Genomic DNA, 267,184 nt, shown 5'->3' on the forward strand with positions numbered 1-267,184 from the left:
TGGGACTCACCCTTTCTGCAGTGAGAGCTGGTGATATCAGAGGCAGAGGACTGTGACCTTTAAGTGGGAAAAAGTCAGAGGAGGAGATAAGTTATAAGAAGGTTCCTGCATGAAATAATTCAGTGACAAGGTGTTTTGAGGGACAAAATAACTACTAATGTATAGGCTGTAATTTCACACCTGAAGAGGAACCCTAAGTGATCTCCAAATAAAATGATAAACTAAAAAAAATTACTTCAAGACTCGAAGATTTATTTTGCTGAGTCCTTGCTGTCCCAGTGTACACAGGGATGTAGGGGCCTGAAACAATCCTGAATTAGAAGCAGTGATGGTACTGCAGTGTTTGAAAGGCCTGCTCTATGGAAATGTGAAAATACAGCCAGTGAAGGTGAGAGGATTGATGGTGTATGGCAATAATGTATTGTACATGAGACTGAAATAATTTGTTTAGTTGTTGCATTTTGCCTGTGCTAAAAGCAGGGCATTATATCTCTCCAAATTTCACTGAAGAAACACGTGGACCTGCACATGATCAGGTCTCCAGCGAGCCAGAAGACTAAGGCAGTCCTGTGGATAACTTTGGATTTGGAATTCTATCAGCTCTTTTGGCTACATCCTCTGTCCAGACTTCAGAGCCAGATTCTTCACGCTGGCAACCTGGATCAAAGGCAGAAAATGTTTCAAATTTACATGGGCTTAGGTGGGAGGAAGATCAGAGCAGACTCGTGACATGGGCAGTGATAGGACACGAGGACATGGAGTGAAGCTGTGCCAGGGTACGTTCAGTTTGGACATCAGCACCATCAGAGGATGGTCAGTCCCTGGAACAGCATCCCAGGGAAGTGGTCACAGCACCAAATCTGCCAGAATTCACAGAATGCTGCTCTTAGTCATGGGGTTAATTTTAGGTGGTCCTGCAAGGATCATTTCACTGATCCTTATGGGTCCCTTCCAGCTTGAGGTAACCCATGATTCTACATTTTAGAATCCCTTTAAAATGGAGCTGCAGCTGAACGGAGAGAGAAGGTAGTGCTGTCTGATCACCACGAAGGGGAATGGTGTCCCTAGGTTTGGGGAGTTATTTTAGAAGGTTGGGAAGCACACCAGTAAGGATTTTATCATGTCCTCATAACAGTGATGAAGGACAGGCTTTGATTTAATCACAAAGTCAAAAGGAGGAAGAGCCTCTTGTGTTTAGGGGAAGAAACAGGAAGGACAAAAATCAGTGTCGAGCTCCTGTGTTTGCTCAGGTTTTCTGGCAAAACCTCTTTTCAGAAAGCTTTGAGGAGAAAATATAGAATTTACATTGCCTGGTCGTGTGCTGGAGGCCCCTTACATATCTGGGTGAGAACCATCACAGAGAAGGTTTTCCAGAACAGGCAGGTTTCACTCTGAATGCTGGGTCTTGGGCTCAGTCCTGCTGTGCTAAAACAGAGCTGTTGTCTGCAGATGCTAACAGGAAATGGCTCATTTTTGACAAATTAATGTTGTATAATAGAACCATTAGAATACCTGTGCTGTGCCAAGCCAGAGCTCAGCCTTGCCCGGTGTCACCTTGAGCAAGGGCAGGGTGGGCAGACAGGAGCAGTGCCCTTTGACATCCCAGCAAACTCCCTGTGCTTGGCAGGCCCTGCAGGGTCTTTCATTCATTGCTTTGCACTGTCACACTTTGAAATCACCAAAACCCCCCAGAATATCTAGAGCATCCCCTGGTGCAGCTCCAAAGCTGCAGTGCACAGACAGTGCAGAATATCTCATTTTATTTCTGTCCCACATGTCATTTGCTGGTTTATTTGACACCTCTCTAGTCCTTGGATCAGAGGAGCCAGTCGTCTTCTCTATTCATTTTTTTCCAGGCCAGTCATGATTTTATGCCCCTCTATCACATCCTCCTTCACCTTATCTGCCCTGCAGGCAGAAGAGTCCCCTCTATTGCATCCATCCCCACACAAGAGCTGTTCCATACCTTTGATCCTGCCTGTCACCCTTCTCTGCACCAACTCAGCAGCATCTTTTGGGCAAGGGGGAGATGGGAACGTGGTGAAGGCTCACCCCAATTTATGGAGCATCATGTTAGTATCTGTCCGAGCAAAGAGAGATAAAAAGTTGTTTTGCTGCTCACCACCCATTCAGCTGATATTTTTTTAGAATACCTGTTTCACCTCCTGGATTTCTTTCCTACATTGCAGCTATTTCTCCAAAATAGAGGGGGTTTGCCCAGCTCTGTCTGGAATTGGCTGTGTGGTGGTGGCATAAGCCAGATTCCCAGCTGGGCTGGGAAGAGGATTAGAGGCTTCAAAACTTCAAGTCACACGAACAAAGCGGTACACGTGGAGAGAAATCAATGTCTCTGGGTTAGCTGTGGTTACAAAATCACAGAAATTGCTGATTAAAACCACTGCTGCTAACAGACATCAGGGGCATGGATGAGAAGAAAGCAAATAACTCCACGCAGACCTTTACTCCAGAGCTGTGTAGGTGGGAACTAGGCACGATGGGCCCTGGTTGCTGCCCCCCTGCCAAAAAAACTTGGGGCATTTATTGTTATTTTTATCTTGTTTGATGAGGAGGACTTCCAGAAATAGTGCCTAACTCCTGAGTCTTCACAGGGTTTCTCTAGTGCAACTACTGCCTGGAATTCAAACTGTAGGGGGAAGCCCCAGTGCCAAACATGTTTCACCACCCTGCAGACTGTGCAGGATTGAAAAAAAAAAAAAAAAAAGACAACTTCTCAGAGAAAATGCTTTCCCTTCCCACAGGACACAGGTTACCAGAAACCTGCAGGACTGTCAGCAGTTGGTAGCTGGAGCAGCTGAATTCTTCTCTGAGTTTTTTTACAAGCTCTGTAAGAATTATAAAATTCTTAGATTATGTAAATAATTCTCTTCCCTATATGTTGCTTGGACTTAATTGGGTGATGAAAATATTGTAAGTTTGTGCTTCTACAGCATCTTTCACGCAAAGATGTCAGAAGTGCTTCATGAACATTCACTAATTAAGCCATTAAACCATACAACACCCCACTGAGTCTGGAAGGATTTATAAGGATGTGTACAGTAAGAATATTAAGTTTTACTCCTAGTAGTTGGGGGGACAGGGGGGTGGTTTGGCTGAAAAATGGAAAAAATAAATCCAGAAACCATTTTTCTATAGAAATGACTTAAACATCCAATATACTGAGATAATGTCAGCAAATCAGAGACAGGCAGGTTGTGGGTGGGTAGTCTTGGGACCACATCAGTGAGCACCACCCTGGGAGGTTTCTCCACATTTTCCCTCTCCTGCACATCGAAGGGAAGTGGGCACAGCTCGATGCCAATCCCCTCAGCTTCAGAGCAGCCCCTTCCCACTGGCACTGCAAAGTGCCCACGCTTTGGAAAACACAGGTGCCCACATGGAAGGCCTCTGGCACCTTTCCCACATCTATCACATTAAACACATCTGTGCTGGAGAAATATATATGTATATTTTTATATGTATTCATAAGCTGATGATGCATATATTCACTTCTAACTTGGATCGGACAGCCTGGATGAGGGGAGAAGGGAGGATGGGGCTGTCACCCCCTGACTGCTGGGTCTGGGGAGGGGACAGACCCCACACTTTCCCACAGGATGCCACCAGAGCAGCAGTGCTGGGTATCTACAGCCACCACCGTGTCAGCAGACCCCTCTCAACAGCTCAGGTCGAGCTTTTGGGTTCTCAGCCACTTTGGTATCACCCCGTGGCACGAAAGCTGTCGGGTATCGCCTCTGCCTGTCATCTGCTCTGAGCCAGGGTGTTGGGGCTGATGGCCGGGGGACTTTGGAAAGTTTTTCAGCTCACAGATAAAGAGCAGCAAACGTTCTCAGGACAACACATTCTGGAGCTCCAATCTTATCAGGGCACTTAGGACACAGCCTGTGTACACGTTTCAGGCCAGACAGCCGGAGTGCACAAACAGCTGCGAAGAGCACGTCGGAGGCTGCAGCTTTTTCTTGCTCCTTCTTTCTTTGTTTTGCCATCCTGCTCTAACAGGGAATGCTCTGCAGCGCTGTCAGAAGAGTGCTGAATAAAGCCAGCTTTGCAGAGATTGATGCCAAACCCCGTATCGCTGAGTGCTTTTACAGCAAAAAGTCTCAGCCAGTTGTCTCACGGGGGTGGTGGTAGAGGAAAGCAACTCAGGTCATCCACTCAAATTGTGAGGGGGGAATGTGAGACAGTTTTGAGTCCTGGGCTCCCTGCACACAGCTGAAAGGGTGCTTTGCATGGCATTGGGGAAGGAGTTTGCAGCACTGCTGGTGTGCAACCCCCATTCACTTTGCATTGCCCAGACGAGGGTAAACCAGGCTGGCAGTGCAAGTGTGGCCATGGGGCTGCTCCTGTGGTTTGACCCAGCTTTGTCAAAGCAAGCTCAAACCTGTCTGCACTCTATATTATAAACTCAGCCTCAGTCCTTGCTGTAATTCATGAGTGCTTGTGCAGTTTGTAAAAAATCATCCCACTGCTGTGACTCTGAGAGCTCAAAAACACCAGAGACAGAAATAAGCTCTTATTAAAAAAAGAAATATTTCAACAAGTCTCTTCGCATGGCTTTTGTTTGAGTACAGTCAGGGAGTTAAAACTGAAGCACAGGCATTGCAATTTGGAGTTGGCAGAATCAATGTGCTTCACACCTACATATGTGGTGTTACCTAAAACTCCTCCTCCTCCTTCCTGTCTCTGCCTGGGGTCTTTGCTGCTGCTCAGTTCCTGCTGGCAGATCCCTGTGATCTTCCTCCACCAAAACAAGCTCCCCCGCTGAATTCCTCACAGCCGAGGGATGTGATGGATGTGAGCCCACGCATCAGCTCCGACTTCACGTTGAAATCAGATGTGAACTGCAGGTGAACTCCCACATTTGGGGAGAGAGATGCTGCCTGACGCCACATTCCTGTTTCCTACACTCTCTCTCTTGCAGTTTGGACATGACAGGGCTGTTTAATTATGCCCCCACCTCCTCTGCTGGTTCAAGACAGAGCTGTGGTCAGCATCAGGCTAAGCAAAGAATATTATTGGCCTTTTACAGCAACCAACCTTATGTCACCATGAGATTTCCTAGTTTTCTGAGTGTTCATATTAAAGTAGAATTTCTTACTTCTCATGCTTTCTTCATGTAAACAGGAAATTGGTTTTTTGTAAATACTGCCATTGTTTTTGCATTCTTGAGGAAAGGGTTGAATGGAAGTCCTGTTGACCAATGTGGAGGAGGGGTGAAGATTCCACCCTCCAACCCATGGTCACCATTCTAAAAGTATATAACAGGATGTCATAAACAAAGGAGGGCTTTTTTCCACCCTTACTCTTTCTCTCAACTTTCCGAGTCTCCGTGTGGTCATTTGAGCGTGGCAAGCACAGACAACCTTAGATATTGAAAGAGGGAGAAATAGAGTCTAAGGCTACTTGTTTGCAAGCAGAAGGGACAAGGTTACGAGGGGTGAGGGGTTCATCTTCTCATTGCTCCTCAAACCTTCTCCCCAGCATTGTTTCCCCTAAAGGCAGATGTAATTTTTGGTGTATGTTTGTAACTTTGGTGCTGCAAACACTTTCTTTGGGCCTGCTTTGCTGCTGCTTGCATCAGTGTTTGCCAAGCTCTTCTTGGGGTATCCATGTGATATGGTAAAGGAGCCAGTGACTGAATGAAAGCTGAAAAATGAATGGTCTGAAGAGTCATCAGAGATAAAATATTGCACTTTGGGCTGATTTTTGTGTTATTCTGCTTGATTTGGAGTTGGTCATGATGGCACAGTTCCTCCAGCAGTGCTGTGCTGTTTCTGGGTATCAAAGGTGTTGCTGGGGATGTGTCTCTGTAACCAGAAAAACAAGCATAAAACACCATTAATTTTGTTATCAGCCCTTAGTTTAGCTATGATTTTATCTTTTCTTCCCTTCATCACTTATATTATGGTATTTTAAAATCTTCAGGTCCTTTTATCTTAACTGAAGCAGTCTCCTGCCAGCCACTAAAAGCTAGGAATCAGATTGTGCCAAAACCTGTTCCTCAGTACCTAACATGAGGTTAGATATGGGTAGAAAAGGACATAGCATAACTCATTTTTCCTTACACTTGCCTATTCTCTTCACAGCACACCTGTATAAACCCATATTGTCATCTTACATAAATCAGTTTAATCCTGGTGTATTTTTAGCCCTTCTGTCTCCTACTTTTTCATATTTCCCTGTCCATCATCTACCCTCTCTCCTGCCTATTGAATGTTTGCAGAAATCCATACATGCCAGGAAGTCTCCAAACTCACAGGGGCTCTCTTTTGCCATGGCCAAAGACACTTTTGGGGGTCCTGTGGTCCACAGCCTCCTCTTTCTGGGGGTGGAAGGGCTATGGGATGTTGCTGAGGGAGATGGGGTTGTTTGGCCCTGAGATAAGGAGGCTCAGGGGGGACCTAATAATGCCCTACAACTCCCTGAAAGGAATTAGAGTGAGGTGGCTGTGTGTCTCTTCCCTCACCCAGCTAACAAGTGGCAGGAAGAGAGGAAGCAGCCTCAAGTTGCACTAGGGGGAGTTTAGATTAGACATTAGAAGTGTTTTTTCACAGAAAGAATTGTAAAGCATTGGTACAGATTCCCCATGGGAGTGCTGGAGTCACCATCCTTGGAAGTGTTCAAAAAATGTGTAGATACAGCATCTGAGGACATTGTTTAATGTTGATCTTGATGGTTGGACTTGATGACCTTAAAGGTCATTTCCTACATTAACATTTCTAGTATTCTATGATTCTAAGAGGTCATTGTTTCCTTTCATCACCAGAGAGATGGATATGCTCTTGCAGTGGGTTTTTCACATCATTTTGTATTGCTTATTTTTCATTTTTGTCTTACCAAGGATCTTGCATCAGGATCAGAGAGCTGAACACCCACACTGAGGCTTTTTTTATAAGGTCACTTGACATCTTCATTCCAAGTCTCTGGTATTATCTTGTATGAGAATGCACTTAAGATAAACATCTGTCTGAGGCTTATCTGGGCTCAGATTATGTTCACAGACAACAAGAGAAGAATACAGGGATTTAAAACTTTTCCTTCTGTTAAAAATTTGTTTAAACTTTACATAATCTGAAAAAGCAGAATGACAAACTTAATTCAACATCCAATGAAGTTGTTCAAAAAATTTCTTCCTAGGGTATGAGCCGACCTTTTCCCAAATAACAGAATGCCAGTGGCTTCTGTCACAGGCCCTCTTGAAAATGCCAGTTAGGTGCTTTTCTGCCATCTCTCCCCACAACTCCTATAGGAGCTGGTTTTCTCAAGGCCTGACTGTACTTGCCCTTGCCAAAACCCTGAAGGGAGCAGAGATGAAATTATTCCTACTTTACCTGCTGGGAGCTGAGACCTGGAAGAATAAATCCAGAATTTTGAATCCCCAGTGGAGCAACTTAGCTGGGCACATAACAAACTCTGGGCATGAAGCACAGAGGTGCAGACCCTGCTGCTTCTGGACATGCACACATGGGCAGGTTGTCCTTGTGGTGACCGTGGTGAGTTGTCACTTCAAGGACAAGGATCAGACATTGAGTCTGTGACTGTGTCTGTGGCTTCCCTCAGAGCACAACAGGGTGGACAGAGCCAGGGTGACACTATTCTGCCAAGGGACCTCATCTGAACTATTGCTCCAGGCTGTCTTTAAGTTAATGGAGAGAAATAGGTGTCTCAGGAGAGTGATCCATCTCCTCCTGATACGGCTGTCCATGGGGAATTGCTCTCTGAAATTGCCTGTTTCTATTGACTTCCAGTGGAGCTGAGAGATTCTGTCTCCCAGTGAAACATCATTTTAGGTGAGGAAGTCAGAGAGAGGAACAGACCTGGATTCTGACAGTGACAACCAACCCCCGGAGCAACCTTTCCCATGGCTTTGCAATACCCAGGGAACATCAGCTCATGCCTCAAAGCAGCTGGTAAAAACTGAGTATTCTAGAAAGCAACTCTATGGTTAAACCAAATTATATTCCACAGGGGAGACACTGAGCAAATCTACAAAAGGTTTGCCTGCCTTCCAGAGGGTTTCCTCCTACCATTACACCTTGTTGCCAAGAACTGGCAGAGTTGGAGGCACATCTGTCCCATATGAAATATTCTGGGTTTACATTTGCATGAATCTGAATCACCATATAATAATAAATAATTAACAAACCACCAAAGGAGAGGAGACTACATTGCAGTGACATAACCCGTGGGCTGTGAGCATCCCTGAAAGCAAGCACCCAGCTATCCAGCCCTAAAAAGAGCAGTAAAGAGAACCAAGGTCCATGTGGGAATTCTCTAATTCCCTAAAGTTAAAACTTTCCACAACTTAATACCATGAAGGCATTTACGGGCTTTCCAGCAGGAGTTGTAATGAGAGGGTATAAACATCCAGATTACAAATACTGGCACAAAGTTTAATAGTAGAATTAAATAATAATAATAAAAAAAGATGCCATACTTCATAGCACAGTTGCACTCCGTGTTCTGCATCCAGGAACGAGCATTATGTTGGCAGAACTCATCTACTCATCTCACCCCGTTCCTGTTCAGTAGTCCTGCATAGCACAAACGCAATCACAGCAAGAGGTGACCTCTCCCAGTCTGGCTTTCCTAGCACAGTTGACCCTTCCCTCAGGAAATCCCAGCTGGAGAATGGACAGCTGTGTGCAGCTGCTGCATGGAGCACCAGCTCTTGTCTGGCTGCCTCTGCAGCAGGGATGTCACAGGGGCAGCTGCAGATGAGCTGCTGGGTCAGTCTGTGCCACCCACACCCTGCCCAGAGCAGCTTGTCCAGGCACCAAGAGCACCTCTGGGTGGGAAGGGCTCATTCCCCTGACTCAGGGGTGAGAGGTGCAGGGCAGCTGGGAGCTGGGACCACATCCCTGGGGCTGGAGAAGGGAGGGTGGGAAGAGCTGGCAGCCCACACAGGAATGAACCCTCCCTTGGCAGCTGTCACCTAGTGAGGCTCCTCCACACCAAATGGCACTGAGAGATACCATGCCCTCATCTCCTCAGCAGCCAGTGGGTGTTTGGAATACTTGCTCATGCTACTTAAGATCTGTATCACTGTTCCCATCATTGTGGATTCTGCAAGAGGCAATTCTCATGTCTTGTGAGGTGGTCTGAATTCCAGACACTTTATTTTATCCACAAGCATTTAAATGGTGCTCTGAAGACAGGATATGGAGAAGGCACCCAAGAGGTTTTTGCCTGTGTCTACTTTTCTATTAGCAGCATGGAAAAGATTGCTATAATAGTATAATATTAATATTAAAGTATTATATAATATTAAAGTGTTATTATAATAATATAATAATGTCTCTAACACCAGCTCTTTTGAGTACACGTAACTGTCCAATTAATATTACTCTGTAGTACCTTTTTTCTTGTGCTATCACCTCTGTTCTCTTAATTATTCTTAGCTGAAAAATAGACATGCATTTGAAATGAGCCAACGAAAACATTCTGTGTGAGGTGACAGTCCAGATGCTGGAAGAAGCAGACAGTGGTCGTGAGAGGGATGACACGAATGGGATGGAAAATCCCTTTTTGATTGGGGTACAAGGAAGGTTTCTAGAAGGAGAAAGCCTGCCTTGCACCTTGCAGGCATGCAGTGAGATTTCTCCCACTGAGTGGCCAACAGCTTCCTCATGTCTGCTGGGCAGGACACCTTCCCTAACCCTGCGACCTTTCGTTCTGCCAAACACAACAAATATGGGTCAGTGGCTTTTGGAGAGGGAAAAACTCCAGAGCAATCCTCTACTGACGCTGAAATAATTCCAGCACATGAAAAGTGAGAGCAGCTGTGGCTGCTTCCACATCCACAAGCAATGCTGCTCGCTCGTTGCCAGCAATCCTTAATCCTCTTTGAACTCCTGACTTTACATATGGGATGGTTGCTCCATGGAGTAATATCTGTGTGTTACTGCCCATTCACTGTAAGTGTTTTTCAAGGCGATTCAGAGAGGAGAAATGTATTCTCAGGGGGCTCAGGCACAAAGGTTACTGGATGCAAATCATATTTGCATCGGCACTGGCACATGTTTGCAAAACCAGGAGCAGGGGATCGAGTGTTGAAATGGGAAAAATTCCCTCTGCATCCTGTGAAAATGCTGGCAGCCCAAGGGCAGAGGGTGCCCAGGGGTGTGGCAATGCTGTACTGGCACTGCATGCTAAACAAAGTTATCATTTCAGATACCAAATAAAGGGATAAAACTGTTTCAGTGAGCAAAAAAGAGGTGATTTTTTATCTCCTCATCTGGGAAGAGGTGATAAAAACCTTTAGGTCTGTGTGAGAGCCATGGGTGAAGGACCACACTCCATTAGTGCTTGCTCTTAAATTTACTTATTTTGCTGTAGCCTGGGTTCTCCTTAAAGTTCTGGTTTTGGGAATGTAGTGATGAGCTATTTAAAACTATTTCCTTTGGAAGGATTTTGAAAAAACAAATGTTTTATCTTACAGGGGAAAAAATGTCATTCATGTTGCAGCCTGAAAATGTGACCTGCAGATGCTGAAATGCCAGAAACAAAAGAAAAAAAAAAACAACTGAGGATTTGATCTTCTTCTTCTTTTATTTTTTTCTTTTAAAACTGTTTCCTTCTCCCACCCTGCTGTTGGGGGCAGGAAGGGAGAAAAAAGGGAGAGCCAGTCATGATTTGGGAGCATTTGTATTTGTAATTCCAGCAGCCAAGGGAAAAGTGATCAAGTGATGCCATGGAGATGGATGCTCCCTTGGACTGGACAGAAGGGTACTCCAAAATATATGGATTACACAGAAGTTTAGAATAAGTTTGGTTTTCCCCAAAAAGATATTTACTGGTTTTGCTTTTTTTTTTTTTTTCCTTTTCAAAAAGTTGGTTTGATTTTGTTTGGCTTCTGGTTTGGTTTGCTTTGCTTTGTTTTATTTAAATAAAATGATTTGGTTTCCTTACAAGTCTGGAACTTGTTAATCACAAGCAAACACTTCTCAGAACAGATGGCTTCACAGAGTTAATTTCTCAGTGAAAGGGGATTTTGATGGACAGAGAGTGCTCAGCCTTCCCTTTCCCTAAACTCACCCTTTTGTACAGGGGCACTGGCGTGAGGCTGACATGGTCAGAAATGTTTCAGCTGTGTGAGTTGCACCCTGAGGCAAACCTGCCTTGAGTGGCCACTAGGCTTGGGTGCAAGCTGATTTTAATCCATTTAATGTATCTATAGCAAAATTATTGCTTATGCTTTAGGCTGCCAGTGCTTTCAGGGGTGCTGAGCTGTAGGGTCTCCTCCAGGACCCATAACCAGTCCTTGCCAGGAGATGTCTCCATGAGCCTTCCTTCACACCTGCCTGCAGAAGGAGGGTCACTGATCAACAGCTTTCTTGTGGAAAGACATTTACCCTGTTTATTAGTGTTTTATAAAATCATCACGGACTCACAGAATGGTTTTGGTTTGGAAGGGACATTAAAGATCATCTATTTCCAACCCCCACCTTCCACTAGACCAGGTTGCTCCAAACCTCTTCCAAACTATCCTTGAACACTTCCCAGGGATGGGGAATCCACAGCTTCCTTCTCTGTGTTTGGGGCAGCACAAACAGCAATATCAAGGGTGAGCCTTCCAGTCTTCCTGTCCTAGGGAAAAGATTGGAAAGAGAGAAGAAAGTCTATTGCTGCCCAAATCTGCTGCAGAAAACAAAACCTGAATCAAGTATGAGGAAGGGTTAGGAGATCTGAGACCCTGTCCTGTCAGCTGAGCAATTTGTCAGAATCCTTCCACAGCCCTGTTGCTAATGGTCCTGAATTAGGTGCCTGCACCTTTAGCATCCAAAATCTTCTCTGGGCTGAGCCCATACTTGGGAGGTCTGGCCACAGGTCACACCCAGGAGCAGCTCCACATCCCCTCTCACTGAGGCATTTGGGGCATGTGGGGACAGGAGTGTGTCCTGCAGCCCTCCCACTGCAGCTGGATTTTGACTGGAATGGAGATGACCCCAGGACCAAGGGGCAGAACAAGCTTTGCCCTCAGCTGCATGTGTAGAAATCCAAATGTAGGACATTTTCCTAAATTTCTGCCCACAAATCTGAGCCCTTTACATAAAATACTGGCAGAGATTTGGAAGAAGCATCCTGAAGGACTTGGACAAATTTTACTGATGGATGACAAATGACAGGGATTTCACTAGCTAGATACCAAGAGTATGCCAGAAGAACATAATCCTTGTACTGCAACACAGATTTAGAAATACTGTTTTGCTCTGAACTTCACTCCCTCACTTTTTTTTTCTGAATAATATAAAAATATAAGGTTTACAAAGGAATAAGGCAGTTTTCCAGAATGCATCAGCTCCTGTCCTCATTTTCTATGCAGCCATGGTGTCAGTCATTGAACATAATCTGAAGGCAGGTGTGATCACAACAGCAAGAAAAATCATGATTTTTTTTTTTCAAAGCTTCTGAAGCTTACAATCCATGCTGAGGCAAGAGGCAAATTAAAATGTGAATTTACTATTCAGATCCAGGGATATTCCTTCAGCTCAACACAAGTTAAATGTCGAGGGGGTGCAATAAAGGGATCCAAAGCCAGGAGCATTGAAACTGTAGCTCATTAACATCATTATTCACTAACAGCTTATCTGATGTCCTTGCAGAGTAGGTCACACACACAGTAGAAGGATTTCTTTGATTAATGAAACATGCTAAAAAGTGAAAAGATGCTGGAACTGCCAGGGCAAAGGTAACTTGAGGCTGCCTCATGCTGTGATACACCCCAGGGAAACTCATGGTTGTGAAACAGGGGATTCCTTCCTGTCCTTGTAAGAGCTTGTGTATGTTTTACCACAGGACAGTGGCAGCAAAAAGCATTAATAATAACACACATGGAGAAGGGACCCACTTGGAAGGCATAGAAACACAGAATCATCAAAGAGTTTGGGTACGAAAAGACTTTAAAATCATCTCATTGCAACCCCTCTGCCATGGGCTAGGACACCTTTCCCTGGGTCAGGCTGCTCAACACTCATCCAGGCTGGCCCAGGACACTTCCAGGGATGGGGCAGCCACAGCTTCTCTGGGCAACCTGTGCCAAAGTCTCACTTCCCTCAAAGTTAAAAAATCCAAGAAAATACTCTCCCTCATATCTAACCTAAACCACAGGCTTCAGGCTAAAGGATAAATAATGGGTTTGGGCATCACCTTCTATACGGGCGATGCCCAAATGTAATTTATCCCTTACTCTCTGACAGGGCTCATATTTAATTATGGTCTGTGCTGTGTGGTAGCTCTTCCCAGTCACTCCTAATGTGATGGGCTGGAAGGGTAGGGAGAAGCTGTCAGTGGTGGTGTGCAGCAGCACAGCCCAGCTCCCTGGCTGCCAGCCAGCATGGATAATTGACATTTACTCAGGGTGTTCCTCTGACAGACCCCAGAGAACCTTCCCAGAGCATTTGTGGCCCTGGAGTTTGCACCACCTCCACTGTACACAGCTGCTGCCTACCTCTCGTGCAACACCCTGCTGCCACCTCACTCTGGAGGACAAAATTCCAGGTGTGTCACAGTGGGCAGTGAAGTTCTCCTCTCCTCCAGCACCCACTCACATGACCCCTGTTTGAAGATGTGGACTCCAGCCAGAGCACGGATGAATTTCCCTGGAACTGTGGATTTACTGCTTGAACTCTTTGCATGCCAAAGCCCATTCCTGCTGCAGTTCAGACATTGTGCAAAAGGAACTAAAATGGGTCTCTTTGGTGAGTTTCCTCTGGAAAATTTAGTGGGTAGTAGGTTATAGCACATCTTGTCTGCAGGGATTGCTCCTGCACTGGGGAAAACCCCTCCTGCACAGCATCCCTAGGGAGCACCAAATCACACCAAGCTCTCAGTCCTTATCTCCAAGACACCAGCAGGTCCCTCCTCCCCTCAGAAGTCCAAGGGTTGGACGTTGACAGCTGTGCTCTGGAGGCATTGCAGAGCTGTCTCTGATAAGGGTGATGCTCACAAGAGCACGAGGAAGGGCTGCAGCAGAGGCCAAGACCAAGTTCAGCAGGAATATAACCCAGGAGCTGATGGCCACCTCAAATCTCAATGTCTTCTGCCCAGAGCAGGGCATGCTTCCTTCTCCTTGCTTGTCCACAGCAGCAGGTGCCCAAACCCGCATTTGGTGTCCTCAAAACACATCTGAGAAGAACCAGTGCTGGCTTTGTCGTGGTGCTGCTGTGCTGGTAAGGGATAATGAGTTTGCAGAGTACCCTCAGCATGACAGCAGCGTGTGCAGCCCATCCCAGGGACATTCCTCAGCCACCCAGAGAGCTGGCAGAAAGGTTTATCCTGAGGCATGAGTGATCTGAGAAGGAAACTGGAGGAGACACGGGCTGCTGCTTGGGCAGAATTGTGGGAGGCCTGTCCCATTCCCACCCTCAACATAAAACTCAAAGACAGGAGCTGTGAAGGATCTACATGCAGCAAACTTGGGTGGAGTGACCACAAACACTGTACTTGCTGCTCAGGGAGATCTAAGAGAAGGTTTCATATAGCAAAGGACTTGTCCAGGGAGGTGGGATGTCCAGGGAATGTCCAGACATGCCCAGGCCCAAAGGTTAGGGAAGGCAGATTTGGATGTTGATCATGGTTGGTATCTTGACCACAGGCTTTGATACCTTCTGCTGCTCCCAGACACTGCCTGCAGTTCCAGAAGCAGCTAAAATACCAACATCAAAATGCCCAACCTCTCCTCCAACACCCACAGCTCTGTTTCTGCATGTCGGTGACTGCACTAGACACCACCACCAAGTTTTGAATTCTTCTTCAACACTTTCCTTTCAGGGAGCTGGCATGTGTGGAGATGTCAGATGTCTGTTCCCACAGGTCATCCCACTGATCAGCCTGATCCCTGAGCCACCCCAGCAGGTGCCATGTGAAGTAGTATCATGTTCAAGAGTTGAGACAGATGAGGGCCAAGCCAGCACATAATATTCAAATTAATGGATTTGATCTTCAAGACACCTCTAATAACCTATGGTGCAAAGCTCTGTGATGCTGCAGCCTTTGCTGCAATCCAAAATATTCCCAGTGCAGTCCTTAGGTAAAACCTGACACTTTAGGGGATGCCTGCATGGTGTGGCTCTACCACAGCTTTCACTTTCCCCAGGTGTGACATCTATTTGACAATTTATTTTCTGAAAAGCCTCAATCATTTCAAAATAACTAAGCCTTTTTTCCCCTTTTTTTCTTTTCTATGGATAATTAAACTTTGCTCTATTCAAAGGCTTTCAAAGAACAGCTGGCAGAAAATAAACCCTCAAACTCCAAGAAAAGAAGGAAGGGTTGCTTTTACAGAGTAATCTAAATTACCCACACTTCAAAAGCAGAGCACAAAGGAGGCATTTAAATGTGGGTCCTTTGTTCTGTAGTTGCTGTTACTGGACAGTGCTGCAAAGCCCTTTTTTAACTCAATGTAAACAGCCTTTTAAAATCCAAAGAAGTCTTTAAAAGGCCATCAGATTAAGGTTTGAGAAAAATTGTTGCCAGATTACATCGAAAGTTACTGTGCAAGCCAGGGGGAATGTTTCATGGATTTGAGTTTATTTGCTTTTATGATCCTCACTCTTCATTTCTGGCTTGCCACAGAGGGTTTGCTGTTCCTTTCAGCTTCTTCTGCAAAGAAACAAACGGGAAGGGCTTCCCCTCCAGCACAGAGCCTTGGGGATACCTTGCCATCCTGCTATGTAAAAGGCAGCATCACCATTTTCAGCCAATTCCCACATTTTTAAAAACCCTGACTGAGTTCACGTCAAGCTGGAGGAACAGGAGGAGGATTATACACAGGCTTTTGTTTGTAGAAAGGATCCTCCAGCCTCGTGAGCCTCTGACCCTTTCAAAAGCTGTGTCCCCCACATGACTCATTACTGCAGGTAAGGAGCATGGAATACATGTACAGTCACACAGCCCAGCTTGATTTGATTAGAGAGGCTTTTAATTAAATTTTATAATTGAAGCTGTGGCGGCAGCATGCTTAGATAAAAATATAATGAAGATTTCCTTGGCATCAAAGAAGAAAGGTGTGACTTCAGCTTAATTACTTAGACCAGCGGAGGTAGAACTTGGTTGTGTCTGAGAGTTGGCACCAAATGAAGGCTGCAAACAAAGGCATTTGCTGAACACCCTGTGGCTGTCCTTCAGCTTTTCCTTCTGTGGTGGCTGTGCAGTTTCATGAGAGTTGAGATACAGCCCTTGTTTAGGTGAAACATTTGATTAGGCCTACAATTACACTGTGATAATTGCTAGGGAGGGAGGCCTCTGTAGGCAGGCAGGTAATAAACAGGATGTACTTTAGTATTAGGTTCCCTTGAAATTCTCAGACCAAGAGGCAGGTTTGGGAAATACCCAAATTTTGCACAAATGGAGCTGGGAAATTTGAATCTTGTGGATCCTGGATGGCCAAAGTCTTTTACTTACCTCTGTTGGAGGGCACTGTTGCAGGAAAGGAGGCGTTGATGAATTTCCCCCCTTCCTGGTTTTCCTTCCAGAGAGGGGACACTTCTCTGATTTGTGAGTCATTGAATGCTTGGAAGAAATGTCTAATTTGCCTCCTCATTGCCAGACACATCCCAAGCTCATCATTTTCTACCAGGAGGCAGAGAGAACGGCCATTAAACCCAGCAGTGAAAGAAGAAAATCACATGCACAATTTGCTGCCTGTGCCTCTCCCCTGGGACTCCAGGGTTTTAATGCAATTTGGTGTATCCCAGCCAGTGGTGCTTGGCTGCTTTTAATTAAAAAAAAATTAAAGGATTTATGTTGGGATTAAATGGGATAATTATTGATTGATCTCTGCCTTCTAAATTGAAAAGCATTTGGATTAATCAGCTTTTAAATAGGAAATCACTCGGCTCTGGACAGGAAGCCAACCTCAGGCCCTGCACTCTAGCAGGGCTTTGTTTTGCCCTCTTCCTTCAAACCCACTGGGAAATATTTTCCTTTCTATTCTCCTTGATTCATACCCAGAAGAAAATTACTTTCATTGAGATGGGCTCTGGGTCACAAGATCACCCTGCCTTGCACCACCTGCGGAGAGCACCTGCCAGGCTCTGCAGCATCCTGATGGAGCTGCCCAGGAGTTCTGACACCTTCTGAGAGTTCTGACACCTTCTGAGAGCCTTGTGCTGAACACTGGGCCAGCCACCTCCCCAACAGGCCCAGTCAGCACCGGGATGTTCCAGGATGGAGGGAGCAGCTCTGTACCAGCAGTGGAGTTGGTGGCTCTGTCCTGCAGGCCAAGCAAAGCAGACACCCCAACAGCCAGCTCAGCAGCCAGGAGAGGCTGCTAAATAAAACAGGGAAAAACTTACTCAGTTCTGGGGCTGTGTGTATCACCCCGTCTGTAAAAGCAGTTGGAAATCAGGTTGAGCAGGCGAGGAAGGAGGTAAGGCAATGTGAACTAAAAATAATAATGGCATGCTCAAAATAATAATATCTTCCATCCCCAGCTGTAGAAGTAGGCTGCTGATCTAAGCACTGTGACTTCAAGTTTCGTACATTTATTCTGGGGCAGAAATTGTGTAGCTCTATGACATCTGTACTTGGAGTATTCCACCTGCATGAAAACAAAAGTCTTGTTAACTCACAGGAAACCCCTAATGGAGTATTTGGAAGAGAAGATTTGCTATTTTAGGGACTTCCAACAGGATTTTCAGCCTCTGAATTAAAGGGTTAGTGTTAAAATTAAATAAAATTTTCAGTTCAAATTAGTCACATCTCCAATGTTAGAACTTAAAAACAGGTTTTAACTTTACCCTTTGTGAGTGAGGAGAACAATGTGAGAGCAATGTCCATATCACAATCTTTGTCCTCTAATTTATCTAATCTGGGAATTTTTTCCCATTTTGTTTTTAAAATTTCTCCCTTTCAAAACACTTTTTTTTAACAGTCCCCACGTGGAGAGAGCAGAATACCCATCCAGAGAGCCCACATTTTTCTAGGAAGCTTTTCTGCTGAAACACTTCAATCAGTGGGATGCTGGTCCAGCAGTGACTCATGCAGACCTCCCCCACAGTTCACCCACCAGAGGTGGGTGACCTGGCAGCACATTGCACCCCTCTGCAGAGGGAAGGTAATTCACACTTGAAAGGATGATTTGAGTTTCTCACACAGTAGTCAGCTCGGTAATAATTGGAACAAAAGGCCTTTCTTCAGCTGAGTGAAAGCCTCTCCTCCACAGACAACCAAACTTGGAGAGAAAAGCACTCACATTGTGTCAGTCCCATTCTCCCTGAAATTCTCACCACCCTGGACACAGCTCCTGAATGCTCCCTCCTGCACATCATCCTTAGGACCAGCATACTCAGAGCTCAGCCTTGCTCACCAGCCTGTCAAGTACTGATGATGTGATTATGGGAGACCTTATCATTTTCCAGGTAAAAAGGGATAGAGAAGGAAGAAAAACCATCATGTTGTACCAGGGGATGTTCAGATTGGACGTTAGTAAAAACTTATTCACTGGAAAGGTTGTCAAGCACTGGAACAGGCTTCCCAGTGGAGTGGCAGAGTCACCATCTCTGGAGGAATTTCAAAGCTCTGTAGATGTGGTACTTAGGGGTGTGGATCAGTGATGGATGTGGCAGTGTTGGGTCAATGACTGGAGTCGATGCTCTTAGAGATCCATGGTTAAAATCCATCCATCCATAAAAATGGGTGAAGCATTATTTGAACAGCAAAGTCACTTGTCTCACCTCAGTTAGGGTGACCAGCTGGTGCATTTTCTAGAGTGGCCTGGTCCTCAGACTGACTTCACATGCCTTGGGTAGAGGGCTCCCACAGGAAGTCTTCTAATGGACATTAGGAAAAGAATGAGCTCCACCAAACGCTGGCCAACCCAGTGGGACCATTCAAGCTTTCCTGGATCACACTCCGGGTCTGCTTTTGGAGATGAGCACAAGGAGGAGCAGTTTTTTCCTACCTTTGTATACAGACATACATGTACAAGCTATTTTCAGTATTTTCTGCTTACCCCAGGCCTACAAGATGGTGGAAAACAAATGGAGCTTTGTCATCCTTTTAAGAAGAGACTCAGTAAAAATTAAGGCACAATAAAATTAATCACTTAGAGAATATAACAGATAGTGCTTTTATGACTAAGATTCATTACACTAAAAATGTGTAAGAGCCAGTGATATAAAAACCCAAAGAGTAGACATCCTGCTTTGAATGCAGGTAGGCAGGGAGTAAAATTCACTCCTGTTGCTCCCTTTCCCAAAGTAAACAAGCTGAGCAAGGCTAAAGACAGGGAATTTTTGCAAGTATAGAACCAACATCACCATCTTCTTAAGCTTAATCTTGCTAAGATCTTTTCAGCAAACTGCACTGTGCCATTGCCCATGGTAACAGCTAAACCCACCCTCAAATCTGTCAGTCAAAACTAACAGTCCTGACTGAGCATCTGATAACACCACACTGTTGTTTTCACCTACCTGATGTGGGATTAATGAAAATATAGAGCCATATTTTTTCCCAAGGATCACAGCAAAACATTAAGAGGCAATGGCACCATTTGTGGCAAAATTACATATAAAAGGAGAAAAAATCCCCAGATGCAGCCTGGAGCAGGGTCCCAGGGAGCCTGCACCATCCCTGTCCTTGCTGAAATTTGAAACTGGGTAGACAGGGTTCTGACTCACCTGATTTAACATCAAATGCTTGAAGTGAACCCTGCTTGAGCAGGGCATTGGACCTCCCAAGGTCCTGAATGGTTTTATGATTTCATGGCACATTACTGACTTACCCAGCAGTTATAACTGTTATAACAGCAGTTATAACCCAAAGTTATAAACCACAAATTTTAATTTGTCGCAGGCAATTTTTTGGACACCGTCAGTCCATACTTTGCATACTTTGCAAGGTAGGGACTAATGACTGTGAATTTGATCTGATAGTCCCTGGGCAGCATAGGAAGCACAGGATTGTGTGCAGGAGCTGGTATCACCAAGCTGACCCTCAGCTCCTGCTGCCTGGGGTTTCCCATGCCAGACACGTTGCACTGTGCTACCTGAAAGGTAACAAGAAGCATTAACAAACAAACAGCTTCTCTGGTCAGTAGAAAAGGATATTTGGGGAGGAAAGAATAAAAAGACTGAATTTCTGGGTGATGCTTATGCATTTAGCAGGTGTTGCTCATGGTAGGACACTGCCTCGTGCCTGAGGAACCTCTAAGGCACCAACAGCTTTGTCCCTCCAAGAGGCTGTAGCATTGGAAACCTCTTACCAGCTCTTGGCAGGCAGAAATTGGGGCAGGCAGCAGCTACAAACAGCTCTCCTGCCCTCATCACTGTGACCTGCTCAAGCAACTGCCTCTGCATTCTAGGGCAGCCCTGGTACAGGATGACTACACAAAGGTAACCTTCACCCATCTCCTACGAGCCTCAGCACACAGTTCTTTCTTCTCCTGCCCTATCGCTTTTCCATGACCTCAAACTCCCCCAGCAGGCTGTCAGAGTTTGACTGATTTATTCCACTAATGGCAAAGGCCCTGCAGACTCCATCCAGCCTCTTCTCCTCAGTAGCTGCTGCTGTCTGGGACAGCTCAGGTCACCAGAGGGTGCTGCTGGTGCCCTCCAGGAGCCAACGTGGCAGTTGGAAACCAAAGGTGCTCTTCTCCCCAGGCTCCTTTTTCCTGAGCTGTGACCTGTGTGTTTTCAGGCAGATTGGCCTTTTCTCCTGTGCACTCCCCCTTCCTGTGATGCCCAAGGTCAATCAAAACATCTGCCCCGTGGAAATTGCATCTGGCAAGGGCTTGGCAAGGAGAAATTGCATGAGAGGAGAGGAGAGGAGAGGAGAGGAGAGGAGAGGAGAGGAGAGGAGAGGAGAGGAGAGGAGAGGAGAGGAGAGGAGAGGAGAGGAGAGGAGAGGAGAGGAGAGGAGAGGAGAGGAGAGGAGAGGAGAGGAGAGGAGAGGAGAGGAGAGGAGAGGAGAGGAGAGGAGAGGAGAGGAGAGGAGAGGAGAGGAGAGGAGAGGAGAGGAGAGGAGAGGAGAGGAGAGGAGAGGAGAGGAGAGGAGAGGAGAGGAGAGGAGAGGAGAGGAGAGGAGAGGAGAGGAGAGGAGAGGAGAGGAGAGGAGAGGAGAGGAGAGGAGGCAGTGTAAAACCACCTTTCTTTGCAATCTCAGGCTTGAAGCATCCTGGAGAGAGGTGGTGTGTGAATTCCTGAGATTTTGTTCATGCTCCTTCACAGAGCCACCTGGCAGCCCTCGGTGCAGGAGCAGGAGGGTTGGTAAGGCTGTGTGGTTGACCATAGTTACATTGAGAAGGTTTTCCACTGCCCCACTCAGGAAAGGAGAGATTGTGTGCATATCTGTGCACGTGTGCCGTGCACAAGCACAGAGAGAACCACTTAAAACCAGTGCATCAGTTCCACAGGACAGCAGAAAAGTCCATCTGGACATTTTGGCTTCTCGTGCCTAAAGCTGTTGTTGTGATGGATTATCCCCACAGTTTCTGAGGCATCCTTGAATTTAGTCTTACATGTTTCTATGCTGTGTTTGCTTTCAGCCAAGTTAATCTTGGCTGTCACTTGAGTACAGTTAATGATGTTCTACTCAGAGATTTGCAGTTGTGCATAATGGGGCTGGAGTCCCTCCCTGGGCTCTTCACACTGCTTCCAGAGACCTTCTGTCACAGTGCACAGGAGTCACTGAGCATTTTGCAAAGGAGTGCCTGGAAATGAATGCTGCAGTCCTAAATGAGCTGCTGTATAATCCCTCTATCTGCCTCAGCCTGTCTCAGATTAATTCTATTTGCCAGTCACTTTCCCCTTTCTCTAAAATAGGGACATATTTTTAGCCTCTCAACAAATCTGACACAGTGGAGTTTCCCTCATGTGTGTTCTGTCACCATTTCTAAGTATTTTTTAAAAAACTCTCTTCTTAATTTCTTGTAGCCCAGAGCTGGGAATTTAAGATTTATAATACTTTCAAGAGAAAAAGCCCCCAAATTCTGCCAGAATAAAAAAACCACCAGTGTAAGTGGAGTCACAGGAAGGCTCTTACTAAAGACAAGCTCTGCAGTGGAGCCAGTGGCTCTCTCCTGCCCATGGCTTTTGCACGCCCTGGACAGGCCAGTTGTGGTTATATAACCCTGGCTCTGGAGCAGATGCTGCCGTGCTCGGGTTGGGAGATTAAGGCTGGCGTGCCCGGCTGACGGGAGCTCTGTGACACATGCAGCCACCCCTGTGGGCAGGGACTGCAGCGGGGCAGCTCCAGGACAGAGACAGCGGCTGCAGCAGAGGCTGCAGCGGGAGCAGGCAGCCTTAAAAGCAACAAAAACAGCAACAAAACCCCCAGAAAATTCGGCAAATTCGGCTCTGCGGGCTGTGGCTGAGGACTGGAGCAGCTGTCAGGCACGGGTGTCTCTTTTGGGGGAGATGATCCGGGATGGTTGGGGTGGTCCTGTGGCTGTCTGGTGGAGCATCCTTGGTGATTCACCACACGTTTGGCCTGTGGAGTGTCTCACCCCTTTTCCAGGGCCGTGACTCGGCGCTGGGGCATGTGCAGAAGGATGGCCTGGTGGGGATGGACAGCGGGCCCTTGTCAGCCTGCAGGAGAGGCTTTCACACCTCACTGTCAAAAGGCAGCCTCAGCACCCCCCATCTGCTCTGACTCCGCTCCAGGAAACCTCAGGTGCCACATCTCTGTGAGCTTTGTCCAGGCAGGTAGATGGGAGGGAAGCAGAAGGAAAACCTCCAGCTGCTGCTCACAACAGCGCCGCTCCCCGTCCCCACCTCTGAGAGCCTTTCTGTGTCTGACTGATCAATGCCAGTCCCTGCCATCCCCGGGGGGCTGCAAACGCAGCCTCCCAAGTGTCCTGCAGTGTGACAGACACAGCCACTGCTGTCTGCTGACTCCCAGCACTTCCCTCCAAAACCCTGCGCTGTTACATCGCGTTAAGGTGATGGATGAGGAAGAGCTGTACCCGGAGGATTCAGACCTCTCCTTGCTACTGCTCAAAGGTTCCTTCACATCTGGATCCCATTAAAAAAAAAAACTATCCAGTTTGGTTGCTAAATAAAGCTCACCCAGGTGCAGGAATAAATGAACAAACAATTCTAGTTGCACTGGTGTTGTCTGGTTTGAGATATGTGCCACCAGTGGTGACCTTATGCTACCTTTACAGAAAAGGCTAAGCCATGCTAGGGATAGGATCCAACTGGATCCCTTTCCTCATTAAGTAAAATAATCATCAGGCCACCTCCTACTCATCCCCATTTGGCCATTTCCAGCTTCATATCTTCTGTTTTTTTCTGATATCTGGCAAAACCAGCCTTTTGTTATTTCTACCTGCACTTGGGACAGGCAGGGAGATGAGAGGGAGTGCCAGATTCTCCTGGCTTACACCATGGGACATCCCATCTCCCCCTATGGAGCTGAGGGAGAATTCCCAATTTACCTCATTCATTTCCTAAATCCCCACTGAGAAGGGGCATTTCTGAGAAAGGAACTCAAAGGAGATCTGAAAGCTGTTCAAGTGCCTTAGATTTCACAGAGTCATAAATACATAGAGCCTTTCAGGTTGGAAGGGACCTTACAGATCATCTCATTCCTATTCCCCTGGGAGGGAACCCTCCACTCTACCAGGCTGATCAAAGCCCCACCGAGCCCAGCTTGAACACTTCCAGGGGTGGGGTATCCATCACTTCTCTGGGGAAAAAAAATTGCCTTATAATGTCCCTTTGGAAGGTCTACCCAGGAGATTCTTCTTACTTTCCTGTCTCATCTGAGTAACAACCTCTCCACTCACTGTCCTGAACAGTGACAGGTCAGATGGAGCCTCAGCCAAGGGAGGATTGGGCATTGCTGGGCTGCAGACATGTGTTACCTTCTAATTAACACTGTAATTATTCCTCTTTTTGCCCTTCCACCTCATCTGTGTACACACACTCCATCCATTCACCCATATCACAAAGGGCAGAGGGTGCTGACAGATCCTTCAGACGTCTATTCTGCATTGTAACCCTTTGGTTGCATTTCAGGACCTTTTGAGGCTGGGTACCAGCAATACCTGAGTTCATTTTAAGCCTGCTGACTTCCAGCAATCAGGTTAGGACAGCACGGGGGTCAGCATGGGCTGAAGCATGTCCCCAAGCCAGCAGATGACTCAGTGCACAGCGGGCTCTGCCTCGTGTCTGTGGTCACACTGCCACCAGTACCTGAGCTGTGTAACTCCCATTTCCCAAAGGCATGTCTGCACAATGCTGCAGCTCCTAGCAGGGCTGTCACCAGAATAAAATCTTGGGCTCCAGCCACTGTCCCAGCCATAAAGCCTCCCTTCCTCTGGTAAACAGCAGCTGCCTTGCTTCCCAGAAGTGACCACACTTCAGCAATGGCTGTCGCAATGTGAATATTTTCTAACCCACCAGAAACATGTGGGCAGGCTGTCCCTGAGGGTTTGTGTCCTTAAAGTGAGAGATACAAGTGTGGAGCTGGATGGTCACATGGGTTTGTTCCTTCATATGGAGTGCAAGAGCAGGTGATCCTGTATTTGCTGTTTAAGAGCAGCTGACAGCTGAATCCCACCACAAATTATTCAGTAGTCACCTAATCAAGGATATGAGAGGTGCTGAACCACAGGAGGAAGAGCAGCCCCCTTTCCATGAGCCTGGCTGTGGCACAGGAGAGGCAGCCCCACCCTGGCACTGCTGGACTGGGCAGTCCATGCCATGTGTCTCCAGCCCAGCTCCTGTGCCTCTGTGGGAAAGCAACAGGAGATGGGATTACAGCTCCACAGGCTGAGCCCCACAGACCCAGCAATACCCAGAGAGGCAGTGTTTCACTGTGTGGCTGGAAGGAGGCTGTGCAAGTGATTACAGTGATTATTGGCATCACCATTGCCACCAAAATCCTCCAGGACACTGGTCATTTTCTTAGGCTGTTCCAGGGAAAGCTAACGTGGCAGAGGAGCCAAAAAATGTTACGTGAGATCAAACAGGCTTCAGGTAACAGCTTTTAGTTGCTGATGCACGGCAGGATACTTCTCAACCCCTCTTTCAAATATGCATGAGGCTGGACAGGGTTCAACTGTCAATAGCATATTAAGAATATATGCATTGAAGAGATCTTAGATGACCTTGGTTCTTTACAGCATCAGCCACCTGGGACAAAGGATGGTTTTGCTCGTGGTCAGGGCTGGGCTCCACATGGATTTTTAGGGGAGCAGCCTGGATCTGGGCAGAGCTGGGGCAGCCTTCCTGCCTCTGCAATCACAGTTCTGTCTGCAGCAGCTCCCAGCTCTGCTCACTGCTGCATTAACAATGGAGAGGCACTTCCAGGAGCTACAAAAACCCCAGTGGGAAATGGAGACTCCCACCTCCAGGACATGGTACAGCTTCAGAGTTCTACTAGACAGGAATTAAATCCTGCCAGCAGTGCCAGACACATCTGGTATAAGCTGGATGCCCAAGCTTGACCAAAGCTTGAAATTGTAGCCTGAATCTTAATGAAACAAAAGGCAGACAAAGGAACAGCATATTCAGGGAGAAAACTGAGGAGTCCAAATTCTTGAGCACAATATTTCAATATGGTGTCTTCAACCAAAGCTGCCCTTAAAAATATAAACATAGTTTTGCTTCAGTCAAAATGTTTAATATAAAGTTGCCCAAACGATCTGAATTTGGGACTTTGTTCAACTATTGAAAGTAAACCATCTGCTGGCTTCACTACTCTTATTGAAAGTTAGGAAAAATCCTGGCCAAGGATTAACCAGTGATGAGCTGCAGACTTCTCTGCCAGGGGGAGGGAAAGGGGTGAGGAGCTGTGGTGTTTGTTGAGAGTACCTTGGCACAGCTGCTACTCCTGGACTGCCACGTGGCCCCCATGCAGCATCCATGGCCCTCTGAGCTTCAAACACCAGCTGTGGGCAACAGGACAGACTGCCTGCCCCAAGGCTGGAGGACATCCACTGCCCTGTGCTTCAGAAAGCACCTCGAGAGGAGAAGGGGAATCCTCCACTTGTTTTCCCCTCTCAGAGACCCAAGCATGCAATCTTTATGGAGATTCCAAGTGTCAGCAGCAAGCTCACTCCTGGAACTTGCCCGCTGCTTCTCGCGCTGATCTGCGGCAGAAATTACATTTGCTCTACATAGAAAAAGCCTCTGCTTGCTCACAGCTGAGTGATCAGCAGCTCTTAATGTGCTGTGACAAGGACGACTGGGTGTTGAACCTCTTGGCCCTGCTGCAAGATCACTTTTAGCCTGCAGTGCAGTTTGAGCCTTCCTGCTGAGCATGGCAGGAGACATACCAAGATTTCTTAGATGCCTCTTTGCCCGGCACAGAGGGACAGCTGCTGTTGGGAGAGCTGCCCAGAGCACCCTTTGTGGCTCAGCAGCAGTCGTGCTGCACACGGGGAGAGAAGGAAAGGGGATTTACTGCTGAGTCAGATGCATCTGTCTCACTCTGGCCTTGGGTCCTGGGTTGATGTTGCTGTCACACAGCAAAGTGAGTTGTCTGTGGCACGAGGAGTGCCACTGATTAACATAAAGAGATTTAACAAGCAGGGATCAACACCACCACCAAACTGCACTCACATCTTTGGTCACTGTCTGCTTGGGGTGGCATTCTGGCCCTGCAGGTTTTCTCCCCAGGAGTGGTGACAGCAGCAGCCAGCTCGTGCTTTGCATTCTCTGTGGTCATCTTCTTGCAAGCCACCAGATATTTGAACCCTGCCACCATTAGATTTTGTGGTTACTTTGTAATGCAAGTGTAATTGAGTCCTTCTGTGGCTTTGGCTTCATTAATGTTGAGGTCATTTTTAGACAATGAGATAGCCTACCTTTTCCATCCTCAGAAAATGAAGAACATGTTTTGGCTCAGAAAAATGTCCTCAAAAGCCCAGGATGGAGATGAGGAGTCCTCTGCAGGTGAATTGCTTTCAGAAATCCCTCCTGAAACCACGTATTTCCATGTGTACACACCCATAAATGCAGAGCTCTGCTTTTCTGGTTTTATTTTTTAAAATATTATGAGATTGGTTAGACTTAGGGGAAAAAAAATCAGCAGACATCCTTTCCCCAGAGTCCCCAGTTTGAAGGAGCCTACCAAGAAAAACTCTCAAACCAGCATCTATGACACTTTTTGGTGGCTTGACAAACCAGCCAGGTTTCTTACTGGGACTGAACAGATGGAGAAGCAGCCTGTCCTAGGGAACTTCCCAGGCTTCTCCCTGGCTGGAAGAGCCCTTTGTCAAAGTGATTATTCCTATGCCACTGAACAGGACACGACCAGACACAGACTTCAGTGCTGCCACACCATCACCCAGACTACAAAGTTGCTCTGAGCACTGCAGCACTTGCTCTCTGTGTGCTTCCTGGTCGTGTTAACAGCTTGGTGCTGTCCCCGGGTCATCCCATGCCACCCATATTTCATCCCTCTGCACCCTCATACCCCTCCCAGTTTCTGATTGTCTCCCATCTCCAGCTGCCTGTTTTACCAACATTCCTTTTTCCAGCAGCCATTTCCCCTCCAGGAAGGTTGGAGGTTTTGGGAAGCACTGGTCTAGCAGCATCCCCTGACAGGTGAACAGGGAAAGATCTCTGGGACAGCTCTGATTTAAGTCAATGTCCCAGACATGATTTTCAGGGTTCAGACAGACTAAGGACTGCTTCAGCTAAGCAGGTTGGAAGGTGAGACCCCACTCAGAGTTTAGTCTAGACTAGAGTTTAGTCCTGCCATCCTATTAAGCCTGTGGGCAAGAAAAGCAACCTGTGACTGATTTTGGTACCCAGCAGGAATGTAACCTGTATGAGCTGGAAACACAGCCCAAGGTGTGGTCCACACAGATTAACAAGCCTGACTGTCTCACTGCCCCAAAACTACTGATGACTGAGTTAACAGAGGGCATGCCTTTATTTGGCTCACCTAAAAGCTAAAGACAGAGTAAAAAAACCCAAACCAAATAGTTTGAAGTTAATGTATATCCTTACAAAGAGGAAAATTAGCAGCAAACGAGTGTTTGTAACCAGTGTAGGGCATCTCAAACATTTTGGAGGCAAGAGGGAATGCAGCATGTCTCATGCTGGATGTGAGGTACTGCCTCCTGCCCAGGTTTACAGACAGCTGGGTAAAGGGAATTCTTTATTCTCTCTGAAGCGACCACCTTCTCATGGCTTTTGTCAGCCACATGACGCCCTCAAGGAAATCTGAGCCTTGCACACAGACCTGTCTCACCCCATTAGCTTGGGAGGGAGATGAGTGTTTGGAATGGAAACTCTCACCCTGGCTCTTTCACAGACCAATAAGACAGAGCACCAAGGTGCAAACATCGGAGTGACTCACAGCCAGCTGAGATGAAATGGAGATGATATCCAAGCACTAATAACAGCATCTTCCCAGCGTGAGGAAAATCAGCTTTGGTGATGGCAAGGCAGGGGAGAAACAGACTTCCAGGGTGAAGAAGCTGCTTGTGGGCCTGGTGGAGAGCAGGAATTCTCCCTCCTTTAATGAGGGGATTTATTTGCTGAGTAGGTGATAACATCAAACAGACACCCCTGGAGGGAGAGCATCCCAATTTAGGATAGCATCACGAGTATGTTTTGCTGGTCACTATGAAGGTATTTACATGCATTTAATCCACACAGTCAGCTGGTGTGAGAGTCAAAGCTCTCAAATTAGAGCTGGGTAAGGGCCTTAAGCTTCAGGCTTCAGGGATTTGGACACAGCTCTGAGACCAGAATTGTGATACTTGCAAGCATCAACTGCCTACGCCAAGAATGGAGAGGATTAAAAAAGCTCAGATTGATAATTGCAAACATCATCAGATAAAAAGATTGCTACAGGATCATGTTTCATTTCATTCTTTACTCTGGGTAGAGTCTTTTAATTTCATTTGGAGTTTACTTCAGGACAGAATGCTGAGGAAGACATGTCCTGCTTGCCTACATGGAGGTGACAATATAGTTTTACTGAAAATCTCTCCCACCAGTTCTGAGCACTTGAACTAAATTCCTTTGGAGGAAACTAAAGAGAGGAGTCCAGTGAGAGTCCAGAGTGGATTTTGTCCACCTTTTGTCCACCTTTCTCAATACAAGTTGCAACACTAAACTGATTTGAGAGGGGTAAAGCTGCAAGTCATCCCTCCCTGTGTCTCTGCAGCCTTATAAAGCAACAGCCTCATCAGCCCTGTTAGATTTGGACTGGGGCCACGTTTACCACCTTCTGGGGCCTGGGTAGTTCTCCACCTTCCCCCTGTCACTGTCCAGGAGTGTTTCTATGCCAAACACTTCAAGAATGTGAAGGCTGACTAATCTTGAGGCTGATCTTCCCATCCTTCCCAGGGAGGCTGAGGTGAGAGGGGATCACAGCTGCTGGGTAGCAGGCTCACACTCTGGCTTCTGAAGCTGTTAAGTCCTCAAGACTCTGCCCAAAAGTGAATTTTGCAGCTTTTGTGGGTTTAAGGTTCCTGGCTTAAGCATACCATATGGGAAAGACAAGATTTTCTTATGGTGCAATAGGGTAGGACAACAGTGGGGTGAAGAACTGGGCTTTATCCTTGGTGGTCACACCTGACCTGTGCCCCCTGACCATGCACTCCTGTTTTCAAGGGGGACAATGTATCTCTGGCTGCAATAAGGCAGTCCAATGTCAAGCTCTGAATAGGGTCAGAAACATGATTTCAGCTGAGCATTTCCCTTTCTGGTTAACTTCAATAACTTTGCAGCTAAAAGAGGAGGTCCTCCCTGAAGCCTAGAAAGCCTCTGTGAATGAGAAGTGTTTTCTGGCCTCTGTTGTCTTCTCAGTGGACAGGAGGATAATTCACTCTGCTGCAAATGCTCTGCTGCAAATGCCATTGCAAGGAGCTGCTTTACTGCCAGGCAGCCACTCCTGGCAAAAGAAATTTCACCATAGCTAGAATGGCAAAAACCTTTGGACTTAAACCAGGAAACCAGTTTTTTGGTGGTTTTTTGTTTGTTTGTTTGGGTTTTTTTGTATCCTATACTAACATCCAGCTCTGCAGTGTGCCCTCCTGTAAGGAAAGGAGAGGAGCAGCTTGGGTTATAATTGCTCAAAGGAGTAACATCACTGGGGTTAAATATTACGGGGTTCCTTCCAGAGGGGCTTTCCTCTGACAGTGAGGAGAAAGAGGACTTGAGTACAAGTTCCCCAACACAGCCATGAGTTTTAAAAATCAAATAACGAAAGAGGATCTTACTTCCAGTGGACATATTTTCTAGCCTGCCACATCTCCTCTTTTGACTCACTGTATCACGGTGCTTTGTGCTGAACTTTCTGGGAGGTGAATCTGACCCCTGGAGCCCCAGTGGCAGGAGCACATTGAGATTGCTGCCCTCTGCACCTCCTCACTGCCCTGGGTCTGGAGAGCTTGTCCAGCTCAGCCCTGCAGGGCTCCTGTGGAGATAAATGATTGCTGGAGCAGCAGGCATGCAGATAAGCAGTTATCTGTGCTGTGCACACACAGAGGTGCCCAGCGTGGCACTGCACGCTGCTCACAGGCTGCATCGCTGCTAATGCCACCCAGGTGGCTGTCACCTACTGTGAGAGATTTGTGCCAGTGTCATCAGCACTGAGCTCACCCCCTCCACGCCATCCAGCAGCTGCTCCTACCGAAGCAAATTCAAGGTACTTGCAAACTTCTAATCCCCACCTTGCTTCTCCTGCTATTTCCCCAACTCCTCCAACTTTTTCTGAGAAGCACTTCACAGCTGTATGGCCATGGAGAGAGGTACAGGATCTTACCTCTGAGGTGCATAGGTATCCTCCCAACTCCCTGGAAGACAAAAAGTAAAACATCTTCCATCTCAAGTACCTTCCCATTGGATAATGAAGCCAATCCAAACAGAGCTCAAGCCACCAGAATAAAACATCTGTTTTTCTGTGTTTTGTGCCATGGAATTGATGGTCCTTGGTGGCAAAGAAAATGCAAATTAATTGTTCCCCCTACAATATGAGGTATTTATATGACCTGCCTGTGCCTCTGTGTGAAAACATTCTGTCTTTCCCTAAGACCCGACCTCCTTTTACAACCTTTCCTGCTTGCCAGATTTTCATATCCTCCTCACTTGGTTATTTTTGCAAAACTCATAGGAATTAATTTCTCTCTGAGACTTCCATCCCTCAAGCAAACCAGACTGAAACAAGGGAGAGACACAGGCCTCCCTGCATGGACCCTGTGACTATTGTTGTTATAGCAGCAGCCAGATGGGTCCTGAGAGGCACCTGCCCTCCTTTGAGGACTGATATCTTCCCTGCCTGGATAAGAAGCTCCCTTCTCCTACTGCACAGAATAAACAGCTATCTTTACCCCATTTCAATTATCTTTGCCCCATTTCAACCATCTTTGCCCCATTTCAACCACAGGTTTTAGAGATTACCCCGCACCTGTACAGCACAGCTACAAACCTCCTCCTGCAACATCCAGAGCACTCCACCTTCAAACCACAGCATCCCACTTCCTCACAAGGAAGACCTTCTTCTCTTCCTCCTCCCTCAAAGATTTTCCAGCAAAGCTGCCAGCAAATCCAGACTCCAACAAACCCAGACAAGCCCAGAGCATCCCTTCAATCCCCACTCCTGTAATGAGAGAAAGGAATTTGACTGAAGCTCCCACTGGCTCTTTCTCTGCCTTGTCTGGCCTGTGGGGTAAGGCAAGGACTGGTGGAGGGGATGTCCTCTCCTGCTGAAGGTTTAGCATGGCTGTGCCTGCTGCTGATGGCTTTTTTGGTGACTTAAAGGAGACCTATAGGGAAGATGGGGGTAAATGTTTTAGGGGAGTTCTGTTGTGATAGGACAAGGAGTAATGGTTCTGAGCTAAAAGATAGGAGATTAAGACTAGTATAGGGAATAATATTTTTACAATGAGGGTTGTGAGGCAGTGGAACAAGTAACCCAGGGGAGCTGTGGCTGCCCCATCCTTGGAAGTGTTCAAAGCCAGATTGAAAGGGGCTCTGAATAACCTGGTCTAGTGGAAGGTGTCTCTGCTCACTGCAGGGCAGTTGGACTGGATGACTATTAAAGGTCCTTTCAAACAAGAACTCTTGCAAGATTCAATGAGTCTATTGCACCAAGACTGTCACTGAGGGCTGAACTGTCCCATGTTGCATTTGGCCCTTTGATTCCAGGTTTGTATACTCTGTGGAAATTCTTATAATGAACACAGCTTGTCCCTGAGCTAAAAATGAAAATTATTCCATTTTTGCTTGGTCTGCAAGTTTTGAAAGAGAATGAAGATAAACTTTTGCAACTGGGACAGTCTATCTATATGAAAATAAAAGTGCTAGAAACCTGGTTTCCCTATGAGAATTGCTGAATTCCCTTTAGCTTTAGAGAAACTGAGATTCCACAGAAGCCACAGAGGTTCTAAAGTAGAGCTTCGTAGTTCAAGTCACCTTTAAACTTCTTTTAGAACCGTGCATGGTTTTATCATAATTGTCCGTGTCTTTTGTTTTTTTTCTCTTGAAACCCCTTTTTTTTTTTGACTAACATAGATGTTAGAAAAACAGGAAGCTTGAAAATATGACCAGATCATATAAACTTGAAGTTTTGGGGTATTAAAAATGAAGTAATAGTAGTACTAGTAATAATAATAATAATAAAATGAAAAGAAGAAGAAGAAGAAGAAGAAGAAGAAGAAGAAGAAGAAGAAGAAGAAGAAGAAGAAGAAGAGGAAGAGGAAGAGGAAGAGGAAGAGGAAGAGGAAGAGGAAGAGGAAGAGGAAGAGGAAGAGGAAGAGGAAGAGGAAGAGGAAGAGGAAGAGGAAGAGGAAGAGATAATTCTTTTGAATTAAAATCTCATTATTTAAGCCACTCTGCTGATGTCTGAACACAGGATAGTGGTTTCTGGGACTGCAGTTATTTTCTAGGGAAAAAAGATCTCCGATGCTCTGATGCAGCTGGGACTCACAGCCCAACGTGAAGCAGTGAGATTCCAGGGAAAAACAACTGCAGCAAGGGTCTCAGAAACTTTGCCATGGCAAAACCACGTGGTCCAGGAGCTGCCCAAAGCCCTGTTTGTCAGCTGTCTAAAATAGCTCAGGCGGAGGTGCTGACAAACCCATGCCTGTGCCGCAGCCCAACACCTCCAGCCCTCGCGGGGTTATCGGTGACGTTTGACTCCGAAGCATTTTTTTGCTGGCTGCCAATAGCTATTCCCCGAGGACTATTTGCTTTCACATGCTTTCCCTTTGACACGGCTGCTATTTCTTTGCAATATGTAAACACTCAGGAGGATTTCCATGTTTGTTCTTGGCCCGGCGTGGACGGTCTTTCGCGGCTCGATGGGAGAATTGACATGAAGGAGCAGCCGCTCCGCAGGCGTCCGGCGCTTTGTCTCCGTGTGCTGTGCTCCTCTCTGCTTTCTCCAGCTATAAATCCAGTCCTTCTCCAGTCTCCACACCCCTGGCACACAGCAGGAAAATGCATTCCTGGTGCCAGAAACACGACACTGCCATCCTACATGGGCGTACTTCGGAGCCCAGCAGAGGCTTTGCACTTCAAAGCATTTATTCGTTATTTCTCCCCTTCCTACAGCAGTGTTCTCTGACTTTTGAAAACTCAGAAAAAAAGAGGCTAAAAAGCCTCTTTCAATCTCAAGCAAATTACTAATATGTGACTTTTCCTAAGAAAACTGACTGGGTTCCCTGTGCTGCTGTTAACTCTCTCTCTTAACACCGACTATTTTCCCAAAGTAATCTTGGTATTTAATAAGACAATTTGCATCAAAAGTAAAAAGGAACAGAAACCACGAAAGAAAAAAAAATCTCAAAATGAATCTAGAAATTGCAGGTCCTGATTCTAACCTCATGGATTGCACCTAGGCTTGATTTAACAGATCTGCTGCTTTGTAAAATCAACTTAATTTTACTTATTAATGTAGTTAAGCTACAAGAAGGTAGATTTAAATTGGGTATTAGGAAGAAATTCTTCATTGTGAGGGTGGTGAAGCACTGGAACAGGTTTTCCAGAGAAGTTACAGCTGCCCTGTCCTGGAAGTGTTCAAGACCAGGTTGGACCGGCTTGGAGCAACCTGGTCCAGTGGAAGGTGTCCCTGCCCATGGGGGATTTGGAATTATGTAATCTTTTAGGCTCATTCCAACCCAATTAATTCCATGTTTTAAAAAAAAACAAGTATAAGAATCCCTGTCTTCTGAGGAGACAGTCCTCCAAGTTCCTTGCTGGAACACAAGAAATCCAATTGGCAAATTTTTCTAAAAAAAATTCATCCTGAAAATTAAAAAATCTGAAATCCTTCAGAAACTTCCCCAAGAACTGCATGAAAATAAGGCGAGTCCTGTAACCCAAAGCAGCCCTTAGGACAGTGATGGGAACACATCTATAGAAGGTAGGTAATTCTGGTAAAAATCTAAATGTGAAAATCTTCCTAGTAGGGACCATGACACTGAACTTCCTCCACATGGGAATTTTGACCATGAATTCTAACCAGGAATTTCCTTAACTAACCTGATGTGTCTCCATGGAGAATTCTCATTTCAGCAAACTGCTCCTTCCAACCAAAAATATCTTCCTGAATTTCAGACAGATTCATTCTATACACGTTGACTCAGAAGTCAAATTATTGCATGACATATTTTAGCAAAAGCTTATTAAAAAGCAAGTCTTCTCCACAAGTCAGACTGCCCCAGGTTAATATAAAACATAATTATAAACCGATTTTGTTAAACTAATTCAAAGGTCTGACTGAATTTTTTCATTGCAGTTCAAACTAGTTTTCCTCCTCCAGCTAATTCTATTGGGCAGGATGGGTTAAAATATCAATGTTGGGTTCATCCTATAAATGATTCTGTTTTAAAAGAGACTTTCAAATCTGCTTCAAATTCATCTGATGTAGCCAGAAATTCTCCACTGATTTCAAGAAAATTTGGATCAAGTCTTTAATGCTCTGTAGGTTGCTTTCCAATGTAAGGGGTTTTTATCAACATGAACTGGGGGGAGTTTCATCAACAAGCCTCCTAGCAAAAGTCACCATGTATTTCCCAAACAAATACATAGAAAAAGTCAGAGAAACAATAACATAAATGTTGTAAAAAAAAAAAAAAGGCAGAGGAAATATTTGTTATCCTTATTTATTTAATAAAGAAACATAATAAACTTGAGTTTTTCCAGGTACAAACAGCTTAATATGTCCTATGATATTGGCTGATATTTTCCTTGCTTTTTTTTTGTAGCTTGAGTGATTCATGTGGTAGCCTTTATTGAACAAGTCAACAGAAAAAATGGTAGCACTCACCATGCTTATAGACAGTGTAGGCCAGCTGTTGAGTTAGTGTCTTAAACTAAATCACTGCACTGGGAGGTTGTATCATGGCTCGATTCAGATCAGCATCTCCAGTAACAAAGATCTACAAGTGAGGTTATTTGACATTTTTGAGGGGAGTTCTGCATACCATACAAAGATACCATTCATCCCTCTTCATCTCTAAAGAAACGTGCCACAGAACAATAGAAAACCCAATAGAAAACCAACCTTCCAGTTACAAAGGTCTTTGAAAGTAATTTACAAATCAGTTTTAGAAAGTTGCACTGTAAACATCTAGAGTTAAGACCCTCTTTCAGATTTTTTGCATTACTTTTTTTTGTTTGTTTGTTTTAGAGGTTTTGGGTAAAAGAACCATTTGTAATTGCATCAGTACTATAGGGTCTCACAGCAATGACACTAAAATATTGAACTCAAGGGTGAAATGACTAAAGGAAGGGCTCTTCTCTAAGAAAATCAGTGACCAGCTAATTGTCTCTTTATATTCTGTTCATTTCTGGGCCTGACTCTTAATAAAAACAGCTGTTGAATATTTTCTAATATATGTTGCAAATAATTAAAATATTGTTAAAGCAGCATAACCATCAACTCACTTCTGAGTGCAGGCTGGCTTTTTCCTTGGGTTTCAGACAGTTTATCATACATGAAAAGAAATCACATGAGAAATGCTCCTTTTCCCTAGTATTTTTTCCCTCTTTTTTTTTTTATCCTAAAGCTTTAAAAGGAAAATAATTTTGCTAGTTGTCAGCCAATAAATGCTTGTTCAGCAAGTAATGAATGTACTATTTTCTAATTAAACAGTTTCATTATAGGCAGCAGCTTGTTGCTAATGATCGATAAATCCCGTTGAGGGGAAAACATTTTAATCAGTAAGTCGTGTCCTCTGAGTGTCAGCCACTCTATAAACTCACAAGATACATATATATGTATAGATATACGTATGTGTGTGTGTGTATATATATATATGCATATAAATATAAAAATCGCATACTCTTTCTGGGTGATATGTACAGTCAGAATAACATTACAGCATAAATACACAGGGAATTTGTATAAAGTTTCTCTAATTTGAGAAGCCTTGAGCAATTCTGAGTTTCTGGGGGAGGTGAGGGGTAGGGAGGGGGGAAGGAATAAAGAATGTTTTTACTTCAAGGAAAGACAAGTAGTCCCCTTAAGTTAGAATCTAATTACATACAAGATTTAAAGGCAACAAAATGTCCAGAGGAACAGCCCTATGTTATACACCATAGACATGGGGTTAAAAGGGCAAGAGAGCATGATTATAATAATACTTATATAGTATGGTTCATTCCCTTATAGCACTTTGCAATCAGAAAGTCTTACAACACCCCTGTGAGGTAGGTAAGTATTATTATTCCCATTTTACAGATGGGTAAACTGAGGCACAGAGAGGTTAAATTATTTGCCTAAAAATCATGTAGTAAGAATCAGGAATAGACCCCAGGAATCCTGATGGCAAATCCTCTGAATTAACCAATAGATCACTCTCAACTGAATGCCTGAGACACCTCTCAATGAATGGAGAGAATATATTAGCCCATATTTACACAGATACATTGTCATCCTTTTGACATGTTGTCGTACATATTCTGACTTGTTTAGAGGACAGATAACAATGGCCATAGATAAACTTGACTGTAACATGTTGCTTTAATTCTTGTTGCCAACCCCATGTGGTTTTTTTGACTCCTTCACAATCTGGGATGTAACTAAATGTTAATGACAATACACCTTAAATACATTCTTGCTATCTTTGCTTCTCCAAGGTGAAAAAACGCAATTACTCTTCCTTTAAAGTGCAATGGCTCATTACAGAAATCTCAAGATTTTCCATGAAGTCCAACCAAACCCAAGTACAATCAGTCTGAGGATGAAAAGGAAAGAACTTGTCTGTAATGATGGACATGTCTCTATATTCCATAAATAATTTCTCACATTCTATAGAGGCTGAAAGATAATAAATAACAATCTATGTTAGCACTTAAAAACCTCTAATACTTTTCTACAGCCACACATCCACCTTTCACCCCATTGTCATTTCTTTGGCCTGAAGCTGAAGGACACATACTTTGCCTACAGGAAGGAGGATATAGCTATTATCTAGTAGATTTTTTTTAAATTGGTTCCTGTATTTCTTGTCCTTCCCCAGAAATCCATCTGTGCTATCTGAGAAAATGAAAGATGAACCTTGAGTTAAAAGGATTTAAAGCCTCAAAATTTGTGTACAGATCCAGAGGTAATTCCCCTCCCACCTTCTTTATCACACTGTCGCAGACAGTTCTGCACAGCCCAGATGGCATTGATTTATTACTATTAGTAGTATTAGTATTCTTTTTTAGTAATATTGATGCACAGAGTTCCAAATATGGCTGCTTAGCTCAGTGTTCCTGGGGAAAATGTAACCTATCCCACTACCATAACAGAAACGTTGCCAGCCTAGATGGTGCTTTGGACCACTACACACAAACGTGATGCACTACTCCTATGGTGAGTTTGATTGCAGATTTCAAAGCAGATTCTTGAAACATACTAAAAAATTAGTGCTTTTATTAACAGTTTTACAAACAGAATCCATTATTGTCTAGTTTCCTGAAGGATAGAACAAGCCATTTCTCTCATTATTTTGACATCGTTTGCTTCTCTGTTTTTTGGGGTATTTTTTTGTGTGTGTTTCTGCTGATGTGCAGTTGCAAGTCCCAAGAGGGAGTGCTTAGTGTAATCAACAGTTTAAATGTTGCTAATTTGATACTTCAATTTGCAACAACTTTCCTCTTCAAGAGATGGGGATCCCGCAAGTTCTTATTACCTTGACTCAGAGTTCATCATGAAGAGTGTAAGGACCATTTATCTCCATGGAAAAAGAGACTTTTTTTTTTAAGTAAAAAAATATCAAATATAATAAATTTATGAAAGACCATTCACAACATATACAGTAAGTGTTACATTTTGCTACAGCAGCTGTGATTTTTTTTTTTCTTTTTAGAATGCAAGGTCATACATCGCCATAAGTAAACACACTAATATGAGTAAGACCTTAAATGAATGTATACAGCCAGGCTTTATCTGTGGATAGATATACACTGTGTTTACTGTTTTACAGTCTAGCCTATTCTTATTCACACCATTGATATAACAGCTATGACCCTGCAGAGAATCTTCCTGTGCATATATAAATATAAATATTGAGCCAAGTCAAAAAGAGCAGGGTCAAATGTTATATGACTTATTAGACTCCTGTAGTTAAGGGTAAAAACTCCACTGTTTCTTTTGCAACTAATTTTTAATAAGAAGGCTGCTTCAATCGTTGTGTAGTTACAGCATTACATTCTGTAAACAATGTTTTAAAGCATTCTAAACAAACATTTAAACAATTGATTCTTTATCCTTGTCGGGCGAGAGAAGACAATCTATGGCCTCATCGCTTTTGCTCAGGTCCGTTATCTTCAGCTGGAGGTTTTCACTCGTGCCTCTGGTGACGCTGTCGTAGGACGGCGGGAAGGAGGTGGAGGACAGAGTTTCTGATTTGTCTATTGGCCTGCCGTAGTTTTCGTTCATCATGAAGGCGATGAGGCCCTCCTTCTCGGGCGCATCGTCCTCCAGGACGCTGCTTTCCAAAGTTCTGTGCCGGTACAAGTAGGATGCCTGCTTCATGGAGCGCCGGAACAAATGTCTCCTGTAGGCCCTCTGGATGACGATGGCGGAGACCTCTTCTTGTTTCCGCCTGAGAGTCGTCGTGATCGGCTCGTAGGAGATCTTGGAGGGGTTCGCCGCCATGAACTTCTCTTCCATCTGTATTTTGAGGGCATCCATCTCTCCGGATTCTCCTAGCACCCTTTTTGTAAAAGCAAACAAAATATCCAAGCAATGGATCCTGTCTCCGCTGACCATGGGCAGGTCCATGGCTATGAGTTTGATTTTGTTCGGTTTCGCTATGCGCAAAGGTTCTGACAGCGCGTCTGCAAAGTCTGAAAGTGCAGAATACTCAATAAACTGAGTGGCTTCGGGGTCAAACTTCTCCCAGATTTCATAGAACATATCAAAATCATCCTCGCTTAGAGGCTCTGTACTTTCCTCAGTGGCTACACTGAAGTTCTCTAAAATAATGGCTATATACATGTTTACAACAATGAGAAATGATATAATGATGTACGTAACAAAGAATAAAATCCCTACGGCAGGGCTCCCGCAGTCTCCCTTTGAACCATTTGCATTGGGAAGGTTTGGGTCACAGTATGGTGGCCCAGTGTTTAAAATAGGGTTGAGAAGACCATCCCAGCCAGCTGACGTGGTGATTTGGAAGAGACAGAGCATGCTGTTAGCAAAGGTTTGGAAGTTGAACATATCGTCAATGCCATGCTCTTTCTTCACATAGGCAAAGTTAGCCATGCCAAAAATGGCATAAATGAACATGACCAGAAACAGCAAGAGGCCAATGTTGAACAGAGCAGGTAGGGACATCATTAAGGCAAAGAGCAGAGTTCGAATTCCTTTGGCTCCCCGGATGAGTCTCAGGATCCGGCCAATCCGAGCCAAACGAATGACTCTGAAGAGTGTGGGAGAGAAGAAATATTTCTGGATGATGTCAGAAAGTACGGTGCCTTGAAAAGAAAAGAGACAGACAGTAAGTTAGTACATGGGAAATAATCCCAGGCTTTCCTTTTAAAGCAATCAGTCAGGATTACTGAGAAAATAAATGGAAAATTGCCCAGATTGGAAGGCTCACAATACGAGGAAAGGCATTGTTGCTTTTTCATGCCCATTTAATCCATAAGAACTTGTGAGAGTGTAAGCAAAGAATGGTAGTGGCAGTTTTATTAAGAGAAAGCTTTTCTGTTGGTAATGAGAAACCATGATCAAGTCAAGCCACAGATAACTGCAGCTTTTGGCCTGGAATGCAGGCACCTGGAAATTTGTCTTGCTTCAGATGTCTGAAGTTGTCTGATATGACAACATTTTTGTCTGTAAAACAATGAGTCAGAAATGCTGGTGTGCTGGGCCTGGTTTTTTTTGAGCTACCATCAGAACAGTGCAGGTTTCTACTGTGTATCCACTTGGTTGGTTGTTTGATTATAAATTTTTCCAATTTCCCTGATGGACTGGGAGGGAATTAAGGGCTCAGGCTGTGCTAGCAAGGAAATGTGCTTGCACCCCTGTACTAAACTCTTCCTGCAGGAGAAGAGCACTTGGCCCAGACAGTCTAATGCCAAGTCCCTGGCTGCACTGAGCCGTGCTGAGCTCCTGTCTCCCACAGGAGAAGGACTCAATGGCATGGCCCATGGCCTCTGACACTGAAACAATCTGGCTGATCATGGGACAGCTCTGTGAGCAGCATGACAGCTCTGGTTAAAACTGTGTGCTATGGGCATATCCAGAGCATCTGACCTCAAGGTTCTGGTGACAGCTGTGAGGCAGTGACGTCCCCTGGGTGGCCCAAACCTGTGAAATCCAGGCTGTTCAATGTCCCCAAAGTGCAGGTGGGTCTCTGAGCACCAGAGATTTGCACTGGAATCTTGCAGCTTCCCCAGTCCACTACAGGGTGTTCAGAGCAGCAGCAGCATCAGTTGATGTCTTCCTAACATGACACTTTTCATCCACCTATTCCCTCCCTCAAAATGGAAACTTTTTTTCCAGAAGAGTTGAATTTCTGAGTTCCTTTTGCTCATCAAAAGGAGCTTTGGGTCAGTTGATCATCTTCCAGTTGCTGCTACTTCAAACTTAGTGAAAATTCCTCTGGTAGGATTTTGGATTCATTTGACCTGCACTTCCTAAGTATCTAAATACATCTCTGTTTGGGGCTGCAGAACAGTAATGGCACAAGCTAACAATAAAATTATGGCTTTCTGTTTCATCCCTTGGCTATTTGAGGGTGCAGAGCTCTAGTGACAAGGACTAGAAAAGTCAGACTTACTGCACTGCCCTGGAGGACTATTTCAAACTTTTGTAATAAAAAGCAAATAGCAAAGCAATAGCAATCCAGATGTGCCACTTTCATGTGGCTTTTTTACTTCTCTGTCATTGGCTGTTACGCAGAACTGGTATTAAGTGTATGTGGTGGCCAGTTCATGTTTTATCACCATGAACCATTAAGTGTAGAGTTTAATAAACTTAATTATGCTGATCAAACCAGTTTTTGGTGGTTATGTTAGTTGTAGGTGGCAGTGCTGTTAGTTATAATTACATATTAAAATTTAGGATTCAATTCTCTGGGTTGAAAGCATATATCACTGCAAAAACCCTTCAAGTTTGCCAATTAATTTTACATCTGCCTTTCTAACATTGGAGTCTGGGTGAAAATCCAGGGTCACATACCTACGATGGACAGAATCACAACCACAAAGTCAAAAATGTTCCAGCCGTTGGTGAAGTAGTAGTGTCGCAGAGCCAGCATTTTGAAGATGCACTCCCCGGTGAAGATGGCAACAAAAAGCATGTTGATTTTGTGGAGGATGTTCACTTTTTCTTGACTTTGGTCATCTGTTTCCACCATCATGGTAACCATGTTAAGGCAGATGAGAATCATGATGGAGACATCGAAGGCTTGTTTTGAGACGACATCGAAAATAAAACCTTGGTACTTGTTCTGGGGGAAAGGATAAAGTTTAGTTGGGAAATTAGAGACATGTAAAAATGATGTAACTTTGTCCTGATTGATCAGAAAGTAAAGGAAAGCAGACAATATATTGCATCTGATTGGAACTTCATAAATTTAAAAGTAATGATGAATTTTTTTTGATGGAGTTTTCAAACCCATTTGCTCCTAATGCTTTTTGAAACTACTGTAAACAAGACACTGGAGTGTGGCCATGAATTTATTCAGTGCAGGCAGGTGGCCCCTGGCATATGTAAATGGCACATGTAAATTGCAATGTTAGTCAATGCTGCAGAACAGAGGCAATTTTGTACTGGACTTGCAAATACCATCCAAAATCAAAACCTATAATTATAAGTGCCTTTCATCTGGGAGCAATAAACTTTCCTACTCTGGAGAGTTGAATGGTGCTTATTCTAGTAAATAAACATTTAGCTATTACACAAAGCTGAATTATGCCATTCTTACCAGTGGCCTTGGGATTGGCTTTTGAGGTTTCTTAGATCCCAGCTTTTTCATTGCATTATAATATTTTTTCTGTTCTTCTGTCATGAAGATGTCCTGGCCACCTAAGTATAAGGTGAGAACAACACTATTACTTTTGATGAAGAGAGCTCACCTCTGCCCCCTTCCAAAGTTCAAGGAATCCTCATCTATTTCACTTCCCTTTTAATGTAGCTTTCATCAGGTTGGACTGCTTTAGGGACAGTGCACAGAGGACACCAGGCCAGTCCATGTCCCTGTGTCAAATTTTGTGCCAGAGATCCCCTCTGCCTGAGCTGCTTTGCTGCATTTTGTGGGGAATCCTCCACCCTATTTTCTCAGGACTCTCATGCTCTAGGGACACTAGGGATGTGCTTTTGTAGAAGTCCTGCCAGGTGGTTTCTGCAGATGCTCTGCCACTGCTGATCTCAAGGCTGCTGTGGCAAAGTCATCACTGATAAATCTGTTCCTGGCCTTGGTCCCTGCAGCAGTCACAAGATGATGGGTAGCACATGCACTACTTATCTTTTTCTTTTGTTGGTTAAAATTGTCAATGATGACACCGATGAAGAGGTTCAATGTGAAGAAAGACCCGAAGATGATGAAAATCACAAAATAAAGGTACATGTATAAATTGCATTCCCATTCAGGCTGCTCCTCGCACTGCCAAGAGAAAGGGGAAAGTGTGAAAATGACATCACCTCTGCACACATCAAAATATTGATGCAGTCAAAACAAAGTTGTCTATTGGAAATAAAAGTTATGAAACATGAGAAAAGTACTGTAACTCCTGTGAGCAGTCAGCTCTCCCCTGAAGTTTACCACTGGCATCTGCAATGCCACAGACACTTCAGCAACACTTCACAACACTGTCACAGCAATCACACTGCTCCAGAAAGTGCAACTCCTGGATAATCCCAACAAAATGCTCTCAGTCTGAACCCAGAATGGGAAAACAATCAATTTTCTGGTGGGAAAACAATCAGTTTTCTGATTATCCTAATGCCTATATGAACTAATGGTACTTACAATAAAACAGAAGTATGACTGCAGCATAATTGAATCCCACTGAAAAACATTGTATTTTTAAGTACATTTTTTTTTTTTTAATGAGGGGTGGGATGGAATAAGGTTTATTGCTGAAGAACTGAGGAACACAGTCTGATAACCTCAAGTCACCTCTGCCATGTTTGGCAACAGTGCTCAGATTTGCCCCCTCAGCTCCTGGTATCTAAACAAGGTGCATTCCCTAAATGCCATATTTTCTTGTGGGTAATCCATGAGTTTCATTCAGCAGGAGGGAGGATACCTGTGCACGTGTACCCCCAGAATAAATCACCATCATGAGCTGTGCTAGTGTCTTAGGCTGCAGTGCAAGATGTAACCAAGAGTATGTGTTCTATCACCAACTGTTAAACCCAGGTGGGGCAGTGTTCTTTATCTCTTCCATTCCTCATAACTCTGGGGGATATATTCTGTTAATGGCCCAGCTGTCAAACCCAGCTGTGGGTGTTCTTTATCCCTTCCAGGACCCATCCTCCCTCCAGGGGATCTCTGCTGTCCATGGGCCATCCAGGCTCACTGCAGGGCTGATCCAATTCCATCATCCATGGGAGATGCTGCACCCAGGGGAGGAGCCCAGCATTCCCACCTGGATAAACCCTGGCATTCAGAGCCCAGCACAGCCTGTGTGCACTGCATTCCCACCTGGATAAACCCTGGGATTCAGAGCCCAGCACAGCCTGTGTGCACTGCATTCCCACCTGGATAAACCCTGGCATTCAGAGCCCAGCACAGCCTGTGTGCACTGCATTCCCACCTGGATAAACCCTGGCATTCAGAGCCCAGCACAGCCTGTGTGCACTGCATTCCCAGAGGAAGAGCAGACCCATCCCAGCACCACTGGACCTTCAGAGGAAACTGCACCCTTCTACAGGATCATCTCTGCTCCAACAGAGCCACATCTGTCACTGCAGGAGGACTGAAGCCACCATTTGATTGGACTGCTACCAACACCCTGACCAACAGGGTGTCAGGTTGTGTTCTGACTCTGTCAGAGGTTTTTTTGTACTACTGCATTTTTATTTTAATTTTCCTAGTAAAGAACTGTTATTCTATTCCCATATCTTTGCCTGAGAGTCCCTTAATTTCAAAATTATAATCATTTGGAGGGAGGTGGTTTACATTCTCCATTTCAGTGGAGGCTCCTGCCTTCCCTAGCACACATTTGTCTTTTTCAAACCAAGAAAGCTATGCAAAGGTACTTCTCTGCTCCAGTGGTGCCATGGAGTCTTTCCACCCCTTATTCCTCCCCTTAGGCCTTGACTTTTGCCCTAAATTCATCCTGTCAAATTCCTAGTACCAGACAGCTGCCTCAAAAATTAACAGCAACTATAAACTTCTTTCTCTAATGAAATTAAAAGAGGAAAAGAATACTATAGAACTTTCAATAAAAAGAGAAACAAACCACACATGGTGTAGCAAGGGAAATGCTTTTTTTGCTTGTTTGTTTTTACAGAAACCTGAAAGCTGAACAGGATGCAGGTAGGAACTGAGCTGTCACCAGCACATCTCAAGTCAGAGCTGGAAGTTCACACTGCCCTCTTTGTGTGCCAGAAGCTTCTCCACACTCCTCTAGTGGAGCTGCTGGCTGCAGAAAAGACACTTGCTCAAAGTGAAGGTATAGGGAGGGTTAAATATTTGTCTCACAGGGCTATTCAACTTAAACCCAGCACTTCTAAAGACATGTTATCATTGGAAGTTGGAAAATAGGGCAGTAAACAGGGAGAGGGGAAGAAATATAGAGAACAACTTAGGTCATTGGTAGACTCAGTCTCATTCTTGAGGTGCCTCTGTATGCTGGGAGTTCCGCAGTAGGAATAGATAAATCAGTTGTGTAGGAGTAAGGGCCACATTTACTTTAATTTCAGGGTCATCATGCTTCAGTACAGCCACAGACAATGAGGGTCTGCAGCTGTTCCAACCAGAATAAGACAGGGACTGGCACCCTGCACGTATTTTATTTTGTTGTGCTTGCTGTTGAGCATCATCAGTGCTGCAAAAGGCAATGGAAACGGAAATTATTAATTTCCTTGCAGAAGCTTACCTCTCTTGAATCCACTGCTGCATACATAATATCCATCCAGCCTTTAAATGTGGCCTGAAAAAAAAATCCCACATAAGACATAAGCATATTAAACAAGTACACCCTGAAATATCATCTCTATGATGAACTTTCAAAATGCAATGTTGAGCATGTATTAATATATTGCCTGCCTTGCAATCTATCATGAATCCTTGAGTTTATGCTCATTGAGACATTTAAATTCATTCCAGAATGGTTTTCTCCTGGATTTTCTCATTTCTGTTTTTTGATTTTCTGCACTTGCAGGGATAAAAAAAGAGGTTTTTAGAAGAAATTTTAAGAAGGAGAGAAAAAATAACAATTAAATCTTTGGAAGTTCTGACCTTAAAAACTTCAAGTAATGAAGAGATATGGCTACACATGACATTAAGGAACGCTGTCTTGCACAAGCCTTTCACCAGGTGAGATGGAGCCCATCCACATCCTGCTGAAGCTTGGATTCTGCCCTTTTCTAAACCAGGGCAAATCACAACAATATTAAAGACCAGGGAGTTGCATAAATCACAGCTGACTTGAAAGAAGCAAAGACAATCAACACCTGCTGTGAGCCTCAATCTGCTTTACTGATTCAGATTTTCTTTTCATTAAACTTTATGAAGTCAGTATTTTCAATACTTTTTGTTTTATAATGGTTTAAAGAGGAAAAGATTCCACAGAAGTCAGTGTGTCTCTTATTGGAATGTTCAGTGCAGAAAGGCAGTGACAGCACTCCTAGGAGAAGCACAGGGAAGTGATTTTTTGCTGTTCTGTAACAAACACACAACTCTTTGATTTCAGTATATGCTTCTTATTAGGCACAGCCTGATGCCAATCACACCTGGCATTAGGCCTGACTCTGGCCTAAGCCCCACTGCCTTTATTTGGTTCTCTGGAGTTGTTTCTCATTTGACTTCTGACCTATTTAGACTTACCCTGACCTAAGTCAGTGTGAGCAGATAATGAGGCCTTTTCAGATTTATTCATTTCATCAGATTCACACTGGTATGCATGTAGGACCCACACCCAATTTTTTTTTTACATCCTACTGACACTTAAGTTGAATTTTGCACTATTGTGTAGGCACACAATTCCAGATAATGCTAGTAGAAATTTGGCCAGAGGTTACCAAGAGAAACCCAGGCAGTTGGGCCCAGGTGGGTGCATTCAGTGGTTTTAGAACTCTGTATTATTGTATTAAGTCCTGGAGGTAAATGCTGCCTTCCCAATTCCTTCTGAATGCTACTGAGTCAAAGGAAAATTTACAAGAGATCAATGATATTTTACATAAAAGTATATATAAAGTAGTGTTTGAAAGGTTGCACCTATTCTTATCTACTGCTTGAAAGAGCAGTAGATAAGATTTGGGAGATTAACCCACTCCCCCAAATCAGACCCCCTTGGAAAATCTCTTCCATAGTGCTGTGTGTTAAAAATCACTTAAGATGAAAAGTATCTATAGAAATGATCAGCAGTTTTATCAAAACAAATAATTATTTGAACCTGTCATGCTGATATTCCTTAAATATTCTAATATTTTCCTTTTTTGCTGTTCTTTTTCTAAGTTGATACAAGACTTTCTGGTGCCATTAAAGCTTTCAGCTCAAAGTGCTGTTCAGGAAGGGTGGTCAGGCTGAAACAAGAAATCGTTTCCCTGTGGCACAAAATGATATGATCTTAGCCTGCACTTTTCTCCCACTTGGGAGGAAATCTTTTCTCTTGAGCAGCTATTTTATCCCTCAGTGTGTACCACAGACATGACTGACTCTCCTGCAAGGCACAGTGGTTTGAAGTGATAAAGGATGATGAAGTGATCTGACAAAAATAAATATTAACAGAATGAAGTGTTGTGATTTTCTCTTTCCCCCAGTCGTCAAGAAGCAAGAGAATTAAATATCTGTGGGACATCTGGAAAGCTTCCCTGGACACTTCAGCTGCAGAGGGTAAAAGATACTGAGAATGAAAGAAATATAACACTGAGAAAAGAAATTATTTATCTGGAATTAGTAACCACTTACACTCTGGATAAGGAAGTGACAAAATCTTCATAGGAGTGTTTGTGATATTATCCTGCCTGGAAGCTATCCAGAGAAACACCATTTTCTACTGAAACTGTCATGTGATGAGATTATCTAGCAATAAACTCACCCTGGGATGGGATTACATTTCATTATTTCACTGGTGGTTAGGGCTGCAATGCAGAAAGCTAGTGGGGAGGAGGATAGGTGGGATGGCACTGGCTGCCCTCAAACCAAATGGTGCCCTGAAGTAAAGCAAGTTTTTAAATCTGTAAGCCTTTGGGATCTTTTTCTCTTTTTCTCTCTTCTTTTTCTCTCTTCTTTTTCTCTCTTCTTTTTCTCTCTTCTTTTTCTTTTTCTTTTTCTTTTTCTTTTTCTTTTTCTTTTTCTTTTTCTTTTTCTTTTTCTTTTTCTTTTTCTTTTTTTCTTTTTCTTTTTCTTTTCCTTTTCCTTTTTCTTTTCCTTTTCCTCTCATTTTTTTATCCTAGGAAAGGAAATTTTTCAATAAAAATGTCTGCTTTTCATGGCTGAAACACTGCCCTTCACATAGCTGAAATATTTCTTTGGGCATTCCTGTTGATGAGAGAAATTTCTGAACGCTAAACCAGAGACTTTTTTGCACATTTTGCATCCACAGTGACAGTAAAATCAGGCATTGCAGTTTACAGAAGTGCAAGGGATTGTGTAACGCAGTAACTTTAGACACACAACGCTGCCTCACAACCATTTTGTGTCTGATTTATGGGCTCAGTCAGGACTTCAGCCCTGGCACGAGGGATTGCTTTAACTCTGCAGCTCCTGCTTGCTGGTCTAGGAGTGCTTCTGTTATCTCCCCATTCCTTATCTGCAGTCCCAAAGTGACAGAGTTAATAGGACATATTCAAAGATAAGTAGCATATAGTCAATCTAAGTCTGTTCTGTCTAAGAAGAACTTTTCCAAACAAGACAGATGCTGCATGAAAGACCACTTATCTCCTGGCTGTTCTTCAATAGATGGGTGAAATTTCAAAATATATTGCAAAAAAATATGTGGAGGTGATCACAGGGTGGAAGGGTGGGATTACACAAGGGAAATGCAAAACTGCTGCTGGAAATTTAAGGTATTTCTTTAATCAGCTCAAATACAGATTTACAGAACATAGGTGCTGTGATACTTTAAGGAAATTTGGAATACAGAAAAACTATTACTGGAGCACTGGGTTGTAGCAAGACCTTTTTCCTGTTAGATTAGGGTTTTAGGAGTGTTAAATCACCAGGAAAGTGAATCATCCTTCTTGCAAGTCAAAGAGTTGTGATGACAAAGATCTTTCCCTCCCCATGAATAAGACATTCCTTTTCCTTTTAGAGTGAGCAGATCAGTTACCTCTGTTATTTTATGAACCTGTTTTGGGGCAGCGTGTTTGTTAGTTGGAGGAGCTTGACACTTGACTTCACATGAATGTTTTCTCAGATTCATTTACTCAAAGTGGCATCTTCAGGACAACCCAACAGATCCCCATCAAGATAGGAAAAGAGCAGAAGATATTTGGGGCAAACTTCATACAGTTCTCAACTGCATTTTCAGAAAGCTTGACTCCGGATAGAAATATGTCCCAAAGTTTCTGAGGTAGCAACTTCTATTTTTTTCAAATATGCTGACAGAGAAGACAGAACATCAAGCAGATTTGTTTCACACATTTCCATTTGGATCTGCAGACATTCAGGCATTCCAGAGGAGCTTCAGAGCTGTTTAGATTTGTGCTGTGGCAGCTGAAAATGTCAGCAGTCAAAAGACAGGTCGCACTTGAACGCTCATGTTCCGGATCCCGGCGGGTTGTAGCCCAAATGTTTATCTCCTCCCTGCCCTGCTGTGCACAGGGATGCACAGAGGTGTCTGTCCCTCCAGGAGAGCTCAGCTGAGTCCCTGCACTTCCCACGGGGGTTTGCTGGTGAAATGTGACCCCTCATGGAGAATATTTGGCAAGGGGCACCTGTAGCTGGCACTCCTGACAAGGGAGATACAGATGTTTGGGCCCCTTCTCTGTGTGTGTCACCTTTTCACTTCATTGCCTGTGGTCAGCAGCAGACATAAGAGCTCCAGGTGCAGGATCAAAGCCAAAATCAATCCCCTAATGGAAACTGGCTCCTGCTCTTCCTCTGAAGAAGGAGCTACCACCTGCCAAAGAAGTTGAGCTTGTTTCCTGCTGAAATCAGTTTGTTCAGCCTGACAAGGCCTAGGTTTATAACACTTCTTTTGGACTTTTGCAACTGGAAAATCTACTTCTCTCCTACCCAATACAGGATCACATGTGTGAGAGAAACCTTCAGGGTCATCAAATCCATTTTCAACTGGAAAAAAGTAGTATTAGCCCGTTCTCTTCAAATGTGTCCTGAGATCCACCTTACAACCAGTTGTGTTTCTTCTACCACCACTGTTCCCAACAGAAGTAACCAGAAAAGACTGCTTCAGGATATTCCTTAGGAAATGCCAACTTAAAAAATGCTAAAGATTTTCAGAAAACTAAAGCTTGATTCTTATAAAAGAAATTGTGAAGGAATAGCTACCTCTCTGATGGAGTTTTTCCCCCCCAAAAGTAGGCAATTTTCCGTAATCAGAGGAATTAAGAAATTTCAGGTAAGGCACAATATTTTAAACCTGGAAATTCTTGCTCATCTACATGGGATGTTTAAATGAAAGACAAAGAAAACACTATATAGAAGAGAAAATCTAATTAAAGGCGTTCAAAGTGAAATAATCTACCCTGTATGGCTGAGCTGAATATCATAATTATGTGCAACAGATAAAAGCTCTCACTCTCAGCAAGTTTATGTCATGGAAAGAATCAAAAGTGGTTGTGCCCATTCCAATGTTTCTGCTTCCCAGAGGGTGTGAAAGCAAAAAATTCAGTGGACAGCAATCAGAAGATCTGAAACTCAAGAGTTTGTGTACCAGGAGCTGCACACAGAATAACAAGGATTTATGTGAGAAAGGAAAATTGCTTCATGGGGCTGTTCCATGCATCTGTGACAGAGAAAAACAGATCTGGGAAAAACAACCTCACTTTCTGGGAAGGAGAAGGGCTGTCAGATCTGATGGGGACCTTTGGAAGGGCAGCAGGAGGCTGAAGGCAGTAACACCCTGCTGTGTTGCAAAGGGTGGATTCCACATGTGACAAATGAATTGAGCTCCCAGAACACAATCTTTTATCCCAGAATTGAGGGATGCTGTCACAGGCATATCAAGAGAGAAACCTCCCTGTCCAAGGATGTAGCAAGGAGCTTCTTTAACTCTGCATGCAAAAAATGCAATGCAGCAAACACTCCAAGTGCACTTCCAGCCCCTGTCACCATTGGGCTCCAGATTAGGAGCAGTGGAAATAAGCATCATAACCAATACTTGATGTGAGGGCTCTATGGAGTGCAAACACAAAACAATTTGTCTGAAATCACCCAGCCGTCCAGCAGCAGGGCCTGGACGAGGTGTACCCATTTATCTATATTTTATATTTGATGGTGTAAAAGACTGTAGAAGTGGTATCCTTCTGCCTTTGTAGCTGAAGTATTGCCATGACCTTTGAACCTCAGCAGTCTCTTTTCTGCTTTGCTCTTGCCACCTTCCCAGAGAGGCTGGGGGCAGTGTCAGTGACCTGATCCCCACCATAACCCATAGTTAGATTCAATCTGAATCATGATTTCAGCAGGTGGACACAAGGTGAGGAACCAGAATGAGAGGCACCAGTGTCCTTCTCAAAAATGGAAGGTGAGCAGAGGGCCATAAATGAAGACTACAGCTTTATGCAGTAACTTCAGCTGGGAAACTGGCACTATAATTTTGTTTTTTCATTTGTAGAAGGCACTACAAATTCATTTTTCCCCAGCAGGATACAGTGAAATCCCATGCTGTTCAGGAAAGCCAGTGCACTCTGCCTGCATGTACAGTCCTTCCTGTACCACAGATCTCTCTTCTGGAAGTGAACTTTGCTCTGGATTACAATATTGACAAAATGGTCTTTAATTCACCTCATTAGTCCAATGACCTCCCAGAGAATTGTATTAGTGATGCAGCAGAAACTCGAATTAAAACCATAAACTGCCATAATATTTCTAGGCCAAGTTAATATGCAGAATATGATTTATTTACACTTGAGGAAAGTCATTGACCTGATGGGTCAAGGCTGGAAAACCCAGAAAATCCCAGAGGTTAACCTCAGCTTTTAAACTGATGGTTTCAGTGAGAACCAGCAAAAAAACCCCATTAGTTTCTGGTGGTCACACTTACCACTTGTAGCAGAGCCAGGTACCCAGCACCAACATTATCAAAGTTAACTTTAACTTTTGTCCAGTAAAACGTGCCCGACACATTGTAAAGAATGCAGTCACTCATGTTGTTAATGATTTTAGAGTCCAAAGGCATATCTCCTTCTGTCTTATTAATGCACTTCCCAAACTTCCCAGCAAAGAGGTTCACTCCCATGATGCTGAAGATGAGCCAGAAGATGAGGCAGACGAGCAGCACGTTCATGATGGAAGGGATGGCTCCCACAAGGGCATTGACCACCACCTTGGGGGAAACAGGAAAGGGAAAATAGAATTCATGTCAGCACTTGTATAGGCACTTCATTAACAAGCTGTTGTGCACCCTTGATTAATGAGTCTGAACCCTCACATGGTGACAGGAGGATAAGTACTGATGCCTCCCCTAAGGAGCCAGACCAAGGCTCCTCTAAAGTCTTCAAACATTTCCTTTTGGTAATCAAAGAAAGAATCTGCTGGCATCCCACCCACGAGATGATGCTTTATCAAGAGGAATCTCTGAATTCAGAAGTCATCTTGACCTCTCAAATCTTTCTGGATAGTACACTTCAGTCTAACTATAATAACAAAGTGATTAATTGGAAAGGCTGGGGTGTACAAAATAAAGAAAAAAAGATTTCTGAAATCTTTGACTCCACTCAGGCCTCTGTAGCCAGTGGGTTGTGAACTATAGCTGTGATAAATTTTGCCTAATTAAATAATAACAGATTGAGACATACTGTACTAAGCCAGCTTCCCCTATCTGATCAGTATGCAAGATTACAAGAGCAAAATCTTTTTAATTTAACAAAAAAGATTATTTTTGTTTGTTTTTTTTCCCTGTGTCATGCTGTAAAATTCCTACCCATTAACCCCCAAGCAGGGCTGTAAACCTCTGCATAAAATCATACATTAAAATGAAAAGCAGAAGGAGCTTTTAAGGTGTGTGAACGATGGCACTGGAAATGGACTCCATGCTGAAACCAAGCAAAATAAACAAAATTCAGACCATCTACAGACCCTCTACAGCTGCCAGGTTGGAATGCAGTTCTGTAATACATCAACCAGGCAAGGTGCACATCGTTTGCTGCTTTGAGCACTGTCAGGATTTAGGGTGGTTAAGGCATCCATGCACATCAAACCTTACCCTAAAGAATCAGAGAGCCACAGAATTTCCTGAGCTGGAAGGGTCCCACAGGGGTCACTGAGCCCAACTCCCAGTCCTGCACAGCACACCCCAAGAATCACACCATGCAAGACATTTTCTGAGGGAAGAACTCTACTACAAAATGTAGTTTTCCCCCTCCTATGCCAACAAAGTTTCTCCATGTTGCAGCCTTTGGAGATGCTGCCTTTGCATGGCCCAGGCAGTGCTGCCTCCCAGACAGCTGCAGACACCAGCCCCACAACATGAATTTGTCTCCATCCTTGTCTCATGCTTTGGAGATTAAAATCTGATAGGTGGCCACTCAGCTCTTCTTCTTCTCCATCTACATTTCTGAAACTGAGACAAGGTGATATTGATCCATAAAAATTAAACTTTATTCAATTGGTGAATTTGATTATGGAAAATGTCAGCTCTTCCTTTCTCTTGTGTTAGTGTCCAATTTTCTGACAAGCTAATAACATAACATTCACTTCTCCATCATTTTTGCATTGCTGTGGAAAAAAAATACCCGGAGGAGTGAAACGGTTTTCATGCATGTATAGCAGCAGCTTCCTCTACAGCACACAATATGAAATTATGTAGATCTTCCAAAACTCAGATTTATATTTTGCACATTTATGAATGAAGCTGATTTTCACACAGGAAAAGCTGTTTGACCAATTGTTTTGTTTTTCTGTATAGGCCCATTCTGATGACTTTTTTTTTTTTTTTTTCCCTGATTTTTTGGTGTGGGGTTTTTTTTTGGTAGTTTTTTTTTTTTTTTTTTTTTTTTGTTTTTTTTTTTTTTTTTTTTTGGTTGCTTGCTTGCTAGTTTTATCTCTCAGTTTTGGATGCCAATCAATTTCTAACCTCATCACTTTTAGACCAAATTTACCATGTTAACCAAAATGCCAAATAATTCTCAAATCAAGGGCTTGTTTGGATATAACCTTGGCTCTTGTCAAAGCAGTTTTCATTTGCTTCTCTGCACAACAATACTTTTCTTCAGTTTTAACCCATGCCAGCAAAACCACATGCATTTGTGTTGTATGTGCTGCTGAACCCAGCTCGCAGTGACAGGACACAGACACACAGGTTTCAGCAGTACAAGTGATGGCCATGCCCACATCCTGCTCCTCTCCTTCTGCTGAGTTATGTTCAATGGCCTGTAGATAACAAAACACGACATGAGGCTGGAGCAGATCCTGCAACACCTCTCTGAATGAATTATTGACAGGGGGGTTCATTCTTCCCTCTCTGCTTCTGCTCTTACACCAGTGTGATGCCATTTCCCCTGGTGGAAGCATTCTTGTTTTGCACTGAGACAAGTGAGAGGAAGACCTGGATACATAAAGGCAGGTTGTTATCATAAATTCATATTAAAAGTTCAGCTGCACACCTTGCCATGGAGAGGGAGGAATTTCTACTGCACTTTGGAATATATATCCATGCAACATATATATCCATGTATAAGAGAAGGTTTCATACTTGATGGTTTCCTTTACAGGTGAAACCACCTTCCAGGTGACTTCTTTAGGGGCAGCCTAGAAACTGAGCCACCCTCTGCCCTAACTCAATGTGGTGCAATCTACAACCTGTGTTTGGTCCCCAGCTCTCCTGATCTCACAGGCCACCTCCTCAACCAAAGCTGATTCAGATTTTTAATCCAGAAATAGACTTGCATGATGAGTTAATCCTCCCCTTGCTCTGAGAGAGCCCATCAGACTGCCTGCAGTGATTTCAGGCCCAGACTGTAACTCCCAGTGAAGCTCAGGCACAGCTTTTGCAAAGACATCTAATTTACAGTGTCATGATGTCAAATAACAGAGGAAAAAATGTATTATTAGATAATCTGTTCCTAGTGCCCTTTGTCCTCAGTGTTGGAAACAGTTGCTGCATTTTTAGGTGGAGTTTGTTGAACTCGAGGCATCTGCTCTTAGATGTCTTCTCCTATCATTCCCATCTTCATTGGGAGGGAGTTACCACTGCACATTGCTCTGGGTAATTAAAAAATCAGAGCTTCCTTGTAGCTATCATGGTTCTTTCAGGCTTTTAATCACACTCACAGTTCCCTGCAGAGACTTTCCCATTTTTAATTTCCCCTTTCCAGCACTCCCATGGAATTCCAGTGTTGAAGCACTGCACTCTCCCACTGTTTGCTGGGTTATTTCCCTGCATATTGAGGGATTCTAACAGTCTCATTTGTCAGAACTGCCCAAAAGCTTGTGTCCTGTTGAACATTCATCCTGATCCCTATGTCCTTCTCAGCTGCTGTTTTCCAAGAAACTTCCCCCAGAGTGACCTACATTCCTCCTCCCTATGAATGTGGGTTTATTAAAATGTGTGCTGTACAATAGATCTATTTTTCACTGTGATCCAGATCAGCCAGCATAATTCCCTTATCTGTAATTTCACTTACACTGGTTTTGAGTGCTGTCAGCAAAGATTTTATATTTTCTTCCAGATGCTGTTAAAGTACAGATTAAAGATAATTCTCATTGTGAACAAACACTCCCCCTGAGATGCTCATCACCAAATTTACAGCGTGGTCACTGCTTACAATTTCTTTTTGAGATCCATCACCCATTTTAAAATGCGTTTATTTGTCTGGGTACAAAGCTCATATTTTCATCACAATGTCTCATGGTATCAGATTCCTCTCTGAAATCCAAGAATTCTGTATCAGCACAGTTACCATCATCAGCATAATTTGTAATCAAATCAAAGGCTCATATTGGTTTTACAAGAACTATTCCCATGAAATCATGATAACTAGCATTAATTATGCTGTTTCTTTCCTGCATGTATCTTGTAGCAGTCTCACCATGACTTTGCCCAGTATCACTTTCACATTAAATGGTATCTCATCATCCACCTCATCCTTCTAAAATACTGCAATAACCTCCCTTGCAGGGAAGTGCCACATCTGAAACAATTCCCTGATGGAGAAAACAACAAATGAGGAGACATGAGAGATGTCACTCTCTCATGGGAGAGGCAGATCTAAGCTACTTTACTCTGGGCTCATGAGTGTAAAGCCTCTGGGTCTACAATACTGTCAGGTGGGATCCTGGTCTTTTTGGGCTCTTTTTCTGAGGATTAAGGGACAGGGTGACACCAGTTCATCCTTATTTTGCAGACCTCTCATGACATAGGAGCTGCTGAGACTTGTGTCAAACTTGCACAGGTCCCAGAGTGTTTGAGGTCAGGGAAAAACTGAGGTCTGATGATAACAGGTTCTCTTGGCCGCCCAAGTGCTACTCTGTGCCTTTGTCTCATGGAAAATTGCTTCCAAAATTCAGGCACAACATTGACAAAATAAGTCTCTTACTGCAGTAAATTAGAACTTTCTTGCTCCTGTTCTAGCCCTGCAGAGATGTTTCAGTTATTCAAGAAAGAGGCATTATAATAGAGCAAACTATTTTTATTTTCTCACTGTCAGTGTTTGCTTCTCAACATTATCATTATTTAATCCATCACTGTGCTGGCAATTTTCCTGTGCATTTTGGAGCATATGAACTCCTAATAATGAAAGGTCTAACTGTCCCTAGTCTTGTTAAGTGTGGTTAGACGAACTAAAACTAAAATGATTTGCTTTTCCAATAGCACGTATTCTCAATTATACTTTATCATGGTTTACAAGCTAATTCACCACCTCTGACAGCTCAGAATGACTGAATATATTTCAGCTGCAGCAACAGAACAGGAAAGAAAAGGGATATTGAATCAAGGACTGAAGGGCCTGTAAGAATGAGCAGGTTGGGAAGGAAATTTGTAGGGCTGATCCATTTTAAGATCTTCACCAAGCCAGCCTCTCGCTACTCTAAGAGAGAAATGAGAAGTTTTTCGTGTTACTTTTTCTCTATTCTGCTAATGCTTTTCTGATGTTTTTGGCTCATTTCCCCACTGATATTCAGGTTCAGATCCAATTTAGTTAAACTGACGTGAAATCATGAGTAAACAATCATACACCAGCTTAGAACACAGAGTTTTGTGTGGGCTTGTAAATCCACCAGCAAAAGCTAAGCCTTCATAAGCTAGATCTAAACTGATTTGAGAGAATCTGTGCACAAATCACTCTGGTAGTTAAACTACTGCTTTTGCTAATACTGAATGCTGAAATAGTTCCATCTGTGAATGTTTAATAGAGATTTGGAGTAAAGTCATCAAATGAGTGAGTGAAAGCTCATGGAGTGAGAGCTTTAATTATTGCCAGTAGTGCAAGCTCACTTTGTGTCTTTGCACTTTGGTTTTGTTTAATTTGGTCAATAACCTGTAAAACATTGCCTAACTGCTAGAAAGATTGTGGTGACCAAAACAATTCAGGTTTGGGTGCCTGGATAAACAGAGCCTTTTGAATCTTTTTGCCTTAATACCAACACAGAGGCGGTCTGCAACAAAACTTGCCTCATCTTCATCCACAAAAATAATATGATTCAGCCAATCACAAAATCTTTGGAAAAAAGTGTTATATTGCCAAACCTGGTCATCCACAGAAGAGGAAAAGAATGGATGTGGGGTTTTCCTACACTGCTGTATCACCGTATTTCCTGGCTCATCTCAGTTGTTAGGTTCTCCAGCCTTCAGTGTCTTGCTGTGAGAGCATTACAATGACAATAATTCATTGCTGGGAGATCAGTGCATGAAATACACATTTAGTCACTGATGACTCAGACCAAAATTTTGTCTACAGGAAAGCTTTACCCTGATTATACATCACTGTGAAATACATAGCATTTTCCTTGGCCTAGCAGAGAGATTTGGGATCATCAATACAATTTGACACAGGATTTTGTCACAGATTTGCTCTACCTTGCTATGGAATCTGCAAGGTTAGCAGTAACCTCAGCTCACACAGAGCACAGCTGTCACCACCTGCAAGTCATGCATGGTGTGAGGAATTAAAGTGCTTATCTAAACAATAATTGATTCTTGTTAGCAGGTAGGCTTAATAAATAAACAGGCATGCTGTGGGAATATAGCCACAGTGGCAAAGGAATGCAGAAAAGAAAGAGATGGATGCACAAGCTGGAGCAACAAGCACAAGCTGCACGGTTTTAATGTTAGTCCCAATATTCCTCATTAAAACTGCAATCTGTTCAAAGGGAAAAAAAATCATTCATTCATTTGCTTTCCCTATCTTTAGCATTTCTAATTTTTGCTTTAATTATTAGTGAAAACATCCTTGAGAACTTTCTAGTCACTCTCATTTTAATGTGTGTCAAAACAGGGAGCAAACTTAAGCTCGGTTGTTCCCCTGATAGACCTAATAATTGAGAGGTAATTGAAATCCAGATGCTTCCTCGTCCAAAAAGCTGTTTTTTAAGGAGTAGTATGACAGGTCAGGCAGCAGGATTAGTTTACCACTAAATCCACCCAAGGATAAAGATGTAACGATACAACCACAACCAAGACCGAGGTGGGATTTTTTTGCTGCTTTGACAAAGCACTGTCATTCATTTCCTTTGGCTGACAAAAGCCACGTGCAGCAATCCCCTGTGGCCCTTTGATTCACACAAAGTTGAGCTTTGAAGGATGCTTGGTGTGCTCTTACCCTCATCCCTTCAAACCGTGACAAGGCTCTCAGCGGCCGCAGGGCGCGGAGGGTCCTGAGGGATTTGATGGGACCCATCTCGGAGTATCCAAGAGTGTTGGCAACCAGGCTGATCAAAGAGACCTGGATGGGGACACAAGGAGAAAATTCAACCTGTTAGAACACTCCTGCCATTTTCCTGCTCTTCTGACTTTCCTCCCTGGAAAGAAGCAGCTGGTTAGTGGAACAATGGGGGGGAAAAAGTCTTAAATGGGAGCAATTACGTTGGATCCACATAAAAGAAAGGATGATCTTCACAAGGTGGATGAGAAAGATCACCATAACAGACCCACCACTCTGTGCTGTTTTCTGTGCACTGCACAAGGTATGTGCATCTTCCACCACCCAAAATACAAGCCATGTAAGTGTTACTATTTAGAGCTTTTTTTGGAAAAAAGCATGTCTAACCCTTACCAGCAGACATAAAGGATTTTGGTATTTATATTTAAACACTAGTCTTCAACTAAGTGATTAGAGACAAGTCTTCTACATTGCTGGCAGACATGACTACAGCACAGACCTTGAAAGAATGATGTACATGGCTCTCCCATTCTGCTCTTACTCACTTTTTCTGGTTTCTGCACAGTCTCTAAAGGAGATGGAAATTTGACAGCTGCTGTGTTGAGGTTCACACCTTTCAAACATTATTTATTTGAAAAGAACTTCCTGAATCTGGAAGCAGCATGGAGGGGTTCCCATGCTCTTCACTTTCTCAGAGCTTTTGTAGTGCCCTAGCTGGGCAGAAGTGTGGGTGGTATCAGGCACAGGACTGGATCCTGAATGAACTGAGTGGCAGTAGAGATTATGAACACATGGAGCAATAGATTTTGCATACTTAAATCAGAGTTCACAGCCTGAAATCTTACTGAGGAAAGAGTAAAAACAAACAGCTCTCCCACACTGTAGGCATCATGCCAATTTGCATGTATCAAGAAAACTCAAAACAACAAAAAGCCCAACCACATTTAATCACCACATACTATAAAATATTATTTTTTTAGAAGGAGAAACCTGTGCATATTGCTTATCACAGTTCCCTTTCTTCCTTTTTAGTTTTTTTTTTTTTTCTTACCATTCTCACAGCCCCAGTTATCACAGTATTGGATATCTCATGCTCACCAATGGGAGTGTGCAAAGCTCATCTGTGAGGAGTGGGTGCTGCTGCCATTTTGAAGATAGCAGCTAAGCCTAAAAGCAGGGACTCCTCTACGTTATCAAAAATAGGTGCCTAGTGTAAGGAAACTCCAGCACCCCCTTAAACACTGACAGTACTGGAGAGAAACCTTCCTTTTAATTTTAGGATGGGATGATTTTTACTCTGAAGCCCACTGCTGGCTGACCAGCCCAGCATCACCCATGAGGTCTGGGATAAATCAGGGCAAGGCCAGCCTGGTCCCTAAGTCCCAAGACAGTGTCCCCTGTGGAGCAGCTTTTCTCCTGAAAGTGCATTTATTCACATACCAGCGCTGTCTGCACAGCTAAGCACCTTTGTAAAATCCTGCTCAATTTGTTAAATTATTTACCTGCTGATGGCTTTATTGTGTCATGTGGGTGGCTAAGGGCTGGAGGTCTCAGAGAAACCAAGCCTGAGCTGGGTTTCTGCCAGAATAAGTCAGATGCAGATGACTAAGTGGCAGAGGGGCTGGCTGTCACCCTGTGACATGTCACTCCTTAACAAGGTGTGACACAGACTCACCTCCTGTGTACAGACCCAGGGGCTGGGGCAGAAGGAAAGGCTAAATAAACACTTCTGTCTTCTAGTGCTGAATGCCCTGTAAGAACATCACAGTACACAGGCAGACTGGGTTCAAGGTGTGATGGCTTAGGCCCCATAGACAGTGGGGAGGTAAAAATCACCAGCAAAGCCTTTGCTTCCATCTCTAGGAAAGCAGATATGAACCTGAGACCTGAGCATGACACCTAAGTCATTTTAGAGTAAGCAATGCCATAGGTTTGACATGCTCCTTTCACCCAAATCCTGCTCGCCCAGTGCTCACAGCTGAAGAAGAAAATCTGGGTTTAACTTAAAAACCATCTTCAGCTCACCACTGCACCCATTTTCTGCCTTCCCTATTTCTCACCAGCCTGGGTTACATCCTGTACTCTGAAGCTGCATTAATACAGAGTTCAAATCCTCCTCCTTTTATTCACTCTTCCCACTAATGTTGCCTAAATAATGATGAAGGACTGAGGATTTGTCTAACAGCAATAAGCAAATGTGCACCCTAGTTATATACTAAAGCCATTCATATAAATCATCCTAAAAGTCTAAAATATAACTGGCATTAAGGAGAAATCATGATAGGAGTAACACTGGCACATATTTCTGTCCTTGGTGGGAAGTTTAGTGCAGAAAACAGCCTTAATCTCACAAAGCCTTGGAGGTTCCTATCCAGAAAGGCTGAAGGTAAGAGAAAAACAGCTCAATGATTGTATGCTCAGAGATAGAAACCAAGATCCATACACACATATACCAAGGGAAGCTCACTAATTTGTAAAACTGATCCATAAAATGAATGTAGATATTTAAATGAAAATTAATCAAATAAAAGGTACCCAACAGCCTTCTTTGCTGGTTTCACCCATGATGACTGAAAGTCAGATCTTATCAAGGTCTTCCAACTGTTTTGGTCAGAGCATCTGCACGATTCCTCCCTCATCCTGGATTTGTGTCCCATAACTGCCCTTTCTCCCAAGGCAGAAGGTTTTTGGTTCAAATCCTGCAAGACCAGACTTTGGATCTTACCCACTTATAGTGGGTTCCTATCTTTTTTTGAGTGCCATAAATGTCACCCTGAAAAACATCACAGGTGGTGTTGCCCTCCTGACACAGATTTACGCAGCATTCGATATCTCTGCAGAGGATTAGGTCATGAAGCTGTGTGATATTTGGCAATGATTTACAAGGCTGGAGTGAGAACAGAGTTTGAGACAACTTGTTTAAATGCTTGGATGTTGGTTTTGAAGGTATCCTTGTCAAGTTTTATTTATAGGAGAATTACCAACGCAGGGACTTGGCCATTTGGACTTGATTAAAAGTGACCCGGAAGGTTATTTTTAGGAAAAAAATCAAGCAGTTTTCAAAATTGCTGCTGACTGCCCCACATAATCACAACAAAAGTTGAAGTCAGCTATTTCTGTTTTTTTTTTACTGTTGCAAGGCTATGCAGCCCAGAGCTGCTCTAAAGTACTGCTTTGTGCTATGCTCAGAATCAAAAATGTGCTGGCACCCAGAAAACACCTCTAGGGTCAATGTAACCTCCAGATTCAGAATAAGTCACACATCTCTAATCTTTTCAGTACCTGTTTCCAAATAGTTTTGTAGGTTTTTGGTAAAAACCTACCCCTGAAGCAGCACTGCAACATGGTGGACAGTGAGTGAATCCTAAGGACTCACCATTGCTTGGAAACATTTCCTATAAAACAGAATTTGCTGTTGACCTGGAGCTTTTACCTCAACTTCATCTCCTACATGGCAGGTTACAGGTAAGCTATGGAATCCCTCATCCTCCTGTGCACTTCTTCTTGGCCAAGCAGATTTATCACAGCTCCCATTTGCTCTGCCTCGAGCATTTCCCTTGGAAGTCTTTCCAGAACTTGCCAGACCTTACTAAGAAGCTTTCACAACTTTCCATTTAATTTAATCAGGGAATAGTTTCCCCATGTTAGGTCTAGACTGCTCCTTATCCCCTTGACTTGCTGCTCATTTGGTGACCCTGGAGTCTCTAGAACAATGCTGTCACTGGAATTTTCTGCCTAACCCGAAGTCCAGTGCACAACCTGGCCAGCAATGAGGGTCCCAAAGGGGGAGAGAGGTCCTCATAAATCAGTGTGTGCAATCCTGCCTCCACAGACTTCACCTTGTGACACACAAGTCTCACTAATGGACTAGGATGTCAATCATGTGGCAACTCTGCCCTTTTGCATTCCCTGGATCATCTCAGCACAGGCAAGAGCCCAGCCTCTGTGCTGTCAGACACTTCCCAAAATTTATTCCAGCCCAAAAGAGAGGAAACCCTGAAAAAGTCAGCATTTACTGCTCAGCTCAATGGCAGTTTCCCAGCAAAGCTCAGGCTCCTGGCAAAGCCTTGTAGATCCAACCTAAACAATTCATCTTGCTATCATAGACAGGCAGAGAGTGTGGAGCTTCTCTCTGATCCTGGCATTCAGAGAAGATTTTTGCCCCTCTTCCTGACTTTCTTTGCCTAGAGATGGTTTTATCTATGTATTTATAAGACTATTGTGTCAATAAATACAGACCTGTATTTATTTCTATATTCTCACAAATTTCTATATTCCCACATATATCTACACACAAGTCCATATAGATTTTACAATAATTTGCACAACAGGTGCCTGGAGCTGGGTGAAGGGGGAGATAAATGAACCCCACAGCTTTTACTGTTGCCATTTTCAGTCTCATGATCAAGGGAAAAATGAGAGCTTTTAGTTCTGGTGCACTGGGCACTAGAAATTCCAGCCAAGGGGGTTAACAAACCTGTGGCTGGTGTTTTGAAAGCAAATCTTGTGGTATCTGTGTGCCTTGGTGGCATTAGCTTGGGTCTGGAGTTTCCCACTGTATGACATTCATATGTGTTTCCATGGTAAAATCAAGAAGAATCCATTAATTTAGAGTGCTAGAGAACAGGGAAGGATCTCTGACGAAAGGTTAGCCTCACTGATACCTGTATCAATTATATAAATTTATATATTCCTCTAATGAGAGGAATTTCTAAATGCCTAAATAATTTTGGCAATCCACTTCAAAGTCTAGTCCAGGAAACAGAATATTTTTTCACTAAGTTCCAATTCCTTGTCACAATTGCAATCTTTTGCAGAATTTCTGTCATTCTTGAGGCAAGAAATATGACTTGTGTATGTGTCCAGGTGGCACCTGGAGCAGTGTTAAATTCCCAGTGTGCTCCTGCTGGTTTCACAGTGTAACTCACCAGTTACAGATGTGCAGCATTGTCTGACTATTTAAATTATTCACCGTGAACACACAGAGATAAAATTCCACAATAATTTTATGTGTCTTCATTGTCTGACAGTGACCTAAGCAATCAGTGTTGTAAACCAATGTAAACCCAGTAAAGACACTGGGACAGAGTTTTAAGGTGGCAGAAAAAACAATTACAAAGTAGAGAGTGAGATAACGCAGCACAAGAAGGGGAAAAGGCCTTTAATTAGAAGACCATGGAGGGTTTTTTTTCCCAAGGACTGACTGCATTTAGAACAGCAATGGGTTCCTCCCTGCATGAACACATTTTAATATCATATTAGCAGCCTCCACAGACTCCCAGCCCATGGGGGGTTACAGGGAGTCAAGGGCACAGAGTTTGGGAGCAGTTTCACCCAGGACTGGTGGAGGTTCCTATAACAAAGAGAAATTGAAACTGTTTGAGCTGGAATAAAGGCTGCTCCTCTCGTTTTGTTTTTTTTTTTTCATTTCTAAAAGCACATGATTTCAGATAACCTGGGAGTATCCCCTGGACCAGGCTGGAAGCAGACAGACCTGAGCAGCACCATTCCAAGGCAGCCACTACCCAGCAAAGACTGCATGTTTTAATTAACCCCTGACCACCACTGATGTGAATTAACAGCAGAGCCCTGAAAATAAGGAATTCTGCCTGAGAAACAGCAAAAACATCATCCTTGTATAATCATATAAATCCTAAAACCAACCAGAATCTCCACTAAATGCCTGCTGCAGAAATCTGAGAGCAATGCCCTGCAAGTCTCTGTGTCAGGGAGAAGGGGAGACCTCCCTCCTAGTATGGGCAACAGCATATGCTTTATGCAGCCAGGGGATTTCATCAAATTAACCTGCTTGTTCAAATTAGAGGGGAGGGAACAGCAGGAAAAAAAAAAAAAAAAAAAAATCTGAATGGAAGCACAGCAGCTGAGCTGAAAGCTCTGGCCACTTATTTAAATAAGCAGTTCCAGCTAATGCAGGCTCCTGGTGCTTTCAAATAGCTTTTTGTGTGTCCCAGAAACACCTGTCTCTCCCTCTCTAATTGTGCCTTAAAAAAAAAAATAAAAAAATAATAAAAAAAAAAATAAAAAAAAAAGAAGAAAAAAAGAAGAAGAAGAAATAGTGCTTGGGTTGCTGTGGGTTCCTCTTTTCAATCCAGCCTGGCTTCCCCTGTCCTTTGCTGCCAAGGCTGGGATCACTCTAAGGCCTCTTCACTGTCCAGTGTCTTTCAGAGCCAGGCCTGAAGTTACAAGTTTCTGCCCTTGATTTGAAAAGGAACAAAATTCAGTCTTTACCCTAGATGCAAGCTTGAAAACCTACAGGGAAACGGGACTCTGCAATTAAACTGAAATACATGGACTTTCTTTTGGCTCTCTGAAGTATGGTTGGAGAAAGGGAGCTTGTAATGAGGTTGGTATTCCTTTCGCCATCCACCCCTTCTGAGCAGACTTTTATTGTAGTTTTATTTTTTTAAAATATCCCTTTGTCCTTTCATTCTGACACTGCATTTTCTGCCATACAGATGCCAAACTGTATGACTGCACCTGCCAATCCAGAAATTGCACATTGTGAAAGAAAGGCATAAAGTTAAAGGAGAGTCTTAAAAATAGGACACTAGAGAGACACAAAGGTGACCCAAATTCCCATCTCTGCTCCCTGTTTCCTTGGATCACAGCCCTCATGTTCAGGTAAAGACTACAAACTCCTTAAGGCTGCTCTGGGGTTGGTCCATGGCCTGGAGGTGAAAATGTGTCTGGAAATGAGCAATCAAAGGGCTTCCCTCACTGCAGCAGTTCATTACTGCTCGAGGAGTGCTCTCATGTATGGGCTACACGAGTGCCTGGATTCATTATAAACAAAAAATTATCTCCTGGAAAGCCCAGTGCTACCTCTTAGTACTCAGGTTTAAAACCTCGTTTACTTCATCCACCTTGTTTTGTATTGTTTTGTTTTGTTTCTCCAGGACTTTTCCACCTTTCTTTAGAACTTTTTTTTTTCTCCATCTACTCAGAATAAGGCTATAAAATTCTGTTAATATTCCATGTTCTCAGCTTGTCTCCAGGTCCTCATGTCCAAGCTTTTCAAGGCAACGTTTCCTTTTCAGAGGGCAGCCTTGTTGCAAACAGCATGTGTCACTCTTGTTGGGTTAAATGCTTTTAAATAAATCATTCCTGCATCCTAATTGCTTCCTGGTGGTTTCCAGAAGAACCTCTTTACATCTTGCTGTTCTCTTAATCTGTCACCTTCCCTACACCTGCTCAGGCTTTTCTAACAGCTCCAAGTCAATTCCCAGGGCACATGGCTGAGAATCAAGAATTAAACCTCAGCTAATTTCCGAGGCCGAGTCGACTGTGAGCTTTCATCCAGCGAGGCAGCAAACTGACTTATTGATCTGCAGCTTTCTCCCCCTCACCATTTACAAATGGATTTTCAGCTTGTCTCAATTCACCTTTTTACTGCAAACAGGCACCTTTGCCACACCTTGACATCCTGTTTATTAGCACTGGGTGGGGATCACAGAATCACAGGATCTGCTGAGCTGGAAGGGACGCACAAAGATCATGGAGTCCAACTCCTGTCCCTGCACAGAACACCCCAAAAGTCACACCTTGTGTCTGAGAGCACTGTCTAAACTCTGTCAGGTTTGGTGCTGTGACCACTTCCCTAGGCAGCCTGGTAGGGACTCCTGTGAATTTTGGGGATCACATGATGTAACTTGATCAGGCAAAGCTTGGCCAAGTCCCAAGGGCTCCCTCTGCAGTGGCTGTGCAGGTGCAGATGCCTTGAAAAGTCTGGTGTTTCTGTTATGATTTAGAGCAAAACAATTTCTTCATCATCAGCTGCCTTCTGCTCCCCATCCAGATGCTGTGTGGAGACAGCCTGGATTTAGGGCAGCTGGAGAGGAAAGACATTCCCCCCTTAAAAAGATCTCCAAAGCCACCTCATGTTTCATCCCAGGGAACCTTCCTGATGCTGAATGCTGTTGTCAGGAGTGGACTTGATTATTATTTATTATGTGAAGACAGTGTCACCATGCCAGGGGTGCACACAGGGATTACTGACAGAACATTTCCCTGGGGCTCAGCCCCATCGACTCTGCTGCACTTCCATCCCAGCTGGTGGGAGCTGAGGTGCTGAAGTTTCCTTCTGGACAGGATTAGGATCAACCCTACTTAGATATGACATAATGAAAACAAGAACAAAAGCAAAGAAAAAAACCTCAACAAAACCCCCAAACCAAACAAAAACTCAAAGTAAACCAAAACCCCAAACCAAACAAACCAGACCAAACCAAACCAAAAAAGCAAGCAAACAAAACAAAATAAACAAAAAATCCCAAACCAACTAGCCAATGAAAAAACAAAACACAAAAAAACCCCCAAAAAAACAACAACAAAAAAAGGAGAAAAATCTGTTTGTGTTGCCTCCTTAAGGTGCTGCTCTGGATTTGCTTGTTTCCCTAAAGCATTTATTTAATCAGATGTTCCAAATCAATATGAAAAAATACCAAATTGTTGTGGGAAGCATGACAGTCCTAGCTTGAAAATCAGCTCAGTTTAGATGGGTTCTTGAACCTGATTGATCCTGAATTGTATTGAATGTGTCCATATTGTAATAAATATGCCAGAATGGAGAGGGACTCTGAAGAACTGTAGGATCTTTGACTTTTGCCAGGAAGGATAATGGTACAAGTAGGAGTACATACCAAAGTAGGAATGTTAATCCTCATTTGCCTTAGCACAAACATCCCAAAGTCAGCCATACCAGGGTAGGAGGTCTGCACAAAGTCCCTACACCACCAATGCACAGCTTTCAAGTTTCATCCCACTTCCTTCTATCTCTCCCTCACAGATAAAGGATCCCTGTCCCTCTGCAGGCTGGTTCCATCCCTTCATTTCTTCCTTTTCCCTCCTCCTCAGGAGGAGTCTCTTGAGCTGCTTCTGACTATCCTGGATGGTGGGAAGATGTTTTTTCAGTCTGCAAGCTGGAGTTTCAGAGGTGCTGGTCATCAGGGAGAGGAATTGTGGGACGATCCTCCATCCCCCTCTGTCCCTGGGGAGTTTGTGGAACTCTGGACTGTTAAATACAGTCAGTGTTCCTCTCTCAGCTGAGCTCTTCCATGCCAGGGAGAACATCCCTGTGTATGGAATTTGGCAGCTCCACTGCCAGTGATGGAAAGGGCCAAGCAAGCTGCATGCAAGAACTCCAGGATTTTATTAATTATTTTCATTTTAAGCACAGTCTTCTAAAAAAGGACATTGAAAAGTGCTCCATCTTTAAGTAACTTCTAGAAATTGAAATATTTGGTAAATCTAGCTCAGTGAAACCTGAGAGGAGATGGTTCTTTTACAGCACTTTTGAAATTTGAAAATCTGCTTCAGTTATTGAAATTCTTCAGCATTTGCAGTAATTATTTATCTCCCAACCACTTTGCAAGGTGCAGGAAGATGGTGAGCTAGGCTTATTGTGGACTTTTCTCCTCACCTCCATTGTCCACCCCTTTTCCTGCAGCTGCAGCATGTTTTGTCCTGCTGTGCATTGTCTGAAACTCAGCTTGTGCTTCCTCTTGGCAAAGCCCAGGTTCTCCCCTTTTAGCATCCATGTGGTAACAAACATGAGGTCCAAACCAAGATAAGAGCAGACATTTGGATGTTTTTGCATGTGCTGTGTTGAGATAAAGTGTGGGGTGGCAGAAGGGAGATTTACAGCCTTGGCTGACCTGCTAACACACATTAAACCCACTTATTTTCATGTAGATTTTTTTCTTCTCACTTATCCTGAATTAGTCAATATGTACTCAAAGAGCATTTTTTTCTCTTTCCTTCTTTTTATTTTTTTTCTCTTCAAAGCCAGGCTCCCCAGCTTCTGGAGAGGGAATCTCACCCCTACTGGTTATCTAGGAGGTTTATGCCATCAGAGAGGCTCAGAAGAATGTGCACTGAGACAACTTGAAAAATCCCACATGTACTTTTGTTTTGAGGAACTGGGAAAAAAGCTAATCAGAAATCTGAACTCTGAAGTTATAATACCCTGCTGTACCCATGGACTACTGACAACTCACAGAGAACACTAATAAGTGTTCTCTCTTAAGATGCTGCTCCAATTGACAAGACATATTCTTTTTAATTTGCCTTGGCTGTATCTTTGTCATTCTGCTCCTGTGTGCTTTTCAGAACAGAAATGAGACAAAATTCACATGCTCTTAGGGTAATGTCCCAAGAATACAAATTGGATTTCAGTGCTGTTTGGGAACGACTCATTACAGCAGATTGTGTAATTACTGGTACAGCAAACAGAAATCACCTTGTTAATCAACAGGGAATACAGATGGAAAAAAACAATTAAAGTAATCATAAGCCATCAATATTTACTTCACACAGCAAGTTTTTAATTGTCAGTTAAAGACAATCCAACACAAGGGCATAATTTAATTCAATTCAATTTTAACTAGGGATAGAAAGACTGTTTTAAAATGTTCATCTCTGATTCAAGGATTATTAGCTGATTCTTAACTTGTCTGACACTGAAGTATTTGAAGCAGAAGTCTTAGAGCAAGTGTTTTCCAGGAACTATCTGTAAAATGTAATACCTTTATTTTTGTTTAAGTGTTCAGGGAAAGTGATGGTGCTTTTAATGCCTGAACATCCATGAGCAGATCTCAAACAAGCAAATAGGAAATCTGGCAGCAAACAGGAAATTTGGAAAGCTGCTCAGTGGGGAATACAGATCTCTAGTTATCAACTCAGCAGCTCCAGGCAAACACCAGAAACATGCTGTGTTAGAATCACTCACAAAAGTTATTGAGACGAGTAAAAAATACATAGCATTTCATTTCCATAAAAGCATTTACAAAATCCTGCCTAGTGGATTTGTTGAGTAACTGATTTGAGATGCCTGGCCTTTAAATCCATTGCTGAGCCATGCTTGAGCTATTTTGCAGACAGATCTACCCAAAACTCTTGTGAGCCCCTGTGTCCATGGCAGGGGAGATGGAAAAGGGATGGAAAGAACAATCTTCATCCCTGGTGACCCAGCTGGAGAGAAACTAGTGGGGCATCATGGCAAAAACTGAGGATTAAAGATGTGCTCCCCTCCCTGCTGCAGGTCACAGTGCAAGGACCACCCATAGCTGGAGGTGGCTGGAGGGGAAGGAGGCTGCCAGCATCCCTAACAAAGCAACTGTTTAAGAAAATAGCTTCCTCCATGTGTGAAAGACAGGATAATCTTAGAAAGAATTGGTGGAGAAACCCTCATCTCCTCTCATCTCTGAAGTCAGAACATAAAAATCAGGCTGGGTTTTTGTAAGCCTGGATTGGGACAAACGTTTGGTCAATTAAATTGAACACAAAAGCTGCAATGGAGATGATGGATTTGTGATAATGGACTTTTGTGGAGTGATGACAGTAGTCCCGGTTTAAGAGGATTTCTCTGTGAATGCCACAGGCAATGAAACTTGGCTGTGGCTTTTTTTCCTGAATGTTCTTACTAATGAGTCGGGAGTTCACACCTCTTTCCCATGACCCTTCTGTGACAGCTTCTCTGGGGTTCCAGCCTCTCACCTCTGCCTTCAGTGCATGAGCAGCCAGTGAAGAAGCTGTTGACTGCAACACCTCCAGACTCTGAATGATGCTAAGCCCCAGACTGATGTCTTTCCCAAAGTGACCATGCAATGGAATAATCCATCCTCTGTCAGCAGAGACTGGGACATAGCTCAGAATTAATTGGCTGAAGCTCAAGCCAGATAAGCTCAAGATAATATTTATAGGTCAGAGGAAACAATTGAAAGGAACAGCAAGTATGACACCAGCATGCACAGCTGGTGGAGTCTCTGCTCCCTGTTTCAAAGCCCAGCTCTGTCTGCTTTTTGCAGGACAGGCCTGGTGGAGAGCAGTTCCCACAAACATTGACTTTGGGTGCCACTTGCCTCCACCCCTGGCCAAGGTCAGACTCCTCGTTTAATCTGCTTTGTCCAAAGAGGTTTTTATTGCATGGATGCTTGGAAAATTTCCCTTTTTTTTTGTGGAAATACTTGCCCATGCATCCTAGGAGAGAGAATTGTGCATAAATGCCATTCCTGATGGTGATATTGATGTCTGTCTACACTTCTATCTGTCTGCACAGATATACTACAGTCCCTGCCTTTCCCTCACGTGAAAAGAGCTGTGGATTGAGTCCCCACTACTGCAGCTCATGAGCACAGAGAGCTGATATTTGCAGTGTTGAAGGGTGTTACTTTTAGCAGTACACTTCTTTTTTCCAGGGTGACTTGTATAGATGTACATTGGTGTTGTTTGTCAGTATGCCTGAATTTCAGCAGATATCTAAAGCATCTTTCCTAGGTGCCCTGAGCTGAAATGAGCCTGCATTTTGTGGTTTGATTAACCCTTTCTCCTTCCTCCCAAAGAAATCTGCAGCAGAGTTGTTGATAGGACATTATTGTATTGCAATGTATGTGAAAGCACTCTCTGTTACACTAGCACACTCCTTTGAGATGCTGAGAAGCCCATTACCAGAGATCATCCTTTAGGGATTCTACATCCAGCAAAAATAGCTCATTTTGTGGATTACTCTGTGTTTTAATGTTTAGGCATTGCAAAACAGAATTTTCTTTAGTAATCCACAACTGTCAGATGGAGCCTCTGCTGTTCCACTGGCCCAAATCAGTGTCAAAGATCTTTCACAAGGCAGGATTTATAGAAAACAAAAAACAAAAACCCAGCATCAATATGCTTATAACCCCTGTGGGTTCAAATCCCATTTAGAAATAGTGAATACTTGCAAATTTTGAGCCAGTTTTATGAATTATTCAAAACAGAAAATAGATTCAGAATTGCATTTGTTCAGTGAGAAAACACAGATGAGAGATGGTTTCACATGTCCAATCAAAAATCGACCATCCCAGCTTGAATTTTGAATACTGATACCAAACCACTAATGAATAATTTGCAGATCAGGAATTTTTAAGTGAATAATTTTAAACAAATAAATTTGAGAAAATCATACAAGTGGTTCATCTGCTTCTTTTGGAGCAGCTAATTCATCCATTCACTCCCTTCTGCAGCTCAGTTGCAGTGATTTGGTTCTCAAAGGACCAAAAAGAAAATGTAAATTGAAATAAAAAGTGTGCTGGAAAAATTACAGGATATTACTGTGCCAATTCACAGAGGCAGGGTTAGCAACAGGGTAGGAGAAAAGCATCTGTTAAACCTGCTAAAAATATAGTACCAGGTTCTCATAATCTGCACTGGGAAAATATTTTTAAGAAAAGAATAGTGCAGGGGGAAAAGATTTATTCATCGAGAACCCTAAAGAGCAAGTGATGGCTCAGAATCAATCAACAACCAAAGCAACTCAGGGGTGGAGCAACTTTTTCATTGGACCAGGAGCTTGCAAAATGCACATTTAAATGTGGGTGGAACATTTAAATGTGGGTTGAGAAAATAAAACATTCTGGGTCAGTAAGAAGGCTCTGGGGACAAGATTATTTTTATTTTTTGGGGACAAGGAGAATCCAAGGGCCCGTGCCCCACATTTTTTATGCCACAGGTGCTCAGATGTGTGACAGGGGAAGGGGAAGCCCCTTTCCCAGGCCATCAGTGGCTGCTTCTCCAATCTGTCATTATAAACTCCACCATTAAAAGGGAAACACTCAGCTAATTTACATTTGGACTTTGTGTTCTTATGTGGCTCCTGTTCCAAGGGGAGTTTTCAAACTGAGGACAGAATTTAGCTTAGTTTGTGGTTTATTCTCTTTGGTGTTAAGGAGATGTTATTCTACAAGTGTGGTACTAATTTCAAACTGCAACAGAGTTCCAAACTGCCTCAGTGAATTGATCCTGCACACTGTTCCTCCCATCAGGAAGACCTCTACTTATGGTTGTGACAATATTTATCCCTCATCCAGCCCTTTTAGTTTTCAGAAGCTCACTGAAACAGTAACTACAAGAATAAAATCCTGTAAGCCCATCCAGTATTTTAAGTGAGTCCTATTAGTCCCATTTTGGAGATGGAGAAACCAGAAAAGAAAAGCTGTGTCACCTAAATCACAGTAAGAACAGTTTTCAGAGCTGGGCTATAACTTAGGAACTGGTAGAGTCCAATTTTGTGGTTAAATAATTAAACCAGGCTTTCCTTTTCTGCTGGAGCTAATCTGAGAAAAATGAGTGCCTTCCCTTTAAAAGGTTTCTAAGCTAATACGCAAAGAAGAATTTATGACTTATAATTTATGTAAAGAATTTCCTTTTCATAAATCAATTTATTAAAGCTCTGGAGAAGCTTCCAAAGGCTCTGATCCAGCAGTGCACTTAAACATGTCCATAACTTCAAAAAAGCAAATTGTCCCATTGAAGTGCTCTCCTGGGCTGGGGCCAAAGAAAGTGCAGTTCTTCCCTCGAGTCAAGGTACAGATGTAAAATGAGGAAAAATAATTTCTCTGAAGTTTAATAAATTACATAATCATGGCAAAGCTCTGCCAGCCTCCCACATTAATACCTCAAGCTAATAAGAAATGCCCTCAGGGAGATAATTGCCTCCTCATTGATACACTGAGATGAAATGTTAGACTTCATCTGGAGGACATGGTGTTGCTGACTTTTCCCAAATTTGGCAGATCCCCATCAATTCAAAGTGAATCCTTGGAGGAGCCAAATCAGGTACTAGCACACTCCCGGGGCATGAGCTTCCTTTCGTTCAGACTTTTCAGGATTATCCTTAAATTAGGAGAAGCGAGCGTGGTGGTATTTCAAGGATTTGGAATATTTTGCAATGTTTTGTAGTAGTGAGGACGCTTTGCCAAGAGGACTTTTCACACCTTCTTCTGGACTCCTGCACTGGTAAATATTTGGGAGGCAGTACTGAACATACTGTTACACGCTGCTGGCAGCCTGGCCGGGGAGCTCCGCCAAGGACAGCTCCTCTCATCTGCTGGAAACTTGTGTGCCCTGGTCATGTGCAGAGCAGGCTGAGGTAACTGGACCTTGTGCTAGCTGGGAGTGTGGAATGAGACTTTAAATGCTGAAAGAAAGGGAGAATTCCCAGGGATGGGAAGGGGATTGACTCAGATTAGCAGGGTGACACATCTACGTCACCACTAAAGGCGTTCCTGCTTGCTTTGGTCCCTCGGGGTGCACAGGTACACATCCAAACCTCCTCTGAGCTCTGCCCGGGCTCGATGCTCAAAGTCAGAGTGACAGCTGTCATTTCACAGATGCAAAGCTGCCAAACTTGGCAGCCCTTTCCCTCTCACCGCAAAATCCAACAGGAGGAGCCTCGTGGTTCCAAAATGATACTCACATCCACGATGAGGAAGTCCAGCCAGCACCAGGCGTTGGTGAAATACTTCTTGAAGCCATAAGCCACCCACTTCAGGAGCATCTCCAAGACAAAGATGTAAGTGAACACTTTGTCAGCATATTCCAGCATGGTTTTTATGTTTTTTCGATCTTCAAGGTAAATATCTTCAAAGGCCTGGAAGTACAAAGGATTGGTTAATAACTGCTCCTGAGCCCTGTTGGAAAGCATGGGTGTTGCACTGCAGGTCTACATTTGATAAAATATCACACACAGTCTGCCATTTCTGATGTATTTTAACATTACAATTAAAAAGAGTGTTCAGGCACAAACAGGACTGACCCTGACCTAAGAGAGATCTGTTCAGCTTTCCCCTCCAAGGGACACAGGCTTGGCTATTTCTCTCCAGCCCCTACTGGCTGTACTGACTGGACATCCTTTGAGTGTAGGAGGAGCTCCTGCACCCTGAACTTGGAGTGTGAATCCATGAGCAGAGTACCACCTCAAAATGTCCAGATTTATCCTGCCTCATCTCCTGTTGGCTGTGCCAATGCTGCCCAGGCACCTCAGATGTCCCAGGGCACAGGATGTCTATATTTAGGAGGCAGAATACGACCCTTGCATTTAGACAAATAGATCTTATTGCTAATGATGACAAATTGGGTTATTAACCTGCCTGTGTTATGGAGTACTGGAGTTCCCTGGCTTCTGTTCAGCCATCACATTTCAGGTGGCTACAGCTCTCTGCCTCAAGAAATGCTCATTATTATTCACTTAGCTGAACAATAATGTTTTAAAGGTCAAGGTATCTATCTCCTCATCTCATCTGTCTCTCCAACTAATCTCATGCAGAGCAGTATGAAAAGAGTTTCAGTATCTGTATCAAATACGAGCAACTGAATAACCCCTTTAAAATATTTAAGATCTAAACCAATATGCCTCCCAAAAGAAAGAAAATAAAGAAGTCTCATAATTTAGCCTTCACGTTTAACGTAAGTCAAATAAAAGGCAGGATCCTGGTGTCAGGTTTGCCAATATGCAGCCTGTTTTGGGGCTTCTAAGTCAAGTTATGGTCTGCTTGCCCAGCTACTTTTGCCACTGCTGTTACACAAGCTGCTCCCAAGTCCCTGTAACCTGGATGACCCAAGCTGTGACATATTACTCTCATCCCATCATGTGACCCAGAGCACTTGGCAGCAAGGGACATAATTTGAGAGGGTCTGTGCTAATCATCTGAATTATCTGCATTTACATATTTCCAGATCTGTAGCTACTTTCAGAGAAGCTTCAAAAAGTTAGCAAACACCCAGAGCCTGGAGATACAAGAAGTGTGGTACTTGTCACTCAGGCAGTCACACTGCTCTTTTGCCTGCCAGGGAACAGTAATTAAACTGACAAGAAAGCTTTGGCAGCCTGTGCCAAAGCTTGTCCATTTGTCCCCACACTTTGGGGTGACGTTTTCGCTGCAACCCTGTCTCCTATCTTGCCTTCAAAAATGATATTTCAAGGGTGTGAAAGAGCTGTTGGAGAAAGCCTGAAAACAATGCACAGATTGGAGTTTATCACTTCTCTTAGGGGCTCACTCACTTTGTCAGATGACTTGCTGTACTTTGCAATTACTGCAAAAATAACAACAAACCATTTAAAGTGATTTCCTCCTCTCCCTCCTTTGCTCTCCCTACTTTCTACTAACTTGTTCAAAAGTACATTGTGTTTTGTCTACTAAAAGCACACTGTGAGTCAGGAAGCAGCTTATTAAGGGATGAAAAATGTGCTACCTGGACACTTCTGTGCTTCTGGACAAGCTGTGGATATTACCCAAATGACAAAATTCTGGTGCTTTGCATTTTTTTGTGGTGGCAACGGATGAAACCTCTGCCATATAAAACATTAAGAGGGTTTTTTTTTTCTTGCTTTACTTTGTGTGTTAAAAAAGATTTAAGCAGGATACCTGCAGTGTTATCCAAAATTACTGTTAAAAAGTAGGCTTCCAGTTTGGATGCTTATGGCTTAAAATCTTAAGAAAGGTTTTTGGATCTTCTGCAGTAAGCTAAAGATCTATTTTGATGGTTTGACCACATACATACATATATATTGCCTTAAAGGTATATATAGCTCTTCTCCCTTAAGAACTTAGGGTGTCCCAGGGATGCAGCCAGATGAGCTCAGTTTTTTGAAGAGAGCAACCCAGAATAAGAGGAGAAAAAATTGTGTGTTGCCTCCAACATCTCCAGTCCAAATACTGAAGTGTGGTGCTGCTATGTGAGAAAATGCAGGATAATTTGCCCTTATACAGAACTGCATTGGCTAAATTGAAAGTCCCAAAAACTAAATGAATGCATGCAATTCAAATTAAATGAGCTTTATATTGCAGTCTTCAGTTATCTAAGGCACTTTTAATTACAGATGTAAGGAAGTGTATTCATCTAAAGCATATTATAGCAAGCGACATTCCTCTAAAATGTGTTCAAAAATTAACATTCCGATGCTCAAGCTGGTGCAAAAAACTGTCAGAATCCATTCATTTCAGCAAAGCTGTGACAATTTTCAGAAGCCTACTATTCACCCAAGTTTTTCAGCCTCTTATTTTTCATAATGAAATAAAACCCCCTTGGGGGTGACATTTCAGCCCACCTCTGGTGGACCAGGAGAACAGTCCATTTCTTTCCTTTTTTGCATCAACATTTATATATTCCTACCTTCTTCTCTCCTTCAGAGACTCTTTGAGCTACATAAACCCAGTACTTCTGTGTTTTGCTCTTTTTTTAGGCCACTGATAATTTGTGTTGCTCTTCTCTGGAGTTTCTTCAATTAGCCCATGTCTTTCCCAAAGTGCAGTGCCCAGAGCTGAAGCCAATGCTCCAGCTGAGACCTCCTTGATGCCAACTGGAGTGGAAGAACAGGATAATTTATACAGCCCAGTGGGGTGTTGGGCTTTTGTGCAAGGCTATGATGGAGTTTATTCTGTTTATTGCCTTCTCCCTCTCCAGTTCTTTATAGTAAACCTGCTCCCTTACAGCCATACTTCACCACACCTTGATTATTCCCAGTGAGGTGAAGCAGGCACCTTTCTAAGATGATGTTTGCCTTGCTACTTAACCAGATTCATCCATTTGGCTGAAGTCAATCCTGACCTCTGGAAATGCATGGATAACCTGTCCAAACATGGCACTGCCTGTAAATTTAAAAAGTGTATGTCTTACTCCATTACAAAGGAGATGACAGGTGACCACCAGACTAAAGCCTGGAGAACTCTTGATACACATCTCTGCTCTAGGTCAGGATAAAAACCTGGGAGAAATCCCACCAATTCCAGGGACATTCCTGATATATAAAAGAGAAATGTAAATGCATCCTGTGAAGAACATAGGGCTGAAAATGCACAGAGGATAATTCCAGAATGCAGTGGGATCTCAGGAGGAGAGGACGCCTATGAGAGTTCTGGGCAGTTACCAACACATGTTCACCTGGACACAAACAGGACCTGTGCAGGGAAGGTACTGAGTGTTAACCTAAGGTGTATTCAAAACAGGAATACAGGCACCCATTAGATCCATGAGTAGCACTGATTCAGTGCCCTCTGTGTCTTTTATAATTCTGATTTGCTGGTTATAGAACGTGCTAAAAAAAAAAAAAAGAAGAAAACAAAGAAAACAAAGCCACCCCTGGAGCAAAATGCAAGCCTCCAGATGGGAACTCTCATGGAGAAGCAGCTATGGGATGTTGAAGCAGCAAGCTGGCAAACTTCCTCACACAGACTTCCTCAAGGATTTTCTTTTCAAAACATGTGCAAGTCAGAATTTTATGTCACAGCAGAAGCAAGTTTCCCACCATATGGTAAAGGCAGGTGAAATCAGAAAAGCTGACAACCTGTTTTAGACGCAGGCTAAATGCTTTGCTTTGAGAAATAACCACTAAAGGTTGATAAGATCTTATGGAGGCCACTGGAGACCCATACCCACTTTTAACCAGTTAGGAAATGCTGTCACACTTACCAGGGCTCCACTGCTCAGCAGGATCATGAAGATGATGAATGTTTCAAACCAGTTGTGCTCCACGATTCTGTAGCAGGTCTTTCGCAGCCTCCACCAGATTTTGCCTGGAAATTTTGTGATGTCCACTGAACAGCATGGGAAGAATCGCACACAGACTGTAAGAAATAAAACAAAACCAAAGGAGTTGTTAAAAAAAAAAAGCCCATTTAATTCTCAAAGCTGCAATAAGAAGCTGCTAAGGAAGATTTCTTTTAACAATAGACTGCTGCACAGTGTCTTTCCTCCCTCTTGTTTCTCACAAAACCTCTCTGCTCTGCCTTCCATTTACCTCTCTCACTCTTCTATTAAAAAACATTCAAAATCACTTAAAATGTGTCCCAGGGAGTTCTCCCAATGATTTTTTGTGATACAGAATATATTGGCATGAGTCACCAGTGCCCTAGGTCATTCAGAAAGTGTTAGCTGAGCTCAGGCAGCACTTCTGATCAGGACTAATAACTCTAGGAGGTTATTAGTGATAGCTTCTACATCCTTTTGAATGGAGGAAGGTTATTTTCTTGCTAGTACAATACCAGTGAAATTACTGATTAAAAGTGGCAATCTGATGAAAGCGAGATGATGAGAGGAGGTGCTACAGTGCAGATGGGACCAATGTGTTAAAGAGACTCAGGCAGCAAAAGCAGGAGCAGATTTTGATCTCTTGGACTCTCATTAGCTTAAATAAGGCATTAGAACAATCTTGGAATTATACTGAGGCAGTTAAATCCCCTTTGATGTCACAGAAATTTAGATATCTGCTCCATAGCAGGATCCCCAGCGATGCTTCCTAGCACTTTCTGACCTCAGTGACAAATAGTGTGTGATAGTTAAGTGCTGTGCTGGTAATGGGGCCCACACAAGGATTTCTGATAGGCAAGACCATGGCCATTTTTAGTTTCCTTAGCAACACTCATTTGTTATAGCAAAAAGACATTGTCATTGGTAACAGACAGATGCATCTCTTCCACTTCAAAAACACCATGTGCATTGCCTTGTGCTGGGCAAGAATTTAAAGTGGTGAGAGAGGACCCTGGGAGCCAGGAATTGTCCTGGCCAGTCAGTCTTACGTCAGACAATCTGACTCAAACGTCACATTTGCTGATGAGAATGACCCTCAGACACTATTTTCAAAAAGCAAGCTTCTTGCCCTATATTTATTCCATGAATTGTATAGGAAGAGACTTAGCTACGGAGGTTTATCAGCCTCATCATGAGAAAAAAAGCCACAGGCCAACTGCTTCTGTGGCTGGTAGGTGGCCAAGGTCACCAACATGTCTTGAAGCACACAGCCACTGCTCAGAGAAGTGACAAGGGAGGATGTCTCACCATGGAGATGCAATGCAATGCTTTTGCAAGTAGAAATAACATTTAGGCGAGGCAGCCTGGGGAGGAAGGAGGGCGAGTGCCAAGGTTACAGAGAGAGCAGATGCTGCTAATCCAAGGTGGCGTAACTGAGCTGCCTGTGAGATGGAGGGAGATCAAGTGCAGCTCCTGGGATCCAGGGATTCCCAAGCAGATGGAAGTGGGGCTGTGCTGGCAGCGGGCTCTGCCAGGAGGAAGAGAGCTGCTAAGTCTGCTGTGGTGCTCCTGGCATTTTCTATGAGTTTTTATTATCCCAGGTCTGTCCTATGCAGCAGCAGAACTGTAGGATCTTTCATAGAGGAACTACTCCCAGGACTTTCCCCCTCACACTTCTGAGATTTTGGTTAGGTGTGGGCTCTTGGCTGTGCTAGGTTTTGGTGTGGGACTAAAAGGGCAGTAAACCATTTATGTGAGGTAATCATAGCACATAACTACTGGTTCCCTAGATGCCTGCATCACACAGACCCACAGCAGCTCCCAGTTTACCGCTGTATTCTGGAACTCAGAGAAATTCTGGGCTCTGTTGAAATGCACTAAATTGTTCAAACATTTTTAGAAAGGCATAATACTAGGAGAAGATGGGAATGTAAGAACCAACTCTCTATCTCTTTGTAGGTCAGGTACCACTTCAGCAAAGGCAAGAATTATCCTTCTAAGCACTTCAATCCCAAACACTAAAGAATCAAGGCAAGCGATAAAAGGACATCATATTAGTCACAATTTTTTGCTAAAGCCAGTACAATGCTCACAGCTGGGTTTGGGTGTATTTTAGGAAGTAGGAACACAGAACAGACTTCACAGAGCAGATTCTCTGCTGAGAGAGGCCCATCAGGAGAATCCCACCAGCACAACATGACCGAGGGCACAATCAGCTGCATCTCTCAGCAGTGCTGCCAGAAAACTCTTGCACTACTTCTCACCCCACAGCCCACACGGCCATCACCACCTTTCAGGTGTCTGGCTCACACTCTGTGCTTACAATTCAGGGAGACTGCCCACCTCACTGTCACCCCAGCTTGGAATCAGGAAGCTCAAAGGTTTGGGCTGAAATCCCTCACTTACCAAATGAACAGCTTAATGAGCAGGTTGTTCACTCTCTAAGTGTGGATTTTTGCTGTTAAGCAGAAATCTCCCTTTGTACTGGAGGTAGCCACTGCTTGCAGTAGAATTACATCTGTCCTTACATCTATCTCCTTCCCAAAACCAGTTTCAATTTGTAAAAAAATCAGCATTTTTTCTTAAAACATTTATACAGAAACTTTTCACTCTTTCCTCATAAGTTTCTACCTAGATGGCTATTTGGCTTTTTAGTCTCTTAGACAAATGTTTGGGCCCAGCCAAGCATTGTTCTATCATGCTCCTACAGAGTATAAATGCTCTGTAAATACTGTTGGAAAAGGTTAGGATCTCCTAGGCAGTGGTTTTTCCCACTGTAAGATAATTGGATGAATCATTCCCTGGAGGAGTTCCACTACACAGGAAGCCTATATGATTACCTGAGCCCAGGCACAGCTAAAATTAGGGATCACCTTCATATTAGAAATTAATGAGCAGGGCACTGTGGGTTCCAAAGTCACTTCATTTGTGATGGGAAATACTTACAACATGGTTAAACCAGGTTATTACTGATTCAGATGGCTTCCACCTGATAGTCTACAAGTACAGAGAGGTATTTTAAAAGACAGAAAGCCAGGTAGCACCACTAATTTTTTTTTTTTTTTTTTTTTAAATAATGCTCTTTGATTGCTTTAATGCAATTTCAATCTGAAAAAAGAGACCTAGCTACTGACAGTAATACCTTGAAAAATCCAAAATAGCTTAGTCAGTTGAGTCAGCCCAAAATCACAGTGCTATTAAATCCCATGCTTTTGATTGGGCCCAATTCAGTGATGTTTAGACCAGATTCTGCTACAATTGCTAATGTCAAGCAGCATTTCCGTGAATAATCATGCTGTCTGCAATTCAGGTGAAATGCTGCTTTTAACTATTCACAACGAGAAAAAAGAAAGAAAAAAAGAAAACTGACCCCAAACAGGTCTTTTAATGAATTAGTAGAAACCTGTTTCTATTTAAATTTTGTGAATTTCCTCCCTGACTGTTCTTTCCTGCCTGTGCTTTTCTGGAGTCTTACCAGTGCTGGTCTCCTACTGCTCTGGTCATCTTGACCTAAGCTTACATGCTGAGTTGGAAACTTTACTTAACCAAACAGAAAAAGTTTACTTGACCTTGGTCTGTAGTCTAACGCTTTGTTGGGTTTTCCCCCCCCCCATTTCTGGGAAATCAAAATATCAAAATAATTTTGATGAGTCTAAGGCATGACCTGAAGAGGGTCTCAGCAATCCTAACTCCAGCTGTTTCTATAACAAGGCAGGTGGTCAGCAAAGCTCAGCTTTGGGGCACTTTTAACCACACGAAGGAGACCATTCATTAACACCTTTTATCACAGCAAGTGTCAAGGCAGGAATAAAACCTCTGGCATTTCTTATGACAGTTATTCATCTTGCCTGGTCTAACAGATTTGTGCTATCCCACTGAAATCAGTGCTGGGAGGGAATGGGTTGTGCAGAAGACTCTGACCACCTTGTGATTTTGCCAGGGTTTAGTTTTGCCACTGTAATTCATGTTGGGCTGCGTCGTTTTTGAGAGCAAACTGACTCATTTCCACCATGGTCTTTTGGTTGGTAGATTACTGCTCATCAGAACACAGAACAGCAGAAGAAGTCGCCCCACAGGGGTTGAATTATTTACTGTTAAATCTGTGAACCTGTTCAGAGCTGCATGTGTGGTCAAGTTGTCCAAGAACAATGCCTGTTTTCAAGTGACATTTGGACATTTCATACCATTTCTCACAAAACAGAGGCCTATTTACCAAGAAGTCTTTCCAAATGCATTAATACACCACGATATTATTTACTTTTTGGTTGTATTTCATAGCAAGGGAAATAGTCCCTTCAGTCACTAGGGTGTCCTATAGCACAGTCATAAACTGAAGACTAAAATATATCTTAAATAAAAAAGGAATTTAATGTACAATGCATTCTGTGTAAATATTCCTTTCATTCCATATTCACATTTTCTAGCCTGGTGCACTCTAATCATGGAGCTCTTAGGCCTGATTGCATTACCTTGGTGCATTGGGAAAAAAAATCTCTTTGTAAATGCGGGAGTTATACTGCAAAACCTTCCTCCTCAATGCCTGACAGCCAAGCCTACTGATTTTAGCCTTATGGGCAAAGAATTTACAATTCCACTGCTTGTTCACACCAATATATATATTTAAATTTTCATAAAATTATTATTTTTGCTTTGTATGGATTGGGTTGCTGGTTCTCTCAATAAACCAGGAACACCAATTAATTTCTTCCATTCTGTTGTCCAGCAAGTGTGGTACCTTGTGTTCAAACCATAGCAATTTTGTGAGTGCCTTTACACAAGAGTTCTCAATTATTGGGACATTCATTTTTAGAACAAAACAGTATTTTTCTTAGCTTTGAATGATGGTTACAGCATTGCTTGGTTTGACACAAAATACAGCTTCCTCAGCATGAGCTAAAGCAGACAGGTATTCATAACGTGAGTTTTTTATATATATATATTTATATGTATATATTTATATATATCTGCCAAGCTGGCCTTCTAATGGCCAGTCTGGCTACCTGGGCATGCACAAAAAAGAGAGCAAACCCAAGTGCACCCCCTTTGAAAAACCCCAACTCTCTGTCCATGCTGGAGAGAACATGCTCTCAGCAGACTCTTCATATTTAACCCATTCCTCATCTTCTGGCCCCACTAAACTCACTCAGGAGAGTTGGAACTGGATTACCTTTAAGGTCCCTTGTAACCTGAACCATTCCATGATTCTGTGACTGCACAGCTGGGTGTTGTAGTGTGAAAGAGAGATTTACCATCACTGTTCTACAGCGTTTGGGTACCTGAGATACATCAAGAGATCTGAGATTTTACTTGTGTGCTGCAACTGGGGCCTATCAAGAGGGCATCTGACAAAATCACAGCCAGGTGTTTTTACCCTTCCAAGAGCTTAACAAGGGTATATTTCTTGTTTATCTTCTCCTCTTTTCCTCAAAACATGTCATCTAAGAGGTCACAACAAATAGGAGTCTGATACCTTGGATCAAAGTCAGTGGGCAGCCTGGCCTACCACTGATGTCATCCGTGCTTTGAGTGAGGGGGTGGATGAGTTTCAAATCTAGAGGTTCTGTCCAACCTGTATTAATCTAATTCTGAATGTGTAAAAGGGCTTTAAGAGTCTTATGATGCCTGAAAATTGTATACAATATCATGCCAGCATGCCGCTCCTGGTGGAAAAACACAGAGTATCTCAGGTACAACAGCCAGAGGGAAGCGATACTTTAAAACTTGGGTTTGTTCCATGATTTTTTCCTAGGATGCCAATGAGCAAATTTTGTTGGGCTTGGCTTGGTTTTACTCAGCCTTTAAAAATCATCTAGTGGCAATCCCGGTAATTCTGTTTAGATTTACTCCACTTCACGGTCTATTTTTTTTCCTTCCCTTCCCTTTCCTGCTACCCGCAGCTGGGAAGGGCAGGACACAGATCCCACCGCTGATCAGAGCAACTCCGCGCGGGCACGCGGCATTTCCCGGCTGAGCTTTGGGCGTTTCAAGAGCGGTGATGGTCCCTGCCACGGTCACATGGGAAGACAGTTCTGGGTGTCCTTGGTGTCACGAGCTGCCCAACCAAGGTTGCTCACTCTCGCATGACCCTCTGGGGATTGATATTCCCTGGAAGCCTCTGCCAGCGGGCCGTGTCCGGGGAATTACGCCCTAAGGACTCGGTGGAATCTTTCTCCTATTAGGGTCTGGGAGAGGAGAGTGCTGTGGCCTGAGGGATCTTTTTGGATGACCTTCTGTGAGACACAGAAGACAATGTCCAAACAGGGAGTAAATTTTGCTGCAGAGAACGCATACCAGCGGAGGTAAACAGGACTGGAGTGTTGCAAGGCATCTGGAGGAAAAAGTACCCAAATAGCTGGCATTGGACAAATGTGCCTTTCCCATCAACTGGCAACCAGAAATGGTATCTCCATTTCTGTAAGGTTTTTTCCCAGCAATACTTGCTAGCTGCCAGGGCTGTGACCCTACCTTGGCTTCACATTTCCTGACCCAAGAATGTTCCCTGTTGACCCTAATCAAAGCTATTTTGAGGTGATAACACATTAACAAGTCTCCCCAAGAAAAAACGACCTATGGCTTATCTGGGTCACCCAACTCCCGGAAAACTGTGACCTCAGCAAACTTTCAGCAACTATTTCAAGAACATGCATTATCTTTGTAGCCTTTGTTATCTGAAAAAAAGGGGCCTGAATCTGGAACGTATTTGTTCAGGACATAACCTATGCTGGATGTGTTTAGAAATGTCATAGTTTGAATTTAGATAGCTAGTGAGCTAACACCGTAAGAAATTAACCCTTCCCCTCTCGCTCTTCTTTTTCACTTAATCTCCCTCTTTCACAAGTATTAACTTTCACACTCCCAAATATACCAAATATTGTTGTATCTCTTTGTAAAAAGTAAGTAAAGGCAGCACTAGATAAACCTGCATACCCTTCTGTATTTTCAGTTTAGTAGTTTAAAGCCTTGTCATCTCAGCTAATTAGACTGTTGTTTGTTGGCTTACTTGCTTGGCTTACTCGACTGAAGTGACAGCTGCATGAGGTTTAATTGCAATAGTAAGTTTGGGCAAAAATACTGGAAATATTTAATAGCAGTTGATTACAGGAAAACACTTTGTTTCCCTGCATAAATTAAACCTAATGTTCATGTCATTGCTGTAAGGATCATTTGGACTTTCAGTTTATGGCAATTTGACTTGAAATTTTATGAGCGAATAATCACATTGTGCTCGTGCGTCTTTGCCAAATCCAAGAGCATTGTGATCACATTTAGCCAAAACAGCAATCTCTGAAAACTGTGCATGGATAGTACGTGCTGCACAGGAAAGGAGAGTAGATGTGTTGAAGAGGATGTCACCTGCACCTGCAGGTGTCCCTGGACACCACGTACTGGGCTGAGGGCTGGGAGCAGGCTCTCCTACAATTCCCATTTAGAGCTCAAGGCCCAGCTGGCTGCATCCTGGGAGAAGAGAAAAACACCTTGACTTGCACAGGCACCGGTGAGGAACTAGGAGAGATTAGGAGTAAAAAAAGAGATGCAGGAACAGGGATGCTCAGGAGGAAGGGTGCAGGAGCCAGAACCTAGATAGATGTAATCCAAGGCAGGCTTGGGGTTCAGCCCACAGTGCCTTCGTTTCTGCATTTCTCTGCTGCCAGAATGATCAGCAGGTTTCAAAGCTGGTTAAATACTTCCACTGGTCCATCTAGAAGAGCCCTGCTTGCTACCCTGCCTCCCACTGACAGCACTGAGGAAGATCTGACAAACTGGGTTGGTTCCATTGTAGTCCTGCACTGTGGAATTTCAGGCGGTCTGCTTATTTTAAGACAGATGAAATTACAGAGTGCTGCTGCTCTGGGAATGTGTTGTGTGATGTCTGCCTCATTTCTTTTAAAAACTGGACAGTGCTTGTGGCCAACCACAGTTTCAGAATTTGTAAACTGGCATCTGAACAGCACTGATCTCACAGCACCGGCTTGTTTGAGCATCTATAACATAATCACTTTGCAGGGCACAACAGAGATTGCTGCTCACTAGCCCCATTAAGAAATAGATTGTGAAAGAATGAAAACACCAGATCTAATTTCTAAATGTTATTGCATGGGCCTGAATAGTTACACCATGCTTTCTTCCATCAACTGCATTAATTTTTGGCTACTGCTTTTAAGCAGAGCTGCCAAAAAAATGTTTGGATCCTAGGGACATTTGTAAGCCCTGCAGGGCTCCCTTACCTCATTCAATCATCTTTCTCACAGATACAGAGATGCACATTTTTGCTGACTTCAGGGGCATTCATATACCCAGCAAATCATCTCTGTCTGATCCCATCTGAGCTGCTCTGTTTTTGTTTACAATAATGCTTGAATTTTCAAGGGACTATTCTTACATTCAGCTAACCCTATTTTTCCCAACCCAGATTTAAAGGAAAACAAAGAATTTGAATGAAGTAATATTTGGAATAGAACTCACTCTGTGAAGAAATGACTTAGGATGTTATTTACTTTATATATTTATTTTAACATAGAACTTCTGATGTAGCTGGGTTTTAAATCTGTGTTTTGGAGCAGGCTGGTGTTAAAATATTCATAAAATGATGATGATTTCAGTATTAAAAGAGATGTGTAAGCGTGGTCTACAGTTATCTAAGATAATTATGTTAAATGCACTTCTCTGACCAGATGAAAGTTACTGGATGTGCTAATCTTGACACCCTTATAAATTAATAGAAGAGGGTTCCTGAGACTCGTGAACCCTCCAAACAGATTCTATTAACTGCCTGGAAGCATTTAAGCAACAGAAACATCCTGATCTGGTCAGTTCTTTACCAAATTTGATCATGCACAAACATTGGAAGGCAAAAATATTCACTGGGCAAGTGACAAAAATCATAATTTAAAAAAACAAATAAAGAAACAAACAACTCTTTATGACACAAACTATGATTTTAAAAGCCTAAGACTTTAGAAGCTGCAGAGCATTTTAGAGCATGCTCTTGGCTTATCTCACCTTGGAAATCCAAATACTAATGATAACAAGGGATTTTGAGTGTGTCTTTGGAGCATTATAGTGCCTAAGAAATGAACTGCATCCAGTGAAATTCTACTGCAAGCAACCAGAGCAACATGGTGAGAATGTCAGGAGTTGTTCAATGAGAGAAAAGGTTTCTTGCCTCAGCATTGCAGTGAAACATGCAGGCTCTTACCTTCAGGGAAGCAATCTTCAGGCTCCATCAGCTCCTCAGCAAACTCAGGGATCTGCTCCAGCAGTTCTGCAGGATTTGTCAAATCCACTGTGCTGCCTTCAGAAAGACTGATTTCATCAAGCTTGTTGTCAACAGGACCAAAGATGAGGAAAACAAATTGATCAGTCACCCTGAAGGAAGTAGCTGAGTTATGATTCCACTAACCAGCACCCCAGCTGAAGCCACCACAACAGAGACATTGCCATGCAATTCCCAAGGTGCCACTCCTTGGTGACAGCTCTGCCTACCCTGAGACCATGGGTTGACCCATCAACAACAACAGCTTAACATAAAGAACTTACATCTTGAAACAAAAGAGAAGCAAACCACAGAAAGAGAGTGACCACCCATTGAATATTAATCACAGAATCCTAGAATGATTAGGCTTGGAAGGGACCTTCAAGATCATCCAGTTCCACCTCCCTACCATGGACAGGGACACCTTGCACTAGACCAGGTTGCTGTGGTTAATGATAGGTGGAACCTTGGAATGATGGACTTCACCTGCTTGACATCCTGAAGGCCAGAATGGGACCTATCTCCTGAAATGCTGAAGGATGAATTGGATGGCCTGCCTTGGGTTCCTGGCTTTTGGGCCTCATTCCTAAGGTTCCTCACTCAGAGCTGGTGGGTGAAATCTGTCCCTGCTCAGTCAGGACCATGCTCTGCTCCTGCTGAGAGCCTCTCCTCCAAGAGGAGCAGAAATCCCTGTTGCCAGCATCCAGTCACAGGAAGCTAAAGTACAGATATGTGAGAGGGCTTTTCCTCCTGTCTCAGCCCGTGCCTGACTGGTTCTCACCACATGACATGGCCCCTTGCCCTTCCGTGACATCTTTCTGATCTCCAGGTGATGTAAGAGGAGGAACACATGGCTTTTGGAAGTGTCTCAAGGGCTCTACCACTTGCCTGAAATATTTGACACCATTGTCTTAGGTGCATTGTTTAAATTCAGCGTTTCTCAGATTCTCCTCTGCAAAACGGGGCAAGAATATTCCCACTCCCTAAAGCATTGGTTGTCTCATCTATTTAGAGCAGGAACTCTCAAGTAGATCTGGGTAAAAAAAATCTGGGGAATATATTATTTTCAAAATCTGTTTTGAAGGCTGAACTCGCGATTAAAAGACATATGATACATGATTCAGGAAGTCACCCAAATATGAAATAGAAATTTCATTTCAGGTTAAACTTTCCTTTTACAGAATCAAGACACTTCCTTTAGAAGAAAATAGGAAATGTTTCTCCCCCTATTTTATTTTGTTAGGTGAAATAAAAGATTTCTATTTTGTGTTAATCCAAAATTAAATTTTACTTGATCTACTTGTAAATTTTACAAGCTAATAGCTTGGCCACTAAAGTGAAAGACCTGATATTTGCCCAGTCCTGCTCACATTTTTTTTCTGGATGTATTAGAGCATTATCTGGTCTAAGTGGGCAATACCAAAGCTGGTATCTTGCATGGGTCATGGCAATGACAAATAGCTCCAAGCAGGAGAGGTGTGTTATTTGTGAACTGGTTTACTCTGTTCTCTGAGTTCCCACTTAAAAGTTTTTGTGCTTTATCTTGCAATACTATTGCCTTCATTTTAAAAAATGAGGGCAATAATACTTACCCACGCTTTTAAACAGCCTGTGAGATAGTTATGAGAGATGGCACGTACAGATAAAGTATTATTTTCATAAGCATGATGGTGATGGAGTAAGAGGCTAGGCACAGCTTTATGTATTTATTATTAATGTGAAAATGGGCCCTCTGTTTTCCAGCATACACAGTCAATGCAAAATTTATAGCTGAATTCAGAGAAATGCTGAACCTGGGGTAAAATGGGCAAGACTGAACATTCCAGCAGCACTTGCAAGAGAGGGTGGAAGCTACTTGTTTGCAATTAGCTGCAGCATCCAGAAGGTCATAGTCTTGGCTAGGGTTTTTAATGCTCTGCTCAAAAGATCTGCAAACAATTGAGAGGAGACCTTTTAAAAAGAGAGAACAGAAAGAACAGAACAGGTCCAAGATATGTATAAAGCTTCTGAAAGCCCATATTCAGAATGCAGCTGTCATATAGAGCCCATTTCCTACAGACTTACAACTGTGTATGATGGTGGAAAAAGAAGTCATACCAAGTTTTAGCACAGTCAGAACTTTATGATACTGTTCATTTGGGAATGCGTTTAGTCATTATGTGTTCTGTTATGAAGATGTCAAAACAGATCACTGAAATAGTCCTAAATCATATGCAGCTGTAGGATGTAGAAAATAGAGGTTCCAATGAGAAGAGAAGCTTTGTTGTGTGTAATTCTTACCAATAGCTAGAAATCAAAGAAAACTGTGAGAGCAATGTCAGCTCGATAACATTTTCAACTAGAGATCTGGATTTAGCAGAGACAGGTTAGGAAATTCACAGAACAAAATACAATGAAATTATCATAGAATATTTAGTTATTTATCAGGACGAGTTTCCAGGAAATATTAGAATCCATCAGCGTCAAAGGGAGGTGGGGAACATGCAAGGATAACAGACAGGTTTTCTTCTGAAAAGCCTTCAAATAAGAAGAGACAATGCACATGGATTCAGAAAATTGTAAAGGTTTGAGGGTCTGAACAGGGACTAGAAAAAGGAACCAGACATATGAGAGAGAAGGAAAAGAGTAGGGATGATTCTGGGAAGGAGGCAAATGTTACTCCTTGCCAGAAAGGTTAAAGGGATTAAGAAGGTTTTCATGAACTCAGGGAAGAGTCAAGGACACAAGAGCAAATGATGAGGGGAATGTAGCTAATCAAAATTCAGTTGTCTAAGAAAATAAACACTTCTTCAAACCATCCAGCAAGGGGATCAATAACAAGAAGGGGGAGAGCCTGTTAGAATTAATATAAATGTAAGTAGAGAAATATCTAGAAAGCCTATATATAGATATACAAACCAGCAGATCCAGGCAAGGCACGCTGCAGAGCATAAAGGGATCCAATACACCCAGTTAACACATCATTAGCAATCAATAGTGAATGCTCATGGAAAATTGGAAACGGCCCAGGAGAGCAGCAATAAGTAAACACAACACTGAGCTGAGAGAGGAGGAAAAGGGAATAATCATGGGAATCACAGATCACTAAACACTTGCTGTAGCCTGTGATTAAAGTAAATTAAATAAAGGCGGAGAGGAGAAAAGGAGAGTGCTTACTTGGAGTGAAATGTCATAGACATAAAGGCAGTGAGGTGGTTCTCCTGTGTGCTAAGAGAACACTGCACAAACAGGGTGAAAAGAGGTCAAAAGAAGGCAAAAAGGACAAATACAGAATCTCCTCCTTCTCTCTTGGAATAGGTGACCAGAGGAAGTGTGCCAGGCAGAGGCAACGGGATCTGTCAGAGACCCCTTTGGAAGATCTTCCCCTGGTGCATAAATTCACATTGCAGAAGGCAGTTTTTAAAGTGTTTGTTGGTGGAGTGACTGTTTTAAGTACCCAGACAGGGCTTCTACACCCACTGCCTGTGCCTGTAATAGCAGCAAATTGATCTGAAAGTGTTTTTCAGAAAGCCTTTAGCAGTGAGACACTGCAATCTTATTGAAAGTTGATGTTTGCTCAAGGCTTAGCCCTCTTACCTCCCTTCTTCTCTGCCTCACCTCTGAAAATCAGAGCCTTAATCTATCAAATTGACATATGATATATAAACCTTAAGAAAACAGTTGGATGTCTGTTATAGAAAAGCCTACTTTTAAAATAAATTGTAATTGGCTCGGGTTCACCCATTGCTGTGCAGAGAAAAGCCATTCTAAGGACCCAAATATAGCACAAACTTTCTCTTCAGAGGAGGAAATCTGTGGGGATTAGGGTCAGCATTATCTTCACTAAAGATATAGAAGAGGTCCTGACCGATATAATCCTCATGTTAGCTGATAATATTAAATTGGAGAGAGTATTGAAATCGAGGAAGCAGAAGGGAAAAGAGAAGGGAAACATGGAGAGAATATAGCAGAATGGGACATGATTGAAAAAAGTACAAATGGGCAAGTTACAGGAAAATTTCAATGGACATTTTGGAAACCTGGACTAATATTAAAAAAAAATTAGTCGTTATTTTGCAGTGGGATATAATGATGTAGAAAACCATATGAAAGCATCATGTCTAGATAATGAGATATTGTATTTCTTCTTTTAAAATTCTGTAGAAATTGTATTTGGAATATTGTGCTTGCTTCTTGGCAAAAGAATTCCGAAAAGGAACAGTTGAGGGAGTTGCAAAGAAAGAAGTTAAAAAAAGTCAGATAAAGGGCACAGAGATATTAATTTACAAGAAATAATGAAGTGAAAGAACAATGGTGGGTGACTTCAGGGGGTAAGCCCCAGACAACAGGAGGCAAGCAAGAGTCTATTAAAGTAAGTGATATTAATTCATACAAGGAGACTGATGGACAAAACTGGTAAAAGACAGTAATGAAATGGCACTTGGAAAGGGAAAAATTGGTAAAAAAGGCTGATATTTAAGGAAATATACCCAGCCATGAGATATTTCCTTTCAGCAAGTGAATTATTCCTTTTGGTAAGTGAAGAAATCCAAGTTGCCTGATCCATTTAAGGCCAGATTCCACAAAGTTGTACAAAGTATTATGGGTCAGCATTTCGGCAGAGAAAGCAACCAGTTTATACTCTGAAGTCTTCTCCACCCGTGACACCAATGATTTTATTTCTGTGGTGCCTTTCTGATGATTTATATAGAATGAATTTTTAATCATATAATGTACCCTTTGCTGACACCAACAGGGTTTTACTCAGAACACGTCCAGCGTTTCCTGTTACTGACAATGCCCTGCCTCTTGGGCATACCAAATCTGTTACTCCCTTGCAGTTGTTGGCTTTATTTGGCCAGTTTGCAACTTCTTGGGACATTCATCAAAAATATGACGGGCATGTCCTTTTGTGCCGGCACAAAGATTACTCCTGCACAGGGGGACCGTGAGTCTGTAATGTCCACACGGGATCTGGCCCTCCAAAATAGCATCCTTTGGGCTTTGCTCTTTCATGCTGGCATTCACAGCCTCGAGTGAACTTCCGTTTGATTTCAAGTCATCCCTGGATTGTTGCCACGTTCCTCCACCTCTTTCTAAGCAGCTGCAAATAGAATCAATTGTGCTGTGCTATGGAGAGGTGGCATTTGTGTCTCAGGACCCTTTGAAAGTTGAGGGAGGAAATGGGGATTATTTCTTTATCACGATGTTGCTGAATATATCGGGGCTAGAATGTTCCTGACTTATCGTGACATTTTGTTGTAGCATTAAAGGATGGCATAGTTGTCTGGCCTCCCTGTCAAGATCACAGGGTTCATTTGTCTTGAAATGATATTTAAATATGAAGGATATATAATCCCCTGAGACAAAAGTGCCTGACATGGTTTTATAAATCCTCCCAGTTATAATGCTTCTTTACATTGTTTGAAAGTTTTGTGTTTATTTGCTAAATATACATACTTTTTTTTCCCCTCTGAGACCAGAATATCAAATATTTGAGTCTCCTTCCTCAAAATTCAGGATGTTTTCTTTTTGAAGGTGAATATGCTAAGAAATACTTTGGCAAGGACTGCCCTTTAAAGGAACGCTTCATGTTTGGAGGATTTCTGGTTCCTGTGAGTGGAATTTATCTCACCTAAGTGTGCAACCTAAGCGCTCCCTTTATAGTTAATGGAGATAAATAGGCACTTTGATGAGACTTGACCTAATGTAAATGCTGATTTCAGCTGGAGACACATTTACCTGCCTACATTGTCTATACAGAGGCCTCAGGTGATGAGTTTAGATTGTGTACATTTAGTTCTATCCCATATGACAACATGAATCAGCAGGCTTGGAGAAGCCCTGGCTCTGGGATGGGTCTGTCTCCACTTGTCCTGTCAAGATTTCTCCATGAGATTGCACCTGCTGGGCACAAACTTGCCTGCAGTTTTGTAGCAGAACTGGGAGGGTATGTTGTGTGTTGAGTACTGTGCCATCACCCTTTCACTAATTTTGCCCCAGACAACCATCCCTGGTTCCAATCTCAAGCATCTGTGGAGTTCTCCAAACTCCTAGGACATCCCAAACCTCCATTTCCTGATTTCAAAGAGAGGAATCCATCACTCTCTAATAATAAAGGCAACGTTATGTCAACAAAATGCTAAATCTGAAGGGGAAGAACCCCCAAAAAGTCAGCAAGGAGGATATAGGCAATTACACAGCCTGGAGTCACTCAGTGTACAGAACAAACACGTTATTTTTGATATTTATGTTTATAAGGACAACATAATCCTACAACTCGAAAATAAATGTCAATGTGTACACATCAAGAAACAATTAATGAGCTGCACTTTGACCAAATCAGCTGAATAATACTAAACCTTGCTCTTTAGTTAGTACCTTCACATCAGCTACTTAAATTGTCGCACCTCTCTTGGGCGTGTGTTAACAGGAAAAGAAATGTCAATCTGTGACAGAAAGCAGATGCCCTCCAGTGAACTCAACATTCAGGTCTGCCAAGTCAGCAGATGCCATTCCTAGAGCTGCTTTTCAGTAGGAAATCACCTACATATTTTCTCCTAAAATGAGACAGTAACATTATAGATGATTTTGTGGTTGGTGTTTTTTTTCCCAAAAGCCTCTTACAATTCCATCTTAATTTATAGTGCACATTTTACAAGCTTTCCAATTATTTTTATAACTACAAAATCCTCTCTCTTCTTTACTAAGACTGTAATACCTATTGCACACTATTGCTTTCCTACCCCTTGACAAACATGTATTTTTACAAGCCATAAGCCCCCACATAAACCAGTGGCATGCACTATGGAGCTGGTGCAATAAATTTCATGCAGTATCAGGCAGGAAAGTTGTTTGTGTTACCTCTTTTTGCCCTACTGGAGGTGGTGGCTCAGCCTTCAATTGCTTATCCACGTGCAACTCACTTAACTCTTCATAAATCTCAGAGTTCTGACTCCGGACGCCTGGGCTTTGGCATCGCTGCCCCCTCAGCTGCAGCTGCTTTTCCTGCTGGAAATAATCCTAGATGGGTTTATTTTCTTTTTCTTTGATAGCATGCTTATTTCTTAAGGAGAACTCTCCAGCTAGAAGAGAAAACAGCCTGGACTATTCTTGTCAGGGGACGACATCTTGAAGAAAATGGCAAGAAATGAGATAACACAAGTTTATGGTGCAAATTTTGAGTTTTAGCAACTTGGATATGCCAAGATATCTGGCTGTAGAATATGGACATACAAATAGACCAACTTTTTTTCTAAGCCATTGTTGCTGAGGTGGGAGGAAATTCCCTTGCCATCTCCGTTCTGAGCCTGGTTTTGAGACACAAACTTTCTCCAGTGACCTGAGGCGCAGAGAGAGGTGACTGCCAAATACTCAAGGGGTGTACTTTGAAAATAATCACAGTCAGGTGGTGACACTCAATGTACAAGCTGGATAAAAGCACGAGGGCAGAATTGTTCTATAAGTCTGCTTGAAACAGTGTGAAAAATCCCCACCCCCAGAGTAGAAAACATACACATTGGAGGGGAAGAAAATGCAAAGTTCACTGGAAAAGATAAAAGATATCTGAAAATAGATATGGAAAAACTGCAGGTAAACACTCAAATGTATGAGGCTCCTATTCAGCAAAACACTTAAGGCTACTTTGCACCCACTGAAGCACAGGGGGCTCAACCGCAGGCTGAAAGGAGAGCACACTCTGAAGCACTTCCCTGAAAGAGGATGGACTCTGGAAGCACAGCAATAATTTTTTCTCTCAGTAAACACATTTGACTAGACCTAGTGCTTGCTGGTAGTATGCGTGGTGCCATTAAATCCAGCCGCTCCTTCCTGGGGTGGTGATTATTGCTGCTGAGCTCTCAAGAAGTCCTCCCAGGACTAATGGCAGAGGGAAGGATGTTTGCAGGGTTGGTCCCTCCCTCTGGACGCCCAGGTTCTCTCTTTGTGTGGCTTTATTGATCCACCTAAGGCGGGGATTTCACTGAAAACTCCACAGCTCATCACAGCACTGCCACTGTTCATGCCATTACTAATGCAGCTACTAAAATATTAATAAAACCCCAGCCGGATTCAAAGGGCTGTGCTGCTTACAGAGGGACTTCCATGCTGAGAAAAAAATTACAAGCATAACTGGATTTCAATAGCAATTATTTAAACCTACTTATCTTTCACTTGTCCAGTTTTTTATTTTCCCTTTCCCTTGGCTTGACTGACATTCAGTTTTATTCAGGTATTAAGCAAATTTCCCTTCCCCAGGGAGCCCCAGACTACCTGCCTCAGTTTTAAAGCCACATCACCACAGGAAGTCCCTCAAGAGGTACCCGGAGCAGAAAAACACTTTATTCCAAATGTAACTATCTGAAAGACCAAATGACACAAAGGAAGCAGTTGGTTAAGCAAATTGCTCTCTGTATAAATACTTTTGGATTGTCAAGTTTGTACCAGTCTTTTCAAATGTCTTTATGTGTTTCTGGAAAATTAATTTAAAATCAAATTACTCGTTTCCTGCTTCAGAGGGCATGTGGTCTAAACTATATTCTAACTTTAATAAATCAAATTATGCATGTCCAAACCTAAATCCTCTGCATGGGAAGGTACTACATACAATTTCTAGTCATACAATTTCAGTCACACCGATCTTCACAGGCCAATAACCACTGAGTTACAGGTATATCTCTGACAAAAAGTAGCACTTTTTAAGGCTTTTCAGCATTCCTAATCTTTGGATATAGTGTAATATTCAGGAGAGAGGCCAATGTGGAAGGCACAGTACACACGACTAAGGCACTCAGCCATGAAATGTCCTTTTTTTTAATGCAATGTGCATACAACTTAGTACCAAGTAATCTTAATGGCATGATATTGGTTATAGCACTGGAACAACAGAAACAATTGTTTCATGTTGAAAGTGCAACACAATCTGAGGTGACGTCTCAAGTTCATTTATGCAGAAAGGTTGTGCACTCAGATTCATTAGAAACTGTGCACGTTAAGAGGACAGACCCTGTAACTCAGCTGATCTGATGAATATTCTAATTATTAAGCAAATTATTGTGTTAAGCTAGAGTCAAATGCCAAACCTAGGCCAATTCTCTATTTACTAATCCCTCTGTGTGGTACCAGGACTTAGCAATGCTTTCCTAGAGACTAAACTCCAGGAAATGTGGACCTGGCTTCTTCCCAGAAATCACACTTGTACCAAGCATCCAACGAGTTAACGTTAATTAAAACTGATGAAATATATCCTGGCAAAATATTCAATGAGGGCACGATGCACATGTGCTCAGACAGTGATCTGGTTCATCAGCATGTGTTTTTAGACTTGTTCTCTAAGTTTATAAGCTCGGAGAAAATGAGTAAGAGAACTAGACTGTTTCAAAGAACCTGGTTGTGTAGACTGATCCCAAAAGGAGTGTTAGGGAATCAACTGAGTTTTTGCAAACAACCAATGACAGACCTGGTGAACCATTCTCTTGAGATGAGACAGTCTCACCTCCAGCACACAGCACCTGAAAATCAGCAGAGACCTGTCTGGGGAAAGGTGCCTTTGGTTTGTGTTGCTTAACTTTAGGCTGTTTGCTTTTGTCCTGATTCCAGATGATTTGTTCTTCTGGCGACAACGGCAGCAGGTCTATCTCCTGTAATGCTTCCCACCGTGGGTGGTTTACATAATTTATTTTTAATTTTTGTATCAAGTGCCACGTTGCCAAGGCAATACACATTATGTTAATATTTATCAATTCCGTTGCTTTCTTCATTTGTAAAGTAAAAACATTGAATGGTACTAAAACTTAGTGCATGCAAAGGGAGGGTTGGGAGCCTGGGACTGACCTCAGCATAAACCAAAAGTTTGCTCACCTCTGCTCTGACCTGGGCCCTAAAAAGAGGTGATCTGCCAACACCATACCAGTGATTAGCACATGGAGGAGGGTGAACAGCGTTGTCCCCCTCACGCTGCAGGCCAGGAAAAACAGCTACCAGCTTGGAAACAGAGCATAATTTGGGTGACATCTCGAGAGTGCTGGTGCACGGACCCACATACTTGTTTGTTGACACAAATCAATGCAAAGGCTCCACACTGCGTTGTGTCTCTGAAAAGCACAGGTCGGCTAATTGTTCCAGGCTCAAACGGGGATTAGTGCAAATGCCGCTCCTCTGGAAAGAGGACTTGCTGCTGGCAAAACGAGGCAAATACCTGTCATCAGCATGGATTCACTTTATTCCTTCCCCATGGAAATATCATTTTTTCCATTCTGTGCAAACGAATTTAGAAAGAGGATCCCAGGACTTGCCTTTCGTATGATGATCGGTTCAAATGGGTTCTCCTGATGCTTCCTTCACTCCCTAGATCATGACCCTAACTTGTGACATTTGTTCCCTGATTCCCTGGCCGTGGCTGTTGTGAAAAAGAAGATGTGCAAATCCTTTGATAACAGGAAGCTTCCTATCCCAAGCAGGTGGGGAGGAAAGAAATGGGAACTGGCTCTGGGGCCCTCTTCCCTTGCCATTGTCACTACAGAGCCAGTGAGCAAAAATTATGTGGACGGATGAAGTTAATAATTTTGCTATTTTATGAGGATGATAAGGGTTTTCCCTTTCTCAGAAACAATGCAAATGAAAACTTTTTATATGAATATATATGATATATGAAAACCTTTTACTCAGTCACAGTGCAATTGGAAGCTTTGATGCCATGTATGTTCTCCACCCCCCACTATACTCATGCCTCCAGCTGCCTCTTTGAAGACTTTTGAGACACTAATAGGAATCCAGGAGTGTCTGAGTTCTGCAGTCACATTCCAGCAATGAGCTGGTCAGGACATTTCCAGGTACAGATTTAGGAGTGGAGGCTTGTCTGGTCTCCCAAATACATGCCTGTACACTTTGGGTCATGCCAGTGGGATCCTCCTTAATCATGGGATGTTGCCCATCAGAGAAGCAGCAGGTTGCTGACAATCTCTGCTTCAGTCATTCATTAATGAGTGATACAGTGACATTGAGTCTCCTCAAGAAATCCAGCTCCTTTAACAGATGACAACATATTTTAACCTGCGAAGTTTCCTATACCCAAATTTTGGATATCATAAGCGGAGTCTGCAGAGCTTTCAATGTATAGTAAACCCAGTTCAGCAGTGTGACAGGCATTGTTACGTTGTTTACTCTGTAAAGTGATTGTTGATGTTTGTGTTCCTCCTTGCAGACAACTATGGATTTCACAAAATTGCTGTGCCTGGTAGCAATTGGCACACTTTCTCAGCAACAGTTTGCATCTAGTAACTGGCACCATTCCTCTGCAAAGAAGCCAACGAGTAAATGATGGTGAAAACTGAACTGTTTATGTACTACCTCTACGTAAGTGGAGAAGCAAGCAGATTGCAGAGCTGCTGAAACACGGTGAGCTTGCATTACTGCCTTAGTGGCACTTGTTCCGTGTGTAAAGTAAACAGGAGACTGCAGTCTGCAGAGCTGTCAGGCTGACAACTCTCAGATATGCTGAATTCAGTCTTTCTGGAAAGCCTTGAAAAATCGGAGCTGAAACAGGAGAGAAATAAATAATTGCAAACCGGAGAAATCAATCGTTGGTTCTTGTTACCAGAACAGATCATTTAAGATCGTGGTTCTTCTTTTCACAAATAAACGTAAATCCTTGTAGCACCAACAAAATCAGTGCATTTATCTTCCTGCATGAAGAAAGATCACCAGATATATCAGAAAAATCCCTTTCTTCCTTAATATAGGAAGGGAAAGATTAGTATCATTTATTCTGCTAGGAATAAAAGAGGGCTGGAGTGCAGCTGTCAATTTTAAATGTGCACATTCAAGAATCTCTCTAACCCGCTTTGAAGAATTGCTTCTGTAATGCAGAGTTGCCACTGTTCAGGTTAATGGGAAATCACAGGAAAACCCAGAGCAATACCATACCACAGCACTAGGATTATAGCTGAGACACAAAACAGATTTATTCTACACTGTGTTCATTTACAAGAGCATTTTAAAAGCAAACTACAACATTTGCAATACCAGTGTAATGTGTGTCAAGTCCCACCTTAAGACTGGCACACACATGTATCATTTAAGACCTGCAAATTCCTCATAGAGGGGACAAAGCCAGGTAAATCTAAACCTGATTATTTGAGACTGGTGATTCCCCCTCTCCATCCTATGTCACTTGGTCCATCATTCTACTTCAGCAGGAGCAGCCAGACATCACAGCTTAGTACACTGAATTTTGTTATATTTTGCACCATTTATTCACCCCTCCCTCCCTGTCATTTCTCTTGTCATTCTTCTATGCAAAAGCCAGAAACAAAATGGTGCAAATGGAGTAGTAAAACATCAGAATCAGAAGGTGCTGCTCACACTTGCTCTGTGAATCCATACATTTTTTTTTTCACTTTCTTGATGACTCAGACTTTATAGGAACCATGTTTATAAAAATCCAAATCACTAACACATGCCACGTGGGCAAAAAAGATTAAACACAATAGTGTCTGAGTTCAGGAAGAGCAGAGTTTGTTGCCCAGCCCCTGGGTAGATGATGCCCCCAACCTGGATGTCTGCAGGTGCCAGGTGTTTTCCGTGTGTGCTGTCACCTGTCAGAATTAAGGGCATGGAAGTCCAAAGTTACACCTATGTAAGTTAAACACAGCTCTTGTCCTCCTGTTTGACCTGAGAAACACATTTTCCCCCCAAAATCGCAGGGCATTTGTAAGAAAACTCCAGTACCTGTTCTAGAAAAATAATGCACCTGTGAGTACTTAGCTGGATAAAATTAACAGAATCTGGCTATTACAATTTAGGATGTCCAAGGCTAGGGCTGGCCAGAAACCACAGCTGCTCAGCAGAGGATGTTAACAGCAAAAACTCCCCTGGAACCAGCCTGACCTGATATTTTCTACCATTTTGAATAATCACATACTAAAACTTTGCCAGACAAACCCCATCACAGCCACTAACTGCTGGTCTCTGCATGAGTGCTGGATGCTTTGCATCATCCCTCAGAAGCAGCAATTCAGCAGTGTTCCTTCTTGGATTAATCCAGAATCTTTTAAGCTTTTGAACTCTGGCAGCAGAGGAGCAAGGCATGTTTTTCTAATGGCTTCTGCCTTCCTGGCTCTAGATCTTTTACCACACAGAGCAACACACTGCCCATAATAAAACAGAAATTCATTATTCCGAGGGTTGACTTAAAACTTGTCTGAGAGGGAGAACTTGGCAAAAAGATGGACTGCCAAAGTTAATTTATCCTGTTATCAATTCAATAGGCTTAAATAGGCAGTGAAAGCGTTTCATAAGTGTTCATTGTTCAGAGTTCAAGCTAATACCTTCTGCTAAATTGCATTTTGAAGTTTAATCACAATCTACTTTATGTTTCTTTTGGTAATTGGGATCTCTCCACAGTATAATACGAAAAACTCAAACTAATGGGCTTCTCTGATGGAAGTTTAAATTTTGGAAATCTGCCTTGGAGTGCAGTCAGTGCAAGTGCCCGAAATAACCCAGAACCTTTCACCCAATTAAGATGCTGATATTTTGATCATTAAGAAAGTTTCATATTATTACAGGCAACAGCAACAAAATATTCATTATCTGAAGTGTTATTTTGGAGTATAATTAATGGGAGCAGTTTTACCCCTCCAATGCACGCACTGCCTTACATGGCACGGGAGCTGTTGGGGAACTGGCTGCTGCTCTTTTTGTCCAAAATGCTAAATGTCGGCATTTTCTTTACCAAAGGGAGAAACAGTGTGAAATGCTCATTTCTGGTCAGCCTCTTGCTCCGGGGAGGGATATGGATACTGGGAAATGGCATCCAGCAGGCTGTGACTGACGCGCAGCCCAGGGTCCGGGCACTTGTCCAAACGCATGTTGTCAACTCTGCTACGCCTGATCTCGGATCCTTCAATGCCAGCCTGGTTTTATTCCCCCTCCTTTCCTTCTCTCCTCCATCAGCTCCCTGTGTTTCCTGCACCTTAGGCGTTGTGCTGTGGACAAATATGTTTCCCTGCCAATGAGAACTGAATGAGCACCCTAAAATCTTTCTTTGTGGAGTGGCTGCTCCAACTACGTCAGCAGTCCTGACACGGGAGTTCCTGCCCCACTCTACTGCCACGAAATAAGCACAAGCATCTTTCTACATGTAAAAGCCAATATGAGGACATAGGGGCTTTAAATCTGCTGCTGGGATTTACAGTCCTGTTTCTGTTTTCTAATGCCCTCGCTGCTATTCTCCTGAAGACAATAAATCCAGAAATGTTCTCTTTTATTGCCAAAAATAATTAGCTGGTAATTGAGTTCTACACAGTTTTTAAGACACACAAAGCAAAACATATGGCTTAAAAAGTGATAAATCTAGGCAAAATATGCACAGTATAATGATGAAACCCCCCCTGCTAGCTTACTTTGTGATCAGAAAAATATTGGCCCAAATAAAGGTGACAAGAAGGATGCTGTAAGATTTATTGAGTGCAGCATGCATGCACACATGTGGGCTCCCTCTCCTCCAGTGAGAACTGGGGAGTCATCAACAGGATTCAATGGTATTTTATTCAGGTACACTCAGAGAGAACGTGTCCCACAGACTGGAACTGCAAACAGACAGAATATAAATACTGTTTGAAAAGGGCATTAAGGTTCCTGACAGCAAAGTATATTTCCTGCAGTAAAAGGCTGAAATAAATGTACCCTGTCAAATAAACACATGGCTTCATGGTATCTCTGATTTATAGGTGTTAGAATTATTAGGAGCACAAGACACTGTCACAAACAATTTTATAACAAAATCTTTGTGGCATTTTTATAGCAATTTTCAATAATTTCAGCTACACTTACATCAACCAGTAATTCCGTTGGCTGGAATAATTCCATTGGCTTTTACAGAATTCCTTCAGGTTTGGAAGCAGGTTTGTAATGAACAAGAATTGTACAATAAAATTTGCACTGTATACAAAGGAAACAGATGTGGATCTGCATGCAGATGGTGAACTTTCTGTTACCTGAGAATTTTCTTTTTTTTTTTTTTTCCCCGTCTTTGAAATGATGTATCATAGCTAAAATAAACTTACAGGCTCTCTGCAGAAATTAGCTGTAGTCCTTGACTCAGTGCTACGAGAAAGCAAAACCATCATACTTTAATGGTCCTCTCTGACCTCAAAATTACGATTCTCTTACTGATAGAAACTCGGAAGAAAAGCCATGAGAAACACTTTCACCTTGTCAAATGAAATGAGTTAGTAATTCTGAAATATATAAGGGGGAGAAGAAAATAAAAGCTTGGGGTTTTGATCCAGTTCAGGGAAATAGACTGTACTAATGGAACAGAGACTGAGGGGCAGCCAGCTTTATCTTTGTTGTGTCCAGAGGCAGCGACACATCTACAGCTGGAAACCTGTTTTTCCTCGGAAAAGTGTTTGGTGAAGTCCAGACAAGGGTATACAAGGGGGGAGAACTGTCAACTGAGGAAAAAAAACCATGTGACTGAGAGAGCAAAGTGTGCTCTGAAGCAAAGAATACCCATTGTATGTGCAAAATCCAGGTAATAAGCAGCCCTTGCGTCCTCTGTGCAGACTGAGATCCAAACATCCCAAAAACGACAGTAGAGCTGCTATCGTGCCCAGAATGGTCTAGGAAAACCCCACTGAGAAGGGAAACTGGGAAAGCCTGTGAGGCAGTGAAAAACACACTCCTGCAGGCCGTACTCCCTGCCAGGTCAGCGAAAGGTGAACCCCGGGAGACACAGCAGCAGCTCCCTGCGGTTTAAGGATTCTGGAGCCTGAGGCAGGAGGATGGGCCCGCCCTGCTGGGGATGATGGCACAGCCGGCTGTGTGGGGAGCCAGGCAGGGAGCACGGGAAGGGCGGCTCCGGGGCCTGCGTGCCCAGCCGGGCCGGGAGCGGCGGGTCCCGGCAGCACGCAGCCAGCACTGGCTGTGTGACCCAATTAGCCACTCCGTCGGAACAAATCAATAATGGCACCTCTGGAGACGAGCAGGCGAGGGCTGCTGGCTGTGGAGGCACAGAGGTGTGATCTCTGTGGAGGCACAGAGGTGTGATCTCTGAGGGGAATTGGCGCCCGCGCCGGGTTCTGTCACGGCAGAGGGGCTGTGGGAGAGGTGGCCATGAGCAACAGGGTCGCCAGGCACTGCAGCATGGGGTTTGTCCTCAGTGGCCATAAACAAGAGGTTTGAGTAAGGCAGCACATGTAGCAACTCAATTTGAGGAAGGGCAGAAAGATGTACCAACCATGCTTGACTGACTCAAATGACAAAGAAAGGGTAGAGACGTTTCTTTAGGTCTCTACTAAAATATCCTGCCTGTAGGAACTCATGGATGAACAAAAGGATCCAGCCACTGAGCCCAAAAACCTGAACCTCACTGAGATTGTGGTAATAGGTACAGGATAGAGTTAACTGTAAATGTAGGATGTCATACTTTGGGGGCTGATTTAGGACACCCAGCATTACTCATCTGGAACCTCCTTTCGGTCCCTTTATCACAGGATTCCTCTGAACCAAAGAGTGATGTCACTGTGAAAAAGGCACACGCTGTTCTGGGCTACAGCTGTGGGCCACTCGAAAGGGAAGCAAACCTAAAGCAGAAATTTTTGAAGATAAAAGCTTTCCACTTAGATATCTAATGTAAATGGTAGAAATCCCTCTGATGTCTGAAACCTTTCATGTAGCTAAATTGCAGGTAAGTGGTTTTAGAATCCATTGCATTAGTTGGACTGGACTGGACTGTATGCAGTTCATTGTCCCACCACCTTGCTGTCCCCATAATCTATTTCTTACTTCTTCAGGAGACTGAAAGGTGGTGACACATATGAAAAGAAGGTCATAAAGCAATTGGTTACAAGCAAGCCACTCTCTGAAGGCTCAAGATGGTAACTTCCACATTTTAATCATCTAGGAAGCCAAAATGAGAACCCAAAAGAACCTCGGGAAGATGCAATCAGTACACTACTGCGGTTGCTGCTGAGCTTTTGGGAGCTGTTTTCCTGCTGGGACAAACCATATTTTACATGTCAAAGACAGGGAAAAAATTGAAAGAGAGTAATTCATTTTCTCTTTATGAGGCTAAAATCCTTAAGAAATCTTGTGGATAGAGAGGGAGAGACTTCCCCAGCACTACAAACAGGCCAAGGAGAAGGGGTTAGGTAAAGACACAAACTAAAATGCCAGCAGCAACACACATATCACACAGCAGTGACAAATTAATTTAGCCCAAGGCAGTTCTTTCTCAGCCTCGCTCCTCATTTCTTGGGCCTGTGCTGACTTTCATTGTTCTGCTTTTCTTTCGGATCCTTCCTCTGCGGGATGTGTGGGCTACAGGTACGTGTCCCCTGGCTCTCTGAGCTGGCAGAGCATCTCACTTGCATCTCAGTAATCAAAGGAGATTTGGGAGCCATCAGGTGGGCTCACTCCTTCAAAACCCTCTCAATGACAGTGCCACAAATTGGTAGCTTTCAGGAAGACTGCTGCCAGCGCAAGCTTTGATAACAGAAATGGCAGCTGAAATTTAAACTTAGACATTTCCATTACTCAGAGGAAAACGTGCAGTCACAGAAGGTTTTCTCATCATCTGAAATTTCCAGCTGCCGTGTGCAATGCTCTGGGGCCCATTTCTCATAGCCACAATGGCTTATTTGAAAGTAGTTTTGTGACTTTCTGGGAAAAGCCCAGCATTGGTACAGGAGCTGTAAGCTGAGATGATTCTCACCCTAAAACACGCCATTGGGATCAAAACTTTGTGGTTCTGCCCAAGACCAGCATCCCTTTATCCTCTCTCTTAGACTGGACAAGTCAGACTGATAGAAGCACAGGGTATGAGGTCTGGGATTTTCTACTGACAGAGAATGTGAAAAGGGTGTGTAAGAATTGTGTAGGTTTACTAGCTGTGTACTGCAGAGGCATTCATCCACATTATCCCTTTTTATGCATCTCCTGTCACCTCCTCTTCCATGCTCTTTCACCAAAATCCACGTGCAGGAGGAGGAAGATACGTTCTGGCAATGCTGCCAAAGGGCTGCTCAATTCCAGGTCAGCCAACAACTTTAAAGGGAAGCAGGGTACACTGTCTTCTCCTGAGAAGTAAATGTACATACACATTCCCTTTCTACATACTAAAATATTGAAATATGTAAAAATATGGATTGTAATTAGGGGAAAGTTGGAATAGATTTGAATGTTTAGCATCGCCTTGGTGTTTTTTGTTTGGATTCTGTGTGATGCCCTCTGCACAAAATGATACTTCACCCTAATTGTGCCCTCTCAGTGCAGTCATGTAAATTTTGCTCTTGTTCATGTTGTTTTTCCTTTGGGAGCTCCAATCTGGTTATCCTGGACATCCTGGAGGGGAGGAGGTAAGGAAACCCGTGGAGTCGGGGTTTGCAGGATTAAAGCTTCTGGCAGTGAGTGAGGAAGTTTATTTTCCACAGTTCCCCAGGGATGTCCTAGGTAAAAGGGTCAGCCCACTGTAATGCCCCACAACTTAATATCCAGGGAATTGGGATTTCATATCAGCCTTTAGATACAACAATTTCTTCTGCAGTAACCCACATGTTGATCAAGAGAGTTTTTCTCAGAGTCCGGATATCGTACATCTTTGGAAGGGGCACCAGTAAAAATGACAGATCTTTGAATTTGTTGGCATCTGCTTTCTCATGGCTCTGCTCCTTTTGGAGATATTTACAGCTGTGCAAATTTATTAGGGTTCTGCAGAAAAGCAAATGCAAAGCTCATCACACAATTATCATTTCTGCTGTTAAGCTTCTTCCTATTTTTGTTTATTTATTATGCCAATGTATTTTGAGTTTTTGAGTTGGAACAGCCTTGTACACACACATTTTCCCCTCTAGGAATTTGTTAAAATTGATTTCTGGGTATATGAACTCGCTGCTTGTTTGGACCTTTTCAGCAGTGGACCCCTCAGACCTGCAGATAAAAACTATAAACCATTGATCAGGGCTCTGCACAGGGGAACAGCAGTGACCTGCAGCAGCTGCTTGTCCAAGCCTGAAAAGCACTAGTGACAAAGCTAATTAATTCATTTCTCAACCCCATGCCTTCTGTTTAATGCACATGCCAGCAGTGAACCACATTATTTCATTGCAATCCAAATATCTCTCGGTAATGCAACAATGTTCCTCTAATGTTTGTTGAGAATTTCATTACAAGATACACTGGGAAAGCAGTATAATGGTTTGCTTCTCCAACTGGGTTTTGTTTCCCCTTATTTTGTTTCACTCTGTGTTTCTATTACATGTGATGATGTTTTGTTTCTATTACATGTGATGATGTTTCAATATTATTGAAACTATTACGAGTTTTCTTAATATTTCCAAATCAACTTTTATTCATAATATTGTTTCAGTGAAATGCCTGTTTTTCTACATCAGCACTTTCTCTCATGAGTCTAATGGATCTTACTAAAACCCTAATTCCACATTTACAGCATAAAATGATGGTAACCTGTTTCTTCCACTTATTTACACACCAGCACATAGTGCAGCTAAACAGAAATCTGCATTTCTACACTTCTAAACCACATTAAGACATAAAAATCCCAAGCCCTCCATGCCCAATGCTGGGATTTCTCTTGTAATTGTGAATGTTACCATTTATCTTGAGAGAGGAATGATACAGTGGTGCAACCCACACCCATGAGCACACACAGGCACACACTTCCAGACAGCATGGACACTCGAGTGCAAAGTTTCAACAAGCTTTTGCTTTCAAGGAAAATGAAAAAAAATCTAAGAGTATTTGAGATTGTTACCATCTGTCAGTCATAACAGAAAGGTGTGGGCATCTTTAAAGACCAAAAAGAAAAAAAAACAAACAAAAAAACCCTACCCAGAATGCCATAATTAAACATATTTATACACTATATCCAATATATACACTATATACCACACATACACTAGGCAATATTTACAGATCACCTGATACTAAGGAACAGTCCTGGTTTAAGCTGGGATAGAGTTACTTTTCTTCCCAGTAGCTGGTACAGTGCCCTGTTTTGGATTGAAAATGAGAATAAATTCTCAGAATATAAACTGGGGGGGAAAGGTAGCCAGGGGCCACTACTTGGGAACTGCCTGGACATCAGTTAACAAGTGGTGAGCATCACTTGTTTTGAATATTCTAGTTCCACTATTATTATTATATCTTTCTTTCTTTTCCTGTTAAACTCTCTTTATCTCAATTCATGAAGTTTACTTCTTTTTTTTTTCCAATTCTCTTCGACATCTACTGCATTCCTATTTCGGTTTTCGAATGCTTGCTGCTTGTTGGTTAAAATACATCCAAGAAATAGAGAAGCACTTCAAAGAGAAAAACTAGATATTATTCATACTACCCACACTGATCCCCAGATCATTTCAATAAAATAGTCCCTAAATAGACACAAAAAAACCCCACCCTAAAAGTATTTACCAAAAACTGCAGACTTCTCCTTTTTTTACCTAGGTTTCTATTTGGATAGTGGACCTCGGTGATTAAGTTTTCTGACCTCTTGCTGTTCCACTCCCCAGTGAGATCATCATTGTGAAAGACATTTTGGTGAAGCACTGACACTGAAGAGATTTCCACAACGCAGCAGCAGAAATTAACTTTTAGCAGCTGATTTGTGCCTTGCTTCTGACACAGAGCCCTTCCTTGGAGCTTTTTTACTAGAGTCCTTCCTTCTCTAACAACTATTTTGCTTTCAATCTTTCCTCCCCTCAACCATGAGATCGAGGATCCCTCCTGACAGCTGGATCTGAAGCAGGAGCTTTGATCCAGTGCCTGCTGAACTCCTTTGGTTTCAGCCAGTGTCAGAAGGTGCTGGATCAAGGCTGGAGGGTCTGGAAAACATTAACTAGATATGGTGTGTGGAGCCAAGAGATAAAGCTGGTAGAAAAGGGAGAGGGGGAAAAGGGGAGAAAAAAGCATTCTCTTGAAGATATTACTTCTTCTTTTCACATAACACTTCAAACTGCACAGGATTTTTCAGCGTTTACTACTGAGTGCTCAGGAAAAAGAATGAAAATCTGCCATGTCACACCAAAGAGCAGGTGAATAACTGTTTCTCTTGTCAGAATACAAATGATAACACATCTTCTCTCTTTCTCTGGTGCCTTGTCATATCATCCTCTGTCTTACTGTATTTCAAAGGGAACTACCTGGCCCTCAATTCTTGTTGCACAAAGCAAACCAAGACAGTGCCCATTTTGAGAAAAATCCTCCACTAACCTAATATTTGTTCTGTAGCATTCCCATGATTCAGCTGAAAGGGAGAAGAACCAGTCTGCTGTGTGAGAAAGGATTTAATTGCTCTCGTTAGAAGAATTAATCTAGACAAGCGCAAAGAATACAAAGAAAGGAAATTCTTCTTTTTGGAAACTGAATTTTGCTCTTGGATATGCATCTGTAACTTCTTCTGAAGTTAGCAGCATATCAAAGGCAGGATTAGGCCATAGGACATTTGCATCACTAGCCATGGATCCAGACCAAGGGTGGGAACAAAGGGCATTCCAATAAAATGAAATTAAACATTTTAATTGCCTACCTGCTCCATCTCTGTAAAGGTGCTCTGCTCCTCATCCTCCTCCTCGATATCCGACTCTCCCACAGCAATGGGAACGCAAATGGACAGGTCAGGATTGGTCATAAAATCATCATCTGTAATTGCTGGGTGCTTCTCTCCGTTTTTGGTCACTCCGTCCTCCGCGTGGTTCTCCTTGTGGTTCTCCGCGTCTTTGCCCAGCTCGGCGGCGGTGTGGCTGTTCACACAGTTGTTGAGGGCTCCTGGGTTCTGGGCAGCGAGCTTCATCATGGCCTTCTTCTCAGCCGTGGTCTTGGGGTGCCGGAGGACGCTGCAGCAGAAGTTCCAGGCAGCTTTTTTGGCGTACTGCAGGCCCCTGTGGATGCGGGCGAAAGCGAGCTGCAGGTTGTTCATCTCCCCGTCCTCGTCCGGGGCCGAGAGGTTGTCGGCGCTGAAGGAGCTCAGCAGCAAGGCAAGGAACAGGTTGAGCACCTGGAACGAGTGAAGTTAAAAGGAAACTGGTGAACTTTGGTTGTGGGGGGAGCGTGCTTGGTCCTGGAAACAGGAGGGGTTGGGTTTTGTCTCATCTGTGGCACCGTAACACCATCACAGAAATCCTTCTAATTGCAGGGGGTCTCAGCAGGAAAAGGAGTCTGCAGGCATTTTCAAGCACATTGACCTCAGGTATAGAAGTTTAGCATGGACAGTAATACACCCTGACATTGTCTTCCCACCTCCCCACCCCAACATGCCAAAACATGGAAAATGAAATACAAAACTCAGAAACAGAATACAAAAAAAAAACACCTCCAAAAAGCTCTAGGAAGACTTCATTGTGGCCTTTCAGTGCTCAAACAGGGTCTATAAGAAAGATGGGGAGAAACTTTTTAGTAGGATTGTTGTAATAGGACAAGGGGAAATGGCTTTAAACTAAAAGAGGGGAGTCTCAGACTAGATTTAGGGAAGAAATTTTTGAAGATGAGGATGGTGAGGTACAGGTTCTCATCACTGGAAGCATTCAAAGTCAGGTTAGATGGGGCTCTGAACAATCTAATTTAGTTAAAAATGTCCCTGCTCACTGTAGGGGTTTGGACTAGGTGCCCTTTAAAGGTCCCTTCCAACCCAAATTCTTCTATGATTCTATGACAATAATGTACATAAGCAAGGCACTTCAACCAGATTGTACATTTGGAAACATTTCTAAACATTTGTATGCATTTTCACAGACAGTCTTGTTTTAAATATCCTCTGGGCCATGAGGGAAATCTATTGTGACTGTGAATAAACACCTCAGAGGTCACATAGCTTCAAAAACTTTTCCCTGCAGGCTAAAACAAGCCATCACAACCAGATTACTGTGGCCAAATCTGTGCAGGACTCACTCCTGAAGCAGGCTTGTTCCTGAAAATGCTGTTACTAGTCAAGGAAAAAAAAAAAATTAAGATTTTCACAAGTCTATGAAAAGATCCAAACTGAACCTCAGATTTGCGTTACCTTCCTCTTCTTCTTGCCACTTCAGAACTCTCTACTTTTCCTGGCAGTGCGTGGCAAGATTAGACACAACTAGGCATTTAAGTGACATATTTGATGGTTTAAACCTCCTTTTACACCCCTGCCCCAAATAAATACAATTTTATCCAACAAATAAAACCAGCTTCTTCTCAAAGGCCACCCCCAGTAATATATCTCACAGGCTGGTCACCAGTTGCTGTATATTGAACATTACATCTGCTCAAGGTCTGAGAAGAAATAAATTACAGCTTTTGTGCTGGATTTATCAGGGCAAAAAGTTCACACTGGAGGTGGATGCTTGGGATGACAGGAACAGGACAAAGGTGACTCAAACCAATATCACCTAAAATATATTTACCCCAAAACAAACCAATCCCAAATTGCCTGGTATCAACTCAACTGCTGCCTGTACCAGGAGAGTGGGTGCCAGCTCTGGGTACAGCCAAGGAGAGGTCAATGCTGCATCACTCCTGCCATTTACAGCAATAAAATGGACTTTGTGCAGGTATTTTCTCTGCAATCTCTTAATGCTACCAGAAATATCTGTAAGCCCTCTGACTTCTCTCTTTCTGACAGTACTTTAAGTTTATAACACCTGCTAGACCAACATAAACAACATCAAAAGTACTTCTATTGAACTGGGCCTTACCAAAGAGCCACAATCTTTTGCTATCATCCTCTTAGCCTGTTCTCTCTTATTTCAAATATTCAGAATATACGGGATAGAATTCTGAAAACCTGGTCCTAATCACTCTGATGGCCCTGCGTTTGAAGTGCCCTGTCAGTGCTGTTTTGTAAAGTACCCTTTGCAATCACTGTGATTAAAACCAAAAGCAGCTGGTGGCACAGCAGACGCCCCTGTCCATTGTGAACCATTGAATAAACCATCTCTGCCCTGAGCACTGCCCTGCTCTACAGCAAAGTGAGATTAAAGCTAATTGTTCCTTAGCTGGTCCAGCACACTGACAGCTTGTGTGGGTCTCTGTGGTGGTCTGGTGGGAATCAATCTTTCCTTTCACATCCCACTTGCAGGTATTGCAAGTGCTGCTGTCTGAAGCCACAGCAGCTGATATGCAGCCAAGCAGGTGGGAGCCCATCAGGGAAGGAGGCTCTGATAGATCCCCTTTAGCCATTTTATAACCCACTTTGACAGCAGGGTGAGGTCTCAGAGGCAGCCACATTGCTACAAGTGTCCTGAAAATAAGAGTGTGGGTATGTAAGAGGAGGCAGCTGGAGGAAGGGAGAGGATAAAGTAATCCAGAATAAAAATCATCTGGATTCTATAGATACAATTCCATTACCTTAACAGAGGTGTCTGCTGATGTTGGAGGGTATCTGAGATATCTGTGTCAGATTCTACCCTTTTCTGACCCAGAGATGGGGCAACTGAGAGGCGTTTTAAAAACTTTTACTCCATTTTCAGTCTCATGTGAAGGGTGACACAGTACAGATGTTATAATTCATGCCAGCACAATCAGAAGCTAAACTATTTCCTAATTATAATACATTATAAGAGTTTCCTGACCTATCAGCTTTTGCCACACAATGCTGCTAGTGCCTTAAAGCCAATCATCTAAAATTACCCCTCGTGGGTCCTACTAGAATACATCTTTCATAGTTCTATTTCTCCAAAATATCGAGTCTTACTTGCAAGGCCATCATCTGAAGCTTGTTTCCAGTTCCATTTCTCTTTCAACAATATTTGTCCTGTTCCATGGAATTTCTAAGTCATCATTTTTTATCACAGAGTTTGCATACAGATACACGAGGCTATGTGAGCCTTCTGTCAGGCTTTGAGAATCCTCTACAAATCCATTTCCCACCTATCTGCACCAGACCTATGGGAGGTCTGTGTCCTCCCAAAGCTTCAGCTCCATCCAGCCAGGGCATCCCTGTGTGTTGCAGAAGGAGCCAGACTGGCCGAATTTAGGGGACTGAATTGCTCATCAAGGCTGGCAGCTGCCTCCAGCCTCAGACACCAAACCCTGAAGGTCTAGTGGTGCATCTAAACCTTGTTTCAATCAGAAATTCTTCTTGTGGACAACAGAGACTGACCTAGCACAGGTGACTGTGCCAGGGCTACATGCACCTACCAGTATGTCTAGTGCCAGCTGATCCCTCCATGCCCAGGCCATCCTCAGGCAACTGCCCAGAGGGACACACTGCTAGGGGAGATCTGTGTCCAGCTGGAGGCCAGGATGGATACCTTGCAGTACCCCCAGTGGTCCTCAGGCAAAACTGAGTCAAGCCCTAGACCTCTGCAGAGTAGTCGTAGCTCAGACATCCCCATACATGAATATCTCCATGTATGCACAGGAATTTCATTATCTAAAGTGGAATTTTATCCTGTACTTCATTAACTCTGCTGTTCACAAAAGGTTTTAAACACCTTGTTTCACTTGTCTGTACTCGTATCAGACATCAAGCAGCATATATACATCAGATATGTTTGTCTAGATACAGCTGCAGGTACATGTAATAGGTGGTAGCTCCTTAGTGTTGTTATCTACCATGGATTATTAAAGCAATCTTATTTGCTTCCCAGAAATTCAGCTGACATTTTGCACAAAGAGCTATTTGCACTTCATGCTTTTAGCCAAAAATAAATCTCAAATATCATTCCCTGCTTCCTTTATGAGCAGGTAACCTCAGAGTTGCATTGCTGGGCATTCAAACAGAATGAACTGCTGAATAAGCACTTTGTGTTTACTTACTCCCACATTTCACTGTACACCGCATTTTCCAGAAAAATATATGCCTAAGCCATGACACACCACATCTCCTGTAAAAGGTTACTAATAATACCCAGTCCTCCTGGCTGCTAACGCAGTGCTTTCACTTGGACTACGAGCAAACTAAAGGTTACCTCAGTTTTCAAAAGCAAAGCAGATTTGTATGTCCGTATGGATCCCCTTAAAAAGAAATCTGCTTTCCAGTGACACTGAGCAGCCAGACTGCGAAAGCAGGTCACTTTTTTGGTCTTTGAGGCTGGGAATCAAATGACAGATGCACTCAAAGAACCCCAAATTCTTTTAGCATAATTATGTTGAGCTTTTAGCCTAATGACAATCCAGTATGCTTTCGTCGACCTTCTCACTTTTAATGCCTTTTCCAAAGCTCGTGACTCTGGTTGTGCCAGTGTAAGGCACAAAGGATCAGATTAATCCAGCCTTATGCCAGGTGCTTCGTGCTTAAGCTGGAGTTTTCCCAGGATGTCTGTAGACAATGGAGACAGTCTGGCATCCCAGGGGATGTTGGTGAACCAAGCAGTGCCCACCGAAGACTAAGCAAGCTCGGATTTTGTATCTCAGAGCTGGATTAAAGGTAGATGCAGGTCAAATAAGCCACACAGAATCACAGATTATCTCAAGTTGGAAGGATCCATAGAATCATCAAGTCCAGCTCCCTGCAGGACTATCTAAAATGAATTCATATCACTAACAATACTGCCCATTGTCACAGCCAGCAGGTGCCCAGGCAGCCCATCTTGGTGCCAGTCACACTCCAGGACAGTGGTGACCAGCCTTTACAACCAGACAGCCTTCCCCAGGGTGGAGGGAGCTCAGGGTGCTCCAGCCCCACCCCAAGCAGCAGCAATGGGTAACAATCCAGGCCCTGTGCAAGGTGCTGCACCAATTCTGTGCTGACAGCACGTGAAAAGCACAGCCCTGGAGCCTGAGGCTGATTCCAAGCTCCCCACCCGTGGGGAGGAAACAGGCTGCTGGCAGCACCCATCCTCCCCAAAAAGCTCTGCTGGCAGAGGCTGGGGGACACATATGCTGCTGTGGTAGGATGCAGTCTGAATATCTCAGCTCCATCATCTCCTTTTGTGTCAACACAGGTCAAAATCAGACAATTTCAATTCAGATGACATTTTCTCATCAAATTCTGTTTGAAGACATACTGCAAGCTCTGGCGCTGAAGTCGGAATACCTTTGGAACAAAAGCATGAAATTACTTCTTCCTTTCCCTTCCATCTTTTTATTTACCTCGATTTGGCAAAAGTGGAGCAATATAAACCTTTCTGTATTTAACCTTCCATCTGTCGTTCAGTCAGACAGTGTGCAGGCATCCTGAGCTCCTGTGAATTGACTCAGCACTGCATCCACTGCCCTGGACCCTCTCTGGTGTCACCCAGGAGGGGAGGAGATTTGACACCTTGCTTCCTTGTGGAAGAGAAATCTCCTAGGAGCCAGCCAAGCAGGTTTTGCTGTAACAACAGGGTCCAGAGCAGCAATTACCCCCATCAGTGAAATCTACCATGCAAAAAGCAAGCCATTAGTCCAAGTTGTAACCCTGTGGCAGCTCATTGTCACTTCTGTCACTCAGCTGCCTGGGAAAGGCCAGACAGTGCATGTGAAGTACCTGCCAGGATCTCAGCTACTCATTCAATACTTTTTTACTGTGGATAAAACAGGGCCCATACACCTGTAGTGCCTGGTAGGTACAGACCAGCAAAAAGCTCTTCAGGCAACCTCTGACCAGTGAAAATATCTGGTTTTCTGCCTTCCTGTTCATGGATGGCAGTGGACATCTGCACTGCTCTTTGGCTAGCACAGATGGGAAAGATGCAGTTTGTTCTTTGGAGACCTTCTAGCAAGCCTAACAAAATAGGTACCAATTATTATATTTTGTTTACTGTAGCAAAATCCACTAAGCTGCAAAGAAAATTTGCTCAAAAAGGGGCTTTCACTGCACTGAGTTAAGTGTTAGATCTAAGTTTAAGAATGAGATCTCCAGATCTGCAGTAATAGGTCAGTAATGTAGTCAGTCTCTCTGGAGGATTATTTCTTTCCTTGGAAGTGTATTTTCCAATCCTTTGTACATTTCCATCCTAGGGCAAACTCTACTAGAGAGTACTCCTGCAAAAAGCAATTTACGTGATCGGTTATTTTCTATATTCCCTTTCCTATTCTTTCAGCTATTTGTGCTTGGATAAGAAGCTTATATCCTCCCAGCCCAGTTTCTCTTTATCCTGCAGTCAATCTCATAATCCCATTCTTCTGATATCTTAGTTTCTTGCTGTCAAAATGATCATGATACCACAAGATTGGCAAGAGGTCCCTGTAGCCTGGGGCAAGTGAGGGAGAGCACAAGTCGGAGCAACATTGATCTCCTTCATTTTTCTTACCTAAGACCAGCTAAGAAAGCACATGGAAATGGGAATATGAATTTCCTGCCTTGCAGCCACACAATTCCCCAAGTGGAAAGTGTTTGCAGGACAGCAGCTGCTGATGGGAGGGTTGTGGGGCACTGTAGTACCACTGCAATACCAATTCTTTGAACAAGAATTTTTTTCTCATCAAATCTCTATTAATCTTTTAGGAGAAATAACTGGTTTGTCTGTTTAAATATAAGAAAATGAAATTTAATAAGAACTACGCAGCAAACACAGTCTATCTCCTAAGTAAAATCTCTGAACTACTTCATGACAGTAATGAGAGCGGATGTTCTCCTTAGGAAAGAAAAAATGTAAATAATATTGTAAGAATAATTATTTCATCTGCAAAAAGTGGCTGTAATTTCAGTGATTTCATGTGAATGATTTCTATTTACCCAGAAAAAGGGGAGAACAAGGCTTAATTTTACCTCTGGCCTATGAAGAATTAGTAGGGAGGCTGATACAGCTTTAGCCACCTTCAGGCAGACTCTAGGAACAGGGTGATTTGAGGGTCTTTCCCCTAGCCTGAATGTTTTTGTGGTATTTCAATAAAGCTGGGGGTTTTACTGACCATCCTCATCTTCAGGTATTGAACTCTATGTTTCCCTGCAGTTTTGGTGTCTCTGGTGCAGCTGTTTGTCTCTGGGCTGTGCAGGGACAGAAGCGATGCTGGATGACAGCTGAGCTCACCTGTGTTTGCTGGGGTGGGGAATGATCACCCAATTTCCCACTTCAGAGCCTAAAGGGTGTCTGTAATTAGGGGGGCAGATCCTTCAGTCATGTTCTTGTCACTTTACCAACCTCTAGCCTCTGCCTCTCCTCATCCTGAGGTCCTGCAGCACCTCACAAGCTGGAAGGGAGAGGTGCCTCGTCCTTGTTGCTTGAAACACAGTCCTGGAATCATAAATCTGAGGCAATCCAAGAACCTGACACTTCTTGCCACAGCTTGATGGTTGCCTCATGTTGCCAAGACTTTTTCGTTTGTTATCCACCTACGTGCATATAACTGCAGAAGAATTTGTACCACTCCACATCTGGTCAAGAACAATTGAACTTACATTTCTTTTGTAGCTGATGACTTTCAGTGATTGTTTTTTGGTTTTTTTCTAAGTATTTCCCTTAGAAGTATTAGAAGATGAGTCTTTGGAAACCAAGTGTTTTCTGATCTGAAATTCTAAGTCTCCAAATGTTACATGTGAGGAGGGAGAAATGATGAGTGGAATCAGATAAATTCTTTCCACTACTGGAGCCACAACATAAAAACAAACATGTTCCTGCAGGTTTTTCATCAGATATCAAAACAACATTAATTCACCAGAGTGGCAAGGGTTCCATCAGAGCTGCTGTGGACTTCTCAAACCACTGTCTAGACAGACAAAACGTGCTGTGAGACAAGTCCAGTTGAAAACTTCTCCCAGCAAAACCAGCTGTGTTTGATATTACAGGCTCAACATACCCCAAAAACATTAGGGGAACCATGGAAAGTTTATTGTTTGCAAACCAGGAGTCAATAACCCTTCTGCTAAGTCAACAAAAGTGTTTGGCTGTCATGCTGAGGAGGCTGTCAGGACAATCAGAGAGCAAGACAGACTGCACAGTCTGGCACTGAGTGAACACTGAGAGTTTTTGCTATTGCTGCTCCCTGCCAGCAGCGATGATCAGTGAGAAACACCTACATTACCCCTGGAATATTTTCACTGGCTGCATGCAAATAATAGCTGCTCTACCAATTGTTACCCAATGACTAGACACAAGAATAAACCCTCTAATTTTGGATGTTTAAGCTCTGCAGTTTTTACCTGAAGACCACACCAAGCCCAACCCTAGGGAGGCTCCTGTGGAGGACACTGCCCAGTGCAGGCAGAGTGGGATCCCTGGAGTCATCCCTACACAATTCAGATCCTACACCTCCACAGAGAGGGGGGACCCAGCTGTGACCGAGGACTGTGCTGAGTTTTGTCCTCAGTCATCTCAAGGCCATCATGTCCTTTGGGCAGTCAGGACTGGAGATCAAGAGAAGGAGGTAATTCTCATTCACACATGGCAGAAAACACCTGGGGAAAGGTAAGCCACAGACAACTAAAATGATAAAAAAATGCCACATGGAAAGTAAAACTGAAAGAAAACCAGTGATAACAGATATAGTAAGTAATGGCTCCCTGTGGCCAATATATTACACCAATAAAAAATCAGCATGAGGGCAGGCTCAGAGACTCAAAAATTAAATCAGAGAGTCAGAAATATCAGAAATAATTAATATTATCTTTTTCCTTTTTTTTTTAATTTCAGGGAGAACATGATTTCCTTTAAAAATCTTACTTTCTAATCCATTTCCCAGGTTTAATATCATAATTTCGGTTCCCTCACAAAATCACATTTTCCTATTAAGTGGAATGTGAAAAGGATACCTCTACAGTGAATTTGGGAGGTGTAAGGAGGTTCTGATTTTGTGCATTTTGCCAGTGCAGATTCCTGGGAGGGCAGAACAAAGTGACAGAGCTGCCTGCCAGCAAGGAGGCCTTCTTTCAGAAAAGCTCCAAAATAGATTTCTACCAGTAATTTTGCACAGTATGAAATCTCCTGCCTTCACAGCACCTGGCTGGGCTTGTGGCTTTCACAGACCTCAGCTGGAGAAGCCCCATGACTCAGGAGTGGGACAAACCCCCCTCATTTCATTAAAGAAATGGGAGGATTTAGCAGCAGTGGTGCCAGCTACATCTCCAAAATGAAAGCCATGCCCTGCAAGGGAGGAGGTGCTGACACACCCACCTCACTGCTGTCCTAAAAAGTGACCCATTTCATCTGCCAGCACCTGCTCCTGGGTCCCACTGTGTCCTCAGTGGTCAGCCCATCCCCTCGGGTCTCTGCCTCAGCTGTGGCTAATTCTGCACATTTCTTACTGCTTCCTAAATTCCCAGGGAGATATCCATGTGAAAGAAGGGAAGGAGGTGTATGTCTTTATTGTGCAGGATAAAGCTGACTCTGAGCTGTAGTTTTCAGAGAAAACTTACTAAAAACATATGAAAAGCACTCCAAGGAGGATTGGGTACCGGCATCCTTCAAACCCAGTCTGTGCTTCACGACATGATCAAAGCAAACTCTTCTTTCCAGGCAAGATGACCTCATCTTTGACTTCCTTCTTATATCAGAAAATACAAAGGCATTTTGCTGATGTGGAAATCTGAATTTTTTTTATTTTATTAATTGTGTCTTGGGTGTCTGGCAGAAATCCTAGCAACTGGGGTTACTAAAAACTTTTAGTGCAAGATGGGTAAGCAAAGGAGAAATTTGATGGTGTCACTTGTCCTTAAGAACATTTCTATGGGTGTATTCTCACTGCCAGCCTGCTAGAGAGAAAGCAGGAACAGAGATCCAGGGAGCTTGGCCATTTTATGATCTAAAAATTGCATCTCAGTAGTAAACAAAGACCAGCCAAGGGCTGTTCCCCATCCCTGAGGGCAAGCAGCTGATTTCTCTTCCCCCAGGCAGGATGGCTTTGTGGCTGCTCTCCCCTGCCAGGGCTGTTCCCTGAATGCCCAGGCACCGGCTTGTGACCAGGGAATGTGCCAACCAAGACAGGAGAGGGATCCTCATAATGTTTGTTTTCTTGCCTCAGTTTCAAGAGGAAGACCCCTGCCTGTGTTTTAGAACAGAGATTCTTCAGCAGGCACTTTGCACTTGCTGAATCTCCCTGAAACAGGATGGAACAAAATCCCAATGTGGGAGACAAGAGAACCACAGGAGGGGAGAAGGGACATGGAAATCTTCCTGGAAGAAACACCTGTACAAAAGAGTTTGTCACACAAGGAGCAAGAGAGTGCTCTTAGTGCAATTTCAATGAATGAGTCTGTGTGAGAGCGGCCAGAAAGAGAAGGGAACTTGTGGTGGGGAGGAGGATGCAAACAGAGGAAAAAGGGCATAAATTGCAAGTAGAGCTCCTTGAAAACCTCCCATCCCCAAAGATTTTGGAATTTTCCATGAAAATTCAGCATGGAAAACATCAACTACATTTCAATGCAAATGCTAAGGTCACTTGGCATGTACCTTTTCCTTGAGAAAATACAACTGTGACCTACAGATGGCAAAGCTTGGTCAAAACATAAAACACCTTTTGCACTGAATTAATTACAAGAATTTCAAGTGGCTTCAGGACTGCATCTTGGAACTTAACTTGAGTATTGGGAAGGGTGAAGTCAAGATACACAGTGAGATGGAGCTTGGAGAAGATGTCATGGAAAGCAGAAATCCAGAACAATGTGGAAACAGGAGCAGGTTTGCTCTAAGGGTGAGACTAGGAAGATTACAGAGATGTGAGGCAATGTGAAAGAGGGAATTACAATTGCCTCTCCTGTGGAGATAGGCTGAGAGAGCTAAGGGACTTCAGCCTGGAGAAGAGAAGGCTCTGGGAAGAGAAGGCCTCAGAGCCCCCTCCAGTGCCTAAAGGGGCTCCAAGAGAGCTGGAGAGTGACTTTGAGCAAGGGTGTATAGTGGTAGGACAAGGGATAATGGCTTTAAACTGAAAAAAAAGAGAGATTTAGACTGGATATAAGAAAGAAATTTTACAGTGTGAGGGTGGTGAGGCACTGGAAGAGGTTTCCCAGAGAAGTTGGGACTGTTCCATCCCTGGAAAGCCAGGTTGGAAGGGCCTTGGAGCAACCTGGGATAGTGGAAGGTGTCCCTGCCCATGGCAGGGGGGTTGGAATGAGACAAGCTTTAGGTCCCTTCCAACATAAACCACTCTTTGATTCTGGGACAGTGAAGGCCAGAACTGACCAAAATTAAAGAGAATACATTTCAGGTAGATGATAATTAAAGGAAGGAGAGATTTGGTTCATATTCAATTAGAACTAATTTAAACAAGATTCCTGCTAAGGATGACCCAAACAAAACAGGGGAAAAAATTAACACATGAATCTAGAGACAAGGAAATAGAAGAAAAGGGACTTAAATAGCAGCAAAGAAATAAAAATTCTTAGAGAGATGAAAAATCAATAGGTTTAATTCTCCTTTCCTTTGTATTGTTTGTGGTAATATAAAATTGATGGAGTAGATCTGTATCTATTGGAGATTCTCCTTAGTAAGTGTGGGTCAGTGGGTATATTGAATTTTGAGAAGTTTAACACAGTAAGACATAGACAAGTGGAACTTCAGAAAGATGAAGAAATGTGGAATGGTAGCAGGAGACCAAAGGCAGGACCCCTTTGACTGCAGGAATTTCTTACTGTTCAATAAGACCCCAAAAGGCAGGAAATTGGTATCTGATCCTGTGTACTACATTTATTTTCAAAGTGCATTATTCAGCATTTTTCCTTGGGAAGTCACAGAACGTGTTGCCACACGTGTGCTGGGTGGAGAAATCCAGATATGAATGTGCACTGTACATGGAAAAGATAAATTCCAGTGTCTCTTAAATATCATACACCTTCTAAGAAGGTTAAGTCTGACATGACTCACTGGTTGTTTCACATATTCTTTTTAACAAAATATTTCTAGAGGCAACTGTTAGAATTAACAGCTCACTGCTTAGTTTTGGTGAAGAAAAATAATATTTGCAATAGTTGTTGATTTCTTTTTTAAGTATAAAATGTTCAGGAGTAGTGAATAACGTATTAATTTTGTACCACCTGGTCTATTTTAGCATTAAAACCTTGCCTTTCCTTCAGCACATGTTAGGAATAATTCTGTTGTCATTACCCTTTCAATGACACCCAGACAACTCGCACTGTGACATTAATAAAAAGAGACACATTTAGTTGTACCTACCTTTGCACACTCTTGCCCAATTAAATTTGACTCAGTGCCTTCTAGATTTTTAATAACTATTAGCAAGGACTTAGCCAGTGACAAACCCTTACTTACACTATTAATCAAGGACACATGTAGTACAAGAAATGGGCAGGTTTACCCTCCTGATGCCTGCTACATCAACAGGGCTGCAGTTTTCCAAATAATAACTTAGGTCCCCTTCAACCCCCTGGAATACAACCAAATCTCAGCAGAGAATCCACTAGAACCTTCACAAATAAAATATGTATGAGAACGTAAAACATACATATGGTGCATTTTATTAAAAATATTTCATCTTGTCAGTAGTTCATATAATGGAGTCAATGCTTAAACAATATTTTTAGAGAAATATCTTTGATTTGGAAACACAATTAGAAGAAAAGGCATGAGGATAGTTTCCAAGGAGTTGAGTTGATTTAATTACCTTTCTTCTTCCTTCATATTTCCAAGACATCTAAAGACACCCATAAAGGTTAATGGAAGATAGTTTTGTATTCCCTTATATACATGCCTATGGAAGAGCACTAGCACTGTTAACAGATTTTATTTCTCTCTGATATATCCCAGTCACTCATTTATAGATCAAGAAGCAATATTTATAATTCTACCAATAAAAATCTGCACCAAATGCCAAAATCTGTCACAGTCCACTAATAAATCTGCTTTGGATTATTGCTTTGGGAATTCCTTGTGTCACAAATAAATTTTTTTTTTAAAAAGCCTCAGTCCACTTTTTGTTTTCAGCCTCCTTTGAGCTGCTTTGAAGCGAAAGCTCACCCTTCTGTATGCCAATTTCTACTGGGATTTGAACTAGCTGTATTTTCCAATATCTCTACTTTTCTGTGGATGAATATTGCAGGCAAAAAATAGGCAGATTTTAGTGTATGTTCAACACGAACACCACATAATACCTTGAAAACACACTTGTCCCCTAACACAAGATGCAAACTCAGATTAAGTCACCAAGTGCCAAGACTCCACTCTTCAAAAGAAACAACTGAGCCTGTAGCAGGGTATAGACTCTCATTAATCTGAAGTGACAGAAAGAAGCACATTACTTTTTAGAAGTAGGTTTTGAAAGTAGTCACTCCTCCCATCTATTTTCAGGTGCATTTCCCTTCACATCTTGGGTGAAGCAGCCCTAAACCTCCCAGATTTGAATAGACTCCACTCAGTCTACCACAGAATGGCATTTTTGAAACCCAGCAGTCTTTGATGGCTCGTCATAAATACAGTGAGGTTAATTTCCCCAAACTTTTTAGCACCAGCATCTGGTGTTACACATGGGGGCGGGATATATCTACTCTATAAAATAAATTATAGTTATTTATGTGGGTACTGATAAATCATACAGCTTTTAAAGCCTAGAGTATCAGGCAAAAGCTTTGTGTTTAAACTAACCCACAAGAGGATGGAGGCTTTCCATCTCTACTAGGAGCCATCAGAGGCTCCTGGACTGGACTGATTGATGGTTGGTGTCAAGATTTATTTTCTTTAAGCATCAGATGATGCCATCTGTTTCTGGTGGACATTTCTTCAACCCTGAGGAGGTTTAAATGCTTTAAGCAGATACAGTCAGATGTTTGCCCAAAAACATCGACTACCTGAGTGCTCTGCTTCCCAGGCTCTTCTCAAGAAAGGATGGATAATGGGGAATACAAATAGCTGAAATTGCTTTGGGACACACAGAGTGTTCAGGTAGGTGGCATGGAAATTATGAAGGGAGAAGCTGGGAAACGTGCTGGGCTTTAGCTGCCTCCTTCTGAGGTTTGAGCTCTCCAGTATCACACCAAATGTTCCCGCTGCCAGCCACAAGAACAAATGAGTAGAAGCAAGAAGGATGGTGGCATGCTGACAGCTGCTCTGACACCACTTTCTTTGTGTCCCTAGCTGAGCTTTTTCATTCTGGGCTTTCATTCTGGATTCTGGGCTGCTCTCCTGCAGAGCCACATGTGGCTCGGGGAAGGAAACTCGCCTCCCTCGATGAGTGTCCAGGCTGAGGAGGTAGACTCAAATGACACTTCCACTTCTTGCTAACGATCCCTTGGGCTCCCTGGCTTGTTCTGGACCCTCAAACTCTCCAGCCCTTGTTGCCAATATTTCCCAGCTCTCATTATGGCTCTTGCAGCTTGCTGATCAATCCTCCCCCTCCCCAGTGCCCCACGCGCCCTTCGCTCGCTGCTTTGCGGATTTTGTCTGTCCTGACGATGACTGTTCCTGACATGCCTCTTTATGTGCTGGCCCTCTCAGCTGATGTAACCAAAACACAAATGCACATTTCCAGAATGTTGGGAGCTGCTGAAAGAGCAGATGAGGTGAACAGCAGCATCCAGGACATGAGCATTGGGGTGTAGAGAGAGAGGATGGAAGGGAGTGTTCATGTAAGTCTTGGGACAACATGAGCTCTCTTCAAATCTATGGCTTCCCTGCTCCCTGCAAAAAGCTGGTTTTCCACAGGTTTCACTTAATTGCAACTTATCATTTCTTCCTTTTATTGTGCAAGAAGTGGAAGTGATGGACTCCAAGGAGAATATGTGCTTTCAGGTAGAAGTACAACATATAAAGCTGGAGGACACTGCAGACCTCTACTGCGGTTTGAAAATTAAAAATCGAAACCCTAAATGTTGTAATTTGGGCTGTCATACCTTCTTCCCAAACCTGCTTTAATTTCCAGCAAGGAGATCTAACCTAGTTAGATTTGCAATTAGAAGGAACACAATATTTTAAAATTCCACTTCATTTATATTAATTATTAGATGCAATACAAATACTACATTTTCCTCCGAGGAGATTAACCTTTATTCACACAGTGGATGTCTTCAGTGGCCCCCATGAGTAAGTCATGTTTGTTATTAAATGCAAAAATAATTACTTGATTCAGGGCAGCAAGTCTTGTTGGAACCCTTGAGTTAAGCATTTCTCTAGGGATAGACAGTAAAAACCACAAAAATAGGCCTTTGGTATTCTAGATTTGTATGTCATTTGGAAAGAAAATAAGGAGATAGCTGGAAAAGTGCTATCATATGCCATCAGAATTTCCTTTTCATTCATTTATTGACAACGGTAATCTGAATTAAAGAAACCTCATACTTTTTGGGGTAAAACAACCCTTCATTATCCTTTAAAAAGTTTTATAGTCTTCAAATTCCCAGATTTAATGCATTCTGTCTTTTAAAACTGTTGGAGTTTTTTTGTATCTTCCCTCAGTGACAGCCCTATCATGTCAGGCAGAAATACAAATCTCCATCTGAAGACCACCTTTGACCATCCTAACATCCTTTGGTTGTCTGAGCTCTTGAAATGTAAAATTGTAATCCACTTTTACCCAGGCCTGTAAGATGCTATTTTGCTATTACTTCTGGTTTTACCACGGATAATGATAGTTTTCTGTACCCATTTCATTTAAACAAAGAGAAAATCTGACATTACCATAAGCCTCTTTCAAGCCCAGCCGTGATCTGCTGAGAAATTTGCAGTGATGGAGAAGCATCAGCATTGGGTGAGACAGGACTTTATGGATACTCCTACAATAATAAATTAAATGAGCTCTGGGATATTTTCTGGCATGGATGGCAAAAGCAAAAGATCCTCTTGATCTGTGTTATTAAACTTCTTCATACTCTGCACTGACCACAATATTCCAGCTGGGACAGACCCGTGCAGCTCCCATACAGCCAGCCAGTTGATGGATTCCCACAGGGTGGGCTACCAGTTCTCCTTCACACGTGGCCACATAGACTCACTCTTATGTTCCTCAATTGGAGATCATGGTGCTCAATTAGTGACACTCAGTAATTAATTCTAGAAAACAGTTTATACAGAAGGCCATGCAATTTAAATATCTGTCCTGCCTCACACATTTACACACTACACGTTACAGCTGCCTCTTTTGTGGTTTTTGATCTGTTTTCTTGACTCTAAACATTGAACTAAAGGCTACTTCAGCAAACAAAGCAAAAAAAAAAAGTATTAGATAGACTAATATGTGAAATCTTATATTGCTTAGGGTCTGCTATTTAGGAAAGTGATTCAGGGCAGGGATTTGCTGTGAATTTCTTCTCATACATTAAGCTTCACATAAAGCTGTAGTCACTTCTCTTCCCCACCCAAACAATCCTCCCAATCCCAAATCTCTGTCTTGCACATCTGTCAGGCCAGGACCCGTGCTAAATGACCCTTCATCTCTCTTGCCTTTCTCCTCCTTCCAGGCCATTATTCCCATCCAGGTTGCACTGGTGGTGCCCAATGTTCTCAGGGTCAGGAGGAACACTCTTATGAAAGAACGGGATGAAGTGGAGGCACTGAGAAGTTCTGCATTGCTCCCATTCACAGAATCATCTCCTGCTTTGGGTTGGAAGGGACCTTAAAAATCACCTATTTGCAACCCCTCTGCCATGGGCATGGCACCAGACCAGGTTGCTCAAAACCCTGTAACTTGATTTTTCTTTCTTGCCAGGCTGCAGAACTGTGTGTCTGCCAGAACAGCTCTGGTAACACACCTTATCAACAGACTTTGTTCAAGAGGGGAATGGTGGTGAATGACTCGTAATGAGGTTCTGTTGGTGTCTGACCAGTTTGAGAACCTGATGGAGGTTTAGTGAGACTTTCCCAGAATACCTCAGCAGGGATCTGCCCTACATGGACAGGTAAGGCAGGTAGGCAGGCAAAAACCTCTTCCACCAAAGAATGTGACATTTCCATATTTCTGCCTATCTCATGGGCCAAATTATAACAGAAAAAACATCCATAAAGGCTTCCTGAGATGTGGAAGCAGAATGGAAAGACAGGTTTCAGGCACATTTGAACTTCTTCAGAGAAAAGTTTCCACTGAGTTTAACCAAAGTGGTCACTTCAAATCTCATCCAAACCCTGCTGGAGCAGCTCTGCTGCCAGGCACTAAAATTACCACAGGAAAACACAGGACCAGAAGGTCCACTTGGGTCAACATATCAAGCCACATGGGGATTTCTACAGCTGAGTTTGCCTCCTAGGATTGCAGGGACAGGAATAGGTAGTTTTACGGGCTATTTAGTCTGATATATTTAGAATTTTGGGGTGGTAAGATATTTTATGACTTCACAAACTCCATTAACCAGATCTGACTATAAAGGCACCTCCATGCAATTATTTCAGATGTAGATGTTCACAGTGACTGATACATATACTCTCAAGCATTTTCTGTTGGTAAGCTACTGGTTCATAACATAAATATTTAAACAGGGCTGAGTGCATGACCTTACACTTTGTATTTCATAATTCCATGCATCATGCATTAATTCAATAATGGTTATGCAATCCTGCCTACAGGATAGAGTGGTACCCTAGAAACTGGTGGTGCTTTCTACCTTTGTGTTCTCAGAAAATGTCATCAATATTTTCCTGAGTGAATGGACAGCAGGGAAAAAAAAAAAAGGCTAGGACAGATCCTAAAGGAGGAATTCCCTTCTTATAGCTTGCTTTTAAGGAAAATTCTTAAGGTGTCACTTTCCTGCCTACAGACCCTACATGTTTACATGCTTGTGACTAATGCAAGATCCACCTTGGAAATGCAGCAGTGATTTGCCAGCTTGGGTGGATTGGGGACCAGGGGTGGATGTGGCACGGATGTACTGGGATGTGTGAATGGGACAGAGGTGAGACAACAGCAGCCCAAACTGAGCCCTGAGGGCCAGTTAATGCACTGCAGCTCTGTGGATTTAACACTAAGAGATGCTTTTTGGGTCATCCACAGCCCAGCTGGAGCAGGAGCAGAGACAGTGAGTGCACTACAACTCCCTAAAAGGTGCCTGTAGTCAGGTGAGGGTTGGTCTCTCTCTCCAGGCAGCAACTCACAGAACCAGAGGACACAGTCTCAAGCTGTGTCAAGGGAAATATAAGATGGATATTAGGAAAAAGTTTTTCACAGAAAGAGTGATAAAGTACTGGAATGGCCTGCCTGAGGAGGTGGTGGAGTCACCATCCCTGGATGTGTTTAAAGACTGGATGTGGCACTCGGTGCCATGGTTTAGTTGAGGTGTTAGGGCTGGGTTGGACTCAATGATCTTGAAAGTCTCTTCCAACCCAGTCATTCTGTGAATTCTGTGTGAATTCTGTGAATTTCTGCAGCACATCAGGCTGTCCTTCCCTTGATGGCACTTCAGGAGACGCTGGCAGGAGCCATCCTTCATCCTGATGGCCACCAGAGGGTAAAAGTGTGGCTTGTCCAGCGTGCCTCACGCACACCCAGCGAGGCTGGGAGGTTGTTGTGCCCGTGATGGAAGTGTCCCTTTTGTTCATGCATGTTGCTAGCACCCAGCACACACAGCTGTCCCCTGAGAAGTGGCTGGTGTCACATCGGCTGACCTGGATCAGGGGGCACCAGGACCTGCCTCATGATCCTAATTCTCCCACATCATCTTAATAATTCTGTCTTGGTGGTTTTCCTTGTTCACCCCAGTAACAGAAATATACATTAAAAATACATTAAGCCCCATTGAAAACTTAACAAAAAGCATAATTATTCATTTAGCTATTTCAGAAGCTCTCTCTTACAAAGGTGGAAGAAATTCTTATGATCTGTCTGGTTTGGCTCTACCTTTAAAGCAGCCTCAATGGCTCTAAAATGCCAGCTGGCAAGAGCAGCACAGCTTTATTGAGCAAAAGGCAGTTACATGGCATATAGTCCTCCACTACATTGTAAAGTTTAGTTCCTTAAAGATGATTCACTCATCAGCTGACCAGCCTTAAATATAGTTTCATGTGGCATTGCACACAAATTGTCCAAGACATTTTCAGGATATATGAATAGAATCCAAAGACTAAGGATATACTAAAATTCCTTTCAACAACTGGACTGCTCTATAACACAATGTTGCCCAGGGCACTTACTAAGTTTCCTGGCTTTTCTTCCACCATTCCTTTGAATTCATGTTAGTGAGGCTGGATAAGACCTGCAAACCGAGTCACTGAACACACCACAGAACTGCAGGGGTTGTAACAATTTCAACACCAGTTTGCAGACTTTACACGAGTTCAAGAGCAAGTGTGCTCCATAATCCTCAGCTTGCAGCCAGGAAAGTGACCACGGACATCACCATAAGGCAGATGTGACAGATAAAAGTATTTAATTTAGATGCATGTACAGATATGCTACACCAAGATTTTCTCCATGCCTCCAGATCCTATGGAAGAATTTAGAGCCCAAATGAGATACAACCTCAGGATAATATTCTTTATCAGAACTGACTCTTGAAACTCAAGAGGAGGAAAAAGATCTCAGCAAGTTAAAAGAGACTTTGCTGGCACAGATGCCAATGGAATTACAGGTAAAAGGTTTTGCACATGAGTATTTTTATTTTATTTTTATTTGAAAGGGCTCATGGTGCTTTTGAGCTACCAGAATTTTTGGATCTGATGATGTTATGCAAGTAAGTGAGCTGGTGAGTTCATTCCACTCTTATGGAAGAAAGCAACAATTTTGCAGATGCCAGAGGTGTAAGATGACCTCCTCTCTACCTGCCCATCAACATCATGAAATCTCCATGTTGGCTCTGGATGAGTCTCATGATTCAGAATCTGTGGTTCTTTTCACCACTTTCATCACAAATAAATAATTCCGTTTTTTTTTTTTTCCAGTGAGTGACCAAACACAAGAATCATTCCTCTTTATCAGTCTTTGCCACATCCATACAGAACTCTTGTCTGAAAAGAGTAAAGCTAGCATTTTTTTCTTTCAGCTGACCAATAACTTCAGCTTATCCATGCTGACAGAGTTTTTCAATATCTGGTTTTACATCTAGGACAGTCTTTTTCTGAGCACTGAAGGTTAAATATACATAGATAATGATAATGCAGTCTCTGCTGAACCAGATTTCATATTTAACAGAACTTATGCACGCTGATGAGCATTAATATCTAAGGGTATCAGATGTTGCTAATTCACATCTTTTAATAATCCATGAATATTTCAAATGTTAACATTTCCCCCAGAATTTAACACATATTATTTCCAGCTTTCATCATCATACACAGAACACATTGCTTAATGGCAGAGGGAGATCAACTTTCTAGATCTCAGGCTAAACTCTCCTAAAAGATATAATAAATAATGTTTTTTTCCTAAATAAAGAAAGTAATATTTTGCCCCAGCTCTTCTAATCAAATTTAATTCCAAGGAAAATTTATAGAAATGGTAAATCATAGAAAAAAGCATTAATAATTTCCCACTTCCTGAGTAATCACAGTTTAATCTTTTGACTTTTATTAAAAAAAAACCTAAAAAATATACCTTGTTCTTGCAATCAACATTTTCAGTGCGAAAAACCCTGTTAAAATTTAAATTAATGTAAAGAAAGCAACACACTTTGCTTTTCTATAAGCTCTTTCAAGAACTTTTCTACCCCAGCAGACAAGAACCAAAACATTGGATACTGCAAAGCAAAACAACCACTAAAAGCAATTGGTAGCAAAACCCAACTTTTTTTCTTTTTTTTTACAGCAGCATCTACTATTAAACAACTCACTACACAAACAGTAAGGCCATTAGAGCCACAATATCAAAGATGCTCTGTAAGCTGAACAGGCAAAACATTTCCACAATGACTGAAAGCCAGCAAAGCGCTCCTTAAGATGTCAACAGGGAAATATAATTCAGTCTTAATAGGTTCAGAGCTTATGTAAGCCAGGCTTATGGGATAGCCTATTAAAAAACCAGCAAGTGAGCCAGTGACATTCCTGTAAACAAAACCTGCAGCTTCCTAAAACATGCAGGTTAAAGACATTCAAAAGTCTGCTCAAAGACACTGTACTGTGGTAATGTTTCTGAATTCTGGGCCAGAAGTGAAGGGAAGCATGTCCCAAAACAGGGATAGTTGAGGTGGTACTCACACCTGTACAGAAAAGAATGCCTTCAGCCCCATGAACGACCTAAGAAATAAAATCATTGTGATCAACCCATGTGCCTTTCTTCTAGTAAAACATCTGCCCTTCTGAAAAAAACCAGCAAGTCCTCATTCCCAGCTAGTCAACTGGTAATGCAACTTTGTGTTTGGGATAACAAATATCTCTTGGTAACTACTCAGTTCATTGAATTAAAATCGTGGAGCAATGTGAGATTTGCCGTTTCTGGATTAAAAAATGGTACATTTGCACCATGCCCACCAGGAAAGGAAGAGAAACAAAACCATCTTGAGAACTCACCACCAGGTTTCCTATCACCATGACCAACAAGAAGACGAGAAGGCACAGTGGCTGCCCGGCCACTTCCATACAGTCCCACATGGTCTCGATCCACTCTCCGCACAAAATCCGGAAGATGATGAGGAACGAGTGGAAGAAGTCGTTCATGTGCCACCGTGGCAGATTGCCAGTGGTGCTGATCTTCTTCACGTTGTCCAGGTAGCTCTTCCCAAAAAGCTGCATTCCTACCACGGCAAAAATGAAGACGATGATGGCCAGCACGAGGGTGAGGTTACCGAGGGCGCCCACGGAGTTGCCAATGATTTTAATGAGCGTGTTTAAGGTCGGCCAGGACTTTGCCAACTTGAAGACTCTCAGCTGTGAACAGAACATAAACAACAGTGTCAGCTCACAGAAGCATCAGCCATTTCAGCCAATGAATTATTAATGTGAGTAAAACGTGAAAGATGTTAAATTCCGCAGTGTGCGTGGTACAAGGTGATTTTAGCCATACTTCCTGTTAACCTCATTACTTCTATTAATAAAACATCAGTTGGGCTTCTCAGATGAGAATTAAGTTTTCTTGAGCTATGCTTTGCTTGGTTAGATAGACATGGTTTTAATGGCACATTCCCCCACTGGTGGGGAAAGGATGGAGGGATGAAATCTATTTCTTAGCATTTTCTTTTGTGTTGCATTTCCTCCTCAAAATAAACAAGCTGGCAGTCATCTGGAGAGAGATTTGGTCCCACAATGAGGGAAGGAATTCCTCTGTGCTTCAGAGCAAGCCTCAGTCAGGTGTTATTAGCTGTTAGCTCCTGGGGTGAAAATCACCTCTGTGCCGAGGATCGCGCAGTCTGTGCACAACCCACGGCCCACTTAAGAGCTATTTTAAGGATGTAAATGGTGCCTAGCCCTTGTGCTGTGTTTTCTGCTGAAGGTTTAATTTAAGTCCTATTGAAGCAGGATTGCTCCAGAAACTGAAGGGAGACACTTAGGACAGTGATGGAAAATTTGTGCTTTTGAGCAGTGCAGAGAATTTTGGGGGAAAAAAAAACCAACCCACTTTTATTCTGGTAAATGTAATCACAAGGGCTTATTTTCCTGATCTTTAAAATTTTGAAGACATATCATGGCCAGAATAATTAGCACGGACATCCTGGTACATGAAATGCAACACAAATGTCAAGCTGGAAAGGAAAGTACTTTTCTGTTCCAGCATTTTGCCAATCTCTCATTAATAGAACACCACTGCCCCTGCTTAACAAAGGAGCTGACAGCTAAGGAGTTCCTGTGAAAGACAGATGCTATGTTATGCTGATCAGTTCTAGGAAAAAAAAATATCTCTCTGAATAATTCAAAGACATTTTCTTTTGACAACATCTAAAAGAACAGTGGCATGTTTATAACATAATTTAGGAATAACAGCTCCTAAAACAACAAGTTATCAGCTCCTGCATTTCTTGGGCTATCAATTTTCTACTGTTTGTGCTAACAGGTGTACAGGTATAAAATGGCAGATCTTTATTACAAATTGGAATTCAAATATTTTAAGTGTGCTTCAAGTACCTGGCACAGCTAGAAGGAATCAAATTATGTTCTCATTTACCCTGATGTAAATCTGGAACAATTCCATTTATCCCACAGTAATTAGTGTCACATACTGTTCACCAGTTTGCAGCAATTACAGGCAGATGCGTTTTTAAGAAAATATGTTGCATTCTTGTCAGAGTTTATATATAATTAAAAAAAAAAGATGGTTAAGAACAGAATAAGACCATTACCAGTCGAAAGGAGCGTAAAACAGACAAGTTTCCCATGCTGGACAAACCCAGTTCCATCAGGCTTAGAATAACAATTATGCTGTCAAAAATATTCCAGCCCTGTTGGAAATAGTAGTAGGGATCAAGGGCAATTACTTTGAAGATCATTTCTGCTGTAAAAATCCCAGTGAAGACCTGCAGAAAGAAAATATGAAGTCAAACTAATCTTTTAACCACAACCCCTTGCTTGTGGAGTTTCCACTCCCACAGGTGAACCCAGCAGAAAGTCAGACACATTCTACAAACAAATACTTGTTGGTGGTGGTTTTTTGGAGGCTTTTTTGTGTGTGTGGTTTTTTGTTGGGTTTTTTTTTTTGTGTGTGTGTGGTGGGTTTTTTTGGCTGACTATTTAGCACTATTACAATTTTATCTAGTCTTTTCACAATAATATTTGATACTGCCATGAACATATAATGACGCCTGACTTCAGGATTTGGATTGGAACATATATTTCCATCTCCTTCCATCATCTGAATAATCAGTGTTAAAAAAAAAAAGAAAAAAAAAAGGTGTAAAGGTGCTTTTTATAAAGGTTAAATCTCTTAATTTCAGTGGAGAAAGCTAAGTGAATGGAGAGTGAGTATTAAGGGCTATTTGTGTTGCAGTATCTGGTCTATTATCCCTTTTTATTTTGTTCTTATTATCAATAGAAGGGCAATGCATGCCTCCAGTTATTCTGAGGTTATTGCTGGCAGCAAAGACAATTAGAAACTCTAATTTGAGTCTTGGTTGGTTTTTTTTTTTACTATTATTATTTTTACAAATAGTCACAGCAATTTTCTTCTCATTGCATCTTGGGAACACACTGATTATTTATGACCCAGTTCAAATGTCATATGGTGGAGCTTCTAATTGGAACATTTTTCTTTAAAACAACATATTAATATTACCTATGAGGCAGAGGGAGCAGGGAAAGGAAGGCTGCTGACAGCAAATTCACTTGTAATAGATTCCTGTAAAGTATCCCAGAGACTCAGATTTTGTCCTTTCCTATGCCCTGCTTAAGTAATGTTTTAAATGCATGGTGCAATGCTACAATCAACTTCAAATGACAAAATGTGGGCACCAAGTTTGTCATATACTGTTTTATTTTCATTTCACATCCTAGTACAAGCTGCCCAGAGCCTTGTGTTTCTGCAAAATTCTGGAATTTCTGAAATAGGAATAGATACACTTGCAGAAATGGATAATATCTGTAAAATTAAAATACATGGTTTTCTATGAAACAATCAACATTAATGCACTTTGTTGGTCAAAAGAGAGGGGGAAATCCAGAGGTCATGTATCACTAATATAGAGTCAAGGAGAAATGTTTTCCTTCCAAGAGTTGAATATTTGCAACATTAGCCCAGCAAAACTGATCAGCTCTGAGCAACAGAGATGAGACACCCACTAAGACGTGAAAGGGAAAGAGTAAAATCATACAATTATGATATTAAAGTAGAAAAATGAATTGTCATAGCCTGAATTTGAGGAGTGTTTGCCTTTGGGCTGTAATGCTCCAGGAATTAATTATTCCAAGTGGCCATTTTGCACAATTCCTTACAGAAAATACCTTCTGTTTCCCTTCAGGAAAATGATATCTTGGATTGCAGCAATACCTTGGGATGAAGCAACTTTCCATCACCACCTCACACCAAGAACACGACAAACAACCTGTCTCATATTTCTAATTAGCAAAGAACTTCTGAGTCACAGGGGTTACAGATACCAAAGATTCCCACCATAGTGCTCAAATTTTTCCTGGGACAGAGAACAAGGCAAAACTGGATGTCTGTGAAATTGTATCCAGGGGACTGCCTTAAAAAAACAACGAGACCACGCTGCACACATTATGCAACCCTCTTGCTGGGAAAATGACTCAGGAGGATCACTTTCCCTGCCTGAATCATTTTAATCAATAGCCTTCTGAGAAGGAAATGTCACAGCAAGACAGCAAAATGTCTGAGCCTTCCTGAAGGCATCAGGAGTCGAGTGTGTGTAAAAGCCACAAACCTCACATGGCACCTGGTCCACTGCACAAGGGGCTGAGTGTTTCATGTGATAAAGGCTGGAAAGAAAACAACCAGCTTAACATCCCACTGCTGCTAAATATGACACTGCTGATGTGGAGCACTTTGTCTGGAAAAAAAAACCCAACAAACCCTTTTACCTGTCATTTCAGCCATTTAGGCTTTAATGTTGCATAATGGTACCTCAGCTTCTAAAGGAAAACAGAAATTGAGGGAGTCCTGCTCTCTCCACTCATTTTTTAAGTGGTGGCACTGCGTGGGCAGATGAACTCTGTACACGTGCTCGGCTGCCCTTCTGATCACATTTGAAAATGTTCATTCCTGCAAAGGATGAGCTAAAGGGGCCTGAAAGTAGCAGGTGCTGAATGAAGTAGATGGGCAATCACAGCAGGAGAGCCCCCATGACTGGCAGATCCGGAGGAAGAAAATCTATATTCCATTTCCATTCTTTCCTTCCTCTCAGAAACATTTGCTCCGAGTGAAAAAAAAAAAAAAAAAAAAAAACCAACAAAAAAACCAAAGACCTGCCCTCTTTAATATTTCCCCTGTTTAATGCCAGCATAATCACTCAGAGAGGGTTAGATGTAATGGGAAGACAGCCAGCCAGCCAGCGTGGGGGCAGAGGGGGGGCTGGCAGTCTGCAGCTCAGGGGATGCAGTCACCTGGCAGCCTGCCCCGGAGCTGGGACTCCCTTCCCTTTCACAGGGAATTGCAAAAAATGTCAACTTTCATTACAAATGACTTTGCAAAATCTTCCACAAAATGGAGTTACCTTTCTGTGACCTGCTCTGCTCACAATTAATCCAGTTATGCGGGGGTTTAGTAAAGCTGGAGAGGGTGAGCTGGGACAGTCTGGGCTCTCACAGAGCTGGGATCTCAGGACAAGGGGAGCCCTGGGCCATCAGCCTGCTACAAAAAATACAGGCAAGCTGTTTTGCTTACTTCACACTTCAGCACAAAGAGGATAAATAGCTTTAGGCAGTGACTTTTTTTTTTTTTTTGACAAAATTTCGCAAAATTTGCGTTGTAAAATTTCTCCGTCTGAAGAAAAAACAAAGGGTCTTTCTGAAAAATTTCTCTGTCTGCAAAGTTCCTGTCTCTACTGATTGTCTAATTTCCTGATGGCACCTGGCACAGCCCTGCTCAGCCCTGGCAGGTCTGCAAGAGTTCTGTTGGCAGGAGGGATGCCAAGGGCTAAAGTTTCACTGCCTGTGGTCTGCAAAGGGGGAAGCTGATCTGCCAAAAGCAGAGCGAGGAGCAGACACCTTGACTATCCCAAGTGCCAGAGAGGGAAGTGGCAGCTTTGCCACCTGCTTTGATGGATGCAAAGGAATTTCTTCAAGTCAGCTTAGAAGGCCACAAATTGTTGAGCAACGAGAAGGAATGCTGGCTGCAAAGTGAAGCTGGATACAGTCCTGTAAGATGATTTCCAAGCTGTCCTTATCTGCTGCTTTCTGCAGAGGGCAAGAGCATGGGTTTGGAGCAAGAGAGATCCAAACCAATTTCTCCTCAGCACAACAACAGAGGGAGATTTGCCAAGACACATCAGCTGAAAAGCTGGAGACAGGTCCCACAGCCTAAGGGAATAACCTTAACCTGCCCATGGAAGCCCAGAGCTAGAAATAACAAGGACCAGGGTAAAGAAAATAATCTGTATATGTTATATCCCATATTCTAGGACTGATACAAAATGCCTGGTTATTGCCACTACCCACCCAAACCTGCCAGTGTGGGAGGCTTCTCACTAAAGGCAGGTCCCACATCTGCAGTGTCTGTGTGCACCCACTGTGGTCAGTGGCACCAAAGTCACAGCCCTACAGGCCACTGTTCACCTCACTCAAAAGTAAATGTCTCTACAACGTCACATTAATGGGGCTTGAAACTGCCCATTACTTTCCACTGACTTTAAAAAGAGACAAAGACAACTGGCACAGACAATCTCCTACACTATAAATACCTGAAGTTAGCTGAATCCAGCTTTGAGATACTGCAGCCTTTGTTTTTACAAAAATAAAGGGCCTTTTAAATCTCTGCTGTGAGCTCCTCAAATGCAAACTTAGCAGCATCCACTTTCCAGATTCTCCAGATCATTTATGTTCCTGTAGGATAGCTCTGCTGCTACCACATTTTAGGGGCAATCCCACCATGCCATAGCTAGATGGCCTGTGCCTTTTCTAATTCAGACTCTACTAAAATTATAAGGATTCTAAACATTAAGTTTTAAAGCAGTAACACATGCCATCTTTTAAACATAAACATCAGAGAAAGATGATTAAAGAAAAAGATTCCATTTTGTGGTAACTACAGAATTTTAGTGGTCCCCTGGGTCACAGATCGTACCACGTTGCCCTTGGAAAGGCTTTTCTGCTGTCCCTGCAGCCTGACTGCAGACTGTCCCTCTGTTTCTTCTTTGGAGAAGTGTAGTCTCTGCTTACTTTGCATCTCTGCACCCATCTGCTCTGCCTTGCACATTAAGTTTGCCCTCATTTATTCAGCTGTGCTTTTCTCCATGTCCCCCCATGCATCTTCTACATGTGCTGGGTTTTCATAGCACCCAGCACATGTAGAAGATGCACTGCAGGCCCCTTCCAGCATAGATATCAACCCTTAATCAAACACGACTCCATTTCCCTCCAAGATCTTGCCTTGCTTTTTTTCTGTAGGTTTCTTTTTTAACATAAAAGTCACTATTAGTCACCAAGAACTGCTGCCTTATGGGTGCTTTACCAGAAATCTCGAATAAAGCTCATTAACCTTTCTCTTATCTCATTTCCTTAAGCAGATATCTATCAGGAACAGCCCAAAACCACAGCTTTAATGGTTACTAATAACATTAGAATATGTTAGCTTGCTAAAAATAGACACTTGTTCCTCATTCAGTTCTCTTCAGAAAGAGGTGGCTGCGTGGACTTGCCTGACAAAGGCAAAGCAATGCTGTTTATCAAAATGAGACATTCCCAAGCCACGGATAAAACTTTAAAAAGCAGGAAATCCACCCCTCAGGTGGCACTTCAGGTTCCCAGTGACTTACCAAATTGCCTATGTACAGCATGTGGTCAAACTCCTTGGTCATCTTGTAATGCTCCAAGGCCATGAAGAGCGTGTTGAGCACGATGCAGAGGGTGATGGTGAGGTCAGTGAACGGGTCCATTACCACAAACTTGACAAATTTCTTGATTAAAAGCCAAAGCGGGCAGCAATCCCAAATGAGGAATTTAACAGCAAAGTGGTTCCAGCAGGGAGGACATTTCTGGTGCGATTCCTCAAGCTCTAAGCCACAAGCAGCAAAGTCACAGTCAATTCACACTGAGTTATATGACAAGAGAACACTTAAAATTACTCATAACACACAGGAAGGCTCACAAATTACCCCAAACTTTTTTCAAAGGTAAAAATATTCCTGTCCTAACAACCTGGCAAATTACACACTTTGAGGTTTCAGCCAGTTGACCTGCACTTAGCAGACAGTGACCTGTTCTGAAAGTAAAAACCTTTTAAAAGTGTCACAGGCAAAAAGCAAGAACCACACTAAATATGTGAAATCTAGAATTATATATAGGCTTGGATTCTTACTCTGTTTTCCATTTTGCCAGGTTCAAATGGATAAGAATACACTATCTTCACTGAACTTAGATTTGAATATATATATTTCATTCTCTGGTCACATTTTCCAAGTATCTTAAGTAACACCTTTTAAAGCAGATAAGAGATGAAAGAGCTTAAATCCAATATTTAAAGTTGATTTAAGTACTTGAGAACCACAGTATCACTGGTTGTCATTAGAGTTTCTGTCCTTGATGTGCAATCCAAAAAGGCATTAAATGTCTGATTTTTCTGAAAGGCCCACAGACAAAATCAGGGAGCACATAAGCCAGATTCAAAATACTACTAAAACTCCAACATGCTTTTTAAAGGTGCTCTTAAAATATTGCCCATAATAACACTTTTACAAGCTCGTTTTACCTATGCACAAAAGAACTGAAATAGCTTCATAAGTACAATTTGTGTTAAATGGTGAAAAAGAGAAAAGCCAAAAAAGACATTTAATGGCTAAATGACAAGGATCAGCAGAATTGTTTAATGCCTTCCTTTTCTGATTCCTTTATGGGCATGGAATGCTGTATTATGGTTTTAGTCTGTATAATTAGAAGCTGCACTGATAACAGGAAAACTTCAGCCAAGGCTGTTATTTCAATCAGTTCATAAACAGCCTCCTCTCCCAAGGCAGGAAGCGTTTGGGACAAGGGGAAATGGCCCCAGGCTGTGCCAGGGGAGCTTCAGGTTGGATATTGGGAAAAAAAATCCTCACTGGAAGAGTGATTAGGCACAGATGGAGTCACCATCCCTGAAGTGTTCAAAACCTGAGTGGACGTGGCACTTTGCAATTTGGTTTGGTGGGCACAGGGGGTTCAGTCAAAGGTTGGACTTGCTGATCTTGGAGGATTTTTCCTCAGATTCTCTGATTCTTTTTCCACTTTTCTTCAAAGGACAACAGAACTGTGGCATCAGGTGTCCTCCATCAAGCTTCCAAAATACCATATGGTGTCCTACCTGCACAGGTTTTGCACACAAATCTACACTGCCAAACTGCTCCCAAGAAATGACTTTCCAGCATTCAAAGTGAGGGTTCACAGGTAAACCCTAAAATTATTTGAGAACTACAGATTTCAGTGCAAAATCCTGTTTTTTTAAACTTGCCTCTGAAAGCAATAAAGGGTTTAGGGCAGTCAATTCCTGAAGGATCTAATTTTCCATGTAAATCTAGAATACATAGATCCGTATCCTTACTCTTCACAAAATAAGCCCCTTTAAGGTCAGGTTGCTGCTCAAAGGCTTGGTTTCACCCTTTCCAGCCTCAGCCACATGTTATTTCTCTGGTTTTTTGCCAGCTTTTGTGCTCCTGGACCTTCTGGGTGAGCTGGTTCTGCTTGTTGATCCAGCTGAAAATCAATCCTACAAAGTCCAGGAACACAGCAAGGGAAGGAGGAGGGTGTGACTGTCCTCCTTTGGCAGTGATGTGGCATTAAAATGGTGTAAATCAATTAAGAATCCGCATTCTTTACCAGTAAATATGATCTTTGGAAAACACAAGATATCTACTTTTTTAAATATCTGCAAAAGAAAAAGTTAAATTAGCCTCTGTTTTTTCTGTTACTGTTAAAAAATGATCAGAAAAATACAACCAGCATTGTGTTGGAGATGTTTTTTCCTCTTATTTTTAAATTTAAAAAGAAATAGGTTCTTTCTTGGCTGCAAGGCTTTGTAATGTCTGGGAAAAGGAGACAGTTGTTGACTACCCAAGAGCTAAGAGCAGAAACCAAATAAGTAAATAGGAAGGGATTTCTGGTCTGGCTGTTTTAGAGTTTGGAACAAACCTTACAGCCATGAATATGGTTAAATCCTGTGATATATTTTATTCTGATCTGACATTCTTTGTTAGCAAGTATTCAGTTTTGGTGACTAGTCAAAGTCTGGGAGTTAGGAAACCTCTGATAAGGATTTCTTCTATATAGAATCATAGAATCACAGACTCCAGCTGTTACCCCTTGACTGCCAAGTCCACCACTGAACCACATTCCTGAGTGCCATGTCCTCTGAGTTATCCTAGCCTGGATGGTCTCTATTTCTGTGGTATAAAGGACTAGAAAAATACCATTAAATAAACAAGAAGCCCAGAAGTCCAGGCTTTTTAGGCATTCTTAACACACTACAAGAAAACAAATCAGTCACAAAGCTAATTGCCAAAAACCCCACAGAAAACAAATAAAACCATCGCAGAGTACATTAAACACTGGAATACACCAAAGCAATTATTTCCCTATTTAGAACACGGCTCTTTATTTATTCAAACACAAATATATCTTCTGGCCACAATACTGCTGAATATAACCATGGGGAGGGTAAAATCTGAGGGTGAGGAAGGGCTTTGTGGTTTCACACTGGGCAATGTCCAGTTCCTGTCTGTAAGGCATCTCTTAGGTGAGTCTCTATCCATCAGTCACACAGAGAATTAGGCTGCAGGAGAATCCACAATTTCCCTTCCTACTGTATTCCTGACATTTTTCTGTGTTCTGAGGTGCTGCCTCCTCTCTCATCTCCATTTGCAGTGCAGGAGAACACAAGAAAGTGTAGGAAGCCCTTTCATGCTACAAGTCAAAAAAGATTGGGAATGTGGGGATCTTACTCTGAGTTCTCTTGCTGTTGATAAATTTGCAACAGGAACATGCAAAGTTCCTGCCTATGGAAACTCAGAGGAGCAAAATCCTCCTGCACCATGTGAGAAGAGCAATGGAAAAAATTGTTGAGAAATATTTGCGCGGTTGAAGTGGTCCTTTGAGCATCCTCAGATCTCGTGGTGGGACTCAAACACTGCAGTGTCCCTGTTGTGAGAGACTTGAAGACTTAAAAGACTTTCCTCCCCCACAATCTGGATGTTCTGCACGTAGCTGGTGACTGCATGTGCCAGGCTTTCCATCAGCCCCAGAGAGAAGAGGCACCAGCACATTCACAGTCACTCACCCAAAGCCAGCCTGGTGCTCTGCTACCCTGCACTCCAGTGAACCCTCTGTAGATCTAACACCATGACAGCACAAAATCTTAAACCTTGCAGCTCCAACCCTGATTATTTGGCATTTTCTCTGGATTTTTACAAGTCCATAGGTAACATAAGGGTTGTTTTGCCTCTGTTATAGGGCTTGCAATAACTATTCTTAGCGCCTTCTTTCAAAACAAGATCAGGACATTTTGTGTCACTTTTTTCCTGCCTTTAAAGGTGGACGTGGCTTTGAGTTGGGGAACTGAGGTTGTCTCTTACCTTCCAGGGCACTGGTGATGATGCTGACAGCACTCACTGCCCTCTGCCTCTGGAAGGGCTCGTCTGAGTGGTCCACTGAGGGCCGGTGGGGCATCAGAAGCTGCTTCTTGCTTGCCTCGTCCGAGGGGGAGGTCTGTTTAAAGCAACACACGGGATCAGCAAAGTAAAACCTGGGCAGACACTGGGTAGAAATTTCAAAACTGCCTAAGCATTGATTCTGTCATCTGAAGAGTCTACAGCTCACTGACTTCTGAGTTAAAGACACACTGGTGGGGCACAGCTTTTAAAAATGGCACCTTGAGCAATTTTGGAAAATTTGTTCAGCCCTTCACCTTCATGTGAACTGTGAATGAAAATAAAGGAACACTTATGATGCCAGAGGAATAGCAGTGCTGCTTTCCCATGCTCTTCACTTGTGAAAGAAGGCCTGCTTAATTACATTAATTAATCCATTATTTCTGAAATGTGTTAACAATTTAATTATACAGCTAGGAAAGGAAAAGGGCGTGGGTAACAGCTCCATTACAGACCTCTGATATCATACCAAGCAAACTGACTCCCCAACACATGTTTTTCCTTGCTCTGAAACACTGCCAAATCTCAGGAACATATTGTCATTGTGGTGATCTTTGGTGTTACAGATTCTGAAACTCCATAATTAGGGGAGAGACTTAGCTTCTTTTTTTTTCAGGGAAAAATAAAAACCCTAACCCTTGTTCTCATGTTTCTCAAGGAAAAACGCAAAAAGAAATCCCAAAGATATCAAATACCAGAAAAACAGAACTCCCAAACGGTCTTTGTTTAATGTCTCCTTTTAAATTAGTTTTATGTTTTTTGTAGCCTTGGGTTTCTGAAGTCAGACAGAAATACAGTATAGCTGAAGACACACACCGCATTAAACACTTTATATTGTCAGCTCACAGGAGCAAGATGTTAAGGCTTTTATTATTACAAGCTCCCATTTCATATAGAGAACAAATCCTTCTTTGTTTACTCCTCCAGATCCCACACAGGTGGAAAGAAAAGTGGTTGAGGTGCAAGAATCTGGGAAAGCCAGATTTATGGTTCAACCTCATTCTCTGTCACAGACCTCCTGGTTGAGACCCTCAGTTTCCCAAAATAAATGTTTAACAGCCCCTGCCCTGGTCTTCAAGCATCCAGACTGTGAGGTCTGAGACACTGTGTAACAAGACAGGTGTAGATAGATGGATCCTGATGGCTCTTGTGTTATAGCTCAAGGAAAAAGGAAATGTGAAGAAATCTCAACAAAGATGAGAAGCTCTGGTTTATTCAGAGTAGCTGCTTTAGTTTCTCCATAGGGAAATGAGACACAGGAATTAGACTGAGCCTTCTGGATCTTCTCATCACTTGAAATGGCCCTGAGCACCCTGATCAGCACCAGGGGTGACAACTGAGATGTGCCAAAAGCAGCAGCTCCACAGCTCTGCTGTTTATGCCCAGGATCCCTCCTCTTTGCCATTTCTCTATCAAAATGCTCTTCAAGAAAGGCAATTCCATGAGAAAAGCAAGAAAAAAGTGGTGCTGAAGCTCTACAAGCTGTCTTTTTGGACTGTGACCACTTCAGGGCAGGGGATATCTCCAGCAAAGGGCAAAGATGTTTGGCCACTGGTTGACAATGAAAACTATAACCAGGATGCTGTTCCCAGGTCACTTGAAGTTCTGCAGTTAAAAATACCAATCACTGCAAGACCAGAGAAGAGTAAGGACTTTGAAAGCAAGCACTTAAAATATTAGCTGGTCCAGAAAATCAGTAATGCTCCAAAATGGCCCATTTTCCCCCCCTAAAATGTCCTTTTTAAAAAAAAAAAACCCAAAACTCAACTGAATAAGCCCATTGTCCATTGAGTTACTGACAAAGTCATCTCAAAAGGAAAGTTATAATCAGAAACTCTTCAAAGAGAGTCGTACTTGTACACAACAAGAAAACACTCTCTCCTTGGCTTAGGAGCCAGGGAATACCAGGAATGGTGTTTCAGATGCATTAGTTTGCTTGATTTCCTTCATCTCAAAAACATCCAATAAAAACCAATGAAACAACAAATGTTTTATTAATGAAGAAAGCATCTACAAAATTGCATAATCATTCACAGCAGTTTGGAATACATAACAAATACATGGTACCAAAAAGAAATCGCTAGACAGGGCGAAGAAAAACAGGAGGGAGACAAATTTTTTAGGTAGAATAAATTAAAAAAAAAAGAAAAGCAAAGAAAAAGAGGGAAAAAAAACCCCAAATCACAAGTTTGCCTCTGTAAAATTAACCATAAAACCCTTTCAAATTTCAAATCTCTCTGGATTATTTCACTGGTTTTAAGCTCTATTATCTTCCCATCCTATCTGACCTAAAGCATAGGATGTACCAGTAAGAGTCATCAGACAATCTCCTTCCCAAGAGTCCTTTATCTGAAAGCCATCTTTTACTCACAAGTGCAAAGAGGTAGAAAGCCAAAGGAAAAACATTCAAAATTTCATTCTTCCTATTTATTTTAAATGTATTTAGCTAAACCAAGCCCCTGTTCCCTCTGGCACCAGGCACACAGCAGAGGTTCATCCCTAGAGCCAGGACACAGCGTGTGGCAGGCAATGCCAGTGGGCAAAGATTTGCCAACAGAGCTGTAAATCCTTGATGTAGCCACTTTGTCACTTACTAGGAAGCATTTTTCCAGGAAAGAAAGTTTCCATCCAGGTGAATTGCTTAGAATTATTAAAGCTGCTTAAGGAAGTTAATGAGCTTTTACACTATGTAAAGAACAGATATGTGTGGGTTTGGGTTTTATATTATTATTATTTATTTTAGAATAGAGATAGCTGATAGTCACACAAGGAACTGGCAGCTTTTGCACTGTGAGACAGAAACAATTCCAGGAACTGGACAAGCAGGCAGCATAAAGGCTATTATCATCTCAGAGAACACACACAGGCACAGTTGCTCATTGTATTTACATTTCTACAGAAATTAAGCATAAAATAACAGCAGTCCCCACAGTTATGCAAGGAGTCTCCCTAGGATCCAGATGAGAAATCACAATGGAGTTAAACATAGGTACCTCCAGCAGGACAAGATTATTTGTGTTACCCCTGATTGACTTGAAATGTTCCTCCTTTGGATTAGCTAAATTCTATAGAGACAAATATACTATTCAGTAATTTACATGTAAATGAGGATGCATAACAGAGATATTTTCTTCTCACTGCCTACAGTTTTGAACTATGTCAAAATGATTATGTGAAAATGGGCTTAACCATAACAGCATTTTTAAAGACCATTTTTGGGAACCAGGACAGGTTTAATTTTCTTTGTACACTTCAAAATTTTTCAAGCAGAAAAAGAGGTGGGCAGGAGTCACCATGAGCAATGCACCCAGTAAAGCAGCAACACAAATATTTAATAAAATTGGAGGTGGCCATAATGGAGCACAGCATTAAAAAGAAACCACCTAATTTTGTGGATGCTTGACTATTCAAAGAGATGCACCTTAAACTAAAGCAGTTTGAAATGTTTGTACCAAATCTGAGTGATTTACACTTAGGGTGTACAAAAGCAAAGTTTGAAATGAGCAGAAACCAGAGCTGTGGTGACAACTCTCTTTGTGACAGCATCAGAGGGCTGGGTAGCTTTTATCCACATAACTTAGTGGCAGATTTTTGGATGACTTATTCTGTTGACCTTTATTTCTGAACATGGAAACTGCTAACACTTTCCCTTTTCACCAGTCCTGTGGCAAAGCAAGAAGAGAAAGAGAGAAATTTTACCGCAGGGTGGTTTTAGGATCAACATGAAAACCTCAAACCAATGTGGTCAGCAAAAGCCTTTTATGCTTAGCTGAAACAAAAAGCAAGGTCTTTTTTTTGTTTGTTTTTCTTTTTAAAACAACATCACAAAAATAATATTATCTAAAGATAAGTTTCTAAGTCTGTATTTCAGTCTCTTGATAAACAGCTTGGCCACTCTCAAGGGCTCACTCTTCAGGTATTTTCCCTGCTGCCAATCTAGCAATGCTCAGCATTTCACATTTCCTAGAAGAAAAAGCGTAAGTGTGACCAAGAGAAAATTCAGGAAAGGTTACTCCAGCCTCGTTGCCCATCCCAAAACCATGCCACAGCCCTGCTCCTGGACTGATTGGAAGCTCTGGTGAGGAGGTGCCCCAGGGAGAGCAGAGCAGTGGGGATCACCAGCTAACAGCAGTGCCTGCTTGGAAACCACCACTCTTTCAGTCCTGCATCCATTTCTTTCACACTTCCAACCTCTGGAACAACTGCAAAGTCAGGTTAAATTAAAAATCTTGTGATTTCCCTGCCCCATTACAGGAAAGGCTCCAGCTGGATTTAGGAGGCAAGAAGGGATGTGTTCCTTAACCCTCACCTGTTCTTGACAGCCACAGGTGAGATCTCACTCAGCCTCATCAGAATCCATGGATAAATTGAACTCCAGATAAGAGCTCATTAAAAAATCAGATTCTGCACAAGCATGCCAATACCTTGTGAAGGGAGGTATTATTCTAACCTCTTAACTAAGAAACACCAAGACACAACAGAGCAATGCAAAGCCACAAATAAATACTGTAGGAAGGTGCAGAACCTTTAGGTTGTAGTGTGCCCTGAAGTTACTCACACAATATATAGACTTTCTCTAAATAAGACAAAAGCCAAAATATCACCCAGCAATCAGCAGGAGCATAAAAATGTATCATTTTTCAAAACCCTCAGTTTCAGGTCAAGACAGAAACAACTAGGACTTCTAGCATAGCCACCAGGTCCTACTTATATCTTATTTATGCTGGGGTAAGTTTGATAAAATCAGCAGCTGCACCACTTGAAGAAAGTTGGTGGGATAACAGGATAGACCTGACTGAGTCCTCTGCATTTCCAGAAGAGTGACCAGGACTCTCCATGGGTTTCCTGGGACAAGCTCCCTGCACCCCTCAGACCTGACCTCCTGTTGCTCTTCCCCTCCAGGTGGTGACTGCTGGAGCCAGACTGGGTTTTGTGAAGGCTCTCTGCAGACCACACTTCCAAATCACACTATTTGCTCCTCCTATCACCTCTGCAGGCTCTGTGTCTGGAGCCCTCACTGCAGTGAGCCCTCTGTGCAGCTCCCACAGTGCTGCCTCTGCTCCTGATGGGAACTCTCCTGTGGCATGGGTGATGTCTTGGGAAGGCTGACCTGGAACAGAGACTGGACAGAGCTAGAGAATAAAGTAGATATTTACTGAAAGGCCTTTAGGCCTTGGGCAGGACAGGGCCTGACCAGGGCTACACCCAAGGTGGATCAAGGATGGTCACCAAATGGCTGAGCAGTCACAAGATTCTACAGTTTTATAAGTTTGGGTGCATTTGCATATTGGGGTTTAATTGTCCAATTACAACTTCAGGTTGTGAGGTCTCATCCTTCTTGTTTCTCCCTTCAGTCCCCCATTGTTCATGCTTTTGGGCCTGAAAGTTGTCCTTGGTCTTCAGCAGGAAAAGGATTTGTTTTTTCTCCCTACTCTGTGAAGAGAGCTGACTAACACTTGATACGAGGCTCAGAACTGCACCCCTAGGCAGCACAGAATCTGAAAATCCTGAAAGCTAACACCTAAGGCATCATTTCCCCGCTTTAGAGGCTTGACCTTGTTGAGTCTCTATTCTAAATATCTACTAATAAACAGGTATTCAATAACAAATAAGTATCCAACAATAGTAAACAGCTAGCAATAGTAAGGCATCATGGGGAGACCCATGGGTGTAGCAAAGTGTGCAGAGATGCACGGGCTCCCTGCAGAGGGTAGGATGCCCTCCTCTTGCTCAGGCTGTGCACGGAATCCCCTGGGGACTTTGAGGACTGCTTTGATGCAGGTGAGCTCGTGGGCAGGTGCTGCTCAGCATGGACCATGCTGACCACACTCAGCAAACCTGAAGGCCTTCAAGACTGCCCCAGCTTGTGAGACTGATGGGCTCCAGCACCATCCATTGAGATAACCTAAAATCCTCCCTTTTCCCTCAGCTGTACTTAGGAATTAGGGAGGGGAGATGGACAGTGCAAACACACTTGGTTTCTCATGGAAACCCGCTCATCCATCCATGCCAAGCAGCCAAGGCCATCTGCAGAGCATTTGGAACTGGCTTTTTTATCTTACATGCTTTTGTGCAGCCAAGTGTCAGGATGTCACTCCTCTGTCACCAGCCTGAACAGTGGGATAACCTGCTGCAGCCACTTCTCTCTTGGGAGAGGGCAGCTGAACTGCAGGGATGTTTTCATGTCAGCTCAGCTGCCACCTGCAGCCATTCCTGTGGGCAAAAGTCCCTTGGCTGGGACAGGGGGTTACAATGACCCAAAGGCATGGAAGTTTTCATTGTGGTCCCAACCCAACCACTTTCCCTGGGGTAAACTGTTCAGGGTGAATATTGCTAAAGTGATCAGGTTAAAATGCTCAAAGGTGGACAGAGACTGTGCTTTCCTGGAGAAACCTGAGGAGGACCCACTTTGGAATAATTTGTGACAACTATGGGCTAAGTCACTATTTGTGACTGAAGGGCTACAGGTTAAAAATCTGACCAGAGATGGTCAGATCTTGTTTGATGTTTGCTCTGTCTTTTAAATCAGAAGTGCTCCTCCAAGCTTTCCCCAAATCAGAATTCAGTGATCTCCCCACTTAGTAGCAGTCTGATGGGTCTGTGTTATGTTCATCTGATACTACTCAGCATCACAGAGTGACATAAAAAAGTGCATCTTCAAAAATCTAATGCTGTAAATTGTGGGTTTTTTCAGCTCCATCTACCCAGGTGTTCCATTTGCATGAGCAAAGCCACAGTTACACCTCAGGAAACTGCAAGTCAGGGCTTCAGCCATGCTGCAGCAATGCATTTTCATGGACTGGCCCTTCATTTCTTGCTCATGAAAGATACAACAGATAGCCCAAGTGGGTCCTTTTCCACTGTGGGCTCACACTTGTTCAAAATAAACAACAGCAGCAGGGTCAGTGAGGTTAATGAGGTAACTGCAACATCTTTCTTCGAGTTCCCCGAATGCGTCAAGAGATCACAAAAAGAAACCAGAGCTGCTAACAAAGAAAAAATTCACCTACAATTTTTAACATGAAAAAAGGTGAAAATCATCAAATGCAAAGCCAAGAAACATGCTGATTTATCTCCAAGCACGCTGAGGGGTCAGATTTGCTATTTCCTCCTGCCTGAGCCACAGCTGAGGCTGCACATTCGTGCCCAGTGCTTACAACTCCTGTAGCGAATACATCTGTACAGCAATGGGCCCCTTGCCAATTAGCTTTTAACTCCAGCTCACATTTTCTGGATAGATTAGATACCAAACCTGTTTTGCAGAAGACACAACATCCTTCACATTGCATCACTGGATGAGCATCTGTTACTGCAGTGCCTGGGTGTTATTTCCTAGATGGCCAGGGAACAGCCAAGCGAGCTCACCCACCCCGGCCATTCCATTTTCAACATCCATTTTTTCAAAAGGCAGGAAGCAGACAAATGAAAATAAATTCCAGCAGAGCTCAGAGCCTCCCTGTCACCTCAGGACCCAATCCTGTAAAATACCAATATTTTCTGTGAAAGGTTGAGTGCTCTTGTGCTTTGCTAAGCTTTTTCTGACAGCTGGGACAGCCTCAGCAGCCTGCAGAGCTGCTTTCCTTACAGAGTAAAAAGGGGACATCCTCTACTCATCTACTGAGGTCTTATAACCTTGTTTCAATTTTTTTTTTAATAGATGCACAAATTTTCTTCCCCAGCTCCTTTAACACACACCTTTTTTTTTTTTCTTTTTTTTTTTAACAAAGCTAAATCCAGTAAAACTTCTCTGCCTAAAAACAGCATTTCTGTTTCTCAGTTGTTTATGGAATTGTCTCAGGACTGGTCATCCTTGTCCACAGAGAGTAAAAGTGGGATTACCAAAGTCCTAAATGAACGAAGATGTGAACATCCCAAAAAGCAGCAACAATCTCAAAACTGTCAACAAAACAGATAATTCTCACACCAACCAGTTTCCCACATGTAGCACAGCCCCTTTGCTCATGGGTGGTGTGAGAGTCTATTTGCAGCACCACAGGGAATGCCCAGATAGGTGAGGAAAAAAAATCAGTCCAAACCCTGAAAGGAATGAAGCTGCTCGGCTCTAGAGAAAAAAACTCCTCAATTTACTGATAATCTGACACCACAGCTGGGATCCATCTCACTCACCTTTCTCTTTAGCAGATACCTTGGCTAATACATGTTATAATCACATTTGCTTTTTTCCCCCTACCAGTGTAACCTGGTTTTGGCACCTTGTTACTCTGAGTGAACTTTCTCTCATGTAACTTAAGACTTGTGGTTAAAATGAACAGAAAGAGTCACTTCCAAGGAGAGAGATTGTTCTGATCCATTTTTGATCCCTAAAATTCAATAAATCCTGCCCACACTGACTGTAGTAGTGACCCCCATCATTTTAAAGACTGTTGAGAGTGATGAGCTTCAATGCAGATCATCTACATAAAAGAAGATAAATTCCCACTATCTCAAACTAGCAGCCTATTCAGATTGCTCTGCCTGTGTAGCAGCTATTTCCGAAAACACCATCTCATGGTGGTGCTCTGCAACAAAGATGCTGGCAATCTGAAAAAGGGTGGAAATCTGTTGATCATCTGCTCATATTTCCTGGGTGTTACTTGAACTGGGTGCTAAACCCTTCTGGGAACTACCTTGGGACTGGAGGCACGGCTCTCCTCAAGTAGCCCAAGAGAAGACCAGAGGCCAGATGCAAACAAAGACCAAACAGCGAGAGAAAACACAGTCTCAAGATGGCAAGGCTCACTGAATCATTTAAATAACATCATTTTCTATCCACCAGACAATGTCAGGTATTCAAAAGTCAAATGAAATCAAGTTTAAAAATGTCCCTTCAAGAAAAGAAATCCGTGTCAAACTCAAGATTTGGGTATTTGTCTCCTGACAGCTCCGAAGAGAAAGTCTCACCAGAAGGCATGAACCTCCCTGATGAGGCACTAGGCACACATTTCTCTTTGAATTAACTCATTGTCTTCCCACCCTGCCCAGAATGGTGGGTTTGGTTTCTCACTGCAGATTCCATACGGTGTAAATAAATTACAGCAATCTCCAACAACATTTAGAAGGAAACCAGAGTGCGAATCACATACAAAAGTTATAAAGTACTCACCAGGTCGCCTGTCCCAGGCTTTTCCATAATAACTGGGGGCAGCAGTAACCCTGCAGGAGAAGTAGGGTCTGGGTTGAGTGCCCCGGTGCCTCCTCCTATCAGGGAAACCACACCATTGCAATCCACTGAGCTGTTCCTTTTGCCCGTCTGGGTGTAGTTGGGAGTGGTAGGGTGAGAACTATGGCTCACTTGACTCTGCACGCTTGGACGCCTCCCAGATCTTGGAATTAAGAGAGAGCCCCGGTGGCTTTCATTTTCCCCAGCGATGCTGATCTCATCATCGGCAAAATCTGTCTCGGAGCAAGTGTCTCTGCCACGGAGTCGGAAACTGAAAACGCTCCCGTGGCTGGTTCTGCGCTTCACCAAGTTTGCACTGGGACCATAACTAATGCCAAGGAGAGTCTGGAAACCCCCAGAGAGGAAAAAGGGGAAAGAGAAACAACATTTTGCAACACGTTTTCAGGAGCGAGGAAGGTTCTGGGGGGAGAGCAGTAGGTTCCATTTTAAACCAAGCGCTTCAGAGAAAGAGAGACTTAATTACAGGTATTCAGACTCCGCAAAGTTAAGAGGCTGGACAGCCATTCCTAGCCTTTAGGTATTTGTCTAACACTTAATTAAAGATGTACTGAAATAGGAAGGGTCAGGGTGGCATTCGGTGTGATATTTCCTTTGCTTCTACTCCCCCCCATGGGACAAGTGCCAGAGGACCTAGGAAGGCAGCACAAGGAGTGGAAGACGGGAGCAGGGAAGGGGATCCAGCTCCAATCTACTGCATCATCACACATCTTCATAACAGCTAGGGGAGGAACAGTGCAGTGGGAGAAGAATAGATAAAGAAATAGGGCAGGAAATGAACTGCGGGGAAAATGAGAAGAAGAGGGAAGAAGAAGAAGCAGAATACGACGGAAGAAGGTGATAAAAGAAAAAAAAAAAAAGAAAAAACAACAAACCAAGAGCAAGAAGAGGGATATGGTTTATTAGTTTGTAAAATGATTATCTCAGTGCACATGGCTGCTTAAGGGCTAGGTAACCTCTGTACACAGCAGTCTCCCTCACTCAAATATCAGCCTTGACGATGCACTCTGACGTCAGTTAGTGAGACTGCAATTCTGCCAGAGCATCAGCAAGATGTAGCCAAGGACTAAACACACCTAAAATCCGGCAGAGTAAAAAGGATCTTCAGAAAACCGTAAGGAATTCAAGTCTATCCCTTTCTTTTCTCTCTAAAGAGGAAATTACTGGAGTAAGAGCATTTAGGCAGAACGTATTTTTGAATTTATGCCTGCACAGAATTTCCAGCTTCTTCAGAGAAAAGTGAGCCAAGTATCTATGAAGAGAGGTCAGATTGCCACAGCACCCACAAAACAGACAAATCAAATGAAGCCTGATTTCATTCTGTGCTGTAGCTTACACCACTGAGTTATGTAATGATGCTATTTAGTGACACTGGTACATGGAGGAGTACAAAACCCAGGCTCTTTCTAACTAAAAACAACCCATTTGGATTGCTACCAAATTTCAGCTGGTCAAAAATCCATGCCTGGCTTTCCATGGCACAGTCATTGAGACTGATTTCTGATGGCAACACAGTCCCAGCTGCTCAGATAGCATCTGAATGATGACTCAGCCTTATTCCCTCCAACCATGCCAGACACAGCCTTGCAGAGAAGATTTACTATAAGCTTTGAAATGTGTCTCTCATGCTTCTCATGCATATGACATCCAGGGGCAAAAAGTGAAAACAAGGAATATTAATCTGAGAAATAAACTGGAAATGCACAGCTCCAATCCACGGTGCTTCTGGCACGTGGTGTCCTGAAACCCCTCCAGAATGAAGCTAAAGAGCAATTCTGGGTTTAGAAAAATTGCAATTTGTTACGCGACCCTCTCGACCAATGAGACAACAACAGAAACTACTGGATTAAAAAATGCATGTCATCTACAGAAATCCAGCTCTGGGTAAATTGTATGAGCTGGGGAGTCATTAATTGGTCACATTTACTTACACCACTTACATGTTTTCTATGAGCTTTTTATGGCTGCCAAGTATCCCTAAATTCCCTGACAACAAAATAGAAAAGGACTTAGCCCATTACATAGCTATTCAAAACAACAAAACAAATTGATTTAAACTTTGCCCTCAGTTAAACAAAGACAAAATATCTGGAGCTATTTATGATCCCTTGATACATACAGCATGGGCAGATTCATATTTATGCATGTCAAGAACATTTACATAAAACCTTATTTAATAACACTGTCACTCTGTTTTTCTTCCCTGCAATAGAAAGTAGGAACAAGTGCCACAAAGTTTTGACTTGGAGGCAACTAGCAAAAGAATATAAAAATGTTAATAATGTCTTTGTATAATATTTAAAAAGCCCTCAGAGACAAGTTTCCTCCTTTTCTCCTCCTCTCTTTTATTTTTAAGCTTTGTAGGTTTCCACTAAGATTTTTTTTTTAATCTCTAGTACGGATAGGATAGATATAATCAGATGAATGCAAGAAAATAAACCAGACTGAGGGTAATCTTGAACAAAAAAAAAAAGGAAAAAACTTTGAAAAAACATGTTTGTAAAAATGTTTAATGGGCATTTTAAATTAATTTTAAAAATAAAGTGGTAATATGTTTCCTTCCACTGTTCTAGCACAGACTGCATGCTGTATCTGCTGTGTTAATATCAGTTATGATATTAAATAACTGTTTCTTCTGAAAGTTTCAGTTTTAATTGCCTTGTTCAGAGCCTGGCCTGTCCAGGAAAGTGCAGTGTGGAACAAGTGATGTTTCAGACCATGACTTACCATCCTCCTTTGACCATCATCATAGTCACACTTGGGATTCCTTTGGTCTTCCCCATACTCATCTGCCCCCAAAGATTTCTTTTTCTTTCTCTTATTTCTTCTTTCTTTTGCACTTTTAGGTGACATTTCCAATGAGCTGAGTGACATTGAATCAATTCCTTTAGTGGCTAGTGCCTAAATCAGAAGATTGTAGAAGGTATAAACATTGTTATTTCAGGATTTCAGTGAAAACTACTACTGCTCAGAAATTACTTTTCATTTTAAATGCTAAGGTCATATAGAGAGATGTTAAAAATTTCAGGAGATAAGTAATCACAAAACTTAGGAATGGCTGCATAAAAGGATGGTTTTTATGTGGAGTTCCCACACAAGACCCTTTGACATATCACGAAGGAACAGCCTGTGTGCACACGCCGTGCACGCATCTCTGGACTAACACTTCTGGTGCCAGGCAAAGAAAAAATCTCAAGCTGGGGAACCTCAGATTTAAGTCCCCCTGGACTTCAGCCCCTTGAAGGGCTGGACAGGAGGGCAGCCCAGCTGGCTGCTGGGATTTTCCCTCCCCTGCCACAGAGGGATGCTAGGAACAGCAGGCAGCTCAGCTGGCGCGTTTGTGTAAACACTTATCCCGAGCAGCAGCGCAGGCAGCTGCCATCAGAGATGCAAAGGAAGAACCACGGGCTTAACTGGAGACAAGGTGGCCTTTGCTGTGCTGTGTGCTCCCATGCTGTGCTGGCTGTCTGCTGGGATCACTGCAGGAGCAGGCTGATAGCACAGCAGCTGCTGGGAGCCCTGCAGAAACCCAGTTTCAAAGCCACAGCCCTGGGAGCAAATGAGCAGCCAGGAGGAAGGATGGATGGATAGGAGCTGGGAGAGCTGGCCCTGTCCCCAGCACAAGCAGGAGGAGTGAGGGGACTCTGGGCACAAGGGTCAGGTTTGGAGGTGCTGGAGAACCAGTGGTGGCCACATCAGCTGCCCAGAGACCAGCCCAGTGCAGAGCCCCCAGCTGAAACACCTCAAGAGAGTGAACTGTTAAAAAAAGCCTCTCCTGGTTCCCCAGAACAGGAGAAGCAGATGAATTCTCAGTGCTATTGTCTGTAAGCCACTAGAATCAAGCAGGCAATCATCTCCCCACTGCAAAATACTCCCTTCCTCCCACAGGCATCAGTCCAAGGAAAGTGAAGGCACTTAACAGCCGTGTAAAGAATCAATCATGTATTTCAAGGAGTAGCGGTCGCTCTATTACGCTGAGAGCACAACAAAACTTAATTCCTGTGGGAAGTATCTTTCATAAGCAAGCTGCTCAGAGCAGAGAGGAGGAGGGCTCAGACACTGGTCTGGGCTGTTTTGGTTGGTTTGGTTTTTTTGAGTCAATTGATTTAATTGCTATGCTGTAGTGCTTTTTCTTCATAAAGATTCGCCAAGTCTTTTGGTGTTAAGCTCAGATTTAGGAATGTGTTAGACCAATTGTATAAATTGACTGATAGTCCCCAGGCAGGTCTATCAATTAAATTTCTGCTCCCTTTACACTGCACATTATAAATGCTGGCCTGAACAGTTTTGGTTTTCCTTTTTGATTGCTGTCATATTTTGTTGATCTATAAAATATTGCGGGTTGTGCTACTAAGCATGCTGTAATCATAATGCAAAATAAACTAATTTTTAGTTTCTTAGCATTTTCTTACCTATTGCTTGAATTGTTTCTGCGCTCAATACTTCTCTCAGACATTAAAAAAGGATTTGGACTGATTTGTTCCTCAAGGCATGGGGAATCACAGGATCACAGTACAGCTTGTGTTGGAAGGGGGGTTAGAGTTCATCCAACCCTGCTGCCATGGGCAGGGACACCTTATCAGCTAACTGAGTGCTCCATCCAGCCTGGGCTCAAGGCTGTCCCCAAGTCCTGCCTATCCACCCTTTCTGATTGGGTTCCTGTGGCTGGACCATGTCCTGTTCCTCAGGCACTGCAGGCCATAACCCACTGAAAAAACTCCGGGGACAGGAAAGGTGTGTGGGACACCAGGCATACCTGGCAAGGACATGTGGTGGCTGAAGGATGGGAGGAAAGCTTAGCTCACATGAGCCCTGATATGAGGATTATGCAAAAGAGAGCTCTTGAGGCAAGAACTTAGTGGTACAGTGAGAAACTCAAACCCAACATCTTGATCAAGGTTTGCAGAACCACATTAAAACTGAGGAGCTCTGACTAGGGTGAGATATCTCAGCAGGACATCTGAAAGCTCCATGGTGCAGCCACCCAATTTGCTTTCCTGAGCCTCTTCTTCCAAATGTCTTCTTTGAAATGCCAGGAGTTGATTTGCAGAATTACAGAACTTCATTAGTAACTGAAGTTCATTACTGAGTATCACAGACCCAAATCACTCCATTCCTGAATCTTCTTCCCATAAAACTAGGATAATACTCCAGGAGTATTGGAAATACAAAGGAGCATTTTTGAAGCACACAGAGTCTGAGCAGTGGCAAGAGGCACTGAAAACCTTGGAGGATATTAGTCACTTCCTCTGCCAAGCAGGCTTTGACTGCCTGAGCCGGGAAGTCTGCTCGAGCTGGCCTAAGGCAGCAGAAGGAATGATGAGAAAGCAAAGAGCTGCTCTCCAGTTATGTCCTGTCCACCCTCTGCACTCAACAGGGCACAGGGAAGATGAGAAATGGTTGGCTGAAGAAAAGACTCTATTGTAAAACACATAGACAAATGGGAAAAAGTCAGATTTTTTAGGGGCAACTTTCTTTTTTGACACATTATGCTTTCCGGGCTTCATGTTCCTTTTTTGTGTACACACAGGCTTAATTGAAATCAAAGCCTTCCAAATGAAATTCTTAAATATCTTTAATTATAGCTGGGGCTAAAGTTGACTATTATTAGGAAGAGCTCAGCTGGAGTCAATACAGATGAAAATTTGTATACAATAGGTATGAGTTGGAACTCAGTTTGTTCCCTTAGGTTATGGCAGAGTTACTCTGTTCAAAGTGGCTGTATATGGACTAAATTGCATTTACCTATTACTTAAACTATCAAAGAGGATCTTTAAAAGGACTTAAATGATTCATAAGCCACTACTAGCACTTTGTCAAGAGTGAATTGCATTTTCTATTTTCTTTCCAAGGATTTAAATGGGCTTTGGATTAGGCCCTGAAGCCATATGTACCCAAAAGAAAATTATGTATATTAGTTTATATTGTGTTTCAAGGATTTATTTCTCTGAACTACAGTGCTACGTGTTATTTCAGACTAATTTTCTTATTGTCTTCTTGTTCACAGCACCTAAAATGTTCCCTTCTGCTGTTTAATAAAAGCTTTCAACCCCACACAAACCCCATGCAAATTAAATACTGTTATTAAGGCTATAAGGCTACATCCACCATTTGACCTCCCTAGGTTTTTTTTAAATTTATGACATAACATTAAATCCATACCCTTTGCATAATTTTCAGGTCATAACCTCAGGATCTGCCTGTTTACTTTTCCAGGAATGAAGCTGTATATGCTTCAAAGAGGTTCATCTACACCTTTACCTTCATTATTAAACAACTGGATATTTACTGCAGGTTGAGCAAAACAGTGAGGAAACAAATTTGTGCTAAAGGGGTGGAAGAAGGAGGTTCAGCTGGGGCTCTGGCTGAGCCACCAAAACAGCTGGGTTGTGCTCAAATGCAGATGTAGTTTTACCATCATTAAAACATCTCACATGCCAAACTATATTAACTTTCTCTGCTGGCATATGTGGCATGGTAAAACCAGTACAGTTCTGGATATGTAAACCCAAAATGGCCCCACTCCTAACAGGGAGAACTATAATTTTTCTTTCACTAAAAAAAAAAACAAAAACAAAAACAAAACAACAGTAACTTTGTCCAGTAAAATAAACATTAAACTCTTGTACTTTGGTTATCACACCAATGTAAAATAAAGACGATGTGAATCTCAAGGTAACATTGGTTCAAGTCACCCAAGGCTAATCATGTCACACTGACCTCCTGCTCTTTCTTCAACATCTCCATGGCTTCCCGAAACTTCCTTTCCTTCTCCTCTGTTTCAGCAATAGTGGCTTGGTTCTGCTCCTCATAGGCCATGGCCACAACAGCCAGGATCAGGTTGATCAGGTAAAACGAGCCCAGAAAGATGACCAGCATGAAAAAAAGCATGTAGATCTTCCCAGCAGATCTGAGAGTCTGTAAGTGCAAAAGTAAAATTAACATTGCTTTACAATGTTTTTAAAAAGGAAAAAAGAAATAAAGGAAAAGAAGGGGTTTCTTTTAAAATTAGATTTATAATATAATTGAATCCAGCCTTTGTTAATAGTTCAAACAGAAAGCCTTTGATGAGAAATGACAACCACATACAAGGAAATAATCTCCACACCAATAAATTTTTATACCTTAATCAAAAATTGTGTGCCTTGCAGTGAATTAATTTCTAAAAGAATAATGCTTTCAATGCTTTCCTCCTTTACCAAATATCTCTGCTGATTTTCTTTTAGAATAGATATTAGAGTCAGTTGCAGTGAAAAATTCCCCCATGGTTCAGTCTGGTTTTGTCTACTGCATAGAAACCATCCAAGTGGGATTTATGTTGGATCCCTTCAGATGTCTACAATCCAGATCGATTTTCAGGGAGAAAAATACACGTTTAAGGTGCAACTCAACCAAATATCATTGAGACATCTGTGTCAGGATGAGAAGAACCAAACCTTGGGCTCTGTTCAGTCAGGATGAGAAGAACCAAACCTTGGGCTCTGTTCAGTCAGGATGAGAAGAACCAAACCTTGGGCTCTGTTGAACATATCCCCTGGTTCTTCACCAGATTTATTGGCATAACTGGAATTCAGGGGGACATCTCATGTGTAACAGATATGTCCCATGCTCAGTGAGTTGATACTACTGACAGAAAATACTGTGTGATAGTATAAGGTCAAATAATAAAATGGAGTGATGTTCATTCTTATCTGCCGTGACAGTTTCTGTCTTCCAGAGTTGTACACGTAGCTCTGTGTCAAGTAAGTGAATACAGCTGTTTAAAGAATCTTCAGTTTCGTTGTTTTACATTTTCCTGAAGTGAAATTGCATAACTGGCTGTATGTGAAGCTGAAATCCCCCAAATCTTCAGTGATGTTTACCTCAGTACCTTCAGAGCAGTTCTGTCAACGTTATCCCCTGGTTTCCATATGATCACGTTCCAGTTTTGGCAGGTTTGAGATCAAGCAGCAAATCATCAGTGGCTTCATGGTCAGAGAATGTAATTCAGTACCAAACCGGCAGATGTAGTTCTTTGGGGTTTGCACACATTTCAGGAAATGCCTGCTGAAATGAGCATTTACTCAGAACCACCTTGCATGGGACTGTGAGTTGAGTCTGGATCTATTCGTGCCTCTGTCTGTCAGGTGTCTATGATGAAGAGCTTGCAGCAAGGAGAACTGAAATGTATCACGTAGACTTGCCATTTTCAGAATTTCTGTTCATCACCAGGCCTTGCAAAACCAGATATGCCAAGAACACAGGTGCTTCTCTGGCCTCTTCTTGAGTGGGACTCAAAAGATAAACTCATGTTACACCATCCACCAAAAAATCACTGAGGGGAGATGTGGTGATCTTCCTTGAGTGTTGAACTTCATTTAGACTCAGTGAATTAGTGTCTTTCTCTCAGTACCATTTTTTCTCAATTTCCCTAAATACCCAGCCTAATGTCTTCAGACACAATCACTCTTAAGAAAATGAATAAATTATCAGAACTGATTGTCCTTCTCTGGAACATCTGATTATCCTTCTCTAGAACACACACAAAGCACAGTTTACCTAATAACCAGCAATTCTTTAACTGTTGTATATGTCACTGTAACAAAATGATGTCTTTATTTATATTCTTTATTTATAGTAATAAAATAACCTTATACCTGTTGGTAAAGACGCTCCCAGTAATCTTGAGTCATAAGACGGAACAAGGAGAGAAAGGCCCAGCCAAAAGTATCAAAGCTTGTGTAACCATGGTCAGGATTTTCCCCAGCCTTCAGACATATATATCCCTCAGGGCACGTGCTGCAAAACATCAAACACAATCTGTGAGATGCATCTTAAGTGGCTCCTACATGGAGAAATTGATTTCCAGGGAAACACATCCAATGCTCTTGGTTAAGAGCACAGGTCATCCATGGTAAATTCCTTCACTGTGTAAAAGCACAGGGAAAAGGTGATGCTACTTCACAGCATCAAAGGTCTTTATAATCTTATTTTTTCTTCAAAAGGATAAACAGGGAAATTATAACCATAGCATGAGCTGCAATGGCAAATGATCACCTAGCATCTCACATATATTGAGTAGACTGGAATTAGTGCTAAAAATATGATTTCTCTTGGGACTTGTTCCTAATTAAGAATCAAAAACCTGGTGTCTCCTGTTAGGTTGTAGGTAACCCTGTGATGGAGAACCTGCTCTTTTGGTTACACAGTCTGGACACCACCAGCCTGTGCTATCAGAGCACCTTCCTGATTGCTTCCTCTGCCTGACCTCACTCCTCCCCCACAAGGATTAAATCTTTAATCTAAGAAACCCAGCCCTTTGTTCCACTCACCGCCACAGTCTGGGGTCATGACATTTTTTCTATTTCTGCCAGGAAAAAGCTTTCCTTGTGTGTCTTGTAGATTACTCTATTGAATGGCATGCAGATAGCAGGAATTTCACTGGCTCTCATTAACCTTTGAGGCTCTTTACAAGTAATTTTCTAGCCCCATATGCCAGAAGAGATAAAAAATGCTCTCAGTGGCACTGTGTAAGCACTGAACTGCATCATCAAGTGAAAGACAGGACAGGAGAGATCCTGGGTCGAGGTGCCATCCTCTCTCTCAGAACAGATTAGCCAAAACCCCTACGGCTCTTGCACATCAGAAGCCACTCTCCAAAAATAAGATATGACCCATTAGAAACCAAAGACATAGAAATATGCAAAGGCTTTCCTCTGCATGTATCCTAGAAAGAGAACTAGATCAAGTGCCCTGGAGCCTTATGGCATTTGGGAATTCTTTAGGTGAGAACCAGCTAATATCTGGAGAAGCAGATCTCAGCAGAATGTGCAGTTACACCAGCTCTCCCTGTTCTACTGATCCTTCAGATAGACATGAACCTGGTACAATTCCCTGCAAATTCCAGCTGCCACAACTAGGGATGGTTGGAACATGTGGGATTTTGGACATGTCACTAGTCACGTAGATGACATAGCTTTAAGCTTCATTTTCTCCCAGAAAAAAAATCCTAGAATTTCTCAATCACTGCTATTTTTTCACCAAAGCAGAATATTGCCAGAAATTGAAATGCCAAGCAGAAATACAAATAAAGCAAACCAATTTTTAAAGTGCCAGACAAAAATAAATTGACCCCTGAGAAAGCAGAGTGTGTCTTGGTGAAAAACCGGTGTTTTTTTCTTTAAAAACTGTAATTTTTACACAGATGTAAAATAAATTTTACAGCACAGGATAGCAACCTGTATTGCATGTCAAAATGAGAATAAGTTTTTATACAAATCTGTGGTGTCTGCCATCACCATTAGACATTCAACAGCACTTTCAGAATCTTAATTTAATATCTGTAGTGAATCACAGATTTTAAAGTAAGTCTGCTTTGAATACTGATAAAAGGAGTGCTGAAGCATTGCAAAATGTGTGCAGATCCTTGTTTACAGTAGTCTTCAGAAAAAGCAATAAAAAATGAACAGCTGATGTTTAGTGAATTAAATGTTACATACTAGTGGGGGTATAATAAGTGATTCTGTCACCTTAGGTAAAGCCAAGTTAGCTTATACCAGTTGAGAATTCAGACAATAACAATTATATCTGACAAAGAAAGGAGTCACTCCTAATTTTTTCCCTGCCAGTCTAGAAACGCCTCCTTCTAGATCTTTCCTACTTCGATTACCTCTTTTTTTTCCTAATAAGAGCCACATTTAAATAAAAATACAGTAGCATTACTGAGTTAAAAGATAATAAAATGCAGAAATCTCATAATTTTTTCCCCTAAAGTACGCAGATGCACATTGGATGTCTCTTGTATACCTGTGTCCTTTTTCTGAGCAGACTTTTCACTAAAACCCCCTCTCTCCCAAAGGCAGCATCTGCTGTCACTCTGCTGTGGAGGAGTGAGATTTCTGCCTCTGATGGGCTGCTGCAAAGAGCCTTCACTGCCCGTGATGTGCCACTCAGCTGCTCAGGAGCTCTGAGAAACTGATTCTCCAGGCTCCTGGGAAGGAAATTCCCTTTGCTGCCTCTAAGACATCGTGTCTACACAGGACAGGAACATTTCTGTAAGGCTGATTATCCATGAGAAAATGACTGCACTCACACACTGGGCTTGGCTGGAAACTTCATGACCCTGTCCAAAGGTGCAGAGTCCTTTCCTTCATCTCTCACTAAAGAGAAATCCTAAGTTGGCTCCATTGATCTGGTCTCATTGTTCTGATTTTAACATTATTACTAATGGCTAAAACAACCCAGTGCAGCTGAGAGAAATTTTGCTGGTGGTGACTTTAATGGTGCACTTCAGCCTAGGCAGGGCAGTCATTGGGAAATCAGGCTTCTTCCACAAAGAAGATTTTTGCCCAAAATCTTAGGCAAAATGGAAATTTTGGCATTAATATCAATTATTGAGAAGGGTGAGATTTTCCTCTGAATCTCAGTTAATAGAGAGAGAACTTCCTCTTAATCTCTTCACCCTTTTGAACAAGAGCCTGGGAGAAAGGGGATATTAGGAGTGTTGGGTTGAATTTTCATGGGAATTTCTGGGCACATATTAGAGGATACAAAGTCACTCAGGTTCACTGCCAATGTTGCTTTCTAGGAAAACTTTTAAAGAAAAAGAGTTTTTGAGGAAGTGCTCAAAGCACTTTGCTTTGAAATCTGTAGGACATGGAGATGCAACCCCTCTGACTGCAAAAGTGAGCAGTGGTACCTTAGAGAAATATTATCTTTTTATGATACAATTAGTATTATCTGCATATAATACAATTTATTCATGTTTCATTCTGTCCTTATGGGTCATTTTCCACTGCCTGACTCCACAGTGAATGAATGTTTTAACCCCAGCTGGCAGCCAAACCCACAGAGCTGCCCAGCCCCAGTGGGATGGGGGACAGAACTGATGAGTAACAGTGAGAAACCTCGTGTGCTGAGATAAAGATAGTTTAAAAGGGCAGAAAAGGAAGAAAATAACAATAATAATATGAATAATTACAATAATAATAGAATTAAACTACACAAGTGATACTCAGTGCAGTTGCTGACCCCTTGCTGACCACTGCCCAGCCAGTTCCCAAGCAGTGTCCCCCAGCCAGCCTTCCCCCACAGTTTATATACTCAGTACATGGTCTGGAATATCTCTGCCCAGTTGGGGACAGCTGTCCTGGCTGTGTCCCCTCCAGCTTCCTGTGCCTCCCCAGCCTCCTCACTGGCAGAGCATGAGAAGCTGAGAAGTCTTTCACTTAGCAGAAGCACTTCTTAGCAACAACTGAAAACATCAGTGTGTTACCAACATCATTCTGATCCTAAATCCAAAACACAGCACTGTAGCAGCCATGAGGAGGAAAATTAACTCCATCCCAGCTGAAACATGGAAAACATATTTCCCTAATATTTTTTTCAGCTTTTAAGAGCATTCAGACAAGGTGCTGCAGCATGAAAAACATGAACCCCTGCCCAAAAAATGCTGTTAATGTTAGCTTACACCCTTCTTTCAGCAACCAGACCCTTGAGACAGAATTTCCTACTTGTCAACTCCTTATTCCTGCTCACCCTCTTTGTGGCCAACAGAGAGATAACCCACAGGGTATGGGAACGTGTTAAAAACACTGAGAGGAAAACAAAACGCTGCTTCCCAGAAAAACACTACAGGAATTTAGGTGTAATATTCTCACATGAGAATATTATTCTACAACTGACACCATTTCCTCTGAGGATTTTTTAAGGATCCTCAAGATTTTACCAAACCTTCCCCCATATATGACATTGTCTACCCCCTCTGGATTTTTTAGCAAACTCTTCAGCTTCTTTTACCTCAGGGAAGCATTTGAGAGGATTGTACTCTCCCCTGATGCACAGGGATGGGCAACAACAACAAGCTATATAAATATACCATCCTCCACAGGAGTGTCACAGGATGCTGTTCAATTGATCACAATAAAATTAGTGTCATTGATTCAGAGAAGTTAAAAGCAGAAGCCTACCTACCTATCCATCAGGCTGTAATCACCACTGCAAGCTGGCATTGGTACAGGAAATTAAAGGACATAAGAAACAGCTTTGGTTTAAATAACACAGGCTGGGAATGCCAGAGAGCTGTAGCTGAGGGGCATAATTACAAAATGCTCTGTCTCAAGAGTTTAATCTAGGCAAGCCAAGCAACCTGCTGATCCAGGCTACAGTGGCCAATAGGGTTGGGAAATAAAAGAAGATTTGTAAAACATCCATGCACTGGATTGTAACATCCTGAAAATACAGGGAGGGTTGTCCATGTGCTACCAGGAATCAACATCAATGACATCTGTGAGGTGAAGGCTGCACTTTCCTTGGGTTTGGGTTACAAAGGGTTGCTCACTACAGAGGCAATGAGGCACACACCACAGACACAGCAAAAATTAAAAAAACAAACCCCTATTTTGGTAAGAAATAGGTGTTCCTGCTTAGGTCACACCTTAAGCCTAAGAATGCAGAAATCAAGGTGAAAAGTTTACAGCTGATGTCTTTGACACATGTCTGATTCCTGGGGAATGGGAATCACCCTGGTGGTGGAAAATGGATGGAAAATGGAACCCCAAGGTGGGGTTGGAATTCTGGCAGCCTTTGAAGGACAGACAATGCCCACGGCCTCCATGGCTGGTTGATGTGCACAGGAGAGTCTTCCTCAATCTGCCTCATCCTGCTAAAGTTCACAGATCATAAGAGAGGCTTAGATTTCCTTTAGACCACAGAAGTGAGTATTTTTCCCTGCATTTGCCGTATTTTCTCCTTTCCCTTGACTCTGAGGGAGGAGACAGCAGTCAAAATAGAAGATCATACAGTGGGGAACAAAGATCCTTCAACTAACATTTGCTCTTACCTGAAAAAAGGAAATACCCATTCTAAAACAGGAAAATATTTTAATAAATGAATGCTGTAAGGGTAACTGGACATGTAGGAGAAAAGGCCAAAAGCCAGCAGCACTTCAGCCAAAGCCACTGATGTCAGTGGGTGCTTGATGTGCCTGAAAGTCACAGGTTTTTTTCCTTCCCCTGCTCTTTCTTGTTATGTAATATTAAAGACTAATCACAGTTAGAGTGTCTGACTTACAATTCACCACTAATTACCATCTAAGAGCCAAAATCTGACGTGCAGTGGCATGCTTTGCCTTGGACAGGTCTGACTAGGAGCCCCCAGCAGCTCCAAATGGACAGAGAGAATTTGAAAGACATTTTTAAAAGCAAGGGAAGGGGTGCCAGCTGTCTGAAATGACAGAAGTGCAAGCAAATTGAACCATATGCTGCAGGGAAAAGGCAAAAAAACCAAAAACGATGATGACAAAGAAGAGAAGAAATGCCCAGAATGAAGAGCAACGTCGACCAAGAGTTGAAACTGGAGGAGAAAAGAGAAGGAGGTGCCCATGAGCAGGCTTGCTCACAGGCTCAGAGCACTCACTGACCTGTATCCAGGAAAAGTTTCAGCCTCTGGGGCAGATGGAAAAGCCTTGGGTTCAGCCCTCACACACGGGGCAGAGAATGGAGCAGCCCCTCTCCTGCAGTGTGCCCTGCTCAGGCTCCACACTGCAGCCAGGCAAGAGAGCTTTTATTTCTCCTGACTCAATCCAGTGGCCAGAGCTCCTGTCTAACCCACCAAACAAAATGTAGGGCAATAATTTGTCATCATAAATGCAATAGTAGATTACTGCCTAATGAAGGCTGTAGCCTCTAGTAAGTCTGCTTCTCTCATGTGGCTGATGAGCTTATTACAGCTTTGACTAAGAGGTAATATTACCCCTCCTTAAGAATTGAGTGGATTTGGATTTAATCCCTACTGCTGCTGTTTGACCAGAGACATGATCTTCCAAATACACCACTGATCCCTAGAAATGGGGACTGTTATTATTGTTCCTAAACCTGTATAATTCCTCAAGTCATGCCCATGGTCCCTGTAGCACCTCTGAGGTGTCACACTTGCTTTCTGTTTGTTTAACACACTCAAGCAAGAGGCTTTCTCATCATGAGCAGACCATCCTCAACCTTCTGTCACTGTAGCCAGCTCAGAGAAAACGGAAATGCTTATGTGATTTACATCACAATCTAGGTAAATTCATTTAAGGTGTGCTGCATAGCCTGAAGGTTTGAAGCAAATTCACCAGTATTGCTTGATAATCTGGGATGTAATTACGTTTTTAGCTCTAGTAGTTTAAACAACACAGCTCTTTCCAAGATGCCCTTGCTTTGGTGACATTTGAAGAGGACACATTTGGAAAGTCTGTTCCCTTCTTCACTCAAGCAACCTTTACAGCCTCTCCCACCTGTCAGCCCAGCTATATCACATCAGGCTGCATTTGGTGAGGGTAATGCACAAATCCCATTAGGCACGTGCCAAAGCTCCCAGTATCCCATTTCCTGGAATGGACCCATTCCTGCACCAAGTTAAACACTGGCACACCATGACCTGCCTGACAAAGCTGGGTAGTCCTGACATGACTTGCAACCAGGGCTTTCTCCTGAAATGAAGATTTCTCCTTCTCTCCAAATGTTACTTCTTGTTTCTATTATACTCTGTTCCTTGCAAGCACAAAACAAATCCTTGCAGTACATCAAGGGGGCAAATGCAGCCGGATAAATAAAATGAAAAGCAACAGAAAAGTTCTGTTTGATTAAATGAAGTCAAATTTCAGATATTGCTGTTGCTCCCCAGGAGTGTCTACGTGCAAAACCTCCACCCTGCTCATCCACGGACTGCACCTCTGGAATGACAAACCTCTAAGCCAAGAGAGTTCTTCTCCCCATCTCTGTCCAGCATCCAGCACAATATGGACTGAATCTAGGACCTTCTTATAGAAAACTATTATTAACAACAACAGCAGCAATAATAATAATATTAATAGACAACACAGATACAAATCGAGGCAACTCAGAGCTGCAATGGTCCTAATGGCCAGCAGCAGAATAACAGAGTCAGCTGTGAGCACTGGTGCAGCTCCCCAGTTTCTGGTGCAGTTGGGGCAGTGTTGCTGGATGCTGTTTGACATGTTCTGGCAGACAAACATTTTTCCAGGCTCTCCCCTGTCAAGTTCTGGGTGAGAGCTGCAGTAGCACTGGTGGGAGCACCCGATAGCAGCTCTCCTGCTCAGCACGGGGCATGTTTCTTCTCCACCCTTCAGGGGTGTGATAAGCCTTTACAAGAGGCTTTAAATCACTGCGTGGAGGATGCATAAAGGCAAAGGAATGTTACTACAGCTCAGAGAGATCAAAGTGCTGCATTGCTGTACGTGTAAGGAGCGCGCTGACAGGAGGGTGATGTGGAGAAACTGCCACAAAAACACTGCTTTTGGTGCTCATAGAGACATGGAAACAGGCAACTGATGCAATTTTACATGTGGGTATTAATTACCTTAGTAAAATGCCACAACACTGAAGAAAACAGAAGTGTTGTGGGGTTTTTTTTCCTGATAATGCCTTAGAGTTAGGACCGACACAAAAACTTTGCGGAGCGCTACAACACATGGTCATTCCTCCATCCCTTACATGCAATGAGCTCAGTGACAGAATTTACCAAACCAAAGAGAATCTTGCCCCACAGTGTACATTATTTTAATGTATCCTGTTAAGAAAAATCAAGGTCATAGTGAGAGTAAAGGTACCTAAAGTTTCTATAGCAACAGTTACTAGGATGCAGTTGCCAAAGGTGCTTTCTTGTTGTTCCTGAAGTAGATTTACTGGCTGCTTTTTCCTCCCTGTTCACTAGGTTCTTTTTTGGTAATATCAGTACAGACATGATGCAAATGTGCTTTCCTCGTCAGTATGATCTTGTAGACTATTCCTGCCCATGAGCTGAATACACAGGACATATCATGTGTAAGGGAAAAAAAAAAATTAGGCAGTCTGACCTTGAGATCCAAAGGGGGCACAACTGACTTAAAACATGTACACTGTTCTGAAAAGCCAGCTCCTTGTAATTGCAAATGAAAAAGTGAACAAAAAGAATTTAAGTTTCTCTTTTGTGTCTGTTTGTTTACTTTGTACATTGACAGCATCTTGTCTCTTCCTCCTAATGGACAAATTTCCTTGCTGTCTCTGTTGCTCAACCAAACCTTCAGGCAGGAGTGGAAATAAAAACAGCAGCCTAAGCACAGCAGAAAAACATCCCTGTGAAATCACAGCAGGATGCAAGTGGAAATGCTTTGGAGCTGAAATATATCTTCCTTTCTCACAGACAGATAATTCCAAGCTGCTGCAGCCCCCATAAAAGTCTTCACTCTGTGGGGAAGCAGGGGAACTCTGCAATGCTGGTCACCTCACCAAAGTGAATGGTTAAATGTCACCAAGAAGGGACAGGCTGGAACTGCATGGGAGGGTTGGTGTGGCCTGACAGGGATGGTTTCCATTCTGGGAATCTGCTCTGGTGGTGCTGGCATCCAGCTGGATCTGAAGGTGGGACCAGGAGGGCAGATATATAGGATGTGTCTTTGTGTGGACATATATATATATATATTTCTAGGAAGTGTGTGGTGGTGCCTGCTGTCACCTGCTGCTCTGCAGCCTTCACAAATCATGCTCCACTTGATGCCAGGACTTGATTTCATTAAGGAAAGAGCACTTTCCACTGTCTGCTCCCACCTAAGATCTCCCAAATATTTCTTCATTTTATTGGATCTTTACTGTGCCTTCCTTGCGGCTGAAATAAGGTGTTCCGCATTGGATAAGATATATATACAGGGGATTAAATTGAAAAGCAAATTTACAGAATTTGTAAACCATTTTTAAAATCAGGCTATCTGAGCTTTCTTCATTTATTTTAAACAAATCAAATAGAAAACGCCAAAATTGCAAAGAGAAACAATTTGTGTATACCCCAGTGCAGCCACATCCAAAAGAACTACTAAATTTATCCTCCAAATCTATCTAAAAACATCAACAACTGCAAATACTCAAATTTTTTTTGTCTTTTTCATTAAGACAGTGATACTCTTAGCACTGCTCCCAGTGTGACCAATCTGTGACACACAGAGCAGAGCACTTTTCTATCAGTGCAGTTTTCTGAATGTGCTTGTTGTGAAACACCAAGCACGTGTCACTTTGAGCCAAAGAATGTCTTTGATCAAAATCATTTCATTTTCTTTCTTCTCCAAAAGTTACTTCTTGTTTCTATCGTAGTCTGTTCCTGTAAGCACACAGCAATTTCTTGCAGTACATCAAGGGGGAAAATGCAGTCAGATAAACAAAATGAAAAGCAACAAGAAAGTTCTGTTTGATTAAGTAAAGAAAAGTCAAATTTCACATATCAAGAAGGTTTCTGAGGTATCACCTGGAAAACGCCAGACAGATAAGTCCTTGTGCACCTAAGAAATTTGACATTCCTACCATGCCTCTGCAGCATGGTTTTTAAAGTAGATTCTTAGGGTTGCTTGAGCATATCTAAAAATGCAAATAAATGGGTTTTTTCTTACCTCTGCCAGGTCAAGTACTAGAGACATGTTTGCTGCATCTGAGTGACATACATCTATTCAAATCCCTTCTGAAATGGAATCAACATTAGCTAGATCCATTACCTCCTGCTTTATTGGCAGCTTGGGTGCTTGTTCAGAAAACAGTCCTTCCTAGTAATGTAATAAAGCCCCCACCTTGGAGATAATTAGATTGCCTGTGATATAGAATCCACTGATGATCATTTCCCTGCTGATTTTGTCTTGCTACTCCAGCTCAGGTTGCAGGCTCCATCACTACACGCTCTTACATTAGACCACTTGAATCTCATCACCTAACAATTGCCATAGCAGATTTATTTGGATTTTTTTTTATCTATTCCATAATAACAGCAACCAGACAAACCTCAGAGTGTCATTAACATGCTTTTAAAAATGCACTGAAATGGCTTTTTCAATTACCTCAAGATTTAATATCCTGACCACAACACAGATATCCCTCACTCTAACAAGAAATACTTTCAGGAGAGAACACATGACACTGCCCTTCCCCGAATTTCCTTTGGGTCCTCAGTGTATCCCAGAGGCTGATGAATCCAAACTTGTGAGCAAAAGCACATTCCACAAATGCCATGAACACTCAGACATGGCCTTGCCAGCTGCCTTGCCTTGCCACACCTTCCTGATGCCTTGATGGGTTCCCAGTTCGAGAGCCCTCACTTGTCATGAATTTCATTACTAATAAATGAGGGAAGAACCACAACCTCATGCATCTACTTCCTCTTCAGTCCCCTCCCTTGCTCCTGTGGTGCAACCTGCCCCAGGAGGTCCCAAGATTTTGGTTTACTGTTGAACACTATTGCTCTTGGCTCCAATCATTGATGGGTGGACAAAACAAATCCACCCATTAGATACATCAGCCTGTAAATGATGCTCTCCCCATCCCAACAGGTGGGAACACACAACTTTGCACATCCCCTGGGGCCTCAGGATCATCTTTCTAATTATCTTCATGTCTTTAAACACTGACAGTGGATGACTGGCAGCAACTCTGTGCAATGTACAGTAAATGAGACAACCCTTGCTAATGCTGAGCTAAAACCTCCAGTTTAGTAGGAATATTTATTACCCATTTTTAGGCATTTAAACTCAAACCTTACCCAGTGGTATTAAATACTTAACTAAAACAGCAGAAGGCTGAAGAAGAAAGAACCGAGGCATAAAGGGAAAGTTGGTTTCCCTTGATGTCACAAACACTGACAGTTTTGATGTATTTATCAAAACAAGTACAAGAACACTCGGTTTGAAGGTGTCATTTTTATCCTCCAATACTCAAGAGCTGCAAGTTCTCCCCTGGCTGTTTCAGGCTGTAGCTCTCTCATGGGCACAGTGCCTCCACCAGAGGTTTTCTCCAATCATGGACACGCTGCAATTTATTAACTTTCATGGGAAGTAAAGACTGTGAGTTTGCTCCTTTGCCTTGCTAGAAGCTAACCCTTAAATCCACACAGGCTGCTAATATATAAATAGTCCATGGGTATTGGATTGGTATTTAACTTCCCACCAGTTGAACAATTCCAAAGCAGTAGATATCAACTCTTTCAGCATTACCCATGAGCTTTCCACCACCACGGCTCAGGTCATCAGGGAGAACAATGAACATTCCATGACACACAAAATAATTGTTGCTGTGCAGAGCACTTGTTTTTCCCAATATTATTTCCTTTTGGTTTGCAAAGGCTGAGGTTCCCCAGCACAATGGAGATTGCCAAATCCTGGGATTCCCGGGAAACATCCCAATAGTCTTGGAGTTCTGCCTGAGCCTGAATAAACACAATGTATTACAATCAACAAAGGCCTTAATTAATGGATGCTGACATTGTACCTCCTGAGGAACAAACAAAGGGGAAAGCATGGCCCTCTGCCCAAGCATCTTAGAGTCGAACTCAGGCTGGCAATATGGATCAGACACACCAGGCCTGCAGAGGGAAGGCTGACACTGAGCTTTCCCTTTGTCTTATGTCAATACAGATACAGGCAGTGGCAGCAGAAAACATCTCTCCCCAGGACCTGAGGGCTTTTCTTGCCTTTTTGTCCACAAGCAAGTTCAGATTTTATCTTCCCTTCATCTCCCTGCTGCTTCCCTGTGCACATATGCCTTTTTTTCTCATTAAATTCCTCTTAAATTAAACTCTTTTTTTTTTTGTTTTTTGCAGTCTTCCACATTTGGTTCTACCAGCTCAGAACATCTCCCTCCAGAAGCAGATCATCTCACCTCCTCTCCTCTCTTGGCCTAAGGCACCCACCTCCCTGGTTCAAATGCTCTCACATATTTGGCTCAAAACCTTCTCTGTCCCACCACTCCAAGATATTTTCCACCTTTTCCTACAATTCCTAACAGCCTGAAATCTTTGCATTATAATGATTATTATAATTTCCTTATAATTTCCTCTGCCCACAGAAGATACCATCTCTTTCCATCCTATCTGAACTCTTCCAGTTCCATCAATATCATGAGAAGCTGTCAAATAAAATCACACGCTCTGACAGTGCACTTGGACCCTGGGGATGGGATGCAGGAGGAACCATTGGCATCTATGGATGGCAGGGATGTGAATAAAATCCTTCATGCAGAGGATGTTAGCACACCCCTGGATCTCTTCACTGTCTACACAATGAGAAAATGAAATACATGTAGTCTACAAGCAAATCAAGTGCAAATGTAGATCACAATTCAAATCTGAGTACCTTCTCACTTCCAAAACATGCTATTTTTGAGACATTTATTGATTTGTTTATCCTCCTTTGCCAAAAGCCAAGAATTCACCATCAGTTTAAATCCCTCCAGGTTTTCTGTTTCCATTCCTGTTTCATTTCCATTAAAATACTCTCCACTCAGCCAAAATCTTACTTAGTTTTCACTAGTTTTTTACTGAGAACTTCAAATGTATTGAAAAAGAACTGTAATAAGGCCCCTAAAGATTTTAAACCTGAATAAGTGACTGAAACTTCTCTTCCCTGCAGTTAAGAAAATTGTATTACTACGCACAATATTGTCATTATCCTCTCTACTATTATGCCTAGACACAAGGAAGTTGAATTATCTACTTCATGCTGGTGAAAAGTGGACAGAACTAGAGGAAAATGTAGTAGTAATAACAATAAAAGCAACAAAACCAGACCAGAAGTGAAGATATTTTAAAGTACTTACCCAGCATCAGTGCTATTGCCACACAGTAACACATCTTCTGTACCATTTTTTATGAAATAGTTCACTGCAACATAAATAGAGAAATGGCTCTTTAATAAACACATTCTGGGAATGATAACGTTCAAAAACATCATCCGGCAACCAGCATATTCAATTGGGACAGCAGCTGAGAGATGAATGGCTCGCTTTTGCTTTGTTTTGCTAATTTAAACTTCTGTGAGTTGGAAAAATAAATATATTTTTTCAAATCTCTGTTCAAAGCACTTGCTGTTTGTATTCCGAGTTTGGAATACATGGGCAATGGGCAATGTTTTTAGGAAATTCTATCCAACCACGTCCCTCTGTTCAAACCAAGAACATTGTTACTAAATTCTGTAAATGAAACTAAACCATATGCTAGCCTGTAACTTTTAGTCTCTGCACTGATGAGACACATATTAATTGAAGTTTGTGGCAGAGATTACTGACTCATAGGTTAAAAATGTAACCATCTATAACTCAGACTAATATTAATAATATTAACAAAGCAGCCCACTCCCTCAGTCTGGTGGATTCTGCTCAGCATAGAAAACACACAGTATAAAGCAAAAGAAACAAAAAATGCACCCTGTTAAAGATCAAACAAACAAGGAAGTATTCACAAAGACAAATATTTATCCCTGTAGTCATCTGTAATGGCCATGGAGAGAGACAGACACTTCTCAAGGGAGCCTCAGAGGAGAAAGCTAAGTTTAAGTGCTGGGGATCATTCCCAGGTTGACTATCAATAAGGCTTAAGGAAATTAGCATCTCCAGGTTAATGAGAGACTGAGTATACACACTTCTTCTCTCCCCAGCCAACCAGGTATAACATGCAGAGTAACAGAACAGGAGGCCAATTCCTTCTCAAAAGGATAAGCAAAATCAATGTTCTGGAGGGAGCAAGAAGAAAAGGTGTTCTAAGGAGCATCTCTAAAACCTGGATGGTGGCAGGGAAGAACAGATAAAAGCATTGCTCCAGAAACACAAAAAACCCAAACCAGAGGTGTGCAGCTCACTGAGGAAGGGTAAATAATCTGGAGTGCTCTGCTGCAGCAGAGAGGACCCTCTTGACCAAGACATGATGATGGCAGCCTTGCCTGGTAAGGCTTTGCAAGCCTCTGCAGATGCTGCTCACAAGAGGTTCTCCATTCCAGACTAACCCTCTGTTGTGAAATGTTTTAAAAATCAAGAGTGACAGCTTATCCAGGCGGGCTATGCAGAGAATGCTCAATGGCTCAACCACTGAACAGATGTGCTGTGGCTGTCTCCGTAAGCTGTGAGGGTAGAAAAGCCCTGCTCTGCTGCATGCCAAGAGGGAATTACTGCCCAGGAGCTTGTGGTTACAGGGGCACGTGATGCTGTTCACAAGTTATCAGAGCACAGATCCTGCTCAGATTGGATGCTTTTCCAATTTGTCTGGTCATGTGGGCTCTCTACAGAAACACCTTGTGTGACAGCAACACTTGGCACTGAGCGTGGCCCAGGATTGGTGATCAACCACCACAGAACAGGGAAAGATGCCACATCTGCATCACCCTTCACCCTCCAGTTCTGCTGGGCAAGGACTTGTGCTTTCCTCAGGGCAGGTGGGATCTTATTTGGGATACACAGAGTCAGCGACACAAACACACCAGACCACTTTCATTCTGACCTAGATGGTCTTTAAGGACCTACCCAACACAAACCATTCTATGATTCTATGATTCCAGGTTTGCTTGAAATTCTGGAGCACAGTGTTGGTGGAAAATCAAAATAACACCTCCTGGTCAGCCAAATCAGAAGATAAGAAGAGAATCTGAGCACAAGATTAAGGAGGACAAGGATTCTCTGTGTGCAAGAAAGAAATGTGAAATCTGAACAGACAAAATTCTGTTGTCTGCTGTTGACTTAAGCATTTACATTTCTCAAACAAGCAGCAAGGCAGCTGCCAAAGAGCCCCATGAAATGCAGGCTGAGGAACTGGTGTGTAGGTACTGCTGGGGGAGCACATCTTCACTGTGGGATCTGTGCAAGGGAGTGCCTCAGCCACCATGAAAAACCCCTGGCCGAGGAAGAGGAGAGCTCCCCATTCCCCACTGATAAAGAGAGATTAGAGCTTTATACCCAAGGAGACAAATTGCTGCATTATCAAAAATGTGCACAACAATCAGTCCTTCCCTCAAAGCCCCTGGGTTTGGGTTTCAATCAAGCCTGCTGGGCAATCAGAGAGCTGCAAGAAGCAAAGAGGTATTAAAGAATGAACAGCCTTGGTACCACGTTAACTCATGGCCTCAGCTTCCCATCAGTTAGCTCTAATGAGGGCAAAGAACTAGGAACTCCTTTTTCATGCAGAGCAGGATTTTCTCTCTGAAAACGGCTCAAACTGAGCAATGCCACCTGAAAACACAATGATTTTTCACTGCCTTGGAAGACTGCAATTAATTTTGGATTTGTTTTTCACTGAAAAATTTCAGCTTGCAGGTGGGAAAAAAGTAGGAAAACAAACGTGGAAAAAACTGAAGCCCTCTATTTTTGGTGTTTAGGTTTAGGGGTTTTTTAATTTTTGAGGTAAAATTAAACCAAAACCATTATATTTGTAGCACCTGTGTGTGTGTGTACATAAACTTTATGCAACATACCATTCTTTCCAAAGGTAATGCTAATTTTTTTTTCCTACCAGCTTTACTAAAATGTCGATGTCACAGTCATAGAGTACATGTTGCTTTTTAGGAATTTTTCTACAGGAATTTTCAGCGTAAGGTAACTACATGGTCATATTAAAAGAAGTAAAAATGGTCTGAATAACAAGGTCTCCTTCAAGTCCACGTTCTGCCTCCTACACTTCTCAATGCAAATAACACTGGCCATAATTTTAAAGTCACTATATGCAAGTGGGAAAACACACGATTTTTCATGTCTATTCTCGCTCTGTCTTCCTCCCAAAGTCAGCTCCTCATAATTTTGTCTGTTTTATTCTACACTTTTTCTGATTTCTCAGTATCTTCCAGGCTTCTTCATTGCTCCCTCCCACACACAGGTGATTGTAACAGCATAAACATTCACAATGTCTCCACTTGTCAAATTAATGGGGAAAAAAAAAGAAGCAAACTTCCTGAAAAAAAAAAAATTATTCCAATTAAAAATATGCTCCAGCTTTTGCTTTCCACACCTCTACCATACAGCTGAGGAGAAAGCCAGTAGGCTACACTGACTGCAGGGTAGAAACTTTCCTCATTTCTGTGTGAAAGAAAATTTTCTCATTCAGAAAACTGAAAAAGGTTGGAGTCAGCTTAGAAAACACAGCTTCTGCCTCCAGTTTCTGCTCCTCCTTTGAAGGTCCAACTTAAATGTTATTTTGACTCATCCTACAACAAATTAATTCCAATTAAAAACACAACCACCACAACAACCCTATACATTATCACACCCGCATAAAGTGCAACATTCAAACATCATTAGTCACTGCCCAGAGAAGAGTCCTCTGGCTGACTTTCTAACAAAAACTTCGGAGAGGTGTTTGTTATCTCGGACTATTTATTGCAGCCACACGGGCGCTCACTGGCTGGAGACTTTCTCGCTGCGCTGGGGCTGGCACAGAGCCACCCAACGCCCCCATTCCAAATTTAAAATGCAGCTCAGAGAGCTCCATCTCCTTGCTGTTGGGATATAGGTGGCACGGAAGGGAAACAGGCAGCACCCCCTCCTCACCCTTTCGCCCACCGGAGCAAACACGCTCTGCCTCCCGGTGACATGTGGTAATTAAAAGGAATCCTTGCTGCACTTGCTGTGTGCACGCTGTGTCACACACGGCCAGGCCTCTAATAAATAAAATTGAGTTTGGAGATGGAAAACACGCCTCACAAAAGCCACGGAACAGGCTGTATTAAGGGTGTTATTAGGGGAGAATGCTTGGGGGGAAAAAATGGCACTGCTGGTTAGTTCTTCTGCCGGCTAAAAGGGGTTGCAAATAATTGTAATAATCTGTTACTCTCCTGTTGGCTCAGCCCGTGGCAGCTCTCCCTTGCTGTCCCCTGGTGATAGCATAGGGTTAAAATGTTTTTAAAATCATGGGAATTGTATACAATAGGTTCAGGGGGGATGGAAAGGAAGGTTGGGCCTGGTGGGCCCTGGGGAAGGGAGCCAGGGTTGGGTAGGCCCTGGGAACAAACTGTCTTTGCTAGATCATGTGAAAATGCACCTGCATAATCAGTAAATGATAAATGATATGATTGTTAGATGTGATGATTATTTGGTAATTGATTATGATTATTGTTTAATCCTAATAAGAATCATGAGAAACTATGCTTGGGGGGCTTGAGAATTCATGCTTGGGTAAGATCAATGTATACAATAGAACAGTATAAGTTTAATAACTAATATGTAGTTATATAATGAAAAGGGTATAAAAACATGTCCATCTCGAATCCATGGTGGAGTCAGATTTGGGTTTGTATCCCTGATTCCCTGAGCTCTTCAATAAAAGCACTGTATATAATCATCCTCTGTGATTATGTGTTTCTATGCTAACGCTGGCATTTGCTGCTGCCGACCCTTGTGCTGAGTTTCAGAGGCTCTTGGGTGCTCTCCTCTCCTTGCTTTCCATCCTCCCTCTTTCCCCAGGAAATCCCTTCCAGCCCAGCTCTCTCCTGCCTCCATACCCTGTAACCACGTGGAAGGACATTTCCTAAATTTGAGTTTTAAAAAGGTACAGGAGGAGTTATGGCCAAGACGGTTGGGTGGGTAAAGGGAGCAGAGATCAAGGGGACAACTTGATGTATAGCATTGGCATGACTTTGTGGCAAACACAGCCTGGAATTCTGGGCATGAGTTGTCCTGCAGGAGATGTGGAGGGGCTGGGAGGAGATTGTAGAAAATTGTATAACCAGGTGGTGAGAAGAAAGTGGTCTCCTTCAGTTTGAGTCTCTCTGGTAGGCTTCTCTTAGTGCTTCTCCAGTCAAGTCAGAGAAACAATTTTCCTGCCAGGCTCAGCAGTTGCCACAGAACAGAAAATGTCTCCAATTTTGACAGTACAGTTTTTTCCCCCTTTGTGAAAAAGCCACTAAAAATATCAATCAAGCCCTCTTGAGCTAGATGGCTCCCGTGCACCAGGAAGAGGCTCTGAAAGCCTCGGAGATCCACAGTACCTGTTTGTGCTGCTCACATGGTCTGAGGGAACAAAAAGCACATCAGGAGAGGATGAAAAACACATCAGGAGCTTGTGGAGATGTGCACTAAGGAGTGCAGAGAATTTAGATGCTGTCAAATTGGCTTGGAGACCTTGCCAAGCCCAGGAGCATCCCCAGGAAGAGAAGACAGGAGACAATGACTAGCAATAAATGCACATGCTGGCTTTTAAACATCTTCAGACAACCTCCTTCTATGCCTCTGTGCCTCACCAGTCACTCAGACCCACACTCTTAGGGCTGTAGGGTACACAGCATGTAACTAAAAGCATATTTAGTACCACTTGTTTAGACATATGCTCCACATGAATAGGCAGCAAAGTGCTGAAGTGTACTGTCTGGAAGTTTTGTAGAGGTTTTTGTGTTTTGTGGAAATTTTTCACATGTTTCACACAAAATAATTAAAATGAAAAGCTGTTTCAAAGGTCAAACCCATTTGTGATTACAGACAGATGATGGACAAATAGAAAAAAAAAAAAACCAACTTCTGCACTTACTGTGATAAAGAAAACAACTAAATTGGATCAAAAAAATGGCTGAGAGACAGAAAACATAGGTTTAGATGAAAAGTCAGTATGCAGGATCTCTGTGGACTAATAGAGGGCTGCACCTGCACTTCTTTGTTACATTTATAAGTACAAGGGAAAGAGAGGGTGAGCAGAGTAACAACATCTCCTATACACAGTATTTACCAGGTGAATAAAGTCTGAGGCATGGACTGAATGAGGAGCACTAGAGACACCTACTTCACTAAAAAAAAGGAGAGGAGAAACACAAAGTGAAATATTAAGTTGTCAGAAAGTGAAGTAAAGCAGAGAAGGAGAAAATCTCACCTATTCATAACTTGTCAGTCCTTAAATTCCCTGTATAAGTTCAGATAAGAGAGATGGATTCTCTTTTCTTTTTTTTTTTTTTTTTTTTTTTTTGGTAGGGTTCCTTAGTCAACACTTCTATGTAATATGAAGCTATGATCAGAGAAAAGTGTAATACTGATATACAGGAGGGTCAAGCTGGAGTAGAATATGGGAAAGAACTGATGAACAGTGGCTTGTTTCAATCAGTTCTGTTTAATAACTTTTCCAATGATCTGGACAAGGGGATCAAGTGCAACCTCAGCCAATTTGCAGATGACAGCAAGCTGGTGGGAGAGTTGATCTACTGCAGGGCAGGAAAAGCTTCTCACTTCTCTACAAATCCCTGAAAGGAGGGTGCAGCCACATCAGGGTTGGTCTTTTCTCCCAGGGAACAAGTGATGATAGGACTGGAAGAAATTACCTCAAGTTGCACATGAAGAGGTTTGGATTGGATATTAGGAAATATTTCCTCATGGAAAGGGTTGTTTAGGATTGGAACAGGCTGTCTGGGAAGGTGGTGGAGTCACCATCCCCACAGGTGTTTAAAAGATGTGTGGATGTGACACTTGGGGACAGGGTTTTAGTGGTGGACTTGGCAGTGCTGGGGTAATGGTTGGACTTGATGGTCTTCAAAGTTTTTTCCAACCTAAATGACTCAACAATCCAGAAGAAAGACTACTTTCAGTGCTTTCAGTAGGGTACCTGCCAGACTGGAAAGTATTGAGAAAGTAATGAGAATGACTGGGAAAATTTAAGAAGAGCAGCAATTGAAAAAATGGGTATCTTTTATCCTAGAAAAAAGGTGACTATCACAGTAAAAAATAGCATGTATTCTGGAAAAGGAGAACAGGGAGCTTTGTGTGCTCCTAGTGACAAGAATGTGATAACAGTGGTTTTTTGCCTTAAGAAAATGGAAGGGGGAAAAGAAAAGAAGAATTCTCAAAACTAAAGATAAAGGAAATATTTTTCACCCTATTTCCCATTTGAACTGCTGAAGTTGCTGCTGCAGGCTGCCCCTGTGGACAAAACATTCAAAGGAAGATTTGTTGCTTTTGTAGATAAGGATAGCCTGAGTTACAACAGTTAATGTTAACAGAAAATTAGAAAAATATCTATACTCTGAGCTCTACTAATCATTTTCTGGAGCAAATGGGGCTGTTTGGTGCCACAGAGAGATGCTGCTCTGGGTATGCCAAGGCCTGATTGAGCCTGGGAATTCCCATATTTTATCTCCACCACACTTGGGGGAATCCAGCACTGAAGAAAATTAACAGGAGAAAATATATCTTTACTTTTTCTTTAAAACCGGTGCAATAAGAGCAAGAGCAATGCAAGTTATCCTCTGCTCACAGTGCACCTGGGCTGAGTGCTCAGAGGAAAAGTAGAAGATTCCTCTTGCCTTTGCAATGCACTTTATTGCTGAACCTGGAGGATGAAACAGTGCATGGACAGGCCTTAATGGGCACAGAGAAAGTCCTTTTAAATGCACCTCATTGTTCAAGCCAGGTGGAGTTTTAATTCTGTAGCTTATGAACAATTTGAAGGTGCAAGAAAACTGAAAATGTTTAGTCTGAATTTTCCATGGCAGATCTTTCCTCAAGTAGATCTCTCCTTTCTGTGAACAGTGATGAGAACAAAAGTTGTAACTGAATATTTCAAATATTTACAATATACGAACTTCATCTTTTGCCACAAGGCTGAAAAAAATCTTACTGGATGGTCAGGAAGAGACTGTATTTTTCTGACCCTTGCACCTCTGATGGGGCTTTCTTTTTGTATTTAGCTTCAAAAGTTAAAGTGCACAGGTACAATACCCATGTTGATAACACATCAGAGCATTAAGTTTTGAGCATTGATGAAGCTATTAATCAAAAGACCCACAGCACTTGAACAAAGCCACAATATTTACAGTTAAAGTACAGTAATGTCAATAGATTCAATGCTGACAAGCACTGCCTGAAAGCCCAGAGAGGTTCCTTGTTTTAATCACTGGTTCATATACAACCATACATAATAAAACACCTATGCCAGTCCCAACTTGATTTATTGCTTCTCTCTTTCCTCCCACCTCCACAATTATTCATCAAACACTCGCTGTCTTCTATTACCACCTCAGACAACGCCTCAAACACTTCAGCTCTCCCCAAACTGGCTACATTTATTATCTGACTTGGACAAAATTCTTTTCTCTACAGTTCCCATATGGATTCAGAGTGTCTGTTCATAGAGCTCCATTTCAGTGGTTCTGGAAACAAAAATTATTTCATCAGGCAGAGACAACAATCAGGCACAGAGCTTAGAGAAGATACCCACAGCCTCATCTACATGCAGACACACATTTCTATACATTCACAGATCTATGCCTCAGCATCTGTCCCACACAAGCCTTTGATCCCTTCTCAAGTGCTCAAGAAGACCACAATTTGGATGGGTATCCCCAAAACTTCACATACTCTATACATCTTTCTAAATGTAGAGCCTGAAGCAGCTCTAAGTCTTCCAGATCCAACTGGAGTTGACAAAAAATATTATATTAATCTTGATCTGGATTTTTTGTTTTGAAATGTGTTTTGATTTTTCCCCATATCTCTGTTAAAGACACAATTTGACTCCGGAAGAAGAAAAAAAATCACTGCCATGAAGTAAATGCCAGAAACTATTCTAGAAGAAAAAGTAACAACACTGAAATACTTTTTTTAAGCTATAAAAATAGTAGCTGATTTCTCCCACTTAAAGGCTCATAGAGCTTGAACATACATTTATTTTGCTTGCTTGTTTTGGTTTTTTTTAACGTCAATTGCCTGGACAGGACTATCTAATGGAAATTACAGGGTTGCTCTTTTTTACCTTAAAAGATTCTGATTTTGAGAGAAAACATATATAAAACACTTTGAAAACAAGAGTTTTTCAGAGTGCCAAACAAGGTATTTAGTCTAAAGAAAAAGAAAATGCTGAGGTTTAAGACTATCATTCCACAAGTGACTTCATAATTTAATTATAGTTTTAAGGTCCTCCTCTGAAGCATTTTTTCTTGTGCTTTCAGCCCTTACATTAAGCCCTGCTCAACAAAAGGACTCAGATTTCTATTTACTGACTAGTCAATAATCCATTTTCATAATGGCATACATAAATGACTTTAAAGATTCCAAAATCATCAGCTACATGAATCAACTACACTCAGTCCATTGGTACATCTCTAAGCCAGTGACATATCTGACATCCTAGAGCTTTTAATTCCTCCTAACTCGCACATTCATGAAGCTTCACTTCATCAAGGAAGTCTTTAATTTAAACACCACACCCTTAGACAGCCTTTGATAACTGTTATTTGGAGCTGCTTTCCTAGAAATCTTTTCAAGTGTTGAAATTAGGCTTACAGTTTTTTAGTCAGCTGGTATTTCTGAACTATTAACTCTCCTAGCGATAACCAACAGCTCAATGACTTCGATATTGATACACTGATCTCATTTTCATTGTGCCATGGATGTAAACTATCACTATTTTCAACCTATTTTTCCCTCTTATTTCATTTTTATACACAATCACTGCTGCATCTATAACTCCAGTCTTCCAGGTTTGTTATTAATGTCTAAAAATAATCCTCCTTGGGCTTATTGATCGCAATCTCTTACCAAATCTAGAACTGCAGGTAGGAAAATAATTACCTATCAGTAGTCACCATTTTCCCAGATGAATGATTGTAATTTTACCACTGGCACCTGATATGAAGAACTTTTTTAGCCTGATTTTATCTGATGTTCAGCTGCCCCTCATCCCATAATCCATTCATCCAAAGAGAAGTTGTACAGAAGAAGCTGGGAGACCTGATGAGCTACTTCTCCCTTAATCTTCATTTTTCCCCCCTCTCAAGGTTTGCATTGGAGACAAAGCCAGAATGGAATAATTTTTCTGACAAGCCTTCTTCTTAGAGGTTGCTGTTTCAATTTTGAGCCATTTAAATGGGCAGAAAGAATATAAAAATTCTCTTGTTCACCCTGAAGAGAAGCACCCAGAAAAAGGCAGATTCTAGATCTGCATCTCCACTGTGAGTTGAGGAAAGACTAAAAATTTGTCTCATCTTGTTATGACTGCTGTGCCCAGTAATTAAGCTGAGACACCAGAGGCACCCATAGTAACTTAAGTTCTTTCACAGAATTAAGCTTTTAATCACATTGCCAAGGAACTTCCCATCTTGACAGTCTGATCAGGAATATTTGCTGACTCTTTTGTTCTAGGACTTTATATTCCAGTGTCTAGTGAACTTGAATATGAGCCAGGTTGAATTTTCTCACAGGATCCCCATGCTTTTAATTTTGCCTCTTTTTTCCCAAGTTACCTGACACTTCCTCCAGCTGCAGAAGCCATTGAAATTATGGCCAGAACAAGAAAAATGTTGGGTGGAGAGGCAGGAATTTCTTATGGGATTTAGTGTATGATCATGTCGTGGCAGATGGAGGGGATAAACCAACAATTCTCAACAACATTAGCAACTTTGCAATGCAGGATTAACAAGATTTTTAGAAAAATGGCTTTTCTTGAAGACACTGGTAGAACAGGAAAGTACCCATGGGTCTTGAGTATGGAATTAAGGGGAGGAGTTCTGGAAATCTGGGATTGTGGTGGTCATTTCCTCAGGGATCAACCAAAAATCAAGAGCTACCACATAACTGTGGTCAAGCCAGTGATGACACAAAGTTTACAAACTCACTTTTTTCCCCATATATAAAACCAAAACAAGAGGATAGAAAAGACAGATGAGAAAAAAATTCCTGCCTGGAGGCTGAATGAAGATAAGGAAAGATTACAGAACTTTGTCCAGATATGAAGTAAGTTTTGAATAAAAAAGCAGACCTGGAGCCATCCTAGGCCATCCCAGGTGGCTGACCCAGAGACATAACCAAAAACATCCCCTGTAGCAAGAGCACACAGTTATCTCAAACTAAAAAGGGCTTTGAAAGACTCAAAACTGAGTTCCTATCTTGCTTCACACCTCATGACTAAATCTCTCAACTATTTCCTCCACAGCATCAAGAAAGTCTTCCCTCTATTACTCTTTTAAGGGGTTTTACTGATTTCTGTTTTTCATTCATGTAAAAAACAATTTTAAGGCACAGGAGGAGGCTAATGGCATTTCAGAGGTTCCATGCTGCCCTTTAAAATACTATAGAACGTTCTTAAAGAATCCAAAGCAAATTTTTGCTCTTCAAGAGGAGCAGAGCTGTCACATCACCCCATTTTAATTCTCTATTTTGGTGTCCCGATGAACAAAATTAAGAACTCCAATTTTAGATTTCAGTGGTTTGCACTCCTTTATTTCTCTACATTCCCCTTTTTCTCTAAAGTATTATGGATCTCTGACAGTACTTCAGGTTTCTGTTTTCTGGTTTTTTTAGATTAGTATCCCTGCTCCAAACTAAATGACTCAGCCACATTGGTTTTGAAATCTCCAAAGAGCTCTTGTAATTGTCTGTACTCCTTTCGAGTGAACTCTACTATCTCAACATGTTGGCCAATTTTCTTCTCTAGTTCTTCTTCAGAGCAAACACTGACACGATTCTGTTTCTTAATATATTCCTCTTTTTATCTAATTTGGTCTGCCTACACTTTAATCTAACTGTATGTATTGCTTAATTCCCTGCAGTACTTGAAATTTGGACTGTTATTAAATTGTGGTCAGTGCCTCCTGAAACGGTCACTTCATTTCACCACAATACTTAAACAAAATGAAATACAAAGCACTATCCCATCTAGTCACAAAAGGAGCCAGTCTTTCTATTTCTGAATCACTTTAGTGCACCAGTAAACATTAAATGAAAATCCTACTTAATATTGTTTTCTCTTGCCTAATTGCTATGCTTCCTTCTTCAGCATTTTGAGGAAGGATTCATTGTTCTTATTCAGAGGTCACTACCATTCTTATAAATCTTACCATTCTTACCATTTTCTTATAAATCTACTCTTCTTCTAGATCTGCAGAGGCCTGCTGTACTGCCTCAACACTTTCACTATTTAAATAATTTCTGTCTATCCAAAGTAAGTGACAACTGTTTACCCTAATACACCATGTCTTTATTTTCAGATACTATGAAAACAGTCGTTGATATTATTATTACTGCCTTGTAATGCCACATGGTCAAATTTAATTCACTTTAATCCATTATCTCACCAAGTTGGTTATCTTTGTAATAGGTAAATCTCTTCTAGTGATATTGAGTATATTTTCACGACCCTCTTAACCATTGCTGGAGTTCCTGTACGGATTTCTGGGAGTGTCTGCCCTCCTCCCCATATCAGGACTACATAAATAAACTTGCTCATGGTATGCTGGAGCAGCTGTACAATTCCTCACATTTAAAGCAACGCTGCAGCTGGCCCTGACATTATCTGTATTTTAACAGATATCCTGTATCATATTTACCCTATTGCCATTTCCAGAGAGCCAGACTATCTTCATGGCTCCATCTCTTCCTTTCACCTTTATTGCAGGGCTTTATGCTTCCAGCCACCACTGTCTTATCCCTCACTGCCTCTGTGGGAGAGGGAAAGCAGCACCTCACACAGCTCTCGGTTATCTGTGGGTGGAGGAGCCCTGAAGTGCCTTAATCCACCACAGGTGCAGGAATCTTCCTCTAGTTGATCTTTATCTATCTTGATCTTTACTAGTTCCTCACTGGAAGCAGTAACGTGGATGGGGATAACACTTCAGCTGGTTCCACACCATCCTGCAAAAACCCAAGAGCTCTTTCCCCTTTCAGCTGATAAGGGCTCTGATACAGGGACATGGAGAGCACACATAACCTGATGGTCAGGGCCAGCTCCAAACACAACCCTCACTCAGCCAGAGCTTTGTGACCTCTCCTTCCTTAACGCTGCATCAACCACATCATGCCTTAAAGACACCCGTGGTGAGCTTTTTATTCCTTGAAGGAAACCTTCTTAACCCCACTGCTTCCAGGGTTCTCAGACCACGGGGAGAGGAACTGAGCAGAAAGGCCAGAAGTCACCAGTGAGGAAAAAAGGGACTGCCCTTGGCTGAATCCCTGGTTCAGCAGAGCCCTGGGTCAAGCCAGGCAGCTCCCACAAGTCAGATTTGAGGTTTTTATGGTGCAGGTGGCTGCAGATGTAGGGCTGTAGGGTCCACAGAGTCAGAGCAGAACCACCCCATGACACCATGGCACTGCCTCTCAACAAAAACCCCAGCTAATGAGTTGATAAAGTTTTTTTCTCCTCAAAAGAAATAAAATACAAAAGGTCACCGGTCAGGAGTTTGTAGAGGATGGCCTGACCCAAAAAATTAATTGGGCCCAAACAGCGAAAGATTTCCTTAAAACAATTCTCTTGGGATTTTTCAGATTAATAAAGACTGAATTGCTTTGCTTTACCTTTTGAATTTTTTAAGGCCATTAGCTCCAATTTTGAATTTTTTCTAGAAAATACAAGAGCTATAAATTGTCTTAAGAGAAACAACATGCAAACCAGACCCACATGCACAGATCTGAAATTTTCATGTGATTGCTCAATCCCAGAAAACAGAGCTTTAAAAATATATAAAACACCCAAAAATGTGAAAATCATCAGTGAGGCAACCAGGACTTCACACGAAAGTACCAAAAGTGTTTTCAGCATAAACTGTGAAGGTACACAGAGATTCAGACAAAGCTACCTAGGTCTTTTAAAACCACACTGACATCATGATGAACCAGTAGTCACATTTTGCTGATTCACATACAGACCTTTGTCAATATAATTTTAAAAAAAAGAGAGATAAAAAAGACACCCTCCCCCCCCGAAAAAAAACCCAAACAAAACAAAAATTAAAACAACAACAAAAAAATCCCCACCAAAACCAGAACAAACAAACAAAACCTCCCATGCTTCAAATGACCAGAAACCAGATCACAGGACAAAGAGGAGCTTACCTGGATCACTGAGAAATTCCTCTGAGCTGTTCCACGTCCTACCATCCAAGTACAAGGAGCCATTGGTGAAGTTAAACGTGGTGTAATCCCTGACACATTTGTGTCTCAAGTTCCCCATGAAGAGCTGGAGGCCTATGAGGGCAAAGACACTCAAGCAGAAAACGGTCAGGATCATCACATCTGCAAGTTTCTTAACAGACTGGATAAGTGCCCCTACAATGGTCTTCAGTCCTGGGGAGATAAAAGCCGAGAGTTTATAGACTGAGAGACTGAAATATCTGCTTTTCATGATGGAAATTTCCATGGAAAGGGGAATTTGAAGGGCTTTGAGTGTTTGCAACCAGAGAAACGAGAGAGAAGCGATCATTATGAATGTCTGGTTTGGCTGCTTTTGGACCAAAGTCCTGGAATTGCACAAACACTGATTTCAAAATGGAGGGGGAAAAACTGGATGGAGGGACAGGGAGATACAAAATCATCCATGGATAAAGAAAATATGGAATGTGTTTTATATTTTCATGGAGCTGCAGTAAGGGCGGTAAAGCCTAAATCCCACTGAATTTTGAGAATGTGAATTGCTTTTAAATCACTCAGGTGATTCTGATAACTTTATCCCTCACATAAACAGATGAAGAGGTATGGAAATGCTGTTTATTCCCTGATTATTTTACATATTTTAGTGCCAAATCCAACATGCTCTCCTCATATGAATAATTCCTCTGCCCTCAATTCATTTGCTTAAGACAACAAGAATTTGGGATTAGAAAAAAAAGCCAAATACAGGCAATCAAATAAACACAGTGGAAATTATTTGAGTAAAACAACCTAAGGCTCCAACACTACCTGAGCAAAGTTAATCATTTTATAATATGCTGCCAAAGTAGATAAATCATCCCATTGCATAACACCAAAGTCTTGGGTCACACAAATTAGCTTCTCTTTTATTATTTCCTCTGTAATGCTAGCTTCAGTTTATTCCTCCATAAATATTCAGATATAAATAATTCTACAGTTTTCTCAAGTGATAGTTCTTGCTTTTGAATTGTTACTGGAGATCAGCACTGTTTGAGCTGATTGAATATTACATGATTACAACAGAAAACCCAATCCCTTTTTTAAAAAAAGACCCCTCTCTTCTAAACTGTGTGTGCTGTAGCTGGACATTAATAGCAGCTGCACATTGGTGTCAACTTTGTCATTTCTTTCCTATTTATATTTAATTAATCCTGGTAAGTAGTAATAAGTGCTTCTGATAATCCGTGTCACCCGTATGGCAGCGAAAAGAAATTGATTTAAACAGAAAAAAAGAAAATGCAAAGAGGAAACGGGAGGAATTCTCCTGGGCAATATTCAGAAGCACATTGATTTGCTCACTGAATATGATCATACACATTAAATCTCAGTTCCTTGGAATTCCACCCCAAGAACTGGCAGCCACAAAGGCTGAGCTAGTGCTGTGTAATTGGAAATAATATGAAAATCTACTTCAGGACTCATAGGAAAGCAAAATTAGCTTTTGGCTTTGCTTAAAAATCTCTGATTAGAGTGAGGGGAAACCAGGGTTTCTCAGATGAGGATGAGCTGCTGGAATGGCCAACAGGTGCAGCAGTCCCTGCATCCAGCAGCCTAAAATACTCCACTCCTGCACAGGATATTGCTAATCTGTGAATGATATTAACATCTGCAAAATGGCCCATTTAACCAAAAGGCACTGATCCATCAGGTGCAGGGAGCTTTCCCCACTAAATTCTTTGTTTGCCTCTCTAAAATTAGTTTGTGCCATGGTAAAGAGGGCAAGGTTAGACAGCTCTCTTCTTTGTTCAAAAATAAAGCATAAATTATTGCAGGACAAACATTAGGCAAAAGCTGGATTTTCATGCTACCTCTCCTCCTCACCAGAAAGAGATTTTACAAATTAGGTCAGTTCTACTCAGATACTTAGAAAAAGGCTGACTTTGAATTTTTGAACTCATCTATAGGCTTGGATACCTATTTTCATGCCTAAATAAAAATGAAACGTCTTCTGTTAATCTAGTCTTGAGTAAATCTTTTACCTGAATGGGAAGTAGTTTTAGATGAAGCCCAATTCTGAAAGGACTTCCAGGGTGTCACCCTTGCCCAGCATTATAAAACCTTTAAAACAGCCAGGTCTTACACAAGTAGTGAAGTGAGGAAAAAAATTGGAAATTAACTAGAATTTTAATTTTTTTAAAATCTAATATTCTGAAATATTTACAGTGATTCTTATCATTGGCTGTCCTTTGCACAGATGTTGCTTCACTGAAGTTGGTTGAACTTGGGACATCCAAATGCAGACTGAGTCTTAAGAAAAGGAAAGAATACCACAAATTCTTTTACTGCCATACTCCCTGTGAAGTCCCTGCAGAACATTTATTTGTTTGTAATACAAATACAAACATGGAGACTGTATTTGTACCATCTAAGTGCACTAATTAATCTTACTTACATGGGCAAGGACAATGGGATTCCTAATGTGAATAGGGATAATAGTAGGCAAAAAACCCCTACAAAAATTCTAGTCACCAATAAAGACTATCTGTTTTCAAAATCAGGCCTTAGTATTGTCAATTTAAAGGTCATTTCATGAAACATGTTTTTCCCAGATTACTTACTGGAGTTTTAAATAGAATAGCCATCCTATACTCTTAGTTTTACAAGTTCATTCCTTGCAGGTATCAAATAATTTCTTTATGAGAGAGTTTCCTGCTTTACTTCCTTTTAATTTTTTTTTCTGTTTGTTTCATAGCTTACAAGCTTCTGAACAATTTAGGAAGATGATGCTTCAGTAGTACAATTTCTGTAATTAAAGACCATTTAAAAATAACTTGTGCTCTGCCTCCTGGACCTTTGTTAAAACTTTCCAGAAAAACCATTTGGAGAGTTTTATACTTCCAGCTGAAAAGGGTTTTTCTCACCCTTTAAAACCAAAATTCTCTCAGAAAATTAAGTAGCATCCATCAAGGTGGTTGACACAACTAAGTGCCAAGGCTAAGGAAAATATTTAATCCATTGTTCATTTAATCTGTGCCTCTAAAATGGAAGGGTTGAGGGAAATTAAGGACACCCAGGACCTCTTGCAGGTGCTCTGCATCTCTCTGATTCAGACCCATGTTTTGTAAAAGGAATGCTAGATTTTTTAAAATTTAGAGCACGGTTAAATCTTCTGGATAAATAATCCTTCTTTGAAATAGTGCCAATGAGAGCACTGCAATATAGCTTAATAGAAGATGCTATTTATGGGGCATTAAAGGCATTTACTTAATTCTTGCAAGTCAAACATCAAACCAGGCAGCATGCAGGAAAAAACCTGAGAATCTGATCCAAAGCTGAGTAACGTCTACACCCGTTAATGACAATGGGTCTATAGATTACTCCCTGTGGAGTAAATCAATAACAGGCTTTTTCTGAATCACTAACTTCTTTCCACACCTCTGGGCCAAATCCTGCTTGCATGACATGAAAAAAACCACGAGATCCAAAATCAGTGGAATGAGGGCTGTACAGGCAGCCTGACACCTGCAGAGAGCAAGAAGAATTTGGCCCACACATTCCTGTTAAGGCAGGTAGAAATGATCACATTCAGAGGTTAATCAAATAATCATTGTTCAAATGCAAATCAGAAACCATAGAAAATGCAAGCAACACCAAACAATGAGAAATGGCAGGATCCCAAAACACCATCCATTCCTTATGTGAGATGTGAGGAAGTATTAGCATAATTCAGTATGACATCCATACCAGATGTTGGCAATCACCTACAGAACATCAGGCACGTTCATGCACAGTCTGAAAACAAGTAGGAAGAAGAGGAAAAATAAAAAAACCACCAAAAAATTTAAACAAAGGAGGAAAAAAAAAGGGCATGACTTGCAGCAGGGTTGTCCTCATCGAGCCCATTCCTTTCCCTGAGGATACACCTGTGTCCTGTAAATGTCTGCATGAGTCACAGGAGTGTAGGGAGAGAAGGGCTCACCCTTGATGAATGTATTTTGTCACTAGTTACTGAGACATGAGGCAGCAAAGAGTTTCACAACACGTTGGCAAACCTGAACTGGTGTCAGCATTCCTGCCGGCTGGCTTTGTGTGGAAAAGCGACTGACAGGCCAGTCTCCAAGGAAAACACAAGTATGCCATATATTTCTCACCTCTGGGATAGCTGCTTCTTGAATTAAGTGATTTACCCACCACAGGGGTGACATTTATCTCTCTGTACCAGGACTTCAGCGAGGCTGAAGCAGCGAACGGGGCTCGGTCTTCTCCACACACTCTTAATTCTTGTTCTCCGAGCTCTGTTCTGGCTATCACAGAGGCACTGGATAACATTCACAGCACTATTTATAGCCTTTAGTCTCACACTAACTTAAATGGGAGCTGGATCAGGCCCCAAAGTGCCTTGGCCCAATTTTCTATGAGGTCACCTTTCCCCGGTATCCTGTAGTTTTGTGTGAGATGTCCGTGGTGTACACGCCTGCTCCAGAAAGAGCAGGGGAGTTTCTCTGGATACAAGCAGCTTACAAAATCCTGGGGATGATGATAATGATGATGATGATGGCCTGCTTTTTGTGGTCTTTTGATGGAGAGGATGTACCTCAGGGTTTATTTTAGCTCAATTAGCACTTATCAAAAACATCGGTGATTTCCATGAGGATAAAATGATGATTCAAGACCCTCTGTTGTTTCTGTAGGGCCTACTGGGATTTGGATTCTCTGGTAATGGGATGCTAATGGGAGACAAATGAATGGCTTCAGTGGGTTGTTCTGCTGCTGACCACAGTTCCTATCTGGCTGGAAAAACAAATGAATCCAGTTGCCATGGCAATGTGCAAGATGCCAATTAGTAAATCAAATCATTGAGAGTTAAAGGTTTTAAAATGCTCCCATAGAGAAAATGTTACCTATTTCTAGGCACCTGAACCTCCACAAAGCTTGTTTTCCTCTCCATATCATGGAGAAACTGGAAAACAGGAAGAAATGGGTGTGTTCAGTGCAGAAAAGGGAAAATGGAGGGGTTCCATGGAGGTCTTCTGGAATGTCACAGGAGGTAAGGCACTGACCTGATGTCTCACACAGCTCCAGGGTGAAAAAGAGACAGCTGATAATGCTCCAAGAGAGAGGGAGGCTGGGTGCAGAGACAGGACCTGCAGGTCCACGGACATTTGGAGCAGGAGATACTGGCATTATGGCACTCAGACTGAGCCCCAGCTCTCCAGTGAGAGGGGAGCTGGCTGGTAGATGCCAACATTTGTGTGGTTAGGTCTGGATCCGAACCATCCAGCCGGGACAAATCTTCTAAGGACAAAAGCAGGGAGTTGCTGAGCAGCTCTGGACTTCCCAGGAAGGCCCTGGGACCTCTACCTTTGAAGGGCTGCTCAGAGAAGTCAGGCAATAAATACCATGCCTTGCCTGGGCTGTGTACATACAGCCTTAGACCAGGGGAATGGACTCGGAATTTAGGGGATCTGTTTCAGCCCTGTGAGCCCCCCTAAAGATCCCTGCGCCTGCTTGAGCACTTAGAGCCAGACATTAAAGGTAGGTGAGATTTTTAAAAGCACTAATTGTCAGCTTTACTGACTCCCTCTGGAGTCAATAGAGAAACTCATTGATTCCAAGTGAAGCAGAATGCCTTTGAAAAGCAGCCTCTAAGTGCTTTGCTGGACAGAAGCCTCACACCACGGAGGACTTGGCCCGTGGCTTTCCGTAAGCAATTTCACTGAGCACGGTGAGGCCAAGCATGTCAGTGCAAATAGAAGTACCTGATGGAAAAGTGATCAATTTTATTGAGGGAAAGCTCAGATATTTCCAAAGGAGCACACAGCTTGGTGTTTTTCACCTGAGAGGTGAAAGAGGAAGCAAAAATAACAACCTCTCCCTATGGCAATTAACCCCAAAAATTTCATGAAAGATATTAATGCTCATCATCTTTTCATTTTTAAGCCTACTGAGGGAAAATATTTCACCTCAGCATTACCAATGTTATCATTAAAAACTCAGACTGATCTCAGAAGTAACCACAGCATCATGTCCAATATATCTTTTAAAATATATATGCCTAATTGTAAGATGAAATGACTCCTCTGAAATTATCTGCTAATATTAAAAAAAACCACCTTGTCTGTGTTTCACTGGCAGCTATGGCAATTTGTAGCTCTCCACATCTGTAATTTAATACTCAAGGCACAGGTAATCTTGATGATAAAATCAAAGGCCAGATATTCTATTAGCATATCTACATGCAGCTATGTCACCAAATAATTTAGGGACTTGAACACAAAAATAAAGCTATCAAAAAAATAAAATCTAATCAAATAGTCAGAATGAAGAAAGAGAATGTGAGTTATGCATTACTTTAATATATCACTCCTCTTTTTTTTTTTTTTTCTATTAGCCAACAAAAGGAACAACTCAGTGTTTAGTATCACTGAAGGGTTTTGGTGTATTTGAATCTGGATTTTTTGAATCTCACTACTCAATTTTTTGCCCACTAAGCCACATCTTATCATTTGATGTAAAACAAGCTCCAGCTCCTCCTCTGATATAGGACAGCAGAAAATTGTTGTATATATAACTGAGAAAAATTGACAGGCTCTGCTCTGAAGAGGCTCAAGCCTGAGACAAGATGCAAGGTGAAAGGTGTCCCCTGGAGATGGATGTCCCTCCAAGTTAAGTCTTCAAATTGCTATCAAAGGAATCTGGGAAACAAACTCTGGCTTTCTCTCTGAGTATCCACTACCATCTCACAGGATCTGTAAAGCTCTGCTCAGCTCTGTTTCCCAAGGAAAATAAAAATCCTTTCTCAATGGAAATCCTGTTAGAGAAAACTTAAAAATCCCTACAAAACTCTGCTAATAGATTACTCTTTAAAACTTAAAGACAAAAATTAAGACAGGCTTCAAGGACCTAATGAATCTTAGAGTACTCTTTAAAACCTGTATTTGGACATACACTTCCAATGAAAAGTACCTTCCTTTCCCAGTAATTTCCCTGATTTTCATTACTGTGGTATTGGAACGAGGGACCAAACTCTAGACCCAGATTTTTTTTTTTTTTCTTAACACCTCTGTTCCTGAATTCCCATTTCTAACTTACACTTCTAACAGGTGGTGATGATTTTTAATACATATCCCTACAAGTTCACAGAATTTGTTCAGATTGATGTTATAGTGTATAATGGAGTGGGTGGAAAAGCCTTTCTAACCTGAAAGACCTGTGAGTGAGAATCTGAGCAGTTTTCTCGATATTTTGAATATTTTTAACATGTAATTGCCAACATCTGTTCAGGATTATCACAGATAGGATCTACCATGCATGGTTTCTGCTATCTTCTCTACCTTGTCATGCAGGTTGGAGATGTTAAACACTGAGGCTGAATGAGACCTGTCCATAGATAATGGCTCAGCAAGAAAAGTTTGTTGTATGGTTAGTCCTCAGTGGACTCATCTGTGTATAAATTAATTAATAATTTAATTTTTTAATAGTAAGAGATTTCATAAAGAGCTTATTTCTCTACCAGATGTGTAGTAAAACTTTTTTTTTTTTTTGAGGGGGTGAAGAGGGGAGAAATCACATCCTTGAAAATGTGAGAAAACGTGAGTTGATGAAATGCTGAACCTACCAAAATAAATTATGAAATGTTTTCCAGTCTCTTCAAGGCCCAAAATTTCAGCAGTGTTTCTATCACATGCAAGTGGATAAATACCATGACAAATTAGGCTATCTGTGCCTGCAGTCTTGAAACCTCAGCTCACAGCACAGATTTTAGATTCCTCTATCGACATGCTCTTAAAACATGAATATGCATTTTGAGGTCATTACCCTTCCATTTCTAAAAATCAATATCCGAAGGTTTTAAAAGATTTTCATCGCCATCTTCATACAGTTCACAAATGAGCACTTTATGGATGTAATTCACAAGCCACCGTTCCTACTGCAGCACTTGTGAGCTCTGTAATTTTGGAAGCACTCTCATTCCTTCTGCCCACAAAAAACCATACTGGAAAAACATGTAAAAAATATGTATTCTATTGACAGGTCACATTCCCTACATTCCTCCATTTCCTGATCAGTATCTATGGTTAAGTCTTTCGTAATTACATTGTTTACTACTGGAAATGGCATGTAGGCTTTAACTGCAGCCCGAGTGTTTAACCTGATTTTCACCTGAAATGACTGAGATTGTTTTCAGCGCCCGCAGTACTCTGAACGTTCGTAAGGCTGAGACATTGCCCAGGTCCACAAATTCAGTTATGTATCTGTAACAAGGGAAAGTCACACACAGACAATGACAAAACACCAGCCAAAAAAAAAAAAAAACAACAGTCAAAGGGACAAAGAGAGACAGAGAAAGAATCACTTGTAGCTGAGAGCCAAAAACGTAAGGATCGGGGCGTCTTACCTGGGATTACTGAAATAGTTTTTAAAGCTCTCAATACCCTGAAAGTCCGAAGAGGTGAAACACTGCCTACATTCACAAATTCTCCTACATACCTGTAGAATTAAGTCACAGTTATTTGGAATTACACAATAGAGTATGAGACTTGTCTGAATGAAGAAAGCATTCATACACAGTGGGAGTGAACGCAGCTGAATGAGAGGTGCACCCACTTTTCAGGCTGTTCTTAGATGCCATTTGCCCCAGGTTTTTATTAGTGCACATCATTTCAAATGCTACTTGAACTATTAAACTTTTCTAATAAGCATCAATCTTTTAAAACTACTGGGTGAACTCTGTTATTGTGCTGTTCAGCCATAAATACTTTAAAGATTTTACCATCATGTAGTTGAACAAAAAAAAAAATTCTTTACATTACTGCAAATATTAAGAGTTACTTTGCTGCTTCAAATACTCAAGCAATTTTCACATAATAGCTTCTGAAAACTACATATAGGACAACATAGCAAAACAGTACAAACATTTTGACTGGGTTATTTAGTTTAAGATGCTGTACTCAGTGGTAAAGCAAATTTTGGTTTCAAGAGATGCATTAAATTGTATTTTGTTTTGTATTTCAATTTGATGCCCTTTGGCTGTGGGAAGACAGAGTCTAAATGAATATAACTGCCATCTTACTAAAAACTCTTTATGATTAAAATACCAATCCCAGCTGTTCCCTGCCATGCCTCTTCTGGTCATCCTGCAGACCCATCACATCTGAGCTAAATGCTCCCAGGAGGGAGTCATGGAATGACTTTCATTTTGTCAGTGTTGTACAAAATTCTTTCCTCCAAGTCAGTATGCAGCAAAACCATAGTCACCACTGTATCTTCAGAACAAAAGAGATTTTGGACCCTTGAATTTCACTTTTAAAATTCCGCCAAATTTCATTTGACTGCCCTACTCTTTGGAGCCTTTGTTTCTAAACGTTATGGAAAAAACTCACCTGGTTATTTTAAAAAGCCTGCTTAAGTGGGCTTTGTCCAAAGGCCCCTGGGGAGGACAAAGTATCCTCTCCATGTCTACTAATCCAGATTATAGCCTGGAAGAACAATATCGCTTCTCTTCATAATCTCACAGGGGAGTGTGGGCAACAATTTACCTGTTTCCTCCCCAGCTTTACCCTGTGCTGCTCTACCAAACTCTTCTTCAGCATGAAAGGTGGAGGAAAAAAAATAATTTGGAGAGAAGCATTAGGTTGGGAATATGGTTTTGCTGATCAGGTATTAGTAAAAACACATTATAAATATGTGAACAAGCATATGAAGCAGATAATACTGATGCTTGTAATAGTCATTTAGGATTTATTTCGGTCTTTTTTTGATCAAAACGATGCTGATCAGTTCTTCTGTACCAGGGTATGAGGAGCAACTGGAATTCCTATCCTGAATTTTCACCTTGGCCGGGGAATTGCCTATTGTCTTTAAGATTTTGACAAGGCATTTTCCAACCCAGAGTTACAGCTGCCTCTCCCTCACCTGTCCTGGAAAGAGGGACTCACTAGTGTGGGAGAGAGGGCTCTAAACAAGGGCAGTTTCATCATTTCCCTTGAACCCATTCCTGACCCCAGAGAGGGTCACAAGACATGGCTGTGTCTGCTGGCACAGGACAGGAGAAAAGCTCCAGAGACCTGCAGCATTTCTTATTCTCCAGTGTGCCATTTAAAACTACTCTCTGTGGCCCAATCTGTGCTGTTCCTGCCCAAAAGAGAAGACAAGAAGCTATTTTGCAGCAACTCTAAAGCAAATTATGGTCTTCCCACTGTAACAACCATGAGTGAAATAATCATATTTTCTGTTAGCTCAGAACCCTCGGTCCATGTGAATCTCATGGCCCCTTATCAGGCTCCCCATTTTTAATTCCCAGGCCATCTCTGTTTGCAGATACAGAAATACCTCTGGCAGCACACAGGCTACAAGCAAAGACAACACCAGAGTTACCTGTGTGATCCATCTTACTTTAAATTACTTGCAAATTGGATTTGTATGAAGGCTAAATCGTATCAGAATAGATTCCATTATCCAAGTCTCTGCACTATCTGCTGCTTGCATACTTGGGAAGGAGGTTTCATTGTACACATGAAGATCATATTGCAGCCACTTTTAACTCTCTCACTGCTGCCCATGGGCTCAAGAAAACACTTCTCCATTTCTTTTTTTTATTCCAGAATTCCAGCCTTTATTTTTCCATTCTTAAAGGCTTAGTGTAATATGCCTTAAAGTAAGAAACAATAGGAATGGATTCTGGTTCTGAAGAGATAGTTTAGTATTAAGAAAATTGCTCACAATTGCAGGTCCCCCTGTTACGGGGATGTTCTAACTAAGATTTGAAATATCATTTAGAAAGAAAATCAAGAGGTAGTTAGGAAAGAAAGCACAGACTCCCAAGCTTCTCATTAGAAAAGGTTTAAGGATTTTTCATTATCCTTGGGCTGGAGCACTGAGTGGCCATTCAAGTCTAGAATTAGAGAAGAAATAAGAGAGGTAAACCCACGACATGTGGGCACCAAATCCTGGTTCCTACCAACAGGGAGTGAATAATTCCCCTGTGGGTTACTGTCCACCTCAAGGTCTGTGCAAACCATTCCTGCTCCCTACGTCCCAAAGGTCCAGAGAGAACGTGGAGACAAATTAAGGGATATTCCAACCATGTCCCCCACTGACTTCAGACCTGAACTTCAGTCTGAGATGTCCCCAGAGGGGATGCCTCAACCTCTGCCCAAGATGACAAGATGAGGTGGAGCAGATTCATGGTCAAAACTAGAAGCCACAGCTCCTCTTGTCCTTTTCTCTGCTCCTTTCTACCTTACTATCAGAAACCTCCTTCTTTCTAGAAAAGTGAGAATCCAAGCACAGAAATTCTCCATGTTGTGCTGAATTCTGAGACCTACAAATAAACTCACATCCTAACTCACAAATGGATGATTATATCCTGCTTTTACCATCTGCCTGTGGACAGGAGAGCAGGATGGTGACTCTGGTGTTGTCCTGCCAGTAAATGTTCAGGAGAATTGCACTTAGCAATGCTTGAGGAAAGGTTTAGCTGCAAAAAACACCTAATGTGTGCTGACCTCCAAAAGATTCTCCCCATCTACACTGATTTGTTTTTTTAAGGGCTTATCATAGTGGCCAGATGTCAGTGCAGCCAAATCCATAGGAATGCAGTAACAGATACCAGGACCTGGCCTAGGGCTGGCTCAGATCCAAAGCCTACTGAAATAAACGGGAATGTCCCTGAGGAAGTTCACTCAGGTTTTACACACCTTCATTCTGTTCTGCTAAATGCTGCTAAGAACCACAGTGTTGCAAAATACATCAAGCTATGGGAAGGGACCCATAAGGATTAGGAGTCCAATTCCCTGCTTGTCACAGGACTACCTAAAACTAAACCATATGACCAAGAGCATCATCCAGAGTCTGCTTGAACGCTGGTCCTGATCCCTGCACCCTAAAAGAATTGTGCTTTATACTTCAGTGGCCCTCGCTGGTGGTTTAGCTAACTTTGATTGAATATTCTTTCCTGATTTTTGTTCCATTCAAATTGCACAGCCCCAGGAGTTCAGCTCAGATGTTGCAGCTAACACACTTGAATCTCACTAAACACTGTGAATGATGAGGTTAAAAGATGGCAGTAAGAAATAACCTAAACCCAGAACTGAGTACAGGTATCAATCAGCAGAAGAAAACCAGGGAGATCAGATCAGATCCTTCTGTGTTTAGGAAGCGGAGACTTTCAGGCATCTCTATCAGCTTTGACTTTAAGATGGCACTTGTTGTTTGCACAATTTTCTCTTTTGTGACTATGAAGAAAACTGGATTTCTGTCTTAGCTGGAGGTGCTGGCAGTGTCAGACCTCTGCCTTTGGCCAGAGCTTGGGCTGACCCTGAGTCCCCTGTGAGTGCTGGCTGACTGCTTCTCTACCCCTGCGTATTTTTAGCTGTCTGGATGTTGCAAATCCATCACCTTCTTCAAAGCACCAGAACCTCACATGTCCTCAATGAACTCTGGCAATCTAGGCAGAAGCATACAGCTGAAGGGGAATATCATGGTCAGGGCCAAATTTCTATTTCCAAGATATGTAAGAAGTTTCAGAGGACTATAAATTAATTCTCTGTAGTACAATAGTAATTACTTTCCAGGTGAAAAGGGTTTGTGAAAAGAGGGACATGAAAACAGCTCTGATGATATGATGGATAGATAGAGTATAAATAGGGATTTAAATACGTGGGTATTCAGTCACACTTACAACACTTTCTATTCAGGGGTCTGAAGCTTCCCAAAACTACATTAGATAGGCAGATATTATTACAGATATTTTACAAACAGCTCTCTCTGTGGAGCACAGAGAGAGTAAATAATTTCTCCAAAATTGTGTAGTGAATTCACAGAACAGATTTGAAAATTCCTCTGACTTCTTCCTCTGAAACCACTCAGGATAAAAACACCTCCTTCCTAATACACTTCAGCCTTTTTCTCATTTTCAGTAAAATTTGAGTGAAGAAAAAAAAAAAAAAGAACACCCAGACAATCTTTTAAAAAGTTCTATTGCATATAACTCTCTTGAAAAATATAAAGGAGTGCTACTTACGCCATGACAATAACACTGAAATCCAGCCAGTTCCATGGATCCCGAAGGAAGGTGAATTCTGTCATGCAAAATCCTCTCGCCAATATTTTTATCAATGACTCAAAAGTGTAAATGCCAGTGAAAGTGTACCTGGGGAACAGAGTGGCCAAGAAGCAAGAGAGTTAGCAAACAGCAGATGGCTGAAACTGCAGGGGCACAACTCTGGGGTGGCTCGTGTGAGTCACAGGTGCAGCTCTGGGCTGTGCATGAACAGCCTCGTGTGTGGACCAAGGAACAGGTAAGGAACAGCAAAATACTTGGGACAGTCTCAGAATGAAGATAATTTTCAGCACAGGGTGTCCCTTGATGAATCCTCACTCACTAAGTCAAACATGGACACTACACTGCTAAGTTGTGCTGTGGGAGTCCTGAACCTCTGCCAGTGGAATAGGAGTGGATTAGGGAATCATGGAATGGTTTGTGTGGGAAGTGACCTTAACAATCATCTCCTTCCAACCCCCTTGCCATGAGCAGGAAACCTTCCACTAGATCAGATTGTTCAGAGATTCATCCAGCCTGGTCTTGAGTACTCCCAGGGATGGGAAGTCCACATCCACTCTGGCCAACATTATGGCTCACTCCCTGTTTCTCCAGCTGGAAAGAGGATGGTTGTTCCATTCATACCTCTCATCTCTTCCTGCCCAAGATATTTTGGAGATTAAAAAAGCCACCACTTGGGTTTATCATCTAGAAAGAGTAATTGTCCTGCAGCTTCCCTTGTGTTTCACTATCCATGGCAAATCACACCAGCTTTGAGAATTAAACAACAAAATTCCCTCACTGAAAAAGAATTGAAAAACTCCCACCTGACTACTGTATGTAGTAATTTTTACCTGCCTGACAGTCAAGGAGACACTAGGCTGGTTTTTTTCCCCTGGTAAATTAAGTTACTACCGACAACTCTTGACTGTGATGATCTGGGCTAGAACATAGATCTTACCTTTCATAATATAGATGACACTTGTAATAAAATTTAGCAAAATCTCTGTGGAGGACAGTAATGCCTCTGATTTATAGCTCTCAGACCTGTACTCACCAAGGGCTCTTCCTTCCATCAGTGACAGAGTTCAGGGCATACAGCAGCTCTTTTTTAATGTTGCTGCCTGAGACACCTAGCCCAATGAACTGGGTATTCCAGGCCATATCTTAACAACAGAAATAAATATTTGGTGTCTCCCTTGGGCATTCCTCACCCCTTTTCTCCAAATGAAGATGCAGATGATACCAAAGCCTATTAAAAAACTTCAAACACCTCAAATCCACTAAACCACAAATCTTACAAGTCATGATGTGAAGGGCTATCACTGGAAACACAGCCTTGAGTTTTCTGTTCAGTGCCTAAACATCAAGTGGTGCCATCACACATAAAAAAAATATAACATTTAAGATTCCTTTTTGGTAGGAAAAAGGTGTGAGTGATTGAAGGTGGCAATATAAGGAAGAACACTATGCATAAAATATATTTAGCTGTATTCCACTGAACTGCAACTGGGCACACACACAGGTAGTGGCAAATCTCATGCCCCCCTGCCATCGTGTCACACAGTAGCACTACTCACAAATGTTATAAAATCTCAGTGTGCTTCATCTTAAAATGGGGATTAGCAGGACAGTTTGGGTGCAGAAGTGGGCATTACATTTGTCTCCTCTTTGACTATATTCCTGAGCACTCCCTTGTATCCAACTTTTTCACAGCTCCTATTCAGCTTTGCTCTGGTATTTCGAATATAGGTCACCCATGTGACAGTCTCTTTGAGCATGTGTATTTAGTAATACACACAGAAAACACATGCAAAGGACTAAAAAAAATACTTAACAGCACATAAGCTCATTAAAATGATAAAGCACTTGTATTTATTCAGCATGTCAGATGGGTTTAATTGATTGTATAATCATCGTCTAATTCTAAATGGATCGGGCAAAGTCCTCCAGCTACTGAACGGCTTCTTTAACAACAAAAGTCAGGGTTATTAAAGAAATTTTTAGTGGGGGAAAGTTGAATTCATTCCTTTTTTTTTCAAAATGGTAAGGAAAATGCTTAAAAGGAAGATCTAGGACAAATATTTGCACAAGGTTATCCTTCTATCCCCTGTGAGTCTCTGAAACAGCAGAACAAAATGGATTAAATGTATCTTCTCCAAATCCAATATTAATCAATTTGAATTACAGTTCATTGGGTTATTTTGCTCCTCCAAAGTACTTGACTTTGATTTCATTCTATGCACTTGAGAAGGAAAAGCTGAGAGGTATGAGGGGACATGGAGAGGGAGAAGAGGGAACTTGGAAGGATTTACTCCATGCTGCATGAGTCCATCTGCATTTCTGCTTGATGCACTGATAAAATCATCCCCATTCTCCTGCTTGGAGAAGACAAAATATTGTCATTTTTGGTCTTGCCCTCCAGAGTGTTTGAATTCCCAGCTGTACACCAACTGACCAAATTTTGATGAGATCACCACGTGGATGAGATGTCCGTGATTCAGCAGGAAACACCATGGCAATGGTTATGAAAGTTTTCAGTAGGAAAAGGACAACATCAGGGGAAAGGACAGCCACAGACATACTTGAGGGAACCACACTATACAGAAATACATGAAACATCCTGGGATTAGGATGTTATTGTGATGGGATGAAATATTTGGTTCAGTGCTGCCTATAATTAGTAATTTATGGCCTAGAAGATGTGTCCTGCATGATTTTATGGAACCTAAATAAGGGCGTTTTACTGTCTTTTCTTACAGCCCTGAGCAGACCAAACACTAGGCTATGGAGCAGCAGATGGGTCTGTTTATCATATGTCAGTCAAAAATAAAAAGTGTGTTCTGATTGGTTCAATGAGCCAAAATAATTGTTTAATGCACTGTAGGTTGATTAGCTTGTGCATCTGATATCTGTTTCTAAAAGGAATATTTCTAAGCAACTTAAAGAAATTAAATGGGTTTTCATTTCACTGAAGCCCCTTAACCTCTTTTAAAATTAATTCAAAAGCCCACAACAACAAAAAATAACCCCTTCGAGCAGGGCCTTTGCTATTTTTCCTGAAGGCTTGCCCAGTTAAAAAGACAGGAATTCACACAGAGGTGTTCTCAGATAATCTGATGCTCATAAAGTATTCCTGCAGTGATTACAGGGGGACACTTCTCATGCTGTGCTCAGTCCAAAATAAACTTTTGCTTCCATTAAGTTTCAGATCAGGGATAGAAGTAAGTCAGTTAAGGAAATGTTCTCTGAAATAATTCAACTTAAGCTCTATCAGTCTATTCTGACGTATCCAACCATCAAATCTCTTCCATGGGAACTGTGGAAGGCTGACCAGTTTCAAACAGGGTTGTCCCCAATAAGTGATTTCATCCAGGCACAGCATAAAAGGTGCCTTTGGCAATGAGCATAAGATTCATGGACTAAAAATGTTTAGTTTGCTTACTAAGGGAGTTTTCACAGACTGAAACAACTACCTGGAAAAACATTTTGTGAGGGCAGATACCACAGTCAGTACTACTGGGAAGAAATTAGACAGCAGCAACCAAGATGTAAATAAGGACAGAACAAAAGGAAGAGGAAGGATGAGATGAGGATGGGACAGCTGTAAACCAGCAAGGATACTTACTCAACATATTTATTCCATGACGGAGTCTCTGACTGTGCCATGAACACACAATTAGTTAAAATAGTGCACATAATAAACATGCTGAACAATGTAAATAGGCAAATTAAGGAAAACAACGCATTTGATTCAAGACTTCATAAATTTCTGTCATTTCACACAAGATGTGACAGCTCAATCACAATTTGCAAGTTGCTCCAAGAACTATAAACATTTGTTTGCAAGTGCATAAGGAGATAAATAATTATATAAACAGAAAAATGAGGGAACCTTCCCTGTTTTGTTTTTTTTTTCTTTTCCTACATCTTTTATACCTACTTTATACAGTAAACAAATGTACTGACTCTGCAGTCTTTTGAAAGCACAATACCCCAAATTTGCAGCTGTGTTGGTCAGATGACAATGTGCATAGGTGCACAACTTTGTATGAAAAGAGGGATTAGTCTCATTTAAGTATCCACAGAAAAACCTGTGTCTGCAAATTCCCATTTCATTTTTTATCCTGAAACATTTCTCAGGCAGTAGGGAAAAGTCACAAATCTGGTCTTTCTAATCTCTTTAATGGGCTTGAGGTCTTGCTTTCAGTATAAAGTTTCACCAAAAGCAGGTATGAGTTTCAGAGCACTAATTTTAAAGCTTGGTGTTCAAACCTGCTGTATGAATAGGCAGCCTTGGTCTGCACAGCTCTCTGCCTCAGCTGAGGGACCAGATTCCCTGTTTGGAGGCTAAAACAAACCTCCCCAGTGCATAGTTCACACACTCTGCTGCTAAGCTGAAACCATAAACATAAAAAGCACCCTAAATCAAATTCCTGAAATTGAAAACATAATTCATGGGATGGCTCTTCTACAGGGGCATGCTGCTTTTTGTAAAAAAAAATACAAAATATAACGGGATTCTCCTGCATCAATAACTGGTGCCATGCAACTGGGAAAATCTAACTAAAGAGTTTAAGTGTGTACAGAAAATAAGGAAAGAGGTCTGCAACAAAGTCAACAGGCAGGGACCTTCCCAGTGTGTATAACTAACACTCAAATGTAAATTTCTTTTGCCTTTTTTTGGAGAAAAAAAATGTTTCATTTGGTTTGGGGTTTTTTCACCTCTGTAGTTGAATCCGTTTGTGTTATTTTTTTGTTTGAGAATAGTGATTGAAGAATTTAGTTTCAATCCTGTGTCCTGAAATGTTTTGCATGAAATTTATCCTTTTGCAGAGCAAGAATCTCTGCTGAATACAGAGTGGAACGTTTTCCAATGGGCCACATAAGCAACTACAAGGTTAAATTGGTAGTAACCAACCTGCAGATTCCCCAGGGCCACCACAGAAAGCAGTAATTGAACTCACAGGGACAGCTCATCTCACAAACATCTTCCACTTCTGGACCAATACCTCCTACTGTATGTCTGATACCCACTCACATTAGCTTCAGATATATTTCTGTAAGTTTTGTCATTCTTGTTAACATAATTATTAAGTTCCAGCTAGCCTAGAAAACACTGGATTACTTTTTCAACTACAGTGAAATGCTATGGATGAAGCACAGGAAACCAGAGTGGTATCTTCAGCCAAACAAATAGCATATTTCAATTCCAAGCAAAAAAAATCCTCAACTGGAATTTAGGGTCACTAGTTTGATTTCTGTATGCCTGTTTCCTGGTGATATAAACTGAATCTAACAGCTTTCCCAGATGCTCACTTACAGGCAGGTGTCATCACCTCCTTATTCAAGCACCAAAGGGAACAAACCAGAGAACACGGGTTGAAAATATAAGGTTCAGCTCTGGGACAACAAACACACTACAAATTCAATCTGGGTTTCATGACCAAGCTGAAAACTACAAAGAACATAAAAGAAGGAAATGTTTCAGCTGGTTATGCACCAAAGTTAGTGGTCTGTGTTAAAGAAGAAAGAGAAAACAGGAATCCCCACAGAAGGAAACTTAGCATTCCTACCTGAAAACTAATGCAATTGTTTGTGTTAGAAAAAGTCCATGATGATGATCTACTCAGAAAGGACAAAGCAAAGAAGATAAAACTGAGATAAGCTATTTTAGCAGCATTGTCCATTGCCTATCTCAGAACTCCTATTAAATCAAATTTTCCAAAGCCTACAAACTAAATATACTAAGCTACTCATCAGGATCCTTTCTGCAATAAATTAAACCTATTCTTTCCAGTTTGAGGTTACAGAATATCCTTTGCACAAGCCGATTCTGAAAGTTATAAATTTTATCTCCTAGCACAAAGATATCGAGTCAAACGCAGCATACTTCTATTCTAGACTTCATTATGATGGATAATTGTTAATTAGCAGACTGAATACTAGAGGCTCTTTAGGTGATCATTGCCAAATTACATATAATATGTGCAAGCAAAGGTTAGTCCCAATGAATAGAATGTATAATTGGTGCTTCACAAGGTCTCATTTTGCCTTATGGAAAGTGTGCAAAATCAGATGGGAGGAAAGCTGCAAGCAGAAAATATGAACAAAGATTGGAAATTCTGTAACAAGATTATTTTTCTTTCTCTGACGCACCAGAGTCCATAACTCTAGCACCAAGAAAGGTAACTTTTGCCAAACCTCCAGCCTGGATCAGTGGTAAAGTGAGAAGAACTAGATATAAGACCCAGAAAAACTAGAAATTATAATTGCTACAGATTTTATACAAGCTAGAAAAATTCTTGGAGAAACTAAGGACACCACGGGATGATTGTTGGCTTGCAGGCAAGAACTAAGAGGAGTCTTTTAACCATAAGGCATCAAGGAAATGTTCTAGTGATTAAATCTCATTCATAGGTGGAGATAGTTAATAAAGATGTTAATAACAGCTGATAATGATGCAGAAGACAAAAAGTGTTCATCCCATTTGGGATACAATCCTGCACTCCCCATGTTCTCTGGGACAGGAATGGAGCAGGGACACCTTCTGGGAAGCCATGTGAGCCTTGGACACTTCATGAGGCCTTACAGACTCTGAATAAGAGAAGAAATACCTAGAAGGGGTTTAGACATACATTATTAGTTGTAATAAACATTACTAGGATGGTGTGGAAGTTTTTCCCCTTGGAGGAGTGTATTTTTGAAAGACTGGACTTCTCAGGCTTGGCTGGATGAGCAGTGAGCACATGGCCTCTATCCTGCTGGACATCTCAGAGGCAGAACTCCACATACAGCTATTTACCCAAGAAATGTGACCCCCACAGCTTCTTTAGAGGACGATTTTACTCTGCCCTCTCTGTTCTGTTCCACTGTTGGCCTTCATGGAGCACTCAATGGCTGGAAATTGAAAGATGGCATCCACTAAAGAAGCTGCTTCAGAAATTTACGTGACAGGGCACCATTTGCTAATGCTCCTTTTAGGTTTTTGCCCTGGGGAGAATAAAGATTGTTTGATTACAGTCACGCAAGATGATAGATCTGGTTCCCAGGGCCATGCCTGTGATATTCTCTGCTTGAGTACCTGCGGGTTCGGGCTCCTTTGTGCCTGGGATATTGACTGCCTGCTCAGCCACTTGGCCTTTGTATTTCAGGTTGATACAAAAGGTCTTTATTGACAGAAAACAAATCAGTGCCTAATGCAGGATCTTCGCTGTCTCACTGGGACTGGAGTTGTTGTCTCCTGCCTGTGCCTGCCAAAGACTGAGCTGTTGGATCTCTGTGTTGACATTATCAACACAAGGTGATAATTTCTGTCTTTCTGGAGCTAAACTTATGTTTGCATTGAGACCTGCCACTCCCAAAATTTTACACTCCCTACCTGACCATATTTCTTTCCTGACAGGTATTTTAAATGCTCTCCTCTGTGGTCTTTATCCTTGGAAGTAATATGATAAGGATTCCTTGCTTATTTATCTTCTGCTCGACTGCTCCCAAGGACAGGTAGCTCCCGTGCTACACATTCCTGTGACCCCTTGGCTTCACCAGCCAATGTAGAAAAAAGAGAGAAGACATAACAAGCCTCCAAAGCTGGAGGCAATATTCTCAATTTCCTTCTAGGAAGCTCAGTTTTCAGACTCTTCCCTTGGCCATACCTGGGCAAATGCATTGACCTTGATTAACTTCAGCAAGGCTGTGCTGAGGTAACTGTGCCTAAAAAACTTGGTTGGGCCCTAGGTATGCAGCAGCATGTGCTGCATTGTGTGCACACATAATCTGATCCACCAGCTAATCTCTCTGCAGAATTCTACAGTGTATTCTTAGTAACCATAATAATATCTTGGCTGATAACACACACTCATTTTTGCATAGAATTATTGCAATCAGAAGCTTCACCTGTTTTTCCTTTTGATAGAACATCTGTATTGTCCCCTTTTTTCTCTCCTCACTGTATGGAGTAAGAATCCAATTTATTTCCCTATTTTTTTCCCCAAAATTTGATAATTAACCGATGTTTTTAAGATGCTAACTACTTAGTATTTACTAATTCTCTGTGGTGGACATGAGCATTGCAGATGAGGGATTTCCATCATTAAAACATTACAGAATGATCAGAGCAGCATGTGAAGTCTTTGAATTATCACTGCCTGGTCTCCCATGTGCACCCTAGAGAAAGCAGCCAAGTCATGAAAAAAGGTGTGTTTTTAGTAATGTTCACACAAAGCTGAACATTTGGGTCAGTTTGGCCTTCCAGAGAGATGTGACTATGTCAGCATATAATGTTTCTGGGGTTGTGTGAAAAAAACAAGCCAAAACCAACCACTGCAGTGTGTCTTGCATGACTTCAGAACTGGAGCTACAGGAAATCAGGCACTGCCTTTCCACTGGAAGGCCCAGCAGGACAGCCTGTGCCTTTTTTCTTTGTTGGATAACATACCCAAAAAAACAAACTAGAAAAGAATCAACAAAACAATTTTTTAAATATTCTGTTTCAGGAGAAAAAATAACTCAGATCTGAAGCAGTCCAAAATTAAATTGTGTCTGCAGACAGTGTCACTGAGTTTTACCTCTGGGAGGGATTGCTGAAGTGCTTGGTAGCAAAGCTCTCCATCAGTGCAGATGTCCCCTGGTTCCCTTCCTTTCTGAGCTACTACACTTTCCCTTCAGTAAAGATGATCACTCCCTTCCCATCTTTTAATCCTGAGCAAACTCACCAGACCCTCCAGTGCACTTCACATTCTCTGATGCCAGCAGTATGATACACTCATTTTTATAGCTCACATAACAATATGAAATGAAACAAACCGAAAATCCAAGTGCATTTCTGCTTGTGCAGGCAAATTCAGCCAAAAGATTTAAAACTGCTTAATGAAATAAAATGGTTTCTGACTTCCATTCATCTGTGTTTAAAACCCATATAAAATACACGAGGAGGAAAATCAACAGAAAGGATATGAATGTACCAAAATTTTAATTGCTGCTCTTCTGATTGGATGGAAAGGACTAAGTATATACAAGGCAGGAGTGGCACTAAATCGAAAGATTGTCTTCCCTTTGTTCAGTACTATAAATGTCTGGAAAACAAAACAGAAAATGAGAACATTCAGCATTTGCATTTATGCTCAGCTTTTCCAGCCCACATCCCACTGGGAAATTCCTGCCAGCATCCCATACTTTTTCCCCCATCCCAAAATCCTTCTCACTTGGTGAAAAGTTTTGTCCAAGGTCTTCCCTACAGAATTGACTGCCCTGTTGTAATATTCCAAGTATTTTTTTTTTCTTCAACCCTTAGTGGATCCTGTTACATGACCTCCAGCATGGGGTTGGGAAGAGAGCAGAATTTAATTTAAAAATAAATTTTATTTTATTTTAAAATAAAAATTACCTGGAAACTAAAATGTGGTGGAAGGAATTAAGTGATGCTCTTCTTCCCAGATGCTGTGGGTCCCACTGTTGTTGATCCAGCCTCTCTATTTGAACACTTTATTGCTCTCAATTTTGTCTCACCAAGTAAAAAGTTGCAGGAGGCACAGTTCCACACTAGGATCTGACCTTGGCACTGAAGCACTCTCGTTGTGCTTAGATTAATATGGCCAGAGAAAAACAATTCTCTGAGTTCTCTTAAACCCCAAACAAAAGTGAATTGCATGCTGACCCAATCTGCAGAGCTCTGAAGGTGTCCCACCATGCATAGAGGAACTATTATTCACCCAGAGACAGAATTGAGACACCCAATATATAAAATCTAAGCAATTCACACACCTTGAGTCTAAAAACTTCAAGGCACTAAAACGGCAAATCTATATCCTGTTGCTTATGCCTGGGGATGTAGGCAAATTAAATGTTAAATTAATTCTGGCCCTTCCAGGTAAGTAATCTATTTGTCTTTATCCATTTAACATTTGTTATGTAGCTGTAGCACCTACCTCTACACTGTTCTGCTAGAAGCACCATTATGGCCATATTAATTCATTGTTTACAGGAAATAGCACAGCCCAAAATCAGAAACAGCAGTACCTGAAAAAACTGGAAGCTGCCTAAAAATACACAAGGCTGCCATGCTTTATTTTGTCCTCTGTTTTGTGAAATGCTTGGAAAGGGGAACAAACTGTAGTAAGCAAGCAGCCCAGCTCTGCTGTCAGCAGCCTTTTGACAGAAGCTGTTTGCACTGCTGTGGCTTTGGTCCAGCCCGCACGTGATCCCTCATCAGGTGATGCTCGCTTTGGGACAAAGTTCACCATTCTGCAAAGTGCCAGCACTGCACATGCTGCTCACACCTCCCTTCAGCTCTGTTTTGGTCATCTCAAACGGAGTTTTGCTCTTCCTCAGCAGGAAAAGAAGCACTGCTCTCCAGGAATGGTTGTGAAGGTGGCTCCTGCTCTCGTGCAGAGTGCTCGCACAAGGCTCAAGTCACCCAGCAGCCCTTAACATTAAGGGGCTTAAGTGATAAACAACAGACCTGTGAAGCCACAGCTCATGCAGAAGGCAAGATAGGGCAGATAAAAACCTCTGGCTTCAATTAGCTCTGCTACCGCTCTGCTCATTTCAGATTTTGTATATTCATACTCAGGGCTATCTGAAAACACACACGTTTCAATTATGCTTTTTATCCCTCTCTGCCCTCCTGCTTAGACATTTTCTGGGACATTCTGATTCTTAATCTGGGAAAGAAATATTTTTACTGGCTGTGGAAAGGTAGCAAACAGAGCACTCAAACCAGGGGCCATGCTTTAGCAAAGGCAGAGGGGCAGGACAGAGTGTTGGGGCTCACCTTACGATCATTGTAGAAAGGGTCGATGTCCTCCAAGGGCTCCCCAATGAGCTCTGGAGACACAGTCCCATAGATATCGGGCAGCTTCTTGCAAGCTTGCAAGTCAAACTGAGGCTGAGGTTTCTCTTCCTCGCCCAGCTGCTCTCTGTATTCCTGCTTGGCATTCCTTGCCAGCTTCTCTGCAATTCGCTTCTCGATGGCAGCCAAGGACTCGGGCGTGAACCGGTGGAAGCTGTTAGTACCCGGTGGTAACAAGAAGTCAGCCATCTTTTCATCCTGCTCTGTCTTTACTGGTCTTTACTCCTAGTAGTGGAAACAGCTGAAATTAAAAAAATAAAAGTTATCAAAAGTTAGTGCCACGGGAAAAGCGAGAAGACCAAAGCCATCAGAATTTTTAAAAAAATCAAAAAAACCAACCAAACAAACAAATAAAAAAACCCTCAAAAAACCACTCAACCCCCAAGTAACTTGTTATGCATTATCAGGAAACTCTTCATCTGTTTTTATGTGGTTAATAGAATATCAAGGAAAACAAAAATGACCGAAATTTCAATAAGGAATCACACATGACCAAATCTGAACAGACTCTATAGATAGACTGCGGAATATTCCTCAATTCTTCAGTCATTTGGGACCCTAAATCCAGACTAAGAAGTCACTTAGACTCACACAAGCTTAAGCTTCACGGGAAGCCAGAGAGATTCAGATTCCTAACTCATTTTTGAAAATGCAGCTCTGGGAGTGGAAGAACAATGTTCCTAAGATGACTGCAAGGCAGATTTAAACCAGCCGATGTCCAGCCACATGATGCAAAACCTAAAAATGCCCCAGCTGTTCTATTCCAAATTTAAAAAGTGAAGGGTGAAGTTTAGATTTTTAAATCCCACAAAAATTCTTCATAATCTCTGTCTTAGGCTTGTGTAACATAATTTAAATTTTCCTTTGGGCTAGGAAATACCATCTTCAAGATACCTCTCTGGACTTTTGAGCATTTTCTTTTCCTCCTCGCCCTAAAATCTGAAGGATGATGGAAGTCCAGATATGTCTGGAAAAGCTCTGGAACCTTCATGAGAGCACGTCAAGCTTCCAAGATGCTGAATAGCCACTGCTGCCAGTTTGTCCAATTTGTCTGAAAACCAGGCTCCTTTCATCCAAGACCAATTTGAACATCCAGGAGTTGGACTCGATGATCCTTGTGCTTTCCAGCTTAGGATATTTTTTTATTCTATGATTCTAACCCAAACCTGTGAAGTTTGATCATCTTGTCCTGATGGTACTTCAATGTTAAAACACTTCCAGTCTCTGCCTGAATGAAAACAAGCAAGAATTGCCACATCTCTTCAACTTACATGAATAAAGCCAAGCGTGAAAAGCACAGCCGAACAAAAAGCCTTCTTGTATCTGCACTAAACAACATGGATAGCTGTGAAAATTAATGTAAAACTACTGTTTGAAAAAGGCTGAAGCTTATCCCTGTTCTAGTAGCCTGCACAAATCCATCCAAGTTCACTGAAGCTGTATTTTGCAATTTAAAGTGACTTTAGAGCCATGTTTTTCCAGCGAGAGAAGGCCTCACTCCGCAACAATTAAAACTCATTTCACAGAAGAAACACAGACCTTGTATTTTTGCCACCACCAGGCCATTCAAACTCAATCAGAATACACTCTGGTGACAAACAAAATAGTAGATTTTGAGGTGGGCTACCCTCTTTCATTCAGCAACGTGTGCAGGATCCCGTTCTTTGTTCAGCCACAATCGTTGTTTTCTGCTTTCACATGGTATTTGTCTATTTACAACGGATCGTTCCAGATAGTTTGCATCTATTAGGCTCTGTGATGACAACATTTTTGTTAGCAAACAAGACTCTAACTGGACTCTGCATGACAAACAGCATATTTATTGACTCAATTTCTCTGAGTAAAGGACGCTTTCAAATAAGTACTGTCTCTCCTGTTCTGACTTCATTTTAAAATGAATTCATTAAATTGTCATTGATCACAGCCTATCACACAGGAATGATTTACTGAAGCTTGTACATTATGCTCTGAATTACTGTTGGTTTGAGCAAGCAGGGCTAAAATGAATTAGCCTTCCCGGAGTTTGGGATATTCTGACCTTCTTCTTTTGTTAGGTTTATTCTCCTTTTTCCTGTCCCCTCTCCCCTCCGTGTCATTTGTTTTATCCTCTTCCTCCTGAAAAACAGGAAATTAGAAGCTTTCCCACAAATCGAGTTTCTTATTTGCGACTTTGTGACTCAGCACCAGTGCGAGCAAATGGAATTTCACTTTCTATAAATGACATCAATACAGGTGGCCAGAGAATTCTCCGAGGTTTTTTTTGTCCTTTCCATTTTTGTTTCTCCAGAATGAAACCTGTCTCAGTGCTGGAGGGGACAACAAAAGCCAGTGGCTGGTCAGGAGTGCTGGAGGGGCACAGACGAGGTCTCTGAGCTGGAGATGTTGTGGGCTGCTGGTTGAGGTCCAGATGATCACGAGCTCATCAAGGCAGTGAAAGGGGAATGATTGTTTGCTTTTCCTACTAATATGAGAATGGAGAAACTTCCAATGAAATCCCAGAGCAGTGGCAAAAGGTCTATAAATGATTGTAAAATACAAGTTGCTTCCCCTGACTTAGGAACTTGGATGCAAGCAAGGAAGGCTAAAAAAGCTTGTCCTATTTTAACACTCTTCCCAGCCTAAAGAAACCCATCCTCTGCTGTTGTGTGCTTTGTCCATACTTCCATACTGTCCACAGTGTCCATACTTTGTCTCAGACTTCCTTAAACACTTCCAAGAGCAGCCATTCTGGCAACAGAACCACTCCATTTTTTTAAAAAAAAGAGAAACAAAAGAAGGATAGGGGATGGTGAGGGAGATAAAATAGTCCAAAAAACCTAATCAGTATCAGAAGTTTTAATTATTTTTTCAAAAGCGAATTATTTTTGCTAAAAGCTCTCTCTCATTAGAAAATGGAATCAAATTCAAACTGCTCAAAACAAGATCTTTTCAATTTTATCTACAAATTCCAGAAAGGTAGCTGCCTAGAAAGAACTGGAAAATCCTACACAAACCTCATTAGAGCTTTTGCTAGTCATCTATTTAATTTTGCTTTTTAAAAAACAAGGGTGCATTTCAGCACCCTTACAATTGAAAATTCATGACACATTTTGTCTTCATATTGTATATAAGCTAAAGTTCCACATTTTAATACATATATATTTAGCACAATTCTTTTTTAATTTCATATGCTTTCAGGAAATGGACTAGTTGATTTCATGGAACCTTTCTATGTCTAATTTCTTTTAATCTGTGAATTGCAAACATTTCTACAAATAGCCAGGGTTAGCCCAGATGTTTCTTAAAAGGGTAAGAAAGCACTACAAGTTAAAAAGGGAAATCATCAATGACTGAACCAAAGAGCTGGAATGCCATTTCTTTAGAGATAATAGCTGTTGTGACTCACGTGTTTACAATATGAGCCTGGATTTTTCCATTCCTCACAGGCATATTTTTGAAGTACAAGGCTTCAAACACATTGTTTCTGTGATATCACCACGCACAGAATGAAAATTTCCCTCTTGCTTTGTCAGTTAGCATTGGTTGTTGCTGATAAAATGTGCTGGTTATGTAAACAAAACGTGCGTATGAAAATAAAGCACTAAGATGAATTTTTTCTCCAGTGTGGCAAGAAGTGAGAGCAGTACAAACAAATTAGGTATTGTTAGTACCTGTATTTATTCGGAAAGATAAATGCTGTTTTCCACTGCAGTTTTAACCTTACTGTCATGGGCTTCAGCCACTCCAGTTCAAAATGTTTTTCAGGTTCTCAGAACATCACCTGCATGTCCTGCAAGTCCCTCTGTTGTACCAAGGACTCATGAGCTTATATTTTAGACATTTGGCAACAGTAATAAAGGACTCAAACATGAAGATCAAGGTTGTGAAAATGTCTTTTACAGGCTAAAGGCATCAGACCTGCTCATCTTGAGTAGGACTGTCCTCATTTGCTGATCTCCACCACGCCACTCAGGCGGCTACTGCACACCACAGGCTGGACACAGGGATGTTTGCACTGCAGCTCTGTTAGTCCAAACTCTTACAAAACACTAATCCTGGAGCCCTAAATTCTCCTTTTGTTTAAGAAATGTTTGTGATTAAAGCAAGATTTTGTGCTCCTAACTGCTGTGGTAACACGAACAGTCATGTGGATGGGTTTCTTTTCAATATTTGAGATAGATGGAGCACAGTCATCTCTCCCCCACACACACTCCTTTTCCATATAATCTCTTTGGCATTTTCCTTTGACCTGCAGAGGACAGCAAAACATGAGAATAATAGGCTAGGGAAATAAAGAACAGAGCACTGACACATCTAATTTAACGTCACTGCTCTAGATTAATATATTCATATGCGTAAATTTACACATAAACACAAATACCTAATCAGATTTAAAAAGACTACAAGTTGATATGGGATGGCATGGAAGTTTTATTCCAGCCATGAAGTAATGGCCTTATGGAGAATTGATTTTAATTCACATCAAATAACGACTTTTTGTAAAAATATCAAGAAGCTAAAGGAGTCTAGGTGACCGAGACATACTTCATAATTTTACTGACAACAAACACACAAACAAACAACCTTTTGAGACTTAATCCGCTCATATTTATACCACAGTTCACGTTCCACAGTGAGGAGGTGTCACGGGAAATTCTCTTTTAACTGAGAATTTTCAGTTGCTGTTAGCACACACTTTGAGGGCCTGTGTGCTCACATCAAGACAGTCCTCAAAATTTTACACAGCGCCCTCATTACTTCTGCTTAAGCTGATATTTGGTTTGTTTCTTTTTTCTCCAACAGGCATCAATTTTCAGGACCACAAACAATGGGTGTTTTTGTAGCACGTGTTCTTAACACATACAATCAGCCACATCTCCTGCTGCCATAGATCAGCACAGCTCTGCCCAGGGAAGTGATCTCTTAGGACCCAGAATATTTGACTAGAAATGTTTCCTTTAAAAAGAGCAGCTTCACACCAGAGCATGAACACCAGATAGTGTGTAATTGAGGTATTAAACTGATGGCCTAGAAGGTAACCAAGCTTGCAGAGAGCTGGGAAACCCTGAGCTTTTTGCACCCTGTGAAGGCAATCTGCAGGTGCTTGTTCATCCAGAAACATCTTGTTGGGTGAGCTCCGAGGTGAAGGTGCAAAAAGGGCTGGTGGGGCCCAGGCAGGCTCCCGTGGCTGGTCTGCAGGGGAAAACTTCTGTATTCCACAAAAACCTGATGCAAATGGTTGAAATGTTTAGGTCCTGGAGTTCTCCTAGGCAAAGCACAGTGTTGAAACCTGTTCAAGCTGACACAGGAGGAGACATGAGCCTGAGTTCCTCTTGCTGCCCCATCACAAGGCAAACCTGCAGGCTGATGTGACATTGCACAACACATTTCCCAAAATGAGCCCTCCTGTTCACCACGAATGCTGACCAGGGGCAGAAATGAATATGGAAGAGAACTCATTGCATTCAAATTGTTGGGAAAAACCAAACCACAACAGCACAAAACATCCAAAATAAACTTCAGAGTCACAGACCCACAGGCCTTTTGTCACGACCAGCTCTGCCTACGCAGAATCTTCTTTTAAATTCAGTTTAATGGGTTTTGCTGTCTCCTCACTCATCAGAGTCATGGCATTCTGACATTGCCAATGACTTATTGAAAAAATAAAGTCTTCAGAAAGCCAACATGTGCTAAAAGGAAATGAATTCAGAATATTTGATCCCTACATTGAAAGGGTATTTGGGGATGACAAATGCTATGCCAAGAATTAAATGCTGGCACTATGTCTTCTCTTATGATAAAATATGTATTTTTAGTGAGCTAAAAATATTCTGCTTTCTTTGCAGGTGTTTTTATTTCAAATTACTCTGCAACTAAATGACATAAATAAGCAAGAGGCAAGCAGTACATCATAGTTACCAATGCACATCTTCATATTTTGCTGACTATTGTAATTCTTTGCACCCAACAGGTTTTCATGTCTATTTTAATTAACTAGAAATTGCCCTCAGAGTTATTTTCCTGTAAACTACACAGATTTTATATCCAGGGAAAGATTTCTCCTTTGCTACTCTGAACCAACAGAGCTTGGAAAGAGCTACCAAGAAAGAGGGATGTTTTCATCTCAGGATGCAGTCACTAGCTTCTGAACAAGAAATAAGAAATCTACAGGAAACCCCCATGTTGTGCCAAACATAATACACAGTGCTGAGACCACTAGGTGCTTTGAATGCTCACATGAATAAAATAGATCAAATCTGGTCCATTTTATTCACAGAGAGTTTGTAAAGACATAAAGATGGATAAAGGAAGCTGTAAAACAGCTATTAAAATTTATTCTGCTGCCATTATGGAATAGCTATGCCACAGAAAGAAGGCAGCTTTAGACTAGACAGCAAAATCTTGGCTGCATGCTTCCAGGGAAGAAGGAGCCATGTCTGGAAAGCTGTCTGATGTATTACCAGAGTTATAGGTATGGCTTTCCTGATCCTCTCCCATCTAAGCTATGGAGACACATTTCATCAGCAGAAAACAAACAGACCCATAAAAGCCAATCATCAGAACTGACATGTTTACATTAAGAGAGATGGATGAAACTCTGTAAGCAAAGCCAGGCCCTCTTTCACAATGGTAGCACTGAATTAAGAGACAAACATGACATAACAACTAAACTTCATTTTTAATAGCGAATAGAGCGATTTAGGTTTTCCCTTTTTCAAGTGGCAGCAACAAAAAAAGGCTGAGGTGAAGGGTCAAGAAAAAATTGGATGTGAAAGGCTGGGGAGACAGACTCAAACCATACAAATGAGGCTGTGGGAGGTGGCAGGTCCCCCTGCTGCACCTGGCTGACATGAGGTGAAACAGCAGGTCCTGGCAGTCTGCAACAGCACTCTGCTCCACAACCACTTCCTTCACCAAACTCCACCCTATCCATCCACCCCCAACACACCCAGCTTCCCATCCTTCTCCACACCTCTGTCCTTTTCCTATGCCTTAGCCAAGACAATTCTCTCATCCTCCCACATACTTTATTCTAGGCAAACATAACCTTTCCACAAAACTGTTCTTGCCCACAGCAATAACTCTCAAGTGACATTCACACCAGTTCTGTGAGATTTTGTCACCACTACGTTATTCTCCTCTTTGTTCCACACAAAGCACCTCTGTCTATGATGGTGGGTGACCCTGGACAAGGATGAAGGGTCTCTGTGGTTTTTGGATAATGTTTGGTGTTAACGGAGCCCCGGCTACTGGCAAACAGTTTCACTCCTTTGGCAACAAAATACAAATGAGAAGGAAAAAAAAAAAAAAAAAAAAAAAGGCACAGATTTAGAAGTGCACTGGCAAAATTATCTTTCCTGGTAATGGGGATAGAGACTCAGGAAGGGTAACAGGGAATCTATCAGGGAGCTGATGCTTGCTGGAATAGATTGAAGATTTGATTCATTATTCAGTGCACTATAAGTTTGACAATACTATTTGGATAAAGCTAGTGGCTCTTCTAGTCTGATGGAAGAGATTTCACCCCCTTTCCCCCCCCCCAGAGACAGAGAGGGATTATTGCTGTCCAGAGAGGAGGGATATTCTGCCTCTTTGCGATTGAAAACCGCCTGGGTTTGTTTGCCAAGTTTAGGAATCAGAGTCAGGAGCTTACATGGGTTCTGAGGGTGCAATCCTCAGCTCATGTCAGTCAAGGGGAATTTTTGTGTGACTGCCATAGGCAGTGGGTCAGACCCCTGGCGTCGGGGAGACTGAGTTATTTGATTTCTGCCACTCCTTTCTAAGAAGTTTGTTCAACCACTCGGCGTAGCTCCATGGAAAAGATGCAATGGATGCTGGTGCTGACTGACAGTGATTTGATTTGAATTACATAATGGTCTGAACCATTATGTAAATGAGTCTGACAGAAACATGGAGGCAGAGCAGCCAGGGATTTTTCATTGGTTTTTTTTTTAAATATCTAGTAGCCTTTTAATGTTATCACCAAGATTGCCGCCTTCCAGCTACTACATTTTGCTGGTAGGTTAGCTGAATTAAACTTTATTTCTCCTGACACTAACTAAAACCCAAAGTGCATCTGAGCAAATGATGAGGAGCATTTAAAGAGTGGTGAACGTGGATGATTTTAGAGGTATTTGAGTGAGTCACATTACCAGGAGTGGTTTTGGCTATGTCCCACTGATGTCACTGAGAGTCACGCTTCTGAGAACCCCATGGCAATCCCAAGCATCCCTCCCATTCTCCCCTGTATAATTTCCTCATCTTTTCACATGGGAGGATTTTCCAGAGTAAATAACTCTGTAAATAACTGTAAATAACAAACAATTCCATTCCAAAAGTCATGACATTTTCTGTTAATTAGCAATAATATAATCATCCAAACAAAACTGCTGGGGACACTGCATTTACTAGCAGGCTACATCCAAACATGCATTTATGTGTCACCAGTGCATGCTTGAGTGGTTGGCAATTCTCAATTGGGCCTGAGGCACAATGCACTGGAAGGATATAATAGAGGCCCAGTATTGCAACCCCTGCTGTGGCTCCTTGCCTAATTTAGCTTATGGGACCAAACAGTCAATGAGCAAACCAGTAAATAATACATCAAGTGGCCTGTGAAAGGGAAATATCTGATGATGGTATCAATGCACGGTGTTTTCTAAATGGAAAGTGCACTAGCTCCATATTTTGGGAACTTATACTTCCTTTCTTCCTTACTTGCACTTAAGAAAACAAAAACAACAAACAAAAACATAAACAACAAACAAAAACCAAAAACAAACCCCAAACAAACAACAACAACAAAAACCCACAAAAATGAAACAAAACCCAAAAAAAACCCCAAAATCAAAAAAAAAAAAAAAAAAAAAAAAAACAAAAAAAAAACAAAAAACAAAAACCCACCACTATTCCTAAAAATAACTTGGGAAGAAAACAAAGGTGGGCCCCAAAGATGGTGAGAGAACTGAAGCACATCCCTTATGAAAACATGTTGAAAGACTTGGCTGAGAGAAGAGAAGGCTCCAGGGAGAACTGAGAGAACTTCCCAGTGCCTAAAGTGGCTCCAAGAGAGCTGGAGAGCAGCTTTGGACAAGCACATGTAGAGGTAGAACAAGAGGGATTGGATTTAAACTGAAAACGAGTAGGTTTAGATTTGATATTAGGAAGAAATTCTTCCCTGTGAGGGTGGGAAGGCCCTGGCACAGGTTGCTCAGAGAAGCTGTGGATGCCCCATCCCTGGAAGTGTCCAAGGCCAAGTTGGATGGGATTTGAACAACCTGGGATAGAGGAAAATGTCCCTGCCCATGGCAGGGTGGCTCGGAAAAAATCATCCTTAAGGTCCCTTCCAAATCAAGCCATTCTGTGATATGATTGTGTGATTACTAATAGCAGTGATAAACAGCAATTCCACTGAGAGATCATCCAGTATTTTGACCTAACCTCTTCCTAGATCTGTATAAATATTTGGTTAAAGAGTCCCCAGATGACATTGTGTCTACGAGTTATAACATCTACCCTGACAAGGTCCTAAAATGATGCAGCACGTACTGTTTGAACACTCAGATTTTCATTTTGCTTTTTCCAGATAATTTCAACTAAAAATACAAATTTGACAAGGCAATGGAAGATTTTCATTAGATCTGGTAATTTTTAATCTGCCACATACAAGTCTAATAATTCAAGTACTGCCTGTTCCCTTCTCTACATCCACCTGAATCTTTATCCATCCTAAATTGTAGTTCCTAAGCTTAGACAGGGCAAATAATATATTCTAGATATTTTTGACTAAAAAAAATATGTATTGGACATGCAACTCTTGTGAAATAGCCTCATGTTCTCAGAATAGAATGAATCAACTAAAATTTAGCTTCTCTGATGGATTGGAATAGATTAGCCAAACCAAAGAAGAGCAGGATGTTACACATGCAGGGAGAAATAGGCACTGCTAGGGCATGAGTCATCTCTCCTGTTTTCAGTGTCTGCTTCAGAGACACAAACCATGCTTTAGACCCTAGCAAAGCTTCTGATGATTCAAGTTGTTTATCGTGACGCCAAAATTCGGGTGTTGATGTGTGCCTGTAGGTACCCGTGAACTGTGTGTCCACATTTGCATGTTTGCTTTTCTCTGACACAGCAGGGGCATCTCGACTGAGAGATGTCACCCACAAAATTCACATCATTGTGCAATATGATGCAAGGTGTGTGAGGTGTGTTAGTTTTTCTTCTGCCTTGACTCTTTTCAAAAATAGAGACCAACCACCTCCAACAACATGATGGTAAAGGAGTGGACCAAGGCGCTGTTCCATTCCAGTGCATGGCAAACCCCAACACTTCTACAACAGCTTTCCAGTGCACACAATTACTTTAGAACATAATATAAATCTTCAGTTTTAACAAAAGGGTTACATTTAATTAGTCAATGACAACTATGTTGCTCCCAGAAACGGGGTCTCGCAGGTTATCCTGATACTCTCAGACTCACTACAGACCCACAAATCTAGAAAATATTTCATGTCTAACATTTTGTTTCTACAAATCAGAGGGGTGTTTGAGGTCTGGATTGTGCAGTTACGTGGGTAGAAGTGGTTTTGAGATTTTTTAAAATAGAGTGAAATGTGGGCTAATGGCACCTGTGACTCCTAGGGGGTCACAATGAAACAATCCAAAACAGAGCTGAAAGTGCACATCTGTCCCAGCTCACAGCCACTTTCCTATTCCAGTCTTCGGTTTGTCTTGCAGATTGTAACAAAGCATATAATGATTTCAAAAGCAAAGCAATTGGCATGGCACTGTTCCTCTCTTCCCACATAAATGTTTAGCCTGGTTCCAATATATTCTTCCCTGTCTCTACTTTCCTTCTAAAATTATTCCCAAAACTTCTACCTCCAGAAAAGCTGTTTTAGACCCCCGCGCTCTCCAGCCTATCTCTACTGTCAGACAAAGAGAGAAATGAAGTGGAGGAAAGAAAAAAACCAAATTTGGATGGCATTTCCATCCAAATGGAATTTCCCTTATCCTTGTCTCCAGGATATATTTCACACCCTCCAAGGGCCTATTCACCATCTTTTGTACGTTAGATTGCTTAATAGCCATCTATGATGGGTTAATCCAGTCTGAGGAGGATGGAGTTAGAGAGCAGCTTGGTGGGCACCTGGCAGCCAGACAAGGTTAATCCACACCATCCTTTATGGAAATTGTGCCTCTCCCTTTTCTCCAAGTCACTGAGCTGCAAAGAAGTTAAAGGATGTCCTGGAAGACACAGTCACAGCAGAGAGACTGGAGCTCTGCACTGCAGCCTTGGGCTTCAGCATGACTTAGAATCACAGAATCATTCAGGCTGGAAAAGACCTCTAAGGTCATCGAGCCTGACTCCTGCCTCACCTTTCTGTCCCCCGAAGGGATGCTGCTGGCAAAGGGAGATGTGTAAAATGCCATCAGAAAACTCACAGGAGAGCCTGCAAGCCAGCCCTGAGGCCCAAGCAAGAACATCAGGCCTGAAAGATCAGACCATTAAAAGCATTACTGATCCTCTCAATTCTTACAATTTATGATTCTCCCAGATGAATTGAAATTAAATTGAATACTCGCATTAACAAAGTAATGGGAAATCCCAGTCCACAGCCTTCATATTTAGCCTCACAGTGGCTAAAAAATAAAGTTCTGCTGATTTATCTTAACTCCTTTCTCCTTACATACCCAATGCACATCTCAGTGTGCCTATTTGTATTTGTTCTTTAGGTATTGCCTGGGTAGCACAGACATCACTGCCTCTGTTTGACCCAGTGCACACAGGATGATCCCAGGATCTGATGGTTTCAGTGTGCTCTGCTTCTCAGAGACACAGGCCCTGCTCTTCCACTCTTTCTGACATGCCTGGTGATGCCAACAGCACCAACCAGCTCAAATCTCACTCACCACTTTCTCATCCCTGCTCTGGCAAACACAATCTGGGTTCATTTTCACAAAACTACCTCCAAATCCTGGGCCAGGGCTGTTCATCACACTGACCCTGCATGTTCTCACACCTCCACCTTCATTTGGAGGTTCTGACTTGAACTGGCTTTGCTACAAACAAAATAGAAAAGTTTTACTGAGCATGTCTAAAAATAGAATTGCAATAATCTATGCTTCCGTTACTTTAAAACTAAATTTATCAAGAGATTATTCCTCCATGAGGTTTAGCACATAAGATGACTTATGTTTTAAAGTTCAGTCATTTCACAGTTATTTATGAGTAGAAAATCTTATGGATTAATTTTATAAAGAAGCACAATGAGTTTGTGGATCAGAAGTCCTTTTGGTGCAAATGGTCCCAGTAACTCTGCAGTCCATCAAGACAGTTTTCAGCTATTTTTGGAATATTGTTTGTTGTGTTCACAGATAATGTGCAGCTGAGCACCAATAAGGTGAAATATAAAAGGTTAGAGTTTAGAGCCAGAAAAATCTTCCAAGTAACAGTTAAGAGGCTGATGACTGAAAAAGGAGAGGGGAAAAAACCATATACTCCTCTGGGGTTTTTTATTTGTTTAGTTTCTGCATTAGACAGTTCTTTGAGTGCAATTGATTTTGTAGTTTCCTCTTTAGATTCCAATTAATCATCCTCCTTCTTTGTGAGGACGTTTTACACAAAAACAGGAGACAGGAAAACATTTCAAAATAGGGAAATGTGCTTATAAAACCACGGCACTGGTATGGATATGCAGAAGTGCAGGTTCTGTATAAAACCACCCTTTGGAGGGGAAGGGGGAGCAGCATTGCCTGTCATGTGGAAAAGCTGACTGCAAATTTCCTATTGAAACTCTATTTCTATGGAAAAATGCTTTTCCAATAGAGAAGCATTTAAGAAAAGAGCATCTACTTTGAGTTACAAATTTCTTTCTCTGACAAAGAAGCCTCCAAACTGAAAAGGGAACAGATTTATCAGAGAAAATCACCATTTTTCATAGGGGGAAAAAATACTTTCTCTCCAAGAACGATGGGAAACAGGCCAGAAATCACCCTAGTCACATCCCATTGCTGGTTCTCCCACTGGCTTGACATTCCCGTGTCTGTGTTTTTAAAACATATGAAAAAATTGGGAATTTTACATAGTCATCTTAATCCAAAGATAAAAATTCATTTTAAAATTACTTGCTTTTGACCATTGTATCTCTTTAAATCACGAAGCAAAAAAGTGACAATACCTATTCAAAGCCAGGAAAACATGCTTTTCTTCTAGAACTCATCATTACAGCTTCATCCAGACACGAAACTTTTGATTGAGGACAAGGATCTTTTGGAGCTTTGAATGAGTAACAACAGGATTATTACAAAAATAAATAAAAGATGAGCAAGCTGCCACTTAAGCTATGGATTTCCCACAGCAACAGCTTCAAAACTTTCTTGAAACACAACAAATTAATAAAAAAAAAAGGGGGAGGCAGACGATATGGCTCTGTCTAACTGACAGCATGGAAACATCAAGCACTTTGATTCAGATGAATAAATAATGACAGCGTGTTATCCAGGAAACAGAGCAATGCCAAGTCTGTTTGATCTCAGACCAACTGTTGGGTAAAAGTGTTCTGAAATGCTCTCCTGGGCACAGGGGCCAGCTACATCTCGGCTCTGGGGCTTGGATTATTTAAATGGGGCTCTTATTAAAAGAAGGAATTTTGTCCTAGAAGGAATTTTATACCGTGTCACCTTCCTGAGGGGAAACTCCAGCGTTACTCTGCTTGTTCAGGAGGCTGGGGCTGGAAGAGTGGGGGAGTCCCAAGCATCCTCTGTTATTGCTCTGCTACATCCTAAATTGAGAATGAAGCAATGGGAAAAGAAGAAATGAGGGATTCTTGTGAATCTTGTGTCTTGCATTTTTTTCAGGGCTGCCCCAGAAAAGCCCTGAAATCATCCTCCCTGCAGCTTCCAAAGCCCACATCAGGGGATGTGAAGCCCCAGGAGCATCTCCAATCCCTCATCACTGCACAGCAAGGAGCACTGCCCTCATTTCATGGCTGGGAGCACATGCCTGGCTGGCTTAGGTGAACAGGGATGCTGAACACTCAGTGCCAAGGCACAGGGAGTGGACAGGAACAGGACTGGAGAGGGACACACTTCCTTCAGCACTTCTGGAGCCTTCTCCTAAGTGTCCCTGTGGCTGAGACAGCATGTGGTACAAGGAAATTTTGTGGATGAACCAGCTAGAAACTCTCCCCTGGCTCCAGCTGCCCTGTAACCTCCTCTGTTTCAAGCTATTCTTCCAAGCCTCAGTGCAACCCCTAAATGACAGATCATTTAATTGCAGTCCACTTTAGAGAGCAGCAAGTGCTGCCTTCTCCCAGGTCAGTCTGACACAGCTCATCTTCTCTCTAAGGGAGAGTCACTCATCTCTCAGATTAGCCCCAAAATTTCATACCCAGCTCTTTTACAGGAAAAGTTATCTCCCTGTCCTTCTCAAAACATGTAAATCCCCTCTAAGTTTACAAATATGCACTGCCCAGGTAGGTGCTCCTGGGCTTGTTCACCTTTTTTACAGTGCAGTCACTCCTCCCATCAAACACTCCACTGGACACATGGCTCCTTCCCTAATAAAAAAAGGGCTTTGGGACCCTGAGAGCTCAGCTGAGAAAAAAACCCCAAGCACTAAAGCAGGAAGCGTAAAGACATCTGAAAAATGCTCCAAAGCTTCAGCTTCCAATAAACATATGAACTATAGCAACTGCCAAGAATTATGACTGCATGACATTACATCCAGCTCCTTGCTCTTATTAAAAAGTAAGCCTGGGCATCCGATGGGCAGATGGGCAGCACCACACAATCTGCTCTGATCCACCATCTGAGCTTTAATGGATGCTCAAAGGTTGTCACAAAGCAAAAGTTTTCATCTTCAGGAAACACGTGAGCCCCACAAACAGCTGGATGTTAGGATTTGCTGGAGCGTGTAGACTGAAGTGAGGAATTTTGGAATTGCAGACGGTTTTTTGTGTGGTCTGGAATGTGATGTCTTTCAGTCTTCCTGCTACAGGGAATATAATGGGCCCTGATTGCTAGTTTTAAGTAGAGGAAGGTAATTTGCACATTTTTTGTAAGTGAAAGTTAATACTCTTGGAAAATGTTAAAACTGTTGAACTTCTTTTTTTTCCCTGATGAGCATGAGAAGTGACAAAGTGAGATCTTTGGAAGCAGGGCAATATCACCAGGATACTCCATGCAAGCCTTGAGACACCACCTCTAGCAAGATGAGGGTTATTTTACATTCACAGTACCTGATTTTACAAAATGCCAGCTTTCTCAGTTGGGATTGGGAGCAGGTTTATTGAGATCTTTGTGCAACCACACCAATAGCCCTTGCTCTCAGTGCTCAGAGATAACAAAGAGATAATGTTTTGGAGACTGTGAACATTACGCTGATTTTAGTGAATCAAAAACACTTTGCAGTGTTAAGTGCAGCCCTAAACCATAAGAAGAATATCCTGTGCCTTTTCAATACTATTTCAGAGCTATATAGCCTCAAATTCCCAAAGATATCTGATCTAAGGTGGGATAGATGGGCAGAAGGATGCAGACAGAAAGGAACAGAAACACCATGAGCCTTGCTGTGCTGTGGGGTCCCAAACAAAGATGCAGTACCAGCATCTAACTTGCATTTCCCAAATTTCTCTTCTGGAAATGTACTTGAATAGTGTTGGTTCTTACCCTGAGTAGAGCTGCTATGAGACTTTGTTGGGACTGCTCAGATTTTCTCCTTGCTTTTATAGATGTTATTCCTTGCTGCACTTCTCAGCAGAAAGAGAGAAGCATAATTCATTAGGAGGGATGGTATTTTGATCTGTGACCATCAGTAAATCTGTGGCCTTCAGATCAAACACCATTATCAAGACGTCCATTGAACTGGAATCAGCATCAGAGGGGAGACAGTTAACTCAGCATTAATCAAAATTTTTTTGTTCTAGCAGTATCTGAATATTTCTGATAGTGCCAAACCTCTGGCAATTACAGGCAAATCCAAACTGGTGATTTATGAAGGGGGGCACATAGGCGAGTGAGTTGTGACACTGCACCACCAGCATCACACACCAGACTGACAGCATAATCATTTCTAGGGTCCAATATTTGCATGTCAAGATCTAGAAAACTGTGCAAATATCATCTAGTCACAGAAGTGTCTTGCACTACCAGCATCAGAATTTAGGCAAGGTACAACAGACATTTAGAGACCAGCCCACTGTGCTGAACAAACCAAGCAGCAGTCCAGTAAAACTTTCCAATATAACCAGTTTGCTTGCTTCTCTGCCTGACCACAAGCTGGTTAAACCCAGTTAAATCTTCATTTTAACCACCATCTACAGCCTTCTAAACCTGGAGCTCAGATTGCAGTTGTCAGCTGTAAGAACAGCATCCTCATCTCTGTTCTGCACAAAGAAATTACAGGTCTGGCTCTTTCCACTTTCCTAATATTTACGCATCTGGTCTGGCAGCATCCATCATCAGGGCAGCCTTAGCTGATGCCCCAGAGGGATGAAATAAAGGCAATTTCAAAATGAGCCACAAGATGAATGGGAATGAGGAGGGCAGGAGGGAGCTGCTCTCAGGAGTCTGTCGGAGTTGGGTTATATCAGGCGTACCGTACCTCTCGTGGCACAGGAAGAAAAATAAACCACCGCAAATTAGCAGCAAAGGAAAACAACGGGTGTGAGCTTGTTCCAGCAGGGGGTTGGGGTGGGAAAAGCACTTGGCAGAAACTTGAAACACTGCCAAGGGATGAGGCCTGGTTAGAGGCATAAAGGGCTTTGTAAGGGACCTAGCAATCTTGAGGCGTGGGGAGTGAGCCACTCCTGGAGCACAGAGCACGCACCCACATCTCCCCTAAGCCAGCCCAGCACAGGCAGGGGCAGAAAGCCTCTCTTCCCAGCCTCTGGAGAGCAAGTCACCAAAAGCAGCAGCTCTGCAGTCCCCAGGAGCTGAGGGAATGCCAGACTTCAGCTGGGAAGCTGCTTTTGGACATGGAGCTGCTTTCAGAGCTTTTCCTGGGTGCAGGGGGACAGGGGATTCCCCCCAGCTGCACACCTGGTGCAGCAGGGTGAGGGCAGCTTGGTCCCTCCAGGACTGCAGGGTCACAGACAGTGGCCCTCTAACACAGAGCTTCGTTTCACACACCACTCTAATTCCCTCCTCCCAGACTCCTCCAAGGAAGAAATGTCTGAAGTTCTGCTGCATCATCAGGGGCTTTAGATTAACACAGACAAAAAAGTAAATTAATAATCCTGAGGACTAGGGCAGGGTATCACGCATTCCTTCACCATGTTAAGTGCCCAGCTGAGGGGGAAGGGCAAGGAAGGATTTCCAACTCTGCACAAACATTTTGAGCCTCTAAATTGAAGCCCAGCCCCAAAAATTCTTGTTGCTATTTTTTGTTCTTTGACAGTAGCACCAGATGAAATTATTTGCACGAGACAAATACGCTGTGGATTGACAAAAGGCAGAAAGGTGAGAGGTTATTTACCTTTTCCACGAGCAAGATGAAGGCATCTCATCTTTCCAAAGCTTTTTCCCTACAGCCCATCATCCTCTGCCTCCCCATATAGAAAGTGCAGCTGCACCCTGAGCTGGGGTGGGACATGCTCAGAAGGTCTGAAAGCCAAACCAGCACCAGGTGAAACCTTTCCCTTGTCAGGTGTGAGCTTAATCTGGTGCCCATCACCTCAAACAACCCCTTTACCCACCACCTCATCCAGATTCCTCCAAACAAAATTCAGAGCACTGATTCTGAGCCATCAAACCTCTTGTCCTTGAGAACCCCAGCCCTGCTTGTGCAGGGGGACACGACAGTCCCTGCAGGCTGTTAACTGGAGGTCATTCCCCACCCTGATCTTCAAAGCCACCTCGTGGGCCCCAGCAATGCTTTGAAGGACAGCCTGGGACAACAGGGATGTCACGGGAGCAGGAAGGGAGGGAGGAACACCACAGCCCAGCTGCCTCCCTGGGCTTGTGCACGGGGGTGGCAGGTTCACTGACAGCTATTCCTTTCATTTCTGGATTTCTGTGTCTACTTGAAAAGCTGTACCAGCTCTGTGTTATAAACAGGAGCACAGAAAATTTGGCTAGAAATGCCAAGATTACCAAAACCCCAAATCCTAACTTCATACTTTTCCTTCACATTTCAGGATCTATCTCCAGGAACATATCTATCTTTATCTTGTAATTAAATTCGAAGTCTTAACACCTGCACAGGCTTTAAGTATTTTTTTTCCTTTCAACTGAGGCTAGCTGTTTTCCCAGCCCTCTTCTCTCAGACTAAAGGCTCCATCAAACCCAACTCCTTCCCAGCACTCCTCCAGGATCATGGGATCACAATCAAGTGAGTTTGCTCTGAGATGTGTACAGGGATCAAAGGATCACCAGCTTTGCTGTTCATGCAAAGTGGCATCCTCTTCCCTAGAGCCCAAGCACAGCACCTCATGGGCTTCCCCATCTCCCAAGGTTTGCAACCACTGGCAGATTCTAGACTGCAAAACTTTCCATTGTGAAAGGTGCCAGTCAAGGGGGTATTTGAGGCTGAGATAGGCACAACCTATTTTATCTACTCAACTAAACAATTTCCACATTCACATCTTGACTGAGAAGAAGCAGCAGAGTCTTCATCACTTGCTCAAAGATAAAAAATTACTTGTCTTGTCTTACAGCCCCTCAACAAACAGGGAGAAATCCATGGGGGTTGTCTCCTGGAAGCTTAATCCTGTTTTGGGCAGGGGGGTTCAGATGTGGGTAACTCTGAGCCACTTCTCACACACACCAGATTCCAGCTGCTGAGAAAGGGGACTCGGTGGGAGAGTTCACATCAGTGGACTGGTGACATTCAACACTGCAGGTGTAATGTAAATAAACAGTCAGAGGAAAGGGAGCAACATTTCTGTTTATGCTGCACCAATCCTTTGTAAATACTCAGAGCTTTTAGTATTAACTACCCCAGACAGTGAAAAAAAACCAGGATGCAGAGAGGACATCACAGGAGTCCTTGCACTAGTTTTTTTTCCCTTTTTAGCCTAGTTTCCTGAGGAAAAAAAGGCTTATCTGGTCATGCTGTCTGTCTTTTAATCCCCTCTAATAACTTTTGAACCCATTGGCCAATTTCAACCACACTTGAGACAGATGTAGATATTTCAGACATACTAAACTGATGGTATAGAAATGGAGAGCCAAGTCATACAAATCAGTGGGAGTTTGTGCTTCCCCTGTGGTGTAGCCCCAACCCCTTATCCATTCTGAGAGCTGGAAATCAGCATGTCCATGAGTTTAGGGATGCAAAGGGATCTTCAAAAGCCATTGCCACACATTGCCATTTAGCCCCACAAGTGGTCAGGAAGAAATCATGGGCTTGGAAGGGTGAATTAAAGGTAAACGAACTAGACTCATAGGAAATAATGTTGAATCAGTTTTGCCACTCTCAAAGCAGTGGGAGCTTTATTTTTTCTGCGTTAGGATAATAACCTCAGAAAAGCAGAATCAGTGTGTGTCTGCAAGGATTAATATTGTGGCTTCCTCTCTCATCCTTTTTCTGCCTTGAAAGAGTAAAGCCTGAAACTTAGCTCCTGAAGAAGGAGGAGAAAACCACCACTGATAACATGAATCAATCCCTTAAAGCAGGACCATGCAGAATAACAAGACCATGAAAGCCACTCAGCTCTGCCTTTGATTCAGGGGTAATAACTTCAAGCAAAGCCTCTGTCCAGGGCAGCACAGCAGCAGTGAAACACTCCCACAGGAGCCCGATGGTCGGGCTAAAATCCTGCTTTCCTGAGAGCAGCATACAGTGCATGAGAGTTGCAGAGGCAGCCTCTGAATTCACACACACTTTTATTTATTTATTTATTTGTTTATTTATTTATCACTTTTAGTTTTATTTCCCTGCCTACACTCACCACTCCGAGGATCTGCACCTAGAAACAGGACCTTGGTGCCTTAACAGGAGGTTTTGTGCATGCAGGCACAGTATGATGAGAGCAAGCTTTAAGCCAGGAGCAGAAATATGCTCCCAAATTCTTGTGCCCTTGCACAATTCATCCTTGAATTGGATGCAGGCAAGCACGGGACTAACAGAACTTTTTCCCACGTGGCAAGCGCAACGTGTTTCAAAGCTTACACACACACACACACACACACACAAAAAAAAAAAAAAAAAAAAAATCTAGCTCAGCTGCTCTATATCATGAGAAATGGCTGATGTGCCCAGCACACTGGCAGACTGCCTGGCTACCAGCTGTGGTCTGACTCCTAACCCTGCTAAAAACAGAGGTCTGCCAGTGGACACAGTGCCACAAAAGCTGCAGAAAACAATGCCTGCCTTTGGATGAGCCTGAGAAAGCACGATCAGGGCCAAGGAGACAAACAAAGAGCTGGGGGTGAGACTTCAGGCAGCTGGGCTCTCTTCACTGTGGATAGCAATGACCTGGCATCCTGGAAGTCGGTAGGAAAACTCAACCCTGGGTTCTGCCTGGAGGGCAAGAAGTTCAAAGGACTCTAAACTGGCCTGTGGCCAGACTGAGAGGAGTGTTTAACTGGGTGTCTGTAAGATGCATTTCAAACATTCCCCTAAAAATGCCATTTCCATGTAAGTCCTACCCAGGCAAGCTTGCTCCACTCCTCTCCCAGTTAGGGAATGCAGCAATTATGCTCACAATGGGAGATCATCTCCCTCCCTGCCCAACAGCCAAGCTGCTTCCCCATCAGTCAGCCCTGATTCTGGAGGCAGCTCCAAATCAGCACCTGACAGGCAAACCCAAGCTGCTGGCTTTGAAAACTGGAAGGACAAGGCTTCAGGTATCAGGAATTGGAATTGTTTTTTCTGGGTTGGTCAGTGCAGATCTGAAAGGTCAGTCTCCATGATCTCTAGGAACCTTGTGCTCCATTTCTCCCTCCTGCCCTCATGAGCACTTCCCATGCAGCCTGTATACACAACAAACAGCAACAAACTCCATAATTATTAACCCGCCTGTGATTTTCAAGGCCACATATGCTCAGCCATCTCTAGGATTCAGGATTGACTGTCTGCATGTCCTGCAAGTCTTGTCTTGAAGGCAGCCTCAGGGCTGCTGTCAGGAGGCAAGTTAGTACAAAATTTTTCCCCACAGGAGAGTTCCTCTATTTGCTCTTCCCTCATCATTGTCACTTCTGTATTCCTTCATCCTGTGAACAGACCTGTTCAGGTCAAGATGCTGAGAAAAATCTGGATTTCAAAGTCAACTATAGCTGGTTACGTAGCCCCACCACAAAAGCCAATGACTCTGCTTTGCAATCCTTTTCCAGAAGGTGCAGCTTGCTTGTCTCTCCTGGAACTGACATGAACCTTGACAGAAGTCAGATGATTTTACCTCCAATAAGAGAAAACAGACAGAAGTCCAGCAGAGAGCTACCTCCATATGATTTTAACAAAAGTTATGTGGGTTTTTCTCTTTGTCATCTTGTCTGGCACGTGTCCTGTGGGTCAGTTGTGACCTGGAGGGTTATTTCTGCCTGTAGAGGAGTTTCTTTCTTTCCTTTCAGGTATACAGAAGATATGAAATGGAGATCACACCAAGTTCATTCAGGTCTCCAGCACTGCAAGGCTGCATTATTGCAACACACTCAACTGAGCTCTAACTTTCAAGACTCTTTTGTCAAGAATATAGTGAGGCAATCTGATTTCAGAACAAATCACACCACTTGAGCATGTTACATATGAAATACTCACACATCTCACTGCTAATTCACTCCTGTACATTGTTCAGCAGGAAAGTCCTTAGCAACAAACTCCAAGAAAGATTTCAGCCTCAGTTATACTAGAACTGATACAGCTCTCTGTGATGGAGCTGAGCTGTGTCCATAGGGCAGACCCTGCCTCTGGAATTCACACATACTGTGAAAAGTACCTCCCCTCAATCTTGGCTGAATTCAGAGTAGGATAATTAATGTTTTTCTATTCATTTACAACTGAATGCAGATTTCTCCTTAGCTCAACTTTTGGGCTGCCATTTGTGATCCAGAGAGAGCTGCTCCTGTGTCCTCCCCTGCTGAAGAATAAAAACTGGTCCTCTCTTAGCCACAGCAGAACAAACCTGAGCTGTAGGGTGATAGGTGTCTTTTGAGTCCTCCCCACAAAACAACAGCTAATACTTGAGGCTTGACTTTGCACTCAGACTTGATCAACACCCAGTTCAGAGGAGGTGGGAGACACAGCGTGACCTTGATGGCATTTCACATCTTCACCTTTTCCTGTCCTGTCTAAGCAGCAGCAGCAGCATCTGCACAGGCAGGAGCTGGTGCCCAGCCTATGTGCCAAGAGGAGCTGCAGCTCCCTGAGCTCGCTCACTTATTGCTAATGCAACAAATAGCCTTGGGTGTGCAGTATTGGTTGTGACAAGCTGGAAGAGTTCCATGCATCAGATGATGAAGTTGTTCTTGCTACCAGCAGGTACAATTGTCTTTTCTGCTGAACTAGCAGCACACTTTCTTCCCTGTTTGCTCTTCAGTTTTCCCCTTCTTTGACTACTTTTTAAATATTTCACAGAGGCACTCTTGTGGCTAAGCTCTCCGGCACATTTTCAGCAGTTTTGCTGAGCGTGCATTTTCAGAGCCTATATGGGGGTAGAATCACAGTTAGAACCACTCATGCCAACATGCTGTGGATGCTCTCGTGTTCCTGCAGCACAGGACAAGCACAGCAAACTCCATGCAGAGAAAATGCTGGGCAGACCCCAGGATAAATCTGTTCTGAGGATTGGAGACCAGCACAGACCTCGGCTGAGAAACCCAGCAGCCCTGAAGACAAAAGCTTTTCTGTGTTTCCTCACCTAAGCAGCACATTTTAGCCATCCTGCATCAGGAAAGAGCACAGATGCTCCAAGTTCCTACAGCACCAATGCAGAGGCAGAGGCACCTCCTGGCAATGTCTGGGGTCACACAAGGCCACACACGTTGTGCTCTTTCTCTACACCTGATTAACCATGTAAGGAATGCTCACACTGCTCCTGTCTGTGAAAACACTGAATCCACTGCTGTCTCCTGGGGTGGGAGCTGCTTCTGCTAGGAAGGAAGCAAAAGCAAGGCTTTTGGGGAATGTTCACCTAAGCAGAATTCGAGGCAGGAGCGGGAAGGATTTGGGAAAAATAAATGAATGGTGGTGAAGAGAGAAGTTCTGGAAAGATATGGGTGGAAAGTCCTTTGTTGGGTCCCTGGGACTTGAAGGGGATTTCTGGAGTTCTCTGTGGAGGTTTGAAGAAATGGACAAAATTTTGGTAGTTCATGGTGGAAGGCCAACCCTCTGGCTGTGTCATTCCTACAACACTTTGGGCATGCAATTTGCCCTCAGTTTTACCTCTGTAAAATAAGAAAAACTGTGCTCCTCATGGTGAAAGGATGCTTAAATTATTTCTGTCCAATTAAATACCTTTTGGCGAGGTTTTGTTTGTTTGTTTGTTTTGCTTGGTTAGTTAAGTTTTTTCTTTCCAGCTATCTCATTTTCTCTTCATTGAAATCCAGTGCCTCAATTTTCCAGCCCAGTTTGGCAGTGCCATCAAATGCCTGGGTACCTCACTCAGACAGCTCAAGAGGACCCAAGGCAAAGAGAACTCCCAGGGTGATCTCCCATTCTCAGGAAAACACAGGCTCTCCTCCCTGGATTGCTATTCCCTTCCTCCAAAATTAATATTCCCTTTGCCTCAGCAGGTGCAGCCTTTCCTTTGGAGGCTATCTCAGGCCAGCCCAAGCCTCCTCAAGGCTGGTTGAAGTGGGAGCAACTGCAGAGATTCCAAGCTCAAGTGGATCAGTCTCCAATGAGCTCTGTCTGACCCTCACTCCAGCCCTGTGATCACTCTGATGTGACTTCACCCATTCCTTTCTCCTGAAGAAACAAGTGAAGTCTCACAGACAATAAAACCCAGGAACAGTGTCTGGACAATCAACACCCTGCCCCTAAAAAATATCACTTAAAAACCATGGCAAGTAAGACAAGGTGTGAACCTGTCCTTTAGCTTCAATCTAAACACATGTGCTGTTGGTTACAGTAAAATCACATTGTCATTAAAAGATTTCATCTCCATGATACAAATTTTTTGCCAATTCCAATATAAAATTGCTGCTTTGGTAACAGAGGAGAGACATTCAGATTTCCAAGATACAGACCAGGTTCCTATGAGTTATTCAGGCATAGAAGTCACTGCTCATCAAAATAAGGTTTTCTCAGTCTGTATTTAAGCATTTCAGAAAGAGACTGGCTTTGCAGCCAAAATGTCATTGCCTGGATCAGCATCATATACATGGAGGGGAAAAAAAATAGAAAACTGTAACAAATGTAAAATGCTGATAACTGTCAAGAAACCTTGTAAAACACAACAAACAGCACACAATCACTTCAGCAATTCGAGGCTGTAGAGTGGAAAGGGAGGCTAAAACTAGGAGCACCAAACACACACAAAACGTAATTGATGTTGCTAAATATACCACTGAGGTAAATGCTTATAGGGCTAAAGGGATAATGTTAAGACTCATTATTTTGGCTGCAAGAGTCCCAGGCTCAGCAGTGCAGGGAAAGCTGAATCCCAAAAGCCATTCTTTGTCCATTTCCAACTAGAAATCTGTTGGGTTTCTCATTAGGAGCAGTGGGGGATGACTCACAGCTCCCCACGTCCCCTGCACTCCAGTGCTCGCACTGAATGCTCTGTGTGCACACAGCAAGGCCACAACAGAGCATAAAGAAACCCATGGCCTGTGTGGTGATGAAAACAGGGGTGTCCCTGCCTCCATCACCCAGTACTCCACAGGATCCAAACTCCAGCACAAGGCAGAGCACGGTGCTGGCTCAGTTACCCAGTCCTCCCAGTCTGCAGCAGTGTGATAAACCAGCTCTCCCAGTGCAGGGGATGGTGTCATGCTGAGCACACCTAGGTCATGCAGTGCAGAGCCCCATTAGAGATCCCTGGAGCAGCTCCAAATGAGTAAAAGCATCCACAGCAGCACATAATGATAGTAGGTCAGGTCCTAGAAGCAATAAAGCCACATTAGCAGCATGTAAAACTATGCTAAATAGCCTCTCTGGTTTTGCCCTGAACAAAAAAACAGCCTCCTCCAGTAGCTCTTTACTGCAACCATTTACAGGAGCACCCAGGGGTTTTTTGGGGTCCACAGCAAAAACTGTCAGGGTTTGGGCTGCCCCTTGGGCACAGTGGGATGAGAGGGATGATAGGGACACTCAACAGCCCATGAAATCAGCCACAGAGAGACACTGCTGCTCTTCAGCAGAGTTTCCTCATGCTCAGGCTGTGACTGGTGCAAGGTGCATGGGCCAAGAGGATTTGGGCTGCTGGAAGAAGTGATGCCTCCTCAGGGTTAAGGACACTCCTGTGTCTGAGAGCCCAGGAACCTGACTGCTGCTGAACTGGAGAAGCAGACACTTGAAAGCAAGAGAAAGACCTAGGAAATCTCTGAACTATGAATACTCAACTTCCCCCAAAAATGTCAGGGAAGTACAGCTTCCCCACCAAGCCACGTTTATCACTATTATTAATACTTATCATTGCTGTGATAAATAAGACAAATAAACACGTAAGAAAGGTAGATGGTCTCGAAACAAGATTTTACAAAGAGCTTAAATTATTTTGCACACAATTTGTATTTCTTCCAAGGGACACAACCCTACAGCTGGGATGAGAGGGAACCCAGCAGAGATTGCAATTTTATTATATATTTCTCCATCAAGCAACTGATTAAAGTTTGCATTCCAAGTACAGCTATGCTCTAGGCTTAAGAAAAATCTTCTCATTTGAAAGTCATTTCCCTTCCCTGCATCTGGGACAATCAGCAGCATGAAATAGAAAATATTAATAAATAAATATGCATCAGCCCAGAGTTCATGTTCAGTCAAAGCCAAGACCTGTGTGTCTTGCTAATGGACCTCAGCATCAGGAGGTTTGAAAGACTGAATTCTGATACTTCCAGCAAATGAAAGAAAACCTCGTTGCTTTGCAGGGGTTCAGCTGTGATTTGGGAAGTTATCCTTCCTCCTCACAAAGGAGCACTTCACTGCTCAGCTGCAGAGGGACAGGGCTGGAGGATGATGATTCTGGTCTTGACCCTAATGTCATTTTTCTAAGCACCAGCTACGTGTGGGCTGCCAGCAGAAACACAGAAGAACATGGCATGATATCACAACCGTATTTCATGGGAAAAAGAGGGTATCTGTAGTTGCCACATCATATGATATGATGTGGGAACATGTACCAGACTGCCATGTATCAACATCTGGGGGCTTATAACCCCCTTAGTCTGTCCCTTAATAAAAGGTATGCTTCGAGCAGTGGTGAAGTGAAGCAGATCTGTTTTGCTGAAGCTTCTGCAGAGAAAGAATTTCACCCTTAATGAGATGTAGGAGATTTTTCCCTTCCTTATTTCCCCAGTTCTCTCCAAATATCAGCCCTGTGTTGGCCAAGTTGTGCAGAGCCTGTGCAGTCACTCTCTCTGGACACTGAAAGAGCTCAGAAAAGTTTTTACCACCTATCCTATGACAATAAAAATGCTGCACACACTCCAGAGTGCAAAATGCTTTCTTAAAAAAAAAAAAAAAAAAAAAAAAGAAGGCAAGTCAAGAATAACATGATAACACATAACACAAGTGCTTGTGTTAGAATTGAAAGAATCAGTGACAAAACTGCAGCTAGAGAAATTGCTGGCCTTTTTAACGGCAAGGAACTTTTCAAACACATAAGGAACAAAATGTATCCTTTAAGTACCGTCAGACACAACAGCACAGAAAGGGCAGAAATGTTCAATACCTATTTCTGTTCTGTACCTGGGAAAAATCCATGCAATGAAGCAATAATATGCTGAGAATGACATTTCGCATTTAAGAGCAATAAAGATGTACAAAAGGAGTATAAAATACCCTGGTTTCTTTAGCTAGACTTTCTGTATCAACAAGTTATGATAACTGAACCCAAGAGCTCCTACAGATTTGGCCGAGATGTACTCTGAATGTCAGTGTTGCTTTCCAGACTACTGAGACACTGTGGTGAAGCACCAGAAGAAAACAACAATTGTGGCAGTGCTTTATGTGGATAACCAGAAAGGTGTGAGTGACTGAAAACCTTTCTGCTTTCTGGGGGAAAGAAAGAAGAGCTGATGCAGGGCTTGGTTAATCAGAGCTCAGGGGACAGTGATAGAAACTGATGGGAACATTACCCCAGTTCTGATGTCCAAAGCACAAGGGTTATGCTGATAAATTAGAAAGATTTAGGGAAGTATCATTAAAGACAATTATTCGCTGGAAATCAGGCTCTTAGTAAACACTGCAAAGAGCTCGATAGCACCAAAGGAAATGGAAAGGGATTAATTAATCATAGTACCAGCACCCTTGAACAAACACAGCTAAAACATTACTATTCCTCTCCTTATTACAGAGTACTTTGCACTCTGTCAGAATTATATAGAAGAATTCCACTGGTCAAGAACTGGAACAAAAGAAATATTAATTAGGTGTAATGTGCACACTTTAAAGAAAATCATTTAACCATGCTTTACCAAAGACTAATGACCCACCAAAAACTGAAGGGAGAAAAATCCATGCTGCTCAATTCCTCTTTTCTTGACAGTATATAGCTGAAACAATATGACTTGTGAGGAGCCCTCTGCTATTCTAGAGACAGAGTAGATGATCACAGTTTTATTTAATGGCTTTATAATCTCTAAATTATGGAGTTGAGTCTACTTTTTCCAGTCTTTGCTTTCTTATCCCACTACAAAAGGAACAGAAAGGCATAAGCCAAAATCATGTACTTGGGCTTCAAAACACTTCACAACACGGTGTGCACGGAGCTCTGCCATAAAGTGTGATGGGAGGGAGGAGGAAGCTATCCAGATAAAAGTGAGCAGATGCAACAGCACAAAATCAACATTACTGCAAAAATCTAGACAGGCTTAGGGTCCCTTGATACAGAAAGATGTCTCAGATCTCTGCTCCCTTTCTGTTACAGACAGGCGAGCGTCACCCCGCCACACCACCTAATTGGCACCCAGCCTTCCAGGGAGTGGGAGATAGTCAGCCTAAAAATAGGCTGTCCTCTGTTTTGGCTCTCCCCTCCCTGCAGCCCCCCCTCAAAGGCACAAGGCTGGCAGTCCAGGGAAAAACACCCAGAAAAGCAGCAGCCTTAGCAGAGCGAGCCGGGAGGTGCTTCTGGAGAGGGAGTGTCAGGATGCAGAGCTGTCAGGGGGATGCCAAGCACAGCACCGGGGGTCTGGTCCCTGCCTGCCCTCCTGCTTCTGGGGAGGAGTGATTTCCAGCACCTCCAGCACTGGAGATGCACCCCGAGGCCCCAGCCCCGCTGGAGGTGTGAGGACAGAGCCACACAGACTGTCCCTGCCCTCCAGGATGGTGTCCTCAGCCAACTCTCTGCTGAAGAAAGCAGCTGAGCTCGGCTCTTGTGGCAGATCCCACAGCAGCTCCTTCAATTGTTTCCTGCTCAGAAACTCTCCTCAGCCACCCCTTTACCCTGTGAAGGTCTTTTCCTCAACAATCCATGCAACTTTTGTTTTGAGGAACCAGCATTTGCAGGCAGCAAAGCCTCACAGGACAGTTTTTAATAGGAATTTCATTGGCATTGGAGATCCTCACAGGACTTTGATGATGACTTGAACTTTAATCTGACATTTACGTGCCTAAAACTCTGTATGAAGCCCAAATTAAGAGATCTTACACTCTGCTATTGATGCTTGCTCTCATATGCAGCTGTACAAAGCTCCAGAACACCAGTAACATTTCAGAAAGCATTGGTTCTGCTTTTAACTGCATATGACAAGTCAAAATCAATTAGAGATTGATCTCAATACTGGTTTGTTTTTTGGTTTTTTTAAAATTTATTTTTAGCCTGCCATTTAGTAACCAAAGTGAAGAAATGCAATCAATGAAGCGAACTTGCTTTGTAGCAAAGCTTTTTTCTGGATTATAAGACATTTTGGGAAGTTTCTCAAGCTCCTAAAGACAACAGTGTAAATAACATTGCTTATTGAATTCTGCAGAGTGCTCTAACAGCAAGACTGATGGGTAGCCTAATACATCATGTAGTTGCTACAAGCAATGATCTCCCATGCTAATCACAACTTTCACATTCATTAAAGTTGTAGGAGCCTCCTGGAAGAAATCATGTACCAGGGAATGACTCAAACATTTGCAATGCTAGCTGTGACTATAAAACTAGCTTTCAAACTGGCATTGGGAAGAAAATATTCAATATATTTGACATCCCACAGACCCAAATGTGCGAGATGCTGCTTTTTGAGTCCTGCAAACCAGCATGCATGTTCAGCTGCCACAATTTAAAATGAGCATGAAGTATTGTCCTCTGCATTCAGGGTGGGACTGGACCACTGAAGCAAGAGGAGAAAACTCCCTTGCAAGGCCATTCCTTCAGGTTGGTGCTCAGGTTGTTTCCTGCCTGAGCAGGAACTTTGGGTTACTGTTGGGAAGGGGTAACACAACAGGCACACAGAAGTTAAGGCAGGGTTGATCCCTGATGGACCCCAGGGACCATCACACCATAAAAACAGTGCAGCTGGCACCAGCCCCACCTTGGAAAACAAATCTCCCTAGCCCAGGGCTGGTTGTTGGCAGCTGTGTGGCTGTGCAGTGCTGGTCAGCAGCACTCCCTGCCTTACAAAGGTGCTATCAGCCCAGGGATGAGAAGCTGAAAATCCAGGTGTCCAAAGGGGGTGCATGGAATTAGGGACCTCCTTGAAAGGGCTCAGCCATGCAGCACGAAATAGCCTCTGCATTTTGGGGCATGAGGGCTGCTGGAACTGATGGGGACAACACTGATAATCCCTCCAAAATATGGTTTAAACCATCTTCCTCCTGAACCTGGCAAACAAACAGCCCTCAAAAACAATCCCTCTAACAAAAATAAAGCTTCTTACTTAGACCACCCACTGCAAACCAAATCAAGGCACCAGCTTGCCACTCAAATACACCATTTTCAGTGCTGTGATGCCAATTTCTGAGCTTTCCCTGGCTCCTGGTGACCTTTTAAACTCTGAAACAATGCTGCACACAATTCCCTCCTGCTCCTTCCCTCCTAGAGGCAGCTGGGCCAGCAAGGACACTGTAGGGAACTGGGCACAGCTCATTCTGTGCCTCTGCACTGTGACACCCCCGTGATGGTGCCCAGCTTTGCACCACCATCACTCATCCTTTTGGGGTCAGAACGCCCCGTTTCTGCTCATCGAGAGAAGAGGCAGCCTGCACACATCCCTGAGCAAGACCCTGAAGACTTTATCCCATTGTCAGCTCTGAAACCACACCTTGGACACATACACCCCCCGCAAGGCACGGGGAAAGGAGCATTTTGCCCCTCACCGGGTGGCAGAGGGTGGGTTTGATTTCTCAGGGCAGGCAGAAGCTGCTGCAGAGCCAGGCGAGGAGGAGGGGCCCGAAGGTGGCTCCCAGCCACCTCCACGCTCCTTTGATCCCGGGGCCATGCTGGCCGCAGGCCAGTCCCTGCTGTGGGCTGTGTTAATCTGTGCTGGCCACGGGAGCCTCCCGGGAGGCTCGGTGGCAGCTGGAGATTACCGGGGTCAGGGACACCCTCCATTTTCCCTTCCTCGCTGCCATGGGCAGGGCGAGGGCCGGGGCAGGAACAGCCCCAGCCTCACCGCATGGGCGCACACAAGGCAGGGCGTCCTCAGTGCAATCCCCGCTGCCTCTCTCACCAGCTTCCTGCAAAAGCTGTGATGCCTTAAGCTTTAGCTTTCGTGATTTTCAGATTCTGTGCTGCCTAGGGGTGCAGTTCTGAGCCTCATATCAAGTGTTAGTAAACTCTCTTCACAGAGTAGGTAAACAAAACAAATCCTTTTCCTGCTGAAAGTCGTCCTCCAAGGAAAACTTTCAGGCCCGAATGCACAAATGACAGTGGGCTGAAGGGAGGAACAAGAAGGATGAGACCTCACAACCTGAAGCTGTAATTGGACAATTAAACCCCAAAATGCACATGGACAAAAACTTGTGAAAATGTAAGAACTCGTGACCGTTTGTCCATTTTGTGACCATTCTTAGGCCACCTTGGGTGTAGCCCTGGTCGGGCCCTGATCTGCCCAAGGTGTACCCTAAAGGCCTTTCAATAAATACCTACTTTATTCTCTAGCTCTGTCCAGTCTCTGTTTCAGGTCAGCCTTCCCAAGGCATCAGCTGGGCACACATGTCCCATCTGACACCACAACAGACAGACCAGTTCCCAGCAAAATGGGGAGCACGCCACTGATGGAGCTGGAAATTGCATGTTCAGTATCCTTCATTCCTGATTTATGGTGTTTTTTTGTACAAATATGCAGATATAAATAAAGCTTGTCTTTTATATATAGTTGTTAATCCCTATCTGATGCACATAAGTGGGAAGCAGTGCCCATACAGTCCAACATCCTCCCTGCATACAGAGAGACTCAGCTGCAAAGTCGTGGGGCAGGATTAAAGGAGGGGACATCATCTTTGTCCCTCTGTCACCTCCTCCAGTCTTTCAACAGGACCAGGCTCTCTCACAGCTCGAGGCAGCCTTGGTACCTGACCCCTGACACCCACTCCTCCTCAGACACAAAGACCTGTCCACAACCTCCTGAAGCCAACAAGGGTCTTCAGCAGGCTTGGATCCAGCCCCGAATCCACCTGGCAGAGCCTTTTCAGATGATTTTAAAATGCACTGAGATCCCAGGGCTTTGTTTGTAAGCTCCTTTTAAAACGATGCAATTGCAACCTACACCTGGCACTACCTGATCTCACACACCTGGGTGGTGGAGGTGAAGCAGTCACTGGCCTAACAATGAGACAGTAAACATAAAATAGAATATAATGTGGAATAACACAATGAAAATTCTGTAAACCCACATTACTGAACTAGTGCAGTCCCCTGTGGAACTCTGCTGGATTCATTGATGTGTAATATGTGGCTAGGTCACCACACAGTCACTTTCTTACATATGATGCTCCTTTGAGCCTCTCAACCCAGGAACATCCTTTAACAGCACTTGCAAAAGCCAAACATCCCTTAGTCCTGAACCTCTGAATCAAGTTTTCCGGTGGGTTCAAAAGCTACAGAAAAAACCAGATACACACTGGTAAACCAATGGACAAGCCAAGCAACAAAAGATGAGTTTCAATGGCTTGTGCAACTAATGACTACATAGAAAATCAGAATGTCCTGTGCAACAAAGGCATTATGCTATTATTTCTTATAGTTAACAAATCCAAGTACTAAAGGAATACAAAAGACATTACATCTGGCATGATGTTAATTAAAAACCAGCTAGGAGACAGCTTTAGAAAATTCCAGAGAGGGAATGATGTTTCAAAATGTAATGTTGGATCTGAAGAAGTCAAAAAGAGCTTTATCTTTGGCTTCATCAGGCTCTGGATCAGGCCCTTAAAATAGTTCTGGAAATGCTCCAGAAGACTTATTTCAGCTACATTTAAGCTCTGCGCTTTGCAGCTATTCAGTAATTTTCTCTGTTAGAGTTAAACTGTCCAGGGAACTTTTCTGCTCGTAAACAAATCCTCCATTTCCCTTCTGTCGCTTTTACATCGACACTGCATCACTGACTTCAATAAACAGTCTCCTGATTCACCCTGTTATGAGACACTGAGCAGAATTAGGCACCAGAGATGTGTCTAAAAGCCTTGGTTTCAGGCTCTGAACATCACTTAGACTAATTAATAAAAGAAAACCACAGCCCAGAATATTTCAATGTTTTTGGATCACAGCCTCATACGCAGCCACTTGACTTGTTCCCAGGAGTCTACAACCATCATTTTGGGGTGTTTTTTACTATTGATGTTATTATTTTGAGGGTCTTTTATGCCATTCTCCATACCTATGTAAAAAAAAGGTGGTGTGACCCAGTGCAGTGTTCCCAGGTTCCTTCTGGCCTGTCCTGAGAAGCAGCTAAAAAGCTTTACTGGGTCCTGACTATTGAGCACACAACACTCAGAGCAAGACCAGCCAGCCCAGCACTGCTCAGGTTTCACCAGACAGGGAAAACCCCAAGAAATTTTTAACCAAAAGAATAATTTTTCCCAGATGTAACAGCACATAAGGAGCAGGACTGTGTTTCACAAGTGCCAGAAAAAGCAAGTTGTTCAAGCCAGGACATCTGTACACCTTGCAAGTGCTCACTCAGACACCGTGCAGACGCAACAAAACTTTTGGGGGTTGTCCAGTTGAGCAGCTTCATAGAAAAGCAAACTCAGTATAACTCCAGCAAAAGTTCCACCAAGCGCAAGGGAACCCAAGAACCCTGGGATTCTCCTAGGAAAGTTTCTACCCCAATTTCATCCTCCCATGAAGGATCCAGAGCCTCAATTCAAAGCTGCCTGAATCCAGCAGGAACAGGAGCATGATGGACCTACAGGAAATTTGTTCTAGAAGCACTCAAGTACTTCTTTGCTAAAGTACTACTACAGAAGTGTCATAAAATGATGGGGCAAGGGAAAAAAGCACAGAAAGGATTTATTTTGTCTTTATCTTCTGTTATTCATATGATAATTCCTTTTTTTTTGTTATTATTCCTTGTAGCTATGACGTACAGTTTCATAACAACTATTTACTTTTCTCCCTTTATCTAACAGCTGTCTGCTGAGAAAGACGGAAAAATAAACCAAACATGTTAAAACCAAGAGAAACTATTCATATGCCATGTATAATTGCGGGCTATATTTAAATCTTTGTACATTATCTTTCAAATTATATTTAGTTTCAACAGGAGGGGAAAAAAATCCCCCTTACTTTCTAAAATTAGCAACAGAATTTGTATATTGTTTTCAAATCCAACTGCTCTTCCTCAGAAAGTTTTGCCAGGGAATAATTAATATCTGGAGACAGGGAATCTGCCTGGATCAGATGTATTTTGACATTGGCCCACTGACGGTCACCTAGAGCGCAAAACGGGGGAAGTCCTCGGGGAAAGGGCTGCGTAAATCTGGATTAGCTCTGCTGAAGTCGAACAAATCGATCTGGATTTGCGCCGGCAGAGCCGAGGAGAGGGCTCATCCCTCCGCCTGACGGACACGGGGAAGGGAAGAGCTGCGAGGAGCTCGGCAAACCCGGGGAACTTTGCTAAGGGGAGATTTCCCGAGGGAGCCAGGGCTCACCGCGGAGCGGCTCAATGGCAACTACACGCGCGCATCGAGCCAGACCGGACCTCTCGACGTCAGACACTGTCGAAACGAGATAAAGAGGGGGAAGAAAAAAAAATAAACAATTGTTAAGATACTTGCAGTGCTTTGCAGACCCTCTCGCTGCAGACACGGCTGGCAGCGCCTTTGCCCCTCCGGCAGCACGGGAGCTGCGGGGCACAGCGCGGTGTCGGAGGCTGCTGGGGACAGGGCTGGAGGCGCTGCGCGGTGTCGGAGGCTGCTGGGGACAGGGCTGGAGGCGCTGCGCGGTGTCGGAGGCTGCTGGGGACAGGGCTGGAGGCGCTGCGCGGTGTCGGAGGCTGCTGGGGACAGCGCTGGGGACCGCGCTGGGGACCGGGTTGGGGACGCGGAGGAGGCGATGTGCTCGGCCCCGGGGAGGGAGAGAGGGCGGCCGCGTCACGCCGCGCTGGCTGGACTAATATGGGGAGCAGCGAGAGGCAGAAACCCGTCCGGAAGGAAAGGACAACCCCTGTAACACGAGAGCGAAAGGGGAGCGGGCACACACCCCAGGGGCTTTGGAGGGTTCAGGGCTTCCAAGGGATGGCAGCGCCGGCTGCATGCGGGATGGCAGGCGCAGGAGCAACTTTGGTGCAGGGGGGTTCCTTCCCCACAGCACTCAGCTCTATTAAACGCGGCATAATTACCCTGTTATAATCAGGCAGGTATTTTAAAGAGGCTTTAGCGTGATTTTATAATTGTGCATTATGTAACGTGCTACCAGCGTGTCAGGCCTCAGACAACACTAAGTGCCTGTCTACGGGTCAGGCTGTAACACTTTAATGATGCTCCTTTCTCCTCTCCCAAAAAGCCTCCCGCTAACACTGCTCTACCTAAACCTCTGCCCACTTCTGGCGGCTGCATCACAGGTTAAAACAAAAAACTTCATGACAGAGCTGCACCTCTTTATGAGCTTTACACCATGGGGAAGGAGCTTTTTTTTTTTTTTCTTTATCATCACTTTCTTTAAAGTTCATTTCCCAGGGTCAGTGTCCGACCTTGTAGCAGGGTCGCTCCTCTGAGGACTGGAATGGGCAGGCAGAGGGGCAAAAAATCTGAGCTGGCTCCTACAGGGGGAATTTTTACTCACTGGAAATAACAAGAAGTGATCCCTCTGTGCTGTCCTGATTTGATTTTCCAGGACCAAGGTTCTGTTAAACCTGAAGCACAGCTTGTTAGACCCAACATGCTGCAAGCCAGCCGGGAGCACCAGTGGCGTATTCAGCCTCAGACAAAATTGTCCATTTTAGGGGGTAAAACTGATCATTTCATTATGATAAGGAAAAGAAACATAGAAAAATCACTTTAGAACTAATACAGACTTTAAGAATGGATCTTTGCTTAAAAAGTTAGTCTCTAAACTATCTTCAGTTAATGAGTCTTTAAAAAAATTGCCCATGAACAAGTTTTCCTGTATCTTTGTATCACACAGATTCTTTCGTTTTCTCTAAAGACTTAAAATCAACAGGGGAAAAAAAACCTCAGGCACAACTCCCACCCCCCAAGACCCCTCGAAATCCCTAAAACCTGGCTTAGTGTTCACAATCAGCCTTCAAGTGTCATGAATATTGAAAAAGACTCATTTCTTCCAACACACCTTAATTGTGTCCATGGTCTGCCTTCAGTCACCTAACTTTTATACACTTGCAAATAAAATCAGTAAAACTTTTTTAGATATTCAATACTAGAGTTGGATTAAAATTAATAAAGTACAAATTGCAGATATCTTACAAACAATAACTTGAATGCAGAGCAGTTTTAGGACCTTAGGAATCCAGCAGGCTTTAAAAAGAATCTACAACCTGTTGGCAGGGCTCTAAGCATTGCAGTAAAAACCAAAAGTTTAGCAAACTGGGAAAACTCAATTCAAGCTGAGAGATGAAACAAATAATCCAGTAAAGTAGGGACTTATTTTTTCCACGACATAAATGAAAACCTCTAATTTTATAATTAAATAAAAAAGAGTAAAGAGAAAATTCCAAGCTTAACAGAGTTTTGAATTTTTTTCTGCATGTTTTGGTACAACAGTACTATTTGATGTGTCAAATCTCTACATTCAAAAAGCTCTTGCAATATGATGATAAAAATAAAACTCAGGCCATTCTTGTTATGCAGAACAGTGATTAACAGAGGCTTTGTTCAATACAAAGAGCAGTGAGGCATGTTTTTGCCATGAAAGATAAGGGATCTTTTGACACGATGAAAATTTTGCACTTTAATGATTCACAAGGTGATCCCCTGGTGGGAGGCCAAGCTACACCTCCTCAAAGGTGGGAGTGTGAGAAGAGAGGGAATTTTTCTGGTTCTTTTGCCATCTTTCATGGGGATTTGCCTCTGTGAACTCAGACTGATTAGAAACCTGAAAAGGAGGGGTACAAAAAGTGATTGTGACAGCTGGTACTGCATGAATTTAAGAAAATCACTCTGTTCTGAGCCAGCTGAGGGACTGAGACAGGGGATAACTTTAATAAATGTGTTCTTATTCTCCCAGGCTGAAATCTGGGATCTCACTCACTACAAATGGACAGCCAGGAGCTGGTAACACCAGCTCCAGAACTATTGGAAAATAAGTAAGGAAACACCATTCTAAGGGAAAGAATATACATTAAACGTGAGCAGGTCACCTGCAGCTGCACTGAAAGGAAAACACCATGTATGTAACAGAGCAAAAGGATCCTACACAACCAAGTTTCTGAACTACCTGGATCTCTTCAGTGACACAAAAACTGCCAGAAGGAGAGAGGAGTTAGGGACATTCCAGTTCTGGAAAAGTTTTCTTTTCCTCATTATTAGTAACTCTAATTACTTTGAAAGAAGAGCAATGAGATAAATCCTGTAGAGCCAGAAAAGTGACCTGATTTCCTTCCTGATTTAGAAACTGTCACTTTGCAAGAGAAACCCAAAAAGACAGAGCCAGGTCAAAGTGGGCTCCTCAGTTTGGTCTGCAGAGTAAATAATAAACCAAGATCAATAGAAATATAACCAGGGTTTCCTTTTGGTTGGTATTCATAAGGATGATCCTATTTAAAGGATAAATAAACACATGTTTATCTGAACTGATTGCAATCATCCCTGACACCATGGAAGAGATAATCACTACAAGCAAACACAAATATACCAAACAGACTCCCATGTATTTTGCTCCAGGTTAGATGGTGAAAGGAAGAAGCGATGACAGCACTCCAACTATAAATTGCTTTATACCATGATTAAGGCCCTACCTCAAAACAATGTGTAAATACAAAGAAGAAATTCAAGTGGATATGTAAAAGTGATGTTGCTTTTGTGTAACCAAAGTTCTATTTAAGAGAACTGAGAAATTAGTTGTTATCACCTGTTAAGAAACAGGGCTCTATTTTTCCAGAGTAAATCTTGAGTACCATCAGAGACAACTTACAAGGTACCAACTTTCAGGAAGAACTGAGAACCCACCCTCTGAAAACAACAGGTCCCTTCTATGTTTTTCAAGTTCAGCTTTCAAAAACTAAGGAACTAAAGGTGTAACAGATGATAAAAAGTTCCTTCGGAAAAGCAGGACTTGGATTTCCAAATGATCACCAACATGTTTTAATATGCAACCCAAAATGTTCTCTATTCCCATATATGAACAAAGGATTCTTTCAAGACACTAAACAGAAAAAGGTAATGAGAAGTTAAACTAATCCCTATCTAACATCATAAATAGGTTATTTAAAGAAATTAAAAGTAGCTATGTTTCATTAATCTTCCAGGCAGGATGACATTTCCTATCAGTAAATTTTTAAACATAATTTTGACAATGCATTTAAATCAAGAACACAGCAGCTACTCAACCTTCTCCTGTAACATGTAAAGGTCCTGGGAGGTGGTAGCTGGTGCCACAGGTGTTAGTCCATCACAGCGAGAACAGAGGCCACTTTCTGGTTCAAGCCAGGAATAAAATGCTCTCAACTCTGTTGCAGTTTTAAAGTCTGTACCCATGAGCTGTCATTCAGAGTCACAAAGTCTCGTGGTCTACATACCCCCTTCATGGTCAAGGTATTTAGGCTACATACCCAATGATGCAACTGAATACCTTTGTGACCTCTGACGAATGATTGAGGGCATGAAACAGGATCTGTTCCCTGCCACACTGTACAGAGCCCTGGCATGCTTTAAATCTGCAGGGCTCCTTGCAGCACAAACCACTTCTGTGTGAGAACGCTGACTTTAGAAGCTGACCCTTCATGTAAACCCTCAGAGCCTCAGACAGAAGAGCAAAGCTGCACTATGGATGATTCAGAGTGAGCGACAAGAACTGAGAAAAACCATGTTACAACATCCAACTCCAGTCATGAGCAAGTTCAGTAAAATACTAACCTGTGAATATTTCTGGCAATACTGTGATCTGCCCCCTACCAAAGTTACATAAACTCCAGCACTCAAGGCTGAGATCTTTTGGCACATTAATTTTAAAATACCACAACTTCCATTGAGACATTTTCCCCACAAAGACACAACATCTTTTATTTCGGACCCTCTGTCTCTGAAGCTGTCAACCACATTTGCCACTCGAAAAGGCTGCACCAGAATAAAAAAATATGAACAAAACCAGTGGACATCACTCCAGTTCCAGCTGTATCATTCCCATCCCGTCCTGACACTGGGCTCCCCTCAACTTTTTCAGAACCAGGTGTCTCATCAAGGCAATGCTCCCCAAACCAGCAGAAGTGACACTTCCAAAACCACCACTTTCTTGGTCCATTAGAATAAGAGGGTTTCACTCCTCACTGCCTCACAACTCTGACCTTTCCAATTCTCTGCCACCACAAGCTTATAGGATCTGCCGGATCCATCTGCGTCTCCACCTGGCCTGCTTCCCCACGCCAAAAGGACGGATCAAATATACGTGTCTGAAAACACATCCCTGCTTTTTCTTCATGCCACCCGGGGGGGAAACCCCCTCTCCAGTTTAAGATGACAGGAAGCCTCCAAGACCACTTCTGCCAAACCCCGAAATCCTGGGAAATTGCAGCAAAATGAACTTCAGCACCTTGGACAGGACACACAGACGGAAAATCGCCGAAATCGGCTCATTGGCCCCGAAAATGCTGTGCCTGGACATGACCCTCTAGGACACATCTGCGGGCCTGTTTATTTTTAGTATTGACAAATCCTCTTTGAATCACCGTGTTTATTCCACCATCCGCCCTGTGTTTTGGGAAGAGCTGCTCGCCAGCATGGCAGTGGGAGAAATCGGGGCCACCAAACTCCAGATCCAAGGCTCATCTGCAGCAGCAGCCACTGCTCCAGTTGTGGCTGGAAAAGCTTGGCACAAGCACTCACAAGGCTCAGCTCACCCTCTGCATGGCAAAACAAGACCTGTTGCCATAGATGTGCCTGGCTCGTGTGTTTCTTCGCTTTTTAGAAGCTCATCTCCACCTCCTCACCCAAATCTCCAAGAAAAATAAAATGGAAAGGTCTGGTTTATTCCTATTGCAGCCACACTTTGGTTGCATAAGTTTTGCTTTAATTTAGCTTTTGTTCTCTCTCAGGGTGCTTCCAGTATGTCACTGTTCCCCTCAGGGCTGCCTCGATAAAATCATGATCACCTTGCTGGAGTGTAGCAGAGTTCTCCCCGATTTGCTTTTATTTGCATGAGCCAAGTCAAGTTTTTAATTTGTGCCGGTAAAAACTCCAAATCTTTTAAGCAAAGGTGTTCTACAAACAGCTTTGAGGTGCTTGGTGCCATTAACAAACACACTTAAAATACGTCAGTTCTTACAACAAGTAATACCAGTAACACCCTAGCCATACAGAACAACGATCCATTTTCCCTGCCACCACAGAAATAACCATTCCAGCTCATTTCTTTCCTTCCACACCTGCCACTAGATTTCCACTCCAACACATCTGACACCACATAACATCCACTGAACAATCGCAGAGTATTTTCTGTGCTGTTTGTTCTTCCCGGCACTTCTGGGTGCGGAAGCAAGATGGAAACTGAACGGATTCTCTGTCAGAATTACCTTTAAACAGCAATATGCATCTATATGTATATGATTCCATATGCTCCGCTTCCACAGCCCGGCTCAAGCGCAGCTGCCCCGGCTTCTCCCTGCTCAGCCCCCGGCCCCTCTCCGCGCTCCGCTCGGACGGGACGGGCGCGGTGCCGGTGCCGCCGCTCCTCCCGCCTCGAGGGAAACTTTGGGGAAGGGAAAACCCCGGCACTGCTCATTCCTCCTCCGCGGCACGCTCTGAACCGGGCATCCTTTCCGTTTCTTTCGTCCCTTTTATTTATTTTTTTTTTCCTTTTATTATCCTTTTATTAACAAGCGAACTAACAAAATAAAAAAAAAAAGAGAGAGAAACTTACATTGGTTTATTTAATTTTTCCTGCTAAACCAAGAGTCCCAGAGCCACTTCATTGTATCCACAGAGTTTTAGTCCGCGAGCGGTGCCGTCCCGCGGGGAGGAAGGGCCCGGCTGCCGTGCGCGGAGCGCGCTGCCCGCCCGCCGCCGAGCGCGCATGGCTCGGAGCCGCCGCGCCGTCTGTGCGGCTGCCGCGGGAGCGGAGCGGAGCCAGCGCAGCCCCGGCCGGGCGGGCGGGCGGCGGGGGGGAGTGGGGAGGGATGGAGGGAGGGATAGAGGGAAGGAGGGAGGGAGGAAGGAAGGGAAGGAGGGAGGGATGGAGGGAGGGAGGCACCGCCCGCCCCGCCGAGCGCGGCCGGGGCGGCCCCGCAGCGCCCCCTGCCGCCGGTGGGGGAGGGAGGGAGGGGAAATGGCGGGGAGGGAGAGGCGAGAACGGAGCGGGGCAAGGCCGGGAACGGGGAGCGAGGCAGAGGGACCGGGGTGAGCGGCGGGGAAGGGGGAATGATGGCAGAGAATCGGTGGGCAGGGAGGAAGGGCGAGAAGGGCTGAGAGGAAGGGAGGGACGGGGAAGAGGAGGATGGAAGAGGCACCGTGGGAAGGGATGCTGGACGGCTGGAGTCACAGACTTGTTCAGTTTGGCAGCACGGTGGGGGAGCAGCGTTGTCATAGACTCGTTTAGTTTGGAAAATAGCGCCAAGGTCATCAAGTCCAGCTCTTAAACCAGCATAGCCAAGTCCGCCACTTAGGCCTGTCCCCAAGTGCCACCTCTGGTGCCATGCTCCAGGGAGCGAGGCGGGATGAACGCGACTGGGAGAAAGGGGGACGGGGCAGGGAAAGGGGAAAGCTGGGGGTGGCCACGGGGGCCATGGAGAGAGGGTTTGATCAGGGCTGAGGGGACAGAGGGGAGGGGACAGGCAGCAGGACACAGCAAGGGGTCCCTCAGCACACAGAGGGAGGAGGGAGGTGTGAACAGTGCCAAAGCTGGAGCCTCTGATCACCCCAGGCAAACCCCGCTCCTCCCGCAGCGCCTGACCCAGAGCCCCCCTCAGGGAACAGATCCCTGGAGCACAGGACAGCAGTTCTATCAGTGAGAAAGAACAGCAGCTTTGACCCAAAAGAATCTGCCCAGCAGTGACTGGGAAGATCACAGATCTTCCCAATGGAAGACGTAGGTGAAGAGAGGAGTGGTAAGGATTTTCCGGCCACATGAAGCATTCAGGGTACTAAAAGTGAAAGAAACTTCTGAAAAACTGGGAGGAAAAAACCCTCAAATGACTGAGGTAAAACTGGACAAACAGGGGAGGCTGGCATTGCTTTACTGCCTCAGGGATGCATTGGGAAGTGTCTGCTGCCACTCTGGAAAGAGAGTGTGGAGCTGTAACAAATACTGAGGTGAAAGCAGCTCAGGATGGGGAAAGGTGCTGGGAAAGGAGCAGATCATTCAGGAAAAAAGCTGAGGGGCTGCAGTGGCTCTGGGAAGGCAGTTGCTTACTCAAGAAGAATGGACAACTGAGGAAGAGCAAGTCACGCTCAAAGACAAGCTCTTGCTCAAGGAAATTATTAGCTGAAGGATTCAAAATGTGCAAAGATTCTGGAAATGCAGGAAATTGTGGAGTGTATTACAGGGAAGAGCTGGGTGAGGAGGCAAAGAGAAGGAGCTGCGAAGAGGGAGTGGAGGTCAGACTAGCAAAAGATTACAAACAAAGGTAGATGGAGGGGAATGAAGACCAAGAAAGGCAGAAAAAGATGGACCTGGGGAACAAAGCCTCTGAAAGCTTAGAGCAGCACAGAAAGATGTGTGAGGCAGTAGACAAAGGAAGAAAAATCGTCAAATGTTAAGCTCTCAACATGAGGCTGAAGAGTGGCTGCTCAAAGGGTAGCAGGTTCTCATGAGGACCCAAAGAGACTGTAGGGTGGGCACATCTTCAACCCCATAAAGGCAAATGGTGAGTCCTTCAGCCACAGTGCCAACACATCTCCACAGGACATCTCTAAATTACAAGAGCAACAACATCTTTTCAGTGATATTTAGTGGATTTCCAACATCATTTTTAAATTTGGTCAAAAAGAGAATCCACACCAAAGTGAAAAAGCTGTGTGAAGATGGCTTCTGGGGTCACACTGCTCATTCCAGCAGCAGAGCTCTGCTGGAAATCCTCCACACTGGGATGGTCATGGGTTGGTCCCACCCTATTAGTGATCTCTGCACCCAGAAACACTCCAAGGTCTTGGGCAGCAGAACCAGCATCCCTGATGGGGGGTACTCAGACCTTCAGAAACTCCTAGCATGGAGCCATGACATCAAAAAACAGCATTTCTTGCCCCAAACAGCTAAAAAATACTATCATGAAGTAGTTAGGCTTATACAGAGAGAAGACATGTGAACCTACAGCTTCTTCCTGTGAAGGAGGAGTAAATTTAATGGTTGGACTCAATGATCTTGAAGGTCTTTTCCAGCCTCAGTGATTCTGTGATTCATAGAGTGCAGCACAGTGCTCTGTGCTGATGACACAAGAGGTGCTGATGTGTGTTTTGGGGCTGAATGGCATGTTTGGTATTTTATTTTATATAATGTATACTATTATATTTTAATATATTTTTTATATTCTCTTCCATCCCATTCTTACTCCACTCAATTTATGAATTGAGTCCTCTGTCCTCTCCCTTCAGCAGCAGTGATCTCAAGGTGAAGAGCCAGCAGCATCTCAGTGTCACAGATTTAGTAGCACAGCCAAGGAAAGAAGGGAAGAGCCACAAAATTTCACCTAATGTCCCATCCACTGGTCCTGAATAATTTCTTGTCTTTCTTTTGCAGTCCATAAGAGAATTCTTCTGTAAATTTTTAACTCTACTGCTTTTCTCACAGAGGGGGAAAACGCTGTTAAAACCTTGTTGAAGCAGCAGGATGACCCATCTGTTTCATATGTCTTTACAAATACAGAAATTATTCATAATACTATGAAATCCTCAATCCTGTGATAATGAAATCAGCTCAGTCTGAACTTGGCTTATAAAAAAAACCAGCAATATTTACAAAGGAAATAAATCAGATTAATAAAAGATAGGAAGAAGTACAAGAGAAGGAAAACTACTTTTAAAATTTCTCCTGTGCCAGGAGCAGGACTGATATGGTTCTCCCATTTTCTACTTTCCAAAAAAAGAATCCTTTTCCCCACTTTTCAATTATGTGCTATTTGGGCTCTTCTTTTTGAATTGAAGACACAGAAATGCAACCCAGGAACACACAATGAGAGCATCTCCAAATCCCACTGCAAGCGGGGAACACCCTTGGCATAGGAGACCTCCTAATGCAAACACTAATCATGAAGTAGCCATGCTAATTGGAGCCCTATAGACAGGCTGATCAGAGAGAGAAAAATTGATTAAAGCCGTGCTGCCTTGCCAAAAACTTCCTCTCTGCAAGAAGCAGTCAGGTAATGCTGGCTTATTGAACGTCTGAAAAAGTTGGGGCAAGTCAGCTGAAACCTAATAAATGTGCATGTCAGGTGGGAGTAAGTACCAGAAACAACAAAAAATACTGTGGGAGATCAGTTGGTGTCATCTTTCTCTTCACTTCTCGTCCAAAAAATACCTTTTCCCCCAGAAAGTGTGCACTGCATTCTTAAAGGGGTTATAGACAGCAGTGCTGGTTGCAAAGATCCATTTGCTCTCTCGAAGGTGCTCATAAAGCCTTTCTTTTAGCTCCTACACATTTGTCACTGCCTTCTTAAGGAAACAAAGAGTCTGAAAAACATGCAGCTCCTGAAAGCCTGAGTTTGGGAACAAGTTTTCGTTTAAAACAAATTCTATTTGTTTGGGGTTTTTTTCTTAAAAAAGACTTAGTGTCCTTTTTTTTTTTTCCCTTGCAAAACTCAATTTGGCAAAAAAGAAAAAAGTCTTTTCCTTCACAATTTGAAAGGTTTCTCCATGCCCTCCCACCTTGCTAGCACTCAGTGGAGTGCTTTTGCTTTCCACAGACCTCGATTTGTTTATAAACCCTTTTACTACCTGGGATAAGTGCTGCGAGAAACTCCTTTAGCACAAGGTGCCATGAGGCATGCAAAATTCAGTTTAGCCAACACTTCCCTCTACTGGGAAAGAAGGCTACTGTCATTTGCTTTAATTTCTTTGAAATAAAGGGAGAGACCAGAGTAACAAGGGGTTTTCCTGCCCAAAGATGGGAGATTGGGCGGCACGTGGGATGAAGAAGGGGCAGTCATTGATACATTGCTCTTTTATTAATCAGGCAAAAGAGGTTTGCGCACCCCATATTGATTCCCCTGCAAGGAGGACACCCATGAATTCCCTTCACTGTTGGTTTCCAGCCCCACTGAGAGGGAATAAACAAACCAGCAGGGCTGGGACCCCCACACAACCCCACCACACTGTGCCAAGGAATAAACAGGGTCGACCCGCGATGCCAAACTCCCCGTGTGGATCCCACACTGAATTTCACCAGGGATGAAGTTAGAACCTCATTGCATAACACAGTCTGGGGCCTGGGCTTATTCCTCCCTCTGTAATGAGAGCCCTGATTCCTCCTCATCCCCCCCACTTCACTTCCAATAAGCAAAGAGACCCTGACACAAACCCAGCTGCTGTGTCAGGACACATCTGTATCAGTCTCCAGCTTCTGTCTGTTAATTAAGAGTATCATCCTCGTGGAGCAGCTCTCATCGAGCATCCACGGGGAAATCCTGTAACGCCTGGATAAATTGCTACATTTGTTCAATCAGACTCAAAGATGTAACCCTGAAGTGAGCTAATCTAATTTAATGGGGGGAAAAAAAATACAGGCAGGCAGTGCCTCTGTCACTGACTGCGTCCAAGTGTAAAGAAAGCATTCAGTGCTCTGATAGACATAACAGCTCATATCATTAAAGTAAAATTAATTTTCCTCTCCCTGAAATGGCTCACCTCTCAATCTCTCCAAAATTAGGTCACTTTATGTCTAACCAGAAGACAGCTGTATTTTAATTTATAAGGGAAATAAGGTTATGCTGGGCTGGGCTGAATTATGACCCATTACCATGGTTTTGCCACCTGTGGCCAGCACAAATATTCGGTGATTAGGCAGTTCAGAGAGCAGAAGAACACAGCTTCACAAACAGGGGAAAGGCATTCACATGGGGTTTAGTGAGTAGCAGAGTCAGAAAGGCAGAGCCTGAGTTTCCAGAAAACCTTTCTGTGCTTTTTGGAGGAAGCAAAAATATCCATTTCCCTACATCAGATAAAGCCTCCTAAAAGGGGATGGCCACACTTAGAGCCTTTGTAAAGTGTAAAGTCAAAATGTATTCCCCCCTTTTTGTGCCAAAAGCATGAATTCAGGACATAAAAATCTTTTTACCCCTGCTACATCTCTAACAGAACATCAGAACTAAAAACATCTCTGACAGAGCCAGAGTAAACTGGTTTGTTGAATGGCTTCAAACACTACCTGCAACCTGTCATTAGAAACAAGCCTTGAGAGGCATCTTTGAGGAACAGCTAACAAGCAAATCCCCACAAGGACCGCAGGGAAATTCCAAGTGATAATTTTCTGCATTTAGTACCCTGAACTCTCTTTTTTTCACTGCAGTCCATCATGCCCTCCCTACTCCATTTTAACACTAATTAAAGGCAAACTTCCTTCCACTACATTTACTTAATATTTTACATGAGTCATGAACCATTTCCTTTTTATTCTTTAATTTGAATCTCTTTATTAATTGCAATGCCTATTAGTTTGTATTCAAACTCCACCATTTCAGCTTCTGAGAAGTGCTTGGGGTAGAAAGACCTAAGCAATAATGACTACAATGTTTTTCAGCACAGAAACAATCCTGGGGACTTCCTTGGGACTGCTCTAGGCCTGTTGATGCTCACAAAGGTCAGATCTTGGGCAAATTGTGGTCACAAGTGGTTAAGTGACTCAGAATTTCTGATAAAAGCTTGACCAATCTGAGGAAAATTAAACTGAGCTCTTCTCCTGCTCCTTTTCTTGTAGAGTTTCCTGTAAGGGCACTGAAGGACAAAGATGACATAGAAACCTTTCTCTGGTGCTTCTCATTGATCCTTTCATTCTTAAATTAAGTTTTAAATCCGGGGTTTGTAGTCTACTGAGCTCTGACTGTCCATGTTATTTTATTTGCAAAAGTGCCCATGGAGCATAAAGATGTGACAATATTTTCCTCTGAAAAGAGGACAGTGTGAAGACAGCCAGGGAGATGACCATGCTGGGTTAATAGTTGGACTCCATAATCTTAGAAGGCTTTTCCAACATTAATGGTTCTGTGATTCTATGACTGAATTCAGGGATTATCTTATTTTTTCAGCATCTTAAAGCTGATCAGCCTAAGGAGCCCCAGGTGGACATGAGGCCTGCCCTCAACTCTTTTAGCTCTGAAACTCTTAGCCTGATACTGCAAAGAATCATTTAGGTAGGAAAAGACCTCCAGGATCATCAATCCCAGCCATTAACCTAATACTGCCACTAAACCCTGTCCCTACATGCCATATCCACATGTTTTTCAAACCCTTCCAAATGATGGTGACTTCACCACTTCTCTGGACAATCTGTTCCAATGTCCGAATGCCCCTTTTGTTCAGGAATTTCTCCCAATATCCAATCTAAACCTACCCTGATGCAAGTTGAGGCCATTTCCTCTTATCCTACTGCTTGTGATCAGGGAGAGGAGACCAGTCCCCATCCATCCACAACCTCCTTTAAGGCAGAGCACTGGCAGCAGGTTGGGTAGGGGATCCTGTCCCTCAACCCAGCCCCAGTGAGGCACACCTGGAGTGCTGTGTCCAGTTCTGGGTTCCTGGGGACAGGAGGGACATGGAGCTCCTGGAGCAGGCCCAGGGGAGGCTACAAAGATGATCAAGGGGCTGAAGCATCTCTCTCACAAGGCTGAGGGACCTGGGCTTGTTCAGCCTCGAGATGAGATTGCTGAGAGGGGATCTCACACAGGTGTATCAGTGTCTGAAGGGAGGTGTCAAGGATGCACCAGGCTCTTCTTGGTAGTGCCAAGAGACCCAGTCTTGAGCAGAACTCCACCCTCTACCTTTGAGTGAATGCTACACAAAATAAAATCCCTAATATACACATGTCATAGTTTAATCCCAGACAGTAATTTAGCATCACACAGCCACTTGCTCACTCCCCTACCAGTGGCATCAAGAGAGAATTGGAAGAACAAAAGTGAGAAAGTTCATGGGTTGAGATAAAGACAGTGTGATAGAAAAAGCAAGAGCCACACACACAAGCAAAGCAAAACAAGGAATTAATTAATTCTACACTCCCCATGGGCAGGGAGGTGTTCTGTCATCCCCAGGAAAGCAGAGCTCCATCACACACAATGGTCACTTGGGAAGACAGAAATCATCCTGCTCACAGTTCCCCCCATTATTCTTTATTTCCCCCCATTTTATACACTGAGCATGATGTCTCATGGTCTGGAACCCCTTGGTCAGTTAGGGTCAACTCTCCTGGCTGTGTCACCTCCCAGTTTTCCATGCACTCCCACTGCCCTCACCAGCAAGGCACTGAGAGAAGCAGAAAAGGCCTTGGCTCTGTGCAATCCCTGCTCAGCAATAACAAAAACATCTCCACGTTACAAAACCCGTGTCCAGCACAAATCCAAGGAGTCCAATACTAGTTACTATGAAGAAAATTTACCCCAGGCAGACAGCACACTCCACTCCTTGTTCCATATCATTTACATCATGGTCAGGTGATAAAACACCCAACACAACCTCATTAACCATGACCTCCCTTCCCATCCTTCAAAACAATGAACAGCTGAGGTATCTGGGTGACCAGAGCCCAAGACGAGAGCCCATGAACTTCCAATCCTTCACACAAAGGGCATGAAACCTGGTCTGAATGCATGTGAGAGGGGTGTGTAGGGAGCCAGGCAGAGCCCCCAGCATCTCACTGGAGCCACGGTTTGTGGTGATTGAGGATAGGGCTGCAGCAGAGCCTCACCCCCAGTGGGCTACAGCTGTGTAAGACAGGAGAACAGCATTGAAAGGCAATAAAACGTGGGGTGCTGAGGTTACTGACCAACCACAAAAGGGTACAGAGGGCACAGGTGTAATGCATGTAAGAGGAATAGTATAAAAGGTGGTACTGAAGAATAAAATGTTGATAATTGAAGCCTTCTTTGGTGTCAGTACGTCCTCTGTCAGCCCTCTGCTGTGAAGAGGCTTCAGTCCCAGCAGTAAAAGCCTCTGGTGGTGGGAATGTGGCCAGAGGGTCTCATCAATGGTCAGAGTAGTTTTCTTAACAAGGTCTGCTCCACAGGGTTCTTTGTGTTCATTCAGTCCATGACTTTGGGCTCCATCACTCACAGTCACCACTCAGGACAGGAGAAATGGTGTGTTGCACTGAGTTACAGGGCACCAAACCCATCTCTGCTTTTTCACTGCTTCTTTTAATGCTTTTCCTCCTTCAGTGATTCCTGTAATGTGCAACTCAAGTAATGGCTTACAGCATTAAAAGGAACATCCATTAAAATCTCCTGGTTCTAATCCCCAGCCTGGTTGCCACAAGGGGTTCCTGCTGTGGTCCATATCCAGTCCTCTGTCTGCAGGGAACTGCTCCTCACCATCATCTTCACCACAGGTTTCAGGGGGATCTCTGCTGGTGTCCCACCCATGGGAAGCAGCCCCCCACAAACTCCTGGGGCACAGATCCTTCCCACAGGCTGCAGTCCTTCACAAATGTGGTGATCCTCCCAGGATCACAGCCTCCTGCAGGCATTAACCTGCTCCTGCACAAGCTCCTCCAGGGGATGGCTGCTCCATCATAGGTTCACCCACAGTTCACAGTCCCTTTGACTGGAGTCCCAGTCTGCCCAGTTCAGCAGCACAGACACACCAGCGATGCCCTGGCCATCTGCCAGCCCAGGAACATCAGGGCTGTTATCAACATGTGCCCAGGCACAGCAGAGCACCTTGATCAGCACTTCAGAGAGCAGCAATTGCAAAAAGGAGCCACTAATGAGGCTCTAATACACAGCCAGACAAGTGAGCCCCGTGGCAAGCACAGGAGCCTGCCAATTAATAGCTAAATGGCAATAACAGCTATTAAATCAATCTAGCACATTTCAATCAGATCTCTCATTGTCTCTAACCCTTGGAGCTGCATATTGAGCATGACAAAAGGGCTGTTGTGGTTTAATCCCAGGCAGCCACTCCCCCACCAGCAGGATCAGGGAGAGAATCAGAGGAGAAAAAGTGAGAAAACTCATGGGTGGAGATAAAATAAAATCCACACACATAAACAAAGCAAAACCAGGAATTCATTCAACACTGCCACAGGCAGGTGTTCAGCCACTTTCAGGAGAGCAGGGCCCCATCACACATAGTGGTGACTTGGGAAGACAAATTCCAACACCCCAAACATCCCCCCACTTTATTTAGTGAGCAGAATATCATGTGGTGTAGAATATCTCTTTGGTCAGATGTCTCAGCTGTTTCTCCTCCCAACTTTTTATGCACGCCCAGACCCCTTGTGCAAATGCTGCTCAGCAATATCCCAAACACCTCTGGACTACCAACACTGTGTTCAGCACAAATCTAAAACTTAGTTCTCACTAGTTACTGTGAAGAAAATTAACTCTCCCCAGTCAAAAATCAGCACAATTCACCAGCTACATCTTCTGTCTGAGAGGTGAAGAGTCAAGCATTAGCCATCACATTTTGGGCTTTCTGCTTCTCTCTTTGGTCTGTTTGCCAGCAGATTGCAAACTTTTCACCCTCTCCTGCTTACTCTCAACTCCTATTTTTATATTTTCATCACATCCCACCACCAATTTTCCCCTCATCTCTATTTATGCAGACAGTAGTTTCAGACTAGTCTAGATCTGGCAGCTAATACAGCAGGCCCAGTACCTCCTGAGAAAAATTACATTGAAATCACTGAATCCTCCAAACATCCAGAAATTCAACCTGTTAAAAATGAAGGAGTCTTTCCAATATCTCTGTTTTACCTCTTTGGAAAAGATTTTGTACAAGTCAATAACTACTCAAGACCATCAGCTTTTCATTTTTCATCTTTAGTGCAATATCTTTCCTCTGACAAACAGAGCTCTCAAGAACCAGATGCCCTTGACTGCAAATGTCCCATTAAAGCCCACACTGAACCACCACATCTTGTTTTTCCAAGCTGATCCCTCTGAGTGCAGGGTCAGACCCTGACTGGGTATTGAATATGCTCCTCAGCATCAGGCAAAGTCCATTTTTTTTTCTCTTCTGCAATATTTAAATGCTCTCTCAGAGAGAGTTTATTTTATTTACTCTTTCAAATATTTTCAAGCATTAATTTGGGAGTGGGGCTTCTGCCAGATTTTTGGAGGGCATTGCTCTATTCCAGACAAACACAGCCATCCACAGAAAATAACACAAAATCTTAACATTTGACTCTGGTCTCTAAGAGAGTCATAAGATTGCAACAGCCCCCTCTTTTCAGGGCATTGTGAAGTCCAACAGCAAGAATGGGAGCTGGAAAAGAACTTACCACCACCTTTTAATTCTCATATACTGTTTTTCTAATTATTTTTCACTCCTTAGTCTTTTCTGTACTCATATTCATATAGAGAAAAACAAAAAGGACAACCAAAAGCTGATTTCCATGTTGTTTAAAGTAAAAGAAAAGTTGAAGAGCAAACATTGGTAAGACACAGGCAGGAGCTTCTGAATGCAGTGACAATGAGCCCCATTTTCGTTTACACATAGAGTAATTATTTAAATACTTTTCTAGTAAAAAATGGAAATAGTTGCATCACTCCTGTCAGTCCCACCCCAAAAACATTCCACAACTCCAAATGTAGTCTCCTTTCACGCCTCTTTAGAGTACTAAAAAAAAGTACAACAAAACCCATCCCATAAAACAGACAGGCAAACAAATGCAGTCATTCCTTTAGGAAAAAAAATATCAAGGATAAACTCTCCAAGTCCACATACATAGAAAGTCTGGCTGGAACAACAATGACAGCAAAAACTTCTCTAAAAAATAGGGAAATATACCTGTATGTGCACTACTGTCTTGTTAGATATGAATGCCACTACTGGTTTAGAGAACAGGTACCAACAAACCCTAATCCTTACTCCCACAACAATAACCAAACAAAACACACCAAACCTTGACCACCCTCAAAAAAGTCAAACAAGCAACAAAACAAGCTCAATGAAAAAACCAACCAAAACAACAAAAAAATCAGCCCAAAAAGAAAACATAAAAAACCCCCACAAAAATACCCCACAAAACAAACAAAATCAAATCCCCCCACCAAAAAGCAAACAAAAATAAACAAAAAAAACCCCACAACCCACCAAAACCAACCAAAAAACCCACCAAATCACCACCCAAATGCTTCCCAAGTTCCCTGCCTCTCCTGCCTTAAAAACAGTTTGTTTCCTGATTGTTTATCCCTTTCAACTGTTGCCTGATTGATTAACATATTAACCCTTTCCTCGTCACATCAGTTAAGCTGATTCTCCTTGATGACCTCAGGTCAAGAGCTGTAACCTCAGCAGAACAAATGTCTTTAGTTAAATAAAAGCCAAATCCTGTCAGCACTGGCCTGTCTTTCCAGTTCTTTTCAGTGAAAAGATGGAAAACACCTTTCCACTTTCTGGTGTTACTCTCCCAAAACATCTAAATACATAAAGTCTCAAATAGGGACCATCTCAATCAACTTGATGGGATAAGCAAACTCGTACTGGAGTGTTGGATCTTCTGTTATGGGGAAATTTGTGTTCTACAACCAATAGGGTACAAATGACAAATTTTCCATGTGCATGGTCCAGATTTCCTGTGTGCAAGGTCCATAGCCATGGGATCATGGCAAGCTTCCACAGGGAGAATTCACCACAGGAAAACTGCAAACTGCACCCTCTCGGAGACTTTGTAGGGAGAGTGGTTGATGCAGACTGTTCAAAATAAACCTTGCTCAATACTCTGGTTTAATTCTCACTCCTATTTATTCCTCTCTCAGGGACACTCACATTTCTCAACTTTCATTTCGCAGGATTGAAGAAATCAGGATTCTAATTTTTTTTTTCTAAAGGCTTTCTGATTTCCTGTCCATTGTAGAAACCCTTTAAATCTTGTTTGGTTCATATGAATCTTCCTTGAGCATCTTGTACCAAGATGTGCAGCCTTGTTACAGTGCACCTGAGCAGGTGTTTCTATTTTAGGAAAAGAGATTCCGTTTCACCCCTGACTTTTAAAGAAGAAGCACCAGAACCTTCTGTACTTCTCTCATTGTAATTGGCCCAGTGCCAGCACAAAGGAACCGGTTGAATCTTTGAAATGTACCTCAAAACTTGTAGCTGTTTCTGTTGGGTAGCTTGCCAAAAAACCACCTAAATCATTTAATACATAAGAAAAGAAAGAGCACAAGGCTTCTCGGTGCGTTTCGGTGTGTCTTAGCAGGTGCTAGGCCTTCCCAGCACTGTGCACAGCTTTTGCTTTTTGTTATCTTCTGCTTTAATCAAAACCTTTTTGCTTTTTCAAAACACACCCCATCAGCCGTCTCATTAATTATTTTAAAGCCATTTCTGGGAGGTTGCTGGCAGCCCTCAGAGTTTGATACGCCCTGGTGGGGCTCACCACAGGCTGGCCTTAGGGATCACAGCCTCACCAGTGCCTCCTCTCTGCCTCAGCACCACCTGCCCCCCACGGGCTGGGTCACATCTTCAGTTCCATTTCTGTGTTTCAGGATTGCACCACCTCACACATCCCAACCCTTCTGTCTCAGTAGCTGATCCACGAGGATCTGCTCTTTCCATCCCCTGAAAGCACACGTCCCCATTTGGCCCCCAGCAGAGCACTTCATGCTCTGCCCCATCACCTTCTCTGAGGATACCAGGAGATAAGATTTGAGGATACCAGGAGATAAGATTTGCCACATTCTTATTTCTTAGGAAATGTATTTCAAACCTTTTAAATTGAATTTTCCTATTTCCTTCAAATCTTTGATTATTTCCCCTCCAAAATGTATCCCACAGCCCTGCAACATACTTAATTCAGATCAGCATGTCTCTGCTTGAGCTGCTTGTCAGCTCCTTTTCTAATGCAAGTATTACATTTAGGATGAATTTTGTGGATTTTTTTCTTTTCTGCAACCTTTCCTGATTTGACACGCTCTCACAAAATCTTAGAGAGAGATCTACAGCTTCATGTTCTCAACAGAACTTTTGCAAAGGGGTTATTGTGGACCCAGGCTCCACTGTGTCCATCCATGGATTTACCCACATTTCCATTCAAACACTTCTTGTTTGCTAAGGAAAATATGATCCCATATTGACAATAGTCTTCACCAAAAATTAAGATTATTAACCTGGTATTTATGATATATATAGATAGATAAATTTTAAAACTATCCAAACTACATCTCTGCCCCTTTTCATACCAAACCCATAGCTTCATTATTTTTTCTTCTTCTTTTTCTTTCTTATATAGAGAATGATTTACTTATTACAGTTTCAGCTTCCTATTCATGGTCTAATTCTCTTTTACACTGGAAATTCTCACTTGTTTTGTTTTCTGACCTTTAAACTCCAGCTTTCTTTTAGCACAACCCTCCTCTCCCTCCCTCTAAGCTCTCTGCTTCCTGCTAATACTTTTTCAGTATTTAACAGGTTTTTAAACAGTTTTTAAACATTTTTAACAGTTATTTATCTGTTCAGGTTTCACACTCTATATTTAAGACAGAGGCCCCACTTTTTCTTCCTTTTTTTTTTTTTTTCCCCAAGTTGTAAATGTCATTTTGATCGAAAACCACTAGGAGGAAGCATTCAACAAGTTTCCCTGTCCAGATGTAGATCCCAGTTGTAATTTTATTAAATTCAAATAGTTTTGAGCAGGAACTAAGGAGCCTGCTGGATCACAGATCCCCACGAACGTGCTGTGGCACATAACCCTTTGAAAACTCATGTAACTATTTACCTTCCAGTCAAACTGGCTTCTCTGCTCCTGCTAAAAACAGTTTTGTGATTCCATCCTCTGAAGAACAGAAGCCACCTTTAATTTACAAGTTAATTTCCCCCTGACTATTCTATTTGTCTTTTGACCATTTTTTCTCTGTTCCTCATATTTTCCCACCTGCTTATTTACTGAGTTACGATGCATCCTCTCAGCTGTTATTTCTCGGCAGAAAAAACTAAACTTGAATCTCTTCTCATATCACACATTATTAATCATACCAGAATTGCTTCCCAGCAACTGATCCAGTTTTAATTCACAACTTCTGAATTGCAAAATCTCTGGTGAACAGGAGGAAAAAATGTTGCCTTTCTTTCAAGCAAAAGTGGAGTTTCATGCAGCTCCTTCAATTTACCCAGGAGGTGAGAAACACTGAACTATGGTGTTCAATTAATGGTTCAGTTAATGATAGTCTCAATGGTAAAGTCAGTTTAGCTTATGCTGTAGGTCCTGAAGAAAGTATTGCTGAAAAAAAAAGCTTTTTATTCATTAATTTCTTTTTTTTTTCCCATCCCCTTTAACACTTTTGACTAGTTTGCAATTATTCAAGGATTTTCCATTACTTTGATTTCCTATGAAAAATGTGTGTGCTTTAGGTGGTAAAATGAAGGCCACTACAGAGAGGTACAAATATTCTGGACTTCTCATGTCATTCATGCATATATTTATTGTTCCACATCACTATCAAAGGAACAAACTGATACATCATGTTGTTAAGTTTGTGTTTCTCCTGGCCTGGCAAGGGGAAAAGCTCTCAGGTGGGTTTTTTTTTGTTTGTGGGTTTTTTGTTTGTTTGTTTTTTGTTGTTTTGTTTTGGTTTTGGTTTTTGTTTGTTTGTTTGTTAGTTGGGGTTTTTTTTGGTGGTTGTGTGGGTTTGGGTTTTTTTGTTTTTTGCTTTTTTTGTCTGTGTTAATAACCTCTTGAAAAATGCAATAATTTAGGGCAACATTTTAAGTGATATATAGTTTATGGAAGATGTAACTATTGAAGAGACCAGGCTGTTAATGCAGCCTGGATTAAATAATGACTAAAATCACATGAAATATTGCTCTAAATGGCCAAAAGAAAAGGAAAGCAATCCATCTGGAAATAAGGCTGTATGTCACACAGCCACCACAGGAAAGTATGATGTTTGTAAGGACATCAGTAGGATCCAAAATTAGGAGGCTCAGAGGAGAACCAGAAGGATTTGGAAGATTAATTCTTCATAAGGGTACATGTTCTTACTGCTGTGCTTATATTCAGAATTTTATCTCCCCAATGGTTGGGACCTCCTTGTGGCTTGGAAGATTTTCTTGTGGCCTTTGATTACATAAAGAAGGTTTAGAAGAAAGATGGAGGGAGACTTTTTATTGGGGTTTTAGACTGAAAGAGGGTGGGTTAATCTTTGACATAAAATGTTTTTGCTATAAGGATGGTGATTCCCTGGCAGAGGCTGCCCAGAGAAGCTGTGGCTGCCCCATCCCTGGAAGTGTTCAAGGCCAGGTTGGATGGGGCTTGGAGCAACCTGGGATAGTAGAAGGTGTCCCTGCACCTGATCTTTAAGATCCCTTCCAACCCAACCCGTTCTTAGATTCTGTGATTAAAGAACATGGCAAGGGAACTGTCTTCCCTAAAATAGTATCACTTTTACTCAGACTTACTGCAAAAGGTAAAATTTACCCTAGAGGGTATTTATCATTTCTTACACCAACAAAAAATTCACTCAGGGTACCAAATGAACTTTCACATCTGATCTCCTGCATTGGCTCTGTTTCAGGGTGGCCTTTCCAGAGAGAAGGAAATTAGTGACGTTTATATAGATATATATCTATGACCAACAATTAACTGCTCTTACAATAAAAAAAAATACTTCTTCCTGGCACAAAAACTGGCAAAGATGAGTCACACCACATTTAGGTATGGGTGTGTTTAATACAATCTCCTGGGAGGATGTGATACCATCCTGCACACCTTGAGAAGCTGACATTGAACAGTCTGGAGCTGAGAATCACCATCCATGTAGTCAGCTCCTCAGCTCTGGTTGTTCATATGCTGTGAAAGTGGTTAAAAATCATTTTAGCCAAATAAAACCATTTAATTTCATCAATTATTTCATAGCTGTCAGATTTATTTTTTATTTAAAGGAATAGAGCCCCTGGGTTCTAAAGGCACAGAGCTGTTGACTTTTCTGGTATAACACAAGTTCACTGTGCACCTACCTTAAAATCTGAAGGAGTATTAGTCAAAACTAATTTAAGGTGCTACCATTTCAAGAATGGGTAGGGAGAAGCTGAGGGAATACCACAGAGGAAACAAAAAGGTATTATAAATATTATTTATTTGCATCAGTCCTCAGACAATATTAACTGAAAACAGAGTCTTGTTATTAGGTCTAATTTACCATCCATAGTAAAAGAGAATTTCTGTCCAAAAAGCTCACAATCTGAAGAGGTGGAAAAGACAGGAGAAGAAAGCAACACAAGACATGAGAATATAACTGTTACCAGAGAGAAGGGACATTCAAGAGAGAAGAAGACTTGCTGCAGGTCTCAAACAAGTGCACAGCAGGTCCCACTCAATCACTGGGTTCTTTTCTGGCTGAAATCAGTGTGGAGGGAAAAGCTCACCCAAGCCTTGCCAGAACCTGCCAAACTCAACAGTGATCACAGAGCTGCAACCTTGCAACTAAGGAAAATAAAAAGCATCTTAAACCTTAAAGACATTAGCATACGTAAGAAATTAAAATTTCAGGGATAATTTGTGACTCCATCTAGTATATGACAAAGGGGAACACAACAGTCCTTAGACAGCAAAATGCATCAGTGGACATATCTCCAAAGTAATATACAAAGGACAAAAGATTAAATAGTGTTTGGGCATGTGTTTTTTTCTGAGAAGCCTGAGCCATAAGGACATGAAGATAAAGGACTTCATAAGGAAAAGGTGGTGAGATGAAAAACCTCTGCACACATGAGAAGCAGAATTTGCGATTACATCCTTACACTTCCATTAACCCCAGACCCAAGTACTTCAACCTAGATTTCTTAATTGCCTACATTACTCATAATTTGGTTTCTTCTGACCTTTGCAGGAGAGAGAAGGCTGGTTGTCCCATCAGAGAAACACAGGCAGGAGGAAGAAAGGCTCCTACCTCCAAAGGGACACATCCATGGCTGTGGATGATGTTCATCACCACGAGCAAGGACACCTCTGATGGGTGCCATGTGGAGCTCCCCAG

The 267,184-nt window shown here is 42.6% G+C and overlaps 1 protein-coding gene across 7 annotated transcripts; it reads right to left on the reverse strand.

The window, feature by feature from the left end:
• Positions 1–35,022: 35,022 nt before the first annotated feature.
• Positions 35,023–210,419, reverse strand: SCN5A (sodium voltage-gated channel alpha subunit 5). Of its 7 annotated transcripts, XM_063416519.1 has the most exons (27): positions 209,429–210,419; positions 207,613–207,731; positions 202,286–202,375; positions 198,640–198,768; positions 193,779–193,870; positions 185,601–185,831; positions 171,645–171,708; positions 158,700–158,841; positions 156,784–156,981; positions 152,791–152,964; positions 149,989–150,390; positions 140,811–140,943; positions 137,028–137,266; positions 131,946–132,119; positions 130,183–130,539; positions 108,570–109,037; positions 93,887–94,033; positions 86,987–87,107; positions 77,734–77,888; positions 73,742–73,915; positions 58,435–58,557; positions 51,720–52,001; positions 45,429–45,482; positions 42,848–42,985; positions 42,308–42,412; positions 41,560–41,830; positions 35,023–39,848 (listed from the first exon to the last, which is right to left on the reverse strand). In XM_063416519.1, the coding sequence occupies exons 1-27, from the start codon at positions 209,693–209,695 to the stop codon at positions 38,614–38,616; spliced, it is 6,084 nt and encodes a 2,027-aa protein (XP_063272589.1). In that variant the 5' UTR covers positions 209,696–210,419; the 3' UTR covers positions 35,023–38,613. The 7 variants fall into 7 exon arrangements, with proteins under 7 accessions (XP_063272589.1, XP_063272573.1, XP_063272545.1 ...); XM_063416503.1 differs by lacking the exons at positions 207,613–207,731; positions 209,429–210,419 and having other exon boundaries at positions 35,023–39,215; positions 202,286–202,872; XM_063416475.1 differs by lacking the exons at positions 207,613–207,731; positions 209,429–210,419 and having other exon boundaries at positions 202,286–202,868.
• Positions 210,420–267,184: the final 56,765 nt, after the last annotated feature.

This window comes from Prinia subflava, chromosome 1 (assembly GCF_021018805.1).
Source record: "Prinia subflava isolate CZ2003 ecotype Zambia chromosome 1, Cam_Psub_1.2, whole genome shotgun sequence".
Classification (NCBI taxonomy): Eukaryota; Metazoa; Chordata; class Aves; order Passeriformes; family Cisticolidae; genus Prinia; species Prinia subflava.

Bases quoted from the DNA above. Each gene is read 5' to 3' on its own strand.
- SCN5A (XM_063416519.1), bottom strand. From the start codon at position 209,695: ATGGCTGACTTCTTGTTACCACCGGGTACTAACAGCTTCCACCGGTTC. The intron at 77,889-86,986 runs GTAAGAGCCTGC...TATTTCTTACAG, and splicing joins TGAAGATTGCTTCCCTGAAG to TCTGTGTGCGATTCTTCCCA. The intron at 58,558-73,741 runs GTGAGTATCATT...GTCCCCATCCAG, and splicing joins TGGACTTCCTCATCGTGGAT to GTCTCTTTGATCAGCCTGGT.